Source organism: Neodiprion lecontei, chromosome 7 (assembly GCF_021901455.1).
Source record: "Neodiprion lecontei isolate iyNeoLeco1 chromosome 7, iyNeoLeco1.1, whole genome shotgun sequence".
Classification (NCBI taxonomy): Eukaryota; Metazoa; Arthropoda; class Insecta; order Hymenoptera; family Diprionidae; genus Neodiprion; species Neodiprion lecontei.
Window position 1 is genome coordinate 16,683,980 of NC_060266.1, and position 261,383 is coordinate 16,945,362.

Here is a 261,383-nt window from a genome sequence, read left to right on the forward strand (position 1 = left end):
GTAGCATGAGAATTTATCATTAACTATCCCGCCTTTTCCACCCGTGCGGGTAAGAATTTCCGTGCTGTGGTTTTTATATAATAAAGATATCCTTATTTTATGTTCAGGCCAATACTGCCCAGACACTTGAGATAGACCCATACGGATCTATCCGTTGCACGTGTTCAGGTCATTTGGTCCCTCTTAGAGAGTTTGTATATACGAGTCTGTTTGGGTAAGGATTGTCCCGAAGAATTGTCTAAACAGTAAGGTTGTTGATAGCTTAGGGTGTTCATTTAGGGTGTTATGCATGCAATGCATACGGAGACTTAAAATGAAAAATAAAAAATATAAAATATAAATGTATCCAATGATAAATTGAAAGGTAATAAAAAATAAAACTAGCGGGTAGGGGCAGAGGACATCGAGGATGTGACACCTCCCCCCTCCGTTTCAAATGTTAAACGTGTGTTTAACATTTGATGTTCACGTAGATGATCTTCAAGCACACTGGTGGGAATAAGTTTTATTGCTTGCGAATGAGGTACGATCGGTGGGTTTTCCATGTCTTGCTCTTTTGTAGAAGTGTCTTCATTGTTCTTGTTGTGCGATTGGGGTTTTCCCAAATGCGTTAGCAGGATCGTTAATGAACTGAGTAGCGCCCCCAGCAAATGTATGCTCCAGCCATAAATGGTGTGCAGGGTATATCCATGGATTCCGACGTTGATTATAGTTTTTGTTAATTGAATTATGAAATAAACTCCTATTACTCCAGAACTAACGGTACCCAACATCATGAACCCGTTCCAAATTTTTCGGGATGTAGATTCTGCGATTTTGTTCAAAGAATTTTTGTCCAGTAGGCCGGATAAAGAGATTTTCGTACCAGATACGGAATGTCCAGTTGCACCCCTTGCAACTGTGTTCAGAACGGCTGGCTTCTCGATCGGGAACATTACTCTGTCGCGGTAGCTTTCCAAGTCCTCTTCCTGTAGATTCCATTGACAGAGAGAGGTGGCGGTTTGGTATACTTCCAAGATAATCTGGTCATCGGTGTAAGTTTCTTCGGTGCTTCTATGATAACCTTGGGTAGCGGTGAAAATGTAATCCATGTTCCATCGATATTGAATGTACTTGGTTGCAATTCGCTGCATTCTCGTACATTTGATTTTCTCACTATAATACGTGATTTCGGCGTTAAAAAGAGCGATTGATTTTGAAACGTTACTGGAATTTTTTGATGACATGTCTCTGATTTCCTGACGGTTACTGTCACAGGTACACATTTGATTAGTTGCACAACTTCTCCTGCTCGTATAGCCACGTAACCTGGTCCCTTCATGACGTTGTATGCGAATTCATCTGGTGTGTGAATTGCAAGTGTAAGAGTGTTGCGTAAAACTTGTTTTTCCAGGGTACATTTTTGTTTAATAAGATCCTTATAAACTTGAGTTATTTGTTTACTAAGGTGTTTTTCCAATTATACGATTTTTGAATTCATATATGAAAGAATGTCAACATTCTCGGCGTCAATTTTACTTTCAGCTTTAATTGGGTTTGCAGGGTCAATTTCCACAATGAATAATTTGGGATGTTCTTTCCGTGAGATTTTATAACCGCAGATTTTGAATTTGGTGGTCTTCATTAAGGCAAAAGTCGTCTTTTCACTTGAGTAAGTGTAAACATCTGGTGTAAATCCTTCTTCTTGGTGTTCCTTAATTTTCGTCGCTGGTCCGGTATACAAGGCATTATAACGATCAAGTTTACAATCATTCGAGGGCGAGTTTGTCCAATAGGCATACGATCCATCATTCCGAAAGCAATCAGTATTAGACAACGTATACCTGGTCCCATCCTTCAAAAAGAGCTCATTTTTATCAAATTTGACCGTCGCTGAATATTTTTCGACTGTTACTGTATAGTCGAAGCTTCTTCATAAGCGAAGTTGCCTCGTAGTTTTGAATTGAACCTTTTTTATTAGTGTGAAGGATAGAGGTTGAGGTTTTCTTGAATAAAAAACTCTCGCGTATGAGCCATCGAATTATGAATGTTTATTGGCTCTTGTAGGAAAAGCCTTGCGGCATAAAAACCCACGAAGTATGAACGTGTATTTGTAAACGTATAAAAGCACGTGTCGATTGTGTATATGAATGTGTATATGCCGGTTACAGCCCGTTTGGCTCATGCCACCGCGATCTCGAGTGCGTTTCGTATTGCGATTTTTGTTTTATTCGATTCGATCGAATTTCGTATGATTTGCGTTTGCCTTACTCCGAGGAGCGAACGTGTATGAGAGTATGATTGGTGTTGGTGGTACACCAAGAGCGCTCGGGCTCGTTGTATGATGAAAGGGTGCAAGACCCTTGGTATGCGTGTATGGGCACTCGGTCCCGTGTAGAATGAGAGACACTCGGGCCGTACTCATCTACCTTACTCCGTAGAGCGAACGTATACGAGAGTATATTTGGGCCTCTCGTCTTTTGGTCGTGGTACGAGAGAACGCACGGCGTCACTCACGATCGTCACTAGACGGACGACTTAACTCGACTGTTTTAAAAAATGCGTGATGCGCGCTCGCCTCCTCATCTACGCGAGATTTGGCATCCCCGCGGAGACGAATCGTTCGAGCGCGGCTCGCACGGAGATCGCAATGACACGGGCACAAAACGACGCTCAGGCACTGAACAGTTACTTTTGCTATTCCCTGAGCAATCACATCTTCCCATTGACCATAGCCATCGTCGTAACTAGCGCCAACACAGCTTCTGGTGTCGGTTATTTTTCCCGTGAAAATTGCGTCTCGGATGTTGGTTCTATTTTGAAGAAGTCCCGATAAGACGACGTTATTTCCCAGTCTCATGATTCCGAAATTATAAAGTCCCATACATGCTTCTCTGTTAACTTCGTGTATGTAAACGCGTCGTCCCTTTCTCACCACAGAATTGTGTGAATGCATACCACAATGGTAAACTGTTCTGTCTATCTCAATTTTACATTGAATGATGTCTATATGATGAAATTCGGCTAATTGAAGTAGTTGGACGTGAATATTTTCAGAACTGGGTTCCCTCTGCGGTATGTCGCATTTTCCGATATTGGCCGTATCGATGATTGATGTGTTTCTTGATGTTCCTCCACAGTCGTATCCCACCAGTGCCCAAGTTACGGCGGGAAACCATAACGTGATCATAAGAATGATTTTACTCATTGTTCCCCTTTGCTAGAACAAAGTGTTCCATTCATTTAATAATAAGGAAATATTTGCTTGAATTAATAGTCTTTCCATTATTTGAAATAAAATCGAGTTATACTTATTTACGTTTAAATGTGTGTGTTATAAAATTTATTTATATCTAATCCTGCCCTTTCGTTGGGCTATTTCTATTTAGTTATAATTAGTTATAATAATGAATTATCCTTTTAGCATTTTCAGTTTATTCATATGAACTATTTTAATTTTATTCCCAACTTGAATTTTGACATTTTGATTCTCTAATAATTCCTGTACCTCATACGGTCCTGAATATTGATTAGAAAATTTCCCTTTTTTGGGTTCTTTTAGAAGAAAAACTAGGTCTCCTTTCACCAAGTTTAGCAAATTTAATTTTTTATCATAATAATGTTTAGATTTTTTTTTTGAATGTATTAGATTTTCTTTAGCCTGATTTTGAATATTTTTAATTTTGGTGAAAAGTTCGATTAGGTATTCTTCGTAAGTTCGATTATTCAATTCCTCTATTATTTCATGTTCAGATGGTAATCTTGCTAATTTGCCGAAAACTAATTCATAAGGTGTATGCTTTGTTCCCTCATGGACACTTGTATTATAAGAGAACATTGCAAAGTCTAACCATTTATCCCAATTATTATTTTTCGTAACATATTGCTTTAAATATTCGGTTAGAACGTGATGTGATCTTTCTATAGATACATTTGATTGGGGATGAAAAGCGGTTATTTTACATTGTTTGATTTTAAATTTCTTTGCTATTGTTTTCATTAATGAACTTGTAAGATGAGCACCTTGATCAGTAAGAATTTACTTAGGAGCTCCAAATTTACAAATAAAGTTATTGATTAGAGCTTCTGCCACATCAATTGAGGTTGTTGAATTTAGAGGTACTGCTACAGAATATTTCGTTAATTGATCTTGAATCGTTAAAATATATTCATTGTTTGAAGGAGTGATAGGTAAAGGACCTACAATGTCCATAGATATTTTGTCAAAGCTTGAACCTGGTGTATCGGTTAATACCATAGGTTGCTTAGTTTTTATTCTAGTTAGTTTTTTGAGTTGACATTCCATACATCCTGTAACATATTGTTGGATTTGTGATTTCATATTTGGCCAGAAGAAATTCTGTCTGATTCTATTGTATGTCTTTGTAACTCCCTTATGTCCTCCTATTGGCAGTGCATGATATTCTCGAATTATCTCTGTACGTTCATTAAGTGATGGGACTCTAATTAAATTTTTGCAGATTGTTATTTTACATTTATTATCATTAAAGATGGATTCCGACAAAATTTTAATTTCCTTCCAATCCATCTCATCTATTTTCCTAGTTTTTGCAATTGATAAACTATTAGACGATCAAACGAACTTACCTTAAGTGATGTTCGATCGTGATTATACTAGGCGTCTTGTCCGAATAGATCAATGGTAGTAACGTTAGTTGCTCGATCCGTCACAGATTTTTAAATTAAACCAAAAATTCGCGTCTACGCCTCTAGATGGCGGTGCCACTCTCCCCAGAAGCCCCTGCGCCTTATGCCCCGACGCCATTACATTTGAAAGCCGACAAATTGCATCTTGAATAGATCAAAAGGGGCGGGAGAAACAGGGAGGGTTCATCACTTAAGGTAAGTTCGTTTGATCGTCTAATTATGCTACGTCGTCTTGTCCTCTAGATCAACGGTAGTTGTTCAAAATTTTATGCAATTTGTATTTAAGGATAATTTGGTGCGTACAATAATAATTATAAACTTTAAGTTGACATTGACAACATCCATTCTTGTACTTAAGTAATTATGGATTTGTATATGTTGATATTTTTTATCAGAGGTCGATTATAGAATCGCGCAAACACCCTCGATTTTTCCGTCCAACCCGCAGCTTTTCGGATTGTTTCGATGTCTACACCCCTGCGATATGCCGCGGAGGTAACCGCGTGTCTAGTACTGTGTGAACCGAAAGTATTTGTATCAATGCCACTTTTGGCCATCACTTCCTTTATTCACCTTCGTATAGATTGCGTTGTTGCCATACGGTGAGGTTTTTTACATGTTATCAGTAAGAAATCTTCGTTATTAGGTCGCAAACCTGCCGAACGCTTGATGTAACAGTCTAAGACCGTAGCTACACACAACTTAGGTTGTTTTTCAAAAAACGGCAGACACAATAAGGGTTGCTTTCTCCCCAGACCGGAAGTTTTTATACGATCTATGATCTTGACTTTAATCTCTGTGTCAGTCTTGTCGATACAGCTTAATCTAATTTTTGACAGCGTTTGCACTCTTTGTGCTGTCACTAACGCTAATAACATGACTAATTTCTTTGTCAAATCCTCAAACGACAGAGTGTCGTGCGGCCAAAGAGTTTTTAGATAACATAAAACTGGGTCAGGGTCCCAAATTTCTTCATATTTTGCTGATTGCGGGCGTAGCTGAGCCACACCTCGAAAGAATCTCTTTATAACGGGCTGTTGCCCTATATCGCCTATAACTATTAACGCTAAAGCTGATCTATACGAGTTTAACGTCCCATAAGTTTTTACGTGGGATAAAGAGACGGTTAAGAACTCGAGAACAGATGAAACTGGAGCCTGAAAAGGGTTGGCTCTCTTCTTTTGACAAAAATCCCACCAGAGACTTAATGCCTTCCGGTATCGCTTAATGGTTCCATCGGACAACGATGCCATCACAACCGGTACGGACTCTTGAGGAACGCCTGTCATGACAAACGCTTGCCCGATAACTTCCCGACAACCAGGGAAAACGAGGTTCGCAACAGATGTAATTGCCTGCAATTATCAATTAACAAATAATTTTCTGGATGAAAAAGGATCGGTTGGCTCACAAACAATTTCTGAAACAGGGGGTACCACGACTGTGTTGGCCAGAAAGGCACAACCAACACCCCGTTTGCTTTCTCAGCAATTATTTTTTTGATTGTTCTGAGGATGACAGCGAATGGTGGAAAAGCGTAGAAATATAAATTTGTCCACGGTATGGTAAAAGCATCTACCGCGCACGCCTCTGGGTCTCTGTGCCATGAGACGAATTTTCTGCACTTTGCATTTACGTTCGATGCGAACAAATCTGTGTCGAATTTCCCGAAGGTTGTATCTACTTGATTATATGCCCAGCTAGCTAATTCCCATTCGGTTTCGTTTTGTTTGACTCTCGATTCCTCGTCTGCGTCTTTATTGTCGCGAGAACTAATGTACGAAGCGAAATTCCCCAAGTCGCGAATCTCGCACCATTGCCAGATTTCCTTTGACAAATTTTACAACTTTGGAAACTGAATGCTACTCATACGGTTTATGTACGATAACGCCGTCGTATTATCGACACGAAGCAATATTTCACACGAATGTTTATCCTTGGCAAAGCATTTGAGTCCGTAAAATACCGCTTTTAATTCGAGATAATTAATATGTTCTTTTCGCTCTTCCATGTTCCAAAACCCATGTGACCGATTTCCCTCGCAAACTACTCCCCAGCCTGTTAACGAGGCATCGCTGAAGATTTCCATCTCAAAATGGTTTTCTCTTATCGGGTTGACGCACTCTTTTATAATTCTTGTCCACCACTCTAAGTCTGGGATTAGATTGTCCGATATTTCCATGGTTTTATCGTAATTTCCATTTGTTTTTTGCAAAGCTAAAAATTTTTCTCTTTCAAAATTCTTGATGTATAAATTCTCATATCGAACCCCGGGGTGGCAGCTACTAAAATTCCAATAAATTCGGCAAATTTCCTGATTTGATAATGACTGATGGTCTGAAACTTTCTCGCAAGATCATATATTTGATTTCTCTTGCTTTGTGGTAATCTAAGACAGAATTTTTCCGAATCAAAAAGGAAACCCAAAAATTTCACTTCTTTCGATGGTTCAAGGACTCATTTTTCCATGTTTAATATTAGTCCGGCTTTCTCAATTAACTTCCGAGTCTCTTGAATATTTTTTCGGCATTCTTGTGCTGACTCTCCAAATAACAAAATGTCGTCTAGATAGAAGACAGATTCAAATCCTTTGGACCTCAATTTTTGCACTATTGGTTTCATGAGTTTCGTAAACACGTACGGTGCTGTACATAGCCCGAACGGCATATAATTAAACTCGTATAACGTGTTTTTATAAATGAATCTAAGATATTTTCTACTAGATTTGTCAACCGGAATCAAGAAATACGAATCCTTCAGGTCTATTGTCGTCATAAAAATGTCTTTTCGCAATAGTCGAATCGCTGTCTTTTTGTCCTCCATTTTAAAATGCGGTGCTGAAATAAACATATTCAATTTTTTCAGGTTAAGAATAAAGCGCTTATCACCGTTAGGTTTTGGCACGAGAAAGTATGACGAAACGAATTGTTTTTCGCACGGCTCGCATCTAGATATTGCGCCTTTTTTGAGTAATTTACCAATTTCTGCTTCACAAGCAATAATTTCTTGATTTGTTAATCTTGGCTGGCTGTATTCAACTTGTGAACCTGGTTGACTTACAAAAGGAATAACGTAACCCTGTACCGATTGTAAAATGGAGACATCGTTGGTCAATTTTTTCCACACAAAGAAAAAATTTCGCACACGTCCTGCGATTCTCACCGGGTCTACTCCTTATGTCGACGATTGTCCTTGTTCCGGAAGTCTTTCGGTTTCGGTCCCTTCCTCTGAGTGCCCCGGTGACTCGCTGCGGAGGGACGGCGGTGCGTTCCCGAAGTTTCGTTGATATCCAGTCGGTTTAGTCACATCTTTAGATGATTTTTCCATAGATTTGGCCGCCTTGAGATTTTCTGCAAACTTTTCTCCAAATAGCCATGCATCACGTGGACTGTCGTTGGCAATATTTTTGACAGTGGGATTTAATCCCGGAATCATGAAAGATTTTCTTGTTTTTGTCATCTCATGATGTAGGTCAGATAGAATTCTGCCTGCATCGGCCAGCTGTTCGATAAATTTTTGCGTGTCAACTTCTCGGTCGGTACTCCCTTCCGCTTTCAGTACTTTCGTTAGCGCTGCGCCAATAGCGTTGATGCCAGCTCCGAGTTGATCTTAAGCGGCGTACTGATACGCGTCTTTCTTAATCGCCAACTGTGTCAAGGCCGATTTTATTTCTGGTTCAAATTGGTTCCAATTGTTGGATATTTTCCCTGGAGATCGCGCTTTTGGTCTATCGGCAGTCCATCTTGCAATATCTTTGTCCAGCGCTCTGCCACTGCCACATGGATGTCGGGACCCGGTTGATTGTATTTAGATGGGTCGTCTCCCAAAAGCCCCAGTGTCGCTTCGGCGAGCTCTGTTGGTAACTGCTCTTCTTTATCCTCGGCCTGTTTTACCGACATTTCCGTGTGGGGACTAGGACGTGACGAATCTCGCGAATTGCGCTCACCGCCCTCTTTGTCTAACCCTTGTACTGCCGCTACGGACCGTTCACGACTGAAGTGTGACGCATCTCGCAGATGGCGTTCACCACTCTTTCCGTCGGAATCATAGTTTATGGACCTCGAACCGCTTCTTGGATGCCAACGCTCATGCCGCGAATGTGACGTTCGTCTGTTCTCAACAGCGATACGCCCGCCATTCTCTTTGGCAGAGTCCCATGACTCGTTTCTTCCCGAATATCGCCCTGAACTTGATCGCGCGTCCTGGTGACGCGGTCTTGAACACCTGTCCCGATGACACGATCTTGAACGTCTATCCCGACGACGCGATGTTGATCGCTGTAATAAATGTGCTCGTGTCGTGTTTAATGTTTCTTTATTGATAGTAAAATACTTTAAAGAGGTGGCGGACGCTTTGTCGTGTTCGGCCTGCAGCCATATTTATTTGTCTGCCTGTAGGCGTCACCGCTAGGTGGCGTATAAGCTCGATCGTGACATCTTCTGTTTTTTTTTTTTTTTAACAATATAAATGATTTGTAGCACAAGAATACGGTTACAATGTTTAAGTTATATAATCTTTAAGATAGCCGGGTCGGATAATTGCACGTCCACTACGAGTAGTTGCTCGAGGCGGTGGAGCGTGTTTTATCGGTGCTTCGGGATTTGCTGCAATCTCAGTAGGAAGCTGTTGTTCTGCTTCACGAGTTTCGCCGACGGTGTTCTCGTTTTCGCGATTCGTCTCCTCATTGTGAGGGAGTTCGTCGAAATAGTCTGGAGGGTGTTTGACTCGAAAGTTTCCGTTTTGGTCTCTGTTGAGGTACTTTCTGTTTCGCGTTAGGATTGTTCCAGACTCTTTCATAACTTCGTACGCGCGCGGCTTGTCGCTTTTATGAATAACTAATCCGGGTTCCCAAGTCTTGTCTTTATTTTGTATTCTTACAGTTTCGCCTGTCGATAGTTCTGGGAGATTTCGTGATCGTTTATCGTGGAAGTATTTTTGTGACGTTTGTTTTTCGACTAGCTTGGCTCTGATCGGTTCGTTTTCGGGACGTCGATGCTCTAAGAAATCAGGTAGCACTCCGCGTACGTTTCTGTTAAACATTATTCTATTGGGAGACTCGATACAATTGGAGATCGGTGCGTTACGGAGCTCCAGCAACGCTGTATACGGATCCTTCCTATCCTCTTTCGCTTTTTTCAGCATTTTTTTCACCGTTTGTACATAACGTTCGACTAGCCCGTTACTTCTCGGATAAGTAGGGCTCGACGTTGTGTGTTCAAAACCCCAAGCTTTAGCAAATTCCTTGAATTTGTAGCTACTAAACTGCGGTCCGTTGTCGGATCTGACTATCTTTGGTATTCCGTGTCTCGCGAACAGAGATTTTATCATTACTATTGTCGTTTCGCTCGATTCATTTGTCAGTAATCCTATCTCTACATACTCAGAATAATAATCGACCATTATTAGGTACGGTTGTCCTTGCAAATAGAATAAGTCGACGGCAGTTTTCTCCCAGACATTACTCGGTACTTCGCTTGAAATTAATGTTTCGTTCTGGTGACTTTTTTGGAATTTTTGGCAAACTGCACAATCCATGATCGTGTCTTGAATTTGTTTGTTCATTCCCGGCCAGAAAACGATATCGCGGGCTCTGCTCTTAGTTTTTTCGATGCCCATGTGATTGTAGTGTAGCTTGCTGAGGACTTCTTTACGCATTCTACCAGGTACTACTACACAGTTATTCTTAAATACTAACCCATCTGACTCGAAAAGTTCTGGATGGTAAGTGTGGTACGGCTTGGCAATCTCAGGTACGTCTTTGATTTCTTTTGGCCAAGTCGTTCGGATCAGTTTAATTACTGTTTGTAACTCGTTGTCACTTTCAGTTTCAGCTACGTACTCTAGCTTTTCTTGTCGCTCATGCTTTCGGACAACACGATATTCAAGATGTGCGTGTTTATGTCATCGTCGTCGTTCGTCTTTGTCAAATGCGCGCGCGAAAGGCTGTCTTCGATTAACAAATCTTTGCCGGGTTTGTAGGTGATTTCGGCATCGTACGGTTGTAACCGCAAACGCATTTTTTGGAGCCTTACAGGAATGTCTGCTATCGGTTTTTTCGAGATGGGTACCAGAGGCTTATGATCGCTCTCTACAAGTATAGGCTTTCCTATTATAAATTGACGGAATCGCTCACACCCATACACAATCGCGTAAATTTCTTTCTCGATTTGTGCCCAGGCTTTTTGGCACGTCGTGAACGCTTTTGAAGCATAAGCTATCGGTAGGTTATTTTGCAAGAGGACTGCTCCTACTCCTGTTCCACTCGCGTCTACGCTCAGCTTGCAATCAGCATTTGTGTCATAATACTGTAACACGGGATTGCTTGTTAGTCTCTCTTTGATCTTTTTAAACGCGACTTCGTGTTCTTCTACCCAATGAAATTCGACTCCTTTTTTCATCAAATCTCTCAGTGGGGCTGTTACATCGGATAAATTCGGGATGAATTTGGCTACGTATGTTATCTTGCCTAACAATCTTTCGACCCCTTTTGTGTCAGTCGGTTTCTTCATTTCCGTGAGGGCTTGAATTCTATCAGCATCTATTCTGATACCTTGGTTTCTGAAAACGTGACCCAAAAACTTTACATCACTTTTACCGATTTTACATTTCCCGAGATTGAACTTGACTCCGTTTTCACGAGCTTTCGTGAGAACTTGCTGCAAGATTTTGTCATGCTCTTCTTTGTTTTGTGCCCAGATTATAATGTCATCGATATAAACTTCTACATTCGGAACGTCACTAAAAATCTGTTTGTAAAGTCTGTGGTAGATCTCGGGAGCCGTTTTAATACCGTAAGGCATACGTAGGAAGCAATATCTACCAAAAGGTGTTTGGAAAGTGGTAAGTTTTGAACTCGCTTTCGATAACTCAACCTGCCAAAAAGCCTTGGACGCGTCTAGAACTGTAAAAATCTTCGCGTTTGTCATTTTTGAAGCTATTTCTTCGAAAGTCGGTAATTTGTAATGTTCTCTGAGCAAGCACGAGTTCAGGTATTGGGGGTCTAAGCAAACTCGAAGCGAATTATCCGGTTTTTTCACAAGTACAACCGGATTCTCGAACTCTGTTGGCTCGTCTATTCGTCTAATAATTTTGTCCCGTTCCATGCTCTCAAGTTCGGTTCGATAAGCCTCTAATACTTTGAAAAGTACCTTCCTGCAAGGTTCGATGTTCCCTACATATCCTGGCTTCATTTTGAAATCGTAAACGTATCTGACTTTGCCGATGCCTTCGAACAGGTCTTTATTTTCCTGAATTAAACCCTTTGTTCCCTGAGCTTTATTTAAACTTATATTCGCTACTCGGGTTAACAGTTTCAACTTTATGATGCTCGGTAACCCCATGAGCGGTGTCGTTTTTTCGCAATCAACTACGTAGATTACAAGATTTTCTTTTTTACCTTTAACTTCGCACGCCAATTCTACTTTACCTACGACCGTCAGTTTAGATCCGTCAAAGTTTGACAATTTTTGGTCGGTAGCTTCGAACTGTTTTTTCGGACCAACTTTCCGATACTCGTTTAATCCGATTACATTTGCTCCGGCACCCGTGTCTAATTTGAACGATATTGCTTTCCCGGTTTCGGCGAATACTATTTTCTCGTACCAATCCGAAGTTGCGCGATCATTACCTGCTATATTTCTTAAGAAAATTGTATCTGAATCTTCGGTTACCGCGTCTATCTTTTGACGGCTTTTGTTGTCGCCTGGGTGGCTGGCCTTCGCTGCCACTCTGCTGTTGGTACTGCTGCTGTTGTCTCTGCTGCCCTCTGCCTCTGTTGCCACGCGGCTGGTTGCGTCCTCTGCTGGACGGTTGCTGTTTTTCTTTTTGTTTTGTTTGGACGACATCTATTTTCTCGGTCGTTTTCAATGTTTCTATTCGCTGATTGGCTAGCTCTGCTGCTCTACACAACTGCGTACACCTGTCGAAACTCAGGTTTTCTTCTCGGAGGAGCCGATCCTTTAGTTGTGTGTTTCTTATGCCACTGATGATGCGATCTTTGATCAGGCTATCTTTCAAGGCCCCAAACGAACAATCTTGACTCAACTTTTTCAGATCCGTCAAGAAATCCTCGAACGATTCATCCGGTTTTTGGTTTCGCTGGAAAAACACATGTCGGCACACACTTTCATTCTTCTTTGGCACACAAAAGTTTTCGAATGCTTCCACGACTTTGTCGTAGTTCTTCGCGTCCGCTACACTGAGCTCGAACGTGTCATATTTTTCTTGTGCCTCTTCTCCGATGGCGTGAAGCAAGATGGCTATTTTCACTTCAGCGGCTTTGTTATTCGATTCCGTGGCTAGCAGATATATACCGAACTTTTTGAACCACTTCTTCCAGTGTTCTGAAATATTCCCACTAAATGAGAGAGGTTCTGGCGGCTTCAGGTTGAGCGAGTGTTGTGCCATGTTTCCTTCGTCACTTTCTCTTCCAGCAAGTGCTCCGTCGACTGAGCGATTCTCGTTCGTCGATTCTTCTGGGGTTACCGTGACGTCTGAGGCGTCTTCGAAATCACTGGTAGTGTCGAGTCCAGACTGCACCATGTAATAAATGTGCTCGTGTCGTGTTTAATGTTTCTTTATTGATGGTAAAATACTTTACAGAGGTGCCGGACGCTTTGTCGTGTTCGGCCTGCAGCCATCTTTATTTGTCTGCCTGTAGGCGTCACCGCTAGGTGGCGTATAAGCTCGATCGTGACAATCGCCTATGGCGCGAACGCGATCGCCTGATCTCTTCTTCCAGGCATCGTAATTTTTCCATAAGTAGGTCCCTCGATGAATTTCTATATCTCGGAGAGCTCCCCGAATATGATTCTAACCGCGAACTCATTTATGCAATAAAAGAAAACTTTTTAAAACGCACAACTGAAAAATTTTCCAACTCGTATTCTAACGTGACTGTCACGGATCGCACAGAAAAACGTAATGGCGTCGGGGCATAAGGCGCAGGGGCTTCTGGTGAGAGTGGCACCGCCATCTAGAGGCGTAGGCGCGAATTTTTGGTTTAATTTAAAAATCTGTGACGGATCGAGCAACTGACGTTACTACCATTGATCTAGAGGACAAGACGACGTAGCATAATTCAAATTTAATTCTCGAACGACATCCAATAGAGATTTCAGTGATTCTATAAAAATATCACGATCTAAAGGTGTATTTACTGATTCTTTAATTGGTAGCGCGATACACTTTTTGCTTCCTATTGGAGTTACTCGTGCCCTTCCCAACATAGCTTCGGTGATTTTTGGCAATTTATTTGTATTTTGTAAATCTCTAGATCCCTCATCCAACGGGATTCCTCGAGTAGTTACAAAAATGACACAATTATCACTACGCATGGAAAGTCTATCCCTAGTCTCAATAAATTTTAGATTATTTTGTGGTTCTTCCTGATCTGATTCAAGATCTACCATTTCTATTTCGCTGTCTGCGGATAATCCTGTATCCTTATCAGATTCATCATCAGAATATTCAATAGGGCTATTCATGATTTCTGCCCTTTCGTTTTCAATAGATCTGTGAACTTTTGTGTCTTGTATGTTATTATTCATATTAATAGTTTCTAGGATTTCATCATTTATTGTACTTTTAGATTGCTCTTGGTTTTCATTGTCAAAAAGATTAAAATCATTTAAAATATCTTCTACATTGATATGTGTTTTAGCTTTTAGTTTGCGCATTATAAATTTGTCTGTGTATCTGTCTGGTGCTCCTATGGTCTGTCTGTCTCGAAGTTTACGACCTGCATTTTCTATGTTCTGAATACTTGGGTCTTCTGATTTTCTATCCTTTTCTACGCCTGGGCCAGCTGTTACACTATCTTCTCGCGATGGACTGCCCTCGTGGTATGATTTATTACCTGAAGGTCCTTGACCCTGTAGCCTATATATTTTGGATATTTCAGTTTTCTTATTGGCATATATAAGTACTTCAAGTGGTTCTGCGAAAAGGATATAGATTTTTTCTTTTATCTTTTCCCATGGCAGTTTATCTAAACCACTTCCTATCTTAGGCATAGCGATTTTATAACAGTTCAAATTTTCACATAAACTTCTTAGTGATATCAGACTTCGTTCTAATGATTTTAATGTTGGTTTTTCGTTACTTTCCTTTTTCGTTATTAAATAAAATATGTATCTATTACCATCTTTTAGAAAAGCTACGTCACCAACAGATTTTTTCTGAGACTTCAAACGACCAATATTTCCGAAACGTGTTTTGAATTTGCGAGCTATACCTGCGTTCATACAAAGATCTTCTGCTACGCAATGAACTAACGAGTAACTTTCATTTACTGTAAATAAGTCACCTGAAATTAGTTTAATGTTCTGCCTCGGCTTTTGCATCTTATCCAGGAGCTGTTGTTTGATTGCTAATACTTGTGTCTCGCTTAGCACTGGATTTCTAGATAATGCGTCGGCATTCGCGTTTATTTTTCCAGGATTGTATCCCCAGCTATATTCATATTCCGCGAGTTTTCATCTCCACCGTACGAGTCTCGACATTGGATCTTTGACTGACAAGGAAACGTTTTCAGGTGTCCCCTTCCGATTTCGATAAAACTCTGGCATGTTATAGAGGGTCAAAATCGATGACAAACGTATTTTTTTATCGGCCCAAACTCATTTTAAAGGGGTGAAACACCCCTCCAAAGTTGACCACCTCCCAAGTTGATTTTTCTGTTTTGCATACAAAGAGGGGATTTTGATAACTAATAATGATAGTAATAAATACCTTGTCAAAAGTGATGAAAAACACACTTCGAATATTCTCAAGAACTCTTTATTTTAGGGGTTAACTTGTATATACAAAGTTCATTTTTTACATTAGAAACAAGATGTTCATCAGAGCTCAATGAATCCAACAGCACTGTGAAGAGCATGCAAGAATACAGAATACGTGCTTTCGATTTTTTCCCAAAAACTGAATTCTTATCGACTTTTTTCCCAATATTGCGGATTATGTTTAGTATTTAGCCATGAATCATTGAATAACATTGTTTGAGGCTCGCATTCATTCTGGCATCGCTCTCTTGCCATTTTACTGTTTTATCATTTTTTTTCAAGAAACGTCAATATTTTTCATTTCAAGCAGAGTATCAACTACTCGAAAAAAGGCCCTCGAGAGTACCAAAAATCTTAATGAAAATCGTAAACGAAGGCCCAAGTATGCCATACATTCACACACACATACACATTACACCAACCCAAGATTAAGGGGTGGTACACCAGGAGAGGGAGTAAGGGTGAACCAGACACACAAACACGCCCGCGCATAACCCCATACTCCATGCTTACGCATTTCCCCTACGCTTAGCGACAAAAAGGAGAGAAATTTCAAGCTTACGCTTCCCCTAGGTACTCCAAGAAGATATATCCAATCACCACAATGCCCCGCTAAAAGCCACCCGCTCACAATTAATAATCCTCATCAACATTACAATTTCAACTACTACATCAACATTTCAACTTTGCAGATGAATCTCTTGGCAAACCAGGAAAAATTGGTCATACCACTCGCTGATAGATTTCAGCTAGATATGCGAACCTTAGAAATAAAACGTGCTGGTAATATTATTGTCGTAATATGCAATATAAGCATACCAGATTGGGTAAAGAGCGTGACCCGTCAGTTGTTATGGAACGACGATCTGCCACCATGAATCTATAATTATAGCTTATATACCGACTACATCGTTAGCGATATATACACCTCCGTCAATCATCTCGACTACGGGAATCCCGAATAGCATAATAATAATCAAAGACGTAGATGGCCACATATTTTCAATATTTTTTGATGATCAAAATTACAAGGTCAAGCAACACTTTATGATCGACAATCTGACAATCGAAATTTCTAACGACGATACCGATGAACTAGTAAACTAAAACCACTACGAGACCCACTGTCGGGTACATTATCAAATAATTCTAATATCACAACTAATTATGCCGCGCATAGATACCTCTAGTTTAGTACATCTAACAATAAGATAAGAATAAAGAAACACCCAACCCTTATGCGGGAGTGACAGCTAATGTGCGACGACAAAATACACCGAACAAACCCCTAAAAGAAATGATGCCATATCAGAATAACGCCTTGACCTGTGTGCAAAGAAACTATTGCAATGCGGAATGAACAACAATCAAACTGATGCAAACAAGTTTCACGGAACTTATTGACAACCGTAGCCCAAACGCCCGACGACTTCGCACATCAACTGACGGAAGGACCGGGCTATATGGCGACAATAGCAGGAGAGGTAATCCACGTGATCAAATGCATACCAGTCGACGTAAACGTGTGGAAGACCAAGAACTGTTACCACTAATTACCAGTACTCAGAGGAAGCGCAGCATTGTTGGTATCACCAAAGAGCCGCATGTTGTTAAAAACTGGAGTACAAATAGAATGTAACCCTCTCATCACCGTAATGTTCAACCTCGGTTAGAAATGGTATAAACTACTTCCAGAATCAACCGAATCAGTGAAACCAGGTACAATCGAACCTTTGACTACACCAACATGGAAATACATAAACCCCAATAATCTAGCCACCAGTGGAATCTACTCCCTAGAAGATCTGGAACGACTAAGAGACAATATCATGTTCCCAGAAGAAAGATCTGGAATATTAAACGACATGGCAAGAGGAATGTCAGGACAAATCATAGCCAACCAACAATTATCTATCAGTCAATTTCTGACCTGAGAAACAATGCAAAAAATAGCAAAGAACACATTGACAAGAATGTGGGGCTACTTCGTAAGCTTCGGAATCCTCACCGTAGGAGGAATCGGAATTTGGGCAATCCTCTAAATAACCAAATTCATCCTCGACACAATAATCCACGGATATGCTCTGAAAAACGCCTACAGGTGCAGCTTTCACATGCTTGGAGCCATATGGAATTCCCTGACAGACCTGCTCCTACACCTAGCCAGACAAAAACAGCAAACCCAAGGAGCCACCTAAAATCAAGCTACACCACCGCTAGAACCAAAACCGTTAAATATATCCTGGAACCAAGAACAACCAAAACCGAAACAGTGTTCCGGAAACCCCGGAATACACATGGATATGTCGATGAAACATGAATACGCGATATCTGGATCCTTCACGCTAGAAATACCAACCCCAAAATCTACATTCACACAATATTATGAACCAATGAGAGACAACAAGAAAAACATTAGCCAGACCAAGCCAACAACGAAAGGGGACGACGATACAAAACACCCCAAGAAAAGCCAATACCCATATATCCCAATTTAATCATGCAACCCCACAACGTAGCATATTGATCAATTCAAATACCAGTCGCAAAGAACGTGTCAACATCGACCTCGGGTTCCAAGGACAACCAAAATCTCGTATTGATTCAGCAACCCACAGTACCTATCGACCATCAGGAAGAATGATCGAGCAGAGGCTCGCCATTCTTGCATAAGGGGTGAGGTGTAACGTCCGACCGGAACGTCCGTATGTTTTATCGATTATCATTATTAAATGTCACTTTTATCAACTAACCAAACTTGAAGTACGAGAATCTTGTAACTATAAGGTATCAAAGCAACCATCTAACTATTTCAAATATCCCTAGATGGAAATAACTATGAAATTCACTAACCAAATCCTAAAAAACATGTTGCGAGATCTTCGCACTACAAAGAGCTATAATATTATTATACGTTATTATATACCATTATCATATTAACGCCATAATTAACTAACACCATTACATCCAATTATCATATAACGCTCCACAATGCCATTTGCGCATTCGGAGCTGAGAGTTACACTACAAGCAACTTACGCTTTACCATATAGCCTGGAGATTAGAGGACTGTATAACCACAGATACATATATAACTGACACATTGCAAAGCTAGATGCACTGCTGCAATAATCCATAAAACTAGTGACTGCGAAACCTCCGAAACCGTAAATACCAATTATCTAGCATGAATTATAGACTTTTCTCCGTTACACTATATTACAAGCAACACGCACAAACATTTTGGAGGTAATGCAGATCCCCATGTGAAGCCATACAAAACCCCATGTGGAGAACATATTAGGAAGCTTAATGGCAAAACGATTGTAGGTAATTCAACTCGCGGGATGATTCTGTAAGGCGAAACAACCTGACTAACATTGTTCCAAATAGAATTACAATCAATATGTGAATATAATAACAATCAACCCTTTAAGGTAAACAAAGCTTATACCAGTTTTGAGGTAAAACATAAGAAAACATGTCCCTAGCTCCTTACAGGTATTACACGACCACCAAGGAATAAACCCAAAGATGTATCCGTGGCAACCCCAGTAACAGGCAACCAATAAACATAAGAACAACGCTCCAATACCTTCGAAGTCGATCTATATCAATATGAGAATTAACAATTACAGGAGAGAATTATACGAAAGCACATACGTAAACCTACTCCAAACCTACGGACTATCGAAATCCTCAAATACCCTAAATACGTTAAAATTGTTAATACACGAACACCTAGGAATATTCACAGTAGCGCAATCCTAGTACTAGCTTCAATATTAAAAAAATAGCAACTATGTCTCATTAATAATTACTATTGTACTCCAGGTGAATAATGATTGTAACTAATTATAACATGTATGAAATTCCATATATTTACACGCTGTAAAACTAATTAAATAACAAGTAACCGATACAGTATTTTAATATATAGTCCTTATAACGAACAGGATAGTAGGAATACTTGACAAGTAAACTACGACCAGAACTCAGCGCATCGTGACCTCGAGAGTGCACACGGCACTAATGTCTACGACATATGATGCTACCACAAAACATAGGTCACATGGAGCAAAGATCACAGGCAAACATACGACGGGGATATCGTACCCTAGTTTTAATTCCTAGAATAAGGGGGGAGGTGCGCCGTAGTTTGACAGAAAATGAAGGAGGGGGGTCGTTTTGCGCAGTTACCGATCCTCATAAAAACGGCGACCGATTGTCGAATCGTCCTCTTGGTTTCTACCACTAGATTCGTTATCTTGTTCTGGGTACAATCACGCGGTAAAATCCTTTTACCTTTTGCATTCAAACTTTTTGTACACAATTACTCTGTCTAAACTCCAGCGAGCTTCCCATTCCATTTTGTTATATTAACTTAAAATATAACGCTAATAACCCCGTTGTTTAACTGTAACTACAAAATAAATCCAAGGTAGTCAAGGTATTCAAATTTATCCAAATCAGTCATTCCGTTAAACCCTCTCACCAATCTACGCTGCAATTCATCATATCCAGATTATTTTCAAAAGGTAAGCCAATTAATTAAATCTTTCATCCAACAATTACTCTTTCCTCCTTTCGTTCGATTAGAGCTATAGAATTACCGTTGTTCGGTGTATTTCAATACTTTATCGGTAATTGGTGACCAAAACTACTGATGTGAGTCTAACTATAGCTGTGTGAACGATTCCAGTATCTAATATCTGAAAATTTTCACCAGGTAGCGTACCGACGTCACATAAATTTTTTTTTGTGCATTGGCCGGGAAACCAAACGTTATAATCGCGAAAAACTTCTTGTAACTCGTGTAGCGACCGCCGGACAGCGGAAACTTCACGCGCTACCGACACGAACTGAAAATCATCCTAATCTCGCTCGATTTAATAAAATAATTCAACAAATCTAATTTTTAATACTCAGTAACTCACCAAAATTCTAAAAATCAATACATCAGTCAAGAATCTTTGCATCCGTTCTGGAAATTTTCCATTTAAATATTTCTTTAACATCGCACCTACTGAGATTTTGTATCACTGAGACTCCTCCTTTCTATCTAAATACCCTGTCTAACCAAGATTCCAACCCTTAATCGAAACCCCTGACGAATACCCTTTGTTCCCATAACGAATGCTCCCAAAATCGAACAAAGTAAACGGAGGAAAATGCGGAATCGTAGTGAAGCTTTGGGAACAATATGCTCAGCCGATTGTACTAAACGATCCGCACGAAATCCCGGACTCTGTGAAGGAGTCTTATCTCGATAAACCGCAGAATTCTAACCATACCATCGGAACTCCTGAATATATTTGCTATTACCCAGGAGATACAGAAAAACGAATAGACGTTCCAGCAGCTCATTAGCGTCGTCCCAGAAAATATAATCTGTTTTAACACCTTGTCGAGTAACCCCAAGCCTGAGGTAGCAGAACACCTTTGCCCGTACGCTTCGACATCTGTGACGATGGTGATACGCCTTTGCCTAACGTAGAAATATGGAGCAGCTCAGCAATTAAATGCTTGAATTTGGCGCTCTGAGCGTTTCGGATAGGCTCGGTGGTGCTATAGTACTTTCTGTGAGCATTTGTTGCCAGAAGGATATTTCTGTGATTCTCGTTGTCGTTGCGGGTAACGTGAGCGCTGTTGGGCATCTTTTTAAACAGCAGCTCCAGTAGCCCCTGAGTTTTCGGATAGAGCGTACCGCCTATGCAAATGGAATCGCGCTCGAAGCTTATCGGTGAGTTACCAACAGAATTGGGCAGCAGAAATTACTTTCGTCATTTCATTACCCGTAAATTACAATTACTGTGAATAACTGTAATATTTAGTAACTAATTACAATTGCGGGAAATAATTATAAATTTTGATTTACCAATTACAGTTAGTATAAACAATTGTAATTTTATGATTATCAACTACAATTACTCGAAATAATTGTAATTTTTTTGTTGTCAATTAAAATTACTTGAAAAAATTGTAATTTTTTTGCTACTAATTACAATTACTTGGAACAATTGTAATTTTTCTGTTATCCATTACAATTAATGGAAATGATTATGTTTTTTTTTCAAATTGCAATTGTTTTTCACAATTTATTTAAACAAATTACCTTTGGAAACGTAATGTCGAATTCTCAACATCATTTCAAATTCCGAAAACATCGGGAACTTCATGGAGCTTACATATTCACATTGACTGGTCAAGCAAATTATTTAAACAAATTAATTTTTCAAAGTAATGTGAAATCCTTGATCAGCTACCCAAAAAACTTTGGTAACCATAGCCCATTCACATATTGACTGTAAAAGACTCGTTCCGATCACACCATTTGAATACTCCAAAAACGGAGTAAATTTATTTGTCTATTTGTTATTATTTCACAGGAATAACGTTAGAGAAAAAAATTCAATTGGACCACATCGTGTGGTTTACAATTACTCAAAAGAATTTTAATAATGTCTGATTTAATTACAATCACTGAGGATAATTGAAATGATTTCTGATTAAATTCCAATCACTGAAAGTAATTTTGATAAACTTTGATTAAATTCAAATTACTCAATGTAATTTTAATGAAATCCAATTCAATTACAATTACTGGAAATAATTTCGATGGACTCTGAGTCAATTACAATTATCAAAAGTAATTTCACTGAACTCCGATTCAATTATTATTACTGAAAATAATTTTAATGGAATTCGATGTCATTAAAAATTATCCTTAGTGATTTGTAATTGTTAATTTTTTATTACAATTTTGCCCAGCACTGGTTACCAACCATCAGCCCGGTAGTAGAAAGACTACGTACTCCGTACACGGTATCCAACTCGTGCTGTCTTTATTTATCGTTGAGCATCTCAAGATATTCATTGTTTGATCTCACCGACGATTCTGTGACTGTTTGATCCTCTTCCTCTGCAGTTGCAAAAGAATCTTCTGCTTCCGTTTCGTTCTTCGGCTCATCCTTCGTTTCAGTTTTGAGTTCTTTCTTCACCTCTTCCTTGACAGGTTTCGTGCCTCGAGAAACTTTGACTAATTCCTGCAGCGGGGTTACCACAGGTTTGAAGACATCCTTCATTGTTTCCTGCAGTGACTCTTTTCCCGTCTTGAGAATTCTGTGCTTACGACGAATCGCATTACTCGCTTGAGCGATACGATGCAAGACTTCTTTTTCCTTACGAATTTCCTGCATGTTGACACAACTAGTTCTAGAAAGCTACTGTTTCGACGCCTTCGCAGAACGTGTATTTTATTCTTTTGTCATGTTTATAAAATTGTCAAATCCCATTCTATGCCGACCATTACCGAACTCTCTATCCTTGTCGATCACTACGAACCCATATTTGTCACCGTTCCAGCATGCCGTACACAAGTCTTAAAACTCTACGTACGACATATCGGTGTTTACATGATCGTTGTACACATGTCTCAGATTCATCTCGTCTTGTTTGAATAAGACCAACAAGTTGGTGTTGTCGTGCACGAGATGCTTAGGGATTCGAGCGTACGTCTGACAAAGATAGAAACAGTCTACATCGTGATGTCTACCCATACAAAAGTACGCGCGTATATTATCCTGCTTCTCGCACGCTACGTCATCGAATATCATGATCGAGTTAGGTTGCGTCTCGTTCGGTGCAATGACGTGTTCATGCTCGTTAAAGGGGTCATACTCAACACCGTCGACATTTTCTAGCACTTGACTCAGAAACTTGTATTTCGGTTGATTGAGAGATTTTGAGTAAACGTACTGGTTTTCGAACCTCAAACCGTTTGGACGCGTTATAAGCGCAAATAATGCGTTGGTTTTGCCACAGTTAGATGGTCCGCAGAATACCGCACGTACACTACTCGGCAACAATTCGCCATGACGTTTTTTCCGTTTTGTACTCTGCTGCGTAAAATTGTCAAAATTCATTACGGACAGCTTGGTCGATTGTGTCTCGAACCTCATCTCAAACGTGACTGGCTGGATTTTCTATAAATGCATCGTTTATAACAAGTTTCTCTCAGTCGCAGAGCAGACATGATTGTGCACACACGTGATCGTAAGCGATCCTCAAAAAAGCGATCAAGTGGGAAAGGTTTGGTAAATAGCATTATCAACAACCTCCCGATCGAGTTGCATGTTCCCGGTTACCAATATTGCGATCCTGGTACGGAGTTGGCGAAAAGACTCGCGAGAAGCGATTCCGGTATTGATCCTCTCGATGCAGCGTGTAAGGAACACGATATAGCGTATTCGAAAAATTGTGAGAACCTCGAAGCTAGAAGCGTCGTGGATAAAATATTAGCCGAAAAAGCCTGGAAACGGCTTCTCGCAAAGGACGCAAATTTGGGTGAGAAGGCAGCCGCTTGGGCTGTAGCTAACACGATGAAGGTGAAAACAAAGTTAGGCATGGGGTGTCAAAAACTAAAGAACGTTTCCATGAACAAAATCATACGAGCGGCAAAACAGTCTATGATTCGGAGCTACGACGCGAAAACGAGCATTAAGTCTGCACTCAAAGATGCTCGAGAAGCTGTGAAAGAAGAAGGCGGTAAACATAATGTCCGATCACCGCGCGTTCTACCGGTACCCTCAAAAGTTGGCGGATTTCTACCTTTTCTCATACCTATTTTTGCCGGTCTCAGCGCTACGGGTGCGTTAGCGGGGGGTGCTGCGGGTATAGCAAAGGCGGTAAACGATGCGAGCGCGGCTAAACGAAAATTGGAGGAAAGCAAACGGCATAACAAAACGATGGAAGCGATCGCCTTAGGTAAAGGTCTCCATCTCAAACCTTATAAAAAGGGTTTCGGTCTTCATCTTTCAAAAAACTAAGTGTGAAGCTACCACGCTGAGCGTTAACCAACTGGGATTTGCTGAAGTATGCAGAAATCATGAAAATTCTTTTCTTCCGAAGTGTCCTTATGCGCAACGAAATGCCAAAACCGGACCGCGTAAAAACGAGACAGCTGTAGTCAATCTCGATGATACAAATGGCCCTGGGACACACGGGGTTGCATATAAGAAACGCGGCAACGATGTACTTTACTTCGACAGTTTCGCTCATCTTCAACCTCCGTTAGACCTCGTGAAATATCTCGATGTTGGTAACGTTAAGTACAATGATGAAAGGTATCAGGATTACCGTACATTCGATTGCGGACACTTGTGTCTGAAATTTCTAAGCGATGAGCTATATAAGCATGACACGTAATTTAATAACGCCAGTCCAGCACTTGCAGTCATGGATGATTCGTTTACATTAACAATATCGGGAACGTTTTCGATTCTCGAAGCGCAATATTTTCCTCCGATCGAACTTGCTCTGAACAAAAATTATCTTCTCGGTCTCGTTGAACTGTTAACCTTCAATTCCATTCCCAACGTTGATGTCGGTCACAATAAAATATACGTAGCCGATAAGGTAGTCACTATATCCACCGGCAGCTACGAAATTGAGAATATTGAAAAGTGTGTTCAAGACGCGTTAAAAAATACCAACATTAAAATTAGCATAAAGCCTAATAACGATACGTTATGCAGCGAAATCGAATGTAACCATATCGTAAATTTAGAACCTGACGATTCTATTGGTCAGCTTCTCGGATTACACCGCGCGTATTGGCAACTAACCAAACTCACCATTCGGATATGCCTGTAGCTATTCTCAAGGTCAACCCGTTGCGAGTCGAATGTAGCATCACAACGGGCGCCTACGTCAACGAGCGCAAAGTACATACTATTCACGAATTTTTCCCTATCGTTCCGCCGGGATATAAGATCGTGAAAGTGCCGTCGCACGTCATTTACCTTCCGATCACCGTCAAGACCACAGATCACATACAGCTTCGGTTAGTCGATCAAGACGGAGACCTGGTTAATTTTTGCGGAGAAGTTATAACTGCGAGACTGCACATCAAATCGCAATAAAAGATGGGTATTGTATACAACAGATTGTCCAAAAAGAGTTATATTAGTCAGTCAGCATGTCCCGATCAAGTCAGTCATCGATCGATTCCCGAACCGGTAACACGTCAAAAAGTGGAGTTCCTGATAGCTTTGGGTCTAAAGCTGACACCTTTTGGAAAAGGAATTTCCGACAAATTGCTGCTGTTTCGTTGCCTGCTACGTACCATGGAAGAGGAAATCTTGAGCATTCAAACACCTGTCGTCTTTGACGAATCAATCGCCCACCAAGCAATACACGCACACAAACCGTACGCATCGTCAACTTTCAACAACAGCGATGAGATTCGAATCACTGTTCAGCATCAGGATTTATGCGTATTACCGAGCAAGAGTTCGCTGCATATCTCTGGAAAATTGCTCAAATCGGAGGGCACTGCAACAGCGATCACAACTTTAGTCAATAACGCCATCTGCCATTTGTTCGAAAATGTACGGTACGAACTAAACGCTGTAGAGATTGATAAATGTAAAAACGTTGGTCTGACCAGCCTGCTGAAAGGTTTCGTTTCGTTCAACCCTGGTCAAAGTTGGCTTATGGAAAATGCTGGATGGCTCGATGTTCAGGAAACGAAAAAATTAAGTGATACCGATGGCAACTTTGACGTAGTTATTCCCTTGAGCATGATATTGGACTTCGCTGAAGACTACCGCAAGATCATCATTAACGCGTTTGGACTGTGAAAACGTCCACCCATTTGGAAAAACCGCGATTTGTCATGCTCGGTTTTCCAACGAATCAAAAAAACAAAGCCGGCAAAAATGCCAGTCATCTTGTTCACTGTAACATTACTGACGTCAAGCTCTTCTTGAATTCCTAGTATTATCCGTACAGTAACCTGAACTTGGACATGAGTCACAATCGCTTTGCATTACTGTACGAGATGTACGCAAACTTTCAAGCCACCTATTACGACAAAGAACCCGAGCCTCTGTTGACGAAAAGCGAATTTCTACAGTACGAACCTAGATTTTCATTGACTGTTCGAAACAAAACGAGGCTCTGAAATCTGGACCGGTAGATATTCGTATCGAATTTGAGGCCAAAAATAACTTTCCTACTGGTACATCTGCCTACTGCTTGATTTTACATGATCGTATAATTGAATATAACCCGCTGAGTGGTGGGGTGAGGAAATTGGTATAAAAACCTTGAAGGTTGTGACAATCGATTCAGTATTTTTCACGATGGAGTTCATAGTCGACGTATAAGGATTCAGAAGACCGAGTCCCTATTTTACACCAATAGAGTTGGCAGTTGTGTCACTCGACGAAGATACCAACCCGTCAATTTTTCTCTTCGAACCTCCGTACAATTGGAATTATTTACTCGCTCCATTCAAAAGCGAAAATTTGTGGCCTTCATGGCATAATCATGGACCATCCTGGGAAGGTGGTGATTTACCTTTCGAGAAGCTTGACTTCACCATCGAATGTATGTCGCTGCGTAATGCATCAACAGTTTACGTAAAAGGTTTGGAGAAGAAAAGTTGGCTGCAGAAAATTCTGGGGGAAAAAGTTGAAGTCGTTGATTTCATGGATTTGGGTTGTCCGTCGTTGCAGAAATTGAATTAAATGTCAGATACGAATTCAAACTGTACGTATCATGCTATATTACGTCCAAACTGTGCAGCTCAAAACGTATTGTTACTGCGAAATTTTTTACTCAAACGCAAAAGACAATCGGTATCTACTCGAACAGTTATTCATTTCCATTGCCTGAAGCATGGGTACGATACCGTTGGGTAAGAAACATGTAATTACACTCGTATATCAGCATTATGAATTTCATGTAAAACTGTAATCTTAAATCGTTTTTTCAATAAAATATTTTTCATCGTCAATATCAACCGTTAATTCAGAACCTCTGTCCGGCTAGTTAAGAATTTATTTCAGAACCATCCAGAATTCGAAGTCGCACCTCAATCCGTTGTCCGCAGGCCGCTCGCCGTCAATTCGAAACTTGTTGAACGCATTGATTGTCAGCATAAGTATCTGAGAATCGTTCAGGGTCGAGGCGGCTTCTTCACACGGTTCACGAACTCAACGTCGCACCGCAATCCTTGTCGGCAGGCCGCTCACCGTCAAGTCGAAACTCGTCGGACGATTCCGAGAATTGTTTGTCTGAAATTCATTCAAGGCTAGAGCGAGTCTTCCAGAATTCAACGTCGCACCGAAATCCTTTGACCACATGCCGCTCAACGTCGAGTCAAAATACGTCGGACGAATTGTTTGTCAGCCTAGATTCGTTCATGGCCGTGAGAATCTTCTCTAACCTTATGGGAGCTCTCAAAACCTGACACATGCCAGGATTCTCGGTCGAACGTCCGAGGATCCACGGGGTCCGCTCGAACGCCTGAGGATTTACGGAGTACGCTCGGTAATGCAGTTGTCAATCCCGCTCGATGTAATGATTTTCTTCACCGACAAAGAGCACAATTTATCCTACAAGGGATAATACCACGGCAGTTTTTTACCGACGATCATGGTCATTTGAGAGATTTTCTTACCCACGATCGGTCGGCAGAGCACGTCTTATCTTACGAGAGTGGGGGTAACCTTCAAGGGTTTGCGTCTGGGGTGCACGGATAGGCGGATTGGTCGGCGGATAGGCGGCCTGGTCGGTAGAAAAGGTGTTCGTATCCAGAACTCTCCTTGTTATACTACTAGCGGCATTTGCGTTAACTGTTTGCTCTAAGTCAGATCTACAGGTTGTCTTGAAAATGGTTTTGCAGTCCGTTTTATTCCAAAGAATCCATTCTTAAACTCATCTACCAATCCTGGATGAGTTTGAGCCACTTTCATCAGACTATAATGATATTTGACAGTCCATCGGGCATAATTTTGATGATTACAAGCAAAAAACAAGTTGTTAATTTTCGGTAAAACATTCTTAAACAGCTCAAAATCTCCAATCCTAATACTCCTACTCAGAGTCAGAAAATGCTGTACTAGCTGTATGTATACCATATAAAATTGAAGGAACTAAACAAGTGTCGTGCATAGTACAATCAGTAACTTCAACAACGCACAGTTATACTATACAGCCTACAATTTCAGCGGACGGAAAATTATTATCTACTTTATTTATTGTTTTAAAAGAACCATTTGGAACGTTCGGACCTATAGTTGAACAACAATTATTCAGACCGCCAAATGTTTTCATCACAGCTTCCAAATCAGGAAAACTTACTTCAGGTATAATAATTCTTGTTTCGCGCTGCATATATTCAAACGGCATTAATCACAATGATTCATTACAGAGCATTTCAAGATGTGGTTAGAAGAAGTGTTTATCCCAAAAGTGGGACCGAAAAGTCTACTTCTAATTGATTCTTGGAGTGGGCATTGTTCTAGAGTTGTGCAAGAGACAACACCCCCAGACAAAAAGTTGACGACTTTATTGATACCGAAAGGAACCACTGGAAAAATTCAACCTCTCGATTTTCTCGGATTCCGTATATGGAAAAATTATATTCGTCATTTTTCAGACACCGTAGTTCTTCTTGATTATGATTTAAATTTACATTTAAGGAATAATATAATAAAATTACAGTCTTTAGTTCACAACCAACTGTCATCTCCGCGATATCATAATTTGTTTCGTTATGCGTGGCATAAAAGCGGGTTCATTGCAAAGAAACCTGATGAATTTGATAACCCCGTCGATTTTGCATTTGGACAGTCATCTCATCCGAATTGTGAAAACGAAGGTTGCACGAATGTCGCAGTAATCAGATGTTCTTGGTGTAAAAAATCACTTTGCCTACAACATTTTTTTGATGAATATCATTATTGTACCGACTATCATCCATAAAGCGATTTATAGATAAACTTGGAATTTGTTTTTGTTTAAAGGGTGTGGCCACGGTAGAGGAAGTAGAATCATGTGCATATTCAACAATTTTGTATTATATAAAAACGTAATTTATTTACAAAACTATTTACAGGTGTATTTAGTGTATGAATCAAAGTAACAAAAAAAAATTTTTTCATTCATTTTTCCAATGCAAAATGGCTAATAATCACTAAATGTTTTTTGTTTATCTTTTTCCCAGCCTTTACCCCTCAAATATCTGTGCCATAGAATTAATTCAAGTAGAGATATGACTTGTTTACATATGACACACATCGAATTTTCGAGTAGTTGAGAGTCTGCTTGAAATGAAAAATATTGACGTTTCTTGAAAAAAAATGATAAAACAGTAAAATGATAAGAGAGCGATGCCAGAATAAATGCGAGCCTCAAACAATGTTATTCAATGATTCGTGGCTAAATACTAGACATAATCCGCAATATTGGGAAAAAAGTCGATAAGAATTCAGTTTTTCGGAAAAAATCGAAAGCACGTATTCTGTATTCTTGCATGCTCTTCACAGTGCTGTTGGATTCATTGAGCTCTAATGAACATCTTGTTTCTAATGTAAAAAATGAACTTCGTGTATACAAGTTAACCCCTAAAATAAAGAGTTCTTGAGAATATTCGAAGTGTGTTTTTCATCACTTTTGACAAGGTATTTATTACTATCATTATTAGTTATCAAAATTCCCTCCTTGTACGCAAAACAGAAAAATCATCTTGGGAGGTGGTCAACTTTGGAGGGGTGTTTCACCCCTTCAAAATGAGTTTGGGCCGATAAAAAAAAACACGTATGTCATCGATTTTGACCCTCTATAACATACCAGAGTTTCATCGAAATCGGAGGGGGACACCTGAAAACGTTTCCTTGTAAGTATTGCTCCTATTGCATACTTCGAAGCGTCGGTCGTTAAAAGGGTTTTTCGAAGTCGGGCTACTGCAGTATCGGTTCCCGACACAGTCTATCGCGTAGAATTTCGAATGCAAATTAATGTTCTGCTGTCCATAGGAAAGGGCTATTCTTCTTTAGCAAATAATTAATAGGTCTAGCAATTTTTCAAAGGTTAGGAATGAATATTCGGTAGTAGCCTATCAAGCCTAAAAACTGTTTAATCTGTTTATGATTCTTGGGAACTGGATAGTTTTTTATTGCTGATATCTTCTCCGGATTAGGTTTCAATCCATTTTGAGTGATGATGTGACCTAGGTATGCTACTTCTTTACGCAGAAATTCACACTTATCTGGCTAGAGCGTTAGTCCCGCATCAGACAATCTCTTCATGAGTTTCGAAGTTTGGTTTCGTGCTCCTCCAAGGATCGGGAGTAAATGACTACGTCATCCAAATAGACAAACATGTTAGTACCCTGTAGTCCCGATAGAACCTGATCTAGTAGACGTCGAAAGGCGGATGGGGCATTTTTTAAGCCGAATGGCATTCTAGTATACTCGAAATGGCCGTAAGGAGTCGAAAAAACGGTCTTTGCGCTGTGATAGGGATGCATTGGAATTTGGTGGAACCCGGAAGCCAGGTCGAACGTTGAGAAATATCTTGCGGAGCCTAGCTGGTCTAGGATATCGACGATATTTGGTAGCGGGTAAGCGTCGCCAATGGTTTTTTCGTTGAGTTTCCGGAAGTCAATGACCATTCGCCACTTCTTTTGTCCGCTATCATCTGATTTCTTGGGGATGATCCAGACCGGAGAATTGGGTATTTGCATGATTTTTATATTTCTTAACTTTTGATGTTTTTCGATTCTATAAATTTTTTTAGAATTTTTGAAAAAAAAATATTATGTTTTTGTTTATAAGTATTTAAATAATTTAATAAATAAAAAAAAGGCAATATTTAAATGAATAAGTAGCTCCATCTCGCGTATGTGACGTCACAATGCTGAATTTTTTTGAAATTTTTAGCGCCAAGTTCTCCTGTAAGCACGCCGTACGTGTAATCAGCTGTTGCTCTGTCTTGTGATTGATGAAAAGAACGTCTGATAGTGCTGTTTATTATAAACTAAAGTTATTAAATTATTTAATATGTCATTAAAAAACGATTTTTGTTGGTGTATAGTACCAACTTGTAAAAATACTCAAACTAATGCTTGCTTAACATTCTTAGTATAATAACATTGACGTGATCATAACCTCCACACAATTATCCGTGTGAGTTAAAAAAAAAAAAACACCACACAAAAATTGATTTCTATTTTAATTATTTTCACCGAAGTCTGACATTAATTATACAATGTATCAAACTTAAAGTTTAAAAAACTTACTTAAAATTTTTTTAGCGCTAGAAAATATTGTACATTACTCTTTGTGAATTCAAATAAACGCGCCAGTAGCAGCACAATGACGTCAAACCAATCACATTCCGTTTTATGTCACGTGACTTTTATGTGATTTAGGACCACTTTTATTTATTAAATTATTTAAATATTTATAAACAAAAACAAAATATTTTTTTTTCAAAAATTCTAAAAAAATTTATAGAATCGAAAAACATCAAAAGTTAAGAAATATAAAAATCATGCAAATACCTAATTGTAAGGAGATGAAGAATGTATGATAATGTTTTGATCAAGGAGTTTGGTCACTTGTTTTTGTATTTCATCTTTATGTACTCTTGGGTGTCTGTATTGTTTGGTATGAATTGGTACGTCATTACTAGTAGGGATCGTATGGCTGACTAGGTTTGTATGTCTAAGGGTGTCACCTGGGAGGAGAAAGAAATGGTTGAAATCGATAGCAAGATTAACTATTAATTGTTTTTCTTCGTCATTCAAATGGTCCAATCACAATTTTTCTTTCAAAATCTCAAGGCGTCTCGAATCGTAATTTAGGGATGTGGGAAGAACGCGATTCTCGATCCTTTTTTTTCATGTAAGACCTGTCCGCTGCTTGCAGTACTTGTATGCGTCAGGTGTGTTTTTGCGCTGAGCGTGGCGGTGCTCGCGAGTTCATCGACTTCTTCTAATGTTACGACTGGTCTTCTCATTTCCACAGCTGATTCGTTGGAGTTTATTGCATAAACGTAAGCAAACCCTTGTTGGTTGGTAACCAGGGCCTGTCCCAGGAATATGTTAGCGCCTACTTTCAACTGTTCTATGAATCCCGTTTTTACCGAGGGATTCGAAATTTTTAGTGCAATCACCTGAGCCGTTCGTGGTGGTATCAATTAGTCTTCGTCTAGGAGTTTGAATGGTTTGCTAGTATTGTTCGGTATTATTTTTTCTGTATCGAAAGATATCGTTGCACTTTCGTTCCGTAAAAACATCGATCCCAAGATTCCGTCTTCTTGTATCGGGAACAGATCGTCGACTTATGGAATATATGAAGGTTGTCATCGATTCGAATGCTAGTAGTTCCTAATACTTTTATTGGCTCGTGTATAGCACTGGTAACGTGGATCTGACCTTTGAGTAATTTACATGGAACATGCGGATGTATTGCTCCGAATTTAATTATGTTTACATCAGCACCGGTGTCAACTATAAATGTGCTGGGTTGTCGTGTGAGCTCACCGGTGGTTATTCGAACCTTCGGTGTTTGTGTGACAGATGTTGTGAGGATACGCGGTGGTGTTTTAGGTTGGTTTTATGCCTGTTAAAGGGAATAACGCCGGTGTCGCGTGAGATAAGGTAGTTGTTTTTGAAACAGATAGTCGCCTTTTCCGAATGTAAAAAGTCTGAACTCAGTATACCGTCTTCGATGATAGGGAAGGAGTTATCGATAAGATGGAATTCGTGGCGTTTATTAGCTAACCCGACGTAAGGACTTCCTATTGTTCTGATGGATTCTTCCGTTATCCCCCAAATCTGCCTAATGTCTGTCTTTGTCACGTGAACTCTTGGGTCCATTTTATCGATTTTAACAAATTAATATTAGCGCCAGTATGTATTATTAGTGTCACGTACTCGTTCAAAGACTGCGGGCATTGTGTTCGAATCTATGGAGAGCCAGATTCTGTTAGTTCGCGGAGTTGTACGGGGCTGACGTTTAGTTTGGACGCTGCTCCGGTTTGGGGGAGGTCGATGCGTCCGCGCGACCGTCCCTGGACTCGTTTACATGGCTCGCGTTGCCTGAACATTCGCGGTGTTGCACTGCTTCGAATAAAACTTCCGGGTGGACGCCTGCATCGCAATTATCGTTCAAGTAATCTGGTGTTACATAATTAACCCTGACATTCGACTGTGAAGGATTTGGTGTGTTATACTGTTGTGAGCGTTGACTGTCATTTCGCGTCTGGTCTAAAGGTTGGTTTGTCGGGTCTCTTGCTCGATATTGGGTGTTGGGATTATTCTGTTGTTGACGATTGGTGTTATTTTGTAAAACTCTTGAATCTTGGTGGATATTCGAATTCTGGGGATATTGGGACCGATTTGAGCGGCACTTATCGCTTGAGTGGCCTTTGCGACCACACTGCGTGCAAGTTGTGTTGTTGCGCTGCCTTGTTCTGCACTCTTCTATACTATGACCTGCCTTCTTGCAGTATCTACCCACTACTGATACAGAAGGTCGTTCAGGACAATATTTATCGATGTGATCGGTTAATTTACATATATTACATTTTATATGGTTTTGTGTTTCGTAGTTAGTATCACGGTACGAGGCTAGTTTAAGTCTATCTGATAATAGTTATTCAGTCTTGGTGGCTGTGTCTGTAGCCATTTGTAGGATTCGTGGATTCTCATAAGCCACTCTTATTTCTAATTCGTCTAGTAAACCTTTTATAAATCTTAGTCTTGCGGTTTCTTTGATATTTTTCTTTAGCACTTGAGCATCACTGATAGATGCTGAGGCATCTATTGATTCGCACGCTTGTCTTAACAGATGTTTTATTCTATCACCGTAATCTAGAAAACTCTCATCTCGCCTCTGTGCCGATTGTGCAAGGTCTAGCTGGCTATATGGGAGGTGTTGTTTAGATGCGTAGGCCTGTCTTAGGCAGTCTAGCAAATCTCGAAGAGAATCCGGGTTATCTGACTCAACATATTTACTCGCGTCGCCTTCAATTTTCGTGCGAATGAGTGTGGAGAATAAATTCAGTTTTCTGGCTAGGACAGCTTGTTTTGCGCATTCTACTTTAGTTATGAAATCGGATACGGGCATATTAGTGCCATTAAACGTGGGAATCAGAGCCAATTCATCTTTAAGAGGCAGGTGCGGAAAAATGCTTTCGGTAGCCATGTTGTAAATTTTAACCTAGGATTTGTCGACTTACAAACTAAAGATGAAGAGAAGGAATGGAAGAAAATGTTGCCTTCTTCCGTGAGGATGTTGGTATAGCGATTTCGTGTCTGTAGGCGGTGATGACGTCAGTGTGCGTTGTGTTGTACTAGAAGTCGTGAAGAATGAAGATGTCCTCGTAGTCACAGAAGGAAATAGTTTTGCAGCAATATCGATTTGGAGATACGGATTTGTTTGTGACGTTCGTGTGAATCAGAGATAGTTGACTGCGTTAAACGTAGAATATGACTTTCAGAGGGTCTTCAGCACTATCACACAGTGGTATTACTTTTGTATTAATCACGGTCGTAAGACCGTGGTATTAATATCAATGAGCTTGTACAATTCGGAACCGGTCTATCAGATGGCACTTCATGCGTAGAACACATGTAAAATTGTATCACTGGATTTCCGGAAAGCAAAGGCCACCGCTGCCACCAATGTCACGTTCGTGAATGGAGTTTACTCCTGAGCAGTAGGAATAAACCCGTTTGGCTTCACTTTTACGTACTAGGACAATCGGAAATCAGTATGAGGATTGAATAACGTAGGGTTTGTTTGAGATATTACAAATATATTTCTTTCGAAGAAGCTGAGATGGCGGTAAAAACGAAGTGTGCTGTATGAAGCTATGTAAGAAGTCTAGATGTGACGTTGTTGAGAGTTAGAATAGGAGTGTCGATCGAGACTAGAAACGTACGGGTGCAGAAAAAGTGTGAAGATGCTGAAGGATCGAAGGGAATAGAATTCGATGAGTAAGCGCAATAGTGAATAGCGTGAGACTAGGTAGAGATAAGAGGACAGGACAGAGACCATGCGATTCATATAAGAACTGTGGGAGAGTTAGCGAGTCGGAAAAATAGAGAGAAGTGGTATGCCGGACGTAACACCACCAATCAAAAATCCGTTGTTGATAGAAAATTTGACGTAGAATACGATGGTTAAACTAAGAACTCGTTATGAGGTGAGGGCAATTGTTAAAAATCGATTTAAACATTTTGATTGTTTATAACAATATGAATTTGTTAATAATTTTCAATGAAACTATTTTTTTTTATTAAAATTCATTCTTTTAGCTTTAAAATGAAAAAAAGAACTTTCTTTCTGAAATAGAACCGGAGTTATGAATTTTTGAAAATGAGTCTCTAAGCAGAAAATCACCAAATTCTCAAATTTTCGACCCCTTCTGTTTTCCAAAATATGTGGAAAAAAAATCCTCAAATACATATCTTTTTTTTATTGATATGAAACCCGTAAAAAAAATTCAGCTAAATCTGTAGATTTTTATGTGTCGGTCAATTTTTATCGATATCGGTTCGTTTTGTAAAAGAAAGTCCCATATCCTCAATCAACGGTATGAGTTATGTATTACATATGTACACAAATTACATACGGTGGAACATATAGAAATAACTATATATCTTCATCATTTGATTAACTTCTTCGACTATTTCTCCTTGCATTAAGAAACGGTTTCTAACCATATTTACATTGGATCAGGTGTATGTTTATTGTGCATCTATTCAGCTGACATTATTTTTGTCTATGTGATAGAGTTGCATTAGTAATGCTAAATTTGTTTAATAAATTTGCATAGTCGAAAAGTATACGGACTTCTTACGGGGTTATCTGAAAATTTCAGTCTGTTCCCGTTCGTCACTCCATACCTATAATAATTTTAGACTCCGCATTGTGTCGAAACACGCGGTAAGCGGTGGTAACATCAGTTCTTGTTGCCTCTACCTACCTGTTACGTTCCGAGAGGAACGTTTCGAGTCGACTCTGATTCGCCGCGTGATTTAAATTGTTCTCCTGACTTACGTAGTTGGTGTATGTAAATCTCGGGAATCCGCTGATCAGCTCCTCAGATCGTCTCGTTCAACTCGCCTACAATTCTGAGAGTTTGTTAGGTAGGGCTCGTGCCAACCATCACTATGCGTGATTGAAATAATTATTTATGACAACACTTGGGTTAATTACACATTTATTAACGGTCTCCTTCTAGTTCTCGATGGTAGGTTTACAATCGTGTTACAGATTGGTGTTAATCACTATCGCAGTGACAAACTGTTAACAAGTCTCGAAGGTTCTGAATGACTTATAATGATTTTATTCTAGGATTTCGGTAGAGGTCTGATCTGTTCTCTATGATGTCTGAAGTTCTTCTACTTATTCTGTTTTTGGGAAGGTTGACTTAGAGGGGAAATAGGAGGAGTTCAAAAGGAGTCGCGGTTTCTCGCGGGTCTCGGATGATTGGTTGAGGATGATGAAAAAATTGGGGGTAAGGTTTCTGGTTCGTGCGTGGGATCTCGGTGGTGGATTGGCGCGAGGTGGTTGGTTAAGAGAAGCAAGCGGCGAAGCGCTGACTGGTCTTGTTTTTGTTAAAATAAGGGCGCTATGCTGAATTCTGGGAATAGGGGTTTCTTTCTCTGTGAGCTATCCGTGATTTATCTTCCCTCGTTTCCGGTGTTTGTCTTTTTGGTTATCTTGAACTGTTGCAGGTTTATTATTTTGGGTTATTACGGTTGAATGGGAAAAAATATATATATAACATGTATGTTATGAATTTGACTGATGAAATAACGGTTAATCTAGCGTGTGAGGACTGTTGATATAAGAATTTGGACGTTGTGATCGTAACTAAGTGCGTTGGTATTAATCTACGACTATCGGTAAGAGTACGTAGGGCTCTCTTATGGTAACTGCACGCTGGTCAGGTAGAGCGCAGAGAGGGCGCTGCCGTGGATACCGGCTGGCACGTAACATACCGACCGCTTGCCGGATTGGGTTGCGCGTACAAGAAAGGACGCAGAGGGCGCCGCTTGACGATGAATTTATTGCATAGACTTAAAAGATAGACTGAGCGCTCGTATGAGCCGCTTGAAGCAAACATTTAAAGGACAGAAATATGCCGGGAGTACTTTTTTCTGTTTCTGACGATATTTGCGGCGGGGATCGAGGCGGTAGAGGAGAATGAGGCGAAATTATGCGCCTATATCTATAGCTGTTCTACTTCCACTGCTCCGTTGTCTCCCGGTATGAAACCGATTGAAAAGAGAGAGCAGTACTCTCGACCACTGATATATATATACACTGGATTGGATATTACCGTGTAAAGCCCGCTGCACACGGCGCTTGTTTTGCTGATAGATCGTATGCGGGGTACTAGGATGGCTGCTCTGCTGGGAGCGCTGCTACAAAGTGGCGCCTCTGATGGCTCTGAAGCGTGGTCGCGTGCTGGATTTCGGTGATAGAACGTGTGCTATTTTTCGTGATGGTTTTCTTGCGCGTAGCAAAATACTATTTTTAAAAACCTGATAAAAAAACGACGAACGAGAAATTTTTATTTTCCACGTGTTCCTTTTCAAAAAGTCGAAAAAAACACCCTATCGTTCCTCTATCTCTGTGGGAAAGTGAAACATTTTTTGACGAAAACGATAAACAAGAGAAAATTTTATTTTTTCCGTTCAAGTCAAATTTTCAGAATCTGTCGAATCGAAAAAAACACCCTATCGTGCCTTTATCTCCGTAGAAAAGCAAAAAAAACTTTTAAGAAGCCTGAAGGGAATGATAAATGAGAAATTTCCGTTTTTCATGTGTTCCTTAAATTTTCAATTTTCAAAAATCGACAAACAAACCAGAAGAAAATGATGAACGAAGGAAATTTTTGTTTTCCACGTTTTCCTTAAATTTTCAAAATTCAAAAATCGAAAAAAAACAATCATGACAATTTCTTCGATGTAAAATCTTGTTCGATCGAGGGGGAATAAATTCTGGTTAGAAAGTGACAGAAAAAGAGTACACCAACCTGTTTTGACATCACCGACAACCAAAAAATCTTGATTTTCATTTTCTTTTATAAAAATTCCATTCCATAAGTCTCCTGTTTGTTTTTTCATTTCGTTATTTATGTTTAATATTTCACGTCATTCTTTATGTATAATTGTAAGCATTAAAAATTACTCCAATTGCTAAAATTAAGGTCAACGCGAAGCGGCAAGATCGATGAAGGAACAAAAATTAACTACAGTTCACAGTTCTCAGGAACTATGGATTTTTCTCGGTCGAACTTTTCTTTCTGACACCAGCTTCGATAATCGTTGAGAAAAAGTCGTAAAAAAATGTAATCGTTCCCTTCGTCGCTTGCATTTCGAACGACACTCTGGCCATTCACACTCTCCGGAATTTCTCGAAATTTCCCAGAAGTCCTCGGCGAATATCCAAAAACTCGAGAATCTGTGTAATTTTGGAGGGATTCTTTTTTCAATTGTCGATGCTGCTTAGTCAAAGAGATATTTTCAAAAGTCTTTCGTACACAAACAAAATTCGAATAATATAAAACCAGTAATGGCATTTATTTATTTCTGTATAAACATTGTACAAATACTGTCAAATACAAATACAAGCCGCAGCCGCAGTGCTAGTAAATAAATTAATAAATGAATAAATACTATGAACTTGCTCGTAGAGCAACGACTAATAGTTACCTCGTTCAATAGCGGTATATTGAAATGGCACTATGCCTGTAGTATTAAAGTATTCACAAAATTTATCTCGTATCTCTAGAACTTCGTTACTGCTTCGGTTATTTCTCAGATATAGGGAGGCATTCTGCCCTTCGGATAATTGTACTGCATTACAATTACTATCAACGCGGGTTGAGATTCTGTAATTATGCGGTACGTACCATTGACTGGAATCATTGTTAGATTTATTGATTAAATAATTATGTAAAAGCACACACGCGTAAGTTATTCTCTCTACTTTTTGAACGGAGAGAGATATCGTAGAAAGTAAAACGCGCCATCTGTTTGCCAGTATGCCAAAAGCGTTTTCAACAGTTCTGCGAGCACGGCTCAATCTGTAGTTGAATATTCTTTTGTCAAGCGTCAAGTTTCTATCCGGATACGGCTTTAACAAATTAGGTTTCAAGGCAAATGCGTCGTCACCGACAATCACGTACGGTAATTTGTAACAAAAGCCTGGAATTTCACATGGAGCAGGTAAGTTCAACATTCCATCGCTGATCTGAGTCCATAATGGGCTCTCACGCAAAACAGCAGAATCGTGCATACGTCCATTTCTTCCGACATCAACGAACAAAAATCTGTATTCAGCATCGACAAGACCCAGAAGCACAATGCTGTCTTTTCCTTTATAATTACGGTAAATCGATCCGTCACTTCGAGGGGGACGAAAATTGATGTGTTTCCGATCCAGCGCACCGATGCAATGAGGAAAATTCCATAAAGTATCGAATTTGTGAGCGATAACCTGCCATTCCTCTGGCGATGATGGGAAATTCCATACTTTTGAGTCGAGTACTTCTACTATTGCTCCTCAAGTTTCGTCAATCACTTTTGAAATTGTGTTCGTGGCTATGCGAGTGGAGTAGCTCAAATCTTGAAAGGTATTGCCCGTTGCTAAATATCGAAGAGTCACAGTGAGTCTGTCCCTCGGTAATATAGCTTGACGCATAACGGTATCCTGTTTTTTTATGGCCGGAGTCAGAAGTGTCAACAACTCATTCCAGTCATCTTCCATCATTCGAGTATAATTGGTGAAACTGGCTGGATCTTCAGGGCTAAACAAAAATTTAGTATAAATATGCATTGAAAAGTCAAGTATAAAATTGAAAATCCAAAAAAGTAATAATAAATAAAATGAAAATCATATGGTTACATACCCGAGCTCACGAAATACCATATTTAGAACATTCTGTCCTCTATCACGCCGTAACAGCCACTCGCGACTCCACAATTTACGTTTTCGTTGTTTCAGTAGATGTCTACGTTTAAAAGCAGTTACTACAGCTGACACGATAATTGCTTTCCTACATCGAATTATTTCAGCCGCAATAGTTTGTTGCACTCGAGCGTCCATGGTACTGTTGAGGTTAGAAATGCTGGGACTACGTATTCGCCTATACTTTCTCTCTAGGCTCCCTGCCCTCCCTGCACGCCAGCACGCCTAGCGACAAGCATCTTGTGAAGCCAACCCAACGAGGGCGCCATCGTTGCACCCAGCGCCACAGCCAACTTGGAACCCAGCGGTAAAATCTAGCAAGCAATCTAGCAGCAAAACAAGCGTCGTGTGCGGGGGGCTTAAGCTCGTGCGTCCAATTGAACAATTTAATTTCCGCCATCTTGTACAGAAAGTTGTCACAAAATGCGCGCTAGATTTGAACTGCGTAATATATGCTATTTAGGTCTAACGATATATTCGTCATACAAAAAAGTTTTTGACGTGTAAAATAATGTTTGATACATTAAATGAAGAACAAATCATTTTTTCGAAGGTATGTTATTATTTACAATTATATGATGTAAAAGATCATTAAATAATAATATGACGAAAAACTTGTATTTAAGCGTGATTTTTCTTCATGTTCAAAAGAAGTCCTCAATTCTAAGAAGTTTCCGTCCATTATCCTCTATCCTATGGTGGGCTGAATTCCATACGGATTATTCAAAAATTTGTATAACACTAATTCAACCGTTAGGGAATCCATTTACCATCCATTGATCATCAAAGTGGAGCTTAAGACATGTGAAAAAAGTTTTGAATTAAATTATATCGAATTGGGTGAGTAAAAACTTTATTCAAAAATATGGAGAATAAAACATTCCTTGCAAACGTTAAGGCATTTTTATAGAGTTGCGTGCGATAAACCACAACCGTAATATAATTAGTAGTATCAATCCACAATCCATTCACATGAAGAAAAAGTTACAAGCACAATCAAAAGAAAATAAAAAAGATGTACATACCTGAGCATGCAAATCAGGTACAAATGTGTAGGTGATCATGTAATTTGGTTACATTCACTGTGGTGGGCCGATCGGATTCATCCTGAAATTCGGTCTGCTGCAAGTTTTCACCTACAGATAAGTTACTAATAAATAACGACAATGGAAATACACAGAAATGTGTCACACACGATTTTTCTGTAACAGAGCACTTTATAATCTGTAGGTAATTAACCGCTTCGACGGCATTGACGCAATAGTGCATCACATCAACGTGTCTTTATGCACACTGAGTTTTCTCTGACCTAATAGGGATTAATAGTTTCAGATCTCACCAAATAACGTTGGGATACTGCCTTTTCGTAAAGTTATATAATTTTTACTTTTCTTCTGAAAGCAAGAGAGTTCAAAGTGGTCGGAACACAGAAAGCTATCACTTGATGGAGACCACGGTCCAATGTTTATATTTGCGATCCATTGCTTCATAATATCAGGTTCATCCAATGGGAACCTACATAACAAGCAAAGTTTAAATTTATTAATTCACACGTTATGTTGCATTGAGTAACGGCACTTACTTGAAGAATGAATAGCCATGTCCATATCCCTTTAATCGGTGACAAGATGAACACTCTGATTTTGGGTTGTCAAATATAGTTGGTACACTGTTCTTTTTCAATGTAATTAGGAATCCTGTCCTATCAAAGCAATCATTTGTAAAATGAGCTGAACACAATGTGCTATTTCGGTTTGGCTTCCAATCCTTCCTCTTCATTTCTTCTAACCAATGCTGAACGCGCAACACATCTTTCACGGGAAATCTACATATCGAATTATAATTTAATCCCTCAGTCAATAATACCCGAGTTTTCAATTTCAATTATAATAAGATCGGTTCATAATTCAAATATTGTGAATTTTTACTGACAAGATTCGTACGTTATAATACTCGTTAAATATAATTAGTAAATACTTCGTATGCTGACATAACCTCTGCAAGTTATCATTTGCAGAACGCTTCAGCGTTGTATACTCACTTGTGAAATGATCGCCCACGATATTTTGATTGCTTTGTTTTGCAGAAAACGCAGGTACTCATTGTTACCTCAATAATTGTTACTGTAATTTTCCGTCGCAATCGATTATATACACATACATATATCACGTGTATATATATATATATATATATATCTGAAGTGACAAGAATCTGTACAAAATGGCTACCGTTCAATTGGCGTGACGGCACCACGCTTAATCCAATCCAGTGTACATATATATCAGTGACTCTCGACATATCTCTGTCGTTTATATGTAAGCTTCAGTACCTCTTATAGGAGCGCTCATAGCGTTTTCCATTGGTTGCGCTGAGTGTAAACTGAGAGCGCACTAGCGATACTCTTATCTCCAACGTGTTCCACTGGCAGCTCGGGTGCGTGAATTTAGCACTGTGTGACGTCGGAACGGTACCTAGTGGAAATCTCCAGATGTTAGACACCGGAAACATTCACACACAGCTACAGCTAGACTCACATCAGTAGTTTGGGTCACCAATTACCGATTAAGTATTGAAATACACCGGACAATGGGCATTCTGTCGCTCTAGTCGAACGAACCGAAGAGGGAGAAATTGTTGGATAAAAGATATAATTTGGCTTACCTTTTTGAGAGTATTCTGGATGCGACGACTTGTAGATTGGTGAGAGGTTTTAGTGGAATAACTGACTTTAATATTTGGATATTTTGACTAACTTGGTTTATTTTATAAGTTTGATATTTAAAAGTCACAAACGCAGAGTTACACAGTGTAAGATCTTAGATTTAGTATGACACAATGGAGTTGAAGCTCGCTGAACTTTTGGGCAGAGTAACGTTGTATGAAAGTTTTAATGCAAAAGGCTAAAGGATTTTACCGCGAGACTGTACCGGAACTAGATGACGAATCTGGAGGTAGAAACCAAGAGAGCGATCGAGTGATCGGTCGCCTTTTTTATAGGGGTCGATCGTTGCGCAGAACGATCCCCCTCTTTAAGTTTTTGGTCACCTTTGCGCACCTCCCTCCTTTTTCTAGGAATTAATTAGGGCACGACATCCTCGCGCATGCACGCCTGTTATCTTAGTCCATTAGCTATTACTATATTGTAGGTTTTTACGTATGGTATGTCGCTGTTTGGTGCGGTGGTGTAGGTGCGTGGACTTTGTTCCGTAGTTCTCCGAACTGCGTGAGCTTTTCGTTGAGGCGCCGCCCCCTTTCTGGCGCCCGTCAGCCACTTAACTTCTTCCTGTCTACCTCTTAATGTTTTTGCTATCTTGCTCGTTACAAAGCCCATATTTCATTTTGGTTACCTGTCGTTTGTTAGTTTTATGGCTATTTCTATATAGAGTTACATATGTATCATAGTCGACTACTGTCGTTATTAACCAGGAGTACAATAGCGATTGTTTATAAAACATAGTTTGTTATTTGCTTAACATTATTAGAATTGCGCTGCTGCGAATATCCTTAGCTGTTTGTGTTATAACTATCTTAACAGATTTAGAGTATTTAGTAATTTGATAATTTATGGCTTTAGAGCAGGTTTACATGTGTGCTTTTGTATATAACTCCCTTCTGTAATTGTTAATTCTTATATGAATCGGCTTGGAAGCTTCTAGAACGTTTTCGTTTCGTCGGTAAGTTCCCTAATGTATTTTCTAGGTGAAGCTCTGTTGGCTCCATATTGGAGATCTGCATTGCCTTCAAAACGTTGCGCGTGTTGCCTACAATACGGCGTTGCGAAAGAAGGTATAGTTCATGCTGGGTAATTAGCATTCACGGTTTGATGGTTTTGCAGCCTCTGGTTTTTTGGGTTGCAGCAGTGCTATCTTTACATTATATTGGTTATGCATTTATCTATGGTTTTACAGTCTTCTATACTCCAGGCTATATAGTAAAGCGTATGTTGCTTAAGTATAGCTCTCAGCTCCGAATGCACAAATGGCATTGTTGAGTGCTATATAATAATTGGGTATAATTGTGTTAGTTAATTATAGTGTTAATATGATAGTGATATATAATAACGCATAATAGTATTATAGTTCTCTGTAGTACGAAGATCTCGTAACATGGTTTTGCCTCGGCTAGTGAATTTCATAGTTATTTCCATCTAGGGATATTCCAAATAGTTAGACAGTTGTTTTAATTTCTTATGGTTACAAGATTCTCGTACTTCGAGTTTGGTTAGTTGATAAAAGTAACATGCAGTAATAATAGTCGATAAAACATACGGACGTTCCGGTCGGATGTTACAACTGAGTGCGTAAAATATTGCCCTGAAATCGGGAGTCGGTGTCAAAGCAGTGCAATTATGGCTACCGATCGTGAAAGAGTCGTAATCACGTCGAAATAGATGCTGTGACAGCAACTCTTTTATTAGATCTAATTTCATCTTCGTCTAGCAGTGATGACGACTTGCTGGAGCCGAAAGATAGAGGATAGATTCCCAGAATTTTTAATTTCATAGGAGTAATCCACAGCATGTCCGATATCGAAGTATGGATACACATTTTTTCAACTTGTAGAGGTTAAGTGCGAGGTATATTTCATGAGATTGGGACAACTTGACTTGCTGCTTATTAATTTTTATCTTTTCAGTGGAATTGTCAATTTTTTTGCCCTTGTATGCTCGTGCCTAACATTTAAATTGTGACATTTATTTACAAACAAAAAATTACCGTTGCGTTTGTTCAATTGGCTTCTGTATCACTTGCTTGAAAAACTGACAGTCGCGCAGTCGGTCAAGTAACGTCACATTATTTCTGATTTAGGAGAAATTATGATCTAGTCTGCCTTTATACATTTTATGGCGTGTTCCACTAGGAAGGTTTGCCCCGATGCCGGGCGACGCATGGACGGAACGAGTGCCCCCTGTTCGAGCCAGTGCGCACTCAGTGCAACCAGTGGAAAACGCTATCAGTCTATCTTTGGTCGTGTTCGTAAATTGACTGCCAGTACTAAAAATTCCCTAGGACCGAGACAGAGCTGTCCATGAACTCGGCAGTGCAAAAGAGATGAAAGATTGCTGACAGTACTGTCAGTCAATTTTCGAACACGGCCTTTATAAGTCCATGATTTATCGCGTAAATTTTCCATTACGCAAAGTCCCATAGGGCTATCAGTCTTTATATGTCCTCAGTCAACGCCCTTAGTTTTACCTTAAGTTAAATGTATTGGTTTGAATTTATGGGTCTAATCGACACCAACTCAAATTTTCATTTGATATACTATTAAAATTGTTCTGTATACTTTTAAGACTATTCCCACTATATTTGTCAAAATCACCGTAAATCAACAGAAAATTAACCTTTTAAAATCGTGGGAATATCGACCGAAAGTGCCGTGATCCAATCGGGTGGTCTACATTTCCCCCACCTCAATTACAATTGTTGTGCCGGAATTTAGGGTATTTTTAGGGATAAACGAAATCACTCTAGGGGTACGACGTATGGACAATCTGGCAACACTGATCTTTACTCAACGCCAATTCCTCAGTGCCCTGTTTGCTCCTTGGCCAATTTTCAAGTATGGAAACATTCATGTTGTCCTACGACTTCGTGCATTCATTTTTTACTATCAATCGTTACAATGAGGATTGCTGTAGAAGGGTGTGCTCATGGAGAATTGGAAATCATATATGATACAATTCTACAGTTGGAAAAAATTGATGGTAAAAAGATAGATTTATTGATTTGTTGTGGAGATTTTCAATCAACGAGAAATTTAAACGATCTGCATTGCATGGCCGTGCCAGACAAGTACAAAGATATGTGTACGTTTTACAAGTATGTATATAGTAATGATATATTTAACATAACTAGTATTTTTTTTCATCGCAAGTGCAAGACAATCAATTCATGAAGGTGGTAAGACAATCATTTCATACAACCTTTCGATTCAATACCTACAATCCCAAAAATCTAATATTTAGTCTTTCCCTTGTTTCTGACTGAGTAATAATTGCATGGTGAAGCGAATTTAGGTTTGCATTCCAAGTGGAATCCAGATTCGTTATCATGCTCAAGTTCTAACGGATTAAATTAGTTTTAATTTAGTTAAAATTAATTGATTGTTTGAAAACTATTTTCCAAGTCCACTCTACAGTTGGAAAATAGTGATCCTTTTTAAATGTTTTCTCACATCAATGTTATCAACTTTGGTTTCGTGATATATGGATAATGATACAAATAAAATTTTAAGCAAATTTTGTTCCTTCTCAAATTTGTATTATTTTTCAGGTACTGAAAAGTTGGAAGAAATACATACTAATGATAATCTTGCAAATAACTCAGCTGTAGAAAACAAAGTCTATTTGAATGAAATATTAAGAAAACTATATGATTTCAACTGGCTCAGAGGCTTTAAGTTAATAATCAATGAGAACAGCCAGCCACATTTTTGCTCGATTATAAGTCCTATAACTACTGATTATTGTTATTTTGTGTCTAAATATTCTGTTGCAGATATTATTCTGGGGAAAAAATTGCTCCAATACTAACGATATTTATAGGTGGTAATCACGAGGCTTCGAATTACCTACAAGAATTACCTTATGGTGGTTGGGTCGCCACTAACATTTATTACCTGGGATACGCAGGTGTAATAAATGTAGCAGGAATAAGAATAGCCGGAATTTCAGGAATCTACAAAAGCCACAATTGGATGCAAGGTCATTATGAAAAACCTCCGTACACAGACAAAACCTTAAGAAGTGTTTATCATACCCGGAACCTAGAAATATTTAGGATTAAACAGGTGATCTTCATGCAATTGAATTACAATTTTTCCCAAATTACTGATTCTCCTCAGTGTGAGCAAGATTTAAACTGACAATTTTTTTCCTTAGATTAGCAGCCACATCGATATATTTTTATCCCATGATTGGCCTAGTGGAATAACAAAATATGGCAATGAAGCGGTATTGCTAAGAAATAAGCCATATTTTAGGTAAGAAAAATATTGCAGGTGTTTATATTAATGAGGGATTCCACGCTTACTAAAAATATCCAACTTGAAACATAAATAACTATAAGGATACTGCGATTGTAGAATTTATTTTACTTTGAAAAAAATTACCTCCCGTCAATGCTTCGGAACTTTTTCCACAATTTTTTGTATGGCAAATTGAAGTTAAATGTGGAACCGCTACCTTGAGACTTGTTTTTTTAACAGCATCACATGTTTTAGTTGGCCATGCACCTCATTTCTTAAAACCTTAATTGACCACTTCTGATTGCATCAGAATAATTCCTAGACCGTTCTTGTACAATCCTAAGACCTTATATAGAACTCTCTGTACTATGTTGATTCAATAATCGTATTTCGAATGATTAACCCATCTATTTGTGGGATGGTTCCAACTCTGTGGGCCGATTTTGTGCTAAATCTTATTCACTCAGAGCCCCAGGTTTCTTATCAGATATGCCCTTCTAATATGGAAAATCATTTTATATGCCTAGAGTGTGGGGCAACCCTTACATTTGAAAATGAAATGGGTGACATATTTCATTCATCTTGAAACTTGTTTGGTATTTAGTTTTTTTGATCAATTATGAGTGATAAAACACTTCTTATGCCTGTCAAGAGGGACCAAGCCGTTTTTACAAGTAATGTACTACGTAATTATAGAGAGGTATATTGCTTAGTTAAAAATTCATATTCATAAAATTATAAAAGTTGAATATCAAAAAAAAATTTTAATATTGCAGAGTCTAGTGAGGCAATTCATTTCTTACACTTGTCCAAGAGCGGAAATCATGAGTACCCCGTGCTGCTCTTTCTCTTCAGTATATGCGCGTAGAGTTTGCATTGTAAGAGTAAGTTAAATAATTTTAACATATCTGAAAATATTATCACCTATTACTGTATACATTAGAAAACCAATACATGTCGTTTCAATCAATGGCTCAAGGTGCTTACGACTTCCACTTTTGGAAGAGTGTAAGAAACGGATTAACCCACTTGCACGCGCGAACAACATGCCTCTCTAAACTTATATTGTTTATTGTTTGTAAGAAGGGTACAGTCCCTCTTGCCAGTTCTAAGAAGTGTTTTATCATTAATAATTGTTAAAAAAAAAACTATATACTAGAAAAGTTGCGAAATGAATAAAATATAACAAACTTATTGCCTAAACCTACATGTTCATTATAACGTTGGGCAACATGGCCTTAACGGACAGCGTCAGCAATATCATATACATTTCTTACTCGGTCCAAATAACTAATTCTATGAATATCAAAGTGAATAACATCTGACCTTAAAATGACATAGGCTCCTGGGCTAGGATGCTGTGCAATTGGTTATCAATAATGCATTGACGAGTAACGGATACATCGAAACATTACATTACAAAATTTCTCACAAAAGACATGCTTGATACACAAGTAGAAGACAGTCGGGTAATCTCAGGAATATCCTCATATCATTTTGAAGTAGAATAGTATCCGCGCAGCAGCGCAGTGTGCTTTCTACATTCTGTGGAGATAGTTATGCATTACCACAAACAGTTCGCGTAATTGTAATTGCTAATTTTGTCACTTAACACTACTCTTACTAACCTGTGCGATCTTTGATAAGGTACTAATGGTATGGCACCAGGCAGTAGTAATAGTGAAATACAGCAATTATAAGCTTTGTTCAATATGCCACTTCAGAAGTATCTCGGCATAGCTTCATTCAGTATGAATAGGTGCCACCATCTGAAGCAACAGCCTTTAATTTTTCAAAAATGTATAATACTGAGACTAACTTAATCATTTTTGAGATTTTCAAACTAAAATAATGATTAGTGCCTTTTATAATATCAATATTTTGCACTTTCATCTGGGGTATCATAAATGGGTTCAGCATGTTATTCACTGATACTGGTAATTATAGCTCTTGTATAAGTCGCTTGAAGTGTGCTAACGTTTCCGCTTAATGAAAAGAACTTTCTGAATTAATAAAAATCGTACTTGATTTGACACCAAATGTCAAGGTCAATTTGCAAGGTCATATTTAAAGTGATCTGTGCTGATGTAAAGCGGAATAATCATCAGGTCAAAAAGTGACACGTTTTTCTCTTAAATACTGAAAACATTGATTTCCAATCAAACTTGTTATGGTAACAGTGCTCAATGAATGCATGTAATCTCCATAATCACGAAATAGTAGTACTGTTGTAATGAAAAATGCAATTTTTTTTTTACAGAGAAGATATTGCAAACGATGCACTAGGAAGTCAACCGTTCATGGACTTGCTACAGCACCATTATCCGTCTTTTTGGTTTGCTGCTCATCTACATTGCAAATTTGCTGCAATCGTTCCCGAAGAAAATGGCAAAAGAATTACGAAATTTCTGGCACTCGACAAGTGTTTGCCGAAACGAAAGTTCCTTCAGGTTTTAGAAATTGATCACAACGATAGCTTACCATTGAAAATTTCATATGATTTGGAATGGCTGACAATATTATTTCTTACCAATCACTTATTGAGTGTTAAACATGGGCTACATTACATGCCAGGTCCTGCTGGAAATGGTAGATGGATTTATACACCATCCAATGAAGAAAAGGAAAATATTTTGAAGAAATTTAATCACGATTTGGAAGTTCCCGATAATTTTAAATGCACGGTACCACCTTATAGACCAGAATCCCCTGATACATGGACTAAAAAGTCAGTTAAACTTCAAATAAACCCCCAAACAACAGAGTTCTGTAACCTGTTGGGGATAGATGATCCAGTAGTTTTATTACAAATGGTAGATGCAGGCCGTACAGAATCAAAATCTGATGATGAGTCAAGTACTGATGTATCAAATATGAGACACGAATCTAGAGATATGTCTTCTACATCTATAGAAGCAGACCCCGAAAAATTTTCCCTCGGTGAAGACAATGATACGGAAAGAATGATTGAATTTGAGGCCTCATTTACAGTTCCATCGCCATCGAAAAATTTGGACTTGCCTAGCGAACAAGACGAGAGTGCTGCAGTAAACATCACCACAGGAAATGAATTACAGATTTCCAATATGGGTTGGTTATCATAGACATTTTAAATCAAATTACTTGACTGATTACTGTAAAATATCCCTGTACTAATTCACCTATTATCTGGTTAGCTTCAAGATCCTACAATTTAAAGCACACCAAAACTCCATAATGTACAGTGTATTTAAAAAATCCTAAATCAAACAAAAATCGTAATTCCCTTTGATCCTCGAATAATTTATTTATACGATAGTTATCTACAGACATGAATTTTTTCATGCACGGTTTTGGAGTTAGCAGTCTTCTAATTTAAATAATTTTGCTAATTCCTCATATTTAAGAGTTGTCGAAACCTGAACCCTATTCATCATTTTTTTTTTTTTTTACAGATGGGGATGACTCACCCGTGCAAATGGAACCTAATTGTAAAAAATTTAAAAGACGAAATTACTCTATATATTCTTCAACTTTGTAAATATTGCACACCTACAACTTATAATTTGAATATTTCTATAAATTCAATTTGATCTATGTAACGACTTAAGGGTTGTTTATTCCCGAGCGGTAAGAAGTAGAGTGCGACTGGGTTCAACTTTGCTTTTGCGTTTAAGAGCAACCGGAAAGTCGAGCAGTAGGGTTGAAAAAATGCGTGGTACTATTAGAATATAAGTTTGATATTTATTGATTGGTTTGAAAGGTGAAGACACACAGTTTCGAAGGAAGATGTGAAATCGAGTGGTAAAGATGAAGTGACTTGGGATGTGGAGAATGAAGAGTGAGACAGTACAGATAGCAGAGTGCATGATCAGAGTTCTGGGAATGAGAGGAGATAGTCAAGTGTCTACAGGATGTGCAAGAGATTGTTGAGTCTAACGGAATGAAGAGGATTCTAGATAAGAGAGATGAAGAATAAGTTATAAGTGCGACGAGGGACTGAGCACTTAACACCTATTTGTATCTGAACGAGCAGCGAAGTAGAAGCGAGGGCCTCAAGATCGAAAAACAAAAAACAAGTCGATCAAGTTTGTTATCACCATTTAACTTTCCAACAATCCGATTTCAATTATGTCTACTCTAATTGTAAGCCTGAGAAAGAACGTCTATTAGGTAACACATTGCGCGACACATATTTGAGGTGTGAAAGACATTTGAAGTTAGCCATCTCAAACCTAAATTTTACGGATTTAACCAGAAGCACCATTTCAATTCGAATCGGACCTCCTTGTCACCAATTTGTGAAAATTTGTACTTTGCCATTGAAAAACCAATTACTTCACGGCCAAAACTGATATACACCTAATACATTCACCCTTCTTGTTAACCACCCGGCACCCCCTTTGCTGGTTTTTTTTACTCTTCGTTTAGTGGGAAAAAAGTATTGGAATGGTGCAAAAATCACTATTTTCAACTCTTGCTCAGAAAATTCAATACCAGTTAACCGCTTAACTCTACAGTATATTCTTGCGAAACATAATACGTACATTAAGTTTGCGATGCAAGAAAAAAGTATTTTGAAAAATTATATGGAGCAAATAAAATTTGATTTTCAAAAAATTACTATACATAGAGTCCAGTTCAAAGGCTTCTGCATTTCTGGATTTACCTACAAGTTGGAATAGCAGATTATCGTCTTATGAAATTAAAGAGAAGGTAAATTATGCAACTCGCTAAAATTTTAAATCAAGAACTTTTAACACTTCAAGCTGTTTTGAATCTTGATGATGTCATTCTCCTCGAGGATCGATTTTAGCAAATACTTTAGAGACTAAGACAAGTAATCGAATACACTGAACGTTTTTTTTTGAAAAAGAAAATAGGTTTTGAGTGCAGGCAGATGGTGTGAAAGAATAGAAATTATTATCATTTTTTTGGCTTTCAGACATTGTGATCAATGTAATGTAATTACATGGTGTTTGTACATCATAAAACATGTCTTCGTTCAGTCCTGCATCCACCATTTCCAAGAACCTGCGAGCATATGGATCCATAATATAACCTGTGAATACTCTCAAGTTTTTTACACTCCCTTGAAAGTATTTTTAATTGTCATATCTCAAGGCGCGAAAATAATTATTTCGGATATAGTGACTAAACTATTTGTTCTTATGGTTCGGGATATGAAATTTCAGAACCCGGCACTCTTGAATGCATGACTTTGGAAACTTGATGAATTCTGAATATTTGCTTGTTATAATCAACAAAATCAATTGTTCATTCAAATGATTGCTTAGATAAAAATCATTAGAAGATGAAATATTTCCAGAAAGCGACGTTTAATCAATAATCCACCATTAAGTTATAAGTAGTACCAGAAAGTGACTGCCACATTAGAAATACATCCGAATTCGAAAACATCAATGGCTAAAATGGTGCCTAATAACAAAAATGACAAGACCAAGGTTGCTAATTAGATGTTAAAAATTCAGAATTATCTAGAATCCTAATAATCTCAATTTAATTTTAATGTTCTGCCTGCAGGCTGCACTCAATCAGAATAGGTAAATTATATAACCTTATCATTATCTTGGTAGTCTTCTTGAAATTGCCTATTATCTAACCTATATAACATTCACAGTGTACTTTCCTTTCTTTTTTTTTTTTTTAATCAAAACATTTACACATTCATGTTTTCATAACGACATTTTCCGACCCTCAATGGATATGTCGACAGCTCGGCGTGCTTTTTTAAGCCTTTTCCCATCCACGTAATTCTTCATATGTCGTTCAAAACGATTCATTTGCTTTTTGGAAGTCTGAAAGTAGATAAGCAAAAAACTAATCAGTACAGTACAAAACTTGGTTGAATAAACACCAATCCCAATATAATAATTGCATAAATTAAACTTACTCGGCTAATATCAACGTCAGATTTCCAGTCTGGACGTACAACGTAGTCTTTGTTTGATGGTACAGGAACTCTTGCTCTGCCCACCCAACCAGGATCTCCAGGCCTCAAAGGTCTATGCAGAAAAACAGGGTTTAACAAAAGAAATTGTATAATTTAAATAAAAAAAATCCGTTAATCCGCAAAATAATGGATCTTAAATTGCAAATGCATGCATGTTTTCACTAAATTTTGTGTATTGATAATTATGAAGCTCAATTATTAGATACATTCATTACGGTAAAACATTATTTTGATTCTATACGCTCATGTCCAGTTTTAAGTGTACGTTGGGGTTTCATTAACACATGTTACGCCGACCGTAGTGTATGATTTTTAATTAAAAAACGGATAGAAAATGAAATAGTCTCACTTAGCATCTCCTTTGAGGGCTCTATTGATGTCTTGAGATTTCTGCGATGATTCACCGTCATCATTTTTACGTCTTTTTTGAGGTGTTTGCTCCATATCTCGTTGTAGTCTTTCCTCTCTAGACATTGCTTTGAAATCGGCAGAAAGATTGAAAATTGGACGCGCCCATTCGTTGATCAACTTCCCCGCACGCTCTTTGTTTTCCTTAGTTTCTCTCGGGTGTTTATACAGGTACATCACAGCCTTTCCTATGCCAGAATGCTTCAATGAAGATTGATCTATCCTCGGAAACTGGAAATTCAAGTGTTCACCAGATAATTCTATCAATATATGTCACACAACCTTAGTTTTTTCTATCTAACAACTAATTCTTAATGTATTTGATAATGGGTTACTTCATGTCACAGAAGTTGCTTATTAGACGTCACTAATTCCATTTTGGGCGTTATTTTTCAGAAAATTTTTCACCAAACCAAAGTATACCAAGTAATTCGGAAAATTAAAAATTGTAGAATTATGCACATTTTGAGAGGTTCTTTTAAAGATCTTTAGAGATGCATAAATGATGCAGGTTTATGCTCACAATCCTTCCAAACGATAGATTCTATAGCATCTCAATCACGTATCACATTACTCATCTGTTCAACGACATGCAAACTACTTCGGTGAATAATGTTTAAGTGAAGCAAAGTTTTGATCGATCTCAAATGTTTCACCGGTTTTTAGAATATTTTACGTCATACTGGTCACATATAAGGTCTGAAATATGTGTTAAGAGTTTTTAAAATGTTTTTAAAAATTTTAACTGAGCACCAATCAGTTTTATGCCTCACTTAATGTTTTGTATTACCTTGTCCAATAGTTATTGCAAGCGTCTATTGTTTCTATGATAATTTTAATTATTTTTTACACATGCAGTTTGTAATTGTTAGGAACCTCTGTTCCTTATTTTCTTGTTGTTCATTCTTACGCTGTGTTGTTTAGTTGAAAGAGAAACAATTTTGATGAAACAACTATTTGATTGGGCAGTTTTAATTTTTTGGTATGATTGCAAAGGGGAGTGCCTAGTAGATTTATCAATAAGCTGAGGATGCCAAAGGCCTCCTAATATGTATTTTGGGTATATGTATGTGTGTATAGCGAGAGACTTCTATCTTGGATTTTAGAAGTACAACTTGACCAATTTCAATGGACTTTCGAATGCATTAAACACCGTTAAACGTTTTTTACCATGTTCAATTTTTGATATCAAGCTCAAAGTCAGTTTTGCGAGGTCATGCATGAGGATTATCTTCACACTCTGCACACCGTGTATTCAGATAACATTAAAACACCAAGGTTTCAAAAATTCTTTTCTCGGTTTGATAAGAAAAAATACGACAGTATTGATCAAATTCAGTTTGCCTTGTACAAATTAATTGAATTATTATACTGATAATATTTTCATTGTGAGTTGAAATAGTCAACTTTTCTCAAATTTCAATTGTTTAACATTTCAGTCATTTATTCAGTCATTCTTATTTCAAGAAAACACATCATGATATATGTACTTACATAAAAGATAATCACACCTAGCCGTTAGTTTGATTCGTCGGCATCATCATCAAAACTTGCCATAGGTTATGATTAAATAACGAAAAAACGTAACGTATTTTTGAGGATATGAAATCGACCCTTTAGAAATTACATTTACCCATCATAATACTAAATGAATACTACTTTAACAGCTTCAAAATATTGAATATTAACTATTTCACTAAATTTTAACAAAAAAATTGTCAAAATAATGTGGTAAAGTGAAGCAACAAATTTTATTTAAAAAATGGCACAAGTCATTAAAAAAAAAAACACAATTTTCGCGACCCCTAAGAATCAATCAATTTTGATGAAACTTTGGGAATTACTTTCATTTTGTGTCTTCTACATATTGAATGAACACCTCCAAATTCAACAATTCGATCTTTATGGCACAATTTAAGATGCATACTTCTCTGTACGCATCAACTTTCTACAGATGTTGTACGTATTGCATAGAGTATTAGCCCTAAAACGGTAATAAAGAAACCTGAAAAATTCCACGATCTGTGCCCGAATTCTCTGAAATTTTTTCAGACCATGGCAAATTCTCTGAAGCTAGACAGCCTGAACAAGTACATCCTAGTTCTATTGTTCGTTTAACTTCTGATTCGTAGGACATACAACATCATAAAAGATCGACAAAAGTATCTGAGATTCTGAATAATATAGATTTCAATGATTCAAATGCGACAGAATCTTCGCTTTTCCGAGCATCTAGCTGTAGTGGGTTGTACCGTTTTTAATATTTAGCTATGAGAGGTCCATCTTCTCACTTACCTCCCACAACAATTTCAGTATGCTTTCACGTATTCTTAAAGATGGAAGTGAGCGGTCGGGCATCGGAGCCAGCCAATCGGTGAGAATGTTGAGTACATTGTGTTCTAGAAATGCCAATTGCAAATCGTGCTTTTTTAGTTGAGACAGCACCTTGGGAAGCATTGCAATTTTATTTGTCGCAGGCTTGCCCTGCTGATTGAATTTCCTGTCTTCCTCTGAGGCATTTCTCATGTCTGATAATAACTGAGCGATAATGTCGTCATTGTCGTTGATGATAGTAATGTCTTTCCGTTTGCGGCGTCGAGTCTGCTCCTCCTTTTTCCGTGCCAGCATGCGGTCAAAATCTGACATGTGATCATCGCTGTAAATGAGAAATTTTGCAAAATGAAATATGATTTGTTATTGGATTCAAACATTTATATCATGCCTATTTCAATCTTTTTGCTGTAACAAATGTTTGTAACAGATGACAAGTTATTCTTTAAACTCGGAATTATTCCCACTTTGATTCAGTAAAGACAATACCAGGGTAAGTGAAAACCAGACTGTCAAAATAAGAATTCCTAAGAGTTCGAGGTTTTTCACAGGCTATCTGAAAATTTTTCTAACTGTGTTGGAAATATCATTTTTTATTTATGGGGTACTGAACAATTATAGATTTTCAACTGATGGAGAAGTTTTTGAAGATCCGATCTATGCGAAAATTTTTCGAGAGTTAAAAAACGTAAATAACTAATATTTGAGAGTACTTTTAAGCATTAGAAATTATTTTCCTTGCTCAGCTTTCCATTCTTTATTGACGAGTTTGAAGACTTGAGGCAGAATAATTTTTCTGCACTACTTCCGTTGACAGCTCGACTACTTTGTAGATTTTTATGAGTACTAGTTTTTGAAAGTCGGCTTTTAAGTGTGTGCCTATAAATACTACACAATATTCTCGTCTTTAACAGGAAGTAGCACAGAAAATACAATTTGCGGCATGTATGCATATAGGGACTTCTTGACTCGTTTGAGTTTTACACTCCCTTTCGGCTCGTACGGCACTTTACACTCGTCAAGAAATCCCTATTTTAAGCGAATTTACCATGAAAATAACTGCCTGCCCATCTGAAATTAGTTATGTCGAGTGCTTAAGAGAAATATGCTTGGATTCAATGCCAACTGAGACGAAACTTCCCTGACATTTCCAGGTATTCTAAATTCTCCAGATCTATCTCCACCCCATTGAAACTATTCCAATTTGCCGTTGTAATAAACTACATAACTTACTTTGTATGGAACTTCTATAAATTAGAAAATGAGAAGATACATTTCAAAGATCACGAATAATGTCTTCATATTGTTGAACAGTGTGCTCTTTCGGGATGCTATTTTTCTATTCATTTATGAGTACATCTAATGATAGAGATGAATTTTCAATATTTTGGTCAAGATAGGAAACACTGAAGAATTCATAAGCTGTGTTTGTTTTGATTTTGTGCACATGTTAGCAGTAAATTTATCAGTCACCAAAACGCGTACCATCTATTACATCATCAGGAAATTAATATACTTACGAATACCCGCCAAATCTATGCAGCAATAGAATAAAAATGGAAAAATTATTATATTGTAGTGTATAAGTCGACAAAAGTCATACTTGATCATAGAGCTTTAGCTCAATTCTAATATGCGGTAATCCTCGTAATTTCAGCATATGCGTTTTACTTAATATGAAAACAATTTAGATTGCTGAGGAAATAAGCAAGTGAAGTAGATTTCAAAAGAAAAAAAGAGACTGATATTAAAAGATGTTGCTTGTTTGCACTTCTTCATATGCACGTATCCCGTAGGATCAAGTTGTAAAAACTCACATAAAAAGAACATATGCAAGAGTGTACAAAGGACCCTCAACTCCACATGACGGAGACCACACATCTAGACTTTTTCAGAATTGCTGATTTTTTTTTACTTTAATTAATAACATTCTTAATTAACTACGGATTTTTTGAATTTCTGGTATTCTAATATTTAAGTGATCGCAACCCCTGAACCAATTGAGTCGCCAGTCAAGGTCTTTGAATGTTTATTGAATTTTTTTTGAAATAATTGATGATGGCTTATAGCTGAAAAAAATAGTTTATGCTGATTGTTTAGATGAAAAAAGTTTTGAGTCATGCCAAAGTTGAAAGAAAATATAGAATGACACGCAGACCCTAAGATGTTTTGTACTATACATTTTTTCTATACAAGTACCTAACGAATCATGAGGTATAGGACCATAAATTACTACACTAAAATGAAAAACAACAAAACAGAGCAATAAAATAAAGAACCAGAAAATACAGTAAAGTTTTTTAATCATACTACAAATTGAAAGAATATCAACAATTTTCAAAATGTCTAGGTCTGCCAATATTACAGTTAGTAACATTAATGTGATGAAAATTTAGGGAAAAAAATTACTATTCCACAATTTTAGAATTACTTTGAAACATGAGTATGTTTTATTCCATTACGGTTTACGGAATTTGAAACAATCTTAAAGTTGAAAAGTAATAATTTCGCCCAAACATGCATCGTTACAATGACGTTATTAACTTCAACCTCATAAGACCCGTGGGCACGTCCAGTTGAGATGAAATACTCGATACATAAATGTGGTTTCAAATCACTAGGTACAACCGAGGGTAGAACTATTCGCCGAATGGCTTATGCTGTGCTTTAATACCATCAAGATATGCCAATTAAATTTTGTATTAAAGTGATATTTTGAGCAGAATCCATTTCAAATCAAACAAACCATTTTATTCAAAGTCAAAACCGAATCGATTTTTGAATCGTTGTATGTTCATTTTCTAAGAAAGTAAGAGGAATATTTACTGTCGCTTTTTTGTCAAGCTAATAATTTAAAGATTTTTTGGACATTTTAAGAGATTCCAAAATAAACCAAAGATCTCGTTTGAATGAAAAAATTAAAAAAGAAAAAAAAAAAAAAATAATAACAACTCTCCATTGGGTGCAATGATAGTGGATTTTCAAACCAATTTTAGTGGTCAAATTTGCCGTAAACTGGAAAATTAAGAACACATTGCAGGAATTTTTATTTCTTGAATTCGCTAAAACATGTTTTTTATTTACTTTAATAACTACATATTTCATCAGGATTTGATGACTACGAATAGAACTACTTGCGTAATTTAGGATGGATTCGGTCTTTCGTTTGTTTTTTTCTATTTCACCTGACGATTCTACACGTTCTATTTCTGCAACCAAACGTATTCATAGTGATTTAAAACCACATACGCATACTTGCAATGAATCAATGAAATTTTAACTGGTATGCCATCATATCAGAGTGTTTATAAGTATGCACTGTCGAATTTTAATTACACTACAGAAGTATATACTGAAATTGGATCCCTCCAACATTGGCATTGTACTCTACCATTGCGAAATTCAATCTGTCAACTCGTTTGCTGGGTGAAACATAATACAATGAAATTGAAAATCAATTCAATTTGTCTATTCAGTTTAGGCATAGGATAGAAAATGACATAGTATCAGAAATTATTTTCACTGAAAACACTAGTCACTAGAATTTTGGCCCAACACCCCTGAAATCCTTGTTATTTTAATTTTACTTTGATTGACACCCTGCAGACTGCATCTAAACCGAATAGGCAATCTATACATAAGTACGTATGGCTTTGAAATATCGATTACTCACTCTCCACCACCAGGACGTATACCATCATCGGAATCTTCATTTTCAGCATCTTGGGACACCTGTTTGTCTTCTTCATTTGGTTTCGCTTCCGTTTCTCCTTCCTGATCTTCGTCAAGACCCTGCTCTCCTTCTTTATCTGAGCCTTTCGCTTTCTTTGCAGTTGGGCCATCTTCCTCCTCATTTTCCGAATCAGACAGCTGATGGTTCGTCCTTTTCGTAGTCCTGATCCCGTCACCTTCTTCTTCGGAGTCAGATAGTAGTTTGTTACGACTTTTGAGGACTTCGTTGGAATCCCTGCTTCGACTCCGTGACTTTCTAGACTCCGACACTGATCTCGATCTCGACCTCGATCTCGATCTCGATCTCGATCTCGATCCCGATCCCGATCTCGATCCAGATTTCGACCTCGACCTCAATTTCGATCGGGATCTTGATCTTACTCTTGACCTGGACCGTGATTTTGAACGCGACCGAGAACGTGACGCAGACAATCGTAACCTTGATCCAGACCTGGACCTTGACCTTGACCTTACTTTGGATTTTACAGACCGTGACCGCGAACGCGATCTCGATTTTCTGGAACCGGATCGTGATCTTGATCTTGATTTTTTAGATCTTGACTGTGACCTTGATCTTGATTTATCTGATGCTGATCCAGATCGAGATCGAGATCGAGAGGCAGCTTTAGATCCTGATCGAGATCTTGTTCTCAGTCTCGATGTATTCTTTGCTGAACCACTTCTTGACCTTGATCGAGAATCTCTCTGAGAATGGGACAACGATCTCGTAGACTTCGGAGTGTTCGACCTAGACCTTGACCTAGATCTTGATGTCCTCGATCCAGATCTCGAGCGCGATCTGGAACGGGACCCTTTCCTGGATCCAGATGGTGAACGAGAAGCTCTTCTGGAGCCAGAAGCAGATCTGGATCTAGAGTCTCGTGTAGGCTTTACATTTTCTGATGGAGACCTTGATCTAGAAAGCCTTTGCTCTACAGGGCTGGCTAAAGATCCTTCCCTGGATCTAACTGGGGAGAGTGAAGTTTTTTTAGATCCAGAAACGGACCTGGATCTTGATCGAGAAGTAGATTTTTTATCCTTAGAAGGTGACGTAGACTTTGACAGTGAACGTTTTCTTGGACCAGACGTGGGAGAAGCGGATTGCCGCGATCTGGATCTTGATCTGGACCGCGATTGTGATCTTGAGACTCCTTTCTCATCTCTTGATTTCGATCTAGACCTTGATCTACTTCTACCATCTTTGCTAGAACCAGACTTTGAACGAGACCTAGATGCTGTTCTGGGAGAGGAAATTTTCGGGGAACCTGATTTTGATCTGGACCGTGATTTTCTTGCCACCATTGGTGATTTTGAACTTTTTCTCGAGCTAGAAGACGATCTGGAGCTTTTCCCCGAAGCAGTTGGAGATTGCAAATTTTCCTTTGACATAGGTTGTGAATCTTTTTTATCAGCTACTGATGTTTCTAATGACATGCTTCTGGACCTTGAACGAGATGCACTTTTTTTGGATGCAGACGATGATCTGGATCGAACTTCATTCTGAGCATCTGCTTTTCGTGAACCTGGCGATAATGAGCCATTTCGAGGTGATGGTGTGGGCGATTTAGAGCGGGTACGAAGCTCTCCTGAATTTGCAACTGGAATAGGCGATGCTGATGGAGAATGTACCGGCGAACCTCGGTTTGACCTAAAACAATAAACGTGTGTATTAAGCATGAAGTATATTATGAACGAAAATATTTAGATGAAGTTGGATTATGAAGCTGGATCATTTTTTAGAACTCTAAACAGTAATAATTACAAAACTAAATAGCAAGAGAATCTAAATTCAGGATTATGATTCCAACATTCATATCATAGAATGGTTAAATTGTTACTAATTTTTCCACTTAGATTCCTGCATCCTGTTTTTAATTTGTTGATAAATGATTACAATGAATTGGCCTGACAATAGAAATATCGAAAATTGAATATTTAATGAAAAACCTCAATAATCTTAGCGATTGTTCTATTTTCCAGATAACACTTTATTGGATACATTGTCGAACCTGGGTTGTGGTAAATATCTTATGATAATTGTAATAGTTGTATATTTTGCACAAGCTAATGGACAAAAAAGACTTAACAAACATATAAACAGGTAGAATTTCTGCATTATGAAAAATCAACTATGACTACCCTGCTTAAAAAATCCGACACAGACTGTCGGATCTCTGTCGGATACGACACAGATCCGCTACAATTTGTAATCCGACAGTCTGTGTCAGATTTTTTAAGCAGGGTAACCTCAGAATTGAAAAAAAATGTGATTTGAACTTTCAAGGACTGAGAGTTTGGAACAAGAAGGAACGCTCACCAGACTAAACAATCCCTCGTCCATCCTTTGCACATTTGGTTATCACCTCTCATTCCCAAAACCCCTATCATGCACTCTGCTTCTTGCACTCACTTATGCTTTGTTTGGATCACCCCAAGTCACTTCTCATCTACTTTCCAAACTATACAACTTGTCTTTACCTCTTGATCTATGCACTTCTTTTTGTGCCCTCTCTAATATTCGTCATCACGCATATTTACTTTTATAATCAGTAAATCGTCAAGTGCTATTTAATCTATGGAACCCATGTTCACTTTCAACACCTCAATTAAGAGTCCTCATCCTGGTTGGTCTCAAACGCAAAAGCGAAGTTGAATCCACTTACACCTTATTCCTTGCCACTCAGGAATAAACGACCCTCAAGTCGTTGCACCAGTATCATTTACGTTTAAAAACATGCAGTAACATTGGATCGTGACAAAACTTAAGCCTTTACAACTAATACATAACAACAATTGTAAGTATTATCAATATTTATTAAGTTAGTTGACTATAATATAAATGTAAAAAAGAAGTATGCTTCATTCGTTTCCACATTCTTTCAATTTTTCCCTGCTATGTAAACTTCAAGAAACCAATGTATTCATGAGCATCATGATTGTCAGATCCAGAGGCACTAGTAGGTGTTAACTGTGTGGTTCTCAATTTAAAATAACGTAATGTTTTTTATGTAATGTAAGCATGTCTGACCCATTTTTCCATGCTTGTGTTCTATACTAATAACCAGTTATGCGACAATACAAAAGAAAGCACTGAAACAACCCAGTAACTAGAAGTTTTCAAATTAGAAAAAAAAAAAAAGAAAATAATTTAAACTATACTTTTATCACATAAAGTATCATGTGCACCATGGGGGCAAGGTACTTTTACGTCTCACATATTTGAAACTTGTGTTTTTGTCTCATACATGTGCACTTGCCTATGTCTCGTATTGCATACTCACGCTCGAGGTAAAAATACCTACATTGCCACCTTGATACACAATCGGCTATTTCTTCACTGTACCAGCGTTTAGACCAAACACTAATTTTTACACCATGAAAAATTCAACCAAAGTATCGATTTCTTAGCTCAAATGTAAGAGGCAAATTACAGCGTATGACTGTTTCCCACCTGTATTACATGTGACAAACGAATACCCTTATTTATGTTTTTACGCGGATTTTTCTATGATAGTCTACAATCTAAGCTCTACAAAAAAAAAATATGCTATTATTTATATTACAGTGGAGTCAGTCCAATTGTCCAACCATACTGTTTTGTTGAAAAATTCCACAAAGAAACTGGAATATGTGTGCTTTGTTTCACGTTATTCGAAGCAGAAAATCACACGGAATAAAGCACCTGATATACTCATCTTAAAAATGCGGCTGAAATTAGTAACGTTAACGTAACAATACATCAGCAGAAAAAATTATTATTAGGCAATTTTAGGATAATTTTCAAGGAATTGGCTTTTCAGAACTAGTGTATAGTTTGTTTATAATGCTTTACTTGGAATGTCATAAAATTGTGCAATGGTGTTACTAACTTCATCCTTTACTTTGAAAGTATTTTTAGTTCAGCTAAAAACTAACCTTCAAACCTTGTTTTAGCAAAAAAAAAAAACATAAATAAACAAATAACAAAATATTGCCCTAATCTGAAACAGTTTAATACACATATTGTGATTGGTGGACCTTGGCTGCCAGGGAACAGGATTGGATTGATATCCTATTTAGTACCATGTTTAACGTACAGTAAAACCTAGTTTATCCAAGGTATTATGAGGAGAGTATATATTTTTATATACAGGGTCATATATTGAACCCCAGAGTGAGACGGATGCAGCCTATTTTATGTAAAGCCCGCATAAATGGTTCTTTCTCACGTAAGGATGCGGCGGCCAATATTCCGAATAAATGACCCTATATATTTGAAAACGTACTATCTCATCAACAGATCGTTTTATGACAGTTCTTCCTTAATATCAGCGCATACACCTCCGTAAATAGACAGTGCTTGGATAAGCTGATCGTGTCTAATAAGGTGGAGTTTTTATCAACAAAAGTCCGGATAACTGAAAGGCTAATAATTGTGCAACTGCAGTGCAATTAGTTTAGATCGATTTGTCAAAGTAAATTGTAATATCAAAAATTCAAACATGCAGATCGCAACCACAAACTCTTGTAACTTGCTCAGCATGTTTTAGGTTATATTGTTTTCAAGCTAGGATTTCCTCATTTTTTTGCATATCATACATCATTTACGACGGATGAAAACTTTTCAGTTTTCTTACGAGGCCCATTATCATGGTCTGAAATATCAATTATTAACGACTACTGTTTCAATGGCATTTTCTATCATAATCTAGTAACCACATGCTCTTGCTCCATTCGTCTTATTCTTGATTTCCTTTACCGTCAATTAACGAACTTCATCGATCCTGACTAATAATTAGAAAATGGACAGAGAAATTAATTTAGTGGTAAAGCTGGCATACCTTTCTGGTGAACTTTTTTGACTACCAGAGTTCGAGCGAGATCTACTTCTTGTAACTGGGTTAACAGATCCATGAGACACTTCAGACTGTGGCGAAGTGGATCTAGATTTAGTCACTGAAGGGGAGCGAGACCGTGACGGAGACCTGGATGCTTGTGAACGCGATCGAGATCCATTCAAGTCGTCATTGGAACTGCTTTTACTTTCTGAAAATAAAAAACTCTATGAGTATCTCCATATTTGTTCAAATTAGTTGATTTCATCAATATTTATTTGAATGGCCTTAGGATAAAATAAACCAAAACAAATTGCTTATGGTAATTGCAGAGGCCATTTTCCAGAGTATCGCGGCAGCATCTAACGTATGATCTTCTCTAAGAATAACAACATTCGTTGCAAGAATGAACAAAACCGCAGAAAACTTCCACCCATGTAGCAGGACCAAGGTCAAACCTCAACTCGTCAATACAAAGCCTGAGCACACCCCATTTTAGGATTGATAATGCTTTTACAATAAGGGTACTGGCTAGGCTGAAGCCTAGGCCGGTATAACGGGGTTCTGACAGAGATGTCATACAGAAATGACCGCACTCTGAATGGTCAAACGCCTTATCAGTCAGCCAATGATTCTGATCGGTGCACTGGCGTATGCTGGCTTGTAAAGACTAGAACTACTTTATATGAGATAAATGCGAGTGTCAGTTTATTCTGCTGTTAGTCTTCCTGCTGAATGCAGGGAAATAAGGTCAGATTTTGCAACAATTATAAATTCTGATACCGATATTTCGCAATCTGCTGGTAATAGTAAACGAAAACATCAAGTTTGTCCAATTCATAAATCAATCCATGTTGTCATTAAGGTGAAATTATTGACATGTCTGCATGGGATCGATAAGCACTCTATTTTTTTAAATCGTTGATTTCACTGTGTTTTATCGGCATACATCTACATGCATATTTCTTGTTTATTGATGAAAGATAGAAATATTTCATGTTGTGTTTATCTTAAATGTTTGATTTATATTTTATCGATTCTGTTACCTGTATAAAATATAAATAGGCCTGCATCCTGAATACTAATAAATGCAATGTAATCTAATATAATGTTTATTCTATTCCCTAGTAACTACATTTTCAATGCCTCCAATAGTTCACCCTGCGTAATATCTGTAGATTTTATACTCAACAGACTGCTTAAAGGAATCACAACACGTGACTGGGGATTTGAACTTGAGTCAATCCCATTTCATAGTCTTGCATGCTGCCATGGCGCTACTATGGTCGGATTACCACAAAGTTTTTTACAAAATGGACAAAACTAACAACATTCTTCGAGATAGATACCTCTATATTCTTTCATGCTACTTAACACATTACACTTGGTATTAAAATTAATGAATTTTAAGGAAAAAATTCTTTGAATGGATCAAAGTAATGAACTGTTTTTCAGTGACTCAATATAAAAAATGCCAAGTGCAGAACAAATATACAATTACTCTCAAAAATTTTCTTTTACTTCTAAAATTTTTTAAGCAACTCAAATTCTTGAATAATTTCCAGTTTTCTTGAATTTCCCAGTTACCAGAGACCTTCGTAACCATTATTTTTTATTAGCTGCACTTCGTTGCCGAGTGCAAGCATTGCCTGAGTTTGTTTCAAATACCTTATTTCTAGATCTATTTTCATCATTTTTGAATCGGAATTCATTTTCTGAACACGAGACATGATCTTCTCTATGCAAGGTACGCTCAGATGTATATTTCGTATGTGAAACACTTTTTTTCCATGTCCTGGTCCGAGTGATGCACCGCTTTAGTGTAAGAAAATATTGGAAAAAATCAGTAGTTTACAACTTTAGAATGACTCTCAAAGAATTAAGTTTCTCAAATATATGCGTTGGTTTATAACAACACGTTGAATTTAAGGCAATATAGAGTTGCGGAATAACAATTTTTCTCAAAAATGCATAGTGATATTAATGTTGGGAACTTCAGCCTCACATTTGTCGACACGTCCACCGACCCGCACACGGAATATTCATTGATCTTACTTTGTGCAACAATGTAATTCGGTGGTGACATTACCCCTAAATAAAAGTTAAAATTCGAATCTAGCACGGAACTAAAAGCGGAGTGACTAAATTCGGTGTCTGTGAATGATGTGTGGAATTATAGGTTAGGTTTAAATAAGGTGCGCTATATAAACTTACCCTCGAATTCCATTTTCAACTAAGCTTCCTCGTAGGTCAAGTATGGAAAATTGATGTACGATGAGTGAAAAATCCTCAATTATCAATCATATCTCATGTCTATTTTTCGTACTTTCGCAGATTGGAAAATGCCAAATACACACAAACGTCGGTTAACTGAACCTATTGTGATTATGTTGATTGGGATGGGCGATATACATCGATACTTCGACTATCGATGTTTCTTTAAGGAAACATCGATGTTTCATAAAGTCGATACATTGATAGTCGATGGAAAATATTGAACTATCAACATCGTCAAGTCGGTACTGTCAGTAGTAAATTAAATTGCTGTGTCAACATCTGTCGGTAACTTGTCTATACCATTTCCGGGTGTAGGATGTACATGTAAATAAGTTTGATTATAAATCTGTATTTTCTGCTAAATTTCTCGCTATTGATTAGATATTTAATTCAATTACTTGATATTAAATTATTATACTTTATACTTATTTTTAACGATGACTATAATTTAACATTTGAAAGTTTCAAGTTTATCTTTTTTTTAATAATTGTAGTTAGCATTTCACAAATTTTCGCGCTTGTTTTCACAACCGATGTTAAGAATTAATATTTCGATATTTCAGGAAGAACATTGATAGTTCGATGGTAAGGTATTGAAACAATCGGTAATGCGATGTCGAAGTTTTTTATTTACTAACACTGCCTAACCATAGGAGACTCGTCACTCCCGTGCCGTAGAATGGCGTGGCGTCACTCGTTTTGGCGTTACCCGAAGACGATTCACTTTGGCATTACCGGTGGACGCTTGATGACATGTCCGTACCACTGTTATGACTACACTGAGTAGAGGTAAGAGGATTCAGCGTTCCCAACCCCGTCGATCAGAATTATGTGGCCAGGGCCGTAGCATTATCGTACGCATAAGAAAATTCTAGTATTTTTCAGAAAACCTGAATAACGTAAAATTGATTCGTGAAAAGAAACAAAAAACACCTATGAACACTCAAATTCAATTATTTTATTTAAATAATGTCTTTTTTCCTTTGGTGAAACGGACTCATGGTCGAAGAGCGTTTATGGGGAATCGGGGGGGAAAGAAAAGATTCTAGCAAAACATCGACGAGGAAGAAAAACCGAACGGAACGAGGAACAATTTACACGTGATGGCAGTGAATGTGAAATTATAGTACATTTACGAGTTATAGTACGGGTCCAATGTTACATAGTACAAGTAGTCAAATTATGTGACATGTACTATAATTATGTTACGGTTGGGAACACTGAGAGGATCGCCTATGCTCTGGATCAGTGTGGTGACACCACGGTCTACACACAGGTCTGGCAACGAAGCCAATTTTCTACAGAGTGGCGTGGTTCTCTTGTTGTCCGTGATTTTTAGTGTTTGAAATAGCCATGTCGCAGCGCTGCTATCTAGGGATGTACGTGGGGAAGGGATGAAAATGTGCCACCGAAATTATATTTAAAATGAAGCATATAACCTAAAATCAGCGCGTGCGTCATACTCACGGTCTTGCATACGTGTGAAACGCTGTTGCGTTTTGAAAAAAAAGATGGCTAAACCATGTGCGGTACCGCGGTGTAAAAAATTATCGAAATTAGTTAACCAACAAAAACAACACCGTTTCTTTAAACAATATACGTTTATTTCATTTATTACCTTCGTATATTTATTATTCGTACATACACATGAAATTTATTTTTTTTTTTTTCCTTGAAATGAACGAGATTGATGTAGATAATTTGTTTACATTTTTTTCTAATATCTAAGTTATAGCCCCGCTTGGGGTTTAATCAAGCTTGGTGGTTTATTCGGATAGGTCACCGCTTGAATTAATTCAAACGCAAGCGAGTTAAGTATTCCATAACTTGATAAGTAAACCATAAATTTCAATAATGATGGCTGAAAATAGGAAACAGAGATGAAACTCTTTGCCTCTAGTCTCCATACATATATCATTCATAATAATTATATCATACTAATATTTATATCAACTACTTTCATTCATAACAATTCATTACTTGTAGTAATAATAATTTATTATTAGGTTGGCGCTGCATTACGCACGCGTTGATTATCCATTCCTCAATCACAATGCCGGCCTGGCGGCCACAAAGTGAGATAAATAATCGGCAGTGAAATGAACCACCTCCACTACCTTCGTTGCCAGACCTGTGTGTAAGACCGTGGGTGACACGGATACTTTAGGGTGCGTTTCGAAATTAGCTGGCAGCGCTGAAAACTCCCTAGGACAGAGGCCGAGCTACTCTCTAACCCGGCAGCGGAAGAGAGTAGAATATTGTTTCCAGCACTGAGAGCTAATGTCGGAACTCATAGACTCATAAAGATAGACTGAGCGCTCTTATGAGCCGCTTGAAGCAAACATTTAAAGGACAGAAATATGCCGGCAGTACTCCATTCTCTCTCTGAGAATATTTGCGGCGGGGATCGAGGCGGTAGAGGAGAATGAGACGAAATTATGCGCCTGTATCTAAAGCTGTTCCAATCCCACTGCTCCGTTGTCTCCCACCATGACGCCGATGGAAAAGAGAGAGCAGTACTCCCGGTATATCTCTGTCCTTTATATATAATTGTCAGTGCTTCTTATAGGAGCGCTCAGTCTATCTTTATAAGTCTATGGTCCGAACCACGGTCGTACACTTGGGGACAATGAATCTGAGAAGGCTAATTTTGGACACTAGTCAGTTATGTTTGAAACCCAGAGAAACCTATAACGCCATAGTCGGCCAAGCGCGAAACAAACTCAATCTCAATAAACACAACATAATCCATGGCAGTCGAATCTAACCTTAGAATACCGTGTTGGATTGACACGTCAACAAATCGTTATCCCTGTCGAATCTAACCTTAGAATTGACGTGTCAATCCAACAAGTCATTATCTTCGCAGTGTAGTGTACATACATACCCACCCATAGTATAGGACCCTTACATGGGATTTTCATGTGCAGCAAATAGTTAGATGCGGCGTGCTCCAATTGGTCAATTCACCAAGATCGCCAAGTATCAGACGTCACAAAATGGTGATTTTGGTGAATTGACCAACCAGAGCACGCTACATTCAGCTGTTTGCTGCGCGTGAAAATCCAGCTTAACGGGCTCTTCCTACTTACAAAAATTGAGTAGAGTTACGAGAGCTATATGCATTGCGATCGTGACTTCAACTAAAAATCACAATGCGTTGTATGGGCAAAGCATTACTGAAATATGTTAATACTGAAACGCTCGCCGTAAGGCAGCGTTGCCCGAGAGAGCGTCGTCAAGAAAGTTAGAAAATTGGTAGGATTCTGCCTTTCTCGGATACTCGTTTTTGATTGGCACCGAAAGAGATGGAGTAGGGGGAACTCTAACTCTCTTTCACTAATGGGAAGCGTATTTTTATCTCTGTTCAACCTTTGCGTGGAGATGTGCGTGACAGTGGGGATAGACTGGTGACGTGCTTTTGTACACGGTGTGCGTTCCAGTATTACTATATTTCAGTGGCAAGCACAGGCTGCTTTTTCACTGTTCTTCTCACATCGTGTTCATAATCATGAGTGTAGAGACATTGTAGGGAGATCTCAATGCATAACTAGGGACATTTTAAAGTAACACCTGGCGGCACTGCGGCTGAGTGAAGGGGTCGAGAATCGCGTGCCCGGCCGCCCATTGTTATCCTTGTCGAACGTAATGGCCGCCAGAGAGTTTGTTGACGCTCTTCCGTGGTTCCGTTTAGTACGCGTCAACGAATCCGCGCGATAAATCAATAAAACCTGCAATTTTTGAAGAGATAATAAGGGTTAGGGTTTGTAGTTGAAAGTCTGCGTGCGAGATAGTTTAATTCCAAATAATATGCAGTCATAATGCTGTGAAACGCAAGGCCAATGCTCGCTTGGTATCAGAGACGTCTACCGGACTCAAACATTCTCTGACAAGTGCCTGGCTCCAGCGCCCTAGCCGAGGGGTTACAAACGATCACCGGTACTGTATTTTTCGCATGTAACGTTCCGAACTGTCGGCCGGAAAATAATCCACTGGCAAAGATAAGTGTTTGAGGAGATTTTTTAATCGACTTCATGGTCAACCCATGCCTGGGAATTTGGGATGCTGCCCACCTTGATGCTCGTTGGCCGTTGGCCTGTGTAGCCTTTTGTTAACGGCCCAGCAGGTGTATATTTGCTAATTTTTTATTTTTAATGTGATAACGAGTCTACCGGAATGCAGATTATGGATACAGACTCAAAAAATCATCGAGAATAACGGAGTAGATGCATAAACTATACAAGTGAGTATTTATTAGAAATTTTGCATTTTACATTATTTCTGTTCGGGTTGAAAACTTCTTTTACTTTTCAATTCCTTCGGTATTTGAGTGAGTTTTCTCATCAAATATCCTATCCGACTTTTTCTTATTCAACTACGATGACTACACTACCATATATGTATATATATGTAATATATATACATACACACACACACTCAGTTATATATATATTTGTAGATTAGAGTGTCCATTATTTTGGTCATTTTAGAATTTTTTCGATTACCCCAAAAAATTGTTCATTTTACCGACAAAAATCTTGTATCAATATAAAAGTTTTTAATATAAGGTAATATTAACACATGAGCGATTGAAATTTTAAATGTAAAATACATTGAAGTTTTCGATGTTTTGAAATTATTATTATTTTATTCATTGAATAAGATGGACTAATAAGATCAATTTGATGCTTGAGAACAATGCTCATACTTCCAACATATCACGGAATTGGAAAAAAATTTTTTTTTTTAAACTCATCCACTTCACAAGACCATAACTTTTACAGTTCAATTCAGCATCGTTATCTATGGAATACATACGCGCATCGCAAATTTTTTTTTTTGTTCCTACGTCTAGTTGAAAGTATAAACATTGTTATCAACACATATACCGTGGCGACCTGTCATCTGAACTTATGACGGTTGGTCAACTTGACAAAACTGCTTTTGCTCTAAAATTTTAGCACATGCGTGTTGGATTATTCCACTGTCAATTACTCACATTGTATATACCTGGCATTTTCGTGGACGTGCACCATGAGGTCTACTCTGAGCAACTCGGCAGTCCATTCGTTAGCGCGTGGCTGATGTGAAACTCGGAGCTGCACAGAGTGGACTCGTATCTTGAATGGCTTGTAATTAGGGGTCCCCTGGTACGCATCCACGAAAACTCATGGTATACAACTTCGGCATTCAGAAATCGGATCATGTTCCGTAACAAATCCTTTTTGGACCCTCTTATTTTCAGACTGCAAAGAAGCCAGAAATGATCTATTCGTAAAACTTGTTTTAATAATGTATCCATTATCATTCTATGTTAAGTATTGATATTTATCATTCAATAACAGGTATTAAACTTTGAATATCATAACGTGAAATTTTTGTATAAATTCATTTACAAATAATTCAATTATTCTATACATAAAATGAAATTTTGTTTCGTTTCGAGAGACCAGTCTCAAATTGAATTCATTTTACTGCCATCCTTTAATCTGATTATGGAGATCACTGGAATTTATTGAACCAAAACATAGTGATTCTTCATAGTTGCAAGCACATTTTGCAGCAGAGTCTGAATCCCATTTAATTGTAAGCCATGGCCTTTCATTAGTAAAACAAACACTGCTCAACGAGTTCCACATTTGAGGAGTTATGTTGTAAAGGCTCACTGTTAATATTATACTTATGTTTGATTTTACCCAAAGTTCTCATAATTTACTCATGCAGAATGACTAAATGTGAAAGAAGAATTACTTTGATATTTGAATTCTTATTGCGTAGCTTTAAGGGATCGTCTCAGTGTGAAATTTTCAAAAAATTGTTTTTTTTTTTTTTTGCATTATCGTATAGTATACACTGTTCTAAACATTCTCTCAAATTTTTAAATCGAAATTCAAATTATTACGGTCGCTACAGCGTTTCTTGTAGAAAGGGAACGGGTTTTCTACCTGCGCGAGTACTAAGGTGCTTAGGTTCTATAACCTTGCAGAATAAACTGTCCAAGCATTTCAGTTCGTTTTGACATCCACCACGGATAGACGTACGAGAGAAACCCCCAAGAAAAAAATCAAGACCTGGCATCGCTGATTGATCGTAAGTAAACGATTTATATAAACTTTTCCAACTTCAATCTCTAAACGCGTTTTTCTCAGAATGGTGTTTTTCAAAACGGTTTTCACTCTCAAAGGAAGAGTTTTAAAGATATCTAGTTCCAATTTCGGGAGAACATTTTAAACGTCATTCTTTATCGCGCTATGGAAGCTTTTTTTTTTTTTTTGAAAACTTCCTATTTTTTTTACGAAAAACTGTCGAAAAAAAGGGCCACATTCGACACTTTTTGTTTAAACCGCTGCCATTTTGTCAAATTTGAAAAAAAAAAAAACCCTCCATAGCGCGATAGCGACTTTCCTACAGATCAATAATCTTTTTGAAATTTTTTTTTCAGATCAAAATTGCGGCCGTCATCGTGGAAACCGTGCAGCACCTTTTTTTTTCACGTGAAATTACAACAATTTATACAACAATGATGCACTCAATAAATAAACTTTAAAAAAATCATTTTGTATTCTTCATAAACGTATTTATTCATGAAAAAAAACCGGACCGATTAGTTTATGTGAACATTAAAAAAAAAATTCACGAAAATCAGTGATTTTTCGGAGTGTCACACTGAGACGATCCCTTAAGGCAGACTAAGTTCCGTAGTGATTGAAATAGACATTTTCAGAAATTTGTCATATATATATATATATCATAATCATAAATTGTATTATAAATGTATAAAAATTATTTTCACAACCGGAAATAATGTAGCTACTCAGATATTGTTTAAAATTTTCATGAAAGTACTTGGCATGACTTGAATATTTGTTTGGCTGCAAAACTTAATATCTTTCTAAAACTATTCAACTTTTAACATCTCTGAAAAACTTTTGAAAATGTCTATTTCAATCATTTCAGAACTTAGTGTGACTGAAAGCTGTGCAATAAGAATTATATATATATATATATATATATATATATATAAATCCATTATACACTATTCTATGGCATTGATATATATCAATAGTAATACCCTACTCATGTTTCCTTGTAATACATAATTTAGTAGAGATTACCACACCACACGAAGCTGTTCACTTTAGATCCTGTGTCGGAGACTTGTGAGCCATATGAGGAACGTCTCGAATCAAGAAAATTCCGTTGCCTGCATTAGAGTCCCCACACCAGGGTAACTCAACAACAAAAAGAAGACAATTGATGGACTTCCATTTGTGATCCACGATCATTTTCTAGAGAAGTGAGTACACTTGTTGATGGAAAATTTTTATATTTTATAGTCTGAATGATGAATTTATGATTAGAATGACGAATTTTGTCGATGATTAAACAAAACTTGAGCAGGTTTGTTAATACTTGAAGAATACTCAAGCAGGTTTACTGTAAGATTTGGAAAATAGTGAAAAGTTGAAGAACTTTGTTATTGAAGGCGAATTTAAGCGCTTACATACCCCTGAAATTTTTAAACAATTGAATATTTTTATAGATTTTTTTCTTAAGGTAGTTCTGGAGTTTTTTTTTAATCTTAGGAACCGCCTGAAATTTTAGTATGGTATCGACATTACCTCCAGGAACCCATTCCTATATTTTTAATTCCATCCACTAATTAGTTTGTGAGATAATTGTAATTAAAAATTGGTCTATTTGTACGCAATGCCTATACCTAGCACATGGACGTATAGGACTTTGTTCACGGTTTTCATTATAGACGCTAAACGGATCTTAGGATTTTTAAATAAAACCACTATTGTATGCAGTACTATTGTGGGATTATTATTTTAAAAAGTGGTAATGTTTGACTACTTATTTTTGTAGATATTGACTTGCGAAAGATATCAATTTTACTCGACAAGGAACGGAAAGTGCGGAGACACAGTCAGCTGCAGTTAGCTCTGACGAAATGACAACAGTGTACGCTGCGGCAAAGTAATGGGTGCGCGGTAAATTCGGGGAATTTGAATCGTGTTTTTTTCTTCAGTTTTAATAATTACGGAAAGGAGTTTTAATAAATTTATTCTTTTAACAAATTGAAATTAGTTAATTCATTCATGATAATATTCATAATATAAATATGTATATATATTATTTATATATATCGTGAATATTATTGTGGATAATTTTCCATCTCTCTCATACTTATAAAATAAATACCACCAATAAATGAAATGTATGCTCTTTGTCACGCACTTTTTTTTTCGTAAACCGACCCTTAAACCTCACTCGAGTTGACATTTACGCAAAACACTGACGTTGACGTTTGAAGCTGCGAATAGTACAAAAACAGGAGAATTAGGCTGTTGCCACGATTACAGCGCAGCGCTCTGTACATGTAGGGGACTTATCCGTGGATGAGTTGAGATTGTGTAAGATATGCAGAGCGTACAAGCTCTGTCAAACTTTTCTAACGGACAGCATCATACGAGAATTGGGTTTTAATGTACGCTGCGGCAGAAAATTTTATCTAGTACGTGTACCTCCAGAATTACCTTAATACTTTTAAGAAATTTTCAAAAATAAATTTGCAAGATAATTCCACTCCGTTACAAAGTTATAGCAATAAATGTGACCAGACATCGGGTTGGGACGGCTATCTGGTTAACTACCGTGCCCCTCGACAGCTGCGGTTCGTATTTCTTTTATTCGCGAAATTTGAATTTCTTAGAAAACAAGGTCGTTTGTAAGACCATCTGCGAAGTTTAAGATTCTAATATTACTTGAAAGTCGTCTTTCGAAGAGTACAGTTCGTGTGTTTCTTTGAAAATTTAAAAAATGTTCAAACGTCGTTCCACCGATTGCAAAGGACCAAGAGATCATCGTGGTGTTCGTCAAAAGAAGAAGAGAGCTGGTGTGATTGGTAGAAAATGAAGGCAGAGGGGTGAACTTTTGCCCATAAGCCCGCATTACTTGAGATCGTACAAACGGCATTTAAACCCATCTATGAGGCATTGCGTAGCGATGATTTATTAGAAAAGTGCTTGGGTGGATTTACTCAAAGCAATAACGAGAGTCTCAATGCTCAAATTTGGAAACTTGCTCGTAAGTGTACGACAGGAAGTCGTAAAATTGTAGAAATTGCAACCGGCGTTGCAGTATCTACATTTAATGATGGAGCTCTCAGTTATTTACAAATCCTACAATTACTTGGAATCAGCATTGTGGTTGAAGCGCATAAGTTTTGTGAAAACAAAGGTGCTAACCATCGACATACACCAGCATACAATCAATTCAATCTACTAAAGAAGCTAAAGTTGACGAGAGATTGTAGAAAACCATAATAAACACGAAGATACAACCGAAAGAAGGTGTACAGTACGAAGCTGGAATGGGAGACTAGCCGTAAGTTCACGTTTTACCTACCAGAAATTTTAAACGCGATTTTCTTGAAACTATGTTTTTAGACATTGTCAGCACGATAACTCAGTCAATTTTAAATATTTTTTAACTTTTTTTTTTTATTCTTGATAATTAGTTTCTCTATACTCTGACGAGACATTTTTTTAATTTTTAGGTAGGACAATTATTTTTAATTTATTAAACACTAATTATTATTATTTTTTTTTATTAAAGTTTCTAATACTGTAATTTATTTATTTGAAAAAAAAATGAAGGCGCCATGGTTTTCGTCAGTAGTCTATTTATACCTGTAAGAAATAATGTTAATATTAAACAAAAGATTTAATTTTTATCATGTATAGTTGAAAAGTTAATAAAAAATGTAAAATCAACAATTTAATTTTTTTTTCCCACCATATAACTTTTATAATAAGTTTTCAAATTTACTCGGTTTTCAGCATGTGCAGAGGTATGTGAGCCCTTAAGAATTCTCGTGTGGAGCTAAAATTTGTTTTTGTTAAAGAATAGACTTGGCGCACATTGTTTGAAATTATATTGCACCACTCAAGTAATAACATGTATTTTTCATTGTCTAATACTTAATATTATCAGCACGTGTTTATTCGCAAACTTGTGATCTGTGATTGACAAAACGAAAAAAACTATTACACGTTTGAAGTAAATTTTTTTCTGGCAGGGGTAACTACAGAATAAATGTGAAAATTGAAGAAGAAATTGTTAGATGAGAAAAATTAATGGAAATCAAAATCGAGACCTGCGGAAGGTGTGTACAAAATACCACCTGCACACTAACAGAGTTGAACGGAGTTGATGAGAAAAATTAATGTGATGATGGCAGGGATGTTTGGTAATCCAATGGATATATGTCCACGGATAGACTTTCACTGGTCCCAGGTTCGATTCCCGTGGTTGTCCACTAATTTTTTTTAACGAAACATTTCACCTCCAATTTATACATATATATTATGACCAGTATAAAAATTAACATCTTGAAAACGACATTCGTGTTGCATGCATATGTGCATGCCACTTTGCCAAACGATTATGAATGCAAGTATATCAATAAATCATGTATACGTACCTATAGAATGTTGTGAAACGCTCTTTTATGAACTGCAATGTCGTAAAGTCCCCAAACAACACCTATCATTGGTTTTTCCGTCGTACGGATCTTTGGGCTCCAATTCTTTGTGTCCGAACACAAAATCTTATTATAAATTACATTTTTAATATTTCAAATAAAAACCGGAAATTGCTAATTCTCCCTATTCTTCTTTGTCTTAGTCTCCTTCACTTTCTCATTCTCATTCACTCACCGATCGTAGTGGGTTTGAGGTTGCGGAGCAGAAGGACTTCGATTCAAATCGCCGGTCTGTCGATTAGGTTCTCAATGGCAACTTGCCAAAATGTAAGACGGGTCACGCCGTTCAGGTACCGGGTTGCTGGTCTGTGGTTTGGACACTGGTCTGGCTTCACCTAGACAAGGTTTTCGGCAGTATCCCTTGTCCATCGTGCGAATGCAGGTGTTTCTACTGCTACTGCCAACCCTGCTGTACTCTACTCTTTCTGCCTTGCATTGCAAATATAATTGTGATCAATAAATAATAATTATTATTATTATTCTCAGTCTCATAGTTTGAATACAAGCTATTCCAAGAGCCATTTTTTGAGTAGTTGAAATCACAGTTAATTACTCATATAAACTTCAGAAGTTTCACATCTATATGTACGTGATTGCCACAGACATATTTTTTATTCACTTATTAGCTTTGTGTTTTATCCTTGTAATAATTACTACTGAATTGAATTCCATGAAATTACCTGTATCAACTCATTATATTTAACTTTGCAATTAACATTTCCAAACAGTACAACCTCTAAGCCTACGATTTGTTATCCAACAGTACAGACTTTGCAAAGATGTCGGGCCTCTGTCAAATAGAGCAAATCGTATTTTACAATCCTTACTTTTTCTGAGTAATGAAATCTCTGTGAAACTTGGCAAATGATATGACTTAAGATTGTGCTTATGCAATAAAATATAAAAATTATCTATTCAGTTGCAGTACCGTACCATAACCTCAAATCAAGTTAAAACTCGTTGCAAAGAGTTGAATATTGTTGTAATATTTCTGAACTTTTCTTAACCAATGTACAGGCACAATCATAAGCTCTATCATTTACTAAGATGTTAAGATATTTCATTACTTAGGAACAAAAAAAAATTGTAAAATATAATTCACTGCACTTGACAGAACTAAATTGAGCATCATTTGCCCCTATTATATATACCGTGAGTTTTTCTAACAGTGAAACGACCGTGCATCTGAGGCAGGGTAACCGGAGTTACAGCTCATGTTCAGGTTGTGCACTGCATCTCAGCACAGTCATCCCAAACATTGAACTTGAACGTTGTCAAAATAACCTGAATATTAAGAAATGTGGGAATTGATGAAAAATTGCATTCGGACGATCGACTAAGGCAACAATGAGGCAATTAAGAGTAGGACCGTCATTAGATTCAGGGATTCATCGTGACAATGAAGCAGTGGGATATGATGCTTAGTCTGAACATGACGTTACCTGCTTCAGATGCACGGATTGTTCCGCCGTTAGAAATCCTCACGGTACAATGCATCACTTAGAGTAACGGAATGGTAATAATGTGTATCAGAATCATTTAAGTCTTGCTGGAAGTCAAAGAATTTTATAACCAAAAAATAATATTAAAACTGGTACGGACTGTAGCATATTTACAAGGGTTCCGATAAAGTAGCTTTGCATTTTTTTTTGTATATTCCACCAAAGTAGTTGTCAACGAGAAATGAGTCTTATGATCATTTTAATCATTGTCTTATTCAATTCTGCCTGTTGGTGGTTCTGGTCTAGAGACCTGTTCTGCACATCATGAATTGTTATTTCAATCCAAGCAGTCACTACAATTTCTAAATTTTGCAAATCGAGTCACATTTTCTTCGCTTGTGAAACACTTCGTATCTATCAATTTCGTATGTGACGTTGTTTATTTATCACTCCTGCATGTTATTAAGCGTATTGTACCCCTCAACTTACTTAGTCAAACCTGCTGTTATTTATTAAAACTTCCCCTGAACTTACCATAAATGACGAGTTCGCTTAATTGAATTTTTATTTCAACTGAAATAGTTTATCAGTATTTCTTTATGATTATCATTACCTTGCAACATTTTTCACAGATCACTGTGATTCTATACTGTAATTTTCTACCCTTGAACTATTCTGCAATTCAGTCCACTCATAACTAAGCAAATTCTTCGGGATAGTTATATTCAGGCAACCCAAGTGGGCTTGTTGATATTCATGGAAACTCAGGCATGGAATGTTTGTTTCCAAAAGCCATTTAACGTAAATAATTTTTACAGACTAAGATTTATGTGTATGTTTAAAGGTTAATTTACTCATTTTCAAAATCTAATTTCTTCATTGAATGGAAAAAACCAATCAACAACCGATCGCAATTAAAGATGAGTGACTATAGTCAATCCTGTGCAAATATTTGTGACGCTCTAGTTACCCTGCTGAGAGGATCTCGTGGAGTGAACCCATTAAACTTAAGTTGAGGAGCCAACTGAGAATGGTTATTTCACGAGATGCTTTCGGTATCATAATATACAACTGTGAGTTGTAATTATAAAACATTTCATACTTAATTACAACTGTATTTTATAATTGAAAAAAATATTCATACCAAACTCAATTGCCATTTGTAATTGGAAACGATTTCAATCCTGATTAAAATTGTATGTCGTTAATAGAGAGAAAATCGGTACTAAACACATGTGCATTTACACATATATATGCATATAATTACATGTAACTAGTGATAAAAAATGTAAATACCAATTATAATTTTAATTGGTAATTTAGAAAGACAAATACGAATTCAAATGATATTTTGTCACTGTGTTTTGTGTAATCATAAATCACAATTAAAATTTGGAATTTGAAATCAGTTTATTAGCTATTTAGAAATGCAGTCAATGTTGTTGGTAGTCGGGAAAGGAACACAGTCTCTCTCTTGCTTGAAGCACTAGAACCCATAATAGGGCTAATTAGAACTCCTAATCTACTATAATCTCAAACATTTGCGAATTTAATGATTTACACCATGGTCTTGTTCATAAGTCTGGACACACCTATACTTTCTCTGTATCGAACAATTCTTTGGTTGGGTTAGTCGCCCTAACCCGATGATCATAAACTGGTATTATAGAAACGACTCAATTGAAAAAATGAAAAAATGTCTAGTGTTGTTTTGTATTTGAAATTTAAGAAAAAGATTTATTAAATTGTCACTAATTGGGTATCTCCAAAACGGTGTTCTGTAAATGTGCCTGACGTTCAAAATGTTCATAAAAAAAGAAGCGGGCCTATACTATGTTACTTGATTTTCACAACGCCTTTATGTAATAGTGTTCTATAAAATTAATGCAAATTCATAAATTAGCAAATCAATTTGTCTGTAGATCAAACTTTCATGGTTGAATTTATTTATATTTTCGTTTAAATGAAAGTTTGAAACTTGAGGTAGGTTTCTATGAATAGAACGCAGAGCGTCAATTAGCTCATGAAATTTTATATTATGGCTAACGTGTATATCCTGTAAAAAGATTTTTTCTAATATTGTATTAAAAGAGGTTCTTATTATGTTAACGTTCCAGATGCAACTATATTAATATAGGTATTTATTCAATAAATCTGAAATGTGTGCATCTCACATAATAATTAAGTTGAGAACAAACATCTGTGTTTACTTATTCTACAATAGTAATTTCAGATCCAGGTTTCGAATGTTCGACATATGAATATGGCCCCAATTCATTATTATATGAGAGAACTGAAAACGTAGGCAAAGATTACCGTACAAGTCAGAAAACTGTTGACAGTACTCTCAGTCAATGAAATAATGTAGCCAAGATAGTTGTGTCGAAGACACTTTAAGAAAACACATATCAATTCGTCATTGGTTTGTCGATAACTGCACCACACATTGTCTCATTCTAACACTGCACATGTATCTGCCAAACAAAATTAAATCTTACTGATGGTTTTAATTCCAGTGCAAGAAAGCTTAAGGACACCAGCAGCTCAACTGTGGAACCAATAACAGCCGACTTTTAGTAGTGGAGTGGCTAAATCTATACACACGACACCGGTATGTACGTATAGATGTTCTATTCACTGTTATTGAGATCGAAATTATCGCTGACTGAACATTGTTTGAGTATGTTACCGTATTCCCACACCAAAGACAAGTCTTGGTGTTTGGTAGAAATGTGAGCCATATTTATGTATCTTTTACTGAGAGTTCTTTAAAGGACCAGCTCTTAGCACGCGCGATTCTACTTGCTTAAAGGAGTACCTTGATCGAATTCGACATTGATGTATATTTCTCCAAATATTGAAGTCTACGCACTTCTGACGCAAAAAAGGGCTTACAGACCTCATTCTATACGCAATTCTGAAGGAAAACGCTCCAATGAATTTTTATTTCACGCAGAAATAAAGAAATGACATGGATTCTACGAAATCGCAATAGTACATAAGTTCTTTATTTCTGTATCTAAGGAAAATGTATTGAGCTTTTTTGCTCAGATTTGCATATAGAATGAGGCTGTTGAGCCCTTTTTTGCATTTGAAATACGTGGATTTCGATATTTGGAGATATATATGTCACCGTCGAAATTTACCAGGACACCCACTTAATTTTGAAGTAAACCTTCACTGACAAAAACAAATTCTCTAAAATCAACTGGTTGACAAGTGATCGTAACACTATACCTCACACCTATTAGAAATCGCCAGGCCCATTCATAGATTTTTATAGAGATACTTCTACTTTGGTTATCTCCTATAGAGATAGTCTGCACCACGGTCTTACATACAGGTCTGGAAACTCCATTGGAGGGGGTAGGTCGCTTATTGAAACCATTTTTGTGTTCACTAGTCGCCACTAGGTTCGTTGCGATCTTATCAACAGCGGAGGCGGGGCCGGGGGGGGTCCAGACAAGACCGTGGTATTCGCATATACATATATGGGTATTCGCTCACTCACGCTCACTCATCGTATTTATTGAGGTATTGTTATCCTGGTAATCAGCCCCCTGACACACGCTGCTAAAAGTGGTTCGCAAAATGTCCCTCGATTCTGCCACCAATCTTCACCTCTAGTGGCGCTAGTAGTTGTCTGACAAGCTTGCGCGCGGTCAGCGAGGGCAGCGAGCGTGTCAGAAGTCTACTAGCGCCACGTAGAGGAACTAAAAAACGGGGACAAACGCGTACAATTTTTTAGTATACGAGCAGTGGTGAGTGTCAGGGGGCTGCTGGTAACTAAACCACAGCGACAACTGGTGCTGCCGCTAGAATAGAAATTTGCCCTCACTAAGCGACGCGAATAATCGTGGCTCCCAGCTTAGGAGTTTCCCGACATGTATGTAAGACCGTGGTCTGCACGGTCTTACGAAGCTGCTAAAGCCGAGAATGAAGGACAGCTGGTCTCATAGTGGTCCTCTCTCTGTCGCATGATCAAAAGAGTGGGAAACAGCTGCCAAGCGGCGACTGCGATAAGGCAAGCGGGGAGGTGTATACTTGTATAAGGGTATAAGCATAGACATATAAAGATAGACTGAGCGCTCTTATGAGCGGCTTGAAGCAAACATTTAAAGGACAGAAATATGCCGGGAGTACTCCTTTCTCTCTCTGACGATATTTGTGGCGGGGATCGAGGCGGTAGAGGAGAACGAGGCGAAATTATGCGCCTATATCTATAGCTGTTCCACTTCCACTGCTCCGTTGTCTCCCACCATGACGCCGATTGAAAAGAGAGAGCAGTACTCCCGGTATATCTCTGTCCTTCATATGTAATTGTCAGTGCCTCTTATAGGAGCGGTCAGTCTATCTTTATAAGTCTATGGGTATAAGGCCATGCTGGAATTAATAAGGTGTAGTACAGCGCAGACCTTGTGAATAGCCAATAGGAAAGTTGTACCATTACGCCAGCCATTACAAGCGGGAATTCCAAATCGTTAACTGTCGTCAATGACGTAAACTGTATTTGATTAACAGGAAAATAAATTATGTACCTTGATTCTGTTACAGAAATATAAATATCATGTGAGGATCGTGTCAGAGTCAGAGACAAAGCGTATAAATTCCCTTTATGAATATCAAGTTTTATAAGGTATATGTACTCACTTTGGAGATTAGAATCACTCGACACACGAAGTTTTAAACTATGCACTTATTACCCTATTTATATTGTATTTTTGAAAAATTTTAATATTTTAGATGTGTAGTTTTACAAATCCGTTGTATTATTGACACTTTTACACGTATTCACGTTGTTTCTACCAATGGCTCATGTCTCGTATACATCTATGTATACAAGTAAAATGGCCGGCGCAATAGTACTGTGCAGTGAACTAAAAAACGCGTCACGAGACCTGTACACCTTATTAATTCCACCGTGGTATAAGGCTTATGTGTTTCTCCCACCAAGTCATCGAATAGAGTGAGAGAGACCGTCTGTAGCCATTATTCTCTCTTTCTTGTCACGGCTTCAGTTTGGTGCATAGAGCGCGCAATCTATCTCAATAAGTCTATGGGTACAGTATACATCGTTCACTCTGCCTACCATGCTGGCATTTTCTTCAAAAGTGGTGAATTTTTTTAAAAAAATCAAAGTGGTCGAAGATTTGAAAATAAAATATTTTATTTTAAAACTGAAAAAACACATGAAAATGAATTTCGATTTTTTTTTCCTATTTTCTTTAACGAACTACAATTCAACACGAAAAAAAATACCTGGTATTTTATTTGAATATCTGTTTTCGAAAAAGCTGTTACGTCCGTGGACGTCATTTATTCCCGAGCGGTGAGGAATAAACTGGTTCGACTTAGCTTTTACGTGCGGGCACAACCAGAAGTTGGGATGTTGAAGATGTCAACCATATATTTGTTTGAAGAGTTTGTGGAATAGTTTAAACGGAGTGTGTAGTTCACAATATCAGTAAGAAAAGTTATACGTGAAGTTTTTGAGTGTTGAAATAGAATCGATCGTGTCGAACTTTGGAATAGGAATGCAACTGAGATAAATAGGAGTAGACGTAAGGTGCGCAAAATGGTGGGAAATAGAATTAGCTGAGTCGGCAAAAAGCGAGTGGCGTGAGCCAGAATGGAACTAGGAGAACAGGAATGAGATGATAAGGCACTGTAAGGATCGTGGGAGAGCGACGAGATGAGGCAGATGTGTGGCGATTCGCCGGACGTAACAATGCTGTGAGCCAATTTTGAAAAATTTATTGTGTTTGGACAAAAGTTAAGACAAAAATCTAAACACAATCCGAAAGACTGCTTTCAATAAGTACAAACAAGTAGAAACTTTACAACAAAATCAAAAATGGTTGGGTCAAGGATTGGTCGGTTTCGTATGGAATGCCCCATATATATATTATAAAATTCGTCTCAAGAAGCACAATTATAGATCTTTGTATACATGTGACATGTTTACAAGAGTATTACAATACTTGTTAAAAGCCACGTAAGACCGCCACGGCTGTCTATGAAATGATATGAAAATACGTCATATCTATTTCAGCGAGAAGAAAAATGCTAGAAAATGTAAATTCGAAAATTTTTGGTAATTTGATAAATTAACGACAGGGTCAGGAATCGAACCTGGTGTCTAGAGATGCTTTTCCGGAGCCTTACTCCACTATATATATGACGCCACGTGGATTTACAATCAGTAAATGCTTTGACCATGATATTTTTCGATTTCATCAAAGAGTTTCCCTCTTAGTACGACCCCTGAAAACCTTTCGCAAAAATTTTCACATTTTTTGAACAACTTGTCACCCTATGAATTTTGGAACCCATCTCAAAAACAACTTTTTTTTTTTTGACAGGTAAAAATATTCTTCTTTCGAAATAAAATATTTTCAGGAAGATGGTATGTTACCACATAGCAAAAAAATGGCTTTTTCGGTGCTGAAGAACATACAATTTTAGCAATGATCGGAGATGGTGTTTTTGAGAAAATTCATTCCATCTGAAATTGACTTTTTTTTAATTTTCCTCTTCTATCTCAGAATTTCCACTGAATCACAGTTTACTAGAAATGAACTAAGGGCTTCTGAAATCCCGCACGTTTTGAAAGAAAAATCGTTGCAATTGGATGATTAGGGTCGAAATGGAGGTAATTGGAAGAAGAGAGATTTTATTTTCTTTTTCAGAAAAATACAATTTTCATGAAAATTTCAAACCGACGAAACAGTGATAAAAATTTGTTTATCGCCAAAACGCAAAAATACGTGTCTCATGAAATGGCATGAAGATTGATATGCCAAAGTTACAAAGTGATCGAAGTTAGTCGCCATAGAATCATCGTTGAATCTCTATGGACTGGGTCATACATAGTTTTGTTACCATACAATAGCCTAATAATCATGACTGCATGTTCCGGCTTCGATTTGCCGCCATGTATGTAACCTTAAAAATTTTAACAATTGTCGGTAGCAATTGTCATCAACTTGCAACTGTATAAAATTTTTGAGGTCACATACATCGCTGCAACCTGTCGTCTATGACGGTTGGTAACCCTGGCAAACAGCCTCTCTCGGATTGTAGCGCATGCGCATTGAATTTGAGCAGACAACGGAACGTGCTCAAGTTAGGACTTCACTCTGTATATCTATTCAGGAATTTAATGGACAGTTACCAATTACAACAGAAAGCATAGGAATTGACTGTAAGCTTGCGTTACTACAAGGGCGTAGCTTTGGTAAGGGTGATAATCATGAATCAGTACTGATGTCTCAGTATAGAAATATGAAATTGCGGGGATAACATCAACAATTCCAATAAAAAAAAAAAATACATTTACAACCTTAGAGTGACTGATGGAGTTGATTTTCTAAATGTGAATATATTTAGACATACTAAATTTCAGACAATTCTAAAATTGTGAACTAACGATTTTTCTCTAAATTGCATTGTTACATTAACACTATAAACTTCTACTTCATGAAGAGAAAGAATATTGTATTCGTGGCAAAAGAATGAAGCGATTAGTGAGGCGTCCAAAGTTGCGTGGCCCACAGCTCATATTTTCACAATTTCGTTGACGAAAATACAAGAATTTGCTGCTGCGGATTTTTCTTGAGCTTCTCCAGCTGTCACGGAAATGTAACATGTTGCAATGGTATATTGTATGATATTTTTTATATCGAGTGGATGAAAAGTAGTGGGGCGTTACGTGGTAGTTTGCAGGACGCAAGTGGTTAATATATTCTCCCTAGGGACGAAAGTGAAGGAATTCTGGTCTGCGCATGCGCAAACCTATTTTTACAACACTGAGATGAAATTGGCTACTTTCGTACCGCTAAGCTGAAACGCAAAACTCCACTTTTCATGCACATGTGATGAAAAATATTTCTTAATGCGTTACAATAAATCATTTTTTTTCTAACTAAGCGAGTGTGTTACCGAAGAATATTAGCAAAAATTTTTTTTTCCAAAATAGATTTGATCTGCCAAAAATCAAAGTCGTCTGAATATTATTAACAACAACAAAGATATGAATTTAATGTCGAAAGGTGCGCAAACATTTTATTGCAAATGGTTTCAATAAAATCGGAAATTTCTTTGTACTATTTGAATGATAAAGAAACCTCCTAAAAATAATACGGGATAATGAAAAAATCATTTACTAGACTGATTCGCTTTGCCTCACACAAAATGACTCACACTTCTATTTTCCAATGCTGTGGCTATTTTGTCAATATTCATTTGCTTGATTATATCAAGAATGCAATAATAGAATGTAATAAGGACCTGCATACGAGATGTGAATTTTATTTCCTTTGTAGTCACTGATTAATTTGATCATGATTATTTGTTCCTCCCTCTAGGGCTATGCATTTCAAATAAAAATAATGTGATCCTGATCACGTCGGTCAGTCATTACAAAGTGAAAAAAAAATACAAGTAGCATACGAAATGATTGTTAATCTGTATATATTCAAGCTTTTTTTTATTTTTATGAGGTTATATGAACTACAATCCTTACCTACATGATATTATACAATTCGCTACAAGATTTTATATACTTTTTGTTCAATATGATCTCTTTAAAAGTCACTACTCTGCATACACAAGGTGCAAATTTGCCTTAGTATCTGAAAAACTTGTAAATGTTGGCGGATTTTGCTAGGTATAGAAAAAGTCAGACCTTTTAGTTGTGTTCAGAGATTTTTTCCTGCATTGTTAAATGCGTTTACCAATAATTGTCAAACATTAGTTCGCGGTGTGATCGGTAGAATGCCTATTCCACCGGTAACTTACCTGCCTGACGGGCGACTCGATTATATCATCGGGGAAACTCAAGTTACATTTCAACTCGTGCTTTTGCTAAGTTTCATTGGAATTGACGTGCTGTCTTTCAACTATGCAGTTTGTGTGCAAATTTAACAAACTCCTAGTACGAATTCAGGTTTGTAAATTTACAAATACAAGTTTTTTTTTTTACACAGTTTCAAAGACTCTTTAATACTTTTTCTTGAGAACAGTTGATTTCGTTGGTAATGCAATGTTGTTCTTGACACTTAATCTTTTCAACCCTCTGAGGGCAACTCTGAGCAGTTTATTACCTAGAAATAGTTTTTTTCATAAACATCATTTAAATTCATGTTTTTCAACATGTAAATAGTTGAATGAAATCGTCAGAGTCTAAAAGAAATTACAGGTGCAAATTCGATATGCTAATTTTAGATGACAGGAAAATTAAATGCAAAACGAGATGTGAATATTGGCAAATATTCCGTCACCTGGCTAATATACTATCGCGTTTGCTTTCAGAGGGTTAATGTTGAAATTATTCTAATTCATACGCACAATTCACTATGGCACCATTTAAAATCGAATTGAATCGAAATGAGAATATTTCAAACTTGAGGTATTGTCTTTATGATTTGAACGAATAACACACGATTCACATTACATATGCTGTGGTTTATACACCAAATATTTCAGTTTGAGTACCAATAGCAGGCAAGTTTTATTGATTTATATGCGAGGAATAAAGCATGGCACAGCGAAGATATTACTAATGCACTTGGCGCGAAAATTACGAAAGCAGGGGTACAATCGCTTAATACAACATTTAATCACATTGATCTGTAGATTGCACAGTAAGAATAATAGTCATCTCTTGAAACTTCGGGTACGACTTACAGAATGTTGTATTATACATGTAAATTGTGTTGTAATGATGATGAGCAATTTAAAGATATGAAATAAGAAATGATAGTTCGGATCATTTGTGGTTACATTCATATTCCACTTCACCAGAGATGATGTTCTTTTCTTAAAACGAGTTGTATATTATTATATGATATGACAGTAAAACCTTGGAGGAAGATTTCAGAAGGAAATCTCTTTTCTTACTGTAGATCAGTAATGATATTGTAATTTATAGAGGTCACTTAGAGAATGTAGTAATGCGAAAGAAAATGATTAAATTCACGTGAAACAGACATATCCGTTTCATCTAACCATTGCAAAAATCAATACCCAATACTGCTAAAGAGATTTACGAATATGAAAAAATACAAATAAAGTGAACGACAATGAAACTTGAAGAATTAAAGCACAGAATAAACTCTATTTACAAGAAAAAAAACCGTTTGAGACAAAACATTAAGATTTGAAGAGGAAATAACTGCAGTTCTTTCTAAGCCGCACAATAGAACCGTTTAAAAAAACATCGTAATATGTATAATTATTTCGTAAATGGAACGGAGCATACAATTACCATAGTAAAAGCATAACTTTATATATTTAATAGTTTTGTGAGAATTATGTTAATTCATGAGAAATCAAAAATTTGCGAAATTTGGTCTTTAAGGTTCAAACTTTTATTTATTTCATGACATTGATTCAACCAAATAAAAAGTTAGTCTTCTAATACAAATTTGTTTGAGTTTACTTCTTCCATCATAATGCCCTGACAGTCTATTCTGCAAAAATGATGATTTAATTCTGTGAAATCTGGAAAAGTCAACTAATTTCCAATTGAAATTTTATTGGGCACTTTGATGAAACTTGATGCATGTTGTGGACAAAAAATGACATGTCCAAATACATGTAAAATATGTTTGTTCAATTTTCCCAGTTTTGTTTTTTTAGCAGATATTTAATTCTCAATCCTGGAAAATTAATCTGTTTCACTATGAAATAAAATATGGTAGATGTTCAACAAGTTATTCCGATCAAATTTGTTGTGCAGTCGACACAAACATCTTATCCTCACAAGAATATTATTTTGATAGGAACAAAGTGATGCTGCTTGAATATCGTCATGCATACTACTTAAGTTTTCCAAAAGTCAACAAGAATGGAACTTTGGAAGTGACCAAATCTGAAAATTTGCTATTTTCGGACGTCCAAGCGACTCCGTTTTGCAAAAGCAATTATTATCTTTGCATTTTCAAGAACTTTCTACTTAGAGGTTGAGTGATCGTATAAAAAGACTGCCGACTCTAGGCGAATTTACTCGGCGGTTTTGGTGGATCTAAGTGGATTCAGGTAATTTTATCTTTCTACGCTTATTGACAATTGAACAGAATTTCATTGTAAAATCAGTTGGTAACTGTAGAACATTAACTTCTCCTATGTCCTTTACCATTTCTCGCCAGATGAAAACTCGCCTTACTGGTCCGATACAAGTTAGCAGTCTTCACTCATCTCCAATCTCATAATTTCATAAGGCCCTCATTAGGGTGTGCGGGAAAAAATCGATGTTTTTTTTCGGTTGCATCCGACATTAGAAGTTAATTTGGAGTAATAAAAAAAGATTTCTAGAAGGAGCGCTCAAAAAAAAATTACTTCGGACGGCGCATTGCATTTTAAGATTTCCCATAAGAATAACACAGGAAAATATTGAGACTTCTAAATGTGGTAGTGCAACTTTCCAGAAAAAAATCGCAAAGAAACGCCTATAAGATATTCGTATAAAGAAACGATTGGGAAATGTTGTTGAAACAAGATATAAGCGATTTCGTTACGCAAAAATCCTTTTTTCTTTTTGAGTAATTCAATTTACCTCATGATTTTTTTAGAGTAAATATTGAATTATGGCCTGAAAACGCTAGTTATTTGAGTTGCTTAGATTTTTTAAAAAATCTGAATGTCGTTAATGACGTAGCCGAACGTGGTGTCGCTTTGATAGAAGCTTATAACGGTTCGTTAACAAAAAACGAAGAGCAGCTACAATATTTATTGGGCATAGTGCAAAATCATCGACAGAAATACCCTAACTGCAACAAACAGACTCTTAAAAAAAGAACGATGATTTATAAGAGCATTATAATGTAAAAACAAAACTATTTGATCAATATTAAACCAAATTCATTAAATAAAGCTTTTCGAAACCCGATCAATGATGAACGTCGTTTCTTTTATATTTCTCGTTGTGCTTGATTTTTTTTGTATTAGCGAAACATTTCGAGAACGATTTCATGCAAATTGTATGTTGGAGAAGAAAATTCACTACAAAAAACCTCCACAAAGTTTTTTTGTAAAGCGAAAAATTCGATTTTTACAGCTTTTTGAATTTTTTTTTCTATAAATCCAACTTCAGATAGCGATACCATTTGAACGGTTGTTCTGAGCTAATTTTTCGTATAACGTTTTTTGCACGGAATTCGATTCTCTATACGAATATCTTATAGGCGTTTCTGTGCGATTTTTTTCTGGAAACTTGCACTACCACATTTAGAAGTCTCAATATTTTCCTGTATTATTCTTATGGGAAATCTTAAAATGCAATGCGCCGTTCGAAATAATTTTTTTTTTTAACTCTCCTTCTAGAAATCTTTTTTTATTACCCCAAATTAACTTCTAATGCCGGATGCAACCGAAAAAAAACATCGATTTTTTCCCGCACGTCCTAGCTCTCATAATCATCAAAACGTCAGCATGTCCTCTCCATGTCTTCAAGCTGTATGGGTAGGGTCTTTTGTTTGCGCATAACGTAGCGCACAAATTTTTATCCCAAAAATGATTCAAAGGCCGTAGCCGGATACGTATGAGTTAGCTGCCCTCGCGCATATTTGCTTCATATGTTGAGACTATAAACCGACTGATAACGCATGATTGCTTTGCAAATTTCAACCATTATCAACGCCTAGGTTTTGAGTAAAAAAATATTTTCCTAAATCCAAAAATATTTGTCTTCCCTTGATAGCCTGAACCGATCAACTTGATTTGTATATACGTTTTGAAGATATTAAGTACTTACTTTATAAAAAATATTTAGCTTTTGTTCACGGGATCAATAAAAAAAAACTCGTTTCACTTTTTACATAGTTTTATATTTCATAAGAATTTACGTATTTTTTATTTCCGATCATTTTGCACTAAGTATTCCTAACATGCTTCGAGATATAAAGGGTTTCTAGAGCTGAGCAGAAGTCTAGGAAAGAAAATTTAAAGGAATTTTAAATTATCCGGGAAATGTAGGAAGTTTTTATCGATTCTTTTGTATTTTCTGGAGAACTACATTTAGCTGCGTTTATTATTTGCTATTGTTTTGTGCCAGAATTGAATCTAACGAAAATATTTCAACGGCATGTGATGTTTTATTTATTTACTACAGCAGGTCTATCTTTCTATTACCATCGTGTTACAAAATTTAATGGCTTGCCTGTGCCCTGTGTAAACTCGTCTCACGTAATATTCATTACATGTTTCACTCATTCGAACAATTTATTCACATTCTAGGTTGAGTTTCTAATAGTAACTAGAGTAAAGAAACTGCATGAAAAATCTTGATAATGAATTGACATAGCTTGCCATACTATAATGGCATTCAATCATTCATTTAATATTCGGATTCATTAATTGATTCCACCACCCTAATTGCATGATCTTATTCTGCGTGCATGATTTTTTTTAAATTACTCATGCAACGCACTCTCATTACGTATTGTCTGTGGTACATAACTTGACTTAACTTAATATTGAAACCACCACCACTATAACTGACTACAATTTCTAGCTTATAACAATAGCGTGAAATACAAGTCAGTGAGTTCACTGAGTTATTCTTGAAAAATCTATAGGATCAAAAACGGCACCTCAATGGCCCTGGAAACGAATGGTAGCAACGTCGTGTGGTTAAGCTCATCAGCGCCTGATCAGATACAGCAGGTATGTGACTGGTCAATACAGGTTATCTTCGTAGGTGAAAGATTCGGACATTTTTATATGACGTCAAAACATGACATAAACATATCACATTATTTAAAACTTTTAAATTCTTCATTTAACATTATGCTTTCGCGACAAGGTAAATGTGAAGCATTGCAATGCATTCTAAAACAAGAAAGCCGTGTCTGTCTAGCTTAGTAAAGTTGATACTCCATGCTGTATAACAAATACACGTGAAGAATGGTGAAGCAACATGTTAATACCGACTTTAGTGATATGGTCACCCTCAATACTCTTATGAGTACCAAAGTTTAGTTTCAGTAATAGTACTAGCTTACATAGTTTTTTTTTTTTTTTTTGTTAACTTAGCTGGATTAAATAGTTTCATTTAATAAATCATTTGCTACTAGAAACCTGATCATGATGGCTCATTGTACTTATGGGAGATTATGGGAAATACTTATGGGGATGCTGTGAGCAAGCAAACCAAACGATATTTCACGATCAGTAAGTTGAATGCTACGTGTGGTTAGGAGAAATGACAGACAACATTGCTATTAAGTGAAGGATTAAAATTCTCGACCTCGTAGATAATGTAGTGGTAAATCTTTGTGAGCGGTCATTGAATGTATTACGTATATTTTCGTTAACGTTTCGGCCCGGGTAGGGGCCCTCCTCAGAACGATCAATTTTTTATTTAACTGTCAAGAACATAAATTCCATCAGTAAGACATTAACATCCATGGATATAATACTATTAAGACTTATTATCTATTGTACATTGGAAAGTACATTCAGTATATCTATTACGATTAAAAAAGTATATAGACCTTAAGGGGTAATTTACCTTGTATAAGAAACAGGGTTAAAACACTGGTCAAAATCATAAAATTCAAAATGGAGAGCGATCGTGCTTCAAATAAGATGATAATAGACATTGGCATCTTCTCCAATTGTTAAACAGTGTAGGTGTATAAGGTTTGAATATTAAAAAATAAATTAACAATAAGATATTAACAATGCACAAGTCAAAAGATTAAAAAGGTTAAAGAAGGGGTTTAAGAAAGTTAAAATAGTTAAAACTATGCCGACACAATAATAATGGTGTCATTATCTCCCAGTTCTCCATATCTGAACAAATTTACTCAACCGTTTGAACCAACTGGTAAACAACAACTACTGGGCGGATCACATGTGAGCCAGAATGAAGGCGAACAGGTATAGCAAAATATATAGCAAAATTTTTGCTATACCTGTTCACCACAACTACTGGGCGGATCACATGTGACCCAGAATGAAGGCGAACAGATATAGCAAAATTTTTGTTATACCTGTTCGCCTTCACTCTGGGTCACATGTGATCCGCCCAGTTGTTGTTGTTTACCAGTTGGTTCAAACGGTTGAGTAAATTTGTTCAGATATGGAGAACTGGGAGATAATGACACCATTATTATTGTGTCGGCATCGTTTTAACCATTTTAACTTTCTTAAACTCTTTCCTTAATCTTTTTAATCTTTGGACTTGTGCATTGTGATTTTCTTATTGTTAATTTATTTATTAATATTCAAACCTTATACACCTACACTGTTTAACAATTGGAGAAGATGCCAATGTCTATTGTCATCTTATTTGAAGAACCATCGCTCTCCATTTTGAATTTTATGATTTTGACCAGTGTTTTAATCCTCTTTCTTATACAAGGTAAATTACCTCTTAAGGTCTATATACTTTTTTAATCGTAATAGATATACTGAATGTTCTCTCCACTGTACAATAGATACTAACTCTTAATAGTATTATATCCATGGATGTTAATGTCTTACTGATGGAATTTATGTTCTTGACAGTTAAATAAAAAATTGATCGTTCTGAGGAGGGCCCCTACCCGGGCCGGAACGTTAACGAAAATATACGTAATACATTCAATGACCGCTCACAAAGATTTACCATACTACATTGCTATTAAGGTTGAGAGACAAAATTTGACATAGATTTGAAAAGTTTAATCATACCGAATAAAGAAAGTGGGTCGTGGATAATTCAAACAATTCAAATAAAACTACCGTTAAGTTATGGACAACGATCATTACACCAATTCAAAGTCCGATCGATTTTGCGTTTTGCTAACCTTATGCTAACTGCGAAAGATTTTCCACGTTCCGCGGTTTAACTGAATAGTGTCAAATTTATAAGACGTCTTAATAACGCTCGAATGCGACAAGTATCAGAAACAAATTTAAAGAGTATAAATTTCATGAATAGTTTTGATCGACGCTAGTCGAACGAGGACTGTTACGCTTTTTCTAGTGCATTACAATATAGCAACTAGCCTTTTGATCCATATGCAAGAGAAATGTATTTTTATAAACCATAATTTTCTCTCCAACGAAATTCGTGTGACACACGAATCATTTGCTCAGCTTATGGGCCATAGCTTACCTTTACAAGCAAATAATCTTGGTTGTATTTCTGTGCGTCTACACGTAACAAACTATCCAGTTACGTTGAAAACCCTAACACATGGTGTTGGCATTTCCGTATAAAGTCGATTCTGCCACTCCCCTCTCGATTAAATTTAGCGAATCAAAGATAAGATTGGCAGCACTGGCATCTATTGAATAACATACGCTGCATCTGACTAAAGCGCCATGGCGATTATCCGGAGGCACCTTGGTGCTGACCCCTCTTGTTTTAGCGGGTCAGATGTAAGGTTAGTTCCAGCACCGGTGTACTGAACCGACGCAGTGTGTGGTTCAATGAGCCTATATTAGATGCCAACATTACCTCAGCCTTGTTTTTGTCCAGTACAACCAAATACGGCGATGGGGGGGGGGGGGGGGGGGTCCACTTGACTATGAGCTGAATACATGCATACACGAGTAATACGCATATTCGTTACGCTATTGGCCTATGCCTTGTGGCTACTACACTTTAAATCTTTCAAGGGCACATTAAATCTACCGAACGGATTTCAATTAAATTTGGCATAGGGGTTATTACTTTATTTCCAGAAAAAATAAGGAAAAACTACCATGAAACCAAGTGGCACTCTCTAAGTGCCACTGCCCCGCTTGGCAAGTCTTATATTCGAAAAGCCTGCAGAGGATGCGTAAAGTACTCTATTTTCGTATAGTGTAGTAAAACGACTTTCTTTGTAGTATGTGTCCCTTCGATTAACTCAATTGTACGCACTGTGTTATTGAGCATAAGTTACCTAATTCCAATCTTATCCGCTGTCAGAGGCACCTTTGTTGCGCCTCAAATGAATCTTTTTTTTCAGAGGTGTTGGAACAAATAGCATGCATCACAATGCGCGGTGAGCAATGTCTGACTCGTATAATTACACACTCGTCTTGGCGTAAGCTGCCTCCACACAAATACTTTTGTGATTACAGCGCTTGCCTTCGGCTCGTGCCGTCAACTTCATACCCGTATTTGTGATGAAGCTGAAGTTAGCAGGCAACCGCAGAGACTGGCCCAGGAAGGAATAGGGAGTTCGGGGCCCCGATGCTAACTTCAGCTTTATGCGTTTGTGCATAGCTCACTCTCAATTTAAGCGTTGATTAACTCCCCATACAGCAAGTTTTTGAATATTTCAAAACATTATTCTACGAAAAAGCTATGCTTCTGTAATGTTTAAATACATTTTTAAATGATTTTTACATTGGAATATTAAAATTTGCTGGAACACGTAAAACAATAGCATATTGTGTTACGAGTGCGGGAAGTAGGCGATTACCGATGATTATGAGGTTTGCAGCATGAAAAGGCGAGTGCTGCATTTACACGAATACGAGTACTGCAATCGCATGAATATTAGTTTGAACACACCATGAACCAAGGCGAGTGCTGTAATTGAACCATTCAAATATCACCCCTCCGCAAGTGTGACACGCTTTTTTCCAATATCTGTAAACAAAAGTTTAATTGAGGAGCAACTCAGGTGCCACTGGCAATGCATAAAATGATGGTTAATTAACGTACGCGCAATGAGTCTGCGTGAAATTAAATTTTCGAAAAATGCGCATGCTGCTAAGAAGCTCTAGTGTGTTAAATATAGCATTTCAACTGTGCGCATGCGTCTATATTGTTTTACTACACTGTTCAGAGATGGGGCGTTTCACAGAATTCGAAAATGGAATTACTCGAGCAGATTTTGGAAACAAAGATTTTTCAAATATACATGTTTTGTATGAATAACCAAAATATTTTCCTGCCCAGATAGAATACATGTGCCTCATACACTGTGAGTTTTTCCAAAAGCGGAACAATCCGTGTTCCGAAAGCAGGTAACCGGAGTTACAATTCGTGTACAAGTCGTGCACCGTAACCCGTCACGGCCATCCTTAACCTCAAAGATTACTTGACAAAATAACCTAAATATTAGGAAATGTCGAAAATAATGTAAAATCGAATTTTGTACAACCAACTGAGACAATAATTAAGTAATTGAGAGTAGGACTGTCATCAAATTCAGTTATTCATTGCGATAATGAGTTAACAAGGCTTCCTGTTGACGATTTTAAGATTGAACGAGTCGCAGTTTTACATTCCTACGACGCTAAAGTCGATCGTGACTACGTCAGAGAGTGCAAAACTTTAAATTGAAGTTCGCAGTAGATTATCCTCGGTCCGATAGGACAATGTGTTTCGGAGTGTTTGTGAGAAATGACAATCCTGGGTTTCAAATGGCTGCGGAGCAAGTCTAAAGGCATCAATGAGGCCGAGACTGTTTCGCAGCCCTACAACTGCGACGTCAATCTTTGTGCTCTTGGATGAATCTTTGCTTCCTCAACGACTCTTGGCTATTATGAAAGTCGTGTGAGAGTGCAAAGACTTTGATCTTGAGAATTGACGAAATATTAGTGAATTGTGTGATCGTGTGGGAACTTGGGAAAATTGGAGTGTGTGACAAAAATAATTACAGGTATTCGATGGACATTAAATCATAGTCAGGTTTTACTTGTAATGACTCTATTACTGAAAATAAAAAATATTCTGAATAGTGCAAGACGTACAGTAATATTCATTAATGCCATACACTTGTGGCTACCTTGTATACGGTCAGAAACAAAATGCGAGTTCGATTCTATATGAGTTATGTGACAATGACTAGCGATGCAGCTGACGACGTGAGGAAATAGAATGCATTGTTACATAATTCATATAGAATCGAAGTCGCATTTTGTTTCGGACCGAAAATAAGTCAGCCGGAAAATTACGGTATTCGTGCATTTTACTGTACAATATGTACATACAATATGTCGTATGTATTGTATGTACATTACAATATGTACATACAACGACGTCTATCATAAACCCTTCACTCTATAAAGTAAGTAATGCTATCAAATTCAAATGTAACCGTTATCAAGTGATTTAGAGATTATTAGTACCATATCATCGCGCGCTGTCGCCGGTGTTCTTTGTTCACATTTTTTGCTACCACAAAAAATTCATCATTCGTAAATAAATAATCCTTTAGGGAGATAATTCGTCGATGCTGGTCAAAGTGTGATATTGTTGATATTGATTTACGATGTTTCGGCCGGGCCTCACCGACCATCTTCAGACTACAAAATTTTTTTTATAAATGTTTAGAAGGATATTCTTATTTGTTTTGACTAGCTTGTTTAGAAACTATATCGCTGGACAATAGTTCCTTATATGCGTTGGCATAAAGCCATTTAAATTAATATAAAATATATACAAAAACAACGTGTCAAAGTGACAATTTTAAGGTTTTGTGCACTAGAAATCCATTGGAATTAATTAAAAATGCATAATATAAGATAGAATTACAAATGAGGAAGTTTGAAACATACGTCACAGATGAAAAGGTTAAATTAAAATAAGATCGAACAGTTTTTAACGGATTACTCACAAAATTTGATTTGAAAAAAATCGAACCGCTACGTGGACGTCTCGAACCACCATGACTAGGCTTCGTACTACATTTCAAAACACGAGATCATCAATTTCAATAGACTACTCAAGGACAAAGAAGATCTGGAATTGCAGAAGGAAACTAGCTCATACAAAAAACCGTAAAGTTTTGTTTCTTAAATACCGTCAATTAGGAATTATCTAGGAATCAAAATTTTTCCAATTTAAAATAAATATTTGGACCATTTGTCGAAGGAAAAAATATTCACTAGAGCCTTACGCAATCTCCAACACAAATTGCTATCTCTTGAAATTAGGAACTGTTATCGCCAAGAAAATTTTTTTACTAAAGAACTAAATAACAACATCTCAGCCTTTCTATCAACTAATTTTACCGATGTAAAATACAAAAGATTTAACCTCGACATTGAGAAAGCTGAAAAACTTTTCAAGGCAATTAAATCTGACAATATCAAAAAACTAAACAAATTAAAAATAAGACAAGCTCCAAAAGTGTGTTTTCCTGAGAAATGGCTAGTCAATCTATCAAACATTAATTTACCTGACGATATTAAGGAAACGTTATCTGTGGGTCCAAAACCTGGACTTACATATAAAAATGAAGACTTACCTGTAGATAATATTATAAGTAGCGTCGAATTAGCTCTCATTACTAAAGATGGAATCACGAAAGATAAAGTTAGATCTAACATCACGAGACTCATTGGTAACAGGATTAATAAAAAAAGTCGTGAATTAGAGAATCAAAAAATTGCCAAAGTAAAACAAACTAAAGAGTTCCTTAAAAAACATGATAATCTAGTGATTACAAACGCAGATAAAGGCAATATAATAGTTCTCACGAACAAAGATGACTACAACGAAAAATGTCAAGGTATCCTCAATGATACAACAACGTATAAACTTATCTCTTGTAATCCCACCAACAAGGTACAAAAACAAGTCAACGATCAGATAAACCTATGGCAACAAAAAAAAATAATTCACAGATTCTAATATTGCTAAAAATCTCAAAATTTACAATGCTCTTCCTCGAATAATGTATTTTCAACCTAAAATTCACAAAATCAATGTACCTCGCAGACCAATTGTTTCTAATGTCAACTCACCTATTTACAAAATGTCAAAATTTTGTTCTAGTGTTCTGTCCAACATTATTGGGAAATCAAAGTATTATATTAAAGACACATGGTCCGTCATAGAAAAAATTAAAAATACATCTATACCTAAAGACCATATACTGATATTCCTACGTGTAAAATCACTATTTACTAACATTCCAACGAAACTAGCAATAGCTATAATTAGTAAAAATTGGCCAAATTTAAAATTACACACTGATATCAACAAAAAAGAGTTCCTGGAAGCCACTAAACTGTGCCTAGACTCATGTTATTTTGTTTATCAAGATAATTTTTACCAACAGATACATATATGGCGTTGCAATGGGCTCGCCCATTAGCCCAGTCGTCGAAAACTCTCTGTCCGTCACAAACATAAAGCCATTCTATGGCCAACGATTTCTACATTGGAGGTTATGCCGAACTTCACTTTCGACCCTTGATATCCGGAAATCTGTCCATTATTACACTTTGTGCCCACGGAGACTTTTGATCAGGAGCTCGAATAGAATAACATATATCAATTTCAGAAAATTTCACCAAGGGCCACTTCCTATAAGAAACGTGCGGGGTCCTTTAGTATTAGAACACATTGAACAAAAAATTATTGCACAGCTTCCCTTCGGTCTTCCTTTTTACCATCGCTATGTAGATGACATTATAACATGTATACATAAAGATAATTTAAACACCATGGTAAAGAAATTCAACAATTTTCATACTCGCCTAAATAAAGTAATTCTATACACCATAAACCAACTTGGTCTGGAAGGTACATTAACTATCTTTCTGAACATCCAATTAAATATAAAAAATCAGTGGCTTTGTATGATCGCTGTCTTGAAATATCATATCCTCAATTCCGACAAAAAAATTTAAAACTTGTCGATAGAACTTTAACAATCAATGGTTATCCTTTAAATTTCATTAATGAGATTAACAAATACAGACTAGATAAAATGTATAATTCTATTGACTTGAATAATGAGATAACTAGTTCAAAAAAAGACAAAGATAAAATTATCACTTCAATTCCTTACATTAAAGGCCTATCTAGCAAAATAAAAAAGCTTTTGAATCTGAGGGTATCAACGTCAGTTTTAAAACAAATAATACTACGAATATTCTGTTCTCTTACTTAAAATCCGTAACTCCAAACCTTGATAAAATTAATAAAATTTACAAAATAGAGTGTAACAAAAGTTATATTGGACAATCGTCCCAACATTTAAAATATAGGATATCTGGCCATCTATCTAACATCAAATGCCAGGGTATAGATAGATGTGCTCTCGCTTTATACATTTTGGAACATGGACATCAATATGATTTCATAAACACCACAACCTTAACTACTGAACCTCATTGGTATAAACGTAACATTAAGGAAATGATGTATATTTTTAAGAACAAAGATAATACTGTTAATAACCGCAGTGACATTCAGTACCTTAGCCATCTTTACTCAAATATCATGTAAACATTTTCAAAACTTGGCGCGTCATTAGTATGTAAATCAATATCAACGATTAAATCAATATCGACTATATAACCTATCCATCTATCCGCTAGAATCACTTCCGTCCAAAATGTCAATGCTACAGCACCTAGGCTGGGACTGGTTGTCATATTTTGTGAGTAATCCGTTAAAAACTGTTCGATCTTATTTTAATTTAACTTTTTCATCTGTAATCTATGTTTCGAACTTCCTAATATGTAATTCTGTCTTGTATTATGCATTTTTATTTAATTCCACTGGATTTCTAATGCACAAAACCTTAAAATTGTCACTTTGACACGTTGTTTTTGTATATATTTTATATTAATTTAAATGGCTTTATGCCAACGCATATAAGGAACTGTTGTCCAGTAACATAATTTCTAAACAAACTAGTCAAAACAAATAAGAATGTCCTTCTAAACATTTATAAAAAAAAATTTGTAGCCTGAAGACGGTCGGCGGGGCCTAGCCGAAACATCGTAAATCAATAAACAGTGTCACACTTTGACCAGCATTGACGAATTATCTCCCTATCTACTCCCCTGGTTACGAATCCATCACATAAACAATGTGTTGATTATTGAATAGTCGTGCATTACTTCCCTCTACTAAGTTATGAAAATCTCATGTCCAAATAAAACTTTTTACTAGCGTAAATTTTTTTCGTATTTCTCTAAAACATCCCACGTAATAATCTTCTGAAGATTTCGTAACATTCACTATCCTCTACCTGCCATGGTTGCATTTGGATCGCGCAGCACTTAGCATCTTAATTATCGATGATACTAATTTCTTCCTTCCCTTGTACAAACTGTTACGCATATACAAAGTGTCACTGCATTGACAGCCAAGTCCAAGAAAAAATAGTAACCAACCTGCCCGTCCAATTGGCGCGCGAATAAAATGTCAATAATGCTTCGAGATTTCGAGTTTTCGACTTCAATAGAACCTAGCTCTTTCAAGGTGGATCCCAAATAAACGTCTAACATGCTGTCTGTGCGACAGGAAGTTTTCTGTAAATAAACGACCAGTGTGAAGTTGTCTTCCAAATTTCGAAATATTATATTTGTGGTTTTGCTATCGATTGCACATCATTTGCACATGTATGCATAGACAAAATTTTCGCTTGCACCAGTACGTATTTCTCAAAATTTTCAAATAAAGTTTTGGGGGGCTAACTTTACGATAGCCCTCTAAGTTTCGAATTTTTCTTTTGCTATCGTGTGCACATCGTTTGCATTTGTTTGCGCAACCAAAATTTTGGATTGCACAAGCACTCGAATGATGATATTTTCGAATAAACATTTTAAAGCAGCCCCCCAAGTTTCGAAATTTTGAAATTTCTATTTTGCAATTGGTTGCACAATCAAAATTCCATATCATCATCTTCAACACTTAGTAGTTATCCAGAAATGGTACATTTGATTTCGTTTCAATTTTAGAGGTAGTGTCGCACTGACCGGGACTCTTGTTCGTGTATATTTCATAAAATAAACTGTCATGTAATTTCGGAGATACGATATATTGTCTATGCAGGGTGAGTTAGTATAAACTCTGAAAATACGAGGATCTTAGTTGATCAATGGTTACCGTCAAAAATGTAAAAAGATTAAAACCTAGATGGGTTACTACACTTCTCGCAAAAATTAAGGGAGCTTTCCAGTGTGACAGCCCGAAAAATCGCTATTTTTCGCGATTTTTTTTTTTAAAGAAAAAATAATCTAATCGGTCTGGTTTTTTTTTGTATATTAATTGGGTATTGAAGGATACAAAAAACATTTTTAAAGATTGATTTATTTATTAATTAATATCTATAAAAATGATGAAACAATTGTTGCAGAAAATGCACTTGGATGTGGTGTCCACGTTGGGGGTCACAATTTTGATCTGAAACAAAAAACACAAAAAGATTATTGATCGGTATATAATTGGCTTTCGTGCTATGGAGGCTTTTTTCTTTTTTTTTTTTTTTACAAAAATGGCGCCGGTTTGAACAAAAAGTATCGATTTTAGCATTTTTTTTGGCAGTTTTTTTTACAAAAAAATAGGAAGATGTCAAAAAAAAAAAAAAGCTTCCATAGCACGATAAACAATGACGTTAAGAATATTGTGTAAAAAATTCAACTCGATAGCTTTAAAACTCTGCCCTCCAAGTTGGACACCGTTTTGAAAAATGCTGTTTCGAGAAAAACGCGTTCAAAGTTTCAAGTGAGGAAATTTTAGGTAAATCGTTTACTTACGGTCAATCAGTGATGCCAGGTCCATACAATATCCCTTCTGCTTCTTCGAAAAGATCGTGCTCAATGGATTGTTCAGTCCGACGAGCTGTCCTCGCCTCTTTGCTATCCAGGGACGCCCGGCGGTTTGCTTGGGTGATGCGCGCATTCTTGTACTTAGCGGTGAAATCTGCGGCGCTCGGCCCTATCGTGCATCCCATCGTCTCCAAAATTTTTAAAATTGGGTCGTAACCTTCATTGAAGGTGCACACAGCACACTGCGTAGCGATTTCTACTATCTGCTTGCCGCAGAATACGTGCTTTGGGGCTAGTTGCCACACACAGTGATTGATTGATTCTCAAGAATTTAGCACGCCATCCGCTTTTTTTTTGAAAATTGAGTGCGACAAAAAAATAAGTCGCGCGACTAATTTACGGCTAATTAACGGCAAATTATGCAATAGTCTGAATTCACATTTTCGACAATTGGCGAGCCAAGTTCATGTCCGTGCAGGTAGGAACGAGACAATAGAAATAACGGTCGTACGGGTAGCTGTAGCGCTCCGTTGCCTTCTTCCAAAAAATGCTGTACAGTAACCAAAATAATCTGAATTTCGGCATGAAAATTTCAGGGAATATTCGGAAGAGTGTATACTATTCGATAAAGCAAAAAAAAAAAAAATTGATTTTTTGAAAATTTCACACTGGAAAGCTCCCTTAAGGGAACAACAAAATTTTCGAAATTTTTTGGTGATTTTCAACAGGCTGTATTTCAGTGAAAAATGGTCGTACAAGAAATAAAAAAACCAAGCTTTTGAAGCTTGAAGACTCTAGTTTTTGAATTTATTGGTTAAAAATTTTTCAAAGCACTATTAGCCATGCAATCCTTGGATAAAGCGCGAAGAAAAAATTTTCAAAATTTTTGACATTTTTCTTTTCGCTCTACGGGCATGGAAAAATTTTTCCGAGCTAAACTAATGCATAGATCGCATAGCCTGTTTATTCAGCTTCAAGATGCTTTTTTTTAAACCTCGATACGACCATTTGTCTTCGAGATATCGAATTTTGAATGCCAAAGGATCCTTTTTCACTCAACTGCCGATATCTCTGGAACTACTGGTCGCACAGCGAGCCGAAGGGCAGTTTCTTTTTCTGCAGAAAATTTCCTACAAAAATCTGTCAAGGTTGATGTCAAAAAAAAAATTTTTTTCCACCGGTAACGTTAACGTGAAAAAACAGCAAAAAAATGCCATTTTGCCTTTTTTTTGGATAATCGACTGTATCTTCGTCAATATTGGGGGGAAAGCTTAGGTTAGAAGAAAATTTTACAGCCTAATGTACCCCGAAGGTCCCCCTAAATCGATAGATCGATCGGTTCAGCGGTCTTCCTGGACCGATTGATTGAAATTTTGAAAAAATTAAGGGAACAAGGTTTTTGTTTCTTAAAGAATTTTTGGATAATCGACTGTATCTTCGTCAATATTGGGGGGAAAGCTTAGGTTAGAAGAAAATTTTACAGCCTAATGTACCCCAAAGGTCCCTCTAAATCGGTAGATCGATCGGTTCAGCGGTTTTCCTGGACCGATTGATTCAAATTTTGAAAAAATCAAGGGAACAAGGTTTTTGTTTCTTAAGGGACCTTGTTCTCTTAATTTTCCAAAATTTCAATCAATCGGTCCAGGAAAACCGCTGAACCGATCGATCTACCGATTTAGAGGGACCTTTGGGGTACATTAGGCTGTAAAATTTTCTTCTAACCTATGCTTTCCCCCCAATATTGACGAAGATACAGTCGATTATCCAAAAAAAGGCAAAATGGCATTTTTTTGCTCTTTTTTCACGTTAACGCTACAGGTGGAAAAAAATTTTTTTTGACATCAACCCTGACAGATTTTTGTAGGAAATTTTCTGCAGACAAAGAAACTGCCCTTCGGCTTGCTGTGCGACCAGTAGTTCCAGAGATATCGGCAGTTGAGTGAAAAAGGATCCTTTGGCATTCAAAATTCGATATCTCGAAGACAAATAGTCGTATCGAGGTTTAAAAAAAAGCATCTTGAAGCTGAATAAACAGGCTATGCGACCTATGCATTGGTTTAGCTCGGAAAAATTTTTCCATGCCCGTAGAGCGAAAAAAAAAATGTCAAAAATTTTGAAAATTTTTTCTTCGCGCTTTATCCAAGGATTGCATGGCTAATAGTGCTTGGAAAAATTTTTAATCAAAAAATTCAAAAACTAGAGTCTTCAAGCTTCGAAAGCTTTGTTTTTTTATTTCTTGTACGACCATTTTTCACTGAAATACAGCCTGTTGAAAATCACCTAAAAATTTCGAAAATTTTGTTGTTCCCTTAATTTTTGCGAGAAGTATATATTAAACCTTAAAAAAAAAACCGGAAATATATTTTCTTTAATTTTATAAATGTCGAATGTCGAAATACAAAAACGCGAAGATGCACTAAGGTAAAGTACAGAAAACCAAAACATTTAGAATTGCCAGAATTCTACTATATTCTTATTAATTCTGACGAGGCTATATTTATTCTTTCTATACTTTGACCTTCCAACATTTTTACTGTTTTACATTTAGTCTTTCTGCATTTTCAAAATTCTACGAAATAGATCATTGCGGTTGTATCTTCGAGATTTTGATCTTGTGACTTTTTTGTTTTCTAATATTTCCACATCCTACCTCCACCCCCGCCCCCCAGCAAATCAAACGGTGAATAGGGCTAATGTTCACGAATTTGTCGATACACTCCTTTGATAGTAATGATACAAATAAATAATACTGAAAGGTATCGAATTTGTTATCAAACATCACTTGCTCAAAATGCTCGCTAGTTTCTTAAAGAACTTGTGACACAACTTTTGTTTGAGATGAAACACCTTTCAGTTGTTATTTTCGGAAATCGTGAACATCAGTATCTGAATACTTCGTGTTATGGTTGGGGGCATTTGAGTAGTCATATGCCGCCAATGTTGAATCATCAAAACTTCGCTCCTATATTCATATTGTCGGTTGTACCACTTTGATTTGTTATTGTACCTTAGTCCAAAATAATTACAAGGTTTTTCTAAATTTCGAAATTCAAACTTTCTCAATTTTAACGATATTGAACATCGGGAAACGACAGTGTACGAGTATTCGGAATTACTTGTACTTGTTTGTACAACTTTGATTTCTGATTGTACCTCAATCTAAAAAAAAATTACCCGGCTTTTCAATATTTGAAAATACCATTTTTGTCAGTCTACGACGTATTTTAAATGACGAGATGAAACTAGATTCAAAGCGTTTATACTCACGTGTACCACTTTTATTTAAGTTATTTAAATTTTTTCTTGTACCGTCATAATACCCAAGTTTTTCAAAGAAACAAAAAAAATTTAAGCTACAGGTTTGGGCACTGTGACTAATCGTAAAGCAAAGATAAATTTGGGTTACGAAACGATTTTCAAACTTATAAATTTTCATTAACCAATTCATGTTATCAGTCGTTTCACAGTAATTTTATTCAATAAAAAATTTTTTAATATTCCAAAACCATAAAGTTTGACCAATTTCAGTGCAGTATACACAGGAACAGTGACTCACGCACTGCTAATTTTTCGGCCGAGCCGATTACGTTGGTAATGAAGTCAGCCCGCAGCGCTATCGCTGACCGGTCGTAAAACAGGCACGATCTTCATAAACATAACATAACCTAACAATACAAAATTCAAATGGGTTTGCGGTCGGCCGGTGGTGGCGCTGCGAGCTGATTCCATTGACAAAGTAATCGACAAGGGAAAGAATTAGCTGTTTCAGAATCTGTGTTGACATGTATGTGTACGTAGATGAGTACGTTCTTGAATGGCGAATGAAACGAGAATGTAATGACTACGAGACAATACTTAAACTTGAACTCACAACTTTGTTACTTTGCCGAAACAACCAGTTTGCTTCAAACTGTGTACAATCTCGAAACCGTTAAACTGATTCATTTTGGGCTTTCTCAAATAAACTTACAACACTCTTCTGTACAAAAACGTTCGGTTTTATTCTTAAATCGCTTATCGAGCCCAGTCGATTGTGAATTTAGATTCGACTTAATATTTAGGCTGCAAGATTTGTGACCCTTGCTTCAACTCTAGCCCCGTTTAAACTCGGAGTGCAAATCTAAGCAGTGACAGTCACGGCGCTGTGAACTAAAAATGTTGAGTGTCCGTCGCTAATGTCACGTATAAATGTTTACCTGACGTTCAGCTGGTCAGGCTCAAGCAATGGCAAAGTTGAAGTTCTTGACAATAATTTTCAACAAACTAACTTTCCAGACTTGAAACTTTTTCAAGTTGAAAAATCTTCAAGTTTACGACAACAGCCTTTACAAACAAATTAAATAACGTTACGAATCTTAATCTCCTAAGGATTGTGGGTGTATACCAATGCCACTGGGCAATTACTACAAATTTCCTCTTATACCGGGAGTTTTCGGCGAAGGGTCCCGATGCAAATAATCTCTCGCCGGTAGATAGGTTACCGAAGTTAGATCTGATATACTCGCATACTTATAACGTGTAAGATACTTCAGTTGCCTATCTGCCGGTGCAAAATCGTTTACGTCAGGACCCTTCACGGAAAACTCTCAGTGTAAGCTATTATTTATTTTTCAATAATCTTATGCTCATTGATTTCATACTTTACGTTTACACATAAATTGAATATTTTAAATGGGATTGTGCAGCATCTAATAAAAAAGGACCCGCTCCTGGTCGAATCAGCCGAAGAGCATCGTCATCTACAGCAACAGGAACACAGGTATCAACGAAGTCTGATTAAAATTCCAAATCATCAAAATCAACAAATAGGACAACCAGTCAAGTGTTCTATGTTTACGCAGACCGAACAAACTAATAGCTTCACACAAACAGAGCAGAGCGGTTCCAGCTACAACGATCAGCGACAGGTAATATACTTTCGCTGACTATGACATTGTTTGTTTTACAATTGTTTCATGCTGATCACATTAGTCATCAGTGTCAGAGATGAGGAATCTTGTAAGCAATATTTACAACACAAGTCTTCGAGCCCACAACATACACGGACATGGCAAATACGGGGGGGGGGGGGTAAAGTGTGCCCATTTTTGATTGGCCGCTTGCGTGCGCAATCTCAGTGTTATAAAAATAAGTCGCCTAACCTATGAAAGTTACAATTCCAAGCGAGGATAAATAGAATATACAAGTTGTCTGTGGACTCGTTTATACAGTACTGCGCATGATCAATAAGCGGGCCAGTTAAAAGTAGGTACGTTTCGTCACTCTTGCCGGAATGGCTTTATACCACTCCTCACGAATCATACGAATTTAGACTCTGTCCTGGTATTTTCTATATTCATGGTTTGAGGCGCTCTTACTGCAGCATACCCTCTCCACGTAGAATAGACACCCTTATAGAAAAAAAATACCCGAGAAGGTAAATTTACAATCTTATACTGAAGCCAACGATATTGTAATTCATTTTACGTCTAAAGATAGTTAAAATGACGTACTGTGGTTTAAAGCAACACGTTGTGAGTGTAAAAAATACACAAAATTATACATGCGTGATATGCTTTTAATGTTCCATATCATGCAGTACTGATTCATGCAACATTACTGTTCCATTATCCGATATTTTGCTAATTAGAATTAGGCCCGATGCCAATTGATTCGGATGATCGATGTTTAGTTGTATTCTACCTATGTATACCGTATTCACGGAGAGAACGACACACCATCGCGCAGGTCGGTGGAGTGGAGGTCGAGTGGGAGAAGAGAAGCGCGGTACTCTGCGCCGTACGCTAAATTATCGTATGTAAGGAACTCAGTATACATTTTAAATTGTGTACATTGAAATCGATAAAATAATTTGAACATTGCGTGGTACTTATTTTACAGATATATTTCTTTACCACTATACAATGACCTTCTTTTCTCGATGACTACTGTTCAAACCTTCGAAATGTCGCGATAGAATTTGTCTACGCAGCTCTCCTGCTGTCTGTAGCCAGGTGCTAGCCAGAAATTGGGACGTTCGGGGAGTATTGTTCTCTCCGTGAACGCAGTATATTATGATCTATCATATATTTTGTCCTCTGGTATAAAACAGGCGAAACAACGTCATGTAGCGAATTACACGTCGTAAGTTGATCAGCAAAGCAATGGAATTTTGCACACATTTTTAGTACTATGAAGTCGAAAGATAAACAGTATTTTCTCGACCGTCAGATCGTACATCATTGCAATTAACAGCGGATTTTGGAGCCTTATTCTGAAATTTTATGACCAGTGTTACAGTAAAATGGTGACAGAGCTCAATGTTTTCGGGTTGAGTAATATTTTGACCCCGATTTTTACATGACATAACCTCTATAATCTGAGAACGAACCAAGCAAATAAAGACATATGTGTTGAACCAACTCATCAGTTTATTCTACGGACTGATGAGAAATCGTTTATAGGATAAGGTCATTACTGAATTCTGACATTCTAGAACATTCACAGGGTGAAAAATTTCAAGTTGTAGCTATGGAAAATTTTATAGCGGTCATCTAAAAAAGTTCGATCATGTTTGCAAAAACATTTTGTTATCCGACGAATAATGATAATGTTTTTCAGTACTCCCTGAGATATCCATAGTATACCTGCGGCAACCTCATAGAGTTGCCTTCCTCAAAAATATTTGTGGTCAATTTTGATGTGCTCTACAGAAACCATTGAAACAAATTAAGCTCATAGTTCTCAGTCGATACACAGCTCCGATCCAATGTCCGTATATTAGAATGTATAATATATGTAGAAATTCGTGACCTTTGCTGATTTAAGTAATCGGGATAATTCGTCGCGTTAGGTCATTTCAGAATTAATTTATTCAAACGACGTTTCGGTAGAGCTACAGCCTACCGAAGAGTATGTATAATGTGCGTCCGGACTTGTATCTACCTCACTGCTCGATCTGAGACAATACAATGGTAATGTTTGAGTCAGTCGCTGGTCCACTTCAACAGGACTTTAAAAAGATGTTCTTTATAATATTATTTACACTATAATTGAATTTTTTCAAGCATATTATAATGTATACGATTGTTCATGAAAACTTCAGCAATGGTACAACACAATCCGAACTTACTCTGAAATATTTCTTTTGCAGAACTTGTAGCTCATCAACGATAATTGTAATTTGTCAAGATTTGTTTCTACGTAAAAAAAATTTCATTATCATGAAAAGGGAAGAGTCAGTCAGTCTCACAAACTTCTGCGATGATCTCGAAAACGGCTAGATGAAAAATCTGAAACTGACAGGATTTGGCAACCAAATGAAAAAGTATTGAAAAAAATAAAAATATTCTTTTTTTGAACAATAAAAAGTATATATTTTTCTAAATACATAAACAAACTCGGAAAAACATGATTATTCATTTAGAAAAAGTAATATAGAGGCAAAAGTATAGGTTTGTCGCTAAAAGATTGAAAATAGATTCATTTCCTGTAGAACCGGAAGTTCAAATTAACCCTTTGCACTCAAGGCCCTTTTCGCTCGGGCGAACCAGCAACACCAGACGATTTTCCGCATATATGAATCACCCCGTCAAGACTAGTGGTGGAGAACCGCCTCTCGAGTGCAAAGGGTTAAACGAGACGTGGCAATTTTTGATGCCCATCATTTGCTTCTAAAATTCTGTGAGATTCCGATTTTTTCATTGAGCCGTTCTTGAGATCATCGTGGAAGTTCATCGGGCAGACCGCCAGACCAACATCCAGACTGATATTTCTTTGAAAATCTGCACTACGGATTCTAGTGGTTCGAACACTTAAAGATTCGTTAAAATTAGAAAAAGTGATTTTTGACCAACACTTGTCTTATATCACCAAAGATGACAAAAATTAATACAGTATTCTCTCCGAATAGGGCAGTTTCTCCTAATCCTTGCTCGAGTGCATCTCCTGTTGCTTTCTCTTTTCGAGTCTGGACGATTACCTCTGTGTAATCTATTCAAGCTATGTAACTCGAGCAGACCTGAGAAACAATTTGATGCAAGTTTCATGTAAATCAGTCCACTGGTTCTGGAATTTATCAATAACAAACTGACACACAGACAAAGGATTTTATACATTGATATAGCGATGGAATCAGAATCACATTAAATAGCTTAAGTTATTTTACTGACAAATAATTGTGATAACCCTGACGTTGGAACTTGCACATCAGGGAATGCAAGTAATTTTACATATTTTTTCTCAGTCCAAATCATTTTTGTTGTATGAAAAAATGAAAATACAAGTAACATTGAAACCAATTAATACTTTTCGTGAGTTCAATACGAAAGAGATCGAACTTTGATAATACAGTAGACCTCGATTATCCTCATCAATCGGGACCTGGCCTAGTTCGTGTAATAGAACAGTAATGTTAGGTGACACGATTTTCAGCATTAAAAAATATCCGAAAAAATATGTTATACTATATATCAACTATATATTCAACTGAGTTTTCCTGGAGTCAAATTAAACTACTGGTATGAATGAGTATGCGAGGCCACTAATCCGCTGACAGGCAAATCAAGCTTGAACACGTTTGACCAAACGCTTAGTTTGCAACATTGTAATTGTGCGCGGTCTTTCGACGTGCATATAAATTTCAGAATTTCGTGCCGCCGTTCAAATAGATACATATGTACCATGTAATAAAACAGCAAAAACGCACACGCAATAAAAAAAAATATAAATAAATAAACCTGAAGTTCGAATAATAGAGGGTTCTCGTTTTGTTCCATATTTTACACTTACCAACAATCAAGAAAAACAAAAAACGGTTACCTCAAAAACAAAACGTAATTGATGCGAATGACCCGCGGTCCTATTCAGAGGTGCAGCTGGCGGTCTGGTCTTTTCGTGTCTGACCTATACGCTCATTGCGCAAATCGTGTGGCGCGGCCCTTGTGACTAAATTGCAAACTTAGCAGATGCTCGAGGTCTCGAGGTTCGTTAGCTCGTGAATCCCGAATCCTCAGTGTTATTTATTAAAATCGCTAAAAAATTCGAAAATCATGCCTGCAAGAAACCATTAAACCGGCCTTGCAGTCACAGGTAGTTAATATCGTGCGATCTCCATTAAGCTAAAAAAAATTGATTATTTTTCCTACCATACCTCAAAAAGCAGCGCACTGTACATAAAAAAAATATAAAGTACTTTATTACTTTGAAACCACAAACAAAATCACCAAAAAAAACTTATCTTATTAATGAAGAATAACATTATGCTATTGCTATAGTATTAATAGCATACATCATGCTTCTTTGTAATCCAAAGAATAAACATTCATTCATTAGTGCAACAGGCAAGTCGAATTGTGATACATCTAGAACCTACGTTTAAAATATGTATTCCTTTAGAATCCGTATTTTTGCTGTACATTCTTATCCATCCCGTATATTTGTTTAAACAAGTTTGAATGCTTATACAAATACACGATTAACTGTAAAAATTCATTATTTAGTTTTGTTTACATCAAATCTTAATATAATACAATTTTGGTTCCATTATAAATATCTTTATTTTTACGTCATACGTGGAATTATTTACCCTAGTTTGCGGTATCACTTTTCCGTTAACGACTCGTTGACCATCTGAATTTATGATTTCTTGTATGTTTGTGACGTGGTAACTCTCAAATAGTTTTTTGCCTATATTTACTTGAAAAATTTCGTGAAGACATTATGCCAGACACATAATCTGGCATACAGATCCAGAATGATAGCCTCATTAATTTCATTATTTAGTCGATCTACTTACCTTTCGATATGGATTTTCCACGAAAAAAATCAAGGTCGATACTTTGAAAGCTACATTCTACGTAAGTCAAGCTCACTTTCGTAATACCATTGGTAATTTGATTGAATAATCATACCAGAGCCTATTACATAACCGAAAATCCCAGTCAGTTGCGCATCTAAACGTTGTCGCCATTCGCCCGAGAGACGGCGCAACGGTCGGCGAATTACGGTAGTTTAGATTACGCAGTGAGCGTATTGGTAGTGGGAAGTACTTTCCAAGAATCATATTCCCTTCACCGCCATCGAGCGGCCCTATTCGGAGGAAACACTGTACACAATATTTGCAAAAGTCATCAAAACTAATTTGGCATTAGCCAAAAATTTTTGAGATATTCGGTTCACAAAATGGTTTTATTGACTTTTTGTCACGTTTACAATCGCGAAGAACTGATCATTCAGTTTATTGTAAAAATGTTGATGTGCTTTTAGAATATAACTTATCCAGCTTACATTGTCAATGCCACTTTAAGGTTAGGCTAAATTAATTCGGCCCCTTCAGCCTGCGATTCCGACAGCCAGTCTGACATACCAATGCTCATGACAGCAAGTAAGAGAGTAGGAGACAAAACTCAAGCCTGTGTATCAGCAAAAATTGGGACAATTTTTGGCGCAGAGTTAGTAGTACCGATTTCCTTCACTCATCGCATTTGTGTTCTTCGGTTATTCGAAATATTTAAACCAGGCCAGCCCCCTGGCACTGGCCTGCTTTTCCTATATGATAAATGCAAACGCATTTTGTCTCGGAATCTGAAGTTCTTGAAATCGCCACCAGCAGCGCTGGCTGTTCTGTGTGAATCTTCGATATAAAGCGAGGAGCGAGGCAGATCAACATGACCTTGGCCACCCCTTAAACCATGGAGACTAGAGTAAAGGAGTGGACCAATTATGATGCTGGACCAAAAAAAAAAATCTTTCTGTGTCCCCCTCTGAACCGAACAACTTTTGTAGGACACATTTTCCAATTGAAACGTTAGTTCGGCTGAAAACGTAATGCATACCTTAAATTGGGACACCCTGTATATATATTTAGATCAGACACACTGTTACTACTTATTTCCTAACTTCAATGTGGCAAAATTCGTGCAGTGTTTATGTTTACATGTATAAAACTTTTTGTTATTAATGTGCAGTGTTAATTAATTTATTATGTTTATTAAAATGGGTGTATCAGATTTCGTTGAATAAAAATAAGCTGAAACATTAGTGAATGAAATTACCTTACTCAGATAAGAAAACGTCGAATCGTACGATGAAAACTCGAAATTGCATTGTTGATAGAGATTGTGACACAAATCACAACTGTTCTTACACGAAAAGCACGGCACAAAATACTTCACACAAGCACTGATAAAACCAAAATAGTCTCCTTAACCTCCAATATACTATCATTTAGGTGTGTCACTTTTCATTCTACTGCGCAAGCGCGGATCGGTCACTAATTTTATTACTATATTTACGAGCTTTTCGACCCATGCGATGCTAGTGGCAGAGCGGAGAACTAATTGGAGGACGGGTTTTTGAGGACGCCGTTACTACTTATTTTCCTATGCTGTGTCCACTCCATTACTCTAGTCTCCATGCCTTAAACACTCCGACCGCTCCGATTATTGTGCTCATCGTGCTGTTATTGTTGTGACGTCGGTGCAACATGTATATACGAGAAGTTCTTATAGAACAGCTAGCGCCACAGTGCGGCAAGCACATTGCGCGTGCCACTTTTATCTACCAGTGTCAGGGGACTGAACCAGGCAGACGTCAGCAACTGGTCAACACTCAATAATCATAATATTTGAACAACCAACAAACACGGACGCAATGCGTGGTAAAAATCGTTACTACTAACACTGTGCTGAAATCTGGCCAAACATTGTATTCTGGAGTTGCGTCTACTTCTCTCTTACTTTGTGGCTCACGATTACGACTCGCGATCTTGTGTCGCAACCAGGGGAGTATTCCGAAATATACTTCTAGTATTTCCGACCGTGACGTCACGCAGTCAACTGCGAACTGCATACCGTTCTTATTTCAAGTTGCCAGTTACAGTAAAATCGGAACGCTACTATACAACTTCACCGAGGACTCGGTCATCTCTCAAGTACTGCAACTGCCTCATGTCCCAAACCGCAGTAGTCACAGTCAATAACGTCACAAATTTCATGACGTCACTGACTGGCGGCAGTAAGCTGTCGCGCGATTTCGGAACGCGGTTGCCAGTACTTGCAGTACTGCAAGCATATCTCAGAATACACCCTAGGTAATAGCTGTGCTTTGGCTATGTTCAATCGAATTGATCATGGTCGAATCTCGATCCTGTATCGCCGTAGTCTCGCTTGACAGCCAAAGAGTGACGTGCGTCCAACGCGGCCCCAAAGACTCATAGAGGGTATGTTCCGATATACACTGCGAGCACTGTTCAGTGCTCTTACTGGGGAGAAATTCGTTCCGTTATAGACGGACAGTATACAGTCGCAGTATCCTAGGGAAATATATGACGTCATAAATCGTCGCCATTTTTCTACTGTGAACACTGGTGCTTTCGAGGTAAGGTGCTCTCAGTGCTTTGATCACGTGATCAACAGCGTTCAGAAATTTAACAGCTTCCACTATTGATAATTATTATTATTGAATATTGTCATTTAAAAATACCGGCCGTTAAAAACAAAAATGGAAAATTTGAATAAATTGTGTTTATTGCAATGTGAAACAAATATTATGTATGAAATGAAAGTAACGCCAAAAAATGTCGATCACAGTATACTGTACTGCGTTCCGTTTTAAGCAGTAACCAGTATAGCTAACTATAAAGAAACGGCTTCGCAGTATACTAAATTGATGTCACACCTTACAGTGCTCGCAGTGTATATCGGAACATACCCAGAGATAGACTGTACACTCTGTGCACCGAGCTGAAGTCATACATACAAAGAGACCAACAGCCGCAAGCATTCCCTCTCACTCTAAATCAGTGACTTGGCGGAGGAAACACATAGGTTATAGAGACCGAGCTCGAGTATGAGTGACTAAATTTATCCCTATCGGCAGGACTTGCACTAACGTTGACGAGTGTTCTGGTGGTCATTTGTCATAATTATTCCGAAAAAAACAAATATTCGGACCCAGAAAATGCCTCCTTCTAGGGAAAGAAAAGACAAAGCTAATTTTTGCACTTTTAGTTGTAACAGTTGGAGAAATATCGAATAAACCGTTATTTACTGTCTCTAGCGACAGGGTCATTCAAAACGATTCGTTACTTTTTAAGCTATTGATTATGTCATATAGAAAGGAACTAAGACGTTCACGGGTTTTTATTGCAGGAATCGTTTAATGGGTTATAAAAGAAGAAAAAACAGCGGAGTGCTATTAAATTAGAGGGTGGAAATTGAAGATAGAGGTGAAAAGGCACCCCTTTTGGTTTTTTCAATATATCTCGTAAACAAAGCAAAATTTCTATACATTGTATATAAAACTTTTTGCAGAGAATTAAATTTCCTATCGGATTAGTATTTTTCAAATATTGAAAAAAAAAATTTCCATGCCAAAACAGTCGAAACAAACTTGACAAAAAGCCGAAATTTCGATTTTTTGAGTATTTTTGCTTTTCCGCCTGTATCTTTTTTTTGGGCTGAGATAGGTATAGGCATTACTGACGATAAAAAAAAAAAGTAGATTAAATTTCCTTCAAAATGCTCGACTGAAATATTTTTTTGAATAAAAATTGACCGAGATGTGGCTATTTGAACCTGGCTTTTTTTTCGCATTTCATCTCTCGTGTAACGAATATTGTTTTCGTTCGCGTTTTATTGAAAAAAATAGTGTTTTACTCAACTAAAACAGGTTTTTTTTACGTTTATTATGTAGGAATACATGACAATTACAACAAATGTTTGGAACAATGATGCTACTACATTTCAACAATAATATTATCGAACTGGATATCGATATCATCATCTATATCTTTAATAATGTCGTCTTCTGCAATATCAGCTTCTTGTACATTGTCACAATTAATCCCCATGCATTCTTTACAAAAAATAGAGCAGGTAATTTGCAATTTTCTACAACCACAGTTACCATGGCAACCTGTAGTGCAACCACAAGCAACTGTTTTAAGCAAAATCATCGTTTTTCATCGTTTCTTTTTATACTAGCAGCAGTGATAGTTGCAATACTCTGCGCTTTCAGCACTCTATTTGCTCCACTTAATATATTTTTATCACAGAAAAAACACTTTTCCATTGTATAATATAATTTCTACGACTGAGCTCAACGAACACGAGAAATATACTGGCAAGCAAACGCTCGAAATGCGAAAGTGCTTAGGATGACTTATGGTATCTTTGTCGCTCCTGTATGTATACTCTTCCCCTCTTATTTTGGAGCAGATGTTTTGAAAGGATCACAAAACAGGTATACGGGTATACAATATAAGTGTGTAGGAAAGTAACGGTTGTGTACTGAAATCATGGCCTTTACTGATCTCTAACGGAAACGAAATTCATTTCAAATAAGAGTTTGTGTAGATGTATTACAAATTTTTAAAGTATTGTTTGAATATTGATCATTGTTCCAAACATTTGTTGTAATTGTCATGTATGCCTACATAATAAACGTAAAAAAAACCTGTTTTAGTTGAGTAAAACACTATTTTTTTCAATAAAACGTGAACGAAAACAATATTCGTAGACGAGGGATGAATTGCGAAAAAAAAGCCAGGTTCAAATAGCCACATCTCGGTCAATTTTTATTCAAAAAAATATTTCAGCCGAGCATTTTGAAGGAAATTTAATCTACTTTTTTTTTATCTTCAGCAGTGCCTATACCTATCTCAGCCCAAAACAAAGATACAGGCGGAAAAGCAAAAATACTCAAAAAATCGAAATTTCGGCTTTTTTTTCAAGTTTGTTTCAACTGTTTTCACATGGAAATTTTTTTTTTTAATATTTGAAAAATACTAATCCGATAGGAAATTTAATTCTCTGCAGAAAGTTTTGTTTACAATGTATCGAAATTTTGCTTTGTTTACGAGATATATTGCAAAAACCAAAAGGGGTACCTTTTCACCCCTATCTTCAATTTCCACCCTCTAATTTAATAGCACCCCGCGGTTTTTTCTTCTTTTATAACCCATTGAACGATTCCTGCAATAAAAAACCCGTGAACGTCTTAGTTCCTTATTGCCCTGTTTTTTAAGACATAATCAATAGCCTATTTGTGCTATGACGTAGCCACGGAAGGTTATGATTGGCTGAGTCATTGACGTAGACATGGCAAAATACCCGTCGGTTGGGACAATTTCGACCGATTCGGCGCTGTCGTTAGTTTCCCGCACGGCCTTTATACAAACAGCAGAGTAACACGCAATGCTTCAGAACAGTGCTGCCAGAAAGCGAGTAAAAAGTACCCCTTCCCTAGCAGCTTGCGCGCATCTCACACAACGTCAACGACGCGACAGAAGCCGAACGATGCCGAGTCAGCTGACAAATCGAGGGGAAATGTTCCACTACCAAGCAATGAAGAGAGCGCACACACACAACGTCACACAGCTGTGTTGTGTGCGCTCTCTTCATTGCTTGGTAGGGGAACATTTCCCCTCGATTTGTCAGCTGACTCGGCATCGTTCGGCTTCCGTCGCCATCCCGACACACCGACGTACACCGCTGACGTTGTGTGAAATCATGCGCGAGATCTGTGGAAGGGGTACTTTTTACTCGCTTTCTGGCAGCACTGGTTCAGAATAGGATCCACGGTCTTACATACAGGTCTTGCAACTCTGGTGGTGGGGGTAGGCTAGGAGTGACTCAGATATTGAATCAATTTGTAGTTTACGGTTTCGGCACTGCGTCGCTACTATCTGGTACGGCTGAGTTACAGAACCTCAAATTTCGTTATTTTTACGGGTTAGGCTGTAGCGCGCTTGCGCCAACAGAGAGAAATTTTATCTATCTCTGTCGCTCACAGGTGACACGGGTGACCCTACTAGATTACAGCGACCCTTGCGGCCAATCTAAGAATTATTGAAAGCGGACTCAAAAAGTGAGTCACCCCCACCACCAGAGTTGCAAGACCTGTATCTAAGACCGTGATAGGATCCTTGGGCCGGATTCTGAACATCACGTGAGTTCGTGTTAGTGAGTTCTACGGTTTTCCGCTCTCCATACTATTATTATAGTCGATGGTTAATGAACATCACGGTCGGTACCAGCCCCCTGACACTCACCAGTGCTCGTATACTAAAAAACTGTACGCGTTTTGTCCCCGTTTTTAGTTCCTCTACGTGGCGCTAGTAGACTTTTGACACGCTCGCTGAACGCGCGCAAGCTTTTCAGACAACTACTAGCGCCACTAGCGGTGAAGATTGGCGGCAGAATCGAGGGACATTTTGCGAACCACTTTTAGCAGCGTGTGTCAGGGGGCTGGTCGGTACAGAGCAGCCGCCTGACACTCGCCACTGCTCGCATACTAAAAAATTGTACGCGTTTGGTCCCCGTTTTTTAGTTTCTCTACGTGGCGCTAGTAGACTTCTGACACGCTCGCTGACCGCGCGCAAGCTTGTCAGACAATTACTAGCGCCACTCGTGGTGGAAATTGGCGGCAGAATCGAGGGACAATTTGCGAATCACTTTTAGCAGCGTGTGTCAGGGGGCTGGTACAGAGCCTATCGATGTCAAATATTATTACGAAGTGGCACATGCTGTTGATAGAGGGCGATAGCTAAGAAAGGAGAGAAAAATAGGTGTTAGTTCTGACGTTTGTTTGTATTAACCATACATAACCTCTTATTCCTTCTCAAAAAGTTGAGTGTTGAGTATACTGTATACTTCTTATTTGAGAGTTATTTTTCAGATAATTAGTCTATTATATATTGCGTGCTCAACGCGAGTTTACGATAGAAACCGGCACCACAGGCAAAAAAAATAAAAATAAAAACACGGGGTGCTAGTGGGTGGGCAATTACCACTAGCAGATAGAGAACGATTTATTAGCCGCTAGATGGCACAGATCGTAAGTTTCTGACAATGAGCCATACACTATTCAGGAAAGAAAAGATTGACATCACACTCCAAATTTCCGTTTCCACAAAGACGAACGCGAACTCACTTGATGTTCAGAATCCGGCCCCTTAGGCCCGTATTCATAGTCAGTTCTTAAATTTAAGCACGGTCTTAAGTCCTCGTTTACCATGACTTGAGATAGGACTTCAGGGTCTGAGGACCGTGCTTAAATTTAAGAACTGACTATGAATACGGGCCTTATTCTACGACCGATTGCAAAACATTACCACCTGAATAGATCAGTGTGATAAAGTAACCAAAGATTAGTGGAACTTTTGAGTTTCCCCCACATTTCTTGGTCGCGCAAATTATTCACAGCGCATTCTCGAGATGGAAAAACAAACAAATTGCCATTGTTTGTTATTATTATAATCAATGTTAACACGCTTACTAGTCAATTACTTTTGCAACATTTATTTTTGTTGCTGTGGTAATAGAGTGTCATAAGTTCTCAAATAGAAAAGTAGTCACCTCGCTATATAAAAGTATACCCGTCCAGCAGCTGCTCCCTACTCTCTCGATCTAGCGACAGAGAGAGGACCACTGCAGTACTAGTTCAGTCCTTCGGTCTCGGCTTCAGGAGCCATGTAAGAGCGTGCAATCTATCTATAAAACTATGCCTGGACTTGGATGAAAAGGTGTAGCATGCACGAAGATAGTACATAACCTAAAACATTGAACTCTCTCGCTAGGAAACAAGTGATCAAATCTTATAATAATGCTTCTGGAAAAATAAGGATGCAAACACATGCCACGTCAGGTCGGCAGATGGCTCAATTCCGAACTTCTTTTCCGATTTAGTTCCATGTTTCATTTTTCCTTACGTTGCATAAAAAAATATTTGATCAAAAACAATGTGAAACAGTAAGAGAATCTTTGGGTCAAAGACTACATTCGAATTCAATATGTCGATGCGGTTTTGCCCATGCATCCTGAAAATATTCCTCTATACGTATAACTAGGTTTGCATAAACAAAATCCAAAAATGTAAAAATATTTAAGTAAAACAAAATGAGAATTTTTTTGTGCAGCAAGCCACGATGTTTGACCCTCAACAAATTCAACAACAGCAAGCTCCACAAGGTCAGCAGTCTCAGCAGCAGCAACAATCACAGCAAATGTACGTGACAGGGGCAGAGAAAAAAGAAGATAAGCCATCAGCTACATCAGAGTTCCCATTTTATTATAACGTGAATATGCTGCAGAAAGTTCAAACAAATGCAGTTAGCACTATCGGTGCGATCACAACTGATGACAAAGGGTGTTATCGGTTTGACGTTCAGCCTGTTGGTTATAATACATTATTGAATCAAATGAGTATAGCGGCAGCAACGAACGCTACGTTCAAATGTGACATTTGTGGTCTAGTTTTTGGACATATGAGTTTACTGAATCATCACAAAAGAATCCACAACACAACTCCGAGCAACCTCCAACAACAACCACAGCAAGTTGTTCAGACACCAACAACAGTTACTGTGGCTAGTACACAGGATCGGCCTTACACGTGTGACGTATGCGGAGCCTGTTTTGCCCTTCCTGGAGAATTAAAGAGCCACAAAACAAATATGCATCAAAAACCTAAGGTGCAAATTTGTGAAGATTGCGGTAGTGATGAGCCTTGTGAACACCATCCTACAAAAGTAAAGAAAAGTAAGTTTTTTTTCACAATTAATCGTAGCAATTGGATTTTAAACTGTTTATTTACATGATATCAATCAATTTATTAAATTCAAATGTACTGAAAAATGTGCGAAACTGATATCTTTTGGCTTATAATTTCTCACAAGCCATTTATGATACTTAGTCTATTGAGCTTAGAATGTCCTGACTGAGCATTTCTGGACCTCAAAAGTGATCAAAATTTGACATTCCAAGTGTACTATATCCAGATACAGAGATTTGAGACCTAAATTAAAGTGGCTTTGGAAATATTTTTCAAAATGAAAGAACGGTTTTTGAAAGATTGAAGAACGTCACACCGCTCTAACAAAACATAGTATCAATAAACAACATACTTTTAACTACGACAATACAAACATCCTTTGTGAAGAACCCAATTATTATAAAAGACTATTACTAGAAATGTGCAACATTGTAGGTCACACCAATTCCGTTAATCTTAGACAAGATGTTGAACACTTAAGTAATATTTACAAACCTCTAATCTCCGCCCACACAACAAATATTGTTTAACCTTAACTAGATACACAAAATTTTTGTCCCCATAACACAGTTTTTCTACATAATTTTTTTCACAAAATATTTTTTGTTTTTCTGTATAATTGTTTATATTAGGTTCACCTTCACTCTGGATCATATTTGTTTCTCCCATCAGTCGTTATTCACCTGTTGACCCAATCGGTTCATCCAACAATAATTTTTGTTAGACATGTGGAACATAGTCATAAAGAGCCTACCTCCACTTCTTGGACACTTTGCAAATTAATTTTACTACTAAAAAGACCTTCTTTAAAAACCTTTTAACACAATGATATATTGACTGTGAAGAAACATAGTTCTTTAATCTTTTTAATTAATGACTTCCAACTATTAACCCCTACATGTAAAATAACTAGAAGATTGACATTGACTACCGTCACTCAAAGAACATTGTCTCCACTAATTGTAAATTGTGAATTCGACTACATCTTAGTCCACTTACTTATAAAAAAAGGTAAATAACACTTTAAGCCTTTCTTTTTTCAATTAATCAAATTGTTCTTACTAACCAATAATATATAATAGCCCTAAGAGTATTACATCTACAATATTTAATGTCTGATTACTTCTAGTAGTATTATTATTTATTTTATAAAAAAAATTTTTTTGTTGTTCTTGACAGTTAAATAAATAAATCGTTCTGAGGAGGGCCCATATCCGGGTCGAAACGTTAACTAAAGATACGTTTACTTAATTGACCGATCACCAAGATTCTATAATAGATAAGTTTCTCTGTGGGTTGGTCTAAGTTGACAATATCATATACTTCTGTTATATCGATATACACTACACCGGTCCTAGATCCGCTAGTTCATTGTAGCACGACTTTCCTCTCCTGAAACCATCAAAATTACGGGGTATCAGCTTCTTCCTGTTCTTCTTTGTTTCCATCCGCCATGTAAGTCTTTCGTTAATTATTCTTATAGATATTTTGACTAGACAGGACATCAATATTGGCCGAAATCCTATATCCCCTGTTTTGGATGAAGATAGTTTTATAGTTCCCTCAATCCTTGTGGATCACGCCAGTTTTAAGAATGTGGTTGTATATTTTGTTTAGTCTCTTAGTTGCTTCTTTGGGGAGTTGCTTCAGAATCGCATAGCTGATGTGTTCCAACCTCGGAGATGTTTTTGCTTTTGCATTCTTAATGCCCAGTTCTATCTCCTGCTATGTCACATTTTTGTCTAATTGCAAGCAAGTACTATTAATATATCTAGTTGGTTGTTTCTAATCTGATTATGCGCTAATTTCCTGCAGGCCTTCTTTAATTTGGAGTAGTCATCTATTCTGTTGCTATCCCTTGACCCCGGAGCGGGTTGGGTTCATTTATTTCTAAAACCTTTTATGTTTCTCCAGATCTCTCCAGTGTCCTTTGTGGGGTTTAGAGTTGTGCAAATGTTTTGAAAGCTGGTAGTTTTCATTTCTTTAGAAAGTTTTCCATCTTTTTCGTGGCTTCCTGGTATTCGTTCCAGTTCTCGTCTGAGTGGTGTTCAGATAGTTTTTTAGTATTCTCCTCCTAGCTTCTACTGATGATTTACAGTCTCCGTCCGACCATCTAACTGCCGCTGGGATCCCAAGGCTGGACCTGGTGCTTTCATTGTTTAGCATGAGCGTTGCTGCTCTTTCCAGCCAATCTCTCATAGTCTCTTTCAGTTTGTCATACTCTCTCAGGAAATTTTGTTCATTGATTATCCCCTCCCCTCCCTGCCTCTTCCGGCTAGTTATGTGAGTTACAAATAGGCATAAGTTGTGTTTCTTTCTGGTTGGTTGTTCCCACCCTTTGGGAGAGAAGGATCGTTTCTTCCTATGCCGAGCTTATTGTCAGCCTCGATGTCTGCTCCAGTTGATGGTTAGGTATCCTTCCAACCATTGCTGGTGATTATTGCTGTTCCTGTTCCTGTAATTATTTCATGCATATCTGTAAAAGTCTCTTTTGCCCAAGCCTCTGCATCCTTATAATTGGTCCCTAGCATGTCCTTTAGTTTTACAATCTCCGGATTAAATCGATAAATTATATAATTTATATACGAAGCTCTATGAGTGTTGGTACAGTTTACGCGTATGAGTTCTTGATCACAGTCCTTCTCTTCATGGTTAGCGCCTTATCTACTGCACCTAGTTAGGTGGAGATTTACTGAAAAAAACGTAATTTTGTGGCAAAACCTATTGTTATTGCACAAAGTATTAGAACCAATAATAAAATTGAAATTAGTGTTGTAAAAAGAAAATATCAAACAAGACCCTCCATTTTCCTGTAGTGTATAAACTCTTAACATGGCATGCGTTAGGTTTACGTTATAACAAAAATTCTCTACTTGCCTATCCAAAATATATATATTGAAGTAATTTTCGTCGAAAGTAAGTCCTCAATATATACTTATATTCCATGTAATATATGACACTTTCCATACCAAATTAGTAAACTGTCGACTATGACATTTTTTAATTTCATAAAGGGTTTTTCCTATGGTAGTATGACCCCTGAAAACCTTCCTAAAAAGTTTCAATTTTTTCCAATCACTAGTCACCCTACGAAATTGTGAATCCATTTCAAAAACACCCAAATCGAAGTTTATGAAACAAGAGAAAAACATCCTGTTTTCTAAATGTACGATTTTTGCGTGAGATTCGGAGTGACAGGACGTTCGTTTCTACTAGTTTTCAAGGGTCGCACTAACATGATAAAAATCCTTGATGAAATTAAAAATTGTCAACATCAACCCTTCACAAAGTTGGCGGGGAAAGCTCCGTATATATGTTTGATGTAAAATAAATTGAGTCAGGTTATTTTAAGTAAGTGATCGAAAGGTCCGGGTGTGAGACAAACAATGTATCGTTCTAGGGTTGAACAAAGATATTTGAAATTTGGTCAATGTCAGTTAATTACTAGGTCATAATGAAATTTGTTTTGCTGTTTACAGCAATTAAACCAGGCCATCATCCTGTGAAACGGCGCGGAGTTACCAGTGTAACAAAATGCCACAAGTGCAATGGAACTGGGATCATATTCATCGGTAAGTTGAAAAGTTCTTTCTATGTGCTGGAGTAAATTGAAACACATTATTACTATATATGCTATGATATGGTCATCGAAACAAAACGTTTTAATTTTTGTAATCGATTTACTTCTTTTTTTTTTTCTTGTAAAGACCTAGGGCAGTTATTGTCACATCACAATCCATTTAGTGTATAGATAAAAATGCTGCATGGGATATTCTGTGTCAAATCGGCCTTTGACCTGTAAGACTACAATAACATTACGATTTTTACAGGCGCTTGCACATACATAAATAAAAAAATTAACGAAAAACAACGACAACAACTATTCCAGGAAACCGAAATACTCGGCAATGTTTTTATTTTTCATCACTAGCGAACAGAAGAGTATTTGTTTTGGAAAAAAAGTGACTACTAGTTTTTGCATACCGAAAGGATTCTATGAAGGGAAACGATGCGAACGACGACGCACCGGCAGATAGGTAACCGAAGTTAGATCTCATTTTTGTTACGATGGTAAACATGGGTCTGTGCACGATATCTGTCACAAGCCAGTCTGACTTAATAACGCAGTTGTTGTAGCTGACACGGATTTTGCTATCAAAAGGTAACTACCGCTGTCAAAAATTGAGTTTGGGTAGTTGTGATCACAATCGACTTGATTAAAATAAAATTAATACGTGCCATTAACCCACATTTAATATGTCAGACTTGCGATCGACTTACAAGTACTGTGACATGCATTTCGCCGGGTCCGGAAAACATGTTTCACAGCTTGGACTGGATTGGGATTCAAACCCGAGACCATTCGCTTCCCGGGTGGCTGCACTGACCACTGTGGTACCAAGGCTGCTCCCGACATCTTTTCGGACAGCTACCCGAGTAGTTCGAGAAATGCCACGATATAGTACTTGAGTAAAAGTAGAGCATTCACAATTCCAACAAAGCTAGATGCATTTCGACGTAGGTCAGCGGTCGAGTGCGGCGTCTGCATAACCTTGCGAAATCGAGCGGTTAGTCTCTAGTGACAGTTTTTGACGTAATTCAGGTCGTGACGCTGTTTGCCTGCAAAAATAATGCAGGATCCATAAAGAATCGAGTTCTCTAACTACTTTACCATTGTAAAGAACACTGTAAAAAAACGCGGTGCGGACTTCTACAGAATATTTTTTGGTATCCCTCTTACACTCTTTTATGTCAATCTAATACTACCTATCGTCAATCTACCATTATCTGACGTTCAAGTTTTGCATTGATCACAAAAATTGTTCTACAGTAGTCCACACCGGCTCCTTTTGGTTTACTTTAACACCACCAATTTTTTATAGTGGAGCCACTTATGCGAATAAACTTACCATAAAATAATCATGTTCAAATTTATTAGATTTTGTGCTACAATGATATCACAATTTTCAAGTCATCTTTGAAATCGTGCAATTTTAGAGCACACCTAACGAAACTCAATTTTTGACAGCGCAAGGTAACCTCTGCTAGCAAAGTCAGTGTCAGCTGCGACAACTGCTTAATTAAGCGCGGAACCTACCTTAGGCGGCGGAAAAGTACATGGTTTTTGAGAATTTTTTCGACACCGCAGAATTGAATGGATATTTTTTAACCTCTGGGGATCTTTTATTATTAGTTTGAACTACATCTGGTAACTTTTTCAGGATACTTGAACCGTAATTGATGGGGTTATTAATCACGTTCCACATCAGCTGTTCATTCGCGTTGGCAATTTGCGTACATTCTGGAGGTCCCAATTTTGATCTGAAACTAATGAAACTGAAACTGTTTCATTATTTACATTAATTCGAAGACCCTGAACCTACCGTTGAGATAATTGCAATATTCTGAAGTATCATTTTTGCTTGCAAAAAACTGTGAAAAAGTAGTCAAAAATGACACCCTCTTTTTAAAACACGTGTACAACATTAAATATTCGACTCTAATGGGTATATTTAGACTCATGTTCTAAGAAATAACCTATCAATTAAAAAAATTCAGTATCGCTGGTTTCACGTCAAAATCGCTACCTCTCGAGTGTATGCAAATTGTCAATGCAAATAAAGACCTGCTGTGGGGCTTGATTAATTATGGTTCAAATGACTTAGAAAACTTACCAAATGTAGTTCAAACTCGTAATAAAAGATTCTCAGAATGAAAAAAAATATCCATTCAATTCTTCTCTGTCGAAAAAATTCCCGAAACCACTTACTACAACCTTCTAACGTAAGTTCCCATCTTATTTAAGTCAGACGGGCTTGTCGCAGACGCCGTGCACGGCCCCATGTTTACCATCCTACCACAAATGAAATGGAACTCAGTAGTCTTGTACCTTATGCTTTGAAAAAATAATATAACAATAACGATAACAACAACAACAACAACAATAACAACAACACTAGCAACAACAACAGAGAACCTGGAGTTACAGACGAAAATTTGTTTGAGCTGAAACTTCTAACGATACCGACAGAACACTCCGCCTGCGATCTGGCACGAAATATCATACAGCTAAGCTCTATTTTGTAGGATATGGTCACTCGTTATTACTCACTTGACTCTCCACATGTCTCTTGACTATAATTATTAACCGTCACTTGGCACAACTATTTTTTCGGGATATACTTGCCACACCGGGACTCTGTGGAACGCGGTCCTATGTTTTATTATAACTTCAAGTCAAATCGTCCGATTTTGGTTTGTTTTTTCCTTTCATGATGGTCGAGAAATCGTAAGAGCTAAAGAATATTGACATATAGCGGGTTAAAAAATGTTTTCTCTCGAGAATCACGAGTTTAGGGTTCTACTTTGGGGTTTGTGAGGGTTTATATACTGTAAAGTTTTCTCGTGAATTTCAAGTTGATCGAAGTTAATTCCCCTTAATTATGACTCCTGCGAACTTTTAAAACGACAATCCAAGAAACACACGTTTGAAATTTTTACGGAACTTTTACAGTAAGAAAAATAAAAATTCCTGTCTCACATTATACCATACTTCACTGGTACTTTCTACTCCACCCTGAGGTCTCCAACAAGTTGCTAGTCTTGTAGTGATAGTCCCAACTTTCTTGAAATAGATCTGGCGGTTTTTTTTGTCTCTTTTAGTTGCACTCATTTCACGACAAAACCAGATCTGAAGCGGGTAGTGTCGTGCAATACAAAATACTTTATATTTTTGAAGATATTATAGATGCAGACTTCTGATTGCGCTTGAATTTTTCAAATGCTTTGACTACAAGACACAAGAAATAATTTGGGAATTGATTCCTCAATTTGTATTTATATAATATTGCGTTATGTAAAATGTGGACAATTTCTAATGGTCAAAGTCAAATTGACATGGCAGGTTGATTTGGCATGGAATATTCCATACACATGGTGTATTGATATTATAATCTGTGAATACCACTGTGGCGTTATGAGAAAAAAATAATAAAGTGAACTTTTCCTCTAATTGAAACTACCTGGTCAGATTCACTTTAAAAAAATTGACGAGAGCATACTTGTTGTATAGTAATTTTCGACTATAGCAAGAAATGTGTCTCGCGCAGCATATGTGCATAGCCAAATATGTTGTAAACGTCCAAAGTTCACACGCGCTTTGTGTCCCAATCTGTGAATAACTCTTGTTTAATTTTCTACTGGTGAAATAAAGCGGTATGAACTACTTGCATCTAGCAATTTCAAACGTCTCATATTTTACATACAGCCTATGATATATACGTACACCTGTGTAGGTTGATTCTGAAACGGAAATGGTGTCTATGGTGCTGATTTACGTTGAAATTACAATACAAACCAGTAGCAGCCATCAGGTAAAAACGCTATTGGTTTTTACTGTGATACCAACCTAAATCGATACCCAAGGCACCACTTCCGTTCCAGAATCAACCTTGGTAGGTGTATAGTGGCGTTTGCCTTTTACTGCATTAGGTGCGTACAATTTTCATTATTTTTAACCCATAAGGACAACTGTATGCTAGGAAAAATGCGATAGTGATTAGACCAAGATTCGATGGACTCGCATGACAAATTCGTTTATTTTTTTTCTCTAGCTACCCTCTCATATGCTCCATTTGACATAATGCAATCGGACTTACAATTGAGATTTTGAACAAGTTCAATAAAATGAAATGAACTAGTACGAAGTTTGATAAAATCCAGCATTTTGCAGGTGTACGAACTTACTAGCGAATATCACCCACTGCTTTTTGTAACTTGTAATGCTTATGCGGGGAAAATGAGAAACGTTTGTCAAGAGTGTGTGTTACATCACGTATGGTTAGTCTGTTCATGTGGTTTCTGTTTTATTTTCTTATCGAGTAATATCTTGTTTAATGTGTGTTATAAGGGGATATTTGTGAGAAATATAAATTATCTAGCAGTAATCAAAGTACTTACTGTTAGATCAAATTATTACACAGAAATTTTTCACACACAAAATGCTTACCGATTTTCTGTACACGCCATTTTTAACTGAAATGAAAAGCCACACCATGTTTGAGAATATTTTTTTCATTAACCATTTCGGAATCATCGTGGAGTGTAACAGTCACGTTGGCTGTTGAAATTTTTATTTGTATTTCTTTTTGGCTTCAGCATCGGCAGCCATTACCAAACCTGTAATTTACTTAAACACTACTAAAAATTGTGAAAACAAAATTACAAAAATCCAACTAAAATGTGTACACGTGGCTATACATTTACCTCCTACGAATAGTATTTAAATTTATTAATTTTATATCAATTCCGTGATCTTATGCTATTTAGAAATTACAATTTATTGTCCGAGGTCTGTTCTGCTGGATCTTGATACTCAGGAGTACGTAATAACTCCGATTTTCGGATTTTAAACAATCCACCTCTCTTAGAAGTGAAACTGCACACTAATCACTTTTGGTCATATGAGAAAAGTATAGGTTTCGGTCGAAAATCAGTTTTTCTAATTCCAACGAATCTTTACGTTTTCGAATCCTTAGAATTCAAGAAACAGGTTTTTCAGAAAAATGTCGATCTGTCCGACAAACTCCCGCGATGATCTCGAAAACGGCTCAATAAACAAATCTGAAACCACAGGATTTTACAATTAAATGATGGGCATGAAAAATTGTTATGTCCCGCTTAATTTGAACTTTCGATTCTACCGGAAATAAATCGATTCTCAATGTTTACTTGTTCTGAATAAACAATTATATTTTTTCTCAGTTTACATATGTATTAAAAAAAAAAAATTACGAATTTTTAGTTTTTCAGAAATTTCTTTTGTTCTGATTTTTCTTTCAAAACTTTTTTATTTGGCTGCCAATTCTATCAGTTTCAGTTTTTCCACTTGGGTTGTCGAAAGACTGTTTTCTTTTCATGGTGATGAAAACTATCGCGAAAAAATTCTTTCCGACTTGTTTTTTTTAGCCTTATGTATATTTCACGTTACCTAGCAGTAGACCAAGATTTTTAAAATGAAATTGGTGTTCACAGGTTAAAATGTGGTGCAACAGATCGAATTGTTTAGTGCCACCACGTTTTACACTGTATTAATGTTCACACATTTTTTTTTTAAGATGTACGAATTATCATTTGATCTTTTCAGTACAACTTTTGCTGAGTCTGTCTCGTACCTGCTACACTAGGACCTCGATAATTGAAACTGCGATAACTGCAACAATCCCCACTATACAACCCATATCGATCGGCATGGTGGGAGAGTGCCGGCCTCAAGCCGGTAGTCTCGTAGCACGATTTTTAAAATAAGGGCGCATTCCGGGGCTCCTCAGAGGTTATATGTATGTAGAACTCGTTGTTATTCTCAGTTTTTTCGAGGGGCAAAGATGCAATTTGCAAAGGTGCAATTTCATCGCACTAATTTCCGCTAATATTTTCTAATTTATATAGGAATATATATATATATTCGTATATATATATGCAAGAAGGCGCTAATCGTGACACCCGAACTTAGTACGGCACTGTTATCGACTATGTGCGCATTGTAAGCATGGGCGGGGCTTGCGCACCTTCGATTTCTGCAAGTGTGACGCGTCTCCAGTCCCACGCGGTTGCAATTATCAAGGTCCTAGTGTATTGTGAAAATAAATTTCGCAACTTAATGACAGCTAACCAGGCTGTAGCCACAACGGCAAATCACTAAAATTTGTAACCGCCAACGTGACTGTTATATCCGAGATACCTGTGATTACACCATTTTATCAATTAAACTTGGTTTGAACTCTAGGAACAACCAAATTGCAAAAATATCGCTTGATAACAAAGAAATACACAATAACTCTTGTTACACGCTCGGTGATTTTTATATTGAAAAGCTCATTTTCTTACTTCATAAAAATGATCTAGCCAGTACTACTCTTATAAAACTACAAAGTAATAATCAGTGTACCATTCATACCGAGGATCCTACAATGACAATGCTATACTCATAGAGTAAACCTGCATTGTTGCTAACTGAGACTCGTCATTTTTGAGTAAATCTAAAACAGGTGTGTTGAAAGGTCTTTCGTTTATGCATTTATTGTTTTGTTATAAAGCATTTGACTCAAGATGAATCAGAATCATCAACGTTACTTTTACTGGTCAAATATTGACAATTTATAGTTTTTCGAAATTCTTAGTTAGATGTGAAATAAAATTAATAACTACAAGTCCACTGTCGATTTTAAAAATAGTGAACACTCGGCTGTCTGTTTTTTTTTTATTTATTTTTGTTTGTCCTGTACGAACTTTGGTGAAGGAAATGTTAGAACTACACCGTACAAATTTTCAGATTTGCACACAAAGCTATTTAGGTATTTTAACCACGGTAGTTTTCGTTCTCGACTTTACTAAATACCTTGAACGTCTGTAATTCTGTTAAATATTCTCAACCTGCCCATCGTAAGTGAAATAATTGATTTGAGGGATCCGTTAACGAATGATTTGAAAGCCCACACCGAAGGTAATTTCAGTTATTCTAAAATAAATATTTGCCTCATGTACGGCGCTGAATTTGGCTGCAGTCTTTAGCTACCAACAGCACAGGCCAGGTGCGAATAGGGTCATCAGCCACCCCACTTCATATTTCTGTCTCCGCTGCCTGACGAGTATACCAGGACACGAATGCTTAAACAGATGCCGATCATCGAGAAAACGCATATTTTTCCTTTAGCGCTGCGGCTGAACAGCTTGAAAGTCTAACGAAATTTCAACAAATATCATAGAATTTTATTCAACATCTTCTGAACAACAGTGTTAAATTTTACAAAAATCGTCAACTCTTAAATGTGATAATATAATGAGGAATCTGAGTAATTTAAACTTTCATTATTCTGGTGTTTAAGCTGAACATTTGAAAATACACACCGATCTTGGAAGAAAGTGGGTGAGAGCAGTTCCTCTTTCTAGAAAGTGTAGTGTAAAAATTTGATGAAGCCTGTAACTTCAATATCGAAGATGGATATCTGATTTTTAAGGAAAAGTGCTGAAACTATGTGATACCTGATTTTTTCTTGAAAATAGTAGTGAAGCTTGGTACAAAACCGCATTGTACGGTGTCTGTTTGAACATTAGTATCCCGGTATACTCTTTAGACAGTGGGAATGAAATATGAAGCAGGGGGTCCCATAACACTATTCACCCCTGGCCTCTACTGCTCAGCGGTTGAAATCTGTGGCTAACTTCAGCATCGTGCTTCGTGTAACAATTACACAGATCCACAGCACGCCTTGTGTAAATGTAAGAGAAATTGAAACGCAAGATTCTACGTGATGAGAACAGCATATGGCGCTTATGAAATGCAGGTTTAGAGCAATACATGTTTAGCTACTATGTCTGTAAATGTTACACCGAAGCTGATAGCATCGCTTCGAATAATTTAATAAACTGGTGTGGGATCTTACGTTCTCAAAAGATTTTTAATATGTGTTGAAACTATGAGAATCCAACAAAATAATAGTAGTATTCAACCTGATATATTAAAATAGTTTCTTTTTTAACTGTTTGTCATTTTCCCCAAATATATGTATAGGTGATAACATTTTGTGAGAAATGCCGGCAAGTTGACTTTTCTTTTGTATTTCATTATCGTCGTTTTCATAATCATTATTGTTATTGTTATTCTTATTGCTGTTGTCACTATTGTTATCATCATGGTTGCGCATTGTGGTGATGTATGTTAGGCAAAGACGAGGATAAACTAAATTCTGGGATCAGTTCACTCGCCAAGTGTGGTGGCTGCAAGGCGACAGGTCGAGTCACCATTGGAAGTAAGTGGGATTGAAATGGGAAATTTATTTCAATCACATTTTGAAGTATATCTCGTTACTTTTAGGTGGTGACAGTTCTAAATGTTTTATCAAACTTTGATGGTGTTATATTAATACATTATACAAACACTCTGACACTATTATTTTTCGCTATTTTTTACTTTTATCTTCCATTTATTTCTCTTCTGTATAAAAAGTGTCACGCTACTAATGAAGCATTCAATACTGTTGAATAAAGATTTTAGGGGAGAAGCTGTGAATGAAACATATCTAAGCGATATTGATGAATAGCAGATGCAAAATTGATGGAATTTTCAATGAAGAACCAAATCATAGATGAACCTACTCTTGAGAATTATAAGTTTTATTGCAATTTATTCTAAACTATCAGAAATTAATGACACTCTCACAAAGTGTATTCACGCCACATTACAAGCAGTATGTCAGGTTATGTGGCGCAGTCATGAATCATATGTAAATAACCTGGGAGGCACAATTTTTTACACTTCAAAGATGAATTCATCGAATAACAATTCATTCATGATGAATAATCTGATTTAGAAACACTGCTTAATTCAAATAATAAGATCTTTATTAGATTTGAGTAAAATTGAAGTTGACGAATTTTGACAGGACGCTATAGTCAGTCTACCGATTGTATCATTTGTTGCTTACTTTGACTATCAAAACCTACGAGTGAATAAAAAATATAAGAAGAATCCCAAGCCGCAAATTTAGTAATGGGGATGTAGTCGTCACACATTGTTCAGAGATGGTAGTTCACTATGTCAAGACGTGTATCAACACAGCATACTTTCAGAGAAGATCTCGTGAAAGGGCCCGTTTTGAACCACTCGGTAACAGTGCCAGCACATGCACAACTTTTACCTGAGCCAAGTGTAGCGGACAAATGCTGCTGCGAACGAAAACTGGTGCATGTGTTAGCGCTGGCGGCAACCGCGTGGCTCGGAATGGGCCCTTTCACGAAAGCTTCCCTGTCTAGTATTAAAAAAGTGGTGGAACTCTGCAATTTCGAAATCCTATCGGGCCTTTATTCGTTTGCTGATTGTTTCATCGGACAGGGTTCGATTATTGGAATTCATTCTTGATCGGTGTGACGTTCAGGCATTTTTTTGTCTTAACTGTCTGTAATCTGATGTTGGAAAAGGTGAACTTTTTTCAAACAAACTCAAAAAACCGAAACTACGAATCAGGCGCAGGCAGATTCTAGCATGTGTAAAATACCGACATATGACCGCCATATTCCAACAATGTATGACGTGCAACGGCTTCACCTTTGCCACGGTTTAAAAATAAGAGGTGGTCCGACTTGCCCTCGGTCGCTGTGATTATTTTGTCTTAGTACGGCGGAAATCCGCCAGGTGCCTCATGCATCGGTGCGGACGAGGCAAACAATAATGGCGGCGATCTAGCAGACAGTATTCAAGAAAGTTTGACGTTTGCATGTGGAAAATCAAATCTGCTGCTGAAGATTACATGGGTACATTAATATTTCACAAAAGAAAATAATTGTATGATGAATGAATGTGACTATAGCGACAATATATTAGTGAAAATGAAATGCATGATGAATCGAAAGACCAAAGATTAAATAAAATTCCATCGGTACGCTTTCTTGATAAAAAGAAAACGGATGCACAATAATAAATGTGTGGGGGAAATAATAACGAAAGTTGACAGACAATCCGGGATCGACGTTTGGGTTTCGTCGTTTACTCAAAAGGCAAGAAAATGGTGAATTGTTGTTTGCCTGATTGTTGAAGCGCATGTCTAGGAGCTGACGAAACAGTCTCCTATATTTCAAAAGTGGTCCAGTGCTGTGAAACAATTTGGCGTCGATCTTGAACTCAATCATTTTATTTGCGTAAAGCACTTCAACTATGGTTTACCTAATTTATATCAGGTGACAGTTGATGATGTTCTATTAAATTGTAAGTTCTCGTTTCCATGTGATTTGCATAAGGAAGAAGTCATTGCATACTGTCTACATTACTATACAGTTATGAGAATGCGTCAATCAACTAAAACAAAAAGTCGGGAAATCGTAAAGACTAGTAGGGTAAAAAAAAACAAGCCAAACTATACTCTATGTAAAAAAAAAGTCACGTTAAATTTTTGAAATATTTTAATATAATAATAATAATATTATATATAATAGGTAATTACTTTATTAATACCCCCACACATTTATTATTGTGCATCCTCTGCATGATTGATTCAGTGTGATTACCGTTTTCTTTTTATCAAGAAAGCCTACCGATGGAATTTTATTTAATCTTTGGTCTTTCGATTCATCGTGCATTTCATTTTCACTAATATATTGTCGCTATAGTCACATACATTTATCATAAAATTATTTTCTTTTGTCAAATATCAATGTACTCATGTAATCTTCAGCAGCAGATTTGATTTTCCACATCCAAACGTCAAACCTTCGTGAATACTGTCTGCTAGATCGCCGCCATTATTGTTTACCTCATCCTCACCGACGCATGAGGTCCCTAGCAGATTTCCGCCGTACTAAGACATAATGATCACAGAGCTCAACACAGGGATTATAGGGAAGTCGGACCACCTCTTATTTTTACACCGTGACCTTGACCCGGCTCGTGCTCCTTCCTGTAAATTTTATTGAATCAAGCCTACGCATTATTGATGTGAAAAAACCGGAGTCAGCGCAATTCTAAATGCAATGCCGAATACAGATTATCAAAAAAAGTTTTGTTCTACGCAATCGTAATGGCAAGAAATGCATTTCTCTACTTGAATCACCACTTATTACAGGAATACATTTTCTGGTTTTATTTTTGAATGAAGCAAACAAGTTTCTCGATATTTTTGTTCAGAATTGCATATATAATTGCGCTGAATGCGGTATTTTTTACGTCAGTGAAACGTAGGCTGCAATGATAGTTAAGGTAAGTAACATTTTACTAGATCGGTAAGACCTCTTAATCGATGCTGTTTTAAACCGGCACGATCACCTCGAAAAGCAGATTTATTTTACAGCTTTGTAATTTTGATATTATCGTGTAGAGATATTTGAAAATTTTAGTAATATTTCCAAAAAATCAATGATTATTGTTCTCTTCTTTAACTGCACATTTAAAAAAAGACACGATTATGACCAGTAATTATCGAGTGTAATTGGTTTGGTGGTGGACACCACATTGATCATACGCACATTATTTAAGTATTTCGTTGTAATAGATTTATTTTAAGCATTAAAATTAACAAAGTGTCTACTGTATTTTTTGAAAGACAAATAACGGTCAGAGATTCTTTTGATTGGGCAACATTCAATGTGTGATCAATAAAAGGTTATTGACGTATTTTCTTGACATTAATTCAACGCAAGTATGGGCTAAAAATAAGTTTCTCCGATTAGATCAATACGAGTTTGATAATATTTAGTATAAAAATTTTTCGTGAAATCGCCCATGTTGTATAAACCGTGCAAACAAGAATAATTCGAATTTCACACCTAAAAACAATTTGCCGCTTTTCCCCTATATCCTTACTATGCTTATTATTACAGTATTTTATAAGCATTCCATCAATTTTCAGTTGTAGCTACATGTAAATTAAAGCATGCAAAAATGTGCATTTACAATATTCTAAGTAAATTTTATGCACAATTTTTTAAACACTTATGTCATGAAATGAACCAAAACAAGTTAAGAGTTCAAGAATATAATATGGACTAAATTAAACATTTTCTATGAATGATGGTACACTCGTTGAAATATCATTTTAATCACTTGACCGTCAAGGCGTCATAGCGGCATCAAGCGTGCCCCGTGCGTAACTGCCAAAAATCACGAAATGACGTTATAAAGTAATTCAATGTTTTTGGGTGTCTGAGATAAATATTTACTTTTGAAAACATGTGTTTTAAATATTCTTGAGGTCAAGAAATCCGATTATGCTCGTAAAAAGTTATATTTTACGCGCATTCATACAGTTTTGAGCCGTCAAAGTTGACGAATTTTTTATCACTTTCTCAAATTGCGTCATAGAACAAACTATCATTTTCTACTATATTATTACTATTTTCTACTATTTTCATCTAGTATTTTTCTTTCGAAAAACACTGAATAATGCTATTTTTGAGTCCAAATACGCAATTTCAAGAATTACCAAGTCAACGTTAGTAACCTTTAGAGGGCAGGCATTTTCCCTTGAAATTAGATATTTTTTAGACGTATGATTTATGTATATAAATAGTCAACACGTCCGGTGAAGTTTCCGAGTTATCTGCCCACTCCTAAAAGAGCCAGGCTGCCCTCTATGGGTTAATTATACAATGTAACTATAGCTTATACTATATAGAAAAATGACTCGGTAATTCGTGAAATTAGGTATTTGGGCTAAAAAATATTATTATTCAATGTTTTTTAGTAAAAAAATTTTTGCCGACGAAAGAAGATGACAGTTTCTTCTATGACGCCATTTGAAAAAATTATCAAATATTTGTCAACTTCGAGGACTGAAAACTGTATGAATGCGTGGAAAATATAACTTTTTATGGGCATAATCGAATTTCTTGACCTCAAAAATATTTAAAACGCATCATTTCAAAAGTAAATATTCATCTGAGACATCCAAAACATTGAATTACTTCATCACGCCTTGGCTGTTAAGTGGTCAATATTGACGTCTTTTTCTGAGCATTGTATCAAGTTATCTGAAGTTTTTCCTTATGCTGTATTAGTAGTGTGGAAAGTAGGTGATTTCGATGAGTTTGAAGTTTACAACGTGAGCCACAGAGGCGAATACTGCTACTAATGTGAATGCAGTATCAGCCAAAGACTGTGTTGGAATAAATATATTTTTCTAAATAAGGCAGAGTTAAAATAGAACCCCCTTTGATTCTCACAAATTACAGCACTAACTTGAATTTAACAGTCGTCTGCTGGGCTACATCTAAAAAGAATTATACGATTATTGTTGATATGATTTCTTATCGAATACTGACACTATCGTAAAGAAGACAAAAATAAAATTTTAATGCACTTCAATAAAATTTGTTTGGTTAGTCTATTTGCCGTCTTCAGTTTCCATCTCGTGTGATTGAATATTCCGACTATACCGAATTTCTTAAATATTGAAATATATTCAGTTAACGATCAAATTAACGGGTTGACAAATTAATATGTACTAAATGAAAGAATGTTAAATTTTGTATGGTGGCTGACCTTTGTCTAGATGTTATGTAATCTTATGTAGCTTTGAATTATGTAAATGTGCCCCTTTCCAATTATTGTTATTATTTTTTTTTCAATCTGGTGACGATGGACTGACTTTCTGCTTGGAATAACACGCACTACTCCTTGATATTGATAAAAATCTGACTAATACTAGTTGCGTAGCTCTGATGTTTTGGGTGAAATTCGGCAGAACTTGGATTGTCGAGAACAATATTTCATATAAATAAATTAAAAAATTTAATTATCACCACAAAATCTACGATAATTATATTTTGACAGTACAATAATTTAGATCCCAAACATTAGTTTCAAGTGGAAACGCGAATAATTTTTAATTACAATTCTGATCCAAGTTATAGCGAATTTCGCGGAGCCTGAGATGGCGTTTGCCTCGCAGGTGAGAACTACGCAACAAACGTATAACAATTTCTTTCTGTACCTCGAAATGGAGATTCTATATTTTATTTTTATGTAATCTCTTTGTAAATGATTGACTGAACCTCTATTGTCAAATGAGTCGGGATTACATTAGTGATTAGAACAGCAAATGCAACAACAGACATTTGTATTACTTCAGTTTGACAAAGAATTTGTGGATCGGACTGAAATTCCATATATGTATGGTTTTTTTATGATTCATTATCATAGTATCCTGCCGCAGTGTATTCAACCTATAAATTTTGCATGCTCTGTTAGTAGTAATTGATATTTCCCTTTTCAATGTATGTCAACAACTCAGATTGTTGTCAATATTGTCGCTATCTCTCACATTCATATTTTTTTACTTTTTCTTTTTATTAATTTACTTTTTATTAGTAGAACTGCCAGCATCTAAAATTAAGGATGTTAAAAGAGAACAAAATCTCCCCTAAGGGACAGTTTTATAAACTTGTTTGATGCGTGCAGCCTGATCATTTTCAATGTTATTCAATCAGCAAAAGTAAATATAAATTTCACCAATGGTTTCTCGTAAACTTCCGGATGATTTTCATACTTTTAATGCAATATTTATTACAATTTACCATTAAGAGGTTTCCAATTGATGTTCTCGTGAATATTCTATGAATACTCATTTCTTAGCATATTCTCTGGTGGACTGTGCCAAACATTGCGCAGCAAGAAGAAAATCGAAAAACACGCATAATAGAAATTAGCGTCAAACTCATTGAAATTTTAGTTGATTGAAGGGAAATATAACAAACAATCGGAATAAACGACTAGTTGATCGCTCGACCAGACTGGTTAAATTCACTGCTCATCGGAATATACTAACAGCAGGACGATGTGTCAGCTTTGTTTTTATGTATTAATTTTTTTACTCTATTTCATAACATCGTATTACGAAACCTCTTAAATTTTTGAGTAAATATATAGATTCCTAAGTTTCTAAAAAAAAAAAAAAAAGAAAAGAGACTTGTAAGTTTTCAAAGTAGGTTGAGAAAAGAATTCATTTGGTGAAGTAGTTTTATCGTCATGATAAATCACAAATGTCGTTTTCGACATGTCACAAGTCAGCTTCAAGCGCACCATTTGTAGAACTGGCCCTTGCGGAATGCTGATGCAATTCTTGCCTTTATATTTCAGGTGGAAAGCAAAACAGTCAGAACCAGCCTGAAAAACCTTTCCATTGTAACGTTTGCGACGGAACGTTTTCCCGATATTCGTCTCTGTGGTCCCATAAGCGACTTCATTCTGGCGATAAACCATTTAAATGCGAAGTCTGTGGTTTAGCATTTGCAAAAGGTAAGGAAATTCGCAATAAATACAATATTGTTTCCGAAAATTAGACTTTTCTGATACACGTGCTTTAATTGTTCCTTTGCACAATATCAAAATTACTCTAAAAATTTTCCATTAGTCATTTCTGGAATCCCAATTATTGATTTTCCTCTGTGAAGCTGGTAACTTTAAGTGTTTTGGGAAATTTTTCTATGGCAACCCAGCATCGAATGTTCATTGAATTTCATCAATATTATATCGAATATGCTTATAACAATTTCGTGAAGATTTGACAAAGGTAATTTGCTTATAAATTGCATATATCATATATTGTTAGCAACAGATTTCTTCTGTATGAGTTACAGAGGTTATGTCACAATACACCTTGATATTTGATGTTTGTCGGAAATCAAAATTTAGTGACACATATAATATATTTCATAAAAGCTGTGTGAAAAATTCGTGCGGTAGCGAGCAATCACTCTAGATTGTTGCTTGTTGCCTATTCCCTGCCAGTTTATTCATTATTTTACTTACATCTTTCATAAATTAACCACTTACTGTTCCCATTTTCCCTTATCTATAAGTCGTGATTACTATTACTTTCCACAATAAATACTGATGGTGAACATCAATCAGTACATGTTTAATTACGATTGAACCATTTTGTTTAACTACTTGTTCAGTTACTTCGAAATAAAATTAATATCAATTATTAATAATTTATATTCTGAATAGATTACTGGCGTATGTATATGTTGAAACATAAAGCAATACAGAAAAAAACTGCCCCATGTTGAGAATGAAGTAAGCAATGGATAACTGTTAAAATATCGACAGTAATTCAACAGTCCTCATGTCCTATGAAGTTTTGTCAAAATTGTTGATTGTAGTAGCTCTAAGTTCGTAATTAAATTACGTGATAAATTTAGGGCCGGGGCAACTCAAACCAGTTTGTTACTATTTGTTAGAGTACGGGAGAGGGTATTTTTAATTTTTGTTCTTAATTTATCAAAATAGCAATAAAGTGGCGCTCCAGAGTTTGCCTGTAGCAAACCAGTTAACATCTTGAGAGTAGCACTATGCGGCAATTCTTGGCACAAGACGAGTCACTTAATATAGAAGTTGGCTTAAAAATGACCAAAAATTTACAGTAATTGAAAAATTACGTACAGTGTAAGGGGTTGAGGGAGTTTAATATTTTGTTACGGATTGTTACACGAGGGGGGTAGGAGTAAAAACGTGATCCTAAATGCGTTACATGATTGAAATACAATCCCTAGCAAAAACATAACTCAGTTTCACGTTGGACTTGATTGTGAATTGAAATTACCTTGTTTATATTGATTTATTTCATCTTGGCTCAGAATTTTCTATATAACCTTGCACATATTTTCAAGTGAGTCTGTCTCAGTACGTAAGTACCTAAGAAAATACTTGAATTCCAAATTCAGTGATTCAACTTTTGAATTAAATCTAATATCAAACCTAGATTACACAGTACAGAAAATTTGTAAATGAACCAATGATCACCTATCACATCCTAACTATATCAAAAAGTGCAATTTTTGGGAAATAAGGGCTGCAATATTGAGTGCCTATTATTAGGATATTGATCATATATTTTATCTGTACCTGCATGCACATACATCGTTCACTTAGTAGAGGTTAAGTGTGAAACTATCAAGCTCTCTGAATTGGGAACTGACTTTGCTGGTGACATCTGGTGCCCTAAAAAGAAACCAGTTTTAGTGTGCACTTAAAGAGTGATTAAAGTGTGAGATTCATTTAAATACAGTAAAAAGCCAAATAATTTTTTTTTCACTACTATGCAAGCTGAACATATGAGCACTGATTGTAAAGAAACTGATGAACTTTTCATTGCATGCAATAGTCAGCCATGTTTTTTTCAGCCGCGCCCTTATGTCAGTTCCCAATAGTTCTGTTCTTGAAAAAATATCTGGGGAGAGTGAAAAATTGTTTTTCTAAAATCATCTTATAATCCCATTGTACAAGAAAACCGTTACTTTGGTAAATTTCAATGTTATTAATTTAGTAAATACTGTCCATAGTATTCAATAAATAACCCTGTACCTGAAACCCCCTAAAATCTAAAAAAAAATCACATTTATGTCAAGTATGTATTTCGTTTGCTTCAGCGGCGTACCTGAAAAATCATGGTCGTGTTCATACCGGAGAAAAACCATTCAAGTGTAGTGTTTGTGGAATGCAATTTTCACAAAGTCCACATTTAAAAAATCACGAACGAATTCATTCCGGTGAACGCCCTTATCAGTGTGAAGTTTGTGAAAAAACATTCGCTAGACATTCAACGCTTTGGAATCACAGGAGGATTCATACTGGTGAAAAACCGTATCGATGCAATATTTGTGGTTCGGCATTCAACCAGGCTACTCACCTCAAAAACCACGCTAAAGTTCATACTGGTGAAAAACCACATAGGTAAGACTATAATAAAGGATTCAAATTACTTTAGAATAAATTGTGTATACACGCTGCATGAAGATCTGGTGAAGCAATCCTTGAACACTTACGTTGGAGACCAATTCCCAGCAAGTAACTCAACATACAGTTTTATTGCCACGTTCAATTACATTAACAACCATTTCATTTGTTATAGTTACTAGTAATTTCTAGTGAATGGGTATTGTAACAACAGTTTAAATGTTGTTGGAGTTACAAAAAAAGGAGATACAGATAACCACTTGGTGTAATTTGAGTTTTTAATAGGACATTTTCTGGTTGTTGCAATGTTGAATTCATTTGTTGAATTCACTACAGTTTTTCAGGTAAATAAGTCATTAACGTCACTTTCTTGTCGCACTAAGATCAAATTATCGCAATAGTTACAAGAAAACATAGTGCGCGTGACGATAATATAAAAGAACTGTTAACGCATACTACATTTTCTGTTTACAGCTGAAAATTTTTTTTTTATTGCGTACCCAGACCTACAGCTTTCCGTTAAGATATAAATTGAAAATAGTTACAGCCTATACCGTAATCACAACTAGCAATTTCTCTTGGTGTATATGTGTGACCGTTTTCGGCATGTCAATGTAGAGTAGAGAAATTCATAGGGTTATCGCAATGTTTGAGATAGCCCAAAAGAATGAAAAGTCTGCTACACTCCGCCTTGAGTAACAGGGGCCCGCTGCATCGGAGCCACGCGGTATTGGGATTGAAAATAGGGACCCTCAAATAATGGACAAATAATACCCCTGCTGGATGTAGAATGGTTGCTTATTCGCCATATGTGGGATACTCCTGGGATATTCCTAAGACCTCAATTAGTCAGATAAGCACAGCCTTCGCACTAGAAAAAGATGAGCAGTCTACTTCCACTCCCATTAAGGTAGTACCATGATAGCAGCAGTCCTCAACTTCCAGAGAAATATCCCCCGTATAAAACATTATAACTAAAGTAAAAAGTCGTTGAGATACAGTACACCTTTGCGCCTCCTCTCACATGCCCAGAAGTATAAAAATTTTCACATTGCGTCTTTTGTCTGACTTGGCAACGTTGCATTCTAACTCAGTATCTCTTGCCCCTCAAGCATGTGTTGTAGAGAAATGTATTGTTATGAAATCAATTTGAGGTTAGTTATAATTGGAGACTGAAAATAATACACAATGACTTCGCGATTAAAACCTGTACCGTAACCTATATCCGCAAAGTTCTGACATTTATTTCAATTCGTTGGGCCTTTGTGGCATTTTAAACTTCCCGCGTAGGGCAACGTTGCCAAGTCACTATTTCTCACGGGTCAGGTTATGAGAGAAAGTTTGAAAATCATTAAAAGCAACAAACTTTAAGAATTGTTTACAAACAATGAATACGGTTTGTTTATGTTTTTTTTTGAAAAAAATTACTTGTTATATCCTCAATTAATAATTCTCAGTTTTTAAAAAAAATTCTAAGAAAAGTATGGCTGTTATTAAATAAAATGCTCACTCTAACTACGGTCGGGATAGGGAATACATGTAAATTGTACGACTTTTGATCGCTATATTGCAAAATTTAGTACCGCAAGGACTATTAAAAAAAATTCCTACGTATAAAGGACACTTCAAATTATGTGTATTCAAAAATTGAAAGATATTGTAAGAAAAGTGATTTATCACGGTACTACCTTAACAGCAAATTCTACTAAACATTCCCTATGACTGACCAATCCCTTATTAAAAGGCCACCAACCACAAAGAGTGACCTGATCACTAATGATTGAAGTTTGAACTGGCTAAAGCTGTGTACCAACTAACTGGTTTTGGACCTGGTTCGTTTAGGTTTTGATATTCATGCAATGTGATAAAACTAATCACTTTTGGTCTGAAATTTCATAGCGATGGTAAATCACATTTACTACTTTTTAGGAGTCGGAGAGTGGTGGACCATCCATAGAAATAGTGTATCACGATTATTACGAAACGTCAGAATATAACTGATTGGCTTTTTTAAATTACACAAATAATAAAGCAGAAAAAACGTTATACAGCTCTTAGGTTTTCATTAGTGATTGCATGCAATTTTCTATGTCTTGAGGGGATAGCGAAATGCCGATCGAGCGAGTAAATCATATTTTACACTTTTCCTCTCCAAAGGAATAGAAACGTTTCAAACTTCAGGAAATAATAATATTTGCAATTATGCTAATGTTGTTTGGCTTATTTTGTATACTGTAGAAATCTCCAGATATCTCCTGAAAAAATTTTTACAAATAGGTAGGTAGGTAGTTTTTCCCATAACGGAGAGAAGCAGATTTATGTAATCATAAGTACAGTACAATCGATGTTCATTAACAATTATATATCTCCTGCAGAATTAGCCCACAAACATTAAAATCTCACCAAAACACCAGAATTGAATCACATTTAACGTTCCTGTTATGAAAACTTCTCTGAAATTAATTGGCAATATCTCAGCGTGTGTTGTTCAAACTTGAGTTTGGTTACATTTTTAAACTTTATTTCGAGATATCTTACCCCATAGTAAAATCAATTCGATAACGACCGTATTCAGGCGCACTCTACTGAACATCGTCTGCCTTGAAGTAAAGTTGAAGTTCATGCTCATATAATGTAATTATTTATTTTCAGAAGAACTTTTCAATTCACAATTTTAGGATTGTTTGCAACACATTATACTGCAATAGAGCAAACAATAACCTCTGTTGTGCACCCGGGGTGTTAGACACCCCATGCATATTTTCAAACGAGATTTTCGAATACATCATATAACGAATACAAGTATTCGAAAATACGCTAGCGTGTTCAACATCCCAGGTGCACAACAAAGGTAATGTTGTGAATTGAGACAATTTTTTCAGATATGTTAATTTTCAAAAAGACTTATGAAACTAAGCAAGCCTTGTTCAAAAAACTTCAAACAGTACCCAGTAATTTTTTTGAATTAAAATATTTAATCGTGTACCAGTGAGAGACATTTCAAGTTGCTGGAGTGTCTGACACCGTGTGTGCATAATACATAATTTTTCTAAGGTGTGCATAACAAAGGTCAACATTACTAATTGTGGGGATAACCATCTTAGAAATCTTATGAAATTCTGTTAAATCCTATGAAATCTGGTGCATACAAAACTGATGCACTGTTAATCCTTCGTTATTAGGTTTAACCTCATCTTCTGCATTAATAGAGCTCCATGAGCAAATAAAAGTTGAATACATATATTTTCTTTCCAATCAACAGGTGTGACATTTGTGAGATTGGTTTCTCAGATCGTTTTGCTCTGAAACGTCATCGTGCGATTCATGAAAAATATGGTCAAACAGCAAGGAATCAGAACAGTAACAGTGCAAACAGTGCGCAGCAAGCCAACACAAGCAATCAGCAACAACAGCAACAAGCTCAGCAACAAGGTCAACAATCCCAACAAGTTGTAGTTGTTAATTCAGCAACGCCGGTGACTGTTAGTCAAGGTCAAGGGCAAGGTCAAAGTCAAAGCCAAGGTCAGGCTGTTATGCTCGATGAGGTTTACAAATGTTAGATGACCTTCCCAGAGCCAAAATGATATGAATAATAAGTTTGAATTCTAAAGTGAAGTATTCTCAATTATTCTCTTCCAGTGATGAATACAGAAGACGAGATGGTAGATATTGGTCTACAGACGGCTGAATTGTGTGACACAATTTTGAAAACAGAAGACTTTGATGGTCTTGAATAATGAATAATTACTGATTAATTATTAGCAGTGAAAATGTAAAAGTCAGAGAATACGTATAGAAGATCGATTTACTTTCAACTATCAAATCATGAACATTTCGATCTTCTATCCATTATTCAAAGCAATGAATGATAAATTGGTCTTGTCATGGTAAGTCGAATATTTTTCAATGTATATAAAATTAACGCCTTTTTAGTGTCTCGGAGTAGGGAAATAACTTTTTTGACAATGTAAACACTTTCTTTCTTTCTTGGAACGTTCTTGACGCAGTTAGCGCTTTTTCTTAATTATCATTTTTATATAAAATAATTCGCAAAACTGATAGTTCTAACAAACTTTGTCATTGGCATAGATTGTCATGTAATCATATTGAGTAGGTCAAATGTCATCCACGGGGCTTCCACTGATGTATTTGATGAAAAACTAATTTTAACTGTTATAGATAATATTTATAAGAACAGTATTTGTAAGATTTACACCTAAAATAAGTTTGGATCAATTATTTTTCAACCATTTCCCTGCTGTTCAAACAACGTAAAGATAACATAATTCTTGTAATTTCTCTAAACATATGTTTGTACACAATTGCACCTTACAACGTTAATTAATATGAAAAAAGACTGCACGTTGAAGGAATATTAAAAATTCATAACAGAAGTAATAAATCTACGTTACGTCATTACACAGTTTCTTCCAAATAAAATTCACCCACGTGATATACAATTGAAGCAAGTTTTTCATTAATTTTACAGAATTGTGTCTGTCATAAACTTCGTTTTATTTATTAAATTTTTTCCTTGCATTTATATTTCGTGTCTCCAATTGTAAATTATATTCTTTTTTGTAACAATTGAAAGGTACTGGAGCTATAAACGTGAACGATTTGTACTGTCATTTTTCATGCCATATTATTTTTGTGACACATGTGCATAAAATAAATATTTCTTGACAAGTGTAAAGTGCCACACAAGCTGAAGGTGAATACGAACTCATACGGGTCAAGAAGTCCCTGTATGCGCACATGCCACAAATCCTATTTTCTATGCTACCTCCTGTAAAAAACTACAACGTAGTCAAGTTGTTGCCTGCGGCAGCGCAGCAAACATTTTTAAACCTTCAATGCTCTTAGTTTTGATATTTGTTAATTTGCAGTTACGTAACAATTTAATTCGAGTAATGTAAAACAAATACAATAGCAAAAAGACCCAATTGAAGATCCACGTACATACAATATGACAGTCAGAAGTTGTTCTATAATCAAATCATGTACATTTTATCTTTTTTCAGAATGAAATAAAATATTAATTCTAAATATATTATTTCATGGAAGTTACAAACTGAATTTGAGTTCTCTACGGAAGGATATTAAAAATTTGCTCACCATCTTCCCACAATTAAAAATTTTACAGACACTAAGAACAGGCTAAATTGATCTCAGTTTCCCGCATATCATCACATGTGAATCATGAAGCTGCGGATACTACTTACAGAAGATTGGATTTGTGCTCTTGAAAATTACAAACAAGGTTGAAATTTACTTGTGAATAATATAATTGAAAAATTTTAAAAGACTTTAGAAAGACTGTCACCAGTCATGGACATTTCAAAGCGGTTATTTTTCTTCTCTATTCAACCTAATCTATAGAAGATATAGAAAATTTTTTGCTTTCAATTTCCTTCTGTATTTAAAAAAAAAAAGAGATTAAAAAAATAAATAAAAACGATTGATACCTACCAGACCTCCTAGACCCTCCATATGATATTAGTACAGCAATGACTGCTTTTATTACTGATGTATGAGAATCAAATTATGTCGCATTTTTATTTGTGGCGTGTCTAAGAGTTCAGTTTCCTTCCCAATAGTACGACTTATTTGAACATGCTGGAATTTGGATTTCGTAGGTTTGGTTACTCAATTTGGAGTAGAAATTGCATAGTTACACATCTTTGTGAAAAAGGTATCTCGTGTTCCTAAACCGTTGTTACAGTATCACCAGCAATATGTAAGAAAATGATCGATATTCACAAGTATAGCTTTGCCTTTGTATACCATTTTAATTGGAAAATTCTAAATATTAACTTATTACAGTGAACAATAATACCACATGTCAATTCATGATTCATGTCAGAAACATGCTGGTCTTTGATGATAGTAATTATATAGACACATATGATATGGAACTTTCTATACTCCACAGATATTCCAACTACTTGTACCAAGATCGACTGACATTTTACCACCAGAAATCGTCACTGACTTTGAAAATAGGGTAACGATGTGACTCAGTGGGGCTCCTTTGTTAAATAACCATCTAATGAAAATATTCTAGCAAATGGCAATTAATATCTACGTAATATGCAATGACGACACATTATCCTAAAAAAGATATGGGTGTATATATATATATATATATATACGCATACATACACACACATGTAAATTCATGAAAATTGCAATATCAATATTAGTTTATTAATAACAGACTTTCGTTGCTGTTTAAAAAAATCTAGAATAATTGGGCTCTGACATATGGATTACAATAGAATATAGTTTGTAATAATAGTTTGATAAGTTAGCCTTATATTGATTTTTATATTCACAATTGTTATAGTTATGGCAGTGTACTATGACTTGACTCACAAACATTCACTATACGATTGTCAGAATTTTAGAATTAAAGATGATCAATCACCACATGCGATGATGTCAAGTAGCTTTAATATCACTATCCGAATGAATATATAGTTAAATGTACAGTCAAAACATCGAAAAAGTAAGATAATTTCTTAGTTTGTACAAGTATAACTACATCTATGACGAATTTATAAAACGTCGGAGTATGTATTCAATACCTATGATGATATTTTTTTTAGATTTTAACTGGTCGCCTCTAAAAATGTCAGCCAAAGTTTTCAAATTCCGACTTGATTTTTTTATTCAAATCAGATCAACAACATCTGTATTTCTCTTCATCATGTATAACTCAACACAAATGTTGATGATAAAATTTAACAGAAAGGACGGCTAATTTTGCATTGTGTTCATTCACACTAAAATATAAAAAAATAAATAAAAAAAACAGGTCGAAACTATCAATTCTGAAGTGAAGGTCTCAGTGTTTGAAATATGAATGCGGTTTTTTTTGATCTGCATGTTCGAAATGTGGATGAAAACCGTGGTTACTCGCTTAACATCGGTCTCTAATTTTTTTCTGTAGTTAGTCACAATGTTTTTTGGCTTAAGAACATAGGGTGAATGTGCTGATGGTCAGCTACTTCAAAAAGTAGACCCAGTGGATGGGCACTATTAAACGAATGGTTGGCCACAGCTATTTGATTACGGAAATTTATTACGTGTCAACTCATTAGCAAAGGAATTACGTTATAAAAATACTAATCTAAACTAACAAAACAATGTACATGATTACGTAAAAAATGTATGTTTACAAAACTACTCATAAAAGATGATAAGTATGGATCACAGATGTATATTACAGTACTGGCAACTCCCTATGTCAGCCTTGTCATAATTGGTCCCCCTTATTGTCGGCTAGTTCCGCGTTGTATCGTCGTTTTGATTGTGGTGCGCTGACAGTCAATTCGCATGGACGATAAACATAAACGTGCAAACAAACGAACAAACAGACTTCGAAGTACATTGGATCTTTCAAATACGATTAACAGCGTTATTTTAGTTTTCATTTCAGGAAAATCGATTGTCGACACCTTATTAGTTTAAAAAATTAATAGAAAAGGGCTAAATACTGTCAGCGCTATAACAGTAAAAGCCCGTACTAATAGACCATAAGGAGGTGCGATATTGCCGGGAGTTGTCAGTTCTCTACTAATATACGTCCGTGGTATGGATGAAGTGGATACATTTTTATGGTTACGGATAAGAAGTGTACACCTAATTTGGAAACCACACTGCCAACTCTTGAAGCTTGATGGCAGCACCATCGTTGGTTCAAAATTCCAATTCAAGCATACAATATTACGTTAAAATTTATTTTCCTTTATAGAAGATCTTTTTTCTTCAATTGGAGAAAAGCACCATGGCAAATTAACCTGTTTAAATTCTTCGATCGTCCACACAAAATACTTTTTCATTTTGGAACACCGGAATTTCGCGGCAAAGTAGACCAACGATTGTGCGTCACCTGCGATCCAGCTTGACAACTGTGGGCCCCCATTATAACAGAAGGTGAACTAAATGGATGATAATCGATTTCGCAGAAATCAGTTCTACAGGGTAAATGTTATACAGACTTGTTTCTACAGAAATTTTTCTACAGAATATTTTCCTACAGAATGGAATTCGAGATCCACATCAGAAATAATCCTACATCAATTATTCTACATGACAATTATTGTACAAAATTTTTTATATAGAACAGTTTTATAGCTTCACACATCCAACACAATATCTGTTTGACACAACACACACACATAAATTCAACACAAATAATTTAAATTAAATTGAATCAAAATGTATAAAATCAATGATTAAATGTATGATTTTGACAATTCGATGATTACTTTGAATGTGTACTGTGTCAATCACAATTTGTAGAAAAATGTTGTGTAGAAAAATTTGCTGTAGAAAAATACTTTTGTAGAACAATTCCCCAGTAGAATAACTCATGCAGAATTATTTCTGATGTGAATCAAATTCCTTTCTGTGGAAAAATATTTTTGTCGAAACAAGTCTGTAAAACATATTCTGTAGAACATTTGATCTGTAGAACTGATTTCTGTAGTATTGAACCACATTCAACTAAATAAGTGGGCAACCATTTCTAATCTAAAGGTGACTACTAGCACATTCGCCCTACATACAATTCTTTTCTATTTCGTATCTGCATTTTGCATGTGTTTTAACTTTAATTTAATGAGGTACAACAAGCTGATCTTATTCTATCAGCAAGATTTTACGTTCTCTGTCAAGTATTTTACATACCCCATATACATATAATTATGAAGCTGAAGATAGCAGCCAGAGTTAGCAGCCAAACGTAATTAACTATTTGTAAATAGAAATATGCAGTTCCGTTTTATCCTCATAATTCTATTAAAGTATTGGGGATTCAAGATATTTCATAAGATTTTGATTTTCTGTCTTAATCACGTTATTTGAATGAACATTAGAACGTTTGGCTGCTCATTCTGGCTGCTGGTTTCAATCTCGTTATATGTTTACGTGCAGAAGCAACTGTTATATCTGACAATGATTTGTAAATTAAATATTATAGTCAATTTAGGTGGTCATAATGCCTGTTGCAGTATTTTGGGTTAGAATAGTGGTTACCTAAACTTTGGTTTTTCTTAATGCTGTTACGCTTACATTGGCATACCGGACAACAAATTTTTCAATAATCTTCATTATTAGTTCAAGGTTTATTGAAGACAGAATCTTTACATTCCAGGTTGAGATGTATGCTTACAACTAAAAGGACTACATCTTTCGGTTTGATGGGCACAAATTTAATCTATCCATAGCTCCTCTAGTTTTTATTATAGTTTCACGGAATTTCGTGAATTTTAATAACTTGGGATTATGTAATTTTTAATAACATATAAAAATCATGCCACTTATGACACCTATAAAAATAACGTATCAGTTCTATTGGGTAACTTCCAGACCTGGTCCTTCGATTCTTAAGGAAGTCAAGTTTAAGTCCGTTAATTAACAAAACCTAATGCGTTGACTGAAGATATGTAAAAAAGTTCTGCCCTGGGCTAATATTGCTTCTGGTTGGGTGGGTTGAGGGGTAAATGTTGCTCTGTATGTACCGACCCGTCTTGTGGGATCCCAATGTTAAATCGAGAAGACTCCTTAAATTTTCTCCCGGCTGTTCATCTCCCCAAATCAGGTATTTAACCGTGAAGCAAAGTCTATAAGGTTAGCAGTCTGTATGCATCTTCAGTAAACGTTTGATGTGGTCATGTAATCATATAGGTATATAGCTCATGCTATAACTGTCGTGACTAACAATAAAGTCAAAACTTGTTTACTGATCTGTGAATCCCGGAAGAACATTAAGAATATCTATTTGCTGAACAATAAGGCTCCGTATTGCACAAGTTTCAGCATGTGATTGAAAAATATAAAAATAAATTTTATCACCCTTGCTTAGACCACCGTGAAATCCGCTTATAACACAAAGCTTGAAAATTCATTTTCCAACTATTCCATTGAACCAGCTTGTTCTTTCGTAAGAGCCAATCCAATCTATTCAAGCATTAATACAATTCTTTATATGAGTATAATGTATGAGTATCTTATATTTTTGGCTCCGAAACGTGTATTAAGAATCAGTAATATTTTATCTAAACTCATTAAAAGCTAGAAAATATCGGAGGTTTATGCATCAAACAAGGGAATTATCACCAATTTTAACCAAAATAATCTGAGGTTGCAATTGTGATATCTCTATCTCTACGGTTCTGAACAGTGGTTGCATATATTAAGACTTCAGACTTTTTCTGAAGCTATGAATTTTCTTAACTGCACTATTTTTGTTATATACATACTCTCACGAAATTTGTCAAGTTTTTATGAAACGAAATTTCCATTGTCGGCTTACTCAAATTTTGATGTTATGATGGAAAAAGACGTGTGAAAATATCCATTTCATTTAAAAATTACTTGATCCGACCAGGTTGAAATAAAAATATGAACGTACACTTTATCTACTCTATGTAAGAAAATTCATGAGAGTATACTTCAAGTTGCAGTTAATTCTTTAAGTCTCGGTAGATTATGAAATCTTGTTAGTACTGCAACACGTTGAAATAAAATGCGTCCAAAATTCTGGAACAAAAATTCTAGAAAATACCAATATTTGTGTTCACTGGATCATCTTGAAAATACACCCAGGTACTGTATCGACAAACACGAGAATATTCGTGTTTATTAACAGTGCGCGTAAGTGGCTCTTTTGCACAAAGTACAGCGAGTTGATGGATTCTTGTGTTTCAATGGCCCTTGTATTCAGGCCCAGAGTAAAATACGGTATTGCGACTTGTACCTATATATTTCTCATATGTATATCGGCCAGAAAATGAACTTGTGTAAATTTTCATACACTTGCAATAAAAAATTCAACTATGTATATAATAATGCAGGCCACAGCTATTTAATTGACTGTATTTTGAAGGTAAACCTCCTGTATTTTTAATTCCCGAATTATTCTGAATACAAGCTTACCCTGAAAGTGAATTAACTTCTGATTCTAGGATTTCATTCCAGGAATTATTATTTAAGTTTAGATGACAGTATAACCCAATGTATAAATCGAGTGCGCGGTTTTATAGGTACAAACCCCGCAATCGTACAATGCGCGCATTGTAGGGATCTGTTTGTACAATCCTGGTTTATGCGAAGTTTGTACAAGTTATTCTGTACAGTGCGCGCAATGTACGTTTCGTGCCGTAAACTGCGCGCATTGTACGAGAGTTCGTTGAGGGACATCCTTCTGGAGAAATTCGGCCGTAGCTGGGGCTATTTCATTCCTACTAAATAATCCAGATATAATTCCGCTCTGGGTTTCGATCTTATAAAATCCATCTTCAGTTACTTCCATGATGACCCCTGTATCATAATACTAGCTTTAATAATGATAATCATAGTCTCTCTATCTAATAAAAAATTTCTGAACAAATGAAAAAGAAGTAGCAACAGGTGAAAAAGATTATAATGACAATAGTATAAAAAAGATTATAATAACAATAGTATACGCATGAAGTTGGCGGTGGAGTGAGATGCCGAAAACAAAACAAAAAGCATCTAGCAAACAAAACTTCCTATGACAGCTGTCATCGGCTGTTTATGACAGTCTTTGACAAATATCTTTATAGGTATCTGTTTCTGACACGCAAAAAATAAACATGCAAATGAGAATTATCAAGATGATTCCCGACGGGAATTGTCTTTTTCGCGCGCTGGCGTATTGTGTATACGGCACTCAAGATCGACACGCAAAGGTGAGACTGAATATCGTTTCAAATATATCATACTGGCAAACATGTCAGTAGAAGTAATGAAACAGAACTCGAGGAGAGTTATATCAGAGAAGAAATAGGTTTTTTCCGGTTAACCGTTAAGTAAGGGCCTTCCCAATTTCTTTGTAGTTTCGGACATTGTCCTTTCTGTCTTCGAGGTTGAAAGAGCCAGACAGAATCTCCGGGATTAAATTTTATATCCCTGGCTCGAATATCATAACGTGTTTTTAATTTGTCTCAAGCCACAGAAATTCTACTTACAGCAAAGCTATGAATTTCTTCTACTATGGGGAAAATAATAACTATAGCAAAATAAGTCGCCAAATGCAATTGGGGATGCATGGCATCGGGGATTTTGTACATGTGAGTGGATTCGTTTACGAAAACAATCTGAGCAGACCTGCATAGGGAGCCACTAGCAATTTCGGGTTGATCGGAAACAACTGATCAACAGTTGCAGACCTGTCATCAAATCAGCATAAATAAATTCACCTGTCTAACAGACACTGTACAAGGAAATAGTGAGGCGCGTAGCGCCGAGATGGGGTTGGCGCGCGAAGCGCGCAGGGGCGCAGCCCCTAGTAAGAGAAAAATAAATAGAATCAGCAAGTTACCTATTAAATTCTTTGAATCGGCCTTGCTCTTGTCAACATCGGGGACCGGTAATAATACAAACATTCCCCTCTCCAACGGCTTGAATTTAGCATCACTAGCGAGTTTCATTCTTTTTGCTTGCTTTTCTAGGCCTTGAAATGCAACCTCATGACTTCGCTTAATACTCTCGTGAGTCTCGGCTATAGTTTTTTCTTTAGGAATTGAAGATAAACTGGAGGTGGAATTATTTAAAAGTTCTTCAATTTCTTCTTCCGTATTGAATAATGCTAACATTTCTTGTGGCAATGCCGAGTCCTTCAACCCTAATTTCGCTTCTCGACCAAAGATCGCCCGGTAAGGTGACTGCTTGATTCCCGTATGGAAGCTATTGTTTTTCTGAAATTGAACGAAACGCAAGCCCTCACTCCATTTTGTCGTATTATTATGTCATCCACGCCCGCAGCATATCTTTCACATCTCGACTTGATCTCTCTACGCTTCCCTGGCTCTGGGAGTGGCGGGGTTTCCCATGGACAATTTTTAATCCAGGCCACAAGAGCGAGAGTTCATTTATGATCGAATTCACGAATTCACGTCCACTATCTGACTGAAGCACTGCAGGAGCACCGAATACACAAAACAAGTCAATCAAAACGTATGCCACTTCTGCAGCGGTCTTCGTTTTTAAAGGCCTGAGGAGTACAAATTTAGTCAAATGCTCTTGATAATTTAAAATAAACTTGTAGTCTTGATCTTTGCAAGATTGCATATCAATGAGATCCACTTGCGCCCGGGCACTTACTTCTTTGAACAATTATGGTTTCACTACGACACCCTTTTTCGGAAAAAATTTTACACATATACTTTCGTACGATAAAAATCTTTGAACTGTTTTGAAAAACTGCTTTAAGACATTCCTTGTGCATACTCTTTTATCACGGAAGGCTCATATTTATTTGGAAGATACATAGAAGAAGACACATAGAACCACTGTTGTCTGAAAATTTGTGAAAAGAATGTTCGATTAAAATTCTATTGGTATTAAAATAGTAATAAAAACTAAAATTTTATGAACCCATTCGACCTTGCACGCAAAATTCACTAACATGAAGAATTTATTTTTCGTGCGTCTTGAGTATCTGTGCGTCACGCATTTTTACTGTTATCAAAAACCGACCGTTGACAATCACAATCGCGACTAATTACAGGAATAAATTTTTCGGCGTTATTGTTGCATGAGCGAAACAAAAATGTTTTCGGCTATACTGGTTGACATTGCCTACAGAATTCTACTGACTACAGCTTTATCAGATAAGTAATGTGTAGACTTTGATAATAGGCAATATAAGTGATACACTTACACTTTGGAATTCATTAACAATACACTTCTTTTCGATAGCAGTGAATTTGGTGTGCTAGCTAGGTAGAATTTGTTCTTCATAAATTATTGAATCAACTTGACATTTGATGTCGCCATTTTAGAGCAACTTGTAGTTTTCAAAAAAGGGATTTCTCGATCGGTCAAGTCTGACTACAGCATGCCCTTGAAGATGTTTTCGTACATAGTAGAGCGCAGTCTGGTTATTGGATGCACGCTTCCGTCCCTCCTCCAGTTATGCGAAAGTGACGGATAATCGTGCTTCGACACCTTATTCAATACGAGCACTCTGAACAGCCATGTTGTAATAAGGCTCTGCGATGGCATGGTATTTACACTCTTATAAATGTCATGAACTAGACTCCATCTCTCTACACGTAAAAGAGAAGTCAATCATAAGAATGAAAAAAAATAATTATGTGCATTACGTTGCCATTCAAGCAGCGCCGTACCTAGGGATGGGTCAAAGGAGTAGCCGCCCCAGACGCTGTGCCGTGAAAGCGGTATTCAGATATATGTTTTTGTTTCATAAAATCAAAAAATTTGGTATCTACAATAATCTTGAGAATGTTTCTCCTTGCGTATTTGTCATGCTTTCGCTGTCACGAGCGTAACAATAATTGGTGTGGAAATGAAAATGGTAAATGTATGGCACCAATATGGGCGTCGATACACATGCGCAACATACTACTTCAGTCTCACCTTACGCATTCGGCATGGAGCCCGCGCGCTCGACAACGGACGCGTAACGAATCACCGGGTCCACTATGTATTATTTTTTAATTTTCATTTAACCTGTTGTGAACACATCCGAAAATAAAAAGATAAAAGACACACGGAGTAGGTGCCACTCCGTAATGTTTATAAAACGTTCAATTTTCAATATTGTTTGCTGAAAATTTAACGGCAAGCTCTCAACAACACACTTCAAGATAAAATTGTTTCCATAGAGCTAACCGAACAAAAAATTATATAATACATTTTGAAGTTGGAAGTGATCAATTTTGATGAAATTGTAAAATCTTAGAAATGACATTCAATGAAATCTAAATATGTGAAAATTTTCATTTTTCCTCAAAAATAATGCAATATGAGCCACTTACGTGGCGTGGGGTGGTTTACAACCCAGATGTTCACACAGGTTAGACTATACATATATTCAATTCTGAAACAGTACCTCGAATTTTTTCAGATTTTTCATTCAACTGGTTAATTATTTATAAACATTGAGAATGATTTTGAAAAGGACCTTTATTAAAATTCTCAAAAATTGTATTTTCTTTTAAAAACTTTTTTTTTTTATCTTCTTTTCGAAACATGCCAAGACCGGGCCTCCGATAGGCCGGTTTAAACAAAAAGTTTAAACACGTAATGTTTCTGATGAAAATTCCCGAAAATTCTCGAAACTTCTATTATTCATTCAGGACATTTCGAGACCGGCTTCATTATGAAGCTGATAAAAAAAAAGTATAATGTATCAAAAAAGTAGACAAAAATCGCTCCATAATGGAACTGGTCTAGAAATATTCTAATTGAGAAATAGAAGTTTTGAGCATTTTTCGGGAATCTTCAGACCGTTTAATGAATGTTCTAGTTCAACGTAAAGATCAAAAGTGCTGAAAAAAATAGAAAAAAGTCAGTGCACCGTGAGCCTGGTCTTGAAATATTTGGCACAGAAAATACAGTTTTAGAGCATTCTAGAAAAGATCCTTTTCAAAACCATTCTGAATATTTATAAGTAATTAACCAGTTAAGTAAAAAAACTGAAAAAAGGGTACTGTTTCAAAGTTGGGATAGTTGCAGAAAAAATTTTGAGCAAAATCAAAAACGGCGAGGGTCAGTCGTTAATTAGGTTTATATGAAATTCCCCATACATAGACATATATGTCTATTGAAGAAGGCAGTTTCCTTCATCCTGCTCCAGGCGCTCCAAGGGCTAAGCACGGCACTGCATTCAAGTGAAAGATTTAATAGCAACTCTGTAGATACAATAGACCATTGGTATTTACTAGAGCTTGTCCCATTCGGCTAGACCAGCTAACCAATACGTGAATTAGCTGGTTGATATATTTTAACTGATTGAAACAATTTTCTTGATGTCAAATTTCTCGTACGATTTCTAATTTTGTCACAGATTTTAAGTAGGTTTGCAAATGTTTCCATCTCATAATAAGTGAGTGCATAGGATTGTCAATTTTTCTGTAGTGTACGTATATGGATAATTTCATGGTCCAAGGATGGGTAATATATTACGGTATACTGGAATATGGATATTAGTGAGAGAACAATATCAATATTTATTTCGATATTTACCTTGCCGATATATCAATACTGCAGCAGCCAATGTGGAATTTTAATATCTGATAAGTTTCAGTTCGTTTTGTCTCATGGAAGAAAAGTACAAGATCTTATCGAATGTGACGAAAGCAAACTCTACAAAGTTTCACAAGGGGATGGCCAGATTTGGGAAACGCAGTTGGGGACGGGGTGACCCGTGGTTGTAGTACTACCTCATAGTGCTGCTATGGCCCCACCATAGGGCCAGATGACCAATTAGAGCTATACGCTCCGAAAATTTCTTTTACAATTTAAATAAACTTAAATAATGTTGTCTGGATTTTCTTCAAATATTCATCTGTATTGTTATACAAAAGTCACAATGGTATTTCTCGTAAAAACATTTGAATCAGAAGATATCTAAACGATTCGCTCATCGAATAAATAAGAATTTATTACAGAAGCAGGGAGTTTTGAGGATATTCATCGAAAAGCAAACCTCGTCGACATTTTTAAAGATTTTCCATCTCCAGTTTTCACGCGAACCACGCGTAGGTGATCATATTGTGAAACGCCAGAGATGATTATTGATGGCGAACGATCCATTGAATTTTAATACAATCTTCTCGGGAATTAACCTCTTGTTCCTTTTCAATTAAAGTAACGCTATTTTGAGGGGGTTTTGAGATTTTTAACCATTCTGTAAAAAAATACATCACAAGATTGCATTAGAGGTGTACACTTTGGTGGAATTACTTTTTATAGTGATTGTTATTAAAGTAATTCCACCACAGTGTACACTTATAGTGCAATCTTATGATGTATATTTTTGCAGACAAGTTGAAAATCTCATTAAACGCTTGCAAAATAGCGCTACTGTAATTGAAACGGAACAAGAGGTTAATTCCTGAGAATATTGTATTAAAATTCAATGGATCGTTCATCATCAACACAATCATCTCTAGCATTTCACAATATGATCCGATACGCATGGTTCGCGTGGAAATTAACCGGAGACAGAAAATCTTTAAAAATGTCAGCGAGGTTTACTTTCCGATGGATATGCTCAAAACTTCTTGCTCTTGTAAAAAATCCTGATTTATTCGATTGCGAATTGTTCAAATATCTTTTGTTTCGATTGTTTTTAGGACAAATCCCATCGTAGCGCTTGTACAACAATACAAATGAATATTTGAAGGAGTTCCAGTCGATATTATTTAATTTTATTTAAATTATGAAAGCAATTTTCGAAGCATGTAACTTTTGAATGGTTGGCCATCTCGCCCTATGGTGGGGCCATACCAACACTATGAAGGAGTACTGCAACCACGCGTCGCCCCATCCCCAACTGTGTTTCCCAAATTTCGACGTCCCCTTGTCAGGTGTATTCTTGATGATAGATATTTGGATAGACCCTCCAAACACCAAAATTTACCTAAGTGTAACTTCGCATTCGCATTTTTCGATAGAAAATATTCAGAAAAATGTTACAATTGGCGTCACCAAATTAGAGAAACGGTGAACAATTGGGAAATTGATATGAGCAATATTGTAGACGTTGTGATAGTGCTGTAAATATTAAAAAAGCAGTGGTAGATTATTTTGGTGTAGAGAAACAATTGACATGCTTTGCAAATCTCTTCAGTTTAATAGCTTCTAAAATTATTCAAAAAGATATCAGCTTAATAGTCAAAATATCTGTAACAAACATAGCATCAGGGCTTCGTTTGAAGAATCATCTTCTTGAAGAATTTACAAAGAGATTTGAAAGCATTGAACAGATCACTTTATTACCCGTGGCAACTATTTTGGATACACAATTTCGGAAAATTCATTTCGCAAATATTTTACATGGCTCTAATGCTGTCGCTAAAATAAAGAAAAGACCCAATACTGATTCTTCTGAACAATTGTTACTTAAAAATAGTAGCAAAGTTGAAGATATTCCAACTGCTGCAAACAGTTTGTGGTCTTTTCATGACAATTTGGTTCATGTGAATAACGTTGAAAGAGCTGGAGTGCATGCTTGTGATGGTATACCCAATAAATTGAGATATTATCTCAGTCAAGATCCAATTGAGAGCCACAATAAACCTATTGAGTTTTGGAACCAACGTAGCCGATCAAAGTTTCACAAAGTGACAAAGAGATATTTGTGTATTACTGCTCGTTCAGTTCCGTCGAAACGTCTATTTTCACTCGCTAGACTCGTCATGACTGACCTACGTAAAATATTAACCAGTGAACATTTACAAATGTTGCTATTTTTGAATTCGAGAGCATTGGCATATCTTATAGATGTGTAAACAATAAATGGTACTTTTTCTTTTAATATTTTGTCACACAAAAATCCTAAACCCTATTCAATAAACTAAAGAGAAGAGAATGTTTTTTATTTTTCATTTTATGATACCGAATACAAATTTGTGGGATATTGATGTATCGAAATATCGATGTTAAAACTCTGATATTTTAACGTATCGGTATTTTATACGTCGATACATATCGATATTTTTTCAAATATTGGCCATCCCGTCTAGCCTGGTAACTGTTCCCCAAGAATTTTTGGTTCATTATTTCTTTTTAATAATATAGTAACTACACCTATACACATATTATGGTATGTAATAAAAATATCATAATTTTTACCTCATTGCATTTTGCGTTATATAATTCCAAATACCGAACTAGATGTTACGTATGTGCATTCAATTTATAAAAATTCCGTATCAAAAAAAGATGTCAACATAACCGAACACGTACTTTTCAACTTGGATTTCACCTCAATACAAGAATGAGTTATAAAAAATATTTTTGAATTTCGTACGTTTTTTTGTTTTTAGTTTTCGGAATTGACTCTTTGTAACGATGTATGATTTATCAGTGAATCAAGAAGCAATATTTTTATTAATTTTATTCTGAGCTTGCTACACATTTACTGCGTTTACGCCACTGAACTCTAATATAACTGGAAGGCTTGCTGCGGTGGTGGGGGTTCAGTCGAGAGAAATGCTCAAATGTATGTACCAAATCCATGGAGGCCACTGATATATATATACACATGGAGGCTAGAGCATACACATATAAGAATAGACCGCGTAAGCGGGCTGAGAAGGCGATACCGCGGTAGAAAAAGAAAGCTGCACATAGGCCCCCCTCTATCCTTGTCTAATCGCGCATGCGCGGGACACGCGAGTCGTGTATGCTAGTATACTACACTGCGAGATAATGCTGAGCGCGCGTGCGCGCGATTAGACAAGGATAGAAGGATGAGCCCATATCACGGTCTTATATACCCGTATTCATAGTCGCTCCTTATTTCAAGGATGAAGGAACGCCTTGATGAAGGCTTCCTTGAATCTTGGAGGCGTCCTCGTTTCATAGTCACAACTTGTCTCTCCCTTCCAGAAGGAAGACATATTTAGGGATATGTGATTGCTTATGGTGGCTAAACTGCTGATCGAAGCGCCACTCGGCTATATTTAAATCTAACTTAAACCGCTTGGCTTTCATTGTCAAGTTGCATCGGTTGATCAGAGTGTATAACCTCAAAGAGGTTAACCTGTAGACTGGCATGGACTGGCTGTGATCCTGCGTCATACGGGTCATAAGTGCATAGACACCAAGCGCAAGCGCAAGCGTTGGCTACATAAAACGAAACAGCCAATCGCAGTGCCGAAGATTTCCTCAAGGAAGCTCGAGACCTGCCTGGGAAGGAGGCCAATAAGGCTCCTTGTTCTATCGAAGAAGGTATATGAAACGTGAAATGAGGAACAAGGAATCCTTGTTCCTCAAGGAAAGGCTATGAATACGGGTGTTACATACAGGTCTGGCAACGAAGGTAGTGGGGGTGGTCATTTCACGGCCAGTTATTTATCTCACTTTGTGGCCGCCAGGTCGGCGTTGTGATCTAGGGATGGATAATCAACGCCAACCTAATAAAAATATCATTATTGTTATTACAAGTAATGAATTGTTATGAATGAAAGTAGTTAATATAAATATTAGTATAATATAATTATTATGAATGATATATGTATGGAGACTAGAGGCAAAGAGTATCATCTCCGTTTCCTATTTTCAGCCGTCATTATTGAAATTTATGGTTTACTTATCAAGTTATGGAATACTTGTATCGCTTGCGTTTGAATTAATTCAGGGGGTGACCTAACCGAATAAACCAGCAAGCTTGATTAAATCCCAAGCGGGGCTATAACTTAAATATTAGAAAAAAATGTAAATAAATTATCTATATCAATCTCGTTCATTTCAAGGAAAAAAAAATATAAATTTCATGTGTATGTACGAATAATAAATCTACGAAGGTAATAAATGAAATAAACGTATATTGTTTAAAGAAACGGTGTTGTTTTTGTTGGTTAACTAATTTCGATAATTTTTCACACCGCGGTACCGCACATGGTTTAACCATCTTTTTTTTAAGAACGCAACAGCGTTTCACGCGTATGTAAGAGTATAACGCACGGGCTGATTTTAGGTTATATGTTTCATTTCAAATATAATTTCGGTGGCACATTTTCATCCCTACCCCACGTACATCCCTAGATAGCAGCGCTGCGACATGGCTATTTGAAACACTAAAAACCATGGACAACAAGAGAACCACGCCGCTCCGTAGAAAATTGGCTTCGTTGCTAGACCTGTATGTAAGACCGTGGCCAGCCCCTGACAATCACCACTGCTCGTATACTAAAAAATTGTACGGGTCTTGTCCCCGTTTTTTAGTTCCTCTACGTGGCGCTAGTAGACTTCTAACACACTCGCTACCCTCGCTGACCGCGCGCAAGCTCGTCAGGTAACTACTAGTGCCACTAGTGGTGGAAATTGGTGGCAGAATCAAGGGACATTTTGCGAACCGCTTTTAGCAACGTGTGTCAGGGGGCTGACCGTGGCCCATATGCAGCTTTTTCTTTCCATCCCGCTATCGCATTCACCATCGGACTACCTCCGAGCTCGCGCGGTCTATTCTTATATGTCTATGGACTAGAGACAGGAGCACGAACTGCGGTTCAGTTGAGTGAACATAAATGTATAGTCACGAGGCAGTGCTAGTGGGTTCAAACTACTCCAGGTTCGAGCAGGTGTTACGTGCCAGCCGGTATCCACGGCGGCACCCTCTCTGCGTCCTACCTTACCAGCGTGCAGTTACCATAAGAGAGCCTTACGTGCTCTTACCAATAGTCGTACATTAATACCAACACACATAGTTACCATCGTAACGTCCAAATTCTTATATCGATAGTTCTCATACGCTAAATTAACAGTTATTTCATCAGTCAAGTTCATAATACATATGGTATATATATTTTTTTCCGCATTTAATCGTTATACCTTTCAACATTAGCTTTCACATAAAACCTTTGATTTACGATCTCAACCGTAATAACTCAAAGTAATAAACACTTGCAATAGTTAAGTTAATCGAGTAGACTAAATACCGGAAACGTGGGAAGAGAAATCACAGATAGTTCACAGAGAAAGAAACCCTTATTCTCAGAATTTGGGATAGCGCCTTCATTTTAATGACGATAAGACCAATGAGCGCTTCGCCGCTTGCTTCCCTAAACCAACCACCTCGCGCTAATCCACCACCGAGATCTCATGCACTAACCAGAAACCTTACCCCCAATTATTTCATCATCCTTAACCAATCATCCGAGACCCGCGAGAAACTGCGACTCCTTTTGAACTCCTCCTACTTTCCCTCCAATTCAACCCTTCCAGAGAACAGAATAGAAGAGAAGAATTTCAGACATCATAGAGAACACAAGAGAAGATTCAGACATCATAGAGAGCAGATCAGAACTTTACCGGAATCCTAGAATCAAATACACATTATAATTAATGCAGAACCTTCGAGACTCATTAACAGTTTGTGACTGCGATAGTGATTAACATCAGTTTGTACCACGATTGTAAACCTACCATTAGAAACTGGAAGGAGATTGTTAATAAATGTGTGGTTAACCCAAGTGTTGTTATGAATAATTATTTCAATCACGCGTAGTGATGGTTGACATGAGCCTTCCCTAACAAACTCTCAGAATTGTAGGCGAGTTGAACGAGAAGATCTGAGGAGCTGATCAGCGAATTTCCGAGATTTACATATACCAACTACGTAAGTCAAGAGGATAATTTAAATCACGCAGCGAATCAAAATCGACTCGAAGCGTTCCTCTCGGAACGTAACAGCTCGACAATTAATAAAATGGTGGCAGCGGTGGGATCGTAAATCAAACTGTTTTATGTGACAGATAATGTTGAAAGGTATAACGGTTAAATGGGAAAAAAGTATATATATACCATATATGTTATGAACTTGACTGATGAAATAACTGTTAATCTAGCGTACGAGAACTATCGATATAAGAATTTGGACGTTACGATGGTAACTATGTGTGTTGGTATTAATCTACGACTATTGGTAAGAGCACGTAAAGCTCTCTTATGGTAACTGCACGCTGGTAAGGTGGGATGCAGAGAGGGTGCCGCCGTGGATACCGGCTGGCACGTAAGACAGGTGTGAGATGGGAGCGGACCGCGACGAGGCAAAATTCATAAAGCCACGAGGGTTGAACCATGGGGGGAACCTTGGAAACTAGGTATAAACTATTCACAAGCAATATGGCGGCGAGAATTTAGCCACAAATATCGTCAGAGAGAGAAAGGAGTACTCCCGGCATATTTCTGTCCTTTAAATGTTTGCTTCAAGCGTCTCATGAGAGCGCTCAGTCTATCTTACAAGTCTATAGAATTTAGACTTGTAAGAGAGAGAGAAGAGAATATTCATATTCGTAGCGCAATTATACGTAAGCAAATGAGAAAAACAGTAAATTGTTCGTTTGTCGATTAATTCCGTCATCATGCAATTGTTAACTAGATAATGTTTTTGGGCATAATTCAAAGTCGAGTTGACCTACACCCTAGAAATGTTTATTAATAAACATGACTTTTATACAATACGCGTCAAATCCAACCGAATTAAAAAACAATAACAAAAAGTGCAAATATTTATTATTTAGTGCACAATAGGAATGTGCTTTTTCATACAGATAAGAAACAAAAATTTTAAAAAACAAAACATTACAATTTTATTAAAACATTATTATTTACTGCACAACAGGAACACTTTGGCAGTAAATGACCAGTAAATAGTACTAACCGCTAGTTAGAAAATTCAAAATATACTATTACTGGACTGCTACAGTTCCCTGGCGGAATACACCCAACATCTTCATAGTCTCATTGCAAGAATCGCAAGAATCCAAGCCCTTGAGCGCTGCTCTATGGTTCCACTGTACTCCATAAAAGAAATCGAGCCCACTCTTTGCGTAAGTTGGGAGTAGAAGTTTGATTTCCTTTCTAATATTATTTCCTGGCCAAAACGATATGCTTTCAGTTTTCTGAATATCCCAATTGATCCTCCTCCCATATTTAGGGATATTTCCCAGAATTACCCATGACTAGGGCTAAAATTCTGGGTAAGTTTCACGATACGCCGTTAATTTTTCAACCTATGAAACGTGCTTATCCGCCTATAATTAATCTTCAAATGATTGGCTGCAAGCGAAATTGAATTGAAAATTGAGGTACCGAGGGGCTGAATTAGCAAAAACATTCCACGGAAATTTGATTGAATTATTAATAATAAGTAATTTACTCCCAAACGTCAAGAATCGGTTATGAATCATCTACAAATGAGCATCAAATGATTTCTGTAAACCTCATTGAAATGAGATGATCATTTTATGGAGCTGTGCTAAGCACCACAAGCAAGTCGGTAAGTGTGGGGTACTGCTATTAACTCCACATTACCTTTCTTGAAAATAATACCGTTGTCTGGCTGTCTTTAGCAATCATCAGTCAACGTCACTAAGGGCATGTTCGGAAATCGACTGACTGTACTGTCAGTACTGAAAATCTACAGTATACGTCACTTGGACTATACCATTTTCAGTACTGACAGTACTTTCAGTCAATTTCCGAACACGCCCTAAACTATAATATAACCATAAACATTCAAGAATAGACTGCAAGAGTGAACGAAATATGCGATAGTCACATAGAAAGCGAGAGCTGCGTCGGAGCCATATGCCTGGTCTACACATACACTTTAAGTGGGGGTCTTAAAGTCAGTATGTTCAAGTCTGTTTGGGATAAAATGTTTACTCAGCTACACACAGTACTTTAATGACAAAAATTTATTTCGTGTTGGTAAGCCTGCAACTGTGTTGAGTATAACATGAGAACTATGTGGCACTTGAAGGTTAGAAAGCCTTGTAGCCATCAAACGGAGTAACGAGAAGAACTTAAGAACTGTCAGTTAGTGTGTATAACCTCAGTAATACAATATATGAAGCAATATAATGCAATGTTCTCCGTAATCTTATTCATTAATTAATAATCACCTATCTATTTTTTACTTTCCATTTTTTGAATAGCTTATAACCAACATATCTCTCATCTGTAATTCGAAACACATATTGTTTGTTGCAAACCCTGGTGACACATCAACATGGATTATATTTTCATATCAATAATTGTTCAAGTAATAAATATGTACCAAACTTGGTTACGGCAAAATGCCGACCGAAGAAAAGAACAAAGAACGGGTTCAAACCACGCGAGATTTCGATATATCTGTCATGTCGGTAGGGTTGGCACTACTTCTCGCTGAAAATTGAGCTTAAAGTGGGATTCAGAAAATCTTTAAGTGGGAGGCGCTTAAAATTCATATAAATTCGGCTACCCATCAGCTTTAGTGAAGGCGCACTTTAAGTGGCGGTTTTAAAGTGCGCCTGCATTAAAGTGTGCCTTCATTAAAGCTGATGTGTAGCCGAGTTTATATGAATTTTAAGCGCCTCCCACTTAAAGATTTTCTGAATCCCACTTAAAGCTCAATTTTCAGCGAGAAGTTCATATACTGTATTACTGCGGTTATACACACTAACCGACAGTTCTTAAGTTCTTCTCGTTACTCCGTTTGATGGCTACAAGGCTTTCTACCCTTCAAGTGCCATACAGTTCTTGTTTTATACCCAACACAGTTGCAGGCTTATCACTCGAAATAAATTTTTGTCATTAAAGTACTAGGTTTGTTCGTGCTAGCTGCAGAGAAGGTTTCTCTCTGCTAGCTACACTTTCTACACTTTCGTGGGGAGTGTACACTTGCGCGTTCGTTTTAGCGGACGTGACGTCGAGGCGCTGTTCGTTTTACAAATGTCACTAGACTTTCGTTACACTTTGTGTACACTTTTTACACTCGGTCTAGACCAAGTGTAAAGAGTGTAAATGGTTCAATTCGCATGGATGGTACAGGTTTTTCCACCACGTTAGTGAACTGTGATGCGATATATACCTTAAAACTCACGAGTGACAATAAACCCGTAACCTCACTACAAATCAGAATAAAGCAGTACAGTATTTTACTTAAAAAACAACGTTCAATTCGATAACGGTGTACTTAAAACATAAGGTATGAAAGATTTCGTTAACAAATTCCAAAAATGCTTCATCTTATATACTAATTTGTTGTATTAATAAGTGTTTCGAGGAAAAAAACGACTGTACGTAACGTGCATCATTTTCTTGTCCCCACTTTACTGCACTTCTACACTATTGCGTTCGCGCTATCTTAGTTACACTTGGGCCGTGTTCGTAAATTGTCTGACTGTACTGAAAATTCCCTAGGACACAGTCAGAGCTATCCATGAACTTGCAAGCGCAAAAGAGATAAAAGATTGCTGACAGTACTGTCAGTCAATTTTCGAACACGGCCTTGAGAAGCAGACGTACACTCCCCAGCAATCCCTAATACACTACCCTAGTTCCTTTTACACTCACGAGTGTAGAATGTAGCTAGCACGACAAACCTAATGTGTGTAGCTGAGTACACACTCTATCCCAAACAGGGATAAACTTGAAAGTATTGACTTTAGGACCCCCACTCAAAGTGTATGTGTGACCAGGCATTGATGGCGTGACGTCGGTACGGTACCTGGTGGAAATTTCCAGTTGTTAGACACTGGAATCGTTCACACAGCTACAGTTAGACTCACATCAGTAGGTCACCAATGACCGAGAAAGTATTGAAATACACCGGACAAGGGTCATTCTATCGCTCTAATCGAACGAATCGAGAAAGGTGTAATTGTTGGATGAAAGATTTAATTAATTGGCTTACCTTTTGAGAATAATCTGGATATGATGACTTGCAGCGTAGATTGGTGAGAGGATTTAACGGAATGACCGATTTTAATATATTTGGATACTTTGATTGACTCGGATTTATTTTGTAAGTTCAATATTTCAAGTCACAAACAACGGGGTTACTTAGTTGTTAGATATTAAATTGATATGACAAAATGGAGCTGAAAGCTCGCTGGATTTATGGACAGAGTAAGGTCGTAGGAGAAGTTTAAATGCAAACGGCAAAAGGCAAAAGGATTTTACCGCGAGACTGTACCGAGACAAGATAACGAATCTAGTGGTAGAAATCAAGAGGACGATCCGATGATCGGTCGCCGTTTTTATGGGTATCGATCGTTGCGCAGAACGATCGCCTTCTTTAGCTTCTGTCAATTTCTGTGCACTTTCCTCCTTTTTCTAGGAATTAAAATTAGGGCACGACATTTTCGCCGCATGTTCGCCCGTGCTCTTAGCTCTTTAGGTATTACTTTATTGCAAGCTTTTTACATATGGTATAACGCTGTGTTGGTGCGGTGGTGTAGGCGTAGGTCCGTTGCACTGTAATTTTCCACTCTGCGTGGGCTTTGGTGTTGGGGCAGCAAGCCCCCTTGGCTACCGTGCTTCTTCCCCCCTTTTCGTGGGCGTTAGGACCTGGGCCGATTTTAGCAGCTATTTCCTAATATGGTGATCACAGTGCACGTGCGCTAGAGGTGACCCATGTTTCGTGGTGGATGTTAGTGCCGTGTGCATTTTCGGGGTCACGATGCGCTAGATTCTAGTCGTAGTTTACTTCTTAAATATTCTTACAATCCTGTTCGTTACAAAGTCTATATATTAAGATTACCATACCGGTTACTTGTCGTTTTGTTAGTTTTATAGCGTATAAATATGTAGAATTGCATATGTATTATAAATGATTACTATCGTTATTCACCTGGAGTACAATAGCGATTATTTATGAGACATAGTTGCAATTTGCTTGATATTATTAGGATTGCGCTGCTACGAGTATTCTCAGTTGTTGGTGTTATAACAATCGCAACAGATTTAGGGTATTTAAGAATTTGATAATTCGTAGTTTTGGAGCAGGTTTACATTTGTGCCTCTGTATAATTCTCTTCTGTAATTGTTAATTCTTATATTGATATAGATCGGCTTGGAAGGTATTGGAGCGTTGTTCTTATACGTTTGTTGATTGCCTGTTATTGGGCGTTGCCACGTATACATCTTTGAGTTTATTCCTTGGTGTCGTACAATACCCGTAAGGAGCTAGGGACGTGTTTTCTTATGTTTTGCCTCAAAACTGGTATCAGCTTTGTTCACGTGAAAGGGTTGATTGTTAGTGTATTGATATATTTATTGTAATTCTGTTTAGTTGTTTCGCCTTACAATATCATTCCGTGAGTTGATTTACCTTCAATCGTTTCGTCGTTAGGTTTCCTAATGTGTTCTCCAGATGGGGCTCTGTATGGCTCCACATTGGAGATCTGCATTACCTTCAAAACGCTGCACGTGTTGCCTACAATACGGCGTTACAGAGGAAAGTATAATACATGCTGGATAATTGCTATTCACAATTTTGAAGGTTTTGCAGTCTCTGGTTTTAAGAATTATTGCAGCAGTGCATCTATCTTTACATTATATCGGTTATACACGTATCTATGGTTTTACAGTCTTCTATACTCCAGGCTATATGGTATAGCGTAAGTTGCTTATAGTGTAGCTCTCAGCTCCGAATGCGCAAATGGCATTGTCGAGTGTTATATCATAATTGTATATAATGGTGTTAGTTAATTATGGTGTTAATATGACAATGGTATATAATAACGTATTATAATATTATAGCTCTTTGTAGTGCGAAGATCTCGTTACATGGTTTTTAAGTCTTGGTTAGTGAATTTCATAGTTATTTCTATCTAGGGATATTCCAAATACTTAGACAGTTGTTTTAATACCTTATGGTTACAAGATTCTCGTACTTCGAGTTTGGTTAGTTGATAAAAGTGACATTCAATAATAATAGTCGATAAAACATACGGATTTTCCGATCGGATGTGACAATGGCTCAACTTTTTGTAGATACTTTACGTTCCGTGACCAGCGCATGCGCCACGCCGTGAGACAGAGACAAAACTATATCACGGCGCTATCTCTCTTGGCTCGCTGCCGCTTTATGCCATAGAATAGCAAGTGCACGTTCCAATTATGTTCTGGTCATAGTTCTGTGGTCCACGTTCACATTTAGGGTGCTATTTCATGAGCAGTAAAAAGCAGCAGCAGCAGCAGTTTTCCCCTATCACTTCCGGCGCAAGTTTCTGCTGCTCGCAGTTCAGTTTCTCGAGCGACAAGCTTCAAGATCACAAGAAGCCAGGACCTATTTCATGAGCAGCGCTGCTGCTGCGTAAAATTACCAGACTGATGCTAGTGAAAACTAGTAAGTTCTAAACCACTGCTGCTTTTTACTGCTCATGAAATAGCACCCTTACCTTTGTTACCGCATCTTATGTAATTTCTTTAACCCACGTTATACAACCTGACGTCCTGAACAAGTGAAAATATTTTGGCACATCCTCTATTAGGGAATAGCCACTGGGAAAAAGAAGTGAAAATATTTACGCAAGAGTAACATACGTCGTTAAATGCGGAGTAATAGATTTGAAGGCCGTAATCTGGAAATTTGGAATCATTATGGTGAAATTTTGCTACTTCGTTATGTCAGGTCAAGCTGTGCAAACTGACCAAGATAACTTTCAAACGTAGTGCTAACTAAATGCCTGTTGAACTAATTGACATCAACCTCCGTGACAGTTCAGAATTTCACAGTCATTTTGCGTTAGTAATGTTTTTAAGGCCTGAGGAATCTTACCAAATCATTATTCTACGTTATTTTCAACCTTCAATGCGATGCTAATGATGAAACCGATACATATCAAATGAAAGTAGCTTTGGAGCTAATAGTGTGTTGTGATACTTAACATTGAACTGCTATAAATGATGTATGACGATCAGCACGTTCAAAAATAAGTCAGTCATGTATCGCTTGACTCTGACACAAGTTACATTGAATAACTTGACATGATTTCGGAATATCTCTTCGTATCTACGAAAACAACAATTCTTAGCAGTATCGTAGATCAACCGGGGCCTATTATATTTGTGTAAACATATTTTGTGATAGCAAACTATTAGAGAATCTTTGTAACAAACTGATACATCTAGAGATGTCTGAAATTTTCAGTATTCACCGACTTGTTGAAGTTTGGTAAATTGAAACTTAATACCTTTTCCCTAATTTGATTACGAGATAATCGAACATCTCTATTTATTTGTTAGCTACGATTATTTGCCTGTCAGTTGAAAAAAAAAACATTAAAATTATGAATAAGAACTTGGATTTTAAGCTTGATTGATTTTTAGTCGTTTGAAAATAGTTATAAAACTCGTAGGTTTGTTAGACTGTGTACTACAATGGCTTATTTTTTCAGGAAAACTATTTTCTGTAAATTCACTAGAAGTGATTTTGTTTTTAATGATAAATGTAATACTCCTATTTTATTTGAAATTAATATCAGTACAATCTTGAAAAATTGAATAGTCATCAATATGAACTGTGTGAAAATAAGTCTCTCATTGTGAGTGAAATTTTTTAGAGAATAGATTTGTCAATAAAATAAGACATTGTGGAATGAAATTGAACAAATCTATTAAATTTATAACTATTTTAGAGTAATTTCTAATGAAAAGTGGATTTCTGGGCTTTATATTATGATTCTAGTAATTATTTTTCTAGTCTTTTGAAAATCTTCGTACCTTACGAATGTGAACTTGATTAAGCCTTAAGCTTTTCAGGACGGGAATTTTTACGTTGAAATCGACCTTTTATTTTAGACGAAATTTGTGTATAATACCAATGAATTTCTCACGTGGAGTGTCTGACCAACCCAGTGGTCGAAATTTCGACCACTCCCGTCTGCAACGTAAAGTCCAATGTTAAAAATTTGATTTGGCGAGTTAGGAGTGCTTTCCTACGTAATTGGATACGCTGAATACGAAACAATAGTAAAAGATGTCCAGGACACATCCTTGACCTTGAAATGTAATTTTCAAATTTATTGCTTCTTCTATTTTAACCCGAAAATGATAAGAAATCCACCGCAAGAAAAAACAATGTGCTGATCTGCCTAGAAACTAACAGTGATCAAATATTTCGACTTTATATTTACCTTGAAGATGCATTTTACCATACGCAATACTATTTTTTTCGAATTCAGTGCACCAAAATATGTGGGTTTACCAATTTTCAGGTCGAAATACTGAATAAAAAATTTGACCTTGAAATCACTATTTCTAGGTCAAATATGCTTCCTAGAATGGTTACACTATTTTTCCTATATTCACCACATAATATTATCCCCAAAACAACTCGAAAATATTATGATACTTGAGTGGTCGAAATATCAACCAGTCCCGTCCTTAAAAGATTAATGTGCAATTATCTCGTGATAAAATACACGAATTATAGTATTGATTCTTGAATCACCAATTTCCTTAAGGGTATTCTAACACAAATTAACGTTTGGCTGTTGGTACATACATGTTCTCAGCCATTCCAAGTATGGATTGACATGACTTAATGAAAGATGTTTGTATTCCGAACTGTAAAAAGTTTGTACCAAAGTTTGAGAAGTAACAGAATTGCAAAACAAAGAATGTAAATGTCATAAGTCTGATTTTTATTCAGTCCACTGTTCAATTTCAATTTAAAAAAATATGCCAACATGCACATGTAAGTCAGTCCTTTATGCTGGCTGATAAATCTACTAAAGATATATGTTAGCCCTTATGTGCCCATCCGGGTACCCGGGTACCCACCACGTCATATTCTTGCTTGTAATTTTTTGAAATTTTTTTTTTTTCGATCTGAGCCTCTGGATCTAGAAAGTTTAACTCTTCACGAAGCTATATTTCGAAAAAAAAAATTTTTTTGCGATAAAAAAATTAATTTGAAGTACGATTAGTCCCAGGGGGCACCCAGGGTACCCGAGTACCCACTAGAGAAAATTTTGATATTTAATTTGATATATTCATCTGTAAATCAATATTAATGTTAATAAATGTTCCTAAGTGAGCAAATGCGACACTGCTAGGCCCTTGTATACTTGAAAAGGGATCTAACTATCTAACTGCTACTTCCACAAACATTTGGAACATGTGCTGCTCGATAAAGCCAATAGTTGACTGTGGAGCACTCGAGATCCCCTCCTTCGATCTTTCTTTATGGCAACTATACGCTACTTTTAAATGTACATATAGCTTAATTACTTTTTAATTGTGTTTACTTAATTAAGCAGATCGATTTATAATGATTCTGTTCATATCTGAACTCAAAAATTAATTAAAATTGAAGGTGGGTACCCGGGTACCCCGGATGCGCACATAAGGGTTAGAGAAGTTAGGGTGGTCATTTCCAACTACTAAAATATAGAGGATTGCCCTGACTTGCATTAGTTTGTGCTACATAATGCCGTAAGTCCCATGTCTAACATATTCTGGCACAACCATTAGTTTTTGATTAAACCAAAATGGCTATACCCGCGTAAGAAACTCGTTTTCTGACAATTGATGCTCTATTTTTCGATTCATGGAATTACCCGTACAACGTGTCACTAACCTGGCACAAGCCAGCACAGAGTGAAAAACTTCATAACATTGCGTGTACAAATTTTATCATGGTCAGCCAAAAAATGAGGGGAAACAAATTATTTTTTACGGTATCGGATCCATTTTTCAGGTAATTCAATTTCTTTTGCGAAACATTTTAGCATAAACCTAGTCCATTATGATACAACCATTAGTTATTACGAAAACCAAGATGACCATGCCAGCGTAAAATCCTTTTTCGAAAACTGATGCTCTATTTTTGGATTTCAGGACTTGACATTTATGGCACGGTGGAGCACAAACCTCCATACTTTTGAGATTTCCTTTTATCCGGCCCCTCTCTGATAACGATGTAACTTGGTATTCCAAATTTTTGATGATTAAAGTCCACTCAAATACTTTCACAGTTTTTCTCGTTACCTATCAATAATTCTTGAATTCCGAAAACCTGGTCAAGAAATTCTTTCATCATTAGTATGTTCGGTATCATTTGCGTACAGTATTGCGAAAAATGTCTGTAAAGATCAGGCACAATCAACTCAAATCTGTATGGATATTTAGTGTTTTTTTCATTGATAATCTACTGTCAAAATCTGAATCCTGTTGATCCAGTGGTTTTGGGAAAATCAACGGTGATGCGGGCAAGTTCACGAAAATTTAGCTCGCTTGAAGAGAGGAAATAGAATATAGGAAGAAATGGTATATTAAATGGCATCTAATTTTCCGAATTTCAATTAAATGACGCTAGTAATGTTGACATAATAGAAAATGGAAAAAAAATTACCGTTTCGGAATTTTTAAGTGACTTTGAAAAAATTGGGTTTTCGAAATATGATTATGTCCTTCATTTTATCGTGGTTTACTGAGTTTTAGACAATCCTAAAGTTGCGAAATAACGATTTTACCTCATGAGTTTTACGCAAATTAGGATTTAAAAATTTCAATACCAGCTCACAAAACTACACATGCTAGATAACTGATTATAAGAGAGAAGCCTATATGATGTGTGATAGAGCTGCCTATAAAATGTTTCAGCGAATCTACACCTACCTTTAGAAGAGGCAAGAAAATGTTTTTATGCTATGCCAAATATTTCGGAAACATTAAAAGTAGATATTTTGTTAAATCACGTTTAAGAATGTGTAAACTTTTCAGCAGCGAAGAATTGGGTGTATGGTCAGAACAGGCCGGTGAGTCGATTCACTCGAGTTCAATAAATATTTGAAAAAACATCAAATAAATTTCATAGACAGTGATAGTTACAGTTTGAGACTGAAAAATGCTGTTGTTCAATGCTCATCAAGGCATATTTAAACTAAATCAAGATAAAACAGAGTTCAATGTTTATAATTTAAATAAAATTATTGTTAAATGTTAATAATGCGTAACACTAAAAGTGACTGTAAATGTTATCAATATAGTTACTACTTGAATACGTTGAGTGCATGTTATCTGATTTTTTTAATTATTCATAATTCAAGAAAAGGATCAGCTAAGATTTTCGTTTCGGTCGATATTTTATTTATTTGGCATGCTTAATCGAGCCACGCAAGCCTTATGCGTCAGCATTTTCATACGTGTTAAGTTGGCTTCAGGCTGGGTTCCCCCCCGAACTCGAAACATCAGTGTAACTGTCGGACGGAACAAGTTAAAGGATTCCGAAATGCGTCAAAATTATTCTGGAATTAAAGACTCGATATTCTGCTATGCAAATTAAATGCTCTACCCCAAAGGGAGAAAAATCATCCCCGAACTCCAAAAATCGGTGTAACTGTTTGATGGAACAAGTGACAGGGTTTCTAGAGGAGTCAAAATGACTTCATGATTATTCAATGCCAACGGTGCTCATTCAAGGTCGTCGGTCGTTAAATTAGTAGGGATATCCAAAGGTTCTGTACCAACACTAGAGAAACGTATTATATTCAAATCACAACACCACAAGATAGCTGTGACGATACTCGTATATTTCAATTTATTTTTTTTCAATATTCCGGTTAGGTTTTTTATTTCTCAGTGTATCAATTGAGTAAAATAAAATAATTATGTTCAGTTACTCGATTCCTTTATTATAAACGCCGTTATCAGCGAAAGTAAGATGAATGAACGGTATATAGCCATAAAATAGTATATTGTGCGGTGAGTGGGCAAAAGTGACGATTCGACGACTCGGAGGCAAGTGCGGATATCATTTGTACTCAGAATCGGCATTGCCCACGAGTTGCACACGATATTTTTCACAATAAAAATGTAAAACCAGGTGATTATGGCCGCCTGTTGAAAATGAACAAAAGATGCTATTCCCAATGAATGATGTACGCGTCGGGAAATAGCTTAACGTATCTCCACTAGCGGTGAAATATTTTTCCACTAATGACATGATAATAATATACATAACTCAAAAACAACGATAAACTACAACAAATTAAGAAGCTCACCGGAAACGGAAACATGGATCCAAGTTCTAAACACAATAGACACAAATGAATCCACCGAATCATTCATCAATAGACTGAACGAGCACATACACAAGGCAACATCAGTATCGTTGAATACAAATACGAAATACAAAAAAAAAAAACGGAAATCATGGATAACTCAGGCCATCATCACTTCTATAAAGCATCGTGAAGAATATGGCAAGGACATCAGGAATCGTCCTCACAATACTGTGGATATTCAAGCATACAAAAAATATAGGAACATACTCGCTAAATGTATAAAACAAGCCAAGAATAATTTCTACGAATACCAAATTAGGAACGCCCATGGGGACCCGAAACATATCTGGAATATAATAAACCAAAACAAACCAAAAAGAGATGCTATTCCGAGGATAAAACTCGGAGGTAAATACATAGAAGAAGAAGAATCAATCACAAATGCGATGAGTGAATTTTTTACGAACATAGGGAATCCACTAGCTTCGAAAATCATAACCACCCCCAGCATTACTCCACTAAATTACCCTCTGCACAATAACAGGTGAACTGAGGAGATGAGAAAGATTAACGTGATGATAGCGGGGACCGGACGCCTCGTGGTCCTGTGTGTACACGGATAGGTTTCCGCTGATCTCGAGATCGATTTCCGCGGTCGTCCGTTAATTTTTTTCATTAACAAATTTTCTCTGCTCTTTAATTAATACATATGAGGTATTCCATGCCAACTGAGAGGTCATTTTCCCTGACCCCCGCCAATTGGCTTCATTATTTTTTATATGATTCTACAACCTAAAAAAAGCACTCACCATTTTTTACAGATTTTTCGTCTCAACCATTCTGTTTTAAAAAATGTTACAAACCCGTTTAAGGTCCTAAAAAAAAACGCCATTTTTCTTTTTTTTTTTGCAAAAATTCACATAATTTCTGGGTCCCAAACAAACATTTTTAACCATAATTCAAAGCGGAGAATTAATTTCTTGTATTTTTTTAAATATTTTTTTAGAGGAATAAATTTTCTTATTTTGTATATTTTCTTATTTGAATGAACTTCGACTCGTGTAATAGGCCGCAGCATGCAATACAAATTATGCTTCGTGTTGGCTACCCATACCTTCCAAGCAACACATACGACTTTATCTAACGAGTATGAGTGCGTGTAGTCAATAAAATCATATATACATTACTCCACCAGTTTACAGTTGATATTCAGAAAGCTCAATCTTTTTAAATTGGATCAGAACTGAAGAACTTACCAAAAATATCAAAGAATTTAAAAACATTACCTCATCAGAAGCAGACGGGAGCAGCGCAAGAACCATAAAAGAAGCAGCTACACACATTCTGACCCCGCTTAAACACATCTGTATTAATAGAATACAGCAAGGTGTATTTCCAGCCATTTGCAAAAAAAATCACAGTTACACTGATCCAAAAAAGCGATAGCGCAGAAGAAATTACCAACCACAGACCCATCACAATTACAAGCAACTTTGCGAGAATATTGGAGAAATGCATAAAAAAAGACTGCAAGTACTTATCGACAAACAATCACTCATTTCTGACAACATGGTTTCAGACCAAGGAAATCTACGCAAGATGCTATACACCAAATAACTACAAATATTCACGAAAACACAGGCAATGGAATGATAACGATCGCTATCTTCCTGGACCTAGCCAAAGCATTTGATACTATCGCTAATAACCAGCTACTAACTACTTTAAACAGGATTGGTACAAGTGGTAACGCGCAGAAGTGGTTTCAATCGTAACTAGTAAACCAAAAGCAGAGAGTAAAGGTATGATGCACGTATAGCCAAAACTCTGAAACGACATGCGTCATCCCACAAGGCACCATTCTGTCAGCGTTCCGATTCATCATATACGACGAGGATATTTTACAACACAACTTCCAATCCCAATTAATCTCTTACGCAGACGACACGTGCTCATAACAACAGGTAACACATGGAAGGAAACACTTTGAACTGCCGAATGTTACATTAGCCCTTATACCGACTACTCAATGATAGGCTTCTCACACTAAACCCGATTAAAACCACTTACATGACCGTTAGAGTCAAGAAGACAGAAAAACAGGATGTCGTAGATGTACGTCTCCAACTTCACACAACTGCGGGACAAGAGGAGACCCTTGCCGATGTGACATAATCAATAGAGTTTCGAACCAAAAATATCTTGGCATATTAATCGACAAAAAATGAAATGGAAGCCCCACATAAATTACGCCTGCGGAAAATTGAGAAAGCTCTTCCACCCACTAATTAATCTACGACCAATAGTAGATAAAAAAAAACTAGACAGGTATACTATGCTCTAGTTCACTCCGCAATTCAACATGACATCACGGCATGGGGTAGTGCTTTTAAAAAACATCTACACTCTCTAAACAAACTACAGAAAGCACTAATCAAAGCCGCGCTACATCTATACAACAGATACCCGTCGGACAAGCTTTTCGAAGACCATGAAATTCTTGATATACACCAACAGTACCTAAAGGACATTGCGACAAGACTCAATAGAAACACGGATAACATCAATAAACAAACAATCCAGCACAGACACACAGCAAGAGCAGTTACATTAGGTGCCTTCGAAATCGCTCGAATTCGAACCACTTTGGGACAACGACAGGAGAAAATAATAGCAAATAAATTATACAACAACTTCCCATCACATTTGAAAAACAAGCTCATTGCCACCGTCAAGAAAAAGCTTACCGACTTGCTAATCGATGCAGGCACAGGTTTTTACAGCAAACTGACAGAAAGCTACTAAGCCAATCCTGAAACCACACGAAAACACAAATGAAATTACTCGAAATCTCCCAGACACCCATACAAACTATTCTTTCTTCCTATATGCCCTACAAATAAGCTGTTTTAGAACTTATGTAGGACTTCCTGTCGAGAAATACCGCAAACGTCTCTGAAGCAACGTAACTTTAAGGGAAACAAAAAATATGTATGAATCACGAATCACTGGAATATATAAGTTTACACCTACATGCTGAATACATGTAACTAGTAATAAGGCATGAATGCCTTAATATGAATAAATACTAGATACTAAATACTAATGAGCAAAAACAGTTTTTTCCTACTAGTTTATTTGCCGATTCTGGGGCCCGCGAGGACGAATTAACCGCCTGGTTGCTACGGGATTAATACTTTATAGAAGCTTAAAAAATATTTACTGTAATATCTGAAGAAGTAACGAATACTCTCTAAGTTGAACCGTTCGCAAATATCAAATAGCAAATTATTAAATGAATGTAAGGTGAAGATGTCCATATTTCTGGTTCTGATCAAGTTATTCCAACGTTTTTTTTCAATTACGTGTCTCGAAAGGAGTCATCAGAATCGTTAAAAATATCCATAGTTATTTGAAAATTAATCCAGCTATTTACATTTATATTTACGGCCCATTTTGAAAATATTACTGGTTGATGTTACACTTTAAAAGTAGACACTGAAAACTAGCACCATGATTTTTTGGCACGCTGTAAGATTAATCTGCCGAAAGTTATCGGTGGATTTATGTGGACCTCTTATTATCGCTAAACTATGTAACGTAATCGGGTAAAGTTTCGACTAAAAATTCAAGGAAAGATTTTCTACACGTCTATCTAAAACTACCAGAAAAAAATAACGTCAAATTATAACATTATCGATTCTCAAAAAAATTTGGCGTGGAAAACAGGGCCAGATTTTTCTGGTAAACTTCAGCACATGTTCCAAGGCATCGAATATACTTACAAAAAAATTGCTAGTCCTACATTCTTCGCCGAACGGAGTTAATCGAATTCTGTACATTCCGACTGGGCCAACAGCGATGAACGACCTCGAGCGCAGGGCTAAACAGACCACCTAAGAAATGGAATAAATCACATTTCCGCGTCAAGGTGAATAAGAAAAGACGGAATCCAACTAAACCTTCGTTAAAAAACGTTGGAATACCGATTCGGCACATCACGAAGAAATTGTATTTCGCTTATTTCATGCAGCTAAATGAGAAAGAAACTTCTCACAAATTCACTTCCGTGTCCATTTCAGACGTTGCTTTAGTCATCCTTTACCAACCGAATTAAAATTTTGTGAAATTCGGGGAATATTTGGGTTAAATAAATGTAGAATGGTTGTTACTTTTCATCACCTTCGACGAAATAAGAAAATTATTTGTTTCGGTCGAAAATCACTTTTTCTAATTTCAACGAATCTTTACGCGTTCGAACCTCTAGAATGTGAAAAACAAGTTTATAGAAAAATTTCGGTCTGGATGAAGGTCTGTTGGTCAGTCGAAATCTTCGACGATCATCTTGGTCACCGTTTGATGAAAAAATTTGAAACTTCCAGGATTTTAAAACCAAATGATGGGCGTAAGAAATTGCCGTTGAATTTGAATTTCCGGTTCTACTGAAAATGAATCGATTCTCAATGATTACAATTAGTTGAAAGACTTGTACTTTGATCTCATGATTACTTTCTGTAAATTAACGATTGTTTTTCCGAGTTCATTGATTTATTCACACAAACTTTTGTCAATATTTTGTTTTTCAGAAATATAGTTTTTTTAAAAATAATTTTCAGTTAGGTAATACCTTTCCATTTGGTTGCCAAATCCGGTCAGTTTCGAGTTTTCCATCCAGCTGTTTTCCAGATCATCGCGGAAGTTGGTCCAACAGACCTACAGGCCCCCTTTTCGTGGTGATGAAATGTATCGCGAAAAAAACTGATTTTACCCACCTTATTTTTTGATGATTCATGAAGAATAGAGTGAGAAAATTCGCCAAAATTGGGAGATATCAGCTTTTTAACATCAACAGGGTTTGGCGTGTCATTTATTCTTCCTAATATCAAAGTCTACGCATCACCAGCGAGAAATATTACTTTATGAGGCATGCCCGTAAACTGAGAGTTTTTAAGCGACTACTCAAAACAGGGCTAGTTTTAAGAAGGCCTAGGTCGGCATCTGTAATAACAAGCATTAGGAAATTGTTAATCTCTTTGTCATTAAACTTAATCCTCGATACAAATTGAGTAAAGCGTACCAATAAACAAGAAAAGATATGGTTTCACCTTTGAAATGAAATGAAGCGATTTCTAACATGTCATTATAGATAACGACCTAGGCCTGAACACTAGGTACGAACATTATATTGAACGTTCCTGTTTTATTTAATTTTCAACTAATCGATTTTCAAACGGTTTTTTATGTACTTATAAGTAAGTAGATAAAAATAATTCAATCCGTTGCCGATTTTTGCGGCATTTCTGTGTTTTCTTTGTCTTTTCTTCGGTTCGTGTAAACCGTCTCTCTTTTCTTTTTTTAGTTAGTGCAATATTTTTTTTTGTCACGTACAACGTTGAGTATGGAATAAATATTTCAGTTCTGAAGAATCAACCCCCTCCCAAGGCTGAAACGTCGACATCATTAACCGTTGCAATTATTGACCTTCGACACTGAGCAAGTTACGTCCAAACATATACATATGTAGTAGAAGTTCTTTATTTAACGCAATACTAACACCGTGATTTGTATCTTTAGCGAAAATGGTAATTTTTTTTACATAACTTTGTTATGCCTGGCTGGTTTTGCCCGACCCTCGAGGTTGTTCATCGCTATCAGCAGAGTCACGTTGCATACCATTTTGGATTACTCGCGTGGACGCGGAAATGCCATTGGCCCATTTTTTTTTTGGGTGTTCGGTCTTGCCGTACGGGCCGGTGCTACCCTACACATATATGTAAGTTTCCTCTCACGAGGAGAACTCGCCGACTGTAACCCACAGATTTACACGAGCTTCGCAGAATGGAATAGTAACAAAAGTAAACGAACATGTATTTCAGCTAATCCGTAAACACTCGACCGTTTCCGAGAAAATAGCGGTTAAGGTTTCGATGGCGATTCATGAGTCCGCTTGAGCGCGGCGCAGTGTTAGGTTTAAAAATAATTGGAAATAACAACCGTATTATAGCGAGTAGATCGATTTCTCTGTTTATTGTTGCATTATTACAGTTCAAGAAAATCCGGTGCATTCCTCGGGGTGATATTTATCAGAAAAACATTCGAAACATAAAAATTGTGTATACCACAGGCAACGCACGAAGGTACTTTTGCCGCAGTCACATTTCTCGATGCGAATATTTTCTTGAAAAGCAACGTCATTGAAAATTGGTAAAAAACCGCGATCCGGTGATAATTTTGCAGCAAACCATTACGTACCAAATTATTTTCTCAAATGCTGGCGCCTGCAATTGATTATGAATCAAGGCGTGTATTTTAATCACGTCACGTCTACTTGTAATGTAAGACAACATTTTTAGTATTTTTCAATGACGTTGCTTTTCGAGAAAACATTCACACCGTGAAATGTGACTACGGCAAAAGTGCCTTCGTGCGTTGCCCGTGGTATACAGAATTTTTATGTTTCAAATATTTTTATAACAGGTATTGTCATGAGTTGGTAACAATTGGCATGCCTGAGTTGGCAGCACTGAAAAGAGTCAGTTCTCTCCTGCCCGGGCACAAGCGTGCACACCATGTATTGTGTACCAAGAAAACCTGTAATAAATAATATTGTTAACTCTTACCTGATTGATCAATAAATAACCTACAATAAGCATAACAGGTATCACTCTGAGGAATGCACCGGATCTTGTTAAATTGTAATAACGTAACAATAAACACAAAACTCAAGGTACTCCCTATTATACATTTGATATTTCCAATTATTTTTAAATCCAATACCCTGTAGCGTATTTCGGTAAAGTGGACAAATGCTTTGGAATGATGAATGTAATTTCGGATTCTCCTCGTAAGTGTGTTTACGAAAATTTGTGAAACAATTACCGGCCGGCTAGTTATTTACAGTATACAACAATACTGTACCGCAAAAGTTTTTGCTTCTACTTATCTTTGAAAAGACTCAGTCTTATTGTACAGAAAAAAATTGTGGCTACTACCAGCTTTCGTCAATTTACAGCCCTAATGAAAATTCCATTAGCCGTGGATAGAAACGTACAGAAAATGTGCCAAAAACCGTAAAGAAACGAACGGAAAACTGATTATGTGTCTGCTTTCTATACGGGTTTTGGCACATTTTCTGTACGTATCTATCTGTACCTAACGGAAATTTCTCCAGGGAGGCTAATCCAGCATACAGTTACAAAGCTAGCAGTATACCACTGTGCATCGGGTCGTTTATTAGTGATTCTGTGCCTAGTGGCTGTAGTTTACCACTTTTGCGTGCGGGTCTTCTTGGAATTCTAACACCCAGCCAATATCAATTGAACATACATAGCGATGAATTACAATGAACCAAAATAATAATGCTTTATTAACATTATAGATGGAAGCGCATAAAGTAACGTCGGAAATTCATACAGAAAATGACAATTTTTCTGTATCGTCGGAGGAATTAGGCAGTAAGTATTTTACTATATTGAATGATCCATGGTATCCGCTATTCCAATACGAAGTTGAAGTAAAGTCAATCATCGTTAGCGTTGTTTGTTTTAATTCATGTCTAAGCTTGCGAAATGATGATTTTTCCTAAAATGCATGTTTACATTAATGTTGTGAACTTTAAACTCATGTTCAAAGAGCTCTTATTTTTTTATCGTTTGCATTTGTGTGAATTCTTGATGTCCAGATGTACATTGGAATCCTGATTTTGTTCACACAAAGATACCTGTCGTAGAAATAGTACACTACGATATGACGGCGACATGATGGGTAAATACACAGACTGCAAGACAATTTTCATTTCAATCGCATGGGATGTTTTTGGTAAATATTATATTTTCGAGTATGCCCAATCCAAAAATGATACCATTTGCGTCCATCGCGTAAAGTATTTTTTAAAAATACAAGGTCTTTGCATAAAAAAAGCATATCAACAAGGAAAAAACCCAGATTTCATTACAATGAACTGAACAATATTTCTTATATAATTAAACAAACAATTTCTTCGTGAAATGTACCTAACATTCCGTGTTCGTACTTTTTGCCTATGAAACCTTTCTTTTCTATTTCTGCTTCTCTTTGATACAACTCCAAACACGCGTCCGCTTTCCATTTTCTGTTGCCCTGTTTGTATTTATCCTTGAATCTTACTTTAATACGTATTAAATGGAAGTAAGAAATTTCTTTTACATAGGATTTTTAGAATCAAGAATAGGATACCATATTTCAAGTAAAACGGGAGTTTCACTCTAAATGAAACTACAAACACGAGTTCAAGAAAAAATCTGACGTGATGGAATTTTTGCAGTATTTTTCTCGGTTTCAGTGAGTAAAAATCAATATATAAACAGTATAAAAAAACCTGTTGAGTGTTTTGGTTGCAGACCTGTCTTATAAATGAGTGCGATGTTTTCAGCATGAACCCTCGTCGAGGCAGAGTTCTGAGAACATCGCATTAGCCTAAACGCTTCATGTCGTACGCGTATCGTACAGTATTTTTTGTAACACATGCACGATTATCGCCTTTTTTCTACCCAAGTATAAAGTGAAAGTAGCTCTTTTACGACCGGCGATGCGATAAAAGTCAATAGCGGATGGAAAAGTTACTTCCGAACTTTTCTACTAACAATAAGTATTGGTATACTATAAGTGAATCATACTTATTTAAATTTTTTGATCAATGCGATTTGATCCCAGACTTTTGGTAAGAAAACACGCAAAATCTATACAGGTGTTACAAAAAATATTGTGTTCACCAAAGGCGAGGAGTCAATTTTGCCCTCGAGTATTTACATTACTCGTCTCTGGATCGCGACACGCACTCGCTTCGCTCGTGCTAGCGAGCCTGCGATTCGTACTGTGAATTTCTTACGTGGGCAAAAATGACCCATATCCCGCCCTTGGTACACAATATACCATTTTGCAAGGAGTAAGCGGAAATTTTTTGTAACCACTACATGACAAAGTTTCTTGTCCGCACGTCGTATGTAACATGAACCTTGTCGCGCAGGCTATACATGCGCAGAACGTTGTACGCACATCTGATGTGGCACGGCGAAAAAGTAGTACAATATGACCGCTCCTAAACCACAAAAGAGGAATTACTTCATGCATGTGTGATGAAAAAATTTGGATCGCGTAGACTTTGCATTTCACCATACATAACGTGGCTGCAGTAAGTACCGTTTACGTACTTACGTAACGAGGCTTAAAAAAAAGTCACTGTTCTGCAATTTTATAATGACCTCGAAATAGCTGAGTTTGGAAAAAATATCAGTAGATACATACATATTACTTTTTTACGGTTTACTGAATTTTGACAACATACGTTCATGCAGAAATTGCCTCCATCATCATGCGTAAACTGTATACTTGTCGGTGGGCGTTGTTGACAAATCAGAGTTCCAATAGTGCCTTCCGATACAAGTGCAACATGAGATGCGATCTAGGTGCGTGCTCAAACATCTCACGAACCCAACGCCTCATGTCGTAAATGTATCGAACAGTATTTTTTACATACTCAAATGTAAAGATAGGCGATCTTGGCCGCCTGTTGAAAATGATCAAAAGACGCTATTTCTCAATGAATGATGTGCGTGTTAGGAAATAGCGAACCATTTCGGCAGACCTATGAACTTTTCGTGTAAGAACCACTGGGAATATTCTATACATTAACTAACAAATCTTCAAAAATATTTTGAATCTTACAGATGCCATTTCAAAGTTTTACTTTAAATACCCTCGATGCTTGACGAAAAACGGAAAAAATGGACTCGAGTTTGACAACGACGGAGACCCTATCATTGATCGGCAAACACAGGGAGAATTAATTATAGGTAACTAAAAAATTGATGGTAATGATTTGAAGTATTTCACCATGTTTTTTTTTTTTTCTTCTTCATAAGGACTTGGTTACCAACAAAGACTAGTGTGGCATGTACCATATGAGTGTGATTTTTAGGATAGTTTTATGTACAGTAACATATTCCAAGATTAAAAGCAATCGATTATTGTGATTTCATATGGAGTATTTTTCATGTGTTCAACCACTTTTTCCAGGACTCTCTCAAATATCGCTTATAACAGACCATATTTTAATACATCTCAAAAGAAATCTCGGTGAATTTCTTTGGATTTTAAAATCAACCCTTAAATAAGATTAATTTTTTTTATAATCCGATCATGTAACTTGAATTGGGTAGGTCTGGCAAAAAAAGTGTTGTTTTTCACTGAACTTTGTCATACAATAAAACCTATATTTGTTATTTCTATTGCAATGGGACAGCTTTGATGTAAGTCTCAACTTTATATAATCTACGGCAGTATGAGTCTTAAGTTAAATATGAGTTTAAGTTTGAGAAAAATTTGATCACGTTAAATTTGAAATCATTCAACTTACCTGCAATGAGGTAAGATTGGGCCATCCGGTCATCTTGTCTTGCCTATTTAATCAGAGAGGCCAAAAGAGTATTCTAAAGGAACCGCAAAAGGTGCATTCAACATAGTAGCAATATAATCTGACATGTGGGTCTCCATGACTGCAAAGAATATGTTTTTTACCTTCATTAACGCTTGTATTTTTTTTTTTTTTTAGAGCACAGTATATCGACAGCACTAGGACTTGTTGGCCTTCAAGTATGGCGTGGTGCATTTTTACTCGCTGATTACATACTGCACAATGGAAAACTATTTGAAAATCAAGTCGTCCTAGAGCTAGGGTCTGGTGTTGGCCTTACTAGCATTATAGCCGGAATGTTGGCTAATGAGGTTATATGTACCGGTAAATGAAATTCTACTTGAAACACTCATACTCAGACACACACACAAACACACGCCAATAGGTAAAAATATACGCTGCTTGTGTAAGTATAGTGGGCTTTTCAAAACTTGTTATGCGTAATTTCTATCTAGACCGCCTTCTTGTCACATGTATATAATTAGAACTGGCCTTCGATTTTAAAGAACATTTCCTTATTTGTAGTCTTATTTGGGCTGAAAGGTCGAATTAGCAGCTCCACCTTTCTAAAATTATTTAGTTGAAAAAAATTTGAGTTATTGGGCAATTCCAGGTGTTATTGGAGGCAAAGTAATCTTATTATCTCTGAGATTCAAGTTCACATGATGAGGTGCGAATTTTTTTTTTTCAATGTAAATAATAAATAATAAGACTTTATGTCAGTTCATTCCTATTTTGCATACGCGACAGACACGTTGCAATGTTTTTTTACACAAGGCCACGTGGCGTTTGATTGTATAAGAAGGGGATGTGCCAGATGTGAAAGAAAAATCTTGACCCCGATTTACCGCTAGAATCGAGGTTCGACTGTTTTGTGCATATAGTATATTTATCCACTGTACGGCTATTATCTCTGTGCGGACTTGACGCATTCTTTAGACGTATACGATTTTAACGCCACCTGTTACAAAAATAGGTTTAGGCAAAAATCGTCCTGAAAATCGCATGTATACTTAACGTGTTGGATTTTGACCGGTTCCGGAATACACATATTAGCAGCGGGGTGAAACTCAATGCTTCAGTATGGGACCCTTATTCGACAACCTAGTGCAAAACATTACTACCTAAATCGAGCTGGGTGATGAAGTAATCAAAGGTTAGTAAAACTTTTGAGTTTTCCCCTACGTATGTTGGTAACACAATTTTTTCGCAGCGTACTCTTGAGATAGAACAGTAAACAAATTCCATGGTTTGTTATTATTATAATCAATGCTAGTCAATTCATACTAGTCAATTTCTTTTCCAACAATTCTTATTGTTGCTGTGGTTATATAATGTCATAAGTTCTTAAATAAGAAAGTGGAAGAGGAAACTTGTGTCACCCCGCTGCGTATTAGCGATCTATGAGAAGTTGGCCTGCGACGTTCGAATTTATTAAAAAAATTTACGTCAAATCATTGCGCCCTAATTGTTCTCTAACTTGCTTTATTATTTGCCCCCACACGATTTTGGAGAAAATCGAAAGAAATAAAGATGTATTTCCGGGAGCCGCCAGATGTTTCGCAGATTTTTAAAAGTCGTAGAATTTCCAAAGAATTTATGTATCAAATAATTGATCCTCAATTGCTCTTATCTGCTTCCTAATTTTTCTTATTTGCTACTAATTGCTCCTAGAACGCTCGTCATTGTTCCGAAAATTTCGTAATTTCCTACTTCATGGTTTTTGAGTAAACTGGGAAATAACGGAGGAACCAATTTGGAGGTTGTGTCGTCGAGCAGCAAACTTCAACTGGAATTTGTTGAAGTGATAAATTCACAGAAATGATAAATTCGGCCAAGTCGAGGGTGCTTGTAATTGCACGGCAATTCCTCATCAATTATCTACCAATTTTGTAATTTTCTCCGTCGTAATTTCCGAGAAAACTCGGTAAAACGATACCGACTCATTGCGTGGTCGAAGGTCGAATTCCGGCAGAATCGAACTTGTATACCTGATGAAGAAATGATAATTTCGCCCTAGTGCATAATGATTGTAGTTGTTCGTCGATTGTTTATACGTAATCTGTCAATTTAGTCATTTGCTCAAGCTTGATTATAGAGAAAACTGTAAAAAACTGGAGGAACTGGTTTTCAGGTTATGTCGACGAACGGCGGATTCGAAATCGTAAATGTATCCCCGTAATTTGGTTCGGTTTTTATGGCCCAATTTGGATATTCAACTTTTCGATGTGACTGCAAGATTTTATTTGTTCGATTTTCAATTTATTTATCCTGCATGAGGTTGTAATCATAGTTTTCTTTTGATCTCCATGTTTCTTTTTCCCGTTTACTATTCTTTTGATACCTTTTATCTTTAATCTTTGGAGGACGGGAACACCCGTATACGAGGGCGACACATGATCGACACTTTACCCGTGATAGTTTTGACATATTAGATACCTTATTTAAGCATTTTCTGAAGGAGACCAACAATCCCAAATCCTCGTCCTCTAAGGGTTGAACTCGACTGCCAGTAACTCTGTTTATCGTATTCATCTCTATTTTTTCTGTCCTATTCTCCGTTTTCCATCATCGTCGACAAGTCCTAATCGGACAGAAAGTACGAGTCTCTAAGAAATAAACAAAATGTACATCAGTGTTACTGCTCGAGACGGGAGGTACATTTAGGAAGTTGGAAAAAACGTGATTTTCAAGACATTTTTTTTTGATTTAGAACAAAGCGTGAAGCCCAAAATGCTGTACGATTTACCTGACCCGAACCCTTGTTATATGTTTTTCACATAATGACGGTACTGGGAAATGAGTTTATTGTTCTCTATTCCTGCATTTATTCTTTGAGTTCGTCAAAATTCGTTTACACTATATTTCGAAAAGCTATACATAAAAAAAAATCATTTATTCTATGCATGGGTTGTACGAAATGGAGTGTACGCCTTGCGTAGACACTTCGCAATACTTTTTTTTAAAGCTATTTGCTGGCCTTAAAAATACATGAGACATTTTTTGTGACCAAATTTAATAATGTTTCATTTTGATACCAATCTCAATTGGTCTCCGAGCCATGGGAAGCGAGATATTCGCAAAAAACCGAATTTGTTGACCTTTGACCTTCAACATTTATTTACACTGGTGTGATCTCGTTCTAGATTTTAATGTATTTTTATAACGTCAAGATTAAGCGATTAAAAAACAAATATTGGAGGCTCTATTTTTTGGAACAGAAAATCTAAAATGACTGGACTAGAATGTGGAAAGTCGAAGGAACCTGTAAACTGGACCTAACGAACTAAGAAAATTGAATGAAAAATTTTTATTAGAGAATTAATTTTACATACACAAATCGATTTTGTCATTAAAATCGTTAGGTTTTTTCAAAACTCGCGCAAGTTGTTCTATTTTATACTTTTATTACACTTTTATTGGTCATCAGTGATATTTATGCTTGAAAATAAAGAAAAAAACTTATTGCAGTGTCGTAAATGTATGTGCCACCTTAAAATTACGTGTTTTTGCAAGCACACGATACGTAATTTCTATTTCTTTCTTTGAAATGCGTCGGATTTCCCATGATCCATCGTCTTTTTTTTGGATAATATTCACTGTGTAATTCCTTTAATCTTGACTTGCTCCAATGATTCTTTTCTGTTGAGTACTCTGCCCGCCGTTTGCTACACCGCCACACCGCATTATTATCACACACATACACTGTAATTGTAACCTGTTCCATGAATAATTTACGATTGAGTTTGCAGATGTGAATGTAGGTGGGATCCTTAAATTAATACAAGGAAATGTGGATAGAAATAGGGTTTATATTAAATCTCCGTTTCTGGTTACGGAATTGAACTTTTTCAACCTGAACTGGCCGAAAACTTTACAAGAAAAAATTGATGCAGCTTCAATTATCCTAGCAGCAGATGGTAAGTAGTATTTGACACCTTATGTAGTATGTGACGTCACTCTTGTTATTATATTTATGTTATTTTATATTATTTTAAAATACGATACTTTATAATGATGATGAATATGGAGAAAATGTTGTACCTACTATTTCTAAGATTCAAGTATATAAACTCTACTCAAATATTACGTAATTCTTTGTTGTCTGAACATATTTCAAACCGTTTTCCTCCTAATTTTTATCGGTGTACAGAGTTTCTGTGTAATCGAATATTACATGACACACTAAATGGTCAAACGAACTTTCCGAACTGAAGTTTGGATCATAATTGTACTAACTTTTTCGTCCTCAAAATCACTGTCTAAACGAGAAAAGTATAATCCTTTTAGGTAGTCCTAAAGTCAAATATATTACATATTCATTGCAACTCATTTTGTTACAGTGATTTATGATGACCAGATAACGGATGCGTTTGTGAGAACCGTGATGAAGTTGTTGAACTCGCGGTTGCCGAAGGCAATTTACATCGCCTTAGAGAAACGGTATGTGTTTACCATTTCAGAACTGGATACTGTAGCGCCTATGTACGAGGAGTTTTTAAGATGTGTTCAACGATACAAAACTAATTGGAAGATTCAATATTTGGATATAAATTTTCCACAATATTTTAAATATGACAGAGTAAAAGAGCTGATACTGATGAAAATTGAAAACAACGTCGCTAGTATATGAAAAATGTATTAGACCAAATTTAAAACGAGTATATAACTTAATAATGCTAATTACAGTTAGGTCAAATTTATAATTACGCTGTGTCGTAAGTAAGAAAACTTAAATGAGAATATAACAATAAAGTTCTTTTTTCTTTTGAATTTCTGAGCCTCGTTCTAATTCTTATCTAACTATGAATTGAAAATGGGTGAATTCGAAATATATATTGTGACACCGGATTTTCCATACTCGGTTCACCCGAAAAAGTTTGCAGAGAACTTATCGTGTTCACGATAATTTGGCGAACCGCAATGAAAGCTGAAAAAGGAAACTCACCAAAGATATCGCCAGATTTTGTTGGGCGCCTGGTGTAATCAACACGCTTCTCAATTGTCAAATATTTTTACTAATCCTCGGCTATAATCTGGATACATTCGGTAGGTCAGTACCACGGAGAGGGGAGGGGTAATAGGGGATTATTAGAGTTCTAATATTTATTCATAGTACTAACCAAATAGAGCGGAGTTGGATAAACACTAAGGGGTTCTTTATTTTGGTCGTTTTGGAATTCTTTCGATTGCACCCCAAAAATGTGTTCATCTTATAGGGAAAAAAATCCCCTGTGAATATAAAGATCTTTGGACAATATTAACGCATGCCGGGAGACGATTGAAATTTTGAAGTAGAATACAATGAAATTTTCGATTTTTTTTAATTTTTTTTTTTTCATCAACTAAAATGGACTGAAAACATCAATTTGATGCTTGAGAACGATGTTTATGTTTCCAGCTAAACGTAGGAACAAAATAATTTGGTATGAGCCCATGTATTCCATAGATAATGACACTCAATTTAACCATAAAAATTATTGTTTTGTGAACTATAAAAGAATTTTGAGATTCAATATACTTTATTTTTTTTCTTGTATTAAGTTGGAAGTATAAACATTGTTCTCAAGTATCAAATTCATTTTTGCACTCTATTTTAGTTTATGAAAAAAAGGTAAATGGCTGGCAAAGATAGGCGGATTTCAGGGGTAAATTGACTGCTTTGGGTTACATTTGGGGGAAACCTTTAGTTTTAGTGTACTTACAGGGGGCCACAATATGGTGCTTTTAGGGAAATATTTGTTATATACCGGTATCTGAAAACAAAGCGTGCATGTTTAATTAATGCTAGATTTATTTACACAAGGCTGGAAAATCCTGTAGTCACTAACATGTTGCCAAATTTTCCCTACAATTTACTCTACGTACGAAGCCAGCGCACTGTATAAGTCTATATTATCAATGATCTGAAATTATTCCAAGTCATATAAGCTGAAAAATACAATTGACTTTCCGATAAAATTGTGAAGCGTCAACTTGGCGTTGGCACAAATATATGTAAGCACGATCGTGTAGTTGTAATTACTGATTTGCCGCTCGTTATAAATGCTATCAAACTTTGTGAAGTACAATAAAGCATCACTGATGCCCAAATGGCGGAGTATTGGAACTTGATATTCTGCTAAGATGTAGTTTTCTATGGGTTTTATTTGTTTTTTCATTTATTTATTCATTTAGAAGGAAGCCCAACAGGCGAACCCAGAAAAGGCAACAACAAACACATACAATACAGTAGCAAATATACACATTGTGCACTAAAGAGTTAGTAAATGTTATCTAACGTAAAAAGAGAGTAAAAAAGCAAACAGTATTAACACAAAAGAAAAACAGTGCACTTAAACAGACTAAAATCAATAATAGTACACATAAAAGTATGCTCGAGTCTCAATTCAATATCAGTTATGTCAGAGAAAAAACGCTCGTGCCATGCTGAGGAGGCAGCTTACGCCACCAGGGTCACAGATGCCAGGAAGGCTGTTAAAGTTAATACAACTGATATAGGGCGGAGAGTAAAGCTTGGACGGCCTGAAACATGCCGATATTTAGGAGTTTTGTTTTAAAGAAAATGGAAACCCTTAGAGCAATTTGAGTTTCAGCACTTTATTATTTATAGATTAAAGAACAGTTTAGAATTTTTTCATTGAAATTAATAATAAAACGGCAGCATGGTGCGTATATATATAAGTAGCAAATGACCACATTCTCAATCCGACGGCACAGATTCCTCAGTCAATTTTTACCCGATCGAAATTTTGACACAATCTTCAAAACTTGGTTATCGATTCGAGTTTGTCCCTAGATTTTTGAATTTCAATCCCAAAATTTGTTCAACAATTTTTTGGTAGAGAAATGACATTCTTTGTTCATAACCGTATATGTTTGGAAAATTTTTTTTAAGGTCTTTTTAACTGAAATAAGTTTTACTATCTGTTACAAGTTGGACAGTGATGTCACAGGATGCACCGGCGCAAAAGCCCTCAAATTCAAAGTCGTTCGCTATTTATATTCACCATGTCACCATTTTGTCATAATTTCAATGGAAAAATTCAAAAATATTCTTCAAACTATAAATAATAATAAAGCCCTTAAACTGAAATTGTTCTGAGTGTCTTCATTTTCTTAAAAAAAGAAACTCCTACAAATAGGTATGATCTTAGACTTACAAGCTGTACGTACCCCCCCCCCCCCCCCCCCCCCCTGATAAAACGCTATCTTTGCTTACAAATTATAATCAAACACTAATGATAGCAACAAGATTTGTGAAAAAAAAGTTATAAATTTCAAAAGTTGAAACATTAACATCGTCAGAAAATCTGTATACTAGTGTGGCGGACACCCGCCACCAGCAAGCCGGCGAAAAACCCTTAAAATATTTCCGTTTCTCCATGTGTATCTTTTTCTATAGTTCTTTACAACTAACGTTCGAGTGTCCAGGCCTCGCCTCGCTAGCCGAGGGCTAAGGGTTTAACCGCGCCGGAAATTTCCCTACATGTGGCATTTATGGCGCGACGCGACCCTTGGCCTCGACTCGGGGGCGAGCCTGCACTTTTTCCTCATCTGTAACCAGTCTTCGCCACGCTCTTGGCACATAAGTACCTATCAACTCGTTTCGCTTATTTTCCCTGCCTTCCGCATTTTCTACTACGCCATCCGAACTGTGTAACCCGATTTTTCTGGCAATAAACAACTTGTAAACCATATTCTCCGGCGTCATACAGTAACTAACCTCCCGACAGCACCACAACTAGTATAATTCGTCTTATTTTCTAGCTTTCTTTCTTTCTTTTTATACTGCGCGACATTTCACAAAGAGCAGTGCGCAGGGGCATGCATTGGTGCCGGAACAATGTTAGGCGATATCTTTTTTCTCTTTCGATAAGTTGGAATAAATTTTGTATGTACAGATACTATTTAAATAGATTAAAGTAGTGTAAATACAAAAACGAAACACAACAAATTCTAAATTTTTGCATATATGTATATATGTGACAGCAAAAAATAGAAAGCAGATATAAATTCGGCACATGAAAACCTTCATATCTATAATATTTTTTTTGAAGGAAGATTTTATTGCAAACCTGTGTTATCACTACTGACCCCGCAATGAAATATATAATATTAGGAATCCAAGAGCTTCCTTTGAATCCAGGTGTTAACGACAGATTTCATCACACCATTTCCGCAAGCTCCATTTTTCAGCATTAAAATTGCTCCTGCAATGAAGATACTGGCAGAGATACCACCCGAAAACGACCGCGCTGTGATTGGTCGAGCGCCTGCCCCACCAATCAGCCAATGATTCAGATTTGTGCGCCGACGTATGCTAGCTTGTAAACGCTAGATCAACTTTGTATGAGATAATGCGAGTATCAGTTCATTCTGCTGTTAGTATTCCTGCCGACTGCAGTAAAGTAAAGTCGAATTTTGCAACAATTATAAATTATGATAGCGATATCCCGCAGTTTGCGGGTAAAAAGAATCGAAAACATTAATTCTATCGAATCCGTGAATCGATCCGTGTCGTCAGGGCAAAATTATCGCCATGTCTGATTGGGATGAATGAAAACTTTATTTTTTTGAATAGTTAACTTCACTATCATTCATCGGCATAGATACACAGGCATATTTTTTGTTTAATAATAAAAGATGGAAATATTTGATGGTATGTTTATCTTCAATGTTTGATTTGAGCTTATGTCGATTCTGTTACCAGTTTAAAATATAAACATGACTCTATTCTGGTTACTAATAAGTGCAGTGTAATCTAGTATAATATTGATTCATTACCCTTGTAACTACATTTTCAATGATTCCAATAGTTACACCCTGTGTAATATCTGTGGATTTTTGTATGAGTAATTCGTGTAACATATAATAGTAACATGAACATCTTTTAACGCACTCCCACGACGGGGGGTTACAGAAGGGTTATTATAAGCGACGAATTTCAAATATGTATAAATTCCCGGCACACGAAAACAATAACAATTTCGAATACAGATGATCAGAGAAATTAATGACATTGTAGTCAGGACGGCTAGGTCGTCTATTGGAGTAAGTCCCCGGCAAAGCATCTCTAGATACCAGGTTCGATTCCTGGTTCCGTCGTTAATTTTTCAACTCACCTGAAAATTTTCGAAATTGCACTCTCTCTAGCAAATTTTTCTCGCTAATAATTGATATGAGTCTTTCATATCGTTCAAATGGACGGCTGCGTCCACCTTAAATTGGCTAAAATAATGTAGTGTACTGAGATACATACATTAACAGTCACATACAGAAGTCTCTAATGTGCACATGTCAACAAGTCACATATACAAGTCTAAAATGTGCCTCTTCGCGACGAATTTCAAATATGAAGGGTTATAACAACAGCAAAAACTTAACAAATAAAATTTATAGCCGTATACGCGAAACTTATTGTACGTATTAATTGAAACATAAGCTTAAAGAATGGCGTCTTCCGCTTAAATTTCACGACTAAACTCCTCTTCCACCCACATAAGTAAGCGCAAAAAGATATTTAAAAAATTAATACCCACCTATTTATTTCCACTTATGAGATACAACGAAGATCGTCTTCCAAGCCTATATCAGTCATGTCGGTGGAAAGGCAGTAGTGTTGACGGATAGGTAGATGAAGTTAGATGTTGACGTTGTAATAATAGTTATATTAACCAAATTGTTATAATTCTATGACACACTATATTTTTCATTCTTCTTTTCCAATAGCAATAATAATATGTTTTCCTTTTTTTTTCTACATTCTGTCACCATACTGTATCCTGTCGCTGTGATGAAATTAAGAAAGCACTTTCGGTTTAAGCTGGACTACATGCCACACGTGTTGTTATTTCGCTTGCGCTCTCGAAGTCAAAAACCCGAGTCAAATACCTGCAATTACATCAGTTGGCAGTCCAGTGGGAGATGGTTAAAGACAATGAAATCTCTTCCACTCGATTGGTAATCCTATAGGAATGGTTCAGGCAATTGCGAAACAATATGTGATAACAAAAAATTCTGGTTCCATGCAAGTAGTCGAAACAAACAAAAGAATAACTTGACTTTTATATCTATCTTCTCTGTAAGGAGTTAGTAGTGGCAATGGATAGGTAGGCGAAGTTATCGGTTCGTAGCTGGTGGAAGTTAGTTTATTCCAACGTGATACGCAGTGTCATCTTTGAAACAGTTGCGAGCCATCTTTTGTTTTGGGACATTGTCTTGCAAGAGTGTAATGTTTCTCTATTCCAACAGATTGATTATTATAGGAAACGTATAGAATAACGAACAGTCAAAGAAGAGGTTCCACTTTATCACTACTACTTTTCCGAGCATGTGTCATGTGAAGCAAGGTGATGTAGCAGATATGGAATATGGCCGTGTATCCTTGTCAACTGTGAGGTTCGGAGCAATTAGTAAACTTTGGTCTTCATTGGGTCGTTCAATATCAATTTGAAGCTTCATGTTCGTCTATTCTATAGGTTCGGTAATCTGAAAATATTAAGGGCGATAGTATAAGACATGCAAATTAATAAACGAGTGATTCATGAATTTAGTGGAAATGAAAAGGTTGAGGCTGATCTATTCATCTATTGCACATTATGTGAATAAATATAATCTAGTAAGAATCAATGTACGTAACATACCGTCTGATTTGAGGCATCATAACTATTCTTCCGCTCAGTCTGGTTAGCATTGTCTCGCTAAATTGATGACAAACGAACAACCTTCTGCTAGAAATTTCCTAGCTAACCATTTGTACGTGCTAAAGATATGTTTTTTTCATCATCATCAACAACTAATTCTGCAGAACCACTTGATCGTTTTGGAAGTGAAACAATTAGGTTTCATGGGTCTGGACTACCAGCCATGTAAGTGTCATTGAAAAACATTCACGCCTCCCTGAGATATGACGACTTGCTTCTACACTGGAAGATGGGGAAATAGTTGGGCTGGGTGAATAATTCTCGACTTGATATACATGTATATTCTTTATGAATGCTAGATCGGAGAAAATTAAACGCATAAACAAATTTGTTTTGTAGGTTTATTGAGTTTTTAAAAAGTATTTACAATTCAAAGTGGACAGTGATAATCGTAATAAAATTAATGATAATCATAATGGATAATAGTAACGAAGACCAGATAAGATAACATTGCCTAGGTTCAGAAAAAGTGATACGTCATCTCGTAATAATGGAACACATATTTTACACACATTTCTTCATACTAACTTTCTGAAGCTTACATAAATATACTATTAATGTCTAAACGATTCTGTAGCATCGACATCTTATAGGGAAACTGAAAATAAAAATGAAAAAATGACCAACTTTTTTGCGTTTCGTGGCTGCTTTCGCAGATCTCTTTTTGTGAGGGTTTCTGTAGATATGGCGTCATGTACTTCTTGCTGAACGTCAGACCCGACGGCTGCGTAAGTCGCACTCGTGCTCAGCAATGAGTAAATGACCTTGTATTATATGCTCTTTCAGTATCATCTCGGCAAGAATAAAACCAAATGTGGTTCAAATTTCATACAGTACACACATGCTAGATTAAGCTCCATGTTTCTGTTTATGTTAGCGCGTGGGGATCCTTATGTAACATTCAAATACTTTGTCTATAGTTAATGAATCATTCGTTATATTTCAGAGCCTCTATAAGAACTTCATGTCATCAGGAATACATGACATACATAAAATTTGTTACGCATCGAGTGAGGCAATCTTATATGTTATGGTTGCTTTATATTACAATAGTACCTAATCTGCGAACGTTGAAAGAAGTATAAGTCATGGGAGAGCGTTGAATATCAATATTTGTACTAGTATGTTATTAACTTTGATATCCCCGAAGGAGCTTCATCTATGAAACTATAAGCCCTTGTCGTTAAAAATAGGAGTGCTATAAAGAAAAAAATTTTTCTTCATAGCCAGTTACACTCATTGTCAATTATTTGCAAGGTATTTCGAGCAATTTACCAACCTGTAAGCTCAGGCATTTTTTTTATTTACGTTTTTTCACCTAGCGTTTATCCAGGATCATAAAGTAATTGCAATATAAGAGATTTTGTCATACACTCACTATCGAGTGTGGAATTTGAAAATCCTACTATTTCAGTATAAGAACGCATTTTCTAATAGTTTTACCTTGCGATATACATGTATAATTTATTTCACAGGCAAAATTGGATGACACCTCAATTGTTTTGTCTTATTTTTATATATGCACATGGACCAAAAAGATTTAGATTTATCCTGGAACATGATTTTTGAAAATAAAATAGCAGAATATACATTTCCTTAGCGATACCTCTTTCAATGTATCTTAAAAAAAAAAACTTTACGAGTTTTGATTTGAAAACAGATAATGGTAAGTCATGATGATGAATGTCTGAATGTTCAATTGATTTCCACGAAAATTTCACAATTACTTACAATTTCATGAATCGTTTGTTTATCGCTGACGTTGTAGTAGATATGTCGCATAACAGGAACACTTAACGTGTTAACTTTCCCATATATTAAATAATATTACCGTCTTGCTAATTGTATTAAGTGAATTTTTTTAAATCACGATAAATGAAGAAAGAAAAAATATTTTTAACCTAACTTGGTAAAAAAAAATATTAGTGATACATCCATCGTAACATAAGTTGCCCAAACAAGAGATAAAATGTCATCAACCAATTGAAACAGTAAGGAACTAGTTACGTGCGAAGAGTGAGATTTAAGGTAGTCAAAAATAGTATAACTTAATATTTGAACAGCCACAACATGTTTCAAAATTCATGAGTCTAAGACGGGTGTAGATAAAGATTTGAGAAAATCGATGGATCACACATTCTAACAAATGAAACAGTGGAGAAGAAAAGTCGATGGAATAAAACATGCTCAGAATCAAAACCTAATGGATTGGGCATTGTATGCCTCTTACAGCGTAATGTGTCTTGATTTGTTTTCTTGTTAACGTACATTTTTATTTTATTTGATTTTGGTAACTCACTTTCAAACGGTGGCTTAACCTATAGTGCCTAAAGAATGTACTTAATTGTATTTTATATAAATATGCCATTCCATGATTTATATTGACGAACAACGCTCTATTAATTATACTAATACTCTTAGTTTTGGCAAAGGCACTTTCACTTTATCAATTATTTTCATTATAGCACAAAAACTAAGGGTATTGTTGGAGTAGCGAGGAGTAGCTACCAAGATAGTTCAACATAAATCATTTCATTCAAATCACTCCTTTTTCATAATTGTCTATGTCAACCTTTATATAGTAGATCTGAATTATAATTTATTGGATTATTGATGATTTTTCTGACACACAATATGAACTTTAATAAATTTTATTATAAACGTAGTTGCCGACCATCGGACATGATTAAATTACAGCTGGACATACAGTGTTCACCAACTCAATGACCTATGGGACATTTCTCATTTATTATATTGCGAATGAATAAGCAGAAAAAAACTCAAGCTAGATGCAAATACGATTAGTTGTCTATGTTTGCCTAGATATATTACTCATACTAATCTGTATTCCAAGTTTTCATAATTCACAATTGCAACTGCAGGAAAACACGCTTATTATAGAAGAATATTTTAAATGCAGTTACAACACCAAAGGATATCAATTGTAATGGCAGAAATTGAAATAAAAAACAATTACGCATTCATATGCCCTGAAGAACATTTTCTTTCTATATTATAGTTTATTATTAGCATCAATTCAATGTCATCATGTTCAGTAATAAACAAACTTTTGGTAATAAATAATAGAATATATCTAGACACCTATATTAATGTATCTATTACTGATTCCAGATAATCGTTATATTATGGATATTTCTCAGAACTTTGTTATACGGAGTGAATTTTGCTGATGCTATCATACGGGCATACTTTAATTTGGCGAAGGGTCTGGTCTTTACATTTCATTAATCAGGGTACTTCTAATCACTGCATTCTAGTTTGGTTCCATACTTACCTGTTATCGTCAGTTAAACTACACTTGTATAAGGATTTACGGTGGATGCATTTTAGATCAACTACAGAACTATCCGTGGACTCGGCAGTGACGATTTTATTATATATTATGTGGGTGTAAAACATTTTGTGTTCGTATACCTACTAGTCAGGTCTATGGATAGGTGCAGTTGTATAAAAATTACATATAGAATGCACTAAAAGTATTGGGAGCCCCGCGGATAACTTTTGAATGTGTGCAAACATCAAAATGAAATTTGGAGGTAATGTATGAGACCAAAAAATACACCTTTCGTAAGGGTTCCACCTCAATCCAAAATGCAATGGTTCAATGATTGGAGGGAGGGAGGGGGGGGGGGGCAGCGACGTGTAGGACAGTTAAAACCTTAAATGACAACGGGGACTACGGTTCGTTTGAAGATTTTTTTTTTTGTTATCAGTATGCGCTCACCAAATTTCAGCTTGATTAATCCACTCAATCCGCGAATCTAGAAATAGGGAGACGAAGCTGAAGGCTTGTAGGATAAAACAAAAGACGGAACTAGGCAATTGAAGTTTGCACCATGGTAAGCCGTTCGTCGATGCAACTACAGATGTAACTCATAATTTCGACGTAACAGTTGTATACGAAACTAACCTGCATGATCGAAAATTGCTTCAATTTTATTTTATGAGCAATAAGCAATTCGTATCCTAAACACTTCCTCACCCAGACGCTTTAAGATTGTCGCAAGCACAGTTGCACTAACGTAAGCATTTGTAGGTCCTTTGAATACAGTGCATAAAGATATCATCAATGATGGCTGCTCGGTGTCGCAGTGTACTGTACGTGTGAGTTTCTCCCCTTTCGTCTTCCGTTTCACTTTGAGTGCTTATCTTAGCAGCTCGTGATCCGTCGGCCTATTCATAAGGCCATGAGTCAATCGAAAATGATGCTCGAACAAAACTAAAATTCTGGAAATATCCAAAATTACCCTCTCCCGCTGTCGCCATTCGTGCTCAATGTATTGTGCGTATTCGAAATAGTGGCTACGTAATAAAGTTATTGAGCCCCCCTCCCCTCCTGTCCTCGCTAGTGAGTCATTAAATTTTGGATGAATTGGTACTATCAAATGCCATCTCAGTTTTTAAAGCCTTCTTGAAGATTAGCCGAAATAGTGATAGTTTCACGGAAATATATAGAATTCTGAGTTTTCTGCACCTTGCTACTTCAAGCCTGCTCAGGTAAAGCAACAGGTTTGCTGTTGTTCAAATTATTGACAAACAATATTTCATCGGACCAACTCATTCAAAATGCAGTGGCTCACTGTGGACCGGGAGAGGAGGTAGAACCACGGTCTTTCATACAAGTCTTGCAACGTGGTCTAATTCCAGTGCTGAGGAGTGATACCCTTAGTGTCCGAGGTTTTCATTAACGCTAACGCTACTGTGCGTCACTGCTGGTAGATGGAAAGGATGGAGTACAGTGGACAGTGAGGTGGTGCGTTTTCATTTCAACACATTTGCCTTAATTAATTATATTCGGTCATGAAAAACATATAGTTGTATTTACTGTATCCATAAATTAAATATAGCTTGCAAAAGACGAAATAGATATGCGTAATGAGGTTAGAGCTTATAACGCATACGCTGGGTACGATAGAAAAAGAGACAGAATGCTGCTTCTATCCCTGTTGCACATGGTACTTGTGGCGCCCCTTGCGGTCGTAGATGGATTTCAAAACCTTAATCGTTAAGCGAACACCCCCTCACCACCGGTATTGTAAGACCTGTATGTAAGAACGTCGGCAGAACTTAAGTTTGTTATTTGGCCACCATTTTGAATATGCTTAATACATCCAGCTGAAATTACGGCAGCAGAAATTGGTTCGGCTGCAATTTTGGATTGGTGAGATTTTTTTCTTCCATCAAATTTTATTTAGATATTTACACATTTTCAAAAGTTATTCAAGGGTCCCATCACTTTTAGCGCAACCTTGTATATTACTACTTTTTGGCAAAATATTAGTAATTCTTGTAATTTGGTTTAAGAAATTAAAGTTATATTTATCACTGATTCTTGTTACATGCCTAATTTTGAAATATCTAAGACTACGCGTTGTCGGGGCTAGATAAATCCAACGATTTGTTACTTCATCATAATCTGTATAAAAAATGAATTCTTGCTAAACATCTGTAGGACATTCATTATTTATTTCTAATATTAGTTCAACTTTCAACTAACAAGATCCTATGGCAATGCACTAAAGGATATTGCCAAACTATATCTTCCTCCATGTGCAAGGCATAATCTATTCTGAGTTATAACGTTATACTTGGTACTTACTTATGGTAATCAACATATCAGAAAGTGTAAATTATTTGATGACACGAATACCATTCTATATAAACAGACTGATATCACCAGTAAATATCACCGAAATTATTCAGCCATGATTTTCAGAATAAAAGAATCAGTAACAGACTGATAGAGGGCTTATAGACAAGGAAAGTGATCTATGGGTCAACATAAGGGAAGGTTGCCTATAACAATTTTTTGTAATAAATTGATTTCATTTTGTTTTTCTTCATCAAGTAAAGGTTCTCTAGATATTATTTGATACCTTGTGACAATACAATTAATTGTTCGAATTCGTTGAATAACTGTAAACATAATTCTTTAACAATTTTTGTAGATTTTGCAAGTGACGTTTCTTACAAGTTTCTAAATCACACTTGAAATTTAATTTTAAGTCTGCTGTGATTGAAGTTTTTATATTGATCGGATACAGGATGACAAAACTAGAATAAGCTGCACGTAATCAAAATATATAAGTACGAAGTACATTATAAAGATAACTGAACACTTTCCGCTGAATCCTGTACCTGACTTATGAGACCGTTTGGAACACATTGGACAAAAAATTTTATCCTTTACACTATGATTATGATTCAAGAAGCTAGACATAAGTAAGAAATTAATTATATTATATTTTCAGGGATAAAAAAACTGATTAAAAGATCATAAGTAAAGAAGTACATTATATATTTTCGTAAGAAAGAAATAGATACTCAATTATATTTTTTACATAGCGAAGATCCGGTTTCGGCAACCTTCCTCTGTCCCGTGGGTTGTCACAATTTTTATATTATAAAATGAATTGACTTCTTTGTGTTTCAGTACAAAAATTTCAAGCTTTTAGATACACATTGTACTTCTTGGATAGTTTATAAAAAAAAATTAAATGTTAGAAGTAAAATTATTACAATTTCAAATTGAAGTTTCAAATCAAATGATTTACTTTTCAGATATATTATGCAAAACGTCGACTACCCAAATTGATTTTGGTATACTATATGAACCATAATATTCTGAAATGGCGACTGTACATTGTTAAGTTGTACCATTAAGCTGTGTACCTGCGAAATATGGGCTAAACTTCCATATATCATTTCTTATCAGCATGTTTAAAATGTGTACTAGATATCTCTTTTTATTAATTCTGTCTTAAATCGATCACACAAACAGTAGGTCAAACAAAGGCGTAAACATGAGATCGTAATTCAATTATACTTTTATAAATAAAGAATCGTGATTCATAGGCCATGATATGAGCCACTCACGGTACCAGTATAAATTAGACATTAAAAAAATATTTTACCATTAACAAGTACAATGCGTAGTTAAAGAAACGAGTAACAGAAAATTACCCTCAATTTTCTAATATTTCTCGCCTTTTCGGTTTTTGAGAGATCGACATTGATCTTAAATGCTCAGACCTCACAGAAATATAAAGTTATGTACCGTAACAAACAATATTGGGTTTTTTGTGTGAATGCAGAATAGAATTCAATTATTTAGATAAGTTCACAATATTTCCACATGCCAATTTCTGCTGGGAGGGTATTCTTGGGAAATACGCTTTCATGACATAGTGTTTAATATAAGAATCGTACTGTTCCAATTCCTAAATACACCTCCTGAGGAGGATTCTGAATGATCCAAGACCACCTGTATCGTCTGTTCCGTAGGTTAAATAGGTGGCAGCAGACAACACCAGCAGCCTTGAATTGGTCACAATCTACCACGGGAGGTCTACCTGTGACAGATATTCGGTTTTGACTGTGAAAGTGCCTTCATTTACGAAAGAATGATATTTGGCAGCTTTTGGGTTTAATTTTGATTAGAAATATTTTGAAATTTCGAAGAACTAAACAACAAATTATAATATGGCAGCCGTAATTTTGTTTTCACACCATCATCTGAGGTATGTGACGTAAGGGCGGAAAATAAAGCATGTTAACCATAAAATCTTTAAGGAAAATGTATATCTTTTGATTTGACCCTACCAGTTGAAAAAGTTGAGCATTGGATTTTAACACATTATTCTGGAATAAGTTCGCGCTGATATTGTACGTAATAGTTTGCTGGATTTTTTGGCGAGTGACGATGAACAGTGTATTTGCTTCAAACAGTACTGTGTGTATATATATAATATATATACATAATTAATATATATCTGTACTAGCGTGCTTACTGGCATTATTATGTACGGTAACAGTTATTTTGCTAGTTTGTGGGTTTGGGGGTGACCCAAGAGGCAGTGTTGTCTTTCTTCGGGCATTTAAATTGGAAACTTCGTTGTTGAAGTTAGTCTTTGCACTTGATCCGCTTGGTTTGGTGGCTTCTAAGCTTGACACATATACACCAGTGGTTACCCAACGTTCAACTTGAGCTTCGTGAGATTTTTGTAAAATCTTCTTCACGTCACTGTTTTCACCACCTTCTTTCATTATTTCTTGCAACTTTTGAATAGTTTGGTACAAAATCACTGGACTGACTAGACCAAAATCAAACAAACTACACATGTGCAGCACGAAATTCCGATATAAATTCTTCATTAACAGCTCTTTACCCTTGGTCTCTAGAAACATTTGGCATGCTAAAGGTATTTGGCAGTCTCCGACATAGCCATATTTCATTACATGCAAATTCCACATCTTCATTAACTCCTTTTCTCCTTCATTAACGTCTGTGAAGTCGTCTATCATCATCATTGTCTTTGTCTGCAACCATTTTGGATCATTTTCACCTTCCGAATCTACATCCATTTCTTTGGGATAAATGGGAAGACATGTCACTGTATGATGATATAGCCTAGGAACAAACAAAATTAGTCAAGTTTACATCATTTATAATTCAATGCAACAAATAGAGCTGGTAGATGTTGAAATACTCAGGACAAACCTGCTATACTGTCATAATCTAGGAAACTGTACACTCAAGTGTGCATGTGTCAAGTTTTTTGTCTGTTTAGACAGACTGGTCAACTCTGCTTAGCTGGGCCCCAGCGCGAAAATGTCAATACACAAAAGGGTTTCGAGGTTATGTTGACTTGTATATGGACCCGTTACATTTTTGGCTATCTGAAATTCCCAGCGCAACATAACTTCGAGACTCATGCGAATTTCAACAGCTAGCGTCTGGCCGCAACTGAGTTCGTCAATCTGACAAGCAACGAAAAATTCTGCGCGAATAATTACTTTAATCTACCAATGGAAACACATGATTTGACGCATGGGCTTACAGATCATTAGTTCCCTGAGTCTGTCACGGTATGTATATTACATACACGTATTGATTGTGATCTCACGTAAGATTTATGTCTACATCAGTACGTTGCATATGTTCACATGCAATCATATGTATCTGTATTTAATTATTTACATTTCAAAATTCTATGTTTTCTCATTTTACATTTTGGCCTGCACTATAGAGTAAATATTGTTAAAGACAGCCAGTTAAATTGGGTTTTTTGGAAGTGGGCAAAGGACGAGGCCTAGAGGTTCAGTTCAGAAATTTCATACCGTTACTGACTCATATAACATTGTAGTTCCACAAAAGAGTCGGTAAATGCCGGGCACTGTCATTACCTCCACGCTTGTATGTTCCTACAAAAGACGGTGCATAGCTAGCTATCTTTAATAATTTTCTGTCAATGCCGACACTCATATGTATGTGAGAAAGTTAGTAACAAATTGTCACTGTAAAGAATTACGTAAGAATCTTGAACACATTAGGAGTATATTTTGGATTACTTAAGCATTAAGCATAAATACTGTTGTTTTGCAGCGTGGCTTAATGTTTTTTCTAGCGTTTTTGACTCTCGCCTGCGGTTCTTGTTACATTCATTGAACACAATGGTGGTGGATACTAGGGCTGTGCGACTAATGGATTAATCATCCTTTTTAAATAATTATCTTTTCGATTTATTAATTTATCGCTTGATTAAAATAACAATTGGCCAGTGTCTACGATTAATCGAGTAATCGCACAGTCCTGGTAGGTGCAGAAGTTAATTAAGGTCAACTATATTTAAATATACTTGGCGTACATGTTTGATTATGTTGGTATGATTATGGTATGATTATGTCGACCAGTGATAATACCATAATGTAAAAGTATACTTCCATATTATGACAGGTTGAAGTCAGCTACACACGCTTATTATCATTGATTGACATAATTATAGCGACATGATCATAGAGTGTAAACCACTGAACTCCATGTAGACTGGATGCGCGCGATGGGAGTGGGGGCTGGCGAGAGAGATGGTAGTGTTTCGTACCGTCCACACTTGTTGCACGCATAATTACATTTCGAGCTGTAAACATCAGTTCGGTACTTTGACAAGTCTCGAGAGCGAAACAAATGTAGGGATTGTCAGTGCGTTATATCTATGTATAAGTCCTTATAATACTAATAAAAGGAAAGAAAAGTGTGTAATAGACATAAGACAATGTAATTTGAAATTGTTTTATTCAGTTTTCGGATATGTTGCTGTCCAGTTATCTTTATTCAAATGTAAATGGGCGGCTCAGTAATTAATTCACGTTTAAGTGATATCACTATTTCATCCAAACAAAATTATTAAAAATAAAACCAGGTTCAACTGTCAGCGTCAGTTTACGCTGCGCTTGAAACACTCAAACACCCCAACCGCCAGACACCAGTTTTTTGCTCTGACGGTTAATGTTTTTATGCGACATGATCACCACGTATTAGGCAAGTGCAGACAGTATGAAACACAACTATCTCTCTCTCACCGCTGACGCTGCACTGAACATAGGCCCTCGCGCGTTCCAGTCTATACAGAGTTCAGTGGTGTCGACCAGGCAATAGAAATCATCAACTAAAGATGTATTGTAGGCGCTAGATAAATGGTCATTCAGTAAATAGCCATGCGAATGAGTACCCCTCCACACGCACGGTCACACACGCACATCCCCTACCTTAGCGCGCCTTTCTTCCACTGCGCTACATTTTCGCCCCCCACCGCGCTCGGCTCTCGTTTGCGACGCCATCAGTGGGAGCGATTCGAAACTAGCCATTGCGGAGAATTTTTCTCTCCTTGGAACTCGCGGCAGGGCCATATATCTAGCGTCCACTGTATAGACTGCTAACCATATAGGGCTTTTCGTAAGAAAAAATGGGTGAAACAAAGTCATTGTTTAGCTGTGCCGTTTATGTTCTACTGACACGCGCAACGCTAGTCGATAAGAAGTCGATATGTAGAGGGGACAAAAACCGATGTTACCATAGACATAAAGCATGGACTGCTCATGTTCCATACAGAATGATCTAACGCGCATGCGCTAAAATTCAAGAGCAAAAGCAGTTGTTCTGTCAGGTTGACCAACGTTATAAGTTCAGATGACAGGCGCCAAGATATATGTAACCCATCCTTAACAACACAACTGCTTGTGCTCTAGAATTTTAGCGCATGCGCGTTAGACCATTCAACCGCCAGTTACTCACGTAGGTAAACGAAAGATTGCGTTTTACCTCTTTTTGCATTGGGACATATTTTCTGCCTAGTGGGCTGTCTATACTCACTATGTACTCATTGTCTATGGATTTTACCATCACTCGAAGTGGAGACTAGAGCACAGGGGGGCGATCAGGCAGCTGTTCCATGAAGATAAAAACTGATAGAAAAGTTAGTAAACTTTTTAACCATCAAATAGTGCTGCGATCACGGTGATACTGTGTATTGCCGGACTTTAAATTGATGATCGATTTTTTTTGTTCGTTCTCAATCAGCATCTCGACCATAAATATAGAGCACGAACTGTGCATTCGGACTGAAAGTCACTCGATTCGTAACAAGACAGAGAAACGTATGCAGTCCATATTTGTTTATTTCTAATCAGAAACGCAACTGTCATATTAAGTGCCCCTGGTGTGAAATTCTCTATCGAAAGCTGATTTAAAAAAAAGACAATGAGTTTTCAATACTGAAAATATATTTTTCTTATTATGTGTACCTTATCAAAGAGCAGTTTCATTCCTTTGTTCATAATATCAGTTAATTATTAATGTTGAGGTGCTTAAATACAAGAACATGACCTCAAATTGTGACATGTTATCTACTTATGATACGTTCTTCGAGGTTTTTCATCTCCTCGCAGTTATAAATTCTTGTATAAAATTTATGAATTTTGGCGAAATATGTTGTATTGATTCTTAAATAATCATCGTCGTATACGGTCGTACACACTGAAACGAGTGGTCATATCGAACTACAATTTACATTAATACGGGCAGCCGTGGGTTCACTTGACGGTGATACATGACTGAACCATCGATCAATAATCAATCAAATGCTTAGAAAGAGATGGACATTGGCCGCGTGTGTTTCTTTCTCTCAAATAAATAGTATATTGTGTAAAGAGGAAGCAAACTCGGTCTTTTCGGGCCGAGCGTAAGTTTGCAATATGAGTCGCGGGTAAGCACGCATACGAGCCGAAGGCGAGTGTACCTAATGCTTGCGCGAGCCGCAGACGAATGAGACTCCTAGGACTTAAAAGTGGTCTTTTCAGTAGGAGTGCGCGGTATTAGAAATTAGGTTAGGATTTTCGGTACGGGTTTCGTATTCGATAGTTTCGGTTAACCGAAATATCGAAATTTCAGTAGACTTTAATCTACAAATATCGTCGGAAAAAGGCTAAGAAAAATCTGAATTGAACTGTACTAAGTATCGATAATCTAAATATTATTTAGACTATCAGAAATTTCGGTACTTCGGTATTCACTGAAATTTCGACGTCTTAGTATCGGTATTGACGGAAGGTTCCCATACCTATACATTTCGAAGAAGAAGATACCGATAAAAATTCGGTACATCAAAATACCGCGCAACCCTACTTTCCAGTACTCCGCGTATGCGCAGATTAACTCGACCGTCATAGACAGGCGCTTGTGTACGAAAGACCATTGAACTATAATGCAACTGGAACGCTTACTACGATGGTGGGGGTTCAGATAAGAGATAGTTAGGAGGTGAAGTGCTGTCTCTTTCTACTAGCGACTGCGCATGCGTAGGACAGCCTAAGCAAGAATATAATGTTACTGTTAAAAAAAATAAATAACTAAAAAAAATAAAAAAAAAACGCGTGTGGTAGATGTGTGTAAGCTTTTTAAAAGACTGTACCGGTGCGAGAGAGACAGCACTTTATCTCCAACATGATGTAAGGAAATAAGGCGTGTCAGAACTGAAGACCGATTTTCGCTCAGTCTGCGCATATCCAAGATGACGTCACAGAAATGTAACATGGCGCCGATGTATATATCCATGACGTAAGGAGATAAGGTGTGTCATAACTGAAGACCGACTTGCGCTCAGTCTGCACATGTCCAAGATGACATCACAGAAATCACGTAAACAGGTTACTTGAGGTTACTTATTTATTTCCATATATTCTGTTTGCTGAAAATTGCCAGTTTGTGCAGTCAAAAGTTGTAAAAATGATAATGTAAACACTAAAGGACAAAATATCGAGCCTACATGACGTCACCTTGGATATGTTTTCTGATTGGTTCAACTAAAGTGTATGCGCATTGTTTCACCTTATTTCCTTACATCACGAGTCCAAGCTATCTCTCTCAGCTACAAGCCAGTCGTATACCAAGTAATGTACCAAGCCATGCAGTGAACGTTCCAGTTGTACTATAGTTCAGTACGTAAAACATACATGGAAAAACGCATCAAACATGCTCTCGTTATAGAAATATCATTCCATACTTCAATATATGAATTAAGGAAAGAAAGAACTTTAATCAACGTCTCGCATTAAGCGAATGAAAAACAATCTGTAATTGAATTTTTCAAATTCAAAAATGAAGAATAATTTTTAATTGATTTTATCCAACGAGCGGCTGTAGAACTCAAGGGTCAAACTAGACCTACGCCCAACTAGGATGTTGATTCGGTCTCTTTTAGTTCGGACTCCTCGTTTACGCGTGATTACACGTCACAAGATACTCCCTATGCAGGGAATGAACGGATAGATAAAAAATTCGTATTAAGAGGGAGCACTAATTTAAATGTATCAATGATTGATTATTTGTAACCTATCCAAAAATACCATATTATGTCGATGAAAAAAAATTTGTAACTTGGCACACTCTTTCAGCAGATTATGAGGTATGAAATGCAATTTTCAGATTTTTTTAGCTGTGATCAAAAAACTTGAAGTACTGAAAACATTTAACTTCATTATCTTTGTAATGTTTGTAAGTATAAAAATCACAAGTTCGAAAAATCTGCAAAATTAGTATTTCATACCTCATAATAGACCCAAAATATGTACCAATTTACAACTTTTGTTCATCGATATTATGTGTATAAGAAATATTTGAATACTGGCACCGGAAAATAGACGCGTTTCCCATTTAAAATATCAATTGCTCGGTGGTACCTTAAAATTATAAAAGCACCTTTAAACTTGACACACATTTTTTTAACACACCTTGATAATGTTTTCAGGGTGAGAATGAAAAATTTTTGCCAAAGCCACTCAAATGCGCCCGTTTCAGTAGAACCGCAGAGCAATTGGAATTAATAACTGCTTATTATAAGTATTTTAGTTGGAAAATACGTATCTTTCGGGGACAGGTTCGACAAGTAAATTACATATAAAGTATAAACCGCTCAGAAAATGTAAATGACAGCGGCCCTACTAAGAGCTGTCGAAATGGATTTGTAGGCGACGCGTGGAGGGGCTAACGAAACGAGTGGGATTATCTTCCACTAATTATTCCTAAACTTATTTGAACAAATTTTCCAGAAATTTTTAATTTACAATTTGAAAAATTAAAATATGTTCTAGACTGAAACTGGGACAATCATTGTCAGTTGAGTTATCGAGAACTACAGACTTGAAAAAAAATAAAAAAAGAAAAAATGTTCAACTGGTGATTTTGTTTTTTAACACAATAAAAATAATCAATCACGTCTCTTATTTCATTTACACGAGTGTTTTGTTGAAAAAAAATTTCCTTTGTGCCGATCAGACCATTCATCTATTTATTCAATAATTTTCAAAAAAATCTGAAAAATTGTTGTTAATTAAAAATGAAAAAGTAGACTAATATTCTTTCTTGATATATTGCCCTAGACCCCATAATTTTCAAATGAAGCCCCTCCTGCACTTGCCAGAGTCATAACCAAAAATTGTAAAAAAAAATTTCAAAAACAATTCTGAAAAAACTCTAGTTACTCCCATGTGAACTTATGCAATGTTTTACCCTCTTGACATTTCGTTCGAAACCCCATAGTTATTGTATTACGCCTTTTTTTCTAAAACATGTCTTTTTTAGTTAAAAATTTAATACTGGGGCGAAACAAAATCGTAAAATATTTGCTAAAAATTGAAAATGTAGGTTTTGATATCCTTTTCAAGTTGACCATAGAAAAAACCAAGGAGAAAGTGTTTCCTAAATTGCGTGGTTAATTTCACGGGCCCACAAAAACTAAAAAGTGGTCTGTACATTTGAACAGATCCACATACTTTTATGTATTTTGATGCGCTGAATCCGAATCTGAGGTCAGTTTGGTCTGTACACCCTTAAAATTTTGAGAAAAGTGCAAAAAACCGTAAAAAATGGGAAAAACTGCAGTTTTGGTGATAAAAAAAATTTCTAAATTTAAATCGTATAAGATTTATATGTGATTCGATCTGCTGAGTATAAATCTGAAGTTTATTTTGTCTGCAAGCCCTTAAAAATATAAATAAATTGCAAAAAATCTCTAAAAATTGCTGTAAATTGTATTTACAGTAATGACAAAATTGATTAAACATGATTAAATTTATTTTTCACATATTTTGATACACTAAATTCAAATAAAAAATCTGTTAATGTGAATCAGTTAAAAATTTACCAAAAATCGTTCAAATAAGCAGAGAAAGATAAGGTAAGGAGCGAGCTTTATCGATATCAAGGGAAGTGGAATGTCAACATGATGGCAGAATTTTGCTGGACGCTGACGAGAGAAGTGACGAAGGACAATAAAAAACGAAAGAGAAACCCGTTTCGTAGGTCATTTGAAGACAGAAGAGTTCGACACAAACGAAGAACAGCTTGAAATCAATAAAGCTCGTTCCTTACCTTATCTTTCTATGCTTTTTTGATCGATTTTTGGTAAATTTCTGACTGATTCACATTAACGGATTTTTTATTTGGATTTAGTGCATCACAATACGTGAGAAATAAATTTAATCATGTTTAATCAATTTTTTTATTACTGTAAATACAATTTATAGCAATTTTAACGGATTTTTTGCAATTTATTTATATTGTTAAGGGCCTACAGGCAAAATAAACTTCAGATTCATACTCAGCGGATCAAATCAAATGTAAAACTTATATGATTTATATTTAGACATTTTTTTTATCACCAAAACTGCAGTTTTTTTCCATTTTTTACGGTTCTTTGCACTTTTCTCAAAATTTTGAGGGTGTACGGACCAAACGGACCTCATATTCAGATTCAGCGCGTCAGAATACATAAAGATAGGTGGATCTGTTCAAATGTACAGACCACTTCGACGGTGGCGTAGAATAATCGGCTACCTCCTCCAAAACCACGGAAAATAAAAGTACGAGTAGTATTCCGACAGTTCTCGAGTTCTCCAGGTGAGTGACGAAGAGTTCTGCGATTCAAGACTATTCCGACTGATTATTTATAACAAAACAGCCTGCCGATGTGGGATACTGGCCTCCAAAACCACGAAAAATAAAAGTACGAGTAGTATTCCGACAGTTCTCGAGTTTTCCAGATGGGTGGCAAAGAATTCCGCCCTTGAAAATTGTCCCGACCAGTTGTTTGTAATTGATAAAATAAAATTTCGTTTATTTTTTGTATTCATGTTTTCTTTTGTTTCACGTGGAAATTGGTATCCAGAGTAATTTGTTGGACAGTTAGTAAATTGGTTGCGCGGGTGTGTTCTCACTTTTAGTATCACCAGAACCAACGACGAGGACGTAGTGAGAGATGGCTCCATTTTTCTTTTTTTTTTTGTATTTTTTTTTTTACCCCTATTTTCCTAGGATGTTTTCGTATTTTCTCTCTTCTGATCCATTCACTTAAGTCACGAGCTCTCGTTAGGTTTACATTAAATTTTATTGTTTCCATTTTTCGTCAGAAAATTTTCATCATCATTGGTACGTCAGAAAATAGTTGATGTTAATTTATGATGCGAGTAAATAATTCGAGGTAGTAGATTAGTAGAGTAGGTAGTAGTCAAAAGTAGGGTGCCCTGAGCACCCGTTTTGAACAATATTGTAATGATTCAAATATAACCGCTCATTGTACACGGCACGATCGGATTAGGTTAGACCCAGGGAGTGGAGCACCTGGTCGCAAATTTAAGGAGAAAATTAGGTGGCTTGGTCTACGTCTCTCCAGGAGGAAGGAGGTGCGGAGGTTTTGCTCTCTGAAAAGATATCGTAATCGATCCAAAATCGACCAATTAAAAATAATAAAGTAAATCTAAACTACGAGGACATACCTTTCAAATTAAAAATTAAACACTCCAAAAGCCAAGCCCAAATTTAAAAAGAGACGATATAGAAAGAAGAAATAATAAAAAAGCAATAAAAAAATATAGTGCCTTGACGAAAGACGGTTATTGACAATTATTTATAATCTCAATAATATCCACCAGTTTTAACCATATACACTGTTTTAAACAATATACACCTGGAATGAATGAATTGTAGAATGGATGAATGAATGAATTTTAAACCTAATGACGGCTCATGTGTGGCTCATGTGTGTCAAATTTAAATTTTCACTCTACTATTCATAGTTTATAAAAGATTTTTAATATTGATTTCGCATAATTTTTAATTTTCAAATAATCTTATAATATAGACAGCAAATCTATTTATTGATGGCTGTCGGGTATGCTTAACGAATACGACAGAGTATAGGGTCTGAGCGTTTAGAGACAATTGCCAGCAGGGGGCTTGTCGACGGGGCCGCTAGGTGGCCGCGTCTCTCGTTAGACCGGCGCCGCCGATGGGGTACAGACACGAGACTGCACGGCCCGTTGCACTCGGGGAATCGGGAAAAGGCACTATACTTATAAAGTATTATTACAGTAATTTCAAACAATGGATGACAAGAATATTCTCCAAAAAATTTTATTAGAATCGGATTGCCGAACTCTCAATAACAATGGACTTCCGTACAAACCTGCACACGCTGTTTATAGCATCATTTCTCAGCGTATGAAAGACCGTGGTTCCGTCATAACGGCGAAACATCTTTATTCCATATTGAACGAAAACCGTAAAGGATTCCGCAGTCTAGTTCAGAAGGCATATAATCTATCTAACAAGTCTCGAACCGCGTCTAATACGAACGAAAACTCGTTGTTCAACGAAACAACTGTCGAGAATTTCGCAAACTTTTCCAACTTTGCGTTTTCGACGAAACTCAACATCGTCGTAGGGGCTGATAAATATCAATTGATGAAACCGATGCAAAAAGTTTATAATGGTCGCGCATATTGGAAGTTCCGCGAAGGATGGACTGACGCTATCGCTGAGCGCATATGGAAGCAGCATCGGCTGAATTGTGTCATTTCGTTAAAAAATAACACAGTTCATCCTAGGAGAACTGCTGAACTTTATGCAAAGTTTCATGGTGTGTATTTGGAATGTAAAGCCACCTTTCGTGGTACTTTGTTAAGAGAACCAGCCAAAGACATTGACGTGACCTTCGAAATTTGCACGGAGAACATTATAGAAAAGTATCACACGGCTCGAAAGCAGCGACAGTTGAGAGGCGAAAGGCGTCAACAAGTTGCTAGTCGTTTTATCGAACCAAAAAAAAGCAGCGGTAACATATCGGTATGAAGAAGCTAAACGTTTGAAGAAATTCGGCGAAAATGGTCGACCAATACTTCCGAGCAGTGAAGTTTTACGTAAGGCCAAAGAGCAACAGCTGCTACAGACACACGGTCTATCTTTTGGTAATCCGGCATTCAACTTGTACCATCATTGTAAAAATGGCAAGCATGCTTGTACAATACGCAAAATCGGTCTCGAAAAGTTCTATTGTATTTATTGGACACCGGAGCAACAACAGTTATACGAAGAGCGCTGCAAAAAAAATCCCAATGCAATTTTCACCATAGATGCCACTGGTGGGATTGTCAAGCGGAAACATAAGCATGACTCCGCAATTTTTTCTATACCATTGTCTGATTATAACAGATGAAGGTAGTATTCCTGTCTTCCAGATGATATCTGCAGACCAGACTGCATTGGCGATAGGATTTTTTTTGTGGTATATTCTGAGTAAAGGCGTTCCTATTCCACCGATAGTCGTATCAGACTTCGGTAGGGCTTTACTAATTGCTGTTACCAAGATCTTCGGTATGTGCAATGATCTGCGCGATTACCTGCAGAAATGCTACCACGTGGCAGTACGAGCAAACGGCACACTTCCAAAAACTTATATCAGACTCGATGTAAGTCACTTCATCCACATGGTTGTTCAGTGGAAATGTTTAAACGGAAAAGGCCCAGCTGTCCGTAATTTTTATAGACGATACGTAGGTCAAGCTTATCAAATTTCGGATTTGCCAACCCTGATCGAATTTTTGGAATTAATTCTACTCGTGTCGTTGAGTGAATTTATCGGCTACACAAAAGATAATATGGCAGTGCCTGTTGAATTGCGGATGCAATCAGTAAATGAGGTTATACAAGGTGTTACTGTTAGCGAAGAGGATGAAAATCGTCAAAGAGAAACTGAATATCAGCACGAGAATGATCCTTCACAGGACCAAATCGCATCTGATACCGACTGGAAAATGTGGGCAGATAGTATTTATTCTACAGCACAGATTTGCGTTAAAAATTCAAATCAGGGAAGCGTTATCAACGGTTGCTATAATCCGGAATTTGCCCAACAGTTTAAGAAACAGCTCATACCGTATGTCCCACTTTGGACCGGCGTAACGAGACCGCATTTCAAACGCAGTCCGAGTATCGCCACATCTTCTTCGGTAGAAGCAGAGTTTGCCTTACCTTGAGAGGACCCTAAGAGGTATCATACCGACGCGCCCTGACAAATTCGTGCTTCAGCACATCGATAACCATCTTGACGGTAAGGTTAAACTTGTATCATACAAAGGCGACAAGAAGACATTTAGTGATGATAAACAAGAGCAGTTAATTAAGACCCCAAAAATAGAGTTTGATAATTTTGATGGTACTGCATCCTCCCGAAATTTGACCGTATCGCCGCTAAATCAGGAGAATGAAGAATGTACCTCGAGTCATTCGACAAAAAAGCTTGAAAGCCGCGTTTATTCAGAACTAGATTCGACCAATGACTCAGTTATGCCCGATTCTATCGGCATAATTGAGGATCACAAAAATAGTCGAGTGCACTCAAGTACGCCCGTAGATTTTATGCAATGGAATACATACGAGGACTGGGGTGGATTAGCGGAAAAAATCGAGACTGCTACAGTACCTGACAATGAAATACGAAATAAAAAAAAAAAGACGTGGACCTACATGCCTTGATAAATGCCCCGACTGAGGTTACATTAAAGGTGTAAAAAACGCACATTTACCACTGCTACAGAATGGTCTCTTTACAGGTACAGTGTCTGTAACGAAGAAAAGTTGCAATATAATCAATACCTGTGCTTTTGATTCGACATTACAGGTCATTCTCAACGGCATGGCATGTAATAAAACGTACCGCGATTTAATGCTCATTACAGATCAATCTCCTTTGATCCAACTGGCTCGTGCAATATTGAATGACAAGAAGATAACGGCCAAACATTACACAGAGAGGTCTAGGATATTATGCGGGGAGAAATTATATAAAGACGCCATAGTGTATTACACCCGGACAATACGGCGTCTTGATGCTATGTGCAATGTAAGCCATTTAGCAGATTATTTGTTTGCGAAGTAACCAAGTTGCACGAAACACGTTGCGTGCACTTGTGGATATCAAACAAGTCACCCTTGTGTTACACTTTCCGTAAACGTCGACATTTTGCTGGGTGAAGGATTTCACTTGACATGCTTTGGCCACGTAACGAACCTGCAGGTCATGCAAAACTGTGAGGGAAGATGTAATAGAATACGGTACTCATTTATTACTGGATTTGTCTGTAATTACGGATGAGAGCTATACCGTTACAAAAAAAACGAAGTCGCACACACTCGATGCAGTTTCATCGACAGTACGATTGGGTGGCAATACGTATATTATTGCCGGATTGGTGCATTACGCGTCTAGACATCACGTAGCGTATGCAAAGATTGGCTTGTAATGGTACAAGTACGATGACATGCGCCAAAAGCGAGAGACAGTGAAAGCAGATGAAAACATCAAACCCCACTTGTTCGTATACGTTATGTCAAATAACATAACATAGATAAGCGATCTATGACGCAATACGCGACTATTCTACTTTTGACTACTATCTACTCTACTAATCCAATACCTCGAATTATTTACTCGCATTATAAATTAATATTAACTATTTTCTGACGTACCGATAATGATGAAAAGTTTCTGACTAAAAAGGGCAACGATAAAATTTAATGTGAACCTAACGAGAGCTCGTGATTTAAGTGAATAGATCAGAAGAGAGAAAATACGAAAACATCCTAGGAAAATAGGGGTAAAAAAAAATACAAAAAAAAATACAAAAAAAAAAAGAAAAATGGAGCCATCTCTCACTACGTCCTCGTCGTTGGTTCTGGTGATACTAAAAGTGAGAACACACCCGCGCAACCAATTTACTAACTGTCCAACAAATTACTCTGGATACCAATTTCCACGTGAAACAAAAGAAAACATGAATACAAAAAATAAACGAAATTTTATTTTATCAATTACAAACAACTGGTCGGGACAATTTTCAAGGGCGGAATTCTTTGCCACCCATCTGGAAAACTCGAGAACTGTCGGAATACTACTCGTACTTTTATTTTTCGTGGTTTTGGAGGCCAGTATCCCACATCGGCAGGCTGTTTTGTTATAAATAATCAGTCGGAATAGTCTTGAATCGCAGAACTCTTCGTCACTCACCTGGAGAACTCGAGAACTGTCGGAATACTACTAGGACTTTTATTTTTCATGGTTCTGAAGGCCAGCATCTCACAAAATTTTTTTTTTTTTTTTTGACATCCTAGTGAACACCTTATCAGAGTCTCAAATAAATTCATAAACATTGTGTTCTTTACTTCAGTTAATTTTCAATTAACCTTAAGATAGATTTTATTACCTATTTAATATTTTTTTAAGCACTTCCGTAATTTTCATCGACTAAAATCGAGTTTAACATTTTGGATGAAATTAAAAAAAATAGTTTCACCATCAACACAATGTTTAACATGTTTTCCGCTAGATGGAAAATGTTTCAGAATCTTTTTGGATATCTTCACTTGATAACTCTAGACTTACGTTTTAATGAATTCAAAAATTTCTCAGCTCGAAAATCCTAAAATGAAACTCGTTGTGAGCCCACCCTCTAAATTATTGGACTTGGGAATAGAATGTTTCGGGATTTTCAAAAACTAAGAATGTTTGAAGATTCATAACTTAAAACTGACTTGATAAAAAATATTGAAAAAAAATTGAAGGTCTCAGAGAATCTACTATCGGCCATATAAACTTAACATATCTAGGTGAATATAAACGATATATATATGTCTATCCGATTGATATTCCTTTTCCCGTTGTATACTTTCTGCGTATACATATTTAGTGTGCGGAATGTTTCAATGTTTTATTGTCAAACCAGAATAATGACGGTACGTTGGCAACGATCTGCACGCAACAGTTGGATATGAAGAACTTCTCTTACCAGCGTGGTCAGTAGCTTAGTCCATAATTCATGAAATTGCCGTTACCCCCGTTCCTACTTGTGCCCGGAAAAAAAATAATAAATAAATTAAAAAAAAAAAAAAATATTAACCCAGGGCCGACAGTCTTTATCCATCTTCAGTCAAGGAAGAGTATAGCTTAGATAATATAATTCTGGACTGCACACTGCCCATGGTGCCTGCGCTATACTGTCATGGCATTTGCAGTTGAATAACGTGATATGAGGGGGGGGGGGTACAAAAATCTTAGAATGATAAGGATGAGGTAGCCAGGAAGAGTATTGCTGATACCGGATGTACATATTTTCTATTCCATCAAGTACACATACAATCCATTTCGGACAGGTCAACTTCCATTCCATCCTTCAAATAACAAAATATCAATTGCAATTCCAACATTCAAAAAATCCACTACGTTCAACTGCACATTCAAATTGCTCCCTATTGCAATAAAGCATGACACATTCAACCATAAGCCTTCCTTATATCAATACTTATTCCTTCTTCCATTCCTTGACTCGAAAACAGCGCCGACATCGGACCTAAGGGTATCCGAAACAACATCTCGGGTGGGTATAGCGATATATAATAACTTTCTGATACGCTTTGCTCTTCTTTTATACAAATACGTTGAATTATCTCGTTTTGACGTACGGAAAAAATCTGCACGCATATTCCTTGATATCTCTTCTCTACCACGAATTTTGAACATCAATTGATTCAAAGTAAACAGTCTACGTGCTGTCAATATTGTGTGAAATGTATACATACGTGAGGATAGATCGTCCACTTATACATAGTAATCGTTAACTAGTTAGTGAGGGTAGTTATAATACTTTTACGTGATAAACCATCAATAATAATGTCAAATATAGATTCTGTCACATATTTAGCTATTCCGATGTAATGAAACATTTTTAACATTTTTGTGTTAATACTTGTGCATGTAAAATCCAAAAAATATGTAATTTAGCTAACAGCAAAATACCATATTGACCAGTGATATCGGACGATAATCTGTATAATTCGTAGATCAATCGTTGGGGTGTAAGCAATGCTCCCATTGGTTTCAATCATTATGAATAAGGCTTACTCAGCGGTCATCTTATTCTTTGTAGACTTTTCTTGTTGCACTATTCAACTTTTGATAAAGCGGCAATGCGCTACTATAAATAATGAATGTGTAAAAGGACATGAGAGCATCACCGTATTTCTAGAAGTTGTGATCAGGAGATAGGGGAAAAGCTAGCGTACAATAAGTTCAAGTGTCACACCGTGACACCAGCCTCCACCAATGGGGTTAAATTATGTTGTAACGCTATGATGGTATTCAACGAAGTGATCAAATCATATTTTACAGTTTTTTTCATTCCTGAGTATAAGTTGAAGGATTCGTCGCAAGAGGCAGTCTTCATTCCTGAGTATAGAACTCATTTCAAACTTTGGAAAGTGAAAATGTTTGCAATCGGGCTTATTTGTTGACTCAAACAAGTTCGAAAAATTTATGTTAAAATAGAGAAAACATGGGATTTAAATATCATAACCTCAGAGTTAGTGAAAATCAATTGTATATTCAGTGTTTTTGACAATTTTTCGAACTTCATGGATCAACGCAGAAGCATCATTGCAAACACTATTATTCTCAAAAATTTGAAACGATTTCAATATTCTAGAGAAAATAAACTGTATAATACGATTTGCTCACTTCATCCGCACTGTGACCTGTTCTGAAGACGTATATGTAGGTGAGATGCAAGCAGCCCCCTGACACTCACCACTGCTCGTATACTAAAAAATTGTACGAGTTTTGTCCCAGTTTTTTAGTTCCTCTACGTGGCACTAGTTGACTTCTGACACGCTCGCTGCCCTCGCTGACCGCGCGCAAGCTTGTCTGACAACTACTAGCGCCACTAGTGGCGGAAATTGGCGGCAGAATCGAGGGACATTTTGCGAACCACTTTTAGCAGCGTGTGTAAGGGGGCTGGATGCAAGCGTAGTGGGCTCCTTAAGGAATTAAGACTCCAAATTATGGAAATCTGAATTGATAGATATTAGAATTTTGACCAAAAAACGAAAGTCTGTTAACATGCGTATATTTTCAGTGTCCAAAAATCGAAAACAAAGTGGGCCTCAGCAGAGAAAATGGTCCCTTTCCTCTAAATTTGTTGTATTTTTGTCATGATTTATAAAACTTGTGAATTTTCCTATTCATTTGTCTTGGAATACTTTTACCATGACATTATTTAATTAGGATGAAAATTGGTAAATTATCAACTAATTATTATGGGATACGTGAAATAAATAAAGATTGAGAACTTTTGAAAAATTTGAAAAAGTGCAACAATTTTTTTGGGGGGTAAGCACTTTGCCGGCCTCATCCCTATAACTTTAATTACTGAATTACTGATCGGTTGTTAGTACAGATGGTGGGTCATTAGTGGGAGTCACTAGTGGCACTTTTAAACTCCGTGCGAAATTTAACATAGGTGCCCTATATGGTGGCTTCTCCCCTATCTCGTACTACCTATTTAGAACTACTAAACTACCACGGGTGGGTTAGCTGCACGGTGTAATAAACGGTCTTACATACAGGTCTTGCAATTCAGTAGAATTTCAAAAGTGGGGGTGACTTCAGCATTGAAGCCATTTTCAACTAGTAATGTTAACACTTATCGCAAGTGTCGCTGTCATCGAGATATGATGTTTTGAAAGTACTATGGACAATACACAGTTGTAATTTGCACATATAACGCTCCTGCTCCTATTATCGTTGGTGTCACACACACTTGCTTACAGCCATCCTTTGATTGCGGAGATCCTAATAGCTTTAACCCTTAACTGCCACACTGGGGTCCAATCCCATATGGAATCTATATAATTCCAGAGAAGTGTAGTAGGTAAGGGTTAAGATAAACAACGAAATCTAACTTCGATAAGAGAACCTTTATTGAATATTAGAGACTGTAAGATGCTAATATTCATCCGCTTGCGTGTTGCAACTTCTCACTAAATAAACTGGTGAATTGTTGTACAGATTCGAAAAATCAACTTCCAATCACAGCATTAGAGATTGATATGATAGTGTTGTTCTTTGAAACACTTTAAAACTCGGCCATGCAATCTTTTGTACATTTTACGTTGGACGACTGTTAGTAATTCCAATTTTTCACTAAAATATGTAAATACATGAATATATAAAAAAGTAATGTTAATGCATTCAACACCTCCATATATCTAATATTCTTATATTGCCCCCAGTCATCTATTCCAATAATTGGCGGCGTTGACTGAAGATTGTCAAACACAGCCAACTAAGTGGGACCTTTCGAAACCGAGCGCAACTAGGCGGGAGATCGTGGGGAGGTTCGGGACAGAAATTATATACCGTTGCCAACTAAATTAACATTTCAGTCCTGTAAGCGATTCACGGTAAACTGTTACTGCAATCTCTGTGCTCCCTCATTTGCTTCGAAACTGTACTCTTTGCTGATTGCCTGTAGCAATTTTCAAGCAACGAACCATGCTTTCCACCCTTCCAGAGCAAACTACGCAGCATGCGAATAACCTAAAGAGTGTCTGACATTCGAGTGAGACACAGATAATGTCCAACATTGTAATTTTTTATCTGCTTTTGATAACATGCTAGTGATTATATTACCCACTAGGGTGGTCCTTCAGTCGGTTTTTTCGATTTTTACCCATTTGCCGCCCAGATTGGTTCCAAATAAGTCAAAAAAATCTGTATAAAATTTGAGCCTCCTGGTTCAACTGGAAGGGGTGCCTGTAAGCACGAACTTTTTCTCATTTGAATAACATGAGCTTTCCTTCTACCTTCAGTCATTAATTTTCTGCAAGAAGTAATATAGACCTAAAAAATCTGTAATTGTCTGGATCTAATGTAGATTGTCACAGACCTCCAACGACATGGTTTATGCTACCATGAATCGATGAACTTGGTGTCAAACTGTTTTTTTTTTTTTTTTACAAATGTATTGAACATTGAGGAAAATTCAACCAGCCCATAACCTAAAGTAAGTAGCAACCCAAATTGGCTAATAAAATGCAATATATTCCCAAAAAAGGGGAAAAAAAATTTCACAAGTTCATCGATCCACAGTAGCATGAACAATACTTATACAATACAATATAAACTCGTTGGATGTAGGTGAATTTTATAGCAAATAACAGAAACAATGCACATTAGATCCGAAGAATTACAGAATTTATAGGCATATATTACACTTGCAGAAAAATAATGACGGAACGTATGGCAAAATCTCATGTTCTTCAAATGAGAAAAAGTTCGTGATTATAGGCACCTTTTCCAGTTGAGCCAGGAGGCTCAAATTTGAAACTGATTTTATTTATTTTTTTTAATTAAATTGGAACCATTCTGGACGGTGAATGGGTAGGAATCAAAAAACCACCATTTGAAGGACCACCCTATTATACATGTATATGAACACCTCTGTGTACGTGGCAACTTTGGCGACCATCGATGAAATTACTAACCCAGATTTTTTCTAAAGCAAGAACTATATGTCTTAAAGCACTGCGTACACAGAGATAGACTGTGAGATCATCTTCCTGCTTACACTGCGATCACAATAAGTCTATTTTTAGATATGTTATCAGTAACATTGAAAAACTGTGTTTTTTTTTTTTTGCGAAAAATTAATTTTCTTCAGACTTTCGCGAACAAAGAAAATTATTTTTATGAGTCCATCAAAAAGCAGAAATTTTTTCGTAGGGAGCCTAGATTTTCAAAGTGGGATGGTCATGGGATCATTATTCAGCTAAATTTGTGTAAACCGTGTACACAACGCTTCGATTAGCGGACAGGAATCATTCAAGAACATGCAAGTATGATTACAAATCGTTTGTGGTGTAACACTTGAAGCTGGGATGAGATACTCGGATTAATTCGAGCATCGACTAGGATCGTAATACAACTAAATCATTCCGAGTTATACAAAAATCGGTTACAAGTTTTGAATGTCGCATTTCACGATGAAACATGGAAGCGCTAACGATAAAATATTTTTGTCTGCAATAAACAAAACAAGTATTATTAAAGAAAAGTTACCTGTTATGGCCGGTGATGTATGGGCGTTGACTTTCAAAATCATTTTCATCTAATTCCAAAAATTCTGATAAACTAGGCTTGGTCCTTTTTGGTCGGCAGACTAAAATATTGGTAACACTTGTACGTCTTGTCGGGCCAGTTCGAGCAAATGCAACTCCGGAGGGTTGAGAAATCAATTCATGCGGGCTGCCCGAATATGACCCATCATAGCACTCATTTATTGCCACATCTATTCTTGCTCCTTGTGAGATTGGCTGAAACGAATCATACGTGACACATTATTGACTGTTTTCTGTATATTTCAATGCACAATATGTAAATATTCCAGAGTTAAATTGAAGAAATTTTGAGTAATAATATGAACCATTTTGAGTAAAATGACAAAATTGGAAGATGAGAACTTACCACGTATGTAAATGTGAACCGTGAGTGACACAATTTAAGATGCTTTAGGAGCGAATATAGTTTCCCACAGTCTAACGAACACCAAGGGCAGTGAAGATCCTCGCAAGCCTCTGTTTGTTGTCGACTATTATTATTGTATAAAAATTGGTATACTATTTGCTGAGTAGATGACATATCCATTTTTTCAATAGATAAAGACAATTTTGTAGGTGTTAATGGACTAGAATTAGGCAGTGTTGAGTTATTATTGTTACTGTGATTAGCTGGAAAACGGTCCAATGCACCTGTAATTAAGAAAATTAAATTTGTAAATATTGCATTTTATCTGCAATTGACTTTTTTTTGTGAAAGAACCTTATAACCTTCAAGCATCTATTCTTGCATAAAAAAAGATATATATATATGCAAGACTTATATGGGACTTATACCCAACATATATTTGATATAAGCCAAGCGAAAAATGTATATTCTCGCATTGATCACTTTTATTTAAAATCTATACGGCATTTCATGAACCTGTACGGCATATAATACACAAGTATGCAATGTATGAAAACCATATATGATTACGCAGAATAATGGTATATTATATTATAAGTGCAGAAAATGGACGATTTCTGACGAGTGTGAAGTTTGTAGCGTGAACTACAAAAGTGAGTGCTGCATTTACACGAATACGCATACGAATTAGGCGGCGTGAGCTGAAAGCGAGTGCTGCAATAGCATTTGTGCAAGTACAAGTGTGTGAACGCAGCATGAGCCAAGGCGAGCACCTGCAAAGGAAAGTTTGATTTGAGAAATTACGAAGATACCACTCATAGCGCGAAAATTGCGGTTAGCTAACTTATGCACTATGACACAGAGCGTAAAATTGAGTTGTTCGAAAGTGAGCGTGTGTCATAGAAAGCCGCAGTGTGTAAAATTAGCATTTCGATTGTGCGCATGCACCATCGTTGTTTTACCACACTATTCTGAAATCAGGGACTTTAAGCTCGTTCCACAGTCCTCAAAAATCGAACCCTCCAAGTCAATGTCGGAAAATAAACTATTTACAAACAGTCAGTGGCTGCAGCATTGGGCGTGAGTTACCAAACTTGAATTTTGCATGCTAGTAGTGGTATCTTCGGTACTTATCAAATCAAACTTTCCGTACACGTGATGCCAAAGAAAATCATGCGTGATAAATGCAGATTGGTGAAATGTACTTCATATAATTGTAGCACTCGTACAGATATCTCTAAATCTCTGCATTTGTTATAAAATGTATTATTCTGACGTATTCTTTCTTTTCATGCAGGCTGCTTGAATTATTAATTGTTAAAACTCACCGTTTCCTGGCCTGTTCTCTTTATTGTCTCCATTAGGAAGAGGATGGATGGGTGGTGGCCTATCCACTAAACCATTACTTGGCTCTGTCGTCCAGCTGAGTCTAAACTTTAACGTTGGCCCACGACTGAATACTTCAAACGGACCACACTGTAATAAAGTAAGTTTCGTTGGTATTGCCACTAGCACAGAATAAACAATATCCAATTTTTCTTTACTGCATGCAACGAGAGAACAGCCATGATACGAGATTCATATTATCATTTTCGATACAGAGCCTTTAAGCTTCATTAGTGGTATTATAACCACTGTATTAATTGTACAAGTCACGTATGGAACAGTAGCAAAATCGTTCCCAACAGTAAGAACGTTGCACCAATTATTTCAAGATGAAGTGCAATCATTTCCTACAGGACAAGAAATTCTTAAAATAGATTTCTACAGATGATTGCTTAACCGGTTAATCTAGTTTAGAAGATGCAGTACAGATAAGTGAGAAACTTTGACAAGCCTGCTGAAAGTAAGCAGGTTCAACTTGTGTAAGTAGGCATTAAATGACGTGAGGTTACTGCAAGTAATCCGAAAAGAATCACCTCACCTATTTTTCTGCTCCGATTCTGGATTCATCATAGACTAAATATTTTAGACATCAATTGGTCTCAAACCGACAAAACAGCCCAAGTTCTAAAACTAATTGAACCTGAAGTTCCGATCAATGAAATTTGATTAAAAGTTAAATTAACTGCTGATATTGCAATTTGTGATGATTCAAATATACCCGCTAAATGAGCAAAACGAGAGCGGATGAGAGTTGATCCATGGAGTGGGACACGTGAGGTGAGTCTTCACTAATTTCGAATATAGTCAGAAGAAACGAGGCTCTTGGTCAACGACTCTTTTGGAGGAAGAAGGAGGTTCCCGTCTTCCGTAATCAAACATCAGATACCGAAGATCGACGAACGTCTTATCAAAGCAAAGTTACCATAAAGATAGACATTTAAAATTCAAACAGTAAAAACTCCAAAAGCCATATCAAAATTCAAGAGAGACGATTTAAAAGGGAGAAATAAAATCAAACAAGTGAAATCCAAAAGTAAAGTGTATCGATGAAAGACAATTATTTCCAATTGTTTACAATTTTAACAATATACACTATTTCAAAGAATTTACACTTGGAACGAATGAATGACAGAATAGACGAATGAATGAATTTTAAACGTAATGACGGCTCATATTTTATACATCGATAAAGAAAAGAATTTGTACTATATTCGTCATACCTTATGAAATATGCGAAAAGTTTATTCGTTAAGTAGGTAAAATTTTAAATTTCAACAAATTTTTATAAATTCGATTATGAATTCCTGAAAAGCGAATATAATCTGCGTAGCTACTGATTTCGAGAGTATCAAATTATCGAATTATGGCTGAAAATTGTAGTGATGTATTCTTTTACTGCTGGAACGCTTTTCGACTTAGTTTGATCTATTGAAACTTCAGGTACATAAAAGTTCGCGATTGAAATGCCCAAGTCAAAAAATGAACAATGCTATCGCAAATCGCACTATATTATGACCTATTAGTGCATGTAGGATCAATATATCTCAAGGCCAAGATCCTGACAAGTGACAAAGAAGTCGTGTGTGAAGTATGACTGGGACGAATCCGTTGTCCCAAAACATTATTACAGCTTGGGCTGAGTATAAGAGCCAACTGAAGCTGCTGGATCAGTTTTCAATACCAAGAAATATTATTATCCATAATATGCAGAATAGATACTCTCAAGGGAGAGTTCGGCAAATGAGACTACATGATTATAGTGGCATATACATATTACATACGCGTGGCTCAAAATATACGAAACATATGTGTACAGTCGCAAACACGGACAATCTTTGGCAAAGTATGATATGCACATTGGCAATGTCAATTACCGGTATGCAAGATTAGACCACCACAAGGCAGGATTAGACTACACAAATCCTTGATTGATGACGACAGAATACTAACGATTGAGTAAAGGATAGGAGCGTTGCAAGATGTGATGACAGAAGTAAAGTGATATTCATAGGGTGACACGTAAACAGAAGATTTGGTGCTATTGCCGAAAAATTAGGAACGGGGGGCACGTGGCAGTGGGTTAACCAAGCGTGATAAAAAATATTGGGACACGAACTTGAGAACTACACTGCCATTAGTCAGGAGTCGATGCCAGGAATACCTCAACCAAGAATCAACACTTTGATTCTTGAGAATGGTAGATTGACCAAAAGATTGGCTCATCTCCAATGACCCTAGACGTATTATGGGATGAATTGCTTCAGTTACTATAGTCAGCATCGGGAAACATGGATTAGAAATGATGGGGCGTTTTGTTCATGTGCCTCACCACTAGGGCGGTATATTTGGAACTTGCCGCCTCAACAACAATCAATCCTATGTTATGGCTATGAATCATATATGGTAGCACATCGTAGATCACGGATGGTCAGGTACTTAGGTATTGGAACCGAGCGACATTCGAAAAAAACTACCTACAGACAGCAGAGTCGTACTTTGCAAGTTGTTGGTTCATTGCTTCTTGAATTATCTTGCAACTCAAGTTGGAAAACGTGGTTTTGAAAACAACGCAGTGTGCGTCGGATGAAAATAGTAGAATCTGTAAAAGGAGGAAAAGTAGGTCTCTGTACTCCGAGCGTAAAATTTCAATATGGGTCAAAAGCAAGCGGATACGCAAGTGAAGACGTACATTGCAAATATAATAAAATGACAAAAACAACTTAATTTGGATGAAACTTATGAATAGTTCCATAAGATGGTTCCGTCAATTTTGTGAATTTGTCAACATTTACTTTGGGAACACTTTCTTCAAGCATCTCAACTGATTTAAGCCATATGGGTAAACCATAAATTTGAATCGTATTCTCTAAAAAGTATGAAGATCCTAGCAGCATGAGCGAGAGAGAATTCTTCGAGCTCGTTTGACCATATCTGGATAGTTATCACAATCCAAAGGCTAACTTCTGAGAAGATTGTGTAACTAAATCAAATGCAATGAAGAGGCTTTGAATGTTAAAGAACATCCGAGATTATAGATCCGTATCCCATAGATTTCATTGAGTGATTTTTTGAAGTTTACAACTGACCAAAGTAGATGAGGATTTGAATTTAAATCCCCAGCATTACGGTGAAGACCTGAACGACAACTCATAGAAATTATGAGACGGACCACGTCATTTAGGCGCCGAATCGGCGAACTGAGGTTTAAACTCGGCCAGACTACTCGTGGGCAAACTTTCCTGCAAATTTCGTTACTTCTGGTGAGAATGCGGGTGTTTCTATTGAATACCCTAAGACAGCTGCGGACGCATAATGATAGTCCCTAATCCATCCCCCCCCCTTGTTCCGTACACGCCTTACAGATCATGGGGACATACCCTATCGGATATGGCGGATGTTGGTGGTGATTATTATTATTATTACAATATTTCACGTCAGTTTGTAAAACGTTTCGAAAATCCGATGAATTATGGATTTTGCGTTTAAATGCATGATAAATTTCAGATGTGTTGATTTTACAACATGGCCGTTCAGTGATTATTATTAGTTATTAAGTAATCAAATTTTCGGATAAGAAATACGATTTTAATATATGTATAAGATTACCTCCTTAATCTCAGTGATACATTCCCAGGAACTGTGTTTTTTAGGGCTGGCACGGACATTTGTTTGAACCTCTTGTAAACCTAATTCATAATCACCGTCCGTTAATAGGCAGCGATTGTGTTTGTCGTATACGATAAGCTCGGAGCCGTATAGTTTGATTTCTTCTCCACCATTCTTTATCGAACCGTTGATAGACTTACGCCGTTTTTGGGCAGGTTCTGTAAAAAATCACATCGGTTACACAACATGTTAGAGCATTAGTGGAAAATTCAAGTGCTTGAAAAGAACACCCTTTTTAAACGAAACGACATCAAAAAGTTAAAGGCCGCAACTTGTTCCAAGAATATTATGTCATTTTTAATGAGATTCTGAGAACAATATTGCTAAAATATTCACTGCTATTTGTTTACAGTAGTTTTATCATTTTAATCTTCTTACTTTGCCGTATTCAGAAAGGAAGAGAAATTTATTATAATCACCCAGAAAATGAATAGTTGAGATTTAACTACTTCTCGATGTGTTGAGGTCGAGAAAATAATTGCCCTTGTGTGCTATGTACAGTTTACAATTTATCTGCATTCTCGAAATGAACTTCAAATGAATTGAAACAAGCAGGCAAAAAATTCACCAGACATTCATTCGAAAATGTTCGAAAGCAGACTCGACTTCAGAACATGCAAATTCTGTGAAACTTTAACTTGTGATTTTTGGACCGAGTACAATAACTTACTCTCATTTTCGAAAACAGCGAAGTGAGGAGTCTAAAAACGAGTATCAAGAAAAAAAACACTTTGTCGTATCATTCTCATAATTTGCTTTCCGATTTCCACAGAATTGATGATTTTAAAAAATGTCCTGTTTTTGTCATTATTGTAACAATAAGGAAATTTTTAGTGAATATATTCTAATAATTAATTTATCATATCTAGAATACGACATGAAAATTAAATAGTAAAGATTATACGTAAGTGTACGTGAAAATTAAAAAAAGTGGTGCATTTATGAAAGAAAGCATTGATGTCTTATTTTAGTCACAAATATATTATGAGCCACGATAAAATTTCCAATTAGCATTTTCTTAATACAAGTAAATATGTTCTCACCATCTAAATCACAGTTGGAAATAAGGCAGCTGTTGTTTGACATACAATAAACCCGTAGAAGCAGCATGTATGTTTTGACAATGTGGCCGTTGCTTAAACTAAATGATTCGTTTGGAATTGAAATGGTCGGTGCTTTCGGAGGGGGCTGATCTTCTGACGGGTTGATTGGTACTTCACTCGTACCAACGGAAACCTGTAACCGTAACCACTTAAATTGCTTAAAATAGATGATTCCGATTTTTTAAACGGTATTTTGCTCAATCGGACAAGTCTTTTAGTACCGTGAATTTTCTGTCAAAACTGACATTCTCATGCAGGAAGGTGACCAATAAGTATGTTTCTTCAACAACGGAGCAAAAACGCTCATTGTCGCTCCGACCGAATGGATCGAAAACGGGCGATTCTCGGTCAGTGAAACGCGAAGGATTGAAAACGTTCAAACTATGTGATTGACATAATGCTAGTAGTACCAACGGAAGGTGGTTCGTAGTTGGCTAATGCCGTTGTGACCCTAGATAGAAGCGGAGCGACATCTGACGATGAATCCAACTACCAGCATTTACTCATTGGGGGGAGGCCACTCGTATTGTTCATGTAGTTGTGAATATTAAATTTGATGAAACTTGAAAAATTGGGAAAATTATGATAGCCAGTTATTTTAAATGTGTATTTTCAAGAAACTTCAATAAATTGTTCGTATAGCTTTGAGATAGAAGTCATATTTGAGTTGGGGGTCGCCCTTCCCCCACCCCGGGGGGACTACGCTCCCTGGACCCGCATCCACTTCTGTGCGCCCTTTGCCCAAGTCGCCAAACTAATCTGGTGATTTACACTGACTTGAGAATCAGCCGCTACGCAAAAACTCGCGTTCGCTCCGCTGTTCAAGAAAATAGCATGTGAATCTCGAGGAAAAACAAGCGTTTGCGCCAGTTTTCGCTCTCGATGCACAATGTAATATTGTTTAGCCTATAGATAGACAGCCTAAGTGTCAACTTACGTGTGCACTGCCATTCTGAAAAAAAAAAAAAAACACAAAGGTAAGCGAATGGGAGCTTCGAAAATGATTGGTCTAGAAAGTGCTCCAAAGATCACATGGTTATGAAGGAATAGTAAAAAATTTTAAGTATAAGAGTGAATGAAGTAGAGCTCAAAGCGATTATTTCACGGTGTGTTGGATTGCAGATAACTTCATCAAATATCTCGAATACTTAAGGAAATACTGGTGTACATTACATTTATAGTTTGAAATTAGAAGAAAACCCGATACTAATTATGTTCGTAATTTGCAATTAAAAGGAAAACCGATACTTCTTACATTCTTAATTTATAATTCAAATTTTTTTTAATTACAAAGTGCGGATGCACCTAATTAGTAATTTCGATGTAATTAATTCCACAAAATAATTATTGGTGCTCAACACTGCATGGAACTGAACAGTGTTCCAAGAGGTTCGTAACTGATTGAATTCAAACCCTTGAAACTTTCAAGTGATTTGAAACGAGAATCATTAGATCGTTAACAAAATCCTACGTATTTCTCGTCAAGCGGACACCCAAGTGCAGAAAGTATCACCATGTAAGTGAATAATCTAGGAAAGACTCCATTGTTCCAGTCTTATGAAAATGTAGCCTTGAAACATTAATATCATTGAATTTTAACGCCCAACCAAGATAAAAGTTGAACTTCGTCTCCTCGCTGAGCAGCAGCGAGGCTGAGCTTGACTGAGCGGCTTCTACCAAAGACCACTCAATATTTCCCAGTAACCGAAACTTTAAAACAGTTTTCTTGTACAAGGAATTGATTAATACTTAAATATGCCACTATAAGATACATCAGAATAAGATGAAAACCAAAACCTCATGTGGCATATCACTGGATAAAGTTTTGTTCAACCACAGACTATACAAATCCTCTTTCTACAAAATGATGAGCTATTCCTGTCGTATTAAGTCTTTGTTTGAACTGGTTTGGTTGTTTCTTGTGACTAGCGAGTCTGCTGATCAATTAGAATATTAAAAATTAATTACATTCAAATAGAAGTAATAAAACATACCTAATACCGTTCAAAAATTAGTTTCAAATTAACAAGTTACTAGAAATATTCTCAGTCACAGTATCTACACAAATATGATGGCAAAATTCTTAAAGAATCCTAGGTTTTCCCCAGAACAAGACATTGTATCTTGGGACTTTGAATGCTAGATGGGCCTATCGGCGAATCCTGGTGCATATCTGTAAGGTAGCAATTTCAGGAACCAGAATGGAAGTGGCAATCAATGGCAAAAGTGATCGAGTATCCGCAAATAGTCGACTGTCATCCAGTCGATTCATTTTATGAAGTTTTGTGTAATTCAACATATCATGAAGCAATAGGATTATTATCTATTCTTTGCAGTCAGGTAGTACTAGTTTTTCAGTAAATTTCTATGAGCGAGAGATCTTTGAAGCACTTGTTACACAAGTGACTTTTGAAATCAATGCCCGATAATACTTCTCCACTTATTTTTAAGAATGGTAGAACACTCCTAAAATGACACCTTAGCCTTGCCTATTTGTGGACAAAAAATATGACCTCGCTGGTTGCATGCTCGCAGGCAGCTTCCAACTTTAGGTATAACAACAATACTCTGTATACATGAACCATGCGTATAGTTATCCAAAAATTTTATAGATTGAATTCGTCTCAGTTTGATATATCGAATTCGATCTACGAAAGAAGTTCCGTTACCGTTTCATAGGACCTAACGCGTATGGAAATGTGTCTAAACCAGCACTGGAACATCTATTCCTAATAACATCAACGTGCACTTTTTATTTTTTAATTCTTTGCTTTTACTGACAGTGAATCAAGAAACAAATCATACGAACATATAACGTATTAGCAGGGTTCACCTAATAGAGTTATACATTATTCAGTTTAAAGCAATGTTCACCTGACCATTTACCAAGTCAGCAAAATATTGTAATTCATGAAGATGAATGAGATGAAAATAGGGAACCTGCATGCATCTGAAATCTCTATATTCCTCTATTGGACTCGAAAGTAGGATGAAAAATAATGAATTTCCCAAGACGGTTTCTTTTTTCGAGCAACATTAACATTGCAATAATTTTTTCTTTTACACTAATTTTTCTCGGTAAATTTGAACCGGTAACCATTTTGCTGGACCCCTCTATCAGCGCCACCAGGTGACACGTTCGGGCACTATGCTCGGCTGTAAACACCGTCTGCTCCGAGCAAGCCGGAATCCTAACCTGCAATATTAATATTTGAAGCTCTGAAGCATAGTTGGCATTGTCAGAATTGTATTTATCTCAGTAAATAACTTTTAGTTTGGTTAAAATAAAAAGACAACAAGGGATTCATCAGCTCCGCATCCAAATTTAGATTGGTACATGTATTGTTTTGCACCATCTTGTAAAAATACAACAAGTTCAACTCCAGAAAAGATATTTATCCGAGTGCCAAATAATGTATTAAAACGGAAGGCTTGGTGCGATGCGAACTACATTTACATGGTGTATAATAAAGTTAGGAATCCGGCTTGCTCGAAGCAGAGAGTGTTTACAGCCGAGCATAGTTTCCGAACGTGACACCTGGCAGCGCTGATAGAGGGGTCCAGCAAAATGGCTGCCGATTCAAATTTGCCGAGAAAATTTAGAGGACAAAAAATTATTTTCTGGCGTTAATATGGCTCGTAAAAAAAACTGTCTTGGGGAATTCATTATTTTTCATTCTACTTTCGAATAAAATTAAAATTAAAAAACATGCAAGTTCCCTATTCAATTAGGAATGCTATAGAAAACAATTACATAATGTTAATTGATTATTTGGCAATTAGTGCACGTGATCGTCAAACTACCTAATATCGGTATGCAGACGTTCAAACTCATAACATATTAGAAAAACACAGAAAAATAAATGTACTTAAATGAAACGTCATCAAGCAAAATTTAATATCATTGGAAGAATGTGTTCAATAAATCCATCACATGTAAAGCATGATGGGGATCTTCAAGGTTTGGAGTCCTGACAAATTTAAAAGGGTGCCATAAACTATGGAAACTGAGGAAATAGAAAATATGTTGCCACTTCAAAATTCTAAGGAAATTGGTATACAATAACATGACCTAATAACTGTAAAACAATAAGAAAATTTTTACATTATTTGTGATAGAATAATTAATAATGATTATAACAATGAATGCATTATTTTTACATCGATAGACCCTCGGTGGTTACGGGAAAATTTTAATTTGTAAAACTCTACGCGGAAAGAATTAAGAAACAAATTCTACTCGAAACTACAGGAAAAGACGGACACATCATGTTTTTCAGTAAAATATAGTTCGTAAGATGCAGAGTTTGGTCTCAAAATAATAAAAACCACTGCGTTTGGACTAAAATCTGCTAGATTTATGGTAAAAAATACAGTTCATATGGATATTTTTCACCACAAACCTTTGATGTGTCTCTCTTTTCTTGCGGTTTTGAACAAAATCTGCTCTTTTTTTCTCTCCGTGTAGTTTAGTTATTGAAAAACTATAACAAACTTGCATTCTTGTACTGTGACTTTGATTGGAATTGCGGCAACATTACTACCTAATGGAAATACTTCATGTGACAGATGGTTTACCCGTTCGTCATTTAGCTGATTGGTAATTAAATGTTGAGAGTAAATGAAAAGAGTGATTACGTTTTGAAAAACCGCGTTTCGAGAATACCGTTAAAGAAGATGAAAAAAAAATAAAAATAAAAAAATAAGCGTGTGAAATTTATTTTCTGCTCTTCATGAGTACTTTGATTTGACATAAAAAAAATCAGACTGATCAGCGCATTTTAACCTTCGAAAAAAAAAATCACAATGATCAGCTATTTTTCGATTCTCTACACTTGGATGATCCCTTAACAAAACATTTGGAATTTGCAAAATTTGTAATAAATGTTGGTGATCGAATTTTAAATGATACAACTCACAATTTATAGATTCCGTAACGTTATGTAGCAAGAATAGATTCAAACGTTGTGGAATATATGGTACATGCAAAAATTTAGAACCGAAGACAATATAAAGAATTAGCAAGGTCTGCAGGAATTTCTGATGTTGATAATAATATTTTCAAAATTCATGTATACAGAGAATTATACGCAAAATGAAATCCTGTTAAACCTAATATGATATCACGTGATGAAAAGAGAGATAAACTAAAAAAAAGAAAAGTCTCAGGTTATAAATTCAAACCGTGGTGCAAGTTTAATTTTAAAAAATGATACAGAAAATTTTCCAAGAGTATTTGGGCTTTTACACATAGAATTTACGGATCAATTCCGTATCGCCGATCTAATAATCTCAACTAATATTTGACAAATCGCTACCCGTGATCACGTGAAATAAAATATGAAAACAGCAGACAAATCAATTTTTTTATGTCGAAAACATTTCATACCAATTGACTATAAATTGGATAATTGTATTTGAAACTCGTATGTTCGAATGGATTGTTTTTTGATCTAGTAAAAGAAGAAAATGAAATGACAAGCGCGCGCGTTTTGTTACTTACGGAAATATTCGGACAGTATGTAGTATTTGTCAAGACTTTTGTACTTATATTAAAGCAATTGTTTTTCGTGCATGCGAGACATTTTAGATAGATGTGTAATGCTGGGAGTAATATTATTATAACTTCCAGGGGCGCTCAAACACTTTCAAGCGGATTCAAACTCCTCACATTGTAAATTTATGAGAATAAGTAAATACGTACCTGCATTATTGGTAAACTAACGTCTTTTCGTTTTTTATGACAAATCTTCAACAATAATGTTTCTACTTTCACAGGCTCCTGGGTAGTTTCAACTGTGGAACAAAATGCAAAATAACAGAACGTAAGTTTACTCTGAAATACAATGTTATGCAAGATATTGTGTATTACTTTTTGCAACAGGGTTTAGAATATCAGGTTAGAGTAAGAATTCAAAATTTTTTTTTCAAGATTTACTAATTATTTTACAAGAGTGAACATCTTTTTTCACCGTCAAAAGATATTCGTTTTTTGTGAATAACTGTGACGGATGAATACATAAAATATCCTGAGAATTAATTATGTGACTTATACTTTGAAGAAAGAAAGCTGAATTTGAAGAAAGGTTGGAAAGGTATAAAATGAAAATGGGTTACTAGACGATCGTACTATTACTCGAGAAAATGATCTTGAATAGAGAAGTAAAGTAGAGTTTTACTTTATCACACGACAGTTCAGACATATTATAGAATGGCACTTGCTGCATACATATATTGATTGAATCTACAAAAAATTGCTTTCTTTCACCATCTTACTGACAAGACGATCATTATTTTTCAAATTGTAATCACTTTTTCTATGATACGGATAATTGATTATTTTTGAAATAGTTTTTTTCAACTATCAGTTTTAGGAATGGTTACAGATCACATTATTCCATCAAAATAGTATAAAGGGTCTAACCGGATAAGATAGTCAAATCGGCCCCCATGTCACCTGGAAAAGTGATTATAACCATTATGTCCGGCATGAAAAAAACGCCGATTCCTAGCTTTTTAGGCCCCTAAATCCTTATGGAGCCTTATAAGGCCCATTTTAGTGATTTTCAGTATTTTGACGATATCTCGGTCAATTTTCATGCTAGAAAAACATGTTTTTTTTTCAAATTGTCGGGGTTTTCAAGCTCTACAAATTGGTTTTATTGAAAAAAAATTTGGCGCAAAATTCGAATGTTTATAGCCTTTTGGAAATTTAAAAACCCGATATTTTAAAAACGAAGCCTTACTCATCTCCAAAAAAAAATACTCCATGTATTTTTACTCTCAAAATATGTCTGAATTTTTTGCCTCAAAATCTGGAACTTCTGATGTGTAGCTTTGTCCGTTCTTCACTCCGATTAAAGTTGATTATAGTAACAATATGATGAGTGGAATGCCCTAATGAACAAAACCTATTGTGTATTTTGACCTGGAATATTAATTTTCATTGTCTTCTCTTGAAATTTGGATGACATTTTCTCATAGACTCAAGTTTAAACGGAAATATTATTAGTTCAAAGCTATATTAAAGTATAAACTGTGAATTTTCGACAACCTACTGAATTGTAAATGGAGCGAAGAAAGGCCTGAAAGATGGAACTATAAATGCGAAGCTCCATATGTTGGGCCAAAGAAATAGCCTTAGAAGTTTCAGTATAATCTGTATTCCGCAGGTCTGATACTCCCCGTGTAAGCCTTTTTCGGCAGTCACTTTTACACAAACCACACGGACATTTCATTGGCGCATTATTGTGTTTTTAATTTTTTTTTGAGTATTCATATCGACAGGCAAATGAATGTTTCGGATACGAGAAAAAAATAGCTACTCTTCATTACTTTTTTTTTTAATCTACATATTTTGGGCGGTGCGAAAAATATTTTAGCCGTACAAGCAGGGTTAATTTTTTTTGCACAGTTTACATTCAAGTCCTATAAAAGTCACAATCTTGGCCAATGAATACGGTCGCGTTTTCAAGATATGTCAACGGCCACTACGTAAGTAGTGGCATTTCACGCGCAATAATTTATTTATTGAAATCTAAAATTCTGGCTCACAATCAGTACGTCTATACATTGTTACCATGTTGTGACTTTAAAAGAAGAATTTCGACATTTTTCTTTTTATTAAAATCGTAAAACGGGTAAAAAACAGAACTCTGCTTGTACGGCCAAAATCACCCTCACGGAAAAAAACCCCAACTTGGATGTAAATTCGTACCCCTAACTTTTTTCTTGTGGGAAATTAGCATTATCTATGAGTTGGGGGTACGAATTTACACCCAAGTTAGGGTTTTTTTTCCGTGAGAGCGAGTTCAAATGAATTACGTTTCGAAGAATAAACAGGTTAACGTGACACACGGAGGCCGAAATTTCGAACACGTTCAATCGTAGGCTACATTGAATACATCTGGGAAATTTTTGAATTATATACAATATATACATGCAATGACAATTCTGCAGTTGAAGAAATTACCAACTTTTTGAACCGAATGGTTCGCACAGCTGACATTTTCGTTAAACCCTTCTTCGTGGTGCAAAGTACATATTTTAAGCTGGGAAGTTGATAAGAAAATGCTTATCCAATTACAGCATATAAAACTGTAAAATTGCTGTACAAGATTATCAACGACGGTCACCGATCCTTGGATAGGTCGCTCGTTTGGCAAACAATGATCGGCGTCTTTTAGAGCTGGGCAGCCTCGTGAATCTATCAGCTAGTGCATACATGGACAGTAGTTGTTAGAGTTTCTGGACATGAGTGAATAATAGCTTGAAAACTGTCCGTCTCTTCGACTATTTGAAAAATAATCTCATTTCCATTTTTTTTTTTTTGCTCGAAATCGACCTATCCAGCGATTGATGGTCAAAGTATGATCACCTTATGTGACTGTCTCAAGCCAATTTAGTTGCAATTGTTAATATTGTGGAAGTTTGCTTACCTTTTTTGTCGTAAAATCCTAAAAAAGTCAGCGTCATGTATCCTCGCACCCCAGGATTTTGCCCCTGGTTGTTTTTGAGCGTCAAGCCATCCAAAATAGTGTCGATTCTAAATGCTCGTCTGGACTTGTGACTTCTGGACATACGTTGTCTCATATAAGACAGATTTCTGTATAGAAATATTGGCTGGAAGTGAATTATAACATTCAATTAATATATTACGTTTCGAAACAGGATTCATTAAATACTAATAAAAGTCTGTTTTGTGAGTCTGGTTCGCTACAATGATGGATAGTATACATTTTCCACACAGACTTACTGCAGTAAGTCTTACAGTACACCATTATTACGTGTTCAGCAACTTTTGTAACATTGTGGAGCCTCAAACGTTAGCAACTGTTCAACTTCTGTTCGTAATAATATTCGAGTGACAATACCACTTTAAAAAACAATGTTTCAGATGTCGTCTTTCATCTAAATGCACGCCGTTGTTAAATATCTTTCTATAATCAAGCTCTCTAAGATAAAAATTTGAGTATACGACATACGCTTTACAGAAATATTGCACGAAAGGCTTTACATATCAACACTATGAAAAATTATGTAAAATTTACAATTCATTAATACCGTTACAAGCTAACAGTATAATATCGACTTCCAAACGGAAAAATCGTAAATAACAAAAACGAGCCATTATTCACCGTATAAACTTTGAACGCGTTTTTCTCAAAACAACATTTTTTAAATCGGGCGTGCATTTTTCTCAGAAACTACTTGACCGATCGACTTGCAATTTTGTAGCCATGTGAAGTATCTGTTAGCCTATCATTCGAACCTCCGTTTTTTAGTTTGCTTTATAGTAAAAATTTTTCCGAGTCGTGAGAAGTGAATTTTTGTTTGATTTGTATAAATCGGAGTACTTTTTTTCAAGCGGCGCCATTTTATCAATTAGTCCTAAAAAAATCTATTCGTAATTCAGACCATAATCATATTCGTAATGAATAAAACAAGATAAAAAATTCGTTCATTTCAGATGCCAAGGACAATATCTGTACATCAACTCCGTAGTTTTCAACAGAGCATTCAAATTACATCACGGCTTTTGATTTCAACTGGAATCGAATGAAAAACACGAATCACGTGAAATTAAACATTACGATACGAATAGTTTTCACACATAATAAATTTCTGAATTTACGAAGTATTTACTACACACTAGTGGACTGAAATTAAAACTTCTTTTTATTAAAGTGAAATTGTTGTATACTTTTCTTGGATTTACTAACAAATCCGAAAGTTCACAAAAGCTGGTGAGAGAATGACGCGACAGTTTTTTACATTTAATGAATTTGCATAGTAAATTAAATAAAATGTTTTTTTTAGTTGATCAAGATTTAGATTCTTTATTTGAGACGAACGACTGGAAAAAAGTTCTTGAAATTTGGAAGGTAAGTTTGTGTCAACGGAATCTTGGCCGCTGTTGATTTTAAACAAAATTAGAAAATGGGTAGAACAGTTACTGATTATTTTGCTAAAACCGGTATGGATTGCGATTTCAGACGAACGGCTAGAAATGAATTTAGGAACTTCAAAAGTGGGTTCGCTTGGGGTGTGGGGGCAAAGTCTTTCGGTTATGAAAGACTTTTGGACGTCATATTGATGACACATCAAGTATGTATAGTCAATAGATATCAGTGTATAATTCAAACATGTTATTCGGGATCATGCTGACATGATTTGCGTGTACATAAAAGTTATTAACTCTTATGATGATTATTATACACGTGTAATCAGGGGATCAACCAAACTTTGCCAAATTTGGTATATTAACGTTTTCGGGGTGGTTGATTACGAATCCAACATCAAAACTTTGAAAAACAAGATGCCGGCTCCAATATGGCCGGTCGAAACAAGAATTTCGTTATAAATTCGATCAAACATCTACTTTTCCAATGTTTTCGAGGTCGTTGATTACGAATCTAATATCAAAATTTGAAAAAACAAAATAGAGGACTCAACATAGGTTGGATATGACAGATTATAAAATAGATTCAGAAATTCATGGGAAAATAATTGTTGTCCAGTATATGGTAAACAAAGTCTCTATTTATGCAAATTACAAAAAATATTTCAAACTAAATTCGGATACAAATTGTCATTTGGCGCGGGCGTAATTGGGCCAGCTAGTAGCGCAATAGCTTTTGGGGACAACGGGTTAGACCTGTTTCGAGGTAGTTCCCTCAAGTATGAGAGGAATAAGTCAGATGACACTAACAGCCAATTCAAAACATCCTGTACGGTATTTTCACACGATGATTTACAAGAAAATCCATCTCGAAGTTTCTTAACTACTTTGTTTCTTGCTTCTTGAGCCGCTTTTGATAATTGTCCAATACGCAAAATAGCTGAAGCTATCAAAGGACCATGGACCAATGTTTTGTGGACGGTTGTTGGCATATAATACCACGAATAATCGCGCACATACAGTTTCGCAGTTTCCAACGCGTATTCTTCGAATTTGTCCACGTTGATATCGTACCCGCTCGAGATAACTTGTAGAATTATGTGGAATCTTTTCATAAGTTCTTCATCCAAGCCAGTTATCATTGATGTGATTTCGTGGTTTTCAAAAAAGAGCCGTGCTGTATTACCATTGTTGGTGCTCCCATACCCAGGCTTTGGACGATCCACTATCAACCCCAATTCAAACTTCAACGATTTTTGAATCTGCGCTTTTCGATCGCTATCCAGCTTTTTGTCATCTTCAGTTCGTGCTGCCAGTTTTTCAGATCAGGTTTGTAAGATAGATGCAAAAAGGACTCCAAAAATCGGATCCATGCATGTAACGTAGACATTCCGAATTTCAAGTTCTCTTTATTTACCACTTTTTTCATGATTGCATCAAGATCGTTAAATTCTTTCTAAGTAGCTCCACATAAATAGCATCTCTGTGCAGATTTCGTAGACGTAACAACATTGTAGACTTTTGTGTCTATCATAGTAAACAACATTTTATAACTAACTATTACTTGTCTTCCATCAATTCCCATAATCAATGGTTTCAAGGATGAGATTCGTTTCTCAATATACTTTGTTTCATTCTTCGTAGACTCTGTACTTTCGTGAAGAAATTGCATTCTTATAGGCCGGTAGTAGCGAGGAGATAATGGCCTCGAATTTTTCCACAAATGTTTAGAACCGGAGTCCATCGATTCACTCTCAAAGAAGCTGAGTTGTAATAGCACCAGTGATGTTAAGAATATATTAGCATCTGAATTACTATCATCCTGAAATTTCTGTTTATATGTACCTTGGCCAGAATTTTCGTCACACTCCCATTGACAGATTAATTCTGCATTTGCCAAGTTATCCATATGCACTGATTTCAGAACTTCTCTTTGACTAAGAAGAAGACGCTTGCATGTGTAGTCCAGCAAGTCTTGTAATTTAATATCAGCGCAATTTTTGGTAATAGTTATACTAGACCGTGGTGGATAACATAATGCTTTGGCCTCTCTAACTGTTTCGTAATTTCGATATGCCCGACAGTTAGTACCTTTCAGCGATGTTCTAATAATATTATACTGATGTCTGGTGAGTTTGGCTCCGACCATAACCGCAAGAGCTTTATCTGCTGATAGTGTTTCTTGTTCTGCCCTTGATGATGCCAGTGCAGGTGCGGGCGTTACAACTGCAACGTCCTTGATCATTTTGGACGCATTCAAGTCTCCGGAAGAGCGGAGACTCATTTGCACTGCATAACACAACTCCACAGCGGTATGACTTTGACAAAGTTCTTCTGTTTTACGCCGTTTCGATCGGTCACTCGACGTAGCAAAGTCCAGTGAGGGACGACCATGTGTGCTGGCTTCACTCGGTTTCGGATCGACAGAAAAGGCCATCTCCATCTCCAGCCACTCTCGATTCTTACTGAGAAAATTAGTCACCTTTCTTCCTGAACCTTGCCATTTTATGCGCATTCTGGAGATCATCTTCGACACATTTTTCCTGGCATCTTGGTGAATTCGAATGGCACATTTACTTTTCTCCGATAACTCTCGTTCCAAATGTTCCACTTGCTCGTTGAGATCCGCGGCCATATGCTTTTGTAGTATTTCAAATATCTCCCTTCGCTTGAATACAATAAAAGAAGCTCCAGAACCTACAAAGAAAGAATAGTATTTAGTATTAATCATGTATGGTAGTATATAGTATTGCGAATGAGGATTAGACATACGCGTTTATGCACTTGGTCATACTTAATTAAAATGTAAATTTGGCGTTCCGAATACAATACTAAATTTTTAACAAATCCCATTCTCTCTTGGAAACAAATCATACGTGTGTTGAATCAGGTATCATAATTTTGCACGAAGAATATATTTATATTTCGAATCTATTGTGAGTCTAAACCGGTCGATCGTTTCTGCGTAGAGTAAGGCAGCTGCAGAGGGCATCTTGGAACATGCACACGCTCACAAAATTTTCTCTGGGACGCGCGGCACACGTTTGCAAACTATTGTTGACATGCCATTCGAAAGCTGATATTCTAATCTACAATTAAAAAAAAAACGAAGGTGTGGACGCGTGTGGATGCATACTAAAAGTATATGCAAAGTCAATATTCACTTCCGAACGAAGGCACTTTTCAGGATTATCGTTAGACTACATAAACATGGGCAATAAATAAAATTTTTCGATTATGAAATAGGGAAAATTTTCTACATACCTTGAGGAAGAGTATCCATTTCGTTTAAATTGATTAACATATTCGAATACCGTTGTATAAATGTTCAAAGTTGCATTCAATAACACAGCGCGGTTAAGGCTCGTGCCTGTCACCGCCGAAGGTCGACTTTGAATTGAAATATCTAACGAACTATGAGGTATAAATAGTGGAGACAGCCAGGACCTTACGCAGAATTTAGATCTCAATTAATCCCTGTGGTCTTTGTACCCGCATGAGAATTTTTTTTTTTTTTTAGTTATGGCCACGATTTCGTGAAAATTCCCCACTGTGGTACGGTAACACAAATTTTGAGACCCCGAATGAAAAACATGGCTTAATATTTTTTCATATAGTTACAGTTAACAACAACAGTTGATGAAAATTATTGATTCGATACGCATGATGTAATTTCATATGCTGGTTTGTTTTGGTTTTATTCTGTTGTATATACGTACGGAACACAGAAAAAACAAGTCGGTATAAAATGATATTTTATGCATCAGAAGGATGTTTAAGCATATCTGTTACCGACAGTAAGTTTATGAAAAAAGGAATCCAGGAATATCCTGGGGATCTCAAAACTGTACCGTCAAACACCGCGAGTTTTAGTGACATCGATCACAGGCGTAAATCCCGATATCAATACCGCCTGGTACGTTGCGTCCGAAATTAATATGATGCAACATTTTTCGTGTTGCAATTCAATAATGTACAAAATTTGTACCGGTCACAGTTACTGCTCTTGTATTTCAAGAAAGCATATAAAAAAAGTTCTGAAGTAATGTAAATTTACAAAGTATGGATTGTGATTATACGGTTGAATGTTCAAGTACAATTTTGTATAAGCTTGCAGTTAGTGAGATTATTGTAATTATTTACATTTCGAAAAAATCGTTATGTCACAATTGCAGGAATGTGGGTAATGCAATAAATCATTATAAAACGAAACGTACTCGTATTCTTATTTTGAAAACTTAACCACTTCAAAATCACTAGAAACTTTCAAAATAGTTATTATCAGCTCAATGTTTCGTTGCGTTAACGTTACTAACTTCAGTCTCATCATTTTGTATGATTTAGGTTAAGTGCGTTGGTCGAGTATGTTAATCTTTGTTTAAGTTGAGATGCATTTTTTCGTCGACTTTACGTTTTTGACAAGCTTCTTGGCATGGTCGGAAACATCGAGTTCCATGGTGCAAAGGAAAATGGTCGTCGCTGGTGAATTTTCGCGGAAGCTATTCAGCTACTCCGCGTCATCCGCAAGAAGACTAGAGACCAGGAGACCGAACTCCTATCCCAACACGTAGTTTGAGGTTGACCAATGCATGGCAGCCGCTTGGAAGCGCTTATAAGCGTACAATACTTGCGCAATCCGATACTACGCATTTCCACATTCATTTGTTTCAAGCCAGGGGGTCCTGGGGAGAGACTCGAATTGTTTTGGATTATTTGACTGCGCAGTATCGCATTGCGCAAGTATTCTACGCTCAGCAGCGCTGCCAGACCCAAGTTCACCCCCCGCGTATCGAGAAGCAGGCCTTCGTTGCGGAAGGTTTATGATGGTGCCTGGGCCTTGTATAGGAAATTCTTGGGTAGATTAACGGTATCCGACATTTGGTGACCAGCTGCATCTCGTGTGCTCGCGTACGGTCAGTATTGTCCTTTGGGGAAAGTTTTTCGTGCTGAGAAACAACAGCGTAGCTCTTGGGTATTTATTATGACGCACCAGCGACGACGCTTCGAATTTAAAATTCGCTGTGTTGAATTATGTGAATGAAAAATGATGGTATTAGCACCTACTTAAATTTTCTTATGCTACGCTCCAACAATTGTCGTTATTTTTCAAGAAATTCCCTTAGAGTAAACACGTATTTTTTCGAACATTGAGTACACACTATAGGTGGTTACCATCCATGGTCAATTTTGAACAACTCTATTTTTGAAATTATCAACAACATAAGATTAATAACGAGAAAATACATGAGTAAGCTTGAATATTCAAAAAATGTACATACGTACGTTTTTAGCAAAAATATAATGCCATTGGTACCCAGATGAATTCATGGATTTGCGGAATTAAAAAGAAAATCCAAGTTTTTCAATTTTCAATATATTTAGCAAGCAATTTATAATTTGATTATTTAAGTACTATATTTAACGGAAGAATATAGGTCATTGGCCTTCTGCAAAAAAAAAAAAAAATACTTGTTTTGCATGGTGAACACAATGTATATTAGTATGCAAGAAAAACGCGTATTCACGGGAAAAAATAACGAGGCTAAAGTTTGTAACATTATTGTAATAATGCCAGTTTAGAAAAACTCATTATTTTCCAACATTAGGATTCCCTAAAATTTAGAGAACCGTTAATAAAGCGTGGACAAGCTCAGATTTTGTAAATTCAACTTTATCAGTTATTCTAAAGGTTCAAAATGGATGGTTGCAACCCTGTGTATATTCAAAGGGTTAATGAGACTTATTGTTAAAACATGTTCTTGGAAATGACATGTTTATTAAATGCATCAAAATGCGGTTCATGCAATTGTTCAAAGAAAATACCTACATTTGTTTGAAGTATTTAAAATTCGAAATAAATTAGCTATTATTCATCTTCATTGCTATTCTAGTCGTTTTCGAGGTACATTAATCAGGATGAGTGATTTTCGGAACAATTTGATGAACTTCAATCTGCTGTAAAATGGAACCAAACCAGCAAACCAGAGATAGAGGGAAAAGGTGTGAACTTACTTTTGGTGTCAAAAAAGATAAAAATAGCAGGTAGAATAAAAAATGGTGACTGTTTGAAAAGGTAAATTCAACATGGCCCGTACGTACGTATTCATATTACTTTGTCATTGCGATTGACAAGTTATTTGTATGAAATTATTCACGTAATGCTGATATACATGTAATCTTTATAGGACTAGATTTGACTCAACGGCTACATCACGACGATGCAAACTTTGTAGGTCCCTCAGCGAGGCTCTTTATTGTTTCAATAACACAAATTTTTTCATGATGCAGTTTTTACTACTAAAGACAGCAGTGGTAAAATTTATTAGTTGAATGTAACTTATAAACAAAAATCGTAGAATTGATAGAATTTTACGCTACGCAAATACAGATTACGTGATATCTGCCACGCGACGTTGCTGAGTCTCTGACTTATACGGTTATGAGGTCTTACCAAAATTTTCTCGACATTTCAATATTAAATATCGTTTTCTTCTAAATGGAATCCTCATAGCCTATATTTCTATGTCAACATCTATTCCGTAAATGTATAAATAAGATGGCTTGATATTTTGATAACGTTAAAGTTCGAAGCGTTAAGAACATGTAAATGATGGTAATTTTTCATTATCATCGTTAATAAGCTAATCAATGGAATTCGCGTGGAAATAGTCCTGTAACAACTCATTTTACTCCTTACTATTTCCGGAATGCTGGAGTCTACGGCCCCAAAAATCCGAAAACGCTAAGTACAAAATCTATTTATTATTTTATGAATGATAATGAAACATAGTAAACAACTAATTTGGTTGATAATAAATAACTGTCACATGCCCTTATTGTAACGATGTATGTTTAGTCTGAATTTAATCCGATCGTCTAAAATTCAGTAAACCGTGATAAAGCAAAACGTACTCATTCTAAAGTGGCAAGATACTAATTTTCAAGTATAGAATTCTAAGAAGTAATTTCTTTCAATGCTTTATTATGTTAACGGTATTAACTTCAACCCCAGAGGCCACACTTGAAATTTGGAATGACTGTCATTTTTTTCTTGTATTTAGGTGTTGACCTGGACAAAAATTTGCATACGTGAAGATAGATCCACAGAAAAAAGACGTTGCTGAAGTACCAATATCAACGGTACTGTAAACTTTTTATTGTACAAGGAGGTACAAAAAAATTTAAGTTAACGCTATAGCTTGATCGGTAAAAATTTTATGATAGACAAATAAACTAATGAAATGTTCGGCCATAATTGAGCTTCACCATTTTGCATCATTAGTGTAATCAATAAACTCAAAATGGTCTAACATAGAGATACTAATCTTAAAATTATGTGCGATAGCTCATTGGATTCGGAATGACGCCTATACAAATGTGCTAAAAAAGTTTATCAGCACATAAAAAATTGCAAAAGTTATAAACAATTAAAGATGAAAAAAAAGGCATTTCGTTTTTCGCCAATATCTCATAGACTATTCATATTTCTGAAATTTTAAAAAAAGATTCTTAAAGAGGAGGAAATTTCCAATAAAAAACTCCTAGCTCCCGGAACTCTATCTTCATTATTTATAATTTTAATTTAACGCTGAAAATGGGTCTCCGCGCTTCGTTGTCGGGTCGCGCGCGCAGCGTCAAAAGCGAGTACGACACATTGATTAATTTTTTCAAGGTATTGAATATTTTTTAAAAATTTGAAAAAATTATGGTGTATTTTGAACACTTCAAAAAATTTATCCTCGTTGGAAATTTCACTTAAAGTTAATTTTTCAACAAGTTAAACGATTGTTAAGTAACAAAATTTTCTCGAACTTCCGTCTTCGTTGTAAATGAAAAAGAATGTTTAAATAATTGTCGCAAAAATATTTCGCGTCGTGAAGCCTTTCTTATATACATACTCAACAATATCACGCCATAATAGTTGAAGAAATATTCATACTTTGTTTATAATAATTTTTGTACTCGAACAAAAACTGAAAAATCTAAGTAATACTGTTAAAAAAATTTTTTTTTCTCAATCATGATATTATCGTTTTTTTATTAATACAAGATATTAATTGATTTGCAAACAAAAATTTTTTCATCAACAATTCCATTGTTTATTAACTTATCAATTTGTTATAAACAAATTTTTAACTTTGTTATATTTTTTTTCTCAAACTTCTAAAAATCACTAAAACAACCATATATAACAAAGTACAGAAAAAAATTTTGTTCAATCTTTTATTGTAATTTTAAAAAGTCGCACATAATTTTAAGAGCAGTATCTCTATTTTAGATCGTTTTGAGCGTATCGACTAGACTACATCAAATAGCTAACCAGGTTTTATTTACTCCTCGAAAATTTATGATTGGAACTCGGTAGGTAAATTCTGCGTTTTCGATCAAGCTTCATCGATTGGAAATTTAGATACGTGCGATGTCAATGATACTAATTATTAACGCAGAACGATTTAATAAATAAATGTGAAGAAAATCAAGAAGCAAATGAATTTTTCACCTATTATGAAATTGTAGGAAATAGTGAAATAATTTTTCAGCAATAATCACGAAGATGTTAGACCTATGTACGTGTTACTGTGCCTCTGAAAATAATTTACCTGAGATTGTAGTAGCCAATAACACAAATGAAATTTTACTGACAATAATTTTTTTTTTGTTTCCGATGTATGTAACATGACAAGAAATTAGTTTTTATGTTTATAACGTTTTTGTGACGATGCTACCTCAATCTTGGTTACTGTCAATAGGAACAGAAATTTGCTTGAAAGATTCACAGTTGATATGTTATGAAAAATAAATAATTATTGCCATTTGTATAAAAGTTTGCACCCTACAGGAGCTTGTAGAACTTGTGCCCAATATTTTTTATATTAATTTTTAAATATTGGAAGTTACAACATTTGGAAGATTTATCTGTAGTATATCTAACTCTTCGTTATGAACGGTGGCTGCTCGATTTAGTTTTTTTTTATTTCCTAACCGGCATGACGCATTTTCCCTGATTTCTTGCTTCGGCGTCTCGCAACATTTTCTCTGTATTATAAAAAACGCTAGAATTCAATAATTAAGTAATAAAAAAACAGAAAGTTGTAAGCACTAGTAAATATGAAGTTTAGATTTCAAGTATTATACACATTCACATTGTCAATAATATCATCATTGTTATATTTATAAGTAAATATTGATAATCAGGCGAACACAGCAACTAATATAAGAATATTTCTAAAAATCTGGTGACCGTAACGTGGGATAATAATTAAAAACAGCGTATTTAAATTACTGGTAATAATTAAAAAATTTAGTGATACCAGCGAACACCATATATTTCGCGAAATTTCTGACATTTTCCCGACTTCTTCATATCGAACGAAATTCCTTGACAATTTCCTGTTTTCCAGCGGACCCTCATTAGCTGTATTATCCTTACTAATGTTTTCGTGTTCATCTCAATGCAAGCAAATCTTTACTCACCGAAATTTGATTTCTCGTGCGTAGAAATCTGTATATCTGCGTAGGCTCTGAAAATGATAATTATAATGATGATAATAATAATAACAATAAATTGATAAACTAATGAAATTTAATAAATGATAAAAAATCAATTCAAACAAATGATCATAAATGATGATAGCAGTAGCAGTGGAGTGGCCGTAGTGCTACAGATGAAAGAAATCATAATAATATACGCATGACTGCGTTTGCATGGATATATAGCATAATTGTGAACGATTATTCAATTTTCGTACACAAAATGATATAGTGCCAATGAATTGTACATAGAAATACATTTTTTTCCTCACTATAATATTCAGACGAATACAAAAACATGGGTATGATACTGTTAAGAAATGCTAACAAGAACCACTTCTTTTGGTTGTGTCATCATTTTAAACCAAGTATTAGAATTTAATGGTAAAGTATTATCGCATTAATATTATTCCCTCTTCGCATTAGTGACTTATCCATATCAATCAAGTGCATACTCTATAACAATAACACAATATCAATCTAGACAGTACAATAAAAATTTTAGGCTGTTATTTGGTTTCCCTGAACTTAACCCTTTCAGTCACAGTAGGATGCTCAGCCACCTCAAAAATTTCCATATGCTAGTTTGTCACAGTTTATTTACAACTTGAAATGATCTATATTACTTCGTATAGGCCCAAAAACCCCTGACTAACACGTTTCGGTCAGAATCATCGAATTTTTAGTTTTTTACCGATTTTACTGCGGCCATATTGGATCCGCCATCTTGGATTTAGAAATGATGCATTTTGATTTCAGATTCGTGATCAATGACCCCAAACGTCCCCAAATAACAATATTCGGGCCAAAATATTGAACTGAAAAATTTGTGATTGAAAGGGTTAAATGTGATTTCCCTACTCCTTAAAGATTTTTTCTGGAAAGTTTGACGTTTCTTACTTTTCTCTAATCCCCCTGATCCTCTAAAATTACATTAGCATTTCACAAAGATTAACGGTACTGTAATAAGATTCGTAATTGAGGTCCTCACATTAATACAGGACAACGGTATACATATAAATTGTCATATTTTATGCTGTACCTGATGTTTTCAAATGTGATCAGTATGATGTTGATGTGTGAGAACAATAATGAATGTCTAATGGGCACAGTAAATCAATAATAATACATATACTGTAAAGTTACTGACATTTGGCAGATAAGGATTTACTAAAAACAAAATATCACACGCTATTAACAAAACTAGGATTCTATAGGTACGAATCAAAAGGCTTCACATTAATATCTGCACTAGCAAATTCTAAATTTCCTATGATAAAAACACAATTGTAGCCAAGATCCATGCTCTACTCGTAAAATGTGTCATCGATCAAAAATGAGTAACCATAGACTTATAGGAATGTTAAAAACAATGTTTACATTGAAAATGACGAACTCTAACAGCGTAGGCCATTATGTATTTGTTTTTAAGTAACTAATCTATGTTATGTACCACTTTTCTTCGTTCTTCCATCTCAAATCATAAGGGAATATAACAGTTCAGATTATTTAGAGTAAAGGATTGACAAAGCTCAAAGTAACTCAGTGACATTCATATGTTGAGGAAAAAAAGATTTCAACATAAAGTGAATTGTGTATATCTTGTAGATAAATTTTTGTGGAAATTATAACACTTTCGGTCAAAATGTAAATATCATCTAGATTTTGTTCATACTTTACGATGCGGCACCCAATACATGTAAAGACTTGATAACGTCGCAATGTGCTTTTACCTGTCTACCAAATTTTAAAACAATAGTGCACATGGTCTAACCACATAGCTGCTCACAAATGTTCGCAATTGCTGGAGGCGTTGTCACGTTTCGAAACAGCATAGAATCCTCACGTCGTGATAAATTTCTCATTAATTTCATATCAAATGCCTCGATAAGTAATTCGGTAACTTGTCATTTGTTTTGTAATATTGTGTACCTCAATAATTTAATTGTAATTTATTACCGGATGTTTAATAAGCTTTTTCATTCAAAAATATGTGTATTATTCAAATGAATCATTCCTGGAGTAATATACATTGGTCAAATTTAACTTGCTCGTGTGTCAATATTTTACGATGCAATCCATTTTGTGGCTAAGCTACTATGAACGTGGGATATTTAAAAAAGAAACAGACCATCTGCCAATTGACAGAAAGCAACAACTACACCAAACAATTTTTGACCCTAAATAATTTCAACTGGGGGGGGTTAAAACAATGGAGAATCAGTGTGGATATCGGCCTGTCTTTAATTTGGAATGGAGGATGATGACGCGGTTACGTCTGTCTTTACGAGATACTTGCACGGACAAGCCTTGTTACGATAATACAGATGAGTCTTTCCTGCTCCCATTCGATTATTAAGAAAATATGATACGCATATAATGTTTATAGATAAAATCAAGTGAACTAATAAATTTAAATATCAAGTTAAAGAATAAATTAAAAACATGGCTTCTGTAGTTTTGTTGTTTTCTTATGCAATTTTTCACAGCCTTTATATTGAATCAGAAAATACAAAAACAACTAATTCATTAATAAATGGATGTATACTATATTGAAGTGCATACCTAATCTTAATGTAACGATGCATTTTCAGAAAAAAACGTGAAATAGGAATCTGAGAATTGTACAAAATTTATTAAAACGTAATAAAACAAACCATATTATACAAATAGTGGGGAAACTCAACTTCTTCAAAATTATTAAGAAGTTGTAAAGTGTTGTTTTTTTCTTTTTAATGTTGCTTAATCTCAACGTTACTAACTTGAATCTTGTGTACTGACTGCAAATTTTACATAAATTGTGTGTGTCAAAGTGAAGCATAACTATATGTGCAATGCACCAATGCTTATTTAATTCTTGCATGCAGAAACAATAATGATGAAGGAATATGAATTACGCAGCATTTTAGTTTGATCATGGTTTAAATCTATGGTGAATCGATAAAAGATTCATTATAATGCAAATAGGAAATTTTGGAAATATCGAACCTGTAATACAACAAAAAGGGGCTTTATAAAACGAAAGCAAATCATGGCAAAATGCTAATTGCAGAGTACTCTAGGAATTGTCCTCGTTACAGCAATAAAAGAGAATTTCAGATAAGTTTGTTCGCAGAAACCTGATTTAAATGAAATGCAAGAAGTTACATGTAACAGGAATCAAAATCAAAATGCAGATTTTTAAAGGGGTTATTTTTAAAGAAATGTTACACGATAGCACGTGTATTAACAACGATTATCAAGACATAAATCTTGTAATGATCATTATAAAAGATGACTATTTCGATCAAATGATAATATTAGTATAGTTATATAAATGAAAGCTGTTTTAATTTGAGTGGTGTTAATTTTTTTCTATCATAGAAATCAAAAATACGGACATGCAGATAACTATATCAGATTCATATTATTAAGTTTAGTTACAGAGAATTTCTAGACTACATTCGTATCACAGATTATTTTTTTACAGGAAATGCGTGCTGCGACAGTTAAATAACTGCTCCTATCCACACCGTAGAGTGACTTTACTGGGATGACATCGAATACACAGAGGTTACTAAAAAGTACATGTCATAATTTTCACCCTCTGATGGTGACATACAAAGACAACATTGTTGGCAGATAAAATGAGTTCAGGTATTCAGATAGAAACAAGATGTGACAATTTTTGTAACCCAGTATGACGATAAAAATACGCCAAATTAATTCTAACCTTTCTCGCGATAGTCTAATGTAACTTGAACAGCTCTAACATAACAACAGTGCACTCGCTTTCTGGAGCAAATACAGTTTTTATTTAGTAAAATTCTATCAACGCGGTATGGTAAAACAAGTATGACAGGTGTCCAGTTACGTGATGCGCTAGCCTGGTGCACCTGGACTCGCGCCTAAAAGTGAATAAGTTTAAGGGAAAACTGAGGTTATGTTCAAGTTGTGATGTTAGCAAGGTTCAACGTAACTGCTGAGATTCACGCAATATATATTGACTTATCTGTAATATTTCAATGCTACCGTATAAAACATAACGCGTATTTGAATAATCATAGCTGCAAGAAGCTTCCCCAGTTACTGGGAGAAATTAAAGAAAAATCATACTTACTTTCGAAGGCCTGGAGAAACAGTTCGTGATCAGCTTGAATTTGGTCCATTCTCGGTACTTTTTGACCCTCGGATTCTTTCTCGCGCTTTTTAGGCGGCATTGTTCTTCGTCACTTATCTTGGATTTTCGCAAATACTCACTCGAATCACGTAAAAATACAACGAAAATACGCCCCGCGGGAAAACTTGCTGCAGCACCTTATTATGAGGCAGCTGCAGCGCGCTCTGCAGGTTCTTTCGTTAATGTCCCAAGCATTAAAGCATCGATGTGCCAGAGCTGCATATTCGTTTTGAGTCCTATCGACCGCCAATTCGAAAAATTATTGTGTATATATACACTTGTTTCTTAAGACCCCGCCTTCGAGATTATACTACTGGAGGCAGCTTCCCACGTCGTCAAACTCAAGAAACTGTGACCGTAGTGATGAGGAGCTAAATATTGGTAAATGCCCGGGTCACCACGGATACTCCGTCTCTCTCACTCTGCATTTAATTGGCTGAGAGAAAACGTATTGGCCAATCAGCTGGTAGAGCAGGAGCGACAGGTTGTAGATGGCATAAGTGCTCTATCTCACTCCTCAGCCACACTTTCTGTACGCGCAATGTAGAATATACTCCAATAGTACATGCTCTGAAGGCACACATGATTTATAAACGAGCGTTTTACACTAATTGCACTCGAATTGCACAGAGTTCAATTTCCTCGACTTTCATTTAGGTGACGTCATGACGTCGAAATAGACAAGACACCCTCGAATAAACTCAGAAGTTAGACACTAGATTCTATGCCAAAAATGCATTAAGACGCATACAGCTATATTCATGCGAAAATGTGCCGGAGGAGTGAGATAGAGCAGTTATGCCATATAAGACCTGTCTCTCTCGCTCTGCAATCTGGTTGGCCAATACGTTTCCTCTAAGTCAATCAAATGTAACATCCGACCGGAACGTCCGAATGTTTTATCGACTATTATTACTGCATGTTACTTTTATCAACTAACCAAACTCGAAGTACGAGAATCTTGTGACCATAAGAAATTAAAACAACTGTCTAACTATTTGGAATATCCCTAGATGGAAATAACTATGAAATTCACTAGCCAAGGCTTAAAAACCATGTTGCGAGATCTTCGTACTACAGAGAACTATAATACTATTATGCGTTATTAGATATCACTATCATATTAACACTATAATTAACTAACACAATTATACCCAATTATTATATAGCACTCAACAATGCCATTTGTGCATTCGGAGGTGAGAGCTATACTATAAGCAACATACGCTTTACTATATAGCCTGGAGTATAGAAGACTGTAAAACCATAGATAAATGCATAACCAATATAATGTAAAGATAGCACTGCTGCAACCCATAAAACCAGAGGCTGCAAAACCATCACACCGTGAATGCTAATTACCCAGCATGAACTATACCTTCTTTCGCAACGCCGTATTGTAGGCAACACGCGCAACGTTTTGAAGGCAATGCAGATCTCCAATGTGGAGCCATACAGAGCTTCGCCTAGAGAATACATTAGGAAACTTACCGACGAAACGAAAACGTTCTAGAAGCTTCCAAGCCGATTCATATCAATATAAGAATTAACAATTACAGAAGGGAATTATATACAAAAAGCACACATGTAAGCCTGCTCTAAAGCCATGAATTATCAAATTACTAAATACTCTAAATCTGTTAAGATAGTTATAACACAAACAGCTAAGGATATTCGCAGCAGCGCGATTCTAATAATGTTAAGCAAATAACAAACTATGTTTTATAAACAATCGCTATTGTAGTCCAGGTTAACAACGACAGTAGTCGACTATAATACATATGTAATTCTATATAGATACAGCTATAAAACTAACAAACGACGGGTAACCAATATGAAATATGGGCTTTGTAACGAGCAAGATGGCAAAAACATTAAGAGGTAGACAGGAAGAAGTTAAGTGGCTGAGGGGGGCCAGAAAGGGGGCTGGCGCCTCAACGAAAAGCTCACGCAGTTCGGAGAACTACGGAACAAAGTCCACGCACCTACACCACCGCACCAAAAAGCGTTATACCATACAAGACTCCATAATATATTATACCATACGTAAAAACCTACAATATACAGTAATATACAGTAATAGCTAATGGACTAAGATAACAGGCGTGCATGCGCGAGGATGTCGTGCCCTAATTAGTTCCTAGAAAAAGGAGGGAGGTGCGCAAAGGTGACCAAAAAACTAAAGAGGGGGATCGTTCTGCGCAACGATCGACCCCCATAAAAACGGCGACCGATCACTCGATCGTCCTCTTGGTTTCTACCTCCAGATTCGTGATCTTGTTCCGGTGCAGTCTCGCGGTAAAATCCTTTAGCCTTTTGCATTAAAACTTTCATACAACGTTACTCTGCCCAAAAGTTCAGCGAGCTTCAACCCCAGTCATACTAAGTTTAAGATCTTACACTGTGTAACTCCGTTTTGTGAACTTTTAAATATCGAACTTATAAAATAAACCAAGTTAGTCAAAATATCCAAATATTAGAGTCAGTTATTCCGCTTAAAAATCCTCTCACCAATCTACGCTGCAAGTCATCACACCCAGAATATTCTCAAAAAGGTAAGCCAAATTAAATCTTTTATCCAACAATTTCTCCCTCTTCGGTTCGTTCGATTAGAGCGACAGAATGCCCGTTGTCCGGTGTATTTTAATACTTAATCGGTAATTGGTGACCCAAACTACTGATGTGAGTCTAGCTGTAGCTGCGGGTGAATGTTTCCGGTGTCTAACATCTGGAGATTTCCACTAGGTACCGTTCGACGTCACACAAATGCAGAGTCAGGAAGACAGAGTATCCAGCTGCGGGGTTCTGTAACTCTGTACCGTCAATTATCGCTGTCACTAGCTATCGACAGTTGTCGCTTGCATCGACGATGCTAATGACGTAGTGTGATTATGTAACTTGGACGTATCGATATTCATCGATGCAAAACTAGTCACAGGCGCATTGATAAATGTCGATAGATTTTCAGCAAATTTGACAACGTCGCAGATGTTATCACTAAAAATGTAGTAAGTTCGGATAGATTATTTGTGAACGCAAACAAAATCTGTATCTTTGCAGTGATCTTTCCTCGCGTTGTATAAAAAAACTTTTCTCCGATTATTCAAAAATGGGAAAAATGGAACAGTGCAAGTATACTGAGCCCAAACAGTTCCAATGGTTTTAGCTACTTTGAGTACTATTAACTATACATATAAATGTTGCAATGCTCAACTAAACTGATTTGGAGAAAAGGCCCTATGTCCTCTGTTTGTCATCTATTAATGACTAGAATCATTCTACTGAGTCCTCTTCATAAGTCTTTTTGCCAGCATCGAAACAGTTGATAAAATATTATTATATAATCCATTCTACGGCAAATAAAAAATAAACTTGTTATTTTGTATAATAAAAATCCATCGAGAAATTTAATTAAATACTATTATTTAATCAACCCTTACGATATCTTATAAATGGACTTGTATATTTGGAAAGATATTGAGGATTGAGTCAACGTAACCTTAAAAGTATGTTTTTGAATTTTATACAAGTACTTGAATAATGAACACCGTTTTATGGAGGACCTTAAAACGATTATATTATTGTGCTAAAAAAAATAATTGTTTGTTAAAGTGGATCTTCGTATTCACTTGCACGACGAAGTTTTCAATTCTTTTTAAATCCAATTACTATCTTAAAGGCTAGAGAAAAATTCACGTGCAACACATTGACACGTTGTTGCACCAAACTATCGTCCACTGTGTCACTGATTATCGTTACGCCTTATACCCGTATTCATAGTCCTTCCTTGAGAAACGATGATTCCTTGTTCCTCATTTCACGTTTCATAGACCTTCCTCGACAGAACAAGGAGCCTTATTGGCCTCCTTCTTTCAAGGCAGGTCTCGAGCTTCCTTGAGGAAACCTTCGGCACTGCGACTGGCTGTTTCGTTTTATGTAGCCAGCGCTTGCGCTTGCGCTTGGCATCTATGCGCTTATGATCCGTATGACGCAAAGATCACAGCCAGTCTACAGGTTAACCTCTTTGAGGTTATACACTCTCATCAACCGACGTAACTTGACAGTGAGAGCCAAGCGGTGTAAGTTAGATTTAAATATAGCCGAGTGGCGCTTCGATCAGCAGTTTTACTACCATAAGCAATCATATATCCCTAAATATGTGTCCCTTTATGCGAGAGAGACAAGGACGCAACTAAGTCGTACTGGGCATGCGTGACTCGTCGTCTCGGTTATTCTTCGCAGCGAACTGCTCACTTATCGCTGGAAAATTGATTCCACTTTTGGGTTGCGGCCTCGGCAGAGTTCGGTCTCCTTTCCTCTCACTTCGTGGGTGAATCAATCGAATGCTAAATCCAACAAAAATAATTATCAATTGATTATAATCAAAAGCATTAAGCCCTTTAGGTCAAAAAATACTCATACCAATTCTAGAAACGAAACATAACCATGATAAAAGTATCAACTCTAAATAAATCTATACGATTGCCAGATAAATGACCTAAAATGGATATAAGTATATGTAAGTCTATAAATTTAACTTACAACTCCTTGTTAACTGTAAATTGCATTGAAATGCAATTTCCCGCACTGGCAATCGTTTGGTGGTATTGGTTGGTGAAATTTCAACGTTTGATTCTCGAGCCCAAAATACAACTATGAGGGACTAATGTAAAAAAGGGCTTTAACCTGGGATTACACCACGCAGCACCGAAAATACTAAAATAGTATTCGCGATCGACACTAAGGCCGTGTTCGTAAATTGACTGACAGTACTGAAAATTCCCTAGGACAGAGTCAGAGCTATTCACGAATTTGGAAGCGCAAAAGAGACGAAAGATTGCTGACAGTACTGTTAGTCAATTTTCGAACACGGCCTAAAGCATGCTAATCTGGTGAATCGTTACGTAACTGCCATTGGAGTGCACTACTCGGTGTCAGTTAAGATGTTGTGCTATAGCTAAATACCATAGAACTTCTATGCTAAATACACAAGAAAAATGACGCTATTGATGTACACTTGGGGAAAATAAATCTGAGACGTCTAATTTCTTACACTACACAGTTAAGTTGGCAGCACAGGAAACGTACAGCGCCATAGTCGGCCGAGCGCGAAACAAACTCAATTTCAATAAACGTAACATAACCCATGACCGTGGAGATTAACCGTAGAATATGTGTCAATCCAGTAAGTTATTATCCCCGCGGTATTCTAAGGTTAGATTCGACGGTCATGAGTTATGTTATGTTTATTTGTGTATTAAGTCAAAATCCGGATTTTCCAAAATGGGGGGCTCACCAT

General features: G+C 36.5%; 7 protein-coding genes and 1 long non-coding RNA gene across 31 annotated transcripts; 3 read left to right on the forward strand and 5 right to left on the reverse strand.

The window, feature by feature from the left end:
• Positions 1 to 9,147: 9,147 nt before the first annotated feature.
• LOC107218173 (uncharacterized protein K02A2.6-like) lies at positions 9,148 to 10,302 on the reverse strand. The gene has a single exon (XM_015655953.1). It carries the CDS (start codon positions 10,300 to 10,302, stop codon positions 9,148 to 9,150), a length of 1,155 nt encoding a protein of 384 aa, XP_015511439.1.
• A 28,503-nt stretch (positions 10,303 to 38,805) lies between these two features.
• On the reverse strand, positions 38,806 to 40,570 carry LOC124295387. Its single transcript, XR_006905335.1, has 2 exons — positions 40,161 to 40,570; positions 38,806 to 40,058 (listed from the first exon to the last, which is right to left on the reverse strand). It is a non-coding gene; the product is annotated as an uncharacterized LOC124295387 (long non-coding RNA).
• A 252-nt stretch (positions 40,571 to 40,822) lies between these two features.
• On the reverse strand, positions 40,823 to 42,665 carry LOC124295263. Of its 4 annotated transcripts, none has more exons than XM_046744588.1 (6): positions 42,448 to 42,642; positions 42,261 to 42,342; positions 41,802 to 42,044; positions 41,559 to 41,734; positions 41,245 to 41,355; positions 40,823 to 41,013 (listed from the first exon to the last, which is right to left on the reverse strand). In XM_046744588.1, the coding sequence occupies exons 1-5, from the start codon at positions 42,515 to 42,517 to the stop codon at positions 41,258 to 41,260; spliced, it is 669 nt and encodes a 222-aa protein (XP_046600544.1). In that variant the 5' UTR covers positions 42,518 to 42,642; the 3' UTR covers positions 40,823 to 41,013; positions 41,245 to 41,257. The 4 variants fall into 4 exon arrangements, 3 of the variants coding, with proteins under 3 accessions (XP_046600544.1, XP_046600545.1, XP_046600543.1); XM_046744589.1 differs by having other exon boundaries at positions 42,549 to 42,639; XR_006905158.1 differs by lacking the exons at positions 42,261 to 42,342; positions 42,448 to 42,642 and adding an exon at positions 42,197 to 42,256.
• Positions 42,666 to 45,703: 3,038 nt separating this feature from the next.
• On the forward strand, positions 45,704 to 51,790 carry LOC107222925 (lariat debranching enzyme). Its single transcript, XM_015662468.2, has 5 exons — positions 45,704 to 46,041; positions 46,720 to 47,011; positions 47,103 to 47,203; positions 49,449 to 50,278; positions 50,623 to 51,790. Exons 1-5 carry the CDS (start codon positions 45,845 to 45,847, stop codon positions 50,706 to 50,708), a joined length of 1,506 nt encoding a protein of 501 aa, XP_015517954.1. The 5' UTR covers positions 45,704 to 45,844; the 3' UTR covers positions 50,709 to 51,790.
• A 956-nt stretch (positions 51,791 to 52,746) lies between these two features.
• On the reverse strand, positions 52,747 to 67,469 carry LOC107222924 (protein IWS1 homolog). 2 transcript variants are annotated; one of them, XM_046744586.1, is made up of 8 exons: positions 66,641 to 67,469; positions 64,433 to 64,637; positions 59,554 to 61,260; positions 57,401 to 57,415; positions 55,845 to 56,205; positions 53,491 to 53,780; positions 53,082 to 53,193; positions 52,747 to 52,986 (listed from the first exon to the last, which is right to left on the reverse strand). In XM_046744586.1, exons 1-8 carry the CDS (start codon positions 66,651 to 66,653, stop codon positions 52,864 to 52,866), a joined length of 2,826 nt encoding a protein of 941 aa, XP_046600542.1. In that variant the 5' UTR covers positions 66,654 to 67,469; the 3' UTR covers positions 52,747 to 52,863. The 2 variants fall into 2 exon arrangements, with proteins under 2 accessions (XP_046600542.1, XP_015517953.1); XM_015662467.2 differs by lacking the exon at positions 57,401 to 57,415 and having other exon boundaries at positions 66,641 to 67,468.
• A 2,718-nt stretch (positions 67,470 to 70,187) lies between these two features.
• LOC107222894 (zinc finger protein OZF) lies at positions 70,188 to 153,239 on the forward strand. 12 transcript variants are annotated; one of them, XR_006905506.1, is made up of 13 exons: positions 70,188 to 70,946; positions 73,846 to 74,000; positions 81,214 to 81,312; positions 92,275 to 92,362; positions 107,830 to 108,051; positions 121,044 to 121,665; positions 125,158 to 125,250; positions 133,399 to 133,485; positions 140,301 to 140,459; positions 142,595 to 142,898; positions 146,164 to 146,423; positions 146,541 to 148,164; positions 148,837 to 153,239. XR_006905506.1 is itself a non-coding variant. In XM_046746208.1 (12 exons), coding segments are annotated over exons 3-12 (1,935 nt in total). In that variant the 5' UTR covers positions 70,188 to 70,946; positions 73,809 to 74,000; positions 81,214 to 81,310; the 3' UTR covers positions 146,639 to 153,239. The 12 variants fall into 12 exon arrangements, 11 of the variants coding, with proteins under 11 accessions (XP_046602164.1, XP_046602163.1, XP_046602165.1 ...); XM_046746208.1 differs by having other exon boundaries at positions 73,809 to 74,000; positions 146,541 to 153,239; XM_046746207.1 differs by having other exon boundaries at positions 146,541 to 153,239.
• Positions 153,240 to 171,608: 18,369 nt separating this feature from the next.
• Positions 171,609 to 192,422, forward strand: LOC107222895 (methyltransferase-like protein 22). 8 transcript variants are annotated; one of them, XM_015662430.2, is made up of 8 exons: positions 171,839 to 171,932; positions 175,797 to 175,822; positions 175,917 to 175,951; positions 184,578 to 184,653; positions 186,904 to 187,029; positions 187,788 to 187,973; positions 191,402 to 191,569; positions 191,993 to 192,422. In XM_015662430.2, the coding sequence occupies exons 1-8, from the start codon at positions 171,871 to 171,873 to the stop codon at positions 192,280 to 192,282; spliced, it is 969 nt and encodes a 322-aa protein (XP_015517916.2). In that variant the 5' UTR covers positions 171,839 to 171,870; the 3' UTR covers positions 192,283 to 192,422. The 8 variants fall into 8 exon arrangements, with proteins under 8 accessions (XP_046600675.1, XP_046600681.1, XP_046600677.1 ...); XM_046744719.1 differs by lacking the exons at positions 171,839 to 171,932; positions 175,917 to 175,951 and adding an exon at positions 171,609 to 171,791; XM_046744722.1 differs by lacking the exons at positions 171,839 to 171,932; positions 175,797 to 175,822; positions 175,917 to 175,951 and adding exons at positions 171,729 to 171,791; positions 172,989 to 173,196.
• Positions 192,423 to 200,990: 8,568 nt separating this feature from the next.
• On the reverse strand, positions 200,991 to 256,258 carry LOC107222934 (polycomb protein suz12-B). Of its 2 annotated transcripts, XM_046744718.1 has the most exons (11): positions 256,025 to 256,258; positions 251,869 to 251,915; positions 240,932 to 241,115; positions 238,198 to 238,289; positions 233,431 to 233,445; positions 232,434 to 232,626; positions 231,331 to 231,548; positions 227,667 to 227,814; positions 226,339 to 226,622; positions 225,934 to 226,187; positions 200,991 to 206,786 (listed from the first exon to the last, which is right to left on the reverse strand). In XM_046744718.1, exons 1-11 carry the CDS (start codon positions 256,122 to 256,124, stop codon positions 206,138 to 206,140), a joined length of 2,184 nt encoding a protein of 727 aa, XP_046600674.1. In that variant the 5' UTR covers positions 256,125 to 256,258; the 3' UTR covers positions 200,991 to 206,137. The 2 variants fall into 2 exon arrangements, with proteins under 2 accessions (XP_046600674.1, XP_015517964.1); XM_015662478.2 differs by lacking the exon at positions 233,431 to 233,445.
• Between the last annotated feature and the right edge of the window lie 5,125 nt (positions 256,259 to 261,383).

Bases quoted from the DNA above. Each gene is read 5' to 3' on its own strand.
- LOC107222924 (XM_046744586.1), bottom strand. The intron at 61,261-64,432 runs GTATGCCAGCTT...TTATTGTTTTAG, and splicing joins CAAAAAAGTTCACCAGAAAG to GTCAAACCGAGGTTCGCCGG. The intron at 53,781-55,844 runs GTAAGTGAGAAG...TTGAATTTCCAG, and splicing joins TACTGAAATTGTTGTGGGAG to TTTCCGAGGATAGATCAATC.
- LOC107222925 (XM_015662468.2), top strand. From the start codon at position 45,845: ATGAGGATTGCTGTAGAAGGGTGTGCTCATGGAGAATTGGAAATCATA. The intron at 47,204-49,448 runs GTAAGAAAAATA...TTTTTTTTACAG, and splicing joins AGAAATAAGCCATATTTTAG to AGAAGATATTGCAAACGATG. The intron at 50,279-50,622 runs GTTGGTTATCAT...TTTTTTTTACAG, and splicing joins ATTACAGATTTCCAATATGG to ATGGGGATGACTCACCCGTG.
- LOC107218173 (XM_015655953.1), bottom strand. From the start codon at position 10,302: ATGCGTAAAGAAGTCCTCAGCAAGCTACACTACAATCACATGGGCATC.
- LOC107222895 (XM_015662430.2), top strand. From the start codon at position 171,871: ATGCCTGTTGAACTAATTGACATCAACCTCCGTGACAGTTCAGAATTT. The intron at 171,933-175,796 runs GTTAGTAATGTT...AAAATGTTTCAG, and splicing joins GAATTTCACAGTCATTTTGC to CGAATCTACACCTACCTTTA. The intron at 191,570-191,992 runs GTAAGTAGTATT...ATTTTGTTACAG, and splicing joins AATTATCCTAGCAGCAGATG to TGATTTATGATGACCAGATA.
- LOC124295263 (XM_046744587.1), bottom strand. From the start codon at position 42,517: ATGTCGAGAGTCACTGATATATATGTACACTGGATTGGATTAAGCGTG. The intron at 42,045-42,260 runs GTGAGTATACAA...TTCGATATGTAG, and splicing joins CGTGGGCGATCATTTCACAA to ATTTCCCGTGAAAGATGTGT. The intron at 41,735-41,801 runs GTAAGTGCCGTT...CTTGTTATGTAG, and splicing joins CATGGCTATTCATTCTTCAA to GTTCCCATTGGATGAACCTG.
- LOC107222894 (XM_046746208.1), top strand. The intron at 108,052-121,043 runs GTAATATACTTT...TTTTTTGTGCAG, and splicing joins GCTACAACGATCAGCGACAG to CAAGCCACGATGTTTGACCC. The intron at 121,666-125,157 runs GTAAGTTTTTTT...TGCTGTTTACAG, and splicing joins TCCTACAAAAGTAAAGAAAA to CAATTAAACCAGGCCATCAT.
- LOC107222934 (XM_046744718.1), bottom strand. From the start codon at position 256,124: ATGCCGCCTAAAAAGCGCGAGAAAGAATCCGAGGGTCAAAAAGTACCG. The intron at 226,623-227,666 runs GTGAGTTTTAAC...TCTTAATTACAG, and splicing joins AGAGAACAGGCCAGGAAACG to GTGCATTGGACCGTTTTCCA. The intron at 226,188-226,338 runs GTAAGTTCTCAT...GATTCGTTTCAG, and splicing joins GGTTCACATTTACATACGTG to CCAATCTCACAAGGAGCAAG.